At 36.4% G+C, this 288358-nt stretch overlaps 6 protein-coding genes across 20 annotated transcripts in view; 3 read left to right on the top strand and 3 right to left on the bottom strand.

The window, feature by feature from the left end:
- KLHL28 (kelch like family member 28) overlaps positions 1–7869 on the bottom strand; it is a 27844-nt gene extending 19975 nt beyond the window's left edge. For 2 of the 4 annotated variants that reach the window (XM_079909311.1, XM_079909313.1), the window contains exon 1: positions 7631–7869. The gene's annotated coding sequence lies outside the window, so the exon portion shown is untranslated. Of the gene's footprint in view, positions 1–5918; positions 6559–7630 lie in introns of those variants that run through there. The other 2 variants (XM_079909310.1, XM_079909312.1) reach the window with 2 other exon arrangements.
- A 117-nt stretch (positions 7870–7986) lies between these two features.
- TOGARAM1 (TOG array regulator of axonemal microtubules 1) lies at positions 7987–89455 on the top strand. 3 transcript variants are annotated; one of them, XM_079909285.1, is made up of 21 exons: positions 7987–10247; positions 24890–25046; positions 28437–28571; positions 34714–35019; positions 36306–36568; positions 38543–38775; positions 41581–41681; positions 45319–45471; positions 56313–56411; positions 58478–58650; positions 59136–59280; positions 62761–62914; positions 67905–68010; positions 70086–70321; positions 70725–70883; positions 73944–74070; positions 75298–75416; positions 82377–82566; positions 84136–84355; positions 86962–87048; positions 87674–89455. In XM_079909285.1, exons 1-21 carry the CDS (start codon positions 8202–8204, stop codon positions 87925–87927), a joined length of 5463 nt encoding a protein of 1820 aa, XP_079765411.1. In that variant the 5' UTR covers positions 7987–8201; the 3' UTR covers positions 87928–89455. The 3 variants fall into 3 exon arrangements, with proteins under 3 accessions (XP_079765411.1, XP_079765413.1, XP_079765412.1); XM_079909286.1 differs by having other exon boundaries at positions 7988–10247; positions 34714–35007; XM_079909287.1 differs by lacking the exon at positions 34714–35019.
- Positions 89456–96126: 6671 nt separating this feature from the next.
- Positions 96127–133699, top strand: PRPF39 (pre-mRNA processing factor 39). 5 transcript variants are annotated; one of them, XM_079912358.1, is made up of 14 exons: positions 96127–96323; positions 112438–112784; positions 113700–113825; positions 114471–114589; positions 119340–119507; positions 124968–125133; positions 125588–125695; positions 127081–127245; positions 127560–127686; positions 128055–128323; positions 129190–129374; positions 132161–132235; positions 132474–132594; positions 132861–133688. In XM_079912358.1, the coding sequence occupies exons 2-14, from the start codon at positions 112467–112469 to the stop codon at positions 132915–132917; spliced, it is 2004 nt and encodes a 667-aa protein (XP_079768484.1). In that variant the 5' UTR covers positions 96127–96323; positions 112438–112466; the 3' UTR covers positions 132918–133688. The 5 variants fall into 5 exon arrangements, with proteins under 5 accessions (XP_079768484.1, XP_079768486.1, XP_079768485.1 ...); XM_079912360.1 differs by lacking the exon at positions 96127–96323 and adding an exon at positions 114180–114342 and having other exon boundaries at positions 112762–112784; positions 113700–114076; positions 132861–133699; XM_079912362.1 differs by lacking the exons at positions 96127–96323; positions 112438–112784 and adding exons at positions 114008–114076; positions 114180–114342 and having other exon boundaries at positions 113713–113825; positions 132861–133699.
- A 149-nt stretch (positions 133700–133848) lies between these two features.
- FKBP3 (FKBP prolyl isomerase 3) lies at positions 133849–148396 on the bottom strand. The gene is made up of 7 exons (XM_079912363.1): positions 148259–148396; positions 145737–145838; positions 145057–145164; positions 138264–138399; positions 137705–137772; positions 136047–136144; positions 133849–134255 (listed from the first exon to the last, which is right to left on the bottom strand). The coding sequence occupies exons 1-7, from the start codon at positions 148364–148366 to the stop codon at positions 134201–134203; spliced, it is 675 nt and encodes a 224-aa protein (XP_079768489.1). The 5' UTR covers positions 148367–148396; the 3' UTR covers positions 133849–134200.
- Positions 148397–150150: 1754 nt separating this feature from the next.
- Positions 150151–205680, top strand: FANCM (FA complementation group M). 4 transcript variants are annotated; one of them, XM_079913682.1, is made up of 23 exons: positions 150151–150857; positions 151426–151598; positions 154955–155032; positions 158355–158513; positions 161387–161518; positions 164298–164430; positions 165068–165193; positions 165705–165791; positions 168302–168486; positions 174786–174881; positions 176410–176623; positions 180417–180574; positions 181670–181825; positions 183563–185480; positions 189875–189972; positions 190209–190277; positions 191932–192051; positions 192783–192939; positions 195584–195690; positions 197647–198210; positions 201519–201894; positions 203501–203792; positions 204845–205680. In XM_079913682.1, the coding sequence occupies exons 1-23, from the start codon at positions 150323–150325 to the stop codon at positions 204981–204983; spliced, it is 6072 nt and encodes a 2023-aa protein (XP_079769808.1). In that variant the 5' UTR covers positions 150151–150322; the 3' UTR covers positions 204984–205680. The 4 variants fall into 4 exon arrangements, with proteins under 4 accessions (XP_079769808.1, XP_079769807.1, XP_079769806.1 ...); XM_079913680.1 differs by having other exon boundaries at positions 150152–150857; positions 174675–174881; positions 204845–205679; XM_079913681.1 differs by lacking the exon at positions 154955–155032 and having other exon boundaries at positions 174675–174881; positions 204845–205679.
- Positions 205681–206605: 925 nt separating this feature from the next.
- Positions 206606–270087, bottom strand: MIS18BP1 (MIS18 binding protein 1). 3 transcript variants are annotated; one of them, XM_079913685.1, is made up of 15 exons: positions 268037–270087; positions 262717–263342; positions 258461–258571; positions 257354–257829; positions 250800–250873; positions 248986–249116; positions 243615–243702; positions 241428–241585; positions 236840–237704; positions 226879–227042; positions 220824–220984; positions 218643–218791; positions 213758–213845; positions 208633–208687; positions 206606–208448 (listed from the first exon to the last, which is right to left on the bottom strand). In XM_079913685.1, exons 2-15 carry the CDS (start codon positions 263249–263251, stop codon positions 208345–208347), a joined length of 3159 nt encoding a protein of 1052 aa, XP_079769811.1. In that variant the 5' UTR covers positions 263252–263342; positions 268037–270087; the 3' UTR covers positions 206606–208344. The 3 variants fall into 3 exon arrangements, 2 of the variants coding, with proteins under 2 accessions (XP_079769811.1, XP_079769810.1); XM_079913684.1 differs by having other exon boundaries at positions 268401–268471; XR_013827166.1 differs by lacking the exons at positions 206606–208448; positions 208633–208687; positions 213758–213845 and having other exon boundaries at positions 218654–218791; positions 220824–220974; positions 226870–227042; positions 268401–268471.
- Between the last annotated feature and the right edge of the window lie 18271 nt (positions 270088–288358).

The raw sequence follows: 288358 nt of genomic DNA, 5'->3' as shown, positions 1-288358 counted from the left end.
GATTAGAGAACAGTTTCCTAACTATGGTACAAAACCCAGGGGCAATAAGTTAAAAAGTAGATCAAATCAATTACATTAAAAAACTTTGAATAGCTAAAAAAATCATAAGCAAAGAACAAAATATAAATGAGATTGAGAAAAAAATTACAATATATATAAAAGATGTATCAGCAATAAATAAAACATTCCTAAAATACTCTAGCCCTATAGAAAAATTAGGCTGAAGAAATGAACAGATGGTTAAAAAATACAAATGGTTCTTAAGTATATGAAAAATCACTCAACTTCAGTTATAATCAAATGAATTAAAACTATATGGAGTTAACAATTCTCTCCTGACAATATACTCTTGGTGAGGCCATAAGAAAGAGGCACACTCATACATCCTTGTGGGAATGCTGAATGATACAGACCTCTGAAGATAAATTTGGTTAAGTTTAGCAAAATTACATTTGCATTTACCCTTTGATCCAACAATCCTACTTCTAAGAATTTATCCAAAAAATACACTGGCAAAAAATATATAAAGACAAATGCATAAGGTAATAATTGTAGGTGTATTTGTACAAGCTAAAGAATAATACCTTATGCTTTTGTACTTTCATATTTGAGAGACCAAGAGGCAACTGACCAAGAATTTTACAACTCTAATGCCCACCAACCAAAGAATGGCTGAAAAAAACTATGGCACATCCACACAATGGAGTACTATGCAGCCGTGAATAGAAATGAGGAATCTCTGCATATACAACTCTGCAGGATCTCCCTGATCCAAGCAAGGAAGAGAAATGTGTGTATAGTATGTCACTATTTATTTAAGAAAGGGGAGGTTACAAATATACATACCTACTTATTTTTTTTTAAAAAAAGGAAATATTACATGGTATATTTTTTAAAAGGTTACCTAACAGAGAAGGGAGAGAAAAGAGTGGGGAGGATAGAGACAGAAGCTACACATCTTTGAATATATCCCATTTATTGATTTGACTGTGGAATTAGGGAATTATTTTACACAATTATAAAGCAAAATTAAACCTTAAAAACACAAACCATAAGAAACTTGAAAATAAAAGGAAGCAAAGGAACCCAATGTTCATCTAGTTAGTAGCCTAACCATACCATTCCAAATAACCTTAAAACAGTAATTTGATAGTCCATCCCTAGTGGGGTATGCCCTAAAAATTTTTACACCACTTTCAGTAATCACATTGTTGGTGAATGTTATTTGTATTCTGAAACTGTTACTGTGTATTGCCACAATGCATAATTACATGACATTTCTAATTCTATCGTCCCTAGAGTCATTTGTGATCTGGGATTCTCAATATGGGAGAAGAGAAAGATGTAAGACTGAGACATTAAATATAAACCTTGTAGTCTGATTTTGAATTAAAAATATCAGAATATACAGAGAAACAACATTATATACACTAATACATATGTATATACATATGAAATATATGAGATATACAAATGTATAAAATGTACATTAAGAAAAAAATTGTATTTCCTAGCTCTACTGAAAAGGGCTAGAAATTACAACCAACCCAGTAGCAAAGAGCACTCCTCCTAGCACCAGATGTGGTCCCTAAATATTGTTTCCTTCCAAGGGAACAGAACTCCTTGGAAAAATGGCTGATTCCAGACCTGGGGCAGAAAATGTCACCATAAATTTGGAACCTTTACATACTAGGTATCAATAAAGCTATCAATGATGTCTAAGGTCATAAAAAACTTAGGAGCCAAACTGAATAGGCTTCTCACTAGTCAAAGAGATGGGACAAACTGATCATCAATTATAGTAACTGCAATTGATTAAAACACAGCAGACATGCTTAAATCCATGAGTTCATAATGATAATAAAATTACAATAATTAAAAAAAAGTGATCACCACTAGAGGATGCTAATGAATCAACTCATTATTTGAAACCTAGCAAATAAAGGGAAAGAATCAAGCATTTATCATGCCTTTCCTATAACAAATGTACCACTGGGTTACCAAATAGATGAGGATAAGTTTTTCTTTATAAAAGTACTCCAGTTATTAAAGAAGGAATGGTAGAGTATCACCATTTTACAATCTTAATGAATTAATAGAGGTAGGCATTGATTATGAAGGGCTGCTAATGTCACAAAAACAGAGACAACCAGACATCAGGGTCTTCTGATGGAAGATCATAATACCACCTATAAATACTTTTGCATACTCCCACTCACCACACACACACACCCCAAAATCAAACATGTAGTCAACAGACTAGATCCAACTATTAATTTATAAGAAATAAAGAAAACAGAAAAAGCATGTTAAACTATAACAGAAGGATGCAATCAGCAAAAACATCCTGACTGTGAGAAATTTTATGGCATAAATAACGTAGACGGCTTCAACAAATAAACGGAAAGAAATAGGATGAAAATGAACCTACAGATTACTATAAACTTAAAAGACATTATACACCAAATACAACCTGTGATTCATACAGGTGCATGCACACACATATCATATACATACACACACATACACACAACATTTAGGAGACAACTGGGAATTTTGTACCCTGACTGTATTATTGATTATATTAACTAATCACTGTTATTTTATTCTTTGTTGTTGAACAGTAATACCATAGTTTTCTTTTTAAGAGTTTTTATCTTTTACAAATACATACTGAAATATCGGTAGATAAAATGATGTCAGGGACTGGCTTCAAATTAATATAGGATGAGGGATTGGATAAAAATGGATATGATGCCATGAGTTGATACCTGCTGAAGCTGGGTGACAGGTACATAAGGGTTCATTACATTATTCTACAATTGCATGTTTATGAGATTTTGTACAGGAAAAAAGAAACAAAGAAAAAACTATATGGCACTAAACTTCACATAAGACTTACAGATGAAGAACCTGAAGTTCAGAGAGTTTAGATGAATTAACAAGATAACACAATTAGTTAAGACGTTACTGGGACTATAATATTTTCTTAACCTTAGAACAATGTTCTTTACATATTACATTAAAAAAATTACAATGCTGATCAGTGTTGACCTGCTTAAAATATTTACTGAACCAATTTATAATTGTTGCTATTCCTGATAAGATTAAATTATTCTATAAAGAGTATCTAGAATATCTTTGATTGCCATAATGTACCAGCTACTGTTCTAAGCTTTTTACATGTATTAACTCCGTTCATCCTCAGAGTGACACCATGAGATAGGCACCGTTATTATTATTATCCCCATATAACAGATGAAGAAATCTGAGGCACAGAGAAATTAAGCCTAAGGCAAGATTTAAACCTTTGCACTCTGTCTCCAGAGTTCTTAAATACTATGTTATACTGCCTCACTTATAAACTCGTAATTTCTTTTATTTTTTATTTTTTTGCGGTACGCGGGCCTCTCACTGTTGTGGCCTCTCCCGTTGCGGAGCACAGGCTCCGAACGCGCAGGCTCAGCGGCCATGGCTCACGGGCCCAGCCGCTCCGCGGCATGTGGGATCTTCCCGGACCGGGGCACGAACCCGTGTCCCTTGCATCGACAGGCCGACTCTCAACCACTGCGCCAACAGTGAAGCCCCAAAACTCATAATTTCTTAATCTTATTCAAGTTTTAACTCAAACAAGAAACTAGAAAGGTACAGAACAGAAACCCAAAAAGGACATCATATATATAAAATATACACACACACACACACACACTATGTCAATCAGATACAAGAATACATCAGAGCTTTAAAATGAAATAAAGAGAGGTCCATGGAACAATCATTCCCTTCTGTTATTTATATAATAGTAGGATTGATTCTTCTTTCCCCACATCCCTGCCATATTTTTTTGTTTTTAATTTTGGTACCATAAAACAAATACTTAGGAGTACTCTAAATCCAGGTAACTGGATTGATTAGTCAAAATTGAATAAATGGTATCCATTTGAAAAGTTTTAAAAAGGTAATAGCATTGTACTTCACTTCTAATCACATTCTTATTACATAAATATCCACAATATAAAGATAACATTAGATAAGTTTAAAATAAAATCAAACATTCCATAGTCTACAGCAGCTTCACAATTTTAGATTCTGAAATCAAGCTATTAAAGGTCAAGTTGTGAGTTAGTATACTTAATTGACACCTAAGCTACAAAACAGTGGTGCTGAAATCAGCTGGGAGGCAATTATCTGCTACAAAGAGAGCAAATAAATGGTCAAGAGAAATAAGAATTGTTTAAATTTCTTTCCCACAGTTCAATTTTCCTCACAGAAGAATTCAACTAATGATGGCATAATAATTTTGACAGTGAGCCTATGGAACAAGTTGGCATATTTTCCTTTTCTCTGAGATTGACTTTCATTATATCTAGAGAAACAAAAGTAAAATTAGAAGCCTGTTATAATACCAGTCATTATATCATAGACTACAAAATAACACAGAAGAAAGCAAGTCCCCAAAGCCACTACTACATCCACTAAAAGCTCTAAGTTACATAATTAAACCATCTACTGAAAAACTGGTTACAAAAAATGTGAAATCCTGTTAACAAACAGATTAGTGCTTAAAATGCAACCAAAAATTTTTTTTGTTTAAAAGTAGCATTTTGACTCAGAAATGCACAATGGATTTGGAGCATAAACCTAAGTAAATGAAATATAACACTGATACACATCAAGAAAAACTGTTTAATCCTACATGTATAAAAATAAGCTCATAATTTCTTAACCTTATTAAAGTTGTGACTCAAACAAGAAACCAAAAGGGTTCAGAACATAAACCCAAAGACGAAGATTAAAATACATATAATCAAATAATACATAATAATAGATATGAGTGATTAATGATGAAAAAATCTAATTTTATCCTATAGTTTCAACACTCTCCCCCACCAAAAGTTTTCCAAAGCTCTAAGCAAACAGCTAAATTGACTCATTTGAGTAATTACTTTCTGATGCAAACACCCACAAAATGTGCCACAGTACAAATGTAGATGATGTAACCTCAAAAAATTGTTGTGAGGATTCAATGAGTTAATATTCATTAAGTACCCAGCAAAGTGTATGGCACACAGCAAACACTCAAATAATAGTGTAATTATAATTACTTGTTAATGTTAATAGCACCTTTCATTTCCATAGCAATTCTTCACAATAATTTCTTAAACTATACAAAATTCTTAACAGTTTACAGAATTCAAACTGGTTTCCAATATTCCTGGATGTCTGTAAAATCTGAGTAAGAACAAGGAAAAAACTATAGTGGTTCATCCAACCAATTAATATTTTATTCTGACTGTGGAAATAAAGGATGCTTTTAGGGCAATTGCGTTTACCTTAACTTCAGCTCAAAAAATTAAGGTATGTATCAGAAACATTCCTTAATTTAACTAACTAATCCATTAATTTAAGTAAACTTTCTTGAACTTACTGAAATTATCTTGAAATTATTATTTTAACTTCTTTTATCTGAATTTGCTATTTTCAATGTATTCTTAATTACTCCCTTTCAACTTTCAGAGGTGTACTATTAATACACCTAATAGTGTATTCCACTGTTCTGGAATTTGATTTAAAAATTTTTATCCTACCTCTCTATATGGTTAAATATAAAAGACTTTTCTAGTCAGTACACAATTCCTAGAATTCAAGAATAAGATTTTTTAAAAATCTACTTCATAATAGAAATAAACAGAATATACATTAATTGGATGAGATTTATTTTCCACAAAAATAACTCTAAAAGATAGTAATATATGGGGTGCTGATAAGGTCCCATTTCCTGGTCCCATCCACCATGAAGACTAATGCATCTTCCAAGTCTTCATCAAGGAAATTAAAGGTAACATATAAAATAGACCGCAATCTGTAACATAGTGATCTACAGGGCCCTGAGAAAAGTGGTCAAAATGAAAACTCACCGTGCTTTGTTCCAAGGAAAAGGATATAACTAGTTGATTTAAGTATCCAAGCCCCTTGAAAAAGTATTCTTTATAGAGAGAAGGGGTAATTCTTAAGCTTCTACCATAATTTTGATGATGATATATAATTCAGGACTTTCCAAGTTCACTTTCTTTGTTCCACGATTACCACACAACTTCCCAAGTTCTTGCATACAGGAAAGAGTGCACTGGATTTTCAACCTGAAAATTCTGATTACTGGAAAGGGTTATCTTCTATTCCAACATAAACTGGCATTCTAATGTGTACATTCTGATGCGTACATCATTCTTTTAGTTAAGTCTGAATTGAGTTCCTGAAGTCTGAGCATACATGAGTAAAAGTATAAATTTGAACTTCTTACGCTGGAAATATGAGAACTAGACATTCCTTCTCATTGACAACTTCTAAAATCATCTCTTGGTTTTCACTCCCCTGCCCTTACCCTGCCTCTAAAATTAAAAAAAAAAATTTTTTTTCTTTTTAGTTAAACCAAATTTAGGCAGATTCATTTAAACACCAAAATGACTAATTAAAATCAAAGTAACAACCTAGAACTTAAACCAAAACAGAAGGATGCATGTTTACACAAGCCCCATTTACATTTACTCTACTCCCAAAAGAAAGGGGAAAAAGAAAAAAGAAACCTATAATAATCAAATTGTGCTTTAAGACAACACCCAGAAGTTATTTTTGAACTTCCATTATCCAGCAAAAATTATTTATAAAGTGGTTTGGTACGCTAAGACTTAAAAAAGTATTTAAGAGACATGTGGTACAGAACAGGGTAGGAACACTTGCATTTTAAGTGCATAAATTGTGGACTTCAAATGATAACAGACTTTTCTCACTGGGTCGTTCAAAAGCAACTGTATTATTCCTTCCCAAAAATATTTTCTTCCACACTCCAAAGAACTCAGCCTCACACCAGGCATTCCAGCTCTTCAATTGTTTCCGCTTAAGTTTAATTACAAGAAGGAAAAAATGCTCACCAAATTCACAGTTCGCCTAAAACAAAGAAACGTCTATTATCAACTCTAAATCTACAGGGCAGAATTCTCTTAGGACCGTGATGCCAAGAACTTCAACAGCAGCTGAAATTCTTTGCAGTCTCGGTTTCCAGGATACTGAAAGGCTGCAGAGACGCGGGAGGATCCTGCAGGGAGGCTGGGGCTGCGGAGGGAGCGGGAGAGGGGAAGGGGTGAGCCCCACAGAGGAACTGCATTAGACTTTGAGAACCTATGAGGAAAAGAAGGTTAGCTACAAGGAAAAACAGATTTATCTCCAGATCAAGTTCGTTTTCAAAGAGAACTTAAAGTGATGAGGATAAGGAAAAATGACAGAAAACCATTAACCCTCCAAAACCGGAGGGTAAGCGAAATAGGAAAAGGGGGTTGGGGGGGAGGGCGAGGAGAGTAAAGGCCTAAAACACCAGGATTTGAAAAAAAGTACGCGAGCTCTGAGCTTGGCCTTGAGCCGGATCTCCCGTCCCGGTAAGCGGACGGCAGGCGGAAAGGATCGCACTTAGGGCTGTAGATAGCAACGCGTTTACAACGGTTGAGCCCTGCACAAGAAGATGTCGCCTCTCTCCCTGCTTGCTCCCGTTCATTTCTTTACATCTTACTCCAGCACCAGCGGCACTCCAGCAGAACTCTGCCAAAGCCTGCGCCGCAGGACAGCAAAAGGAAAATACCTGAGTCCCAGGAATCACGCCCGCAGTAACAGGAGGAGGAGCCGTGGACAACGGGAACTCGGGCAAGATCCTCTTTTGCCTTTAGTCAAATCCCAGTTCTTACGGGTGGGGCGGGGAACTTCCGCCCTGAGCGAGGAGAGCGTCACTTCCCCTTAATGCCTTCTCTCTTCCTCGCCCTTCTCCGCTCCAGATTCGCTCATTACGTTCGCAACGTTTTCACTTCCTTTTCCAGGGGCCTTCTGCCTAGTCCGATCTTCCGATGTGGACTACATGACCCAGCATTCATCACGGCAGATTGATTTCCGGGTCAAGAGGCCCCGCTCTGGGTACATCACCATGGAAGCGATCGGTTTGGTCACGTGGTGCCCCTGGTTACGCCCGGAGGCAGCTGTGGGGTCTGGGGCTCAGACGGGGGCCATTTTGCCGAAGGCAGTCTCCTGGAGTTGGGGGCTTAAGCTGTTCTTTTTCCTCCTCTGCAGCTTGAGGCTTGGAGAAGAACAGGAACGCTGGGCTCCATCGAGCCCTTCGGAGATGATGGTTTCCTACAGGCTCCGCCACTTGATGACCCTTCATGGCGGCTGCGCCCTTCGCGCTGCTCCCGCTGCCGCCCCTTCCAGCCCTCTGTGCCTATCGCCTCCAGAGCCGCAGTCGTCCTCCCGCCCCAGAGACTGATGATAGACGAGGTGGGGGCGCCATGAGAGGCGAGAAAAACTATTGCTGCCGTGGAGCTGCCGGAGACCACGGTTCCTGCCCCCCGACGCCTTCGCCTCTGGCCTCGACCCTCTTGATGCCCGCGGAGGCAATCTCAAGTAATTGGTCTGGGTCTGGAGGTGGTTTGTCAGGGGGAGATGAAGAGGAGACTCGGCTCCTTCAACAACTCCGGACCGCGCCGGATCCTTCCGAGGCCTTTCAGGCTTTACAGGCTGCTTTGCCGCGCCGGGGCGGTAGACTTGGCTTCCCCCGACGAAAGGAAGCATTGTATCGGGCCGTGGGCCGAGTGCTTGTGGAAGGAGGTAGTGATGAGAAGCGACTCTGCTTGCAACTCCTCTCGGACGTTCTCCGGGGTCAGGGGGAGGCAGACCAGTTGGAAGAGGCCTTTAGCCTAGCACTTCTGCCTCAGCTAGTTGTCTCCTTACGAGAAGAGAATCCAGCTCTGCGGAAAGATGCGCTGCAGATCTTACACGTGTGTTTGAAACGTAGTTCTGGACAGGTGCTGAGAATGCTTATACAACAAGGACTGGAAAGTACCGATGCCCGGCTTAGAGCTTCCACGGCACTACTGTTCCCTATCTTGCTTACTCCTGAGGATTTGTTGCTCCGCCTAGATCTTACCGAGGTGATAATATCCTTAGCCCGAAAGCTTGGCGGTCAGGAGATAGAAGAAGAATCTGAGACAGCCTTCTCTGCACTTCAACAAATTGGGGAGCGTCTTGGCCAAGAGAGGTTTCAGTCATATATCTCTCGCCTGCCTTCTGCCCTGAGGAGACACTACAATCGCCGCCTGGAGTCCCAGTTTGGAAGTCAGGTTCCTTATTATTTGGAACTTGAAGCCTCTGGATTTCCTGAAGATCCCCTTCCCAGTGCAGTGCCTCTTTCCAACAGCAATCTTAAATTTGGGATTATTCCTCAGGAGCTGCATTCAAGGTTGTTAGATCAGGAAGACTATAAGAACCGGACTCAGGCTATTGAGGAGCTAAAACAGGTGATGGGACGCTTTAACCCTAGTTCCACCTCTCATTCTAGCCTAGTCGGTTTCATTAGTTTGATGTATAATTTGTTAGACGATTCTAACTTCAAAGTGGTCTATGGCACACTTCAAGTCCTGCATTTACTGGTTGTTCGTCTTGGAGAGCAGGTACAACAGTTCTTGGGACCAGTTATAGCAGCTTCTGTCAAAGTGCTGACAGACAACAAGTTGGTGATCAAACAAGAATACATGAAAATCTTCCTCAAGCTAATGAAGGAAGTAGGTCCTCAACAGGTGCTTTGCTTACTCCTGGAACATCTCAAACATAAGCATTCCAGAGTGAGAGAGGAAGTGGTGAACATTTGCATCTCCTCCCTCCTGACCTATCCCAGTGAGGATTTTGACTTATCCAAACTGTCTTTTGATCTTGCTCCAGCTCTTGTAGATAGCAAACGCAGGGTACGCCAAGCAGCTCTTGAAGCCTTTGCTGTGTTGGCATCATCAATGGGCTCAGGTAAAACCAGCATCCTTTTCAAAGCTGTGGATACTGTTGAGCTGCAAGATAACGGAGATGGAGTGATGAATGCTGTGCAGGCCAGATTGGCTAGGAAAACCCTCCCAAAGTTAACAGAACAGGGATTTGTGGAGTATGCAGTACTCATGCCATCATCTGCCCAGGGCAGATCAAGCCATTTGGCACATGGAGCAGATACAGACTGGCTTTTGGCGGGTAACAGAAGTCAGAGTGCACACTGTCACTGTGGTGACCACACAAGTGATAGCATGCAAATTTATGGATCTTATAGTCCAACTATCTGTACTCGAAGGGTACTAAGTGCAGGAAAAGGAAAAAATAAATTACCATGGGAAAATGAGCAGCCTGGAGTCACGGGAGAAAACCAGACCTCCAATTCAAAGGATATAGAACAGGTATGCATCTTCCCTAATTTCCTTGAGTTGTAGCAATGAAAAAATTTAAAATGAAAGTATGCTTGTAATGACTTAAAGGTGAGGCTCCTTGAGGGCTGTATGCTTTGTTTTTAAGTCAATTTGCTGATGTATCTATTATAATGAGAGAGGTTTGGTAGGTTAGGTAGATTTCCTGCTTGATTGATTGGATTAAATTTGAGGCACAATTTGATACAGACAATGCTTGGATTTCAGTTTTGGCCTGTCACTTTGGCATATCAGTTATCTCATTCATACAACAAACACTGAATACCTGGTAGGTGCCAGATAAAGAGCCAAGTTCTGGGAAGGAAGATGAGACCAGTTCTGCAGAGTTCAGGGAAAAGGTCAGACCTATAAACAGGCAGTTACAAATTTGTTAAGTGCTAAAATAGAAATATAAAGGGTCCTGTGGGAATACTGAAAATAGAAAAAATAATTCCACTGGAAAAGTAAAAAAAAAAAAACCTTCCAATAAGATATGACATCTGAACTAAGATTTTTTTCCTCAAGTTTTTATTTTGAAAATTTCAAATCTGTAGTTTAAAAGAATAGTACAGCAAATATTCATATGCTTCATCTGTATTTACCACATTACCATCTATAATGAGATGAACTTTACATGACATCACCTCATGAGGCATGTAATATCAGGTGTCCCACTATTGGTGATGCTAAGTTTTATCACTTGGTTAAGGTGGTGATAACCATATCACTCCATTGCAAAGGTTTACTTTCCTCTATAATTAGCACATGATCTGCAGGATGATACTTTGAGACATTATGGATATGTCAACGACCTTCCACCCCTGTTGTTAGCATCCACTAATGATCCTTACCTGTATATTTATTACATTGGGAACTACAAAAAAGGGTGACACTTCTGAAAATTCTAATGGTCCTTCTGTATTTGTTACCTGGCATTCTTTTTTATTTTATGTATAATAATTAAATACATTAGTATTCCTTTTGAGGCTAAAATTGATTTGACCAGTGGCTGGCTCCTGTGTCCTTTCGCATGACCCTTTAGTCTTTGAACACTTCCTTAACTTAAACATAATATGATGCCCAGCCTTACCTTGTATTTTTCTTGCTCCAGACCTGGAATCAACCTTTTTTCCAAGAGCCCAAGAACTGCTTTTTTTTGTGGAGAGTGGAATTTTAAAACCAAAATCTGGGTATAGATGTGCTCACTGCTATTGCTTATCATTATGCATTGGTCCTTTCAGTGGTTAGAACCAGGGAATACCTTTATTTATTTATTTATTTATTTATTTTAATTTTATTTACTTTTTGGCTGCATTGGGTCTTCGTTGCTGCGCGTGGGCTTTCTCTAGTTGCGACGAGAGGAGGCTACTCTTCATTGCGGTGCACAGGCTTCTCATTGTGGTGGCTTCTCTTGTGGAGCATGGGCTCTAGGGTGTGCGGGCTTCAGTAGTTGTGGCGCATGGGCTCAGTAGTTGTGGCTCATGGGCTCTAGAGCGCAGGCCCGGTATTTGTGGCACACGGGCTTAGTTGTTCCAAGGCATGTGGGGTCTCTCCGGACCAGGGATCAAAACTGTCTGCCCTGCATTGGCAGGCGGATTCTTAACCACTGTACCACCAGGGAGGTCTCAATACCTTTTTAATTTTTTTAAAACAAATTCATACTGATACCTCCAATTCAAATCCAGCACTACAAGGTTCTTACTCATCTTCCTTTAGTCCATATTTGTATCTCCCTTCTCCCACAGTATAACCCTGGTCCCCAATATCAGTTATATTTATTCATATGCTGTATCCTACAGTACATAAAATATAATTATTACACCAATAATACAACTAACTACCTATTAAATAAAGTTCAAGATTTCTTTGCAGTTGTTTTTATGCTTAGAATTATCCAACAGTCATATGGTCAAACTTTTCTTAAATTAATTGGTTTATAGGTGATTATAATCGAAATGGTATGATAAAAGATGAATAGGAATTTGCTAAGTGTGGATGCATCCTGGTGAATTTCAGACTGAAAATATATATGTTCAGAGACACTGAATTATAAAAGGACTTAGTGAGTTAATAAAAAGTGGTGAATTTATAAACAGCTGAAACAATGAGTTTGGTGGGAAGCAACAGAAGATGAAACTAGAAATGTAGGCAAGGACCAAGTATGGAGATCATTTTTGTAAATAAGTAGTTCGTGCCTTTCTCAGAATGGATGAAGGAGAACTGTGTTCTCTCTTGTTCCTTTTAATTCTAAAATTTTTCATTTTTATTTTAAATAATTTTTCCGTATTTACATAATTTAGTCATATGGTTTTTCTCATGTATTTCTCATATAACTACCGGGCAATGAATGATTTTCTGTAAGCATTTATTTTAACACTGCTTGTTATGTGTCAAATCTAAAATGTTAGTGTAGGGAGTTCTCTGGCAGTCCAGTAGTTAGGACTTGGTGCTTTCATTGCCGTGGCTCGGGTTCAATCCCTGGTTGGGGAACTAAGATCCCACAAGCTGGGACTTCCCTGGTGGTGTAGTGGTTGAAAGTCCATCTGCCAATGCAGGGGACACAGGTTCAACCAGGACTTCCCCTGGTTGGGGAAGATCCCACATGCCGCGGAGCGACTAAGCCTGTGCGCCACAACTACTGAGCCTGCACTCTAGAGCCCACAAGCCACAACTACTGAGCCTGCGTGCCACAACTACTGAAGCCCACATGCCTAGAGCCTGTGGTCCACGAAAAGAGAAGCCACCACAGTGAGTAGCCCACACACCGCAACAAAGAGTAGCCCCTGCTCGCTGCAACTAGAGAAAGCCCATTCACAGCAACGAAGACCCAACACAGCCAAAAATAAATTAAAAAAAAAAGATCCCAGAAGCTGCGTGGTGTGGCCTAAAAAAAGAAAAAGTTAATGTATTAAGATTCTAATGCTGGCTAAAGCACCAAGAATCTAAAAATTAACACATTTCTGAAATTCTAGTGTAGATATATATTGCTTTTTTTTTTTTTTTTTTTGCGGTACGCGGGCCTCTCACTGTTGTGGCCTCTCCCATTGCGGAGCACAGGCACAGGCTCCGGACGCGCAGGCCCAGCGGCCATGGCTCACGGGCCCAGCCGCTCCGTGGCATGTGGGATCTTCCTGGACTGGGGCACGAACCCGTGTCCCCTGCATCGGCAGGCGGACTCCTAACCACTGCGCCACCAGGGAAGCCCAGTATATATTGCTTTTGAAAGAAGTTATGGTGAAATTAAAAATTATCCCAGAAATTAAGTTATACAGTTGTCCTTCAGTATCTGAGGGAGATTGGTGTCAGGACACCCAAGCATACCAAAATCCGCAGATGCTCAAGTCCCTTATATAAAATGGTATATTTTAGTTGTATATAACCTCCTCCTGTATGCTTTAAATTATTTCAAGATTACTTATAGTATCTAATACAATGTAAGTGCTATATAAATAGTTGTAAATGCTATGTATTGCCAAGGAATGGAAAATTCAAATTTTGCTTTTTGGAACTTTCTGGAATTTTTTTTTTTTAAAAAAACATTTCCCATCCACTGTTGGTTGAATCTGTGGATGTAGAACCCACCAATTTGGAGGGCTGACTGTACTTTCTGGATCAGAAATGGTCTGTAGAAGAACTACATTGGAAATTATCTTAATGGAGGACATGGATTAAATATTTTTATGTGTGCAGTTTTTTAAAGTACATATATTTTTTAAAAATTAATAAATACTATATTTTCAAGCAGATGAATAGAGCACAGAGAATTTTTAGGACAGTGAAATTATTTTGTATGATACTACAATGATGGATACTGATCATGGATATATTTCTCCAAACCCATAGAATGTACAACACCAAAAGTAAACCCTAATGTAAATCTATGGGTTTTAGATGATAATGATGTGTCAGTGTAGGTTCATCATTTGTAACAAATGTACCACCCTGGTAGGGATGGTGTTAGTGGAGGGTGGGTATCTGCTATATGTGTGGGTGTGAGTAGGGGATATATGGGAACCCTCTGTACTTTCAATTTTGCTGTGAACCTAAAACTGCTCTAAAATATAGAGAAGGAGAGGAAGGTAAAGAGAGAAAACTCAAATTTGAATGAGGTAACAAAATGCATAATAAATCCATGAATAGCAAGACCCAAAAAAGTGGAAGTTAATTTGGGGGAAAATGAGCTTTAGGTAGAGGAAGATAGAACATTCAGCTTAGTTTGTTGAAGACCACTATTCAAGAGACAAGGAAAGAACTAGAGATGTAGAACTCGGAAGTCCCATATTGAGAAGTAATTGTTGAAACTGTGAGATTGGAGGGGCTCTCCAATGAAGGGCATTTAGAGTAAGAGCAGAGTGCTTAAGACTCAATTTTAGCCTACAGGCCCATTTCAGGAATAGCAGTAGGAGATAGAACCATACAAGGCAAAGAGAAAGAGTGCCTAAGAGTTGGAAGAGAACCAAGAAAGAACAAAGGTTTTAGAAGTGAAGTAAAGAAAGTGTTTCATGAAGTACATCAGTACTGTTAAATGCAGGAGAGATTGAGGAGAATTAAATCTGAAAAAGCATGATTTGTTCTTATAGATTCAGCCTGCTACTTATAAAATAATTTTTGAAGGTACTTTTCTCATAATTTTATCTTTCTTAATTTCCTCTTAATAATCCTTCTGATTGTAAAAAATTATAGTGCTTATTATAGAAAATTTGGAAAATATAAAAAGGCACAAAGAAGAAATTAAAAATTTTCAGCAATCTCACTACTGAGGCCTCCTGTGAATATTTTATTGCCTGTTCTTCAAGTATCATTTCAATTTATTTATACAAATGTAGATTATTTTTTCCATACACAAACGTCTCCCCCTTTCACTAACTTTACCATGAACGTTTTTTTCTTGAAAATAAATAATTTGTAGTAGGATCTTTATTGGCTGTTTAATATTAGATCATATAATATAAGTCTGTTTAGCTGTTCTCTTACTTTTGAATATTTAGGCTTTTTAATTCTGTTTTTATTTCCACCATTTAGTTGATTATTTTTGTGCCCTGACATATAGACTGATAACCAGATTCCTGTGGTATTCTGGTTATCAGAAACTTTGCATCTCTTTCTGTGCTTTTATGACTTTTAATGGTTTAGTGGGGTCCAGTAATCAGGCATCACTAGCCGGCTGCCGTGTTAGCTATATTTTTCCTAACAGATTTCTCTACAACATATTAAGAGTTACAGTAACCTAGACTGAAAAGTAAGGAGCATACGTGCTTTATGTGTATGCAGTTACTAGGTCTGTAGCTTTTTCAAGGTAGAAGATTTGGTTATTGGAAGGTAATTGGGACATGGACGAAAGTGGTTTTAGACAGACCAAATTTATAAGTTTATGAGATGAATTGATAAGGAAATACAGGCAGTAAGCATTTACTAAACATCTTATTGATCATCCACTATGTGTGAAGCCAAGTTCGAGCTTATAGATTACTCTTTAAAGCACTGCCTAGCATTTTTTTCCTCTGTTGGTATTTAGCACGTGAGCCATGTCTTCTTTCTTCTCCATGATGGTAAAGCACTGTGCTGATAGGGACTGTTTTTGTTTGTTTGTTTATATAGCAGTACTAACATAGTGCTGTGCCTACAATCAGTATCAACAAATATCTGTTAAGTGAGAAAATAGAATCTAAGTGTTTGAGGGTGAAAGAAAAGACCAAGCAAGGTATGGCAGGATGTAGTGGGATGAGTTATTACTATGTTTTATTTTTAAATAGGAATCACCCGATTTGAAAGAAGCAGAGAAAGAAGCCACCAGTGACTTCAACTTGCCTACTCTGTCTTGTACTGTGGTAGATTTTAGATTTGCAAGGAACATATGATTTGATCCCTGTAATCATATTTGAGAATCAAATTTGAGAGAGAAAGGCAAGGAATTAATGTCCCTAAATACTGAGTGAGTCAAGAACACAGGTATATAGAGAGGTTAGCTTTGGAATAGAGGCAGAAGTCTTTTCTTCTAGAACTGGAGGAAAAATAAAAGGAAGATGACTTAGGATTCAGAAAAATTTTGAGACAGCAAAATTTTTTTTGAAGTCGAGAGGAAGACATGAGCTCTGGAATAGTGCTTATCGAATTTTAATGTGCATATGAATTACCTCAGTATCTTGTTAAAATACAGATTCTGGTTCAGTTTGGGAGGGGTTCTGAGACTACATGTCTAGTAAGCTTCTAGGTGTTGCTGCTGCTGCTGATTTGTGATTCACATTTTGAGGGCAGGGCTCTAATATTAGGCTTCCATATTCTGGTACACTAAGAGGCAAGCTGAGAATGGAAAATAGAGGATCAGGGATTTGAAGAATGTGGGAAAGATTTAGAATACTTAATGTGACAAATTTAAACATAATAGAAAATCGCAAATTATTAAGTTGCACTAATGTATTTGGTGTGAACTTAATCCTAAAAATTGAAATTTTCCTTGGATAGTACATTGTTTCCAGTAAGTAGTCTTTAATTTTCTTTTAAAAATATGATTGGAGGGCTTCCCTGGTGGCACAGTGGTTAAGAATCTGCCTGCCAATGCAGGGGACACAGGTTCAAGCCCTGGTCCGGGAAGATCCCACATGCTGTGGAGCAGCTAAGCCCGTGAGCCACAACTACTGAACCTGTGCTCTAGAGCCCATGAACCACAACTACTGAGCCCATGTGCCACAACTACTGAAGCCCGTGTGCCTAGAGCCTGTGCTCCGCAGCAAGAGAAGCCACCACAATGAGAAGCCCATGCACTGCAACGAAGAGTAGCCCCTGCTCGCCGCACCTAGAGAAAGCCCGTGCACAGCAATGGAAGACCCAATGCAGCCAAAAAATATATATATATATAATTGGAATATCTGAAAGAGAAAAACCCTTAGTTTTAAAACATGTCAAAATCATAAACAATCCTGAAGGCGTATTTAATATCAATGTAGATGTTGGATTGTTTCCAATAAATAGTCATTAATTTTCTTTTTAAAATTTTATTGAGATATCTGAAGTATTTGAAAAACTTTTAATTTTTTAAAATTAATTATTTATTTGTTTTTGGCCAAGCTGCGTGGTTTGCAGGATCTTAGTTTCCCTACCAGGAATGAACCTCCAGCCAGGGCAGTGCAAGTGCCAAGTCCTAACCACTGGACCACCAGGGAATTCCAAAAAAAACTTTTATTTTTAATGCTTGTCAAAATCATGAGTAACCCCAAAGCATATCTATTCTCAGAGTAAACAATCTATTTAAAAACTTAAAAATAATTTAAAAATAAGTTTTAAAAAATAAACCTTAGGGCTTCCCTGGTGGCGCAGTGGTTGAGAGTCCGCCTGCTGATGCAGGGGACATGGGTTCGTGCCCCGGTCTGGGAAGATCCCACATGCCGCGGAGCCTGCGCATCCGGAGCCTGTGCTCCGCAACGGGAGAGGCCACAACAGTGAGAGGTCCGTGTACCACAAAAATAAATAAATAAATAATATAGTAAATAAAAATAAAAATAAACCTTAAAAAACATATTAAATAAGACAACGTATGTATTATATTGATTTTACGATCTAAAAAAACGCTATAACAATTCCCTTGATAAATGGACGAAACATACCCATTTCCTTGTATACATTTTTTTTTTTTTTTTTTTTTTTTTTTTGCTGTACGCGGGCCTCTCACTGTTGTGGCCTCTCCGTTGTGGAGCACAGGCTCCGGACGCACAGGCTCATCAGCCATGGCTCACGGGCCCAGCCGCTCCGCGGCACGTGGGATCCTCCCGGACCGGGGCACGAACCCGTGTCCCCTGCATCGGCAGGCGGACTCTCAACCACTGCGCCACCAGGGAAGCCCCCTTGTATACATATTTTTATTGCCCTGTAACTTTTTAACCTAAGGCAGCATCAGCTATATATATTAAATATAACCTTACCCAAAGACACCAACTTTTGTTTCCTCACAGACAAAAAACTAAAAGTCATGTAACCAAGAACTGTCTTTTTATTCTCTCCATGAGTATATATATCCTTTTCATAATGATTTAAGTGGCAAAAATAAACATGCATTTGTCATCATCCAAAGGCATTTATATATACTTTAACCTGTTTATTTGATGGTTATCCTGTAATTATAACAGACAAGGGTAAATTTAACATGGGGAGCTATATTTAATATCCTGTGGTAAATGAGAATGGAAAAGAATATATATATGTGTAACTGAGTCACTTTGCTATACAGCAGAAATTAACATAGCATTGTAAACAACTATACTTCAATAAAATTTTTTTAAAAGTATTGTGATCAGTGATTTGCATTTTTATCTTAATTAGAAATTAGGTTTTAAAGATTTTTCATTAATTCAGTTTTTTGGGGGTTTTTTTTTGCGATACGCAGGCCTCTCACTGTTGTGGCCTCTCCCATTGCGGAGCACAGGCTCCGGACGCGCAGGCTCAGCAGCCATGGCTCACGGGCCCAGCCGCTCCGCGGCATGCGGGATCTTCCCAGACCGGGGCATGAACCCGTGTCCCCTGCATCGGCAGGTGGACTCTCAACCACTGCGCCACCAGGGAAGACCCAGTTTTCTGTTTTTTTCCCCAGTTTTGTATTATTCTAAAATCTTAACTGAGTCTAGAAATTATAATGTAAGCTAATGTATTAAGCATTATAAGATTTATGGCATTATAAGAATTGATGCCTTTTAATAAAGATATTATCTATTATAAAATTTAATTGAACACATGATTTTATATTTTGAAAATGAGTGATGTTAATGTATCCAACCAGTGAAACCAGTAGAGGAAATTTAAGAAATTTAAGTTAATTAGGCGTTTCCTGAGAGGATGAGTTCAAGTTTGCACAAACAATTATATCATACTGATATTATTTATTTATTTTATTTTATTTTTTTTGGCTGCATGAGGTCTTAGTTGCGGGACGTGGGATCTTTCATTGGGGTGCACGGGATCTTTCATTCTGGCGCATGGACTTCTCTCTAGTGGCATGGGCTCAGTAGTTGCCCTGTGGCATGTGGGATCTTAGTTTCCTGACCAGGGATCGAGCTGGCATCCCCTGCATTGCAAGACGGATTCTTAATCACTGGACCACCAGGGAAGCCCCCTAATATTATTTTTACATGGTATAAAATCTGGGCAAAGACAAAAAGCTGTTTTCAAATGAGTCTGATTTGTCCAAAGAGCCATCTTAAATAGAATTTTTATGTGAATTTTTTCTATACAAGTATATGCAGTGTATTAAAACTTTTAAGATTAAGAACTTTTTTTTTCCTTGTTCTTTAACCTAGTAACCACGGTCATTAATTAAACCCACAGCTAGTCTGTGTTTTCCCTTGAATGTATAACTTTTGGCAAGACCATTTTTTTCCTTAAAGAACCAGTACATTTAAATCTTAAAAAAATCTTAAATTCTCTTTTTGGGTTTTACTTAGTTTAATGTGATATAAGCACTTAACCTAATAATAATGATTTTTATAAGCCAATTGGAACAAGAGTTTGTTCCAGTTGATATTATCCTGATCGATTAATATTGTGTAGAGCGAAACGAGATATACCAATTTGCTCAAAAAATTTCATATTCATAAAATGGAAAATTTTTTTACTTTCTACATAACTTAGAGGATCTAATTATGATAAATCAATAGAATTTAAGGTAGAAGCAGGTGCCAATCTATTAAGAATATTGAGCAGCTGAAGAAACAAAAATATAATCAGATTCAGTAGGTTCATCAAGGAAGCATCATTGTTGAGTGTGTTGGTTTTAAATATATTTCCACAAATACTTTGAAATTCTTCACCTGAAGAACTGGAGTCCAGTTCCCCTCTCCCTGAATGTGTCTGGACTAACTGACTCACTTCTAACAAATAAAGTCGAAATGGTGGTGTGTGACTTCATAAACTAGGTCATAAAAAGGCATTTTAGCTTCCATCTTGGGTGCTCTCTTTCTCTGATCACTTGCTCTGGAGGAACTCAGCTGCTATGTTGTGAGCAGCCCTTTGGAGAGGCCCAGATGGCAAGGAACTGAGGCCTCCTACCAGTAGCCACCTGAATGAACTTCAGTGATCCTTCAGTCTCAGTCAGGCCTTCAGTTGACAGCAGCCTAGCCAACATCTTGATTGCAGCCTCAGAGATATCTAAACCATCCAGTTAATAAGTTGCTTCCAAATGTCTGATCCATAGAAAGAGAGACAATTATGTTTGTTGTTTTAAGCTACTGTATTTTGGGATAACTCATTACACAGCAATAGATAACTATTAGATTGAGAATTGTGGTTCCCAAGAATTTGGTGAGACTTTTTTTTTTCCCCAATGTCCATATCCTTTACAATAATGGCATTAAATTTTCTTAGTTTTTAAAAGGCTAAACTTGCTTAAGGTTTGGAAAACTATTAAATATTGTGCTGTTTGGCTTTTGGAAGCCACCATTCTCCTAAGTTTTTCTAATTTATAATTAGTTTCTTTACTGTCCTTTCTTTAGCTTTAGAATTCTAAAATAATGTTAACTTGCAGTTATTTATTTAGCAAAATCGAAGAAAGCTGACCATTGAATGTTAAGGATTTTGTTTTCTTTATTTTTGGTATAAGAATTTGATTTTTACAGATATTGTCAGGTATTGGGCCCATAATAAGTAAACATGAAGAAAACCTTAATTTTGGATGGAGGAAGAGGACTCTGGTTATTGGAGTACAGGAGCTCAAATCCATACATTTACAAAGCAAGCAAAAACAACATACCAATAAGGAAACGAGATTCCAGATTCCCTGTCAGCTGCCACCTGACAAGCAGACTGCTATCCAGCAGAAATCACCTGATAGACCATTAAATCAAAACCCATTTCCACCATTGATGCCATCTGTGTGGAAACTGTTGTCCATGTGCCCAGTCAAAATCAGAACCAGAAACAGACTTTATCAAGAATCAGATCCACTGCAAGAGCCCTATTGCTCAGTGAGTTACGTGAGGAAAGATTCACTGAGGACTCAACGGTCCAAGTCTCAGAAAAGGTACGCTTTGAGGCCATGTGTTTGATTCTCAAGTTAGGACCCAGAAGGGCAGTATATTACTGACACCTCCAGAAATAGACATCAAAGAGCAGTCAGAAGCATTTGGTTTGTTATTTTGCAATTTGTTTTCTTACATGAGAGAGAGTCAGCTAATAGGCTAAATCAAGGAAAAACCAGGAGTGAGAAAAGAGAAAAAAATTATTACAGACTAGACATAGTTAAGTCTTGTTTGCACATTTTGTGGGTAAACTGGTTAGCTGATACCTACAAAGAGTTCAGTCTGGGTATTCTTTTCTTATGTAGGAAGACTAAGGATTTCAAAGAAACCATTTTAGTTGTTTTTAAAAAATACTTACTATGCAACAATCTTTCTAAGGTCTGCTAGTCTCCTTCCATCAGCACTGGTACCGTATGCTAGGTATGTACCATTTCCCTCATTGAAATTCCTTATCAATATACAAAAAAAATTTGGAAGCAACCCAAATGTTCAATAATAGGAGAATGGCATATCTAGTCAATGGAATATTATGCAGCCTTTAAGCATAGCTTATGTCCTTAGACCTAGCAATTCCATTTTTAGTATTTCTGTAGAACTATATATTTCTCTTTATATATATTATATTTCTGTAGAGCATATAATGCACAAGGATATGTGCATAATCATGTTCACTACAAGATTGTAATAGTAAAAAGTTGTGACAAGGAAAATGTCCATCAGTTGGGAACTATGAGTCCAACCATAATGTGGAATACTGGGCAACAGTTAAAAAGAGTAAGAAGATTTGTACGGATTAACATGGAAGGATGTCTACAATATGCTGAGTAATAACTATGTGCCAGAGTAGTATATGATCTACTTTTGTTTCTTTTTAAAATTGCTTGTTGAAAAATGTACATATATTGAGAAAGAACTGTTAACAGAGTTTATCCACATGATTCTAGTGAAAAGGGTGCCAAAGAAGAATTTGACTTTTTATCTTTTTTTTTTTTTACTATAAGTAGTTACTACTTTTTGTAATGAAAGTTTGTAGCACTTATGAGAGGTTTTAATAACATGGGAAATATAATGTTTATAGTAATATTTCATTATAATGTTAAGTGCAAAACTGGGGTATAAAACTTGTTATATATGGTATCACAACTCTGTTTTCTTAAAGGTTGCATAGAAAATGATTTGAAAAAACACACAAAGATGTTTCAGAAGGTGACTTTGGAGGTAATTGGAAGGTAATTGGAATAAACTTTTTTAATGGCCACCATTAAGGGACAAGGTTGGAGTCCAGGGAAAACCAGAAAGAACTGGTAGAGTATGAATAGGTCCAAACCTGGAGGCCGGAGGTTAGGATAAATTTAGTACAAGCTCAATAAAGGCAGGAGTGTAGGTGGTTTCTGAGAGAACTAGCTATTAAAAAGTCTTTTCCTGATAATTTGCTACTAACTATACCAAAGTGGAATTAAAACTATTTTTGTAATGGAACTTCCCTGGCAGTCTAGTGGTTAAGACTCTGTGTTCCCAATGCAGGGGGCATGGGTTCTTTCCCTGGTCAGGGAACTAAAAGCCCACATACAGCCAAAAAAGAAAGAAAAAAACAACAACTATTTTTGTGATGTCCTTAACATACCTTGCCAAAAGCTGAACTAAGATGTGTTAGGTCAAAGAAATGTTTTTATGAAAAATATATAAGCAATCAAGTGTAAAGGTTAACAGATAATAAACAGCAAGATTAAAATAGTAGATAAGACTGTGAATTTCAAATCATTGTTAATATTAAATGTGAAACTTGCCTTTTATAACAGTTTCATTTACTGTAAGGAATTAAGTGAATTAAATTTTAAGATATTAACTTCAAAGACTTAAAACTCAGTTCCATTTTCCTGAGTCATAAAGTGCTCTAAACAGACTGCTTCGTATTTTGTAAATTTAGCTCACAACATTTTCAAAATATGTGTACTTTTCTCTTTTATGCTAACTCATTTCCCTTTCCCTTTATTTTTTTGTTTAGTCCCATCAAAGCTTATCCTGATGAAAATCATTTGACTGCTTTTAAGAGAGACCAAAAGAGACCTCTCATGTTAATAATAATTGGTGTGTCTACAGTCTGCTTTCAAATATTTGCAGATTTTTCTACAGCAAAATGTAATTCCTGACTTCTAGATTCTTGAAAATGCCAGATTCACAGACACATTCTCCACTGCTACCACTGCCCCCATTATCTCCACCCCACCACCACTACCACTAGCTGTTGTATTCACTGTCATACATATTCATGTTCTATTCTCTAAGCAGAAATTAATTATGGAGTAATTCTAATGTAAGTGTATTCCATACTGGAGAATTATTTCTGGATTACTCATGATTTTAACTGGGTTAGTATACCTTCTTTTAATGTATCTAATCAAAAGTTGACTGTAATTGGTTTCATTTTTATTCCATTGTGTCCTTTTCATACTGCCTTCTATATAATCAGTCACAGAAATTATAACATTGGATTTTGAGAAAGTAAAGTCAGGCCTTTTTCAGCTGAGGCATTCATTATTTCTCACTGGTGTTTTGGGATTAATTTTTGAAGGAGTTAACAGGTTTTTCACAAAATTTGATGAGGAATAAGAAGTTACTTGAGGTATATTTAGTAGTTTATAGTCTTAATTTTGTAATGGTCAAGTGGCTAAGAGGTTTTCAAATAGATGTATCTTTAATTTTATTGTATTTCATTGCCATTTGACACTTGACGAAGTTTGTAGAGGATACCTGAGAAGACTTATAGTTCACTGCCTGTGTAGATTTGATTGTGTCTGTAAGCGCCAAATAAATATATGGACAGTAAGTATAATTTCTTGTGTGTTCACTCAATTTTTAAAATGTTCTATAGCTATGGTCAATGTGAAATGACCCAGAGCAATTGAGGCTGTCGTTGGTGAAGAATTCTGAACACTTGAATCATGCTTTCACTTAGTTCTTTAACTATGATTAGGTAGAAATTCAAAATTCTATCCTGGCACTTTTGTAGCCTAAGGATCAAAGTGGGTATGTGGAAAAGGAATTGGGAACTATACAGTACTAGACGTATATAAAGTATTATGTACTTGGTTTTGACTGAAAGACCTATCATACAGAAATCTCCTAAGGGAACCGTGACATAGGTTACATTTACATTTGGGCTGCTAATTATGGATAGTAAATTTGTCTCACTAAGAATAGTAAAATGGGATGCTTACAGGTTCAGTGATCTTCAATTAGCATTTATTGTCCAATGCTCAAAGATGGCATAGTGTGACTGGCCATGCTGCTGAATCAGAAATGTCCTTTTCTCTATTCAAGTTGTCATTTCACTGTTTTTGTCATTTGCTTTCTTTCCTTCCTAGCTGCCATGTGTGTACTCTAGGAAGGTAAGGTACAGAAAAGGTTTGGGGTGAGGTATAAGAAAGAGGAAAAAAATTAGCATTTCTATCATGGCATGAAAAAATACTGCTAGTGTACCATACTGTATATGGACATTTATTTGTATCATTGTATATTTGATAAATTTAATTTTTTTCTTTTAATCTGAATTTCATAATTAGGTCTAAATTGTGTCATATTTATTGCCAAGTAGACTTAACCCACATTTGCTAATTTATTATTCTGTTCTTATAGTTTTCAGCCAATGATTTCATTCCATCTCCAAAATTAAAGCCCTCTCAAGGAATGCCAGTCAATGATGGTTTATGTTTTAGCAGAAAAAGAGTGTCAAGAAACTTATTTCAGAAGAGTTGGGAATTTAACTCAGATTCTCTTCCTACATGTGCTACTGGTAAGTGAAAGTTGCAGGTAATGGAAATTTTGAACCAAGTTAAAGATTCCTCTAAACTTCATGGTTCTTTTAAGAGCTCATAGAACTTATAATCTAGTAGACAGTTCAGATTCAATAAATATTTGTTAAAGATCTGATAAGAATGGACAGTTTGACATAATTGTCTCACCCTGGGAGTGTTTCTCACTGAAATCCTTTAAGTAGTAATGTAAGGCAATATTTGCTTAATCAACAACCCGTATTTACTGAGTATATCCCATGTGCAGGTACTTTTGTTTTTTTTCCCTGTATGCGAGCCTCTCACTGTTGTGGCCTCTCCCGTTGCGGAGCACAGGCTCCAGATGCGCAGGCTCAGTGGCCATGGCTCATGGGCCCAGCCGCTCCGCGGCATGTGGGATCTTCCCGGACTGGGGCACGAACCCATATCCGCTGCATCGGCAGGCGGACTCTCAACCACTGCGCCATCAGGGAAGCCCATATGTGCAGGTACTTTTCTAGGTAATAGGGATATAGCAGTCAACAAAAGAGGGAAAATTTTCTGCCTAATGGGTCTTTCATTCTAGTTGGGACAAAGCAAACATTAAATAAATGCAAAACAGAGTAGGTTAGATGGTGATAAATGCTATGGAAAAAAAAAAAGCTTTCAAAAAGAGGAATATAGAGGAGGGGCTACTTTAAATAAAGTGATGAAAGAAGGCCATGTTCAGGAGGGAATATTTGAAGCAACCACATAGATATCAAGAGAGAACAGCAAATAATTCCTGGTAGAGGGAACAGTGCAGAGTATGGGACACTTTTGAAAAAGATCAAAGAAGCTAGTAAGTCTGGAATGAAAAGCGTTAAGGGGAAGAGAAGTTGAAAATTAACTTGAAGAGATAATAGGGGTTCTTATTTTAAGGCCTAATGGGCTTTCGAATGAACTTTGGCTTTTACTCTGAGTGAGGAATATTTTTGATGAAAGAAGTAACATCAGTTGCCTTGTTTTCCAGGCTTGTTTTGGATGTTACATTTGAAATAGATTAAAGGAGGCAAGGGAGAAAACAGGGAGTCTGTTGTAATCCAGGCTAGAGTTGATGGAGATTTCGACCAGTGTAGCAGTAAATGTAGTGAAAAGTGATTGGATCCTGAATATATGTCAAGGGTACAGTTGATAATGATTTGCTGATGGGGTGTGTAGGAGTGTGAGAGGGAAGTCAAGAGTGCTCTAAGGTTTTTTGGCCAGAGCAACTGGAAAGGTGTTTAATTGCCTAAGTAAGTGTTACAGAAAGTAAATATTATGTAATTCAGAGAACATGGTCACTATCATGGGCCTTATCAGATAGAAAAGGCATTAAAGAGGAGATAGTACTTGAACTGCATCTTTTTGGGATATATATGATTTAAGATGTTAGAGGGGAGGTATGAAGAGAGCAAAGGCTCACATTAGGAATGGGCTTGAGATGTTCTGGCAACTGTGTAAAGGCAAGATTCATTTTAGATGGTCAAAGATAAATTGGGATGTGGGGAACCCTTGTGTGCTAGATTCAAAAATTTGAGCTTGTGCTTATAAGCTATAGGGAGCTAATAGAGATTTTTTCTGTTAAGGAAAATAGAAGCTAGGGTTACAAGGTTGTTTACAAATTGAATAGAAATGAATAATCAGGAAAATATGACTGGATATAAAAAATAGAGAAGGGCCGGGGCTTCCCTGGTGGCGCAGTGGTTGAGAGTCCACCTGCCGATGCAGGGGACACGGGTTCGTGCCCTGGTCCCACATGCTGCGGAGCGGCTGGGCCCGTGAGCCATGGCCGCTGAGCCTGCGCGTCCGGAGCCTGTGCTCCGCAACGGGAAAGGCCACAACGGTGAGAGGCCCGCGTACCGCAAAAAAAATAAAAAAATAAAATAAAGAAGGGAAGGGCTTCCCTGGTGGCGCAGTGGTTGAGAGTCTGCCTGCCGATGCAGCGGACACGGGTTCGTGCCCCGATCCGGGAAGATCCCACATGCCGCGGAGTGGCTGGGCCCGTGAGCCATGGCCGCTGAGCCTGCGCGTCCGGAGCCTGTGCTCCGCAAAGAGAGGGGTCACAGCAGTGAGAGGCCCGCGTACCGCAAAAAAAATAAAATAAAAAAGAAGAGGAATAAAAATTTCAAGACTTAGTACCCAGGTAATTAGAAAAATGGTAATGTGTTGACAGAACGAAACCAGTTAGGAAGGGAAAATGGAGTATAAGATAAAGATTGACTTTGTTTTTTATTTAAGATCCAAATGGTATCCGTTATTGAAATTTGTTTGCTATGAGTTCAGACACAATATTTAGAAAACATTGTTACCCTAGGAGAATTTATAGACCTTTATGCAGTAAAATTCCATAATATTTTCATACAAGAATGAAGTGTTATAATGATTGTATAGTTGAATGTTTATTTAATAGACAAAAAAATGCAAGAATATATCGTTATGCTTGTACCATTACTTGGGATTTTTATAAGGCTCATGTTTTTTTGTACCATCTGGAAGTTCTTACCTAATTTTACAGATTTTAAATAACTGAGACAACATGTAATTTAATGATAGATTGAATGATATGAATTATAAGTACTATAGGGATTCAAGAAAGGAAAAGATCATAGGTATGGAAGTGGTTTACAACAACTCCAGGAAAGAGGTTGGACTTGAGCTGAATTTTAAAGAAGGGAAGTGTTTGTGATTGGCAGTGAGGCAAGATTTCAGGAGAACGTATAACCAAAGCGTGGAGGTAAGAATTAACTTAGAAGATGTCCAGTACATGAAGGGTAAAGGGGCTTGAAATTGTAGAGGAACAGTTATAAAAATCAGAATTTTAGAAATACATACAAAGGATTTTATAGATGAATAAACTAAATACCAAAGAGGTCAATATCACCTTCTTTTCTTCAGACTTATTCCCCTGCCCAGGAATAACCTTAACCAGCCACAGGAAGGGGAAAGGGATCTGGGAAATATGCCTGGATAAGCTTTGAAGCTGTGCAAATGCTGTGTTACATGTTAGGAAAGAAAGAAGAGTCCTGCAGTAGACCTTTTTGGGTAGAGTGTAAATGTACTTACAAATACTGGGAAGAAGGAAAGCCAGGTCTGGAGAAACCTTCCATGGTGAGAGAAGGGAGCATGTAGGAAGAAACTGCCTTTGTACATATTTTTCAATATATTTTTCTTTTCTCTGTACTTTACCAGTCTGTCTTCTGTCATTTAACCCCTGTCACTAATCAGATCTGCCAATAGCAAAAGCTTTATCCCTTTCTTGCCTGCCTGGCTCAGTGTATATATACTCCTGTATTTATTCCCACACAAATGATACCAACATTTGTGAAATTAGATGTGTTCATGAAATAAAGTTAACTTTTGATTTTATGTTTTTCTCTTCCTTCCTTCCAAAGGCACCACTGGAACTCATCAGACAAATCTTTCTGGGAAACGTGGACAACTTGGATTTTCACAGATATGTGGTAAAACTGGCAGTGTGGATTCTGACTTACAGTACCTGGGGACAACTAACAGTCATCAAGATAAAGGTTTAAATTCCAACTTTATTTGGATACAGATGATTTATAATTATTATGTGGGGTTTCCAAATCTACCTTATGTGTTATTTTGGGTAATTATACTCATTACAGAAAAGAAAAGGATGTTGTATTTTTTTAAAAATTTTTAATCAAATTTTTTATAACTGTTATCTTAAGATGTTAGATTTAGTAATCTTGATATATATATATTTATATATGACTAATTAAAATTAGAGAGCTTAGAAACTCATGGTAGAGATGAGTATTTTAATACCAAGTAATTGAAAATAAAATTATCCATTTAGGATAATATCCTAAATATCCATTAAGGATTACTGTGTTAGCAGAAGACAGTTATTTTCCATAACAGTTTTAAATAATCTATTATATCTCCTGTTAGGAACCATAACTTCCTGACTAGCTATCATTTCAGGTATCTTACATATTTATAAGATATAGAACAAAAGGGAGGGTTTGAGGCTGGCTGTCAGTCATATGAATTTTGGTTATGAAGATGTTTCTTCAATTTATATGCTAATTAATAGCTGTATCAATTATTATTTAGTAGTAGAATCAAATCAAATATTTCTAGAGATATTTTGATTTTGTTGTATATTCTTTACTAAAATTTTTTGAGTGATAGGGTTGTACTTCTGTCTTTATTTGTTGATGAAAAAATAATGCTCATTAGAAATTAGTGAAGGTTTAGTTAATAGTATAGCACTTACGCTTTAGCCATCCTTTCCTCCACCCACTCCAAAGGGCCACATGACTCCATAAAGTTTTTCTTTATGGTGTTATTCCCAATAAAATAGTTTATCTTTCTTAATGATATAGGTTTTTTTCCCAAATCTTGACGAGATACCTTTGTGACTGGTGATTAGTAGAAACAGAGAGGCTTCTCTGTGTTGCTTAGCCTCTTCCTGTTTTGGATATCCCTGAATGATTACATTACTTTTGTAGACTACCTCCACTCTCAGTGTTTAATCAGATCTTCATAGTAGCTCTGGTTTTTATAACCTCTCAGAATACCTGTTAGAGCAGCTACTAAAGGAATATCATGTTTTTCTAAGGTCAAGGTTTAACTTACTAGTAGGTTGTGTATGTCAATTTGTGACCACTTAAGTCTCCAATAAGATTTAGGTAGAAGTAGAGGTCCTAAGCATGTCAGATATGAATTAAAAGTAAATGATACATGATATACATAGTCATTTAAGTCTTCAGAAAAATGTTTTATTTCTTATATACATAAGCTAGGTCTGTTGTCTTAGAAAGTCTTCAAAAAAATTTAAGGAAAATTTGAGGGAACCCCTAAAAGATTACAAATAGACTTTTTAAATTGAAGTATAGTTGATTTATTAGGTTGGCCAAAAAAATTCATTCGGTTTTAAGTAAAAATAAAAGACACATTTTTCGTTTTCACCAAGAACTTTATTGAACAGCATGTTCATTAACCAAACAAACTTTTTGGCCAACCCAATACAATATTAAGTAAGAAACAGATGTACAATATACTGGTTCACAATTTTTAAAGGTTATATTCCATTTATAGCTATAAAATATTAGCTATATTCCTTGCATCGTACAATATATCCTTGTAGCTTATTTTATACATAATAGTTTGTATCTCTTAACCCCCTATGCTTATATTGCCCCTCCTCTCCCGTCCCTCTCCCCACTGGTGACCATTAGTTTATTCTCTATATCTGTGAGTCTGCTTCTTTATTGTTACCTTCATTAGTTTGTTGTATTTTTTAGATTCAAATGTAAGTGATATCACACAGTATTTATCTTTCTCTGTCTGACTTATTTCACTTAGCATAATAGCCTCCAAGTCCATCCATGTTGCTACAAATGGCAGAATTTTATTCTGTTTTGTGGTTGAGTAGTATTCCATTGTAGATATATACCACATCTTTATCCATTCATCTGTTGATGGACACTTCAGTTGCTTCCATATCTCGGCTATTGTAAATAATGTTGCTGTGAACATTGGGGTGCATGTTTCTTTTCAAATTAGAATTTTGGGGTTTTTTTCGGATATATACCCAGGAGTGGAATTGTTGGGTCATATTGTAGTTCTATTTGTAATTTTTTGAGAAACCTCTCTACTGTTTTCCACGGTGGCTGCACCAATTTACATTCCTACCAACACTGTCTGAGGGTTCCCCTGTCTCCACGTCCTTGCCAACATTTGTTATTTGTGTTCTTTTCGATGATAGCCATTCTGACAGGTGTGAGGTGATATCTATTGTCTTGTGGTTTTGATTTGCATTTCCTTTCCCTGATGATTAGCAATGTTGAACATCTTTTCATGTGCCTGTTGGCCATCTGCATTTCCCTTTTGGAAGAATGTCTATTCAGGTTTTCTGCCTATTTTTTAATCGGATTGTTTGTTTTTTTGGTGTTGAGTTGTATGAGCTGTTTATACGCTTGGATATTAATCCTTTATCAGTCATATCATTTGCAAATATTGTTCCCATTTAGTAGGTTGTCTTTTCGTTTTGTTGATGGTTTCCTTTGCTGTATAAAAGCTTTTAAGTTTAATTGGGTCTCATTTGTTTATTTTTGCTTTTATTTCCTTTACTTTAGGAGTTGGATCCAAAAAATGCTACTGCGATTTGTGTCAAAGAGTGTTCTGCCTATATTTTCCTCTAGGAGTTTTATAGTATCCAGTCTTACATTTAGGTCTTTCATCCATTTTGAGTCTGTTTTGTATATGATGTTAGAGAAATGTTCTAATTTCATTCTTTTGCATGTAACTGTCCAGTTTTCCTAGTACTGCTTATTTGAAGAGATTGTCTTTTCTCCATTGTTTATTCTTGCCTCCTTTATCATGGATTAATTGACCATAAATGCATGAATTTATTTCTGGGCTCTTTATCTTGTTCCATTGATCTGTGTGTCTGTTTTTGTGCCAGTACCATACTGTTTTGATGACTATAGCTTTGTAATATAGTCTGAAATCAGGGAGTATGATTCCTCCAGCTCTGTTCTCTCTCAAAATTGTTTTGGCTATTCGGGATCTTTTGTGCTTCCATACAAATTAAAAAAATTTTTTGTTCTAGTTCTATGAAAAATACCATTGATATGTTGATAGGCATTGCCCTGAATCTGTAGATTGCCTTGGGTAGTATGGTCATTTGAACAATGTTGATTCTTTCAATCCAAGAACACAGTATATCTTTCCATCTGTTTGTGCCATCTTCAGTTTCTTTCATCAGTGTCTTATTGTTTTCCAAGTATCGGTCTTTTACCTCCTTAGGTAGGTTTATTCCTAGGTATTTTATTATTTTTGATGCAATGGTAAATGGGATTGTTTCCTTAATTTCTCTTTCTTTTTTTTTAAAATTTATTTATTCATTTATTTATTTTTGGCTGCATTGGGTCTCCATTGCTGCACGTGGGCCTTTTCTAGTTACGGCTAGTGGGGGCTACTCTTCATTGCAGTGTGTGGGCTTCTTGTTGTGGTGGCGTCTCTTGTTGTGGAGCATGGGCCCCAGGCACGTGGGCTTCAGTAGTTGTGGCACGCGGGCTCAGTAGTTGTGGCTCGCGGGCTCTAGAGCACAGGCTCAGTAGTTGTGGCACACGGGCTTAGCTGCTCCGCAGCATGTGGGATCTTCCCGGACCAGGGCTCGAACCTGTGTCCCCTGCATTGCTAGGCAGACTCCTACCCACTGCACCTTGCTAGGCGGACTCCTACCCACTGCACCACCAGGGAAGCCCCTTAATTTCTCTTTCTGATAGTTTTTTCATGTTTGTTTTTTGGCTGTGCCACACGGCTCCTGGGATCTTACTTCCCCGACCAGGGATTGAACCTAGGCCCTTGGCGGTGAAAGCGTAGAGTCCTAACCACTGGAGCACCAGGGAATTCCCTGATAGTTTGTTGTTATTGTATAGAAATGTAACAGATTTCTGTTTATTTTGTATCTTGCAACTTTACTGAATTCATTGATGAGCACTAGTAGTTTTCTGGTAGTGTCTCTAGGATTTTCTGTGTATAGTATCATGTCATGTGCAAACAGTGACAGTTTTACTTCTTCCTTTCCAATTTGGATTCTTTTTATTTCTTTTTATTCTCTGACTTCTGTGGCTAGGACTTTGAAAACTATGTTGAATAAACGTGGCAAGAGTGGGCATCCATGTCTTGTTCCTGATCTTAGGAAATGCTTTCAGCTTTTCACCACTGAGTATGTTAGCTGTGGGTTTGTCATATGTGGCCTTCATTAGGTTGAGGTATGTTTCCTCTATGCCCACTTGCTGGAGGGGTTTTTATCATAAGTGGATGTTGAATTTTATCAAGAGCTGTTTCTGCATCTATTGCTATGATCATAAGGTTTTTATTCTTCAATTTGTTAATGTGGCATATCACATTGATTGATTTGCAGATATTGAAAAATCCTTGCATCCCTGGCATAAATCCCACTTGATCATGATGTAGGATCCTTTTAATGTATTGCTGAACTTCGTTTGCTAGTGTTTTGTTGAGGATTTTTATATCTATGTTCATCAGTGATATTGGCCTGCAATTTTCTTGTTTTGTGGCATCTTTGTCTGGTTTTGGTATCAGTGTGATGCTGCCCTCATAGAATGAGTTTGGCAGTGTTCCTTCCTCTGTAATTTAGTGGAATAGTTCGAGGATAGGTGAATTGATAGAACTCATCTGTGAAGCTATCTGGTACCAGAGTTTTGTTTGTCGGGAGTTTTAAAATTACTGATTCAATTTCAGTACTGGTAATTGGTCTGTTCATATTTTCTATTTCTTCCTGGTTCAGTCTTGGGAGATTATACCTTTCTAAGCAGATAAAACATGATACAATGTAGTGGTTAAAAGCACAGGCTTGGGAGCCAGAGTGCCTGAGTTCATATCCCAGCTTTATAATTTCCTAGTGTGCGATTTTTAGCAATTTACTGTGTCATTTTTTTATCTATAAAATAAGTATAGTACCAACCCCACAAAATTGTTGTGAGGATTAAATTAGTTAATACATATAAAGTACTTGGAACACCATCTGGCACATAAACATTAGCTCAATAAATATTAGCTCTCATTATTGTCATCATAGTCTTCATCATTATCATTATTACCATTATTGGATTAATTATCTATGTAGAAAATCCAAAAGGATATACAGAAAACTATTAAAATAATAAATAAGTTAGCAAGGTTGCCAAATATAAAACCTGAAAGGAAAGGTCAATAAAGCTCCCAGACACCAGCAACATTCAGAAAATGTAGTTTTTAAGAAAAATTATAGTATCAACAAAATGTGTAAGTATCTGGAAATCTAACAGAAGATTTGCATACCATTTATTATGAAAACTAAGTTACTTTTTTGAGAGACGTGAAAGAAGGCCTGAATAAATTAAAAGAGATCCTATATTTTTAAACAAGGAGATTCAGTGTCATTTCTGTCAAAATCTCAACAGGATCTTTTATGGAACCTGACAGGCTAATCCTGAAATTCATATGAAAGAATGGAGGACCAAGAATGGCCTAGATAATTCTAAAGAAGATCAAAATGGAAGGAGACAACATGATTACTATAGTTAACACTGCTGTGTGGCATACAGAAAAGTTGTTACGAGAATAAATCCTAAGTGTTCTCATCATAAAGAGAAAAATTTTTTTTCTTTTTCTTTTCTTTTTATTGTATCCATGTCAGAAGGTAGATGTTCGCTGAACTTATTTTGATAATCATTTTACAATGTGTGTGTATATATATATATATATCAAACCATCATGGTGTGTGCCTGAAAGTTACACAGTAATGTATGTCAACCATCTCTCAATAAAACTGGGAAAAAAATGGAAGGAGACTCATCCTATTAGTGTGATGATAAATAAAACATTGTGGTGCTAGTGCAAGAACAGACAAAAAGACTAAGGCAACCAATAAGAAGCACCTAAGAATAGACCTAAATATACATATGGGAGATTTATAGATGAAAGAGAATGTGTGGCTCAAAAAGTGGCACTGGGGAAACTGGACTATCTCTATAGCAGAAAGTTAAATTAGGTCTTTACCTCACATCATACAAAAATATAAATGCCAGATGGGATTAAAAACCTGAATGTGAAAAGCAAAAAAACTTAAAACTCTTAGAAGATGTGTATAAATAAATTACATTCTCTTTTGTTTTATTACAGTTTATGCTAGCCTAAATTTTGGCAGTAAGACACAGCAAACATTTGGTAGTCAGACAGAACGGACTTCATCATACTCTGGTCCAAATCCAAGTTCAGGAGGCTTCATTCTTCCATCCTATCCTCTCTCATCACCTCGAACTAGTCCAAAGCACACATCTCTTACTGTATCTCCAAAGAAGTCCCAAGATAATTCTGTTAATTTCTCAAATTCCTGGCCTCTTAAAAGCTTTGAAGGAGTTTCAAAGCCAAGTCCACAGAAAAAGCTTGTCAGCCAAAAGTCATCTGATCCTACAGGTATACATGATGGTAAAAATTAATACTTTGTTCAAATTTATTTGTATGTTCGAATAATTACTTTGAAGTTCGGGTTGTTAGATCTTTAAAAGCTGGTAAATTGTGTTTTATTTCTCTGAATTAGTAAATATTTAAGAAAATATTTAACAAAGTTAAATAGATCAAATGTGTAATATAAAATTCAATTGAAATTCTCATTTCTTTTTTTTTCTTATATTGGCACTTCAGAATCCTTTTTCGGAACTAAACAAATAATAATGCTTTATAAGGTATATGAACATGAACAGCCTGAGATCCTACTAACAAGTTTTAGCTTTACAAATATAAAATATAATTCATATATTTACTATAATGTCTAGTATTTATTCGACATTTATTGACTATTTACTCTCTGTTAAAATTATTTTGATGGTTTTTCTACTACTTGTTATTAACTAAAATATTCTTTTCTTAACAATAGCCCAGTCCAAAATTATAAAATTAGCATGTTAGCTTACTTAAGACAGATTCAGTCTCAAAATAAGAAGTCTTTTAAAGGCAAGCCCCATGTCCCAAATGCTTTCCTATCCCTAGCCCCTGAGATCAGATATTTCACCTTTAAACTACCCTACAACACAGATGTTCCAGTTTATAACCATAAGGTCAATTTATTGCATAGTCAGCTGATTTTATTACTTTCTCTTAGCACTGAGTGTTCATTCTCTTCTTTAATTTATTTCTGTATTTGTCTTTCCTCCAAAATCAGATATTGTATTGAAAGCTGAGACATTATTCAACTTGTTCTCCCTAGTGCCCAGTATTACTGCTTTGCACATAGGAGTCATTCAAGTGTTGCTTACATAGTTATATCAAGCCAGATAATTAACCCTTCTAGCTTATTACGGACTTTACAAGTATTAATCATGATGATGTGTATGAAGAAATTTCACGGAATTCCGTGGCGGTCCAGTGGTTAGGACTCCATGCTTTCACTGCCAAGGGCGTGGGTGCAATCCTTGGTCAGGGAATTAAGATGTCACAAGCCATGCGGCACAGCCGAAAAAAAAAAAAAGATTCACTTGGTATATAATATTTTTATTTGATATGAAAGGATTTTGGGTGGTCCATTTTTGTTATACTTTTTAGGGGACACTGATATTTTTATCTCAAGTAGCAATCTTTATTTCTAGTAAAATATAATGTGCTTTTTAATTTAAAAACACCTAATTCTAAACACTTGTGACTTTAACGCTATCGATAACTGTTTTTCAACTTGAAGTTGAAAAACAAAAAGAATAAAATATGTCTTTTTCATGCAGGAGAAAATTCTCAAGAGAAACCTTCTCCAGTTCAACTTACACCTGCTTTGGTGAGATCACCATCTTCCCGACGAGGCTTAAATGGGACCAAGCCTGTACCTCCCATACCACGGGGCATCAGCCTTTTGCCTGATAAAGCTGATTTAAGTACAGTGGGACCCAAAAAGAAAGAGCCAGATGACATTTGGAAGAGTGAAAAAGATAGTCTTACAATTGATCTTTCAGAATTAAATATCAGGGATAAAGATTTGGATCAAGAAGAGGTTAGAACCAAATATTTTCAGTAATTTTTAAATGCTTGTAATTGTCTATAAATAATAGTTGTTATTTAAGGAAAAATCAAGTACTTTTTATCCCATAACATGGTGTCTTATTTGTAAAAATATTTTATGTTCACAATAGAAGACATGGAAACTATAGTGAAGTATTAAGAAGAAAATTCATCACACCAAATTCCACTACCCAGAATAATTTATCACTGTCACTCTAATGTCTTTCCTTCCAGTAATCTGTGCATATATTATTCCTTTTCAAATTAAAAGTACAGATAATATAGCAATATACCCATGCACTAACCCCTACCAAATGAACAATTTGTCGTTTTTGTTTCCTACTTTTTAAATAAATGAAACATAACATAGTTCCCTCCCCAATCCAGTTTCTCTTTCCTCTTCACTGAGGCACCACTGTTACCATTAGTTTGTGTTTTATGTACTTTTTATATTGCTATAGTAGTATTTTGATATATTTATAATGTACTCATATAATTGATTTTGGCTTATTTCTAGTCTTTTGCTATTGCAAACTATGCTGCAGTAAACATTCTTGAGCATGTCCCTTGTGCATATGTGCAAGTTTATGAAATTGACATTATATTGTATTTTTATCTTTGAATCCTAGATCACTCCATTTATACTATAAAAATGTATTGCCAATATGATAACTCTACATATTAATTATGCCAGAGAAGGGATGTGGCTGCTATGTTACTTTGGATTCAGAGCAGTATTTCCACAGATGCTTCCTTTTTATCATTTCAGTTTGCCTGATGTCAGGTTGAAAAGTGTTTTACATTAAATATGTAAACTGAAACACCCAGTGATGATATTTTGTGGTCTTATTTTAGCCTGTTTTTAAGACGTAAGGCATCATGTACTGATAGTTTGTCCAAAAAAAATTAATGCATATTCATTTAAAAAGCATTTCTTTAACATTAAGCATGTGTAAAACTAACTTATAAAGAATCAAAATTGGTTCTTAATGAATTAATTAGTCATTCCAACTTCTAATTGCTTGTAAAATCTTTTCTTGTTTTTTTCTTTTTGCTTTTGTTTTTCCAGTTATAGTCCAGTGGTACTATGAAGGGAATTTATTTACAGGAAACAAACTTACAGAAGAGGCATTTTCCTGTGTAACTCATAAATTTCATCTGATCCTACATATTGTCTTTTATGATAACTTAAAAATAGTCCTTTTAGTGGGTAATTGAAAGGGTAATTTCTTTTTTATAATTATTAGTAAATATAGGTGGATACTAATGTTTTTAGATATTCAACCTTCCAAGGATTTACTAGGGAAGTGGCTGTACTATCAAATCAACTATTAATTGTTATAATCAAAATATAAGCAAAACACAGCTTATGTATATTTCTGAGTTCCTTAATTTGTTCAAGGCTCTATTCCCAAACTTAATATATATGTGATAAAGATTTCTCCTCTGCATTTTTATAGATACTTGTCTTCAGAAGTTACATACAATGATCTGTTATTCTCTGAACTCTAACACTGGCAAGCTTGATGTAAACTTCAAATTTAGAAAGCTGATTACTTTTTGCTGACCTTCTCATAGAACTTCTAAATAGCCACATCAGCACACTATTGACCTAAGGTTAAATGGACCTCTGTGACTTTAACTGTGCTACTATCTGATTCAATGATTCACCTATGAATGAATTTTTACAATATATTAGTCGTTGTACCCAGTGCTGGAAGTACCATGGTGAATAATATCTTGAGATCCTTCCTCTTAAGGAACTTATAATCTAGGAAGGTGTTTATAAATAAATACCTGAGTGATGAAATCTGTATTTATACTATGTACAGATATGTTAACATCCATCTTGTTAGTATTGGATTGAAGAGTGGCTAGCTAGGTATAGTTATTGGAGTTTGAAATTTAAGGATAACTTTTACTTATATAATTATTTTGTAAAGTTAATTGTTTTAATTTTTTTTAGATGCAGAGCTCTCTTAGGTCCCTTCGTAATAGTGCAGCTAAGAAAAGAGCAAAACTGAGTGGCAGTACTTCTGATCTTGAAAGCCCTGATTCTGCAATTAAGCTCGACTTGACTGTGGACTCTGCATCTCGATCTTCCTCTCCAAACATCAGCTCTTACAGTGAAAGTGGAGTTTACAGCCAAGAATCTTTGACTTCTTCTCTGTCGACAACTCCCCAGGGGAAGAGAATAATGTACTTTATTTTTTGATATGTTAGATGAATTCTGATCTGTAATTTGTAGTCTGAAGCTCTAATATCATATTTAAAAAAAAAACTTTAAGACCATTTTCTAGTTTTTGAAACGTCGAAATACATTTAAAAGACAACAGAAAATTTACAGATATTACCTTGGTTGGCTTTGGTTTGGGGTGGTTGTGGAGAGACAGAGCACAACCCCAACTAAATTAATATAAATCCTAGTCCCAAAGCCCCACTTATTCTTATGCCTAAGATTTATTCTAATATTCCTTGTCCTTTAGCTCTTTTCTGTATCATTGACTCTGACGATTGACCAATAGCTGATATTACTGTTTTCGTTTAATGATTTTCGTTTAAAACTCAGCACCAGTTTCCTCTAATCGATGGATAAATTCCACCCAGCCATTACCCAACTATTTCTTATATTTTGTTATTCCATTATCTTGTGCGAGTTTAGGACTCCATGCAGTAGCTTTTGCAGCCCTCTCAGGAGTTTCCTTACCGCAGCAGTGCTAGAATTAGAGTCCTGGTCACCCCATACTGACAGCATAGCAATTGGACGAACTTTTCCAGATTACCTCAATAACCCTTTTTTTTTGAGGTACGCGGGCCTCTCACTGTTGTGGCCTCTCCCGCTGCGGAGCACAGCTCCGGACGCGCAGGCTCAGCGGCCATGGCTCACGGGCCTAGCTGCTCCGCGGCATGTGGGATCTTCCCGGACTGGGGCACGAACCCGTCCCTCTCATCGGCAGGTGGACTCTCAACCACTGCGCCACCAGGGAAGCCCCCTCAATAACCTTTAAATCTTTAACAGTGATCCTACCTTGATTTCTGAAAATCTCTGTGACCCTATTCTAGAATTTTGGGGAATCCTTTCCCTCTTTATTGTATTTTATTTTATTTTTAAATTTTATTTTTTATTTTATATTGGACTATAGTTGATTTGCAGTGTTGTGTTTCAGGTGTATTCCTCTTTATTTTAGACAGAAACCTAGGAGTAGAATTACCAGGTCTTGGGTAGATGGACATTTAACTTTTTAAATAAGTGCTAAGCTGTTTTCTAAGATGCTTGTGCAATTTTATACTCCTGTCAGCAATGTATGAGTGTTCCAGTTGCTTTACATCCTTATTAACCTTTGGTGTTGTCAGTCTGTTTAATTTCATTTTCCTTTGATTTTATCCATACCATGTTTACATATAGAGGTAAATATTTAAAATCAAATTTAAATTATTTTTACTTAAGTGAACTAGAACCTCTAATAGGTAGAGATTACATAATCCAAGGAGAGATGATGTTCTGTTGAACATTAATGTAGAAGGGCGTTTTATTTCAGCAGTTCATAGAATTAAACTAAATTTTTGTGTCCCATTGTGAGAGGTTTGTCTCATTCCATGATTTCCTTCCCCACATTTTTTAGCTGAAACAGCAGCTTATTTTGCAGTTGGAAATATTTTATTACTGGAAATTCCTTTGTTGTAATTACCTGTGTAGAATAATGCAATATATTTACAAAATGAATTTGGAATGGCTATGTGGGCTGATGAAGTAATTATGTTTACATTAAGTTACCAGACATTTAAAATATATACATTTATCTCTTAGACCTAAAGTTTTTCCTTTATCTTACATGAATGTGAAATTCTATGTTACATACTCTTACAGTTTCAAGGTTCTGTAAGTAATCTGGAACGCAATTGGGAAGAAAAGTTCATTTTATATTGTTGATATAACATTTAGAATTCACTATTCGCAATATTGTTTCATAGAGTTATTCTCTTCAGATATTAAACTCCGTGAGAAAGGAGTTCAGTATACCCTCATTTATGGACTGAATTATCTTTAATGAATTTACTATTTCCACATTTTATTTTATTAGTTTAAGAGCAATTATTCTCAACCAGCTTACATCCTGCCTTAAGAATCATGTCCAAAGAAAGTCACTACTACTTCTGCAGGGCTTTCATGCTTACGTGGGTTGGGAAGGAAAAATTATTGAGAACCACTTTTCTAGAGACTGAAGTATTTTCTTTCATCTAAGTCAAATACACTCAATATAAATGTAAATTGACAGTCATCTAGTCTAGAGAAATTACTCTTTTAAAATATTTAACATTGATTTCTCACTAGGTCAATTAACAAATATGCCTACCCAACTACTAAGAATTGTACTCCTTTGTAAAATCTCTTCTTGATAATATCCATCACTGACTTATTGGCATTTTAGCTCTTACTGATTTTAAACAGTTCCCTTTATGTACAGACTTAATATTCTTCAGTTTACTTTCTTTGTGAAATAAGGCCTGTAGGCCTTTATAAAGTCAAGAAAGTATAGCAAAAAATAGTCCATGAAGAAAGCGGCATTTGCTAAAACTCACTTGTTGCTGATCTCTTATAATATTATTAAGTCCCTATTTTTATATTATATATGAAGGTAGATAATATACTAGATGATTAGAATCATTTGGCTTAGTTCTGGAATGGACGGTCTTTGGGTCAGGTTTTTTTTTTTTCCCCTTACCCAAAGGAAGATTAAACAGCACAAATTGTAGTGTCTTCATTTCCTTTGGTAATCCTCTCATGAATAATTAAGGATTGACCATATGTTGAAAAGGTTGGAAGTTCAAAAGGTGAAATAGGAATACCAATAAGAAATATTCTTAGCCATAGTTTATCATACTTGTTGCTGCCTCACTATCAAAGTTTAGTGAGTTAATAAAAGTATAGAGAATGTTTGATATAAGAATGCTGAATAGCTCTAGATCTTCAATGTTTATTGAAATTACTTTGTTTCATTGTAGGTCAGACATATTTCCAACATTTGGATCAAAACCTTGTCTAACAAAACTTTCTTCTGCAAAGAATAAGAACTCTCAGGTAGCTGAACAAAGCCCCAGTGCAGGTATTCTATGACTGTTTTATAAATATGTTTTATAGAAAGTATGATTTTTAAATGATTAAAAAATGATGGCAAATGTATTTTAGATTTAGAATTTTTGTAATTACTAATTAAGACTAACCATCTTCTTAACTCCTTAAAAGGCCATTTTGGCAAGAATACTTACTATTCTTGGAAGAAAAAATACTTACCTGAATAATTGATACCCCTTTAAACCCATAAGTTACCCGGTCTGGCTCCTACACCAGGACATTTTGATTTAATTGATACAGAATGTGACCTGGCCATCAAAGTTTTTGAGAACTCTCTAGGTGCAGAATAGTTTAGAAACCACCGGGGGCCACAAAAGACAATTTCTTTTAAAAATAATATTTAGCTAGTGTAAATATCTTGTGTTAAGCATTTTGTAAACTAACCTGGAAATCACTAATTTATAACAGCAGTTCTTAGAAAATAGATTCAGGTATTAGTAATAAATTAGAAAAATATTTGAATTCTGATCAATTTAGGATGGGAACTGTATGTTCTTCTTTATGATTTGTAAAACTATTGAATTATGAATTAATTGTAGCAAGTTGGGATATGATATTTATTTTCGCATGATCTCAGTGTGAAAGTCCTAACAACCTTAAAGTTTACTTTATAATTACTTTCTTAGAAAGCTGTGTGTGTATCTAACTGTTTGCTAAGATTTTAAATTTCTTCCTCCTAAATATATCTTAATTTCATCTCTTTGTAATTCCCACTATCACTCTTACTCATTTTTTACTTAGCCGCCTAACATTTCTCTCCAGCTTCAGTCTCGTCCACTTACAATCCCTTTCCCATAATGCAAAACTGACTATATTGCCTAGCCTAAATTTATTCAGAGCATTCTTCTTTGATCAGAGCCGTGCAGACATCTCCAGCTTCATTTTCATTTCCTGCTTTGTATGTTGTGATCCATTTAAATCAAACCACCTTCAGTACCATTTCTATCTCTTTGCAGTTGCACGTACTGTTTCTTCTGGATGAACTCAAATCCACACCACACCCCATTCAGCTGTGAAAACAACTCAGTTGCTTTCTCTGGGAGGCCTTCCCAATTCACAAATAAAATTGATATTACCTCTTTTGTAATATCATTACATTTTGCACTGACATTTTTATAGTGGTATTGCACTATATAAGTAAAAAGTGTTTTACTTTTTTGGACTCTCAGATTCTTGATCCCCAGAGATTATTTACCCCTGATTGCCAACAAGTGCCTGTCATAATTATAAAAGCCCAACTCAGCTATGTGTGTCTGGTATACTGGCTTCCACAAAGCTTGTGTGTTAGACTAAGAGATAGTTATTCTACTAGGCACAGGAAGGCAATGTATATGTGCTTTGGAGTCTGAAAGACTCTAGCTGGAATCCCAGTTTGATATTTTAATAATCATATTCTTGCTCTGTGAAAGTTAATTGCTTTGAAACTAGTTCCCTCATCTGATGATGTAAACCTTGAGAAGGGTAGTGAAGATCTAAGTATATAACATATATAAAGCACCTAGTACATAGTGGGCACTTGGTAAGTATTTGTTCTCCTAAAAGGGAAGACCCAAAGAAATATAATACATAAACTTATTCTTTAATTCTTTTTTAAGGCTGATTATCCTAATAAATTATTTATTACTTTACAAATAATTATATAAGTTTGAAGAGACACTTTGTTGCCAGGTTATATCTAGTTTATAAAAATGGAACCCTCTTTTGGAAGAATATTCTTGGAATTAGAGAAGGGTAGATTTAGAAAACCGAGATTTGAGTTTCCCTCTGACCCTAGTTGTATGACCTTGTGAGTCATTTAAATTTTAGTGGAGTGATAGGTCTTACAGTAATACACGCTTCTGTATGCGATGTTCAATGTTTCCCAAACTTGTTTAATAGTCAGTGTTTCTCAAACTTGCCTAATCCTAGGAATCACTAGGAATGCATATAACATACAGGTTTTGGGGCCTCACCTTATACCTACTGAATCAATCTTCAGAGTTAGAAATCTGCATTTTTAACAAATAAGTTAGGTATTTCTAGGATCAAGTTTTAGAAACACTATTATTGTATTTACTGTAAGATATTCTTGGTTAAATTTAATATGCTTCCAAAATGTTAAGTTGCTAATGGTTTAGGATTTTATAAATTTGGGTTTACATTTTTTGTTTCTTTGGGATAGGGTTTGTTTTGTTTTCAGTAAGCAAGTGATTTCTACAAGTTTATTGTTTAATTGGTGAAACATAAAAATGGTAATGCTCAGAATAAGGACTACCTAAACATAATTACGTAGAAATTATAAATTCATTCTGTCTTCACATCAGCATTTCCAGATTTCCACATAGATTCCACTACTACCTACTATAGCACATTGTGCTGAATTTCCTGAATGTTGTTTTAGCAAACTTTTTTCCTGTAGCTTTACGTTAGTATCAACTATTAGTAGAAAGCATTTCCATCCAAAGCCAATATCTTTATGAGGCTTACTTTATGAATTAACTATCAAAATTAAGAAGAATTTAGAAAGATATCCATGTTACACCCAGAAGGTCTCTATCATTTAATAGCAGATATTTTTTAAATCTTTCTCAATGAATCTGACTTAGTGCCCTATACTCTGCAGTACTCTCTAGCCCAGCGGCCACCAGCCACCTCCTCTCCCTGCTGTCCTGTTTTTATTAAAATACCCTCAACAGTATTAAAAACAAATTATATTTTATTGTTATTACTTAATGGTTTACATGGCAGCTATACATAAAAATGGATGGTGACTTAAATATATATTGCCTAGGATTTTCCATTTAGTAGTTTTGTGGTTTTAACAGCTGCAAAGTATTAGTATAGGGTGTTCAGTTTAAACATTCAAATGTAGATTAAAATTTTAGATATTTATTAAAAGGAGGCCTACATTAGGGTTTGATTTGTTTTTAACTAGGAATATAACATTTGTATATTTATGGTACACTAGTCCCTGTACTAATAACCCCTTTACATTTTCTTCATTCAGTCCTCACAGAGGTTCTGGAAGAGCTACTACTATTATCCCCATTTTACAAATAAGCTTAAGTGTCTTGACCAGCTTCTGTCAGCAATTTAAGTGGCAGTGCTATGATTTAAAGCCAGGAAGCATAATTCCAGATTCTGAGCTCCTTTCCTATATAGTTTATGGCCTTACAATCCAGACCATGAGAGTGGGAGAAAAGAGAGAAATGGAGAATATAGGCCTCTCTCAGGAAGCAGTTTAAAAATTCTAGATTTAAAAAAATTCTGTTTTGCTGTAAAGTGTCATTTAAACATTAAATGCCTGTCATGTTTTTAAAATATATATATTTGATTATCTCTTTCAAACATTGAATTTTGTATTTCATTGTAATTTTAAAGCCTCTTTTATAAAATGTGATAGTATGGCTTATAATAAATATTCTGATCTGCTAGTAAGGTAAAAAGTATTATAAAAATTTTAAATAAGATAAAACTTTAAAAAATTACTGTAATGTTATAATTTTTAATATTATGTTATTGAACCTTTTTAAAGGTTTAGAAGCCAAGATAGATTTAGAGGAGAGATATGTACCTATGGTATTACATCATTCAAATAAATATTTTTATGTATTTTATTTATTTTATAGGGATTACAACATCCAATGTAAGCATAATTGGTCAACGTGTGAACTATGGGTTTGGATGTGGTGATTTTGAAGATGATAGGCCACATGACATTTCACCTAGTGTTTTAAAAATACAAAATAAGGAACACCCAAGACATTATAAGCATACAAAAGGTTAGTAAATTTCATAAGTTCATTTTTAAGATTCAGTGTCTCTCTGTAAGCATGCCAATAAAGAAAAACTAACTGAGGTCTCAGTTTTGAGATTTTTCTTCTTACCCTTCTGCTGCTGTGTTGTTGTTTGAATAATTTTGCCAAATAGGAGAACACATAGGTTCACATATTAGTTTATGGTTTTGTCTGAGGAGCCAATGCAGGGAAGCTGTTACCCAAGAGGTTAAAACTAGGGTTTCCCTGCTGACCTTTAGCCCCAGGATACACACACGCATACACACACATACAGACATTTTACCATTAAAATGCAACGGAGAAATCTTGTGAACAAAAGACTCCTAGGTGCCTACTTAGGTTGTAACTATGGAGTAAAACTGTGGAAACAGGAATATAATTTCCCTGTGGTAGAACCTGGGAAGCTTCCTTGTTATCACTAACCATTGTTAATAATTTACATTCCTTTTTTTTTTTTTTTAAACTTAGTAGCAAGCAGCACTTCTGTGACTGCTCTGTTTTTTTCAGAGATCCTATTTCAGCTGCATTTAAATTTTTTTCCTCAGGGTAAAGAGGAAGTGATTTTGTTTTGTTGTTGTTGTTGTTTTTTACTATTGGGGTATAGTTGCTTTACAATGTTGTGTTAGTTTCTGCTGTACAATGAAGTGAATCAGCTGTATGTATACATATATCCCCTTCCTCTTGGACCTCCCTCCCACCCATCTAGGTCGCCACAGAGCACCAAGCTGAGCTCCCTGTGTTATACAGCAGGTTCCCACTAGCTATCTGTTTTACACATGGTAGTGTATATATGTCAATCCCAATCTCCCAATTCATCCCACCACCCCTTCCTCCCTCCCCCATGTCCACACGTCCATTCTGTACGTCTGTGTGTCTATTCCTGCCTTGCAAATAGGTTAATATGTACCATTTTTCTAGATTCCACATATATGCATTAATATATGGTATTTGTTTTTCTCTTTCTGACTTACTTCACTCTGTATGACAGACTCTAGGTCCATCCACCTCACTGCAGATAACTCAATTTCGTTCCTTTTTTATGGCTGAGTATATTCCATTGTATATATATACCGCATCTTCTTTATCCATTCGTCTGTCAATGAACATTTAGGTTGCTTCCATGTCCTGGCTATTGTAAATAATGCTGCAGTGAACATTGGGGTGCATGTGTCTTTTCGAGTTATAGTTTTCTCCAGATATATGTCCAGGAGTGAGATTGCTGGATCATATGGTAGCTCTATTTTTAGCTTTTTAAGGAACCTCCATACTGTTCTCCATTGTGGCTGTATCAATTTACATTCCCACCAACAGTGCAAGGGGTTCCCTTTTCTCCACACCTTCTCCAGCATTTATTGTTTTTTTGATATTGAGCTGCATGAGCTCTTTGTATATTTTTTGAGATTAATCCATTGTCAGTTGCTTCATTTGCAAATATTTTCTCCCCTTCTGAGGGTTGTCTTTTCGTCTCGTTTATGGTTTTCTTTGCTGTGCAAAAGCTTTTAAGTTTCATTAGGTCCCATTTGTTTATTTTTGCTTTTAGTTTTGTTATTCTAGGAGGTGGGTCAAAAAACAAAGAGGGAGTGATTTTGAAGGGTATAAATATTTCAATAGAGTAAATAGAAGTCACCTGTATTTAAGCATTGTGACCTATCAGTAAAGGTAAGGAGCTGTCATTTTTTTGTGTGTAGCAATCTTGGTTATCGTAAGGTCAACTTCTCTTGTTTCTGGTCACCTTAAGTCATACATGTGCAGGTAATCAGGCATTTTAGACATGTATATTTTTTGTGGAGCTAACACAAATTCAGTAAGAGGGAACTTGATTAGAAACCTTTTGTGTTTTGTTGTTTTTGTTTTTTTGGTAAATTTCTTAAAATTTAATCCTTAATATAATTCATAGTATCTGTTCTTTTTAGGAGAGATCATTTGTCCATTGTTTTTACAAAAGAGAATGACAGGGTTTTTTCATATTTACTTACATATTTTATTTCTTATATAAAAAAATCAAATGTAAAAATACTTTTCTTCCTAAAGGTAATATAATTTAATTGTTTTTAAATAATTGCTGAATATGTTCATTTACTGCCAGTGGCTTTTTTTGTTTTGGACAACAGACTCATAAAAATATTTGTATCTTTGATCAATAGTTAATTCTATTCCAGAAAATTACTTCACACTCACACTTCCAACATTAAACCAAACATATACTAGGTCTATCTGGCCAACAAGAATAAATATGTTCAAGACCAAACTTACCTTCCTTTCTGGACCTGCTCCTCCTCCTTTTTTATCTATTTTTATTAGCAGATAAATAGATAAATTTATTATTTATCTATTTTTATTATCTATTTTATTAGCATTACCATTTTCCCAGTTACGGAGACTTAAAACTTTACAGTCATCTTTTCTACTTCTCCTTATCCTCCAAGTTCAGGCAGTGACCAATCTTACCAATTCTTTTCAGTTTAATTTGGGCTTTCATTACTTCTTCCCTGGATAATTACAGTAGCCTTGTGATAAGACATTTTATCACTTATTTTCAGTTCTTTTAAATTAAGGCTACATACTCTTGCAGAATTATCTTTCTAAGGTACAGTCATCATCTCTTCCATACTCAAAGCCTTGAGTGGTTTTCACAGAATAAATTTCCTACTCTGTAGCATAATTTTTAAGACCCTTAATAATCTTGCCTCAGCTTACCTTTCTTGAATTACCTCTCACTATACTTCTTTTCATGCCCAATGCTCTAGAATTCTTAATACTAAAAGTTTTCTTGGTTTGTATGTACAGTCTTCATTGATGCCCTTTCCTAATCTTAATGTGTCCAGATCATGTCTGTTTTTTGAATATGGCTAAAAGCCATTTCTTTAGGAAGCTTTCCCCATGTTTCTGGTCTGGAGTAGTATAAGATAAAGTTAAGATACTGTCATCTTTATATCCCTATTATGCTTTGTATATAATGGTGTTCATGCCACATGTTAAATGAATGGAGTGGTGATGAGCCAACCAAAACTAATAGTGTGGCCTTGGGCACAATCAGACAAAACTTGCATCCTCAAATAATCAGGTTAAAGTAAATACTGAGTGCAGTGCTAAAAGGAATAAAAAAAACTTCCAAAAGAAATATTGGCAATGAGTGGCAAATGTGAATGGATTCCTTTTACAAGAAACTTCAGACTTTTTTAGGATTAGCTCTCAGAACCACCTCTTCTTCCTTTTCTCTGCTGGTTGTCCCTTTGAACCTGCCCATTTTCTAGCATATTAACCTGGAGCCCCAATTAATGATTTGAGAAAGTGATTAAGATGGATGCTTGGAGTGTTAGCAAACTAGATTCCATGAGTTAATATTTTCTCTTTCTCTGTTTGAATGAATGGGACAGAAATAACAACAAAAAAAGATTATATAAGGATAGTTCATATGCAAAAAATCTTTTAAGCATATTTTTTCTTTATATGTTAGAATTGAGATTTGAGCAATATTTCTTTCAGTAATTCTTTGCTTAGAAGAAACTGTAGGGTAAAAAGTAAAAGTAACATTAAAAATGATGTTATGATCGCTGCTCATTAATTATTTCCAGTTCTCCTTTTGGCTAATCAGCAGGAATACACTTCTCTGACCCTTTGCAGTTAGATGATCACATGAGTTTCTTTAACCAATGAAACGTAATCAGAAGTGACATGTGGGTAGAAGGGCTTTAGAACAGGTTCATGATTCTCTTTTTCCATCTTCCTCCTGCCACTATGATTCTGACGTTCTAGGTGATGAACCCTGGTCCTTGAGTAAGGATTATATGGAGCAGAACCTCTCCCCTGTTTCAAGAACGAATATTATATGATTGAAAAAAAAAGCTTTGTTTTGTTAAGGTAAAAATAAAAACAACCAAAAATGGTGTTATGTCAGACTCTCTTATAATGAAATTAAGCTACTAAAATATGTTTTTTATGTGTTTCCTCATGAGATTTGTCTAATTATCAATCATCTCTTAATAGTTTATGTATAGATTTTATGTTTGTGAACTATTGTGGAGCAAATTGTTCCATTTACTGAGATTTGTTTCTCTTTGTCACCAAACACTTTTTGGGGCTACCTGATGTTTCTGTCAGTTGACCCTAAATTAATTATATTTTGCTTTCCATTTTTTCTGCCTTATAACATTCATCTAACATTTATTGAGCACCTACTATGTGCCAAGCACTGTACTAACGGTCTCTGGAAAAGAATGATAATCAAAACTAGACATAGATGCTATTCCCATAGAGCTTACAGTCTAGTAGGAGAGAGGATAATTAAATAATCACAAACTGAGCTAGAAGTTAACCTAGGAAAGTACAGATTGCTGTAAAATTGACTTGATCTGTTCCTGGGGGTTAGACGCTTTCCTTCCAAGTTATCCTTTTGTTGGTTGATTATCATGTGGTGATTATTTTCTTGTATATCTTTTCCACTCTCTTTTTTTGGCTGTGTCAGGTCTACATTGTTGCACTTGGGCTTTCTCTAGTTGTGGCAAGTGGGGACTACTCTTCGTTGCGGTGCATGGGCTTCTCATTGCAGTGGCTTCTCTTGTTGCAGAGCATGAGCTCTAGGCATGCAGGCTTCAGTAATCGTGGCACGTGGGCTCAGTAGCTGTGGCTCGCAGACTCTAGAGCACAGCCTCCGTAGTTGTGGCACACGGGCTTAGTTGCTCTGTGGCATGTGGGATCTTCCTGGACCAGGGCTCAAACCCATGGCCCCTGCATTGGCAGGAGGATTCTTAACCACTGCACCACCAGGGAAGTGCCATCTTTCCCACTCTTAACCTTGGCATGTATAAACTCCTTAAGTGTTTCAAGGTTTCTTTTCTCTCTAGTGCCTAGTCTGAACTAGGTTTCTTTTTTTAATTGAAATATAGTTGATTTACAATATTGTATTAGTTTCACATATATAGCAGTGATTCAATTATATATATATTTTTCAGATTATTTTCCATTATAGGTTATTACAAGATATTGAATATAGTTCCCTGTGCTATAAAGTAAATCCTTGTTGCTTATCTATTTTATGTATAGTAGTGTGTGTATGTTAATCCCATACTCCTAGTTTATTCCTCCCTTCCCTCCCATTTCTATTTGGTAACCAGAAGTTTGTTTTCTATGTCTGTGAGTCTGTTTCTGATTTGTATATGGATTCATTTATATTATTTTTTATATTCCACATATAGTGATAGCATATAATATTTGTTTTTCTCTTTCTGACTTACTTAGTATGATATTCTCTGGATCAATCCATGTTGCTGCAAATGGCAATATTTCATTCTTTTTTATGGCTGAGTAATATTCCATTGTGTATGTGTATATATGTATGTATGTATACATATATATATATAATATATACATATACATCACATCTTCTTAAACCAGTCATCTGTTGATGGGCACTTGTGTTTTTTCCATGTCTTGACTATTGTAAATAGTGCTGCTGTGAACATTAGGGTGCATGTATGTTTTCAAAGTAGTGTTTTCATTTTTTTCTGGATATATACCCAGGAGCGGAATTGCTGGATCATGTAATAGTGTTTTCCATAATGGTTGCACCAATTTACAGTCCCACCAACAATGTACAAGTGTTCTCTTTTCTCCACCTCCTCTCCAGTATTTATTACTTGTAGACTTTTTGATAGTAGCCATTTTGACCAGTACCTCGTTGTGATTTTGATTTGCATTTCTCTAATACTTAGCAATATTGAGCATCTTTTCATGTGCCCATTGGCCATCTGTACGTCTACTTTGGAGACATGTCTGTTTAGGTCTTCTGCCCATTTTTTGAGTTTGTTTTTCTGATACTGAATTTTATGAGCTATTTGTGTATTTTGGATATTAACCCTTGTTGGTCACATCAATTGCAAATATTTCCTCTGATTCCCTAGGCTGTCTTTTCATCTTGTTTATGGTTTCCTTTGCTATGCAAAAGCTTTTAAGTTTGATTAGGTCCCATTTGTTTATTTTTGCTTTTATTTCTTTTGCCTTGGGAGACTGATCTAAGAAAACATTAGTACAATTTATGTTTGAGAATGTTTTGCCTGTGTACTGTTCTAGAAGTTTTATGGTGTCATGTCTTACGTTTAGGTCTTTATGGGTTTATTTTTGAATATGGTGTGAGGTAGTGTTCTAATTTCATTAATTTACATGTAGCTGTCCAGCTTTTCCAACACCACTTGCTGAAGAGGCTGAGAAATTCTCAAACATAGAGAACGAAACAGATATCCAGGTACAGGAAACACAGAGGGTCCCAAACAAGATGAACCCAAACACCCACACCAAGACATATAATTAACATGGAAAAAGTTAAGGAGAGGATTCTAAAGACAGCAAGAGAAAAACAAAGAGTCAAAGAGTCAGTTACAAGGGAACCTCCATAAGGCTATCAGCTAATTTCTCTGCAGAAACTTTGCAGTCCACAAGGGAGTGGCATGATATATTCAAAGTTCTGAAAGGGAAAAACCTACAACCTAGGATACTCTACCCAGCAAGTTTATCACACAAATCAAAAACATACATAGATTCACAAAAACCAAAAAGAAAGGAACTCCAACATAATACACAATCATCAAACTACAAAAGGGAAAACAAAAGGAAGAAATGAACAAAGAAGAACTACAGAATCAACTGGGAAACAAGGTTTAAAATGGCAATAAGTACATACCTATTAATAATCACTTTAAATATCAATGGACTAAATACTCCAATCAAAAGACACTGAATGGGGGCTTCCCTGGTGGCACAGTGGTTGAGAGTCCGCCTGCCGATTCAGGGGACACGGGTTCGTTCACCAGTCCGGGAAGATCCCGCATGCCGCGGAGCGGCTGGGCCTGTGAGCCATGGCTGCTGAGCCTGCGCGTCCGGAGCCTGTGCTCCGCAACAGGAGAGGCCACAACAGTGAGAGGCCTGCGTACCGCAAAAAAGACACTGAATGGCAGATTGGATAAAAACACAAGAACCTACAATATGCTGCCTACAAGAGACTCACGTTAGAGCAAAGAACACATAAAGATTGAAAGTGAGGGGATGGAAAATGATATTTTATGCAGATGGAAATAACAAGAAAGTGGGAGTAGCAATACTCATATCAGACACAATAGACTTTTTTTTTCTTTTTTAATAAATCTTTGTTGGAGTATAATTGCTTCACAATACTGTGTTAGTTTTTGTTGCACAACAAAGCAAATCAGCCATATGCATACACATGTCCCCATATCCCCTCCCTCATGAGCCTCCCTCCCATCCTCCCTAACCCACCCCTCTAGATCATCGCATAACACCGAGCTCATCTCCCTGTGCTATGCTGCTGCTTCCCACCAGCCAACTATTTTACATTCAGTAGTGTATGTATGTCGATGCTATTCTCACTTCACCCCAGGTTTGCCCTCCCACCCCATGTCCTCAAGTCCATTTTCTAAAGACAAAATAGACTTTAAAACAAAGTTCATAAAGAAAGACAAAGAAGGACATTATATCATGATAAAAGGATCAATACAAGAAGAGGATATTACTCTCATTAACATATATGTACTCAGTATAGGAGCACCTAAATACACTATATAAAACAAATACTAACAGACATGAAGAGAGAAACTGACAGGAATACAATAATACTAGGAGACTTTAACACCCCACTGAGATCAATGGACAGATTTCCAGACAGAAAGTCAATAAGGGAACAGAGATCCTAAGTGATGCAATAGACCAGTTGGACTTAATTGATATCTATAGAACACTACATTGATAAAACCCAGAATACACATTCTTTTCAAGTGCCCATGGAACATTCTCTGCAATAGATGACATACCAGGTCACCAAACAAGCCTCAACAAATTTAGGAGGATAGAAATTATTTCAAGCATCTTTTCTAACCACAATGGTATGAAACTGTAGAAATCAGCCACAGAAAGAAAAATAAGAAAAAAACCCATCACATGGATACTAAGCAACATGGAAGTAAAAAACCAGTGGGTAAACGATGAAACCAAGGAGGAAATCAGAAAATACCTCAAGACAAGTGACAATGAAAATACAACTTTACAAAATCTATGGGTTGTAGCAAAAGCATTTCTAAGAGGGAAGTTTATAGCGATACAGACATTCCTCAAGAAACAAGAAAAATCTCAAATAACCTAACCTACCACCTAAAAGAACTAGAAGAAGAAGGACAAACAAAACCCAAAGCCAGCAGAAGGAAGGAAATAAATAAATATCAGAGAGAAAATAAATAGAGATCAAAAAAAATAAAAAGATCAATAAAACCAAGAGCTGTTTTTTTTGTTTGTTTGTTTTTAAGATAAACAAAATTGACAAACCTCTAGCCAGGCTCACCAAGAAGAAAAGAGAGAGGACCCCGAAAAAACATAAGAAGGTAAAGAGAAATAACAACTGATACCACAGAAATACAAAAACTCATGAGAATACTATGAAGAGTTATATGCCAACAAATTGGACAAATTTTTAGAAATATACAGCCTGCCAAAATTTAGTCAGGAAGAAACATATTTTGAACAGACTGATCACTAGAAGTGAAATAGAATCTGTAATTTAAAAAGCTCTCTGCAAGCAAAAATCTCAGACCAGACAGCTTCACTGGGAAATTCTACCAAACATACAAGACCTTACACCTATCCTTCTCAAACTATTCCAAAAGATTGAAGAGGAGGGAACACTCCCTAATTCATTCTATGAAGCCACTGTCACCCTGATACCAAAACCAGACAAAGACATTAAGAAAAGAAAATTACAGATCAATATGTTTCATAAACATAGATGTACAAATCCTCAACAAAATATTAGCAAATATTTTTTGATTTGGTCCAGTGGTTAAGAATCCACCTTCTAATGCAGGGGACGTGGGTTCGATCCCTGGTCGGGGAACTAAGATCCCACATGCCATGGGGCAGCTAAGCCCATGCGCCACAGCTACTGAGCCCACACGCTCTAGAGCCCATGAGCCACAACTAGAGAGCCTGCTTGCTGCAACTACTGAGCCCGCGCACTCTGGAGCCCATGCGCCACAACTAGAGAACCTTTGTGCCGCAGCTACTGAGCCTGCACACTCTAGAGCCTGCGTGCTGCAATGAAAGATCCCATGTGCCGTAGCAAAGATCCTGTGTGCCACAACTAAGACCCAATGCAGCCAAATCAATCAATCAATCAAAAAAGAAAACTTTCCAAAATATTAGCAAACTGAATCCAACAATACATAAACAGGATCATACATCACGATCAAGTTGGATTCATTTTAGGGTCACAAGGATGGTTCATCATAATAAATCAATCAATGTGATATATCAGTACTACATCAACAGGAAGCCATATGATCATCGCAATAGATGCAGAAAAAGTATTTGATAAAATTCAGCATCCATCCATGGTAAAAACTCTCACCCAAGTGGGTATAGAGGGAACATATCTCAAAAGCCATTTACAGCAAACCCACAGCCAACATAATACTCAATGGTGAAAAGCTAAAAGCCTTCCCACTAAATTCAGGAACAAGACAAGGATACCTGCTCTCACCACTTCTATTGAGCATAGTATTGGAAGCATTCAGACAAGAAAAAGAAACAAAAGGTATCCAAATCAGAAGGGAGGTGGTAAAACTGTCCCTATTGGCAGATGACATGATACTCTATATAGGGACCCCTAAAGACTCCACACAAAAATTATTAGAACTAATAGATGAATTCAGCAAGGTAGCAGGATACAAGATTAATATACAGAAATCCGTTACATTTTTTTACAGTAACAATGAAATATCAGAAAGATGTTAAAAAAAATCCCATTTAAAATCACGTCAAAAAAAAAAAAAATACTGGACTTCCCTGGTGGTTCAGTGGTTAAGACTCCGCACTCCCAATGCAGGGGGCATGAGTTCGATCACTGGGGGGGGGGGGAACTAAGATCCCACATGCCTCATGGTGTGGCAAAATGAAGAAATGAAATGAAATGAGTGAAAAACCTATATGCTGAAGACTCCAAAACATTGATAAAGGAAATTGATGATGATTTTAAGAAATGGAAAGCTATCCCGTGCTCTTGGATTGGAAGAGTTAATGTTTAAAAGTTAATACTACCCAAAGCAAACTATACAGATATAATGTGATCCCTATCAAAATACGCATGGCATTTTTCACAGAACTAGAACAATAATACTAAAATTTATATGGAATCACAAAACACCCAGAATTGCCAAAGCAGTCCTGAGGAAAAAAGAATGAAGATGGAGGCATATCCCTTTGAGACTTCAAACAATACTGCAGCACTACAGTAAACAAAACAGCGTGGTATTTGCACAAAAACAGACATATAGATCAATGGAACAGAATAGAGAGCTCAGAAATAAACCCATGCACCTACAGTCAATTAATCTATGACAAAGGAGGCAAGAATATACAATGGACAAACCAGATATTCTAATTATAAATATTTATTGAGTTGGGCTTCCCTGGTGGCGCAGTGGTTGAGAGTCTGCCTGCCGATGCAGGGGACACAGGTTCGTGCCCCGGTCCGGGAAGATCCCACATGCCGCGGAGTGGCTGGGCCCGTGAGCCATGGCCGCTGAGCCTGCGTGTCTGGAGCCTGTGCTCCGCAACGGGAGAGTTCACAACAGTGAGAGGCCTGCGTACCGCAAAAACAATAAATAAATAAATAAATATTTATTTATTGAGTTAATGAATATGCGTAAATATATAAATTGTAAATTCTTTGTATGAAGTTAGTTTTCAGTTTTAAAAGATCATGTTATGATATCCTGAAATACTATATAAATATGTATTTTTTAACGTGGGTTTTTTTGTTTCTTTAGGATTTACAGGGTCATCATCAAATTTCCACCAAATTTCCAGTTTTGACTTCATGTCTACAAATACCTTATCAGAAGACTCAGTAGTAGTTGTTGGAAAAGGTATTTCAAAGTTTTTTAGCTTTTAATTGAATATGTTCTTCACGTATAAGCAAAGCATATCAATAAAGAATAGAGAAGAGTGTGATTCAGGTGTTGAATAGAACTTTCTTTTTAAAAAATCGTTAAATTGAAAGAATTAAAAGTGAATACATAACGTGACATTTCTATCCTCTAATGAAACAACAGTAAATTCATGTCAGTAATTTTCAGAGATGTATTATGTGACAGGTGGAGTTTAGGTACTTCTAAGACACTTTTAGGATAGCTTAGACCATTTTACCACAGTTTAAATTCAAATAGTAGTCCTTATTGATCGACTTTGTCATCAATATAAATTAATATAATTGTATTGTCTCCCATGCAAAGACTAGACAAATCTTAATTAATATCTCTTATATATTTTAGGGGAGTTAGGAAACCTTTGAACAACATATTTGCAAATATCCTTTAAAACTAGCGTTTTTTTCCCCCAACTTTATTGAGGTATAATTGACAAATAAAATTGTAAGATATTTAAAGTGTACAGTGTGATGATTTGATATCCATATACATTGTGAAAGGATTTCCCCATCAAGTTCATTAACACAACCCAGCTAGATTCCTTTTTAATTTTTTAATTAAATTTTATTTTTTAATTAAATTAAAATTAATTTAAGTTAAAATTTAATTTAAATTTCAATTTAATTTTAGTTTAATTTTAATTTCAATTCTAGTTGAGAAACTAGAATATGATGATAGACATTGAGGGTGTACATCTTATTTTTGGTAAATAGAATGAAATGCTCAGAAAGCTTTCCTAACGTCTTTGCTTGATAGAGTCTTATTAAGTTAATTTAAGACCCTCCTCAGGGCTTCCCTGGTGGCACAGTGGTTAAAATCATGTTAAGAATCCACCTGCCAACGCAGGGGACATGGGTTCAAGCCCTGGTCCGGGAAGATCCCACATGCTGCAGAGCAACTAAGCCCATGCGCCACAACTACTGAGCTTGCGCTCTAGAGCCCACGAGCCACAACTACTGAGCCCATGTGCCACAACTACTGAAGTCCGCGTGCCTAGAGCCTGTGCTTTGCAGCAAAAGAAGCCACTGCAATGAGAAGCTCACACACTGCAACGAAGAGTAGGCCCCGCTTGGGCTTCCCTGGTGGTGCAGTGGTTGAGAATCTGCCTGCTAATGCAGGGGACACGGGTTCAAGCCCTGGTCTGGGAGGATCTCACATGCCACGGAGCATCTAGGCCCATGAGTCACAACTACTGAGCCTGTGTGTCTGGAGCCTGTGCTCCGCAACAAGAGAGGCCGCGATAGTGAGAGGCCCGCACACCACGATGAAGAGTGGCCCCCGCTTGCCACAACTAGAGAAAGCCCTCGCACAGAAACGAAGACGCAACACAGCAAAAATAAATAAAATAAATTAATAAACTCCTACCCCCAACATCTTCTTTAAAAAAAAAAAAAAAGAGTAGCCCCCGCTCGCCGCAACTAGAGAAAGACCACACGCAGCAACAAAGACCCAACGCAGACAAAAATAAATAAATAAAATTTAAAAAGAAATATATAATAAAAAATAAGTCCCTCCTCAGATTGGCTCCAACCTACCCTTGTAAACTTATTTTCTGTTTTTCCTCTATTTGCCTTGTGCCCAGCCAAACTTATTCACTCCACATACATGCTTTCTACTTGTTCAGCTCTGCTTATGAGCATCCCATCTCATAGGACGTCCTCTCCTCCTTCCTCACTTGTCTATCCAAATTCTTTGTGTCTTCTAATCCCAGCTCAAATCCTTGCTCTTTGAAACCATCTTAAACCCCCAGCTCAGCCAACCGTTCTTTCTTGTGAACTCAGAACTTACAATACGGTGTTCTCATTTGATATTATCATGAAATATCTTGTGGTACCTCATATTATCATCCTGTTAGAGTGTTTTTATATTTTGTGATTATTTAACATGTTTTTCTTATTAACTATATCGTATACTTCTTGAAGACAAGAGCCTTGTCTTAAAACTTTGCTGTCCAGCGTAACATCACATAAATACTTAATGACAGTTTGATGGTTGGTTGCTTTCAGGGGTATTTGGAAGTCCAGTCCCAGCACCAGCAACCTGCAGCCAATCAGTGATATCTTCTGTGGAAAATGGGGATACGTTTTCACTTAAAAGTACTGAACCACCATCAGGGATTTATGGAAGAGCAGTCCAACAGAGTATTCCATCATGTGTTGATGTTGAAAATGAAAAAGATGTAAGGTTATTTACTAATTATTAGGATAAATTTAATGATGCATCATTGTTTTGTGTATATCAGATTTGGGGTAGTGAAAGTGTTTTGATTAAATTTTTTTAAATCTCAGTGTAATTGAAATTCCTGAACTTTAATCATTTAAATGATAGGTTATTCTCCTTTCCCACCAAATATGCTGTCATTCTGGCATAAAGTATCTAGTGTACTTTATGGTCTACATGTACTTTATATACATATATGTATGTGTATGTATATATTCAACAATTTCCTAGGATATCCTCAGGGAGTAACAAACTAGTATCTTCAGGCACAAATTTATTTGGAGATTAGCACTAGGTAATTCTATTCAGTTTTAGAATTACTGAAATAAGGACTAAGAAATGTATAGTTTATTTTGTATAACTTACAGTTATCTAAGATGAAGATAGTTATTTTAAATGTCAGACTCCCTGAATGATTTCGGATATTTCAACTTTTTCCTGCAGATTAAAGTTTCTATTTCAAAATCTACTTATGACAAGATGAGACAAAAGAGAAAAGAGGAAAAAGAACTTTTTGACATTAAAGATTGTGAAAAGAATCCTTGGGAACGAATGAAACATACAGGAACTGAGAAAATGGCATCTGAAAGTAAGTGGAATTTAACATTTGCTGTGGTTTTATTTAACTCGTAATATTCTAAAACTAATGTACTATAGTTTAACTGAGGTTGATATATCACTAATAGTGGAATATGTTGAACTACAACACTGAAATCTGAAAGACCCAGTTACTTCTAACTATTGTAATAAGTATTGTTTCTTATAAAAAGGAAGCTAATTGATTGTTTTTCTCCCTTCTAGACTTAAATATTTTGGGGGATGAGGTGGGAATATGAAAAAAATGAAAGTTCTCCTTTAGAAAACATTGCCTTCAGCCCTCCATTGAAAAAAAGAGGCCAGTTTAAAAAGGTCACCATCTTTAGTGTTTTCAGATTCAGGTAAGATATGTTTAAATATAGGGAGTAATGTCACAAATGCTTATTTAAGTTGAAGAGACCACATGTGGTTCAATGCATTTTGTGATGGAAAGAACACTAAACCAGTAGGAGTCAGTAGACAGACCTGGCTTCTTTAATATTAGTTCTGCCTTTTAATTAGCTTTGTGACCTGAAAACAGGCCTCTATTTTCTGGCCATGTAAAATATCTAAACTATCTGAAAGGCCCAGATTATCTCAAAGATCTCGTCTTTGTTCCCTGCAAATATTCTTGTTTCACTGAGGGTAGTATTCCATTTTATAGCTAAGGTAACTGAGATTGTGAAGCTGGTTTATTAGATCATGATTAAAAAAATCATTGCATTTATCATTTATTCAGCTAGTCGTTGAGTACTTAATAGGTTCTATACCTGGTCAAGATTAAGCTCCATGTTTCCTGTGCTATTTTAAAAAATATTGAATAGGTCTTAGGTATAGCAACAGCTAGGAAAATCAGAAATTGAAATGAAAAATTGTGTGAACTATAATAAACATTAAAAATTACTGCTTATTATTTTTGTTATTTTTTTTCTAAGGAATAAACTGTATAAACTATAACAAACATTCTTAAATTGATGTTGGGTCTGAAGTCTAGGTGTGAACAAAAAACCCAAGAAGTATAGAAAACGTAAATTTATAAATGTGATCTTAGACAACATACTTAACCTCTCCCAAAGATAAATATAAAAGAGAATTGAACTAGATAAATGTTTGCAATTCTTCCTAGCTTGTATTTCTTTTAATAATGCAGGAAGTGTAGAAAATGTTTTAAAAATTCTGTATCCTCAAAGTTAGTAATTATTGAGAGTATGCCTGATGAGAGGTGTTAGCCTGTAAAATTACTGGTTAAACACGGCCCTGAGTACCAGTTAAATCTAGGCATTTGTGACATTTAAGCCTATTTTCAGCATTCTTAAATAGTTTCACTAATTATTACTGTCATAGAATCTAGGGGGAGAAAAACCCACAAAACTTCTTACCTAAGTCAGTAGTTAACAGTAGGAATAGAAGTACAAATAGTAGCAAATCATACAAAGAGTAGCAAATCATAAATTGTTTCATATTCATTCTTGCTAGAGACATCAACTAATTTTGTGATTTTTCTCGCCTATAATATAGGCTTTGCAGATTTTATTTCTAAGCAGTGTAAGGAGAGTGCTTCCTTGAAATCATGCTTATATTTTGAACAGAAGAATATGCTTACAAGATAACTACAAACAGTGAGAGTAACCTTTTAGAGACTTGCCACAACATTTTTATTGTATTTTATAAAAGTAGCAGGCTTCAGGAGGGGATGTTTAAACAAAAAACCCTTAGTTTGGGCAGCACTGCTTTAGATTGATACTCTGTACACCTCCTTTTCCAGAGTAGTATTTGTTTTGTTTTTTTTCACTTTTTTCAGGTAAAAACAGTAGAAATAGTGGTATAACCCCAAGGTTGATAACTTGGTGTTTATCTGCATCTCTTCCTAATGAATTATTCTCTCATGAGAATGGAGGTGGAGTAGATATAGAGAGGGAATCCTTAAAACTTTAGCAACAGTTTCTTCACCTGTAATGTAGGAATAATAGTAACCATCACATAGGGTTGTTGAATGAATCAAATGGGATAATGTAAGTGAAGCACTTAGCACAATGCAGGCAAGATGTCAATAAATGACAGTTAGTAGTGCTATTTTGTTATTTGCTATTCTTTCTGGATTGTAAAATTCCAAAGTTGAGTTTTGGGTTGTTTTTTTTTTAATACATGTCAGTCTTACATATGAAACCTAATGAGGGTGCATCTGAATCATCAAAAAAAATTAATGATGTCTATTTATCATATTCATTAATTGTCATATAATTTTCTTCGTATGTGATTTACTCTAACAAAAACTGGTACAAGTTTATCACTACAGTAATCCAGAATACCATATTCATCTTTTTGCATGTCTCTTCTCATCGGGTATGTGATAAAGTTTGGAAAGCAGGGATTCTGTCTTAGACCTCTTTGTATAAAATCTAGGGTGATAGTAGACCTAGATGAAAATCCTGCCTTTGCCACTCATTAGCATTGAGACCTTGAATACATTTCTTAGCCTCTGTAAAACTCAGTTATTTTCTCTCGGTTGCAAATTAGAGATAATGAGAATATCCATCACCTTTGTTGAGAGAATTAAATGTAGTAAAGTTTGTAAAGTCTTTATCACAACATCTAACACAAAGTATTTAATAAGTGTTAACTAATATCATTAATATCTTGCCTTTGGATTTTAATTGCATCTGAATATGTAATTAATATACAGCATCAAGTGTAATTTCTTATATTTGTGTATTTCATGTGTTTCATCTAACATTTTCTTAAGAACAGCATGGTTGATAAATACTTTTTATTATAGTCATTTTCTAGTGCTTAATATTACCTTTTTAAAGTTATCTCTTAACATGAAAAAATAACTAACCTTTATCCATTTACAAAAACCATTACACATTCTATTTTATCTTTTTGGTCTATTCCGTTCTAACACCTTCACTGCATGTGTCTTACATTATGCAGTGCCCTCAAGGTATTACCCTGAGCACTCAGATGATTTGCTTCCCCAATATCTAGGCCAATGCCTTACATCTAGAAAATGGAAAGTAAATGTTTGATTATGGAAGAAACATCGACCACATTACTACACATGGTCTTAGGATTTTTAGTATACCATTAATTCAATAACAATAGCAAAAATTGGTAATTTATATACAGTTGTCACAAAGCTTCATTTCTGTTATCGGTTGTACAGTGAAACAGGTATATATCCACATGTTTTTACAAAATGGGATCATATGCTTCTTACTGACTTTTAGCTCTTAAAGCTAGACTTTGTTATATGACTCATGACTGCAAAACCACTTATATACTTACAGTAAATGTAATTTAATAATTTTGTATATAAAAAGTATAGTTTTAAATAGCTTTGGTATCCAGGTATTACAATTTTGTTAGAGACTAAACTAATAGTTACTAGTTTCTATAAGAAATATTCATAGAGTCTATGGTCAGAATATTATTTGTACCCCTTTGTATCAGAGTTATTCGATGCTTTATTTAGTATGTTTCTTTGTTTTAGATGAAGCATCTCCTGGAGCCATTCCACAGTATAAAGAAAGGATGCCTTCTGTCACTCATAGTCCAGAAATAATGGATTCATCAGAACTACGGCCATTTTCCAAACCAGAAGTAGCACTGACAGAAGCTCTGAGGCTTTTAGCTGATGAGGATTGGTGAGTTCACCATCCTTAACTTAAAACTAAGCTGAGTTCCAAAAGTTTTCTGAAAGTTTATTTTTAGAAACCTTGAAACATTTCCTATTAAAATAGTCTTAGGAATGATTATTTTACTTCTTAGGCAGTCTGAGTTTTTTCCAACTTATTAATGTAGCTGAACTCTGGTCCTAATAGCACTGTATTACCTGTTATATTATAACTTACATACCATAAGGACATAGTTAGCTTTATTATGGATTATGCAAACCTTTTGGTATTAAGTATAAATCTCATCATTTCTCCAAGTGTTTCTCTGTGAAATATATCCTATAAAAATCCTGAAAATCCTTATCTGTTCCTACCACAGCTACAACAGCCACCCAGCCAACCCAGCCAATAACTCAAGGGGAAAAAAAAGACAGTGGCATTCCACTTGCTTCAGCTGGAACATCTCTTGGCTCCCCTTGTCCCATTTCCTCCCCTAGTCAATCTTCAGTCTCTCTCTGCATCCACCTCCTATACCTCATCATCAGTTTTGCTTCTTTTCTAGATTCATATTCATCAACATAAAAATGTGCTATAATATTTCCTGTTTTTAAAACTCCTTCCGAAACTGCACATCTTCTTCACATTTTCACATTTCTTTTCTCCCCCCTTTTTAGCAAAAGTCCTCAAAAAGGCTAATTCATTGTGTCTGCTTTTTCACCTCATGTTCTCTTCTCAACCTTCTTTGATTGGCTTTCAGCCCTCCCCACTGTGACTGCCACTTCACTAAAACTGCAGAAGTGGCCATTTGCTAAACACTGGTCACTTATTAGTCCTCATCATACTTAGCCTCTCAGCATCATTTGACACAGTTGACACTCCCTTCTTCATATACTTTTTTTCTTTTCACCCTGGAAAAATTTGAGACTCTTGGTTCTTTTCCTGCTTCAGTACTTAATGTTTGATTTCAAAATTGAGGAGTGCTCCAGAATTTAATCCACTGGCGTTCTCTATCTACATTAATCCCATAGATCCAGGCTGGCAATCTTTCCCTATAAAGAGCCAGATAGTAAAATATTTTAGGCTTTTCAGGCCACTTGTCTCTGTTGCAGCTACTCAACTTTGCCGTTATAGTGCAAAATCAGCCTTAGACAGTATGAAAATGAATGGGCACGGTTGTCTTTCAGTGAACTTTACTTATAAAAATTTTACTTATAGAAGTAAACTCTGATGGGGCTCGATTTGGTCTGTGAGCCATAGTTTGCCAACCCCTTTCTTAAATGATCTCATTCAATTCAATAGCTTTAAATTCTATCCGTACTCTGATTTCTCATAAATGCTTATCTGAATCCCTGGTATCTTCTTGAGCTCTGGACTTGTAATTGAACTGCCTCCTTGACTTCCACTTGGATGCCAATAGACATCTTAAATTTAACATGGCCAAAACAGAACTCTTGAAATTCCACTTCCTGCCAAGATAGATTAACAGGCATTAGATTTGCCTTCACATCAGAAAGAACTAAAGAAATAATACAAAATATATGAAACAATGGTTTTCAGAGTATTGCTAACCAGGCAGTGAAAGACAGTGATCCCTGAGAAACAAAGGTGAGCCCTTGCTAACTTCCTACACAGCTTAGGGAGGGGAAAACCATGTAGATACCAGCAGAGATAGAGATAGAGCTGGGAGTTTGGGGAGGCCAAGATAGCTAGAGCTTACAGGGCAGAATGCCAGAGGAGGATACAGTTCCTTAAAGAACTCTAAGAACCTTCAGAAGATTATTCTCAAATGTTTAGCTGAGTATTTGGTCAAGGCATGCTTGTGAAACCAGAACAAGGACCACTCATAGAAGTTACAAAAAATGTTCCCTGGGATGTATACAAGGGCAAGAATACTTTCTCTCCCCACCGGCAGCGTGGAAAACCTTATAATTCACATGGCATTGGGTAAAATACTCAGAAGAGTTTTGCTTCATCTATGGAATGAATAAGCCCTAGGCTAAAGACTAGTTTTGTTTCTCCAAACAGAGCATAAAAGCAAGGCCTGAAAGGATCAGACTTTCCAAGTAACTTAACTATATCTCATAATGAAGCCCAAAAATATTTATAGGAATACAAAAATATCTAAGGTAAAAATTCACAATGCCTGGCATCCAATAAAAAATTACCAGGCATGCAAAGAAGCAGGAAAATACAACCCATAATGAAAAGGAAAAAAAGAAAGCAATTGAAACTAATCCAAAAATGATATAGATGATAGAATTAGTAGACAAAGACATTATAACTATAGTTATAATTCTAATCCATGTGTTAAAGAAACTAGAAGAAAGACATGAACAGAGGATCGGTGAGCTGTAGGACAACTTGCAAAATCCCTTTTGTTATATAATGTAACATGATTGAGAGAAGTGATATCCCATCATATTCACCCTCAAGGAGAGAGTATTATTCATGGCATGTACACCTGGGACAGGAATCAAGGTGCCATCTTAGAATTCTATCACATCACGAATAAAGAGGGCCATTTTATATTGATAAGGGAGTTAATTCATCAAGAAGACATGGCAATCCTGAACCATATTTTATTATATAATATAATATTATATAAATTATATTACCATATAATGGAGCTTCAAAATACATTAAGCAAAAACTGGTAGAACTGCAAAGAAATAACTCCACAGTTATAGTTGGAACTCAAACAATCCTCTCATTAATTGATAAAACTAGTAGAAAGAAAATTAGTAAGGATATAGAAGACTTTCAACTTGACCTGACTGATATTTATAGAACACTCCACCTAAAACAACAGAATTCACATTCTTTTCAAGTCTGCAAGGAACATTTACCAAGAAAAACCATATTCTGGAACATAAAACAAGTAATTTAAAAGGTTTCAGATTATACAAATTTTGTTCTCTGACCACAGTGGAATTAAATTAGAAGTTAGGAACACATACCTGTAAAATCTCTAAATATTTGGAAACTAAGTAACATACTTATAAATCACCCATGGCTGTAAGAAGAAATCATAAGGGAAATTAGAAAATATTTTGAACTTAATAAAATTAAGAATGAAACATTATATCAGTGACCTCAGCTTTCATCTTAAACTGAAACAGAAGAGCAAATGAAGCCCAAAATAAGCAAAAAAAAAAAGAGAAAATAATAACATGATGGAAATCAATGAAATAGAAAACAAACAATAGAGGATATAAATGAAAGCAAAAGCGGGCTCTTGGAGAAAATAAATAAAATTGATAAACCTCTAGTCAGACTGATGAAGAAAAAAGAGAAGAAACAGATGAATATATCAGGAATGAGAGAAGGAACATCACTACTGATCATACAGCTATTAAATAATAAAGGAATATGATAAACAGCTTTATGCCCATAAATTCGACAACTTAGTGAAATACACAGATTCCTTGAAAGACAGAATCTACCAAAACTCACTCAAAAAGTAGATAATCTATATAACCCAATATCTATTGAGGAAATTGAATTTGAGTTTCTTTCCCACAAAGAAAACTCCATGCTTGGATGGTTTCACTAGTGAATTATACCAAACATTTAGGAAAGAAATTCTATACAAACTTTTAGAACATTGAAGAGGCTGGTATACTTCGCATCTCATTCTTTGAAACCAGTATACCCTGATGTCAAAACCATGCAGATGCATGTTTCACATGAACTTGAAAAGAATCTGCATTCTGAAGTTGTTTGTAGTGTTCTATAAAGGTTAAGAAGATTAGGTTGGTTGGTAGTGGTTGACAGTGTTAAGTTTTCTGTATCCTTACTGACTTCCTGTTTATTTGTTTCATCAGTTACTGGGCTTTTGCAATCTCCAACTATAGTTTAAGATTTGTATATTCCTCCTTAAATTAAGTTGATTTTTTGTCCGTTTCTTTTTAACACTTAAATTTTGTTCAGTGGCTTGCATATTTCTGAGCTAAAGTCTTTTATCATTGTTATCTTTGTTACTCCTGTGTGTAATTTGCCCTTTTTTCTATGGCTGCTTTTAAGAATATTCCCTTCAACACTCTTTTTAGTAATTTGATAATGGTGTTCCATTTTGTGTTTATTTTATGGTTATCCTGTTTAGGATTTGTTCTTGGATCTGAGAATTTATAGATTTGATGAAAAAATTTCAGCCACTATTTCTTAATTTCTTTTTCTACTTTCCTCTCTCTTGACTCCACTTTCTGTTATTTACTTTGTGTACAGAATCTGGTTGTTTGTGCATCTGAACAGTAACTGTAACAGTTTTATGCTTAATCAAAAAATGAAAATCTTGAACCAGACAGCTATTAAATAGGTTTACTCTTGCCACCTTGGAATCTTAGGTCTTTTCTCCCTATTTTCCGTAACTTATTCAGGGGATTTAAATGCTTAGAAAAATAACCACCATCAATATTACCAACTAAGGAAACTCAGCTTGCATTTTTCAAACATATAAGATGGAAACCATCAAGTTTAAAATGTTATATCCCAATCTCACTTGAATCTACCGTCTTGTTAGTATTCACCTACCCTTCATCTGGCTCATTAGGTAAGATAATGAAAAAGAAATACAAGTTACAGAAACATCTCTTGATGGTTTTCTGCACTTGGATTATATACTCACCAACAAAGTAATACGTAGTTACTTAATCTCCTTCCATTTTTGTTTTACTGATTCCCTCACATTTGATTTGCCATTCCTTTCCCTTCTGTTCTCTAAAAAGAATATGACATTCTTACTGGTGGAGAAATGTTCCTTTTTATTTATAAAGCATGAACTTAGTTTGACTGTCAATAGTGCTTCTGGCTCTTAAAAGATGTTCTGGATCATGAAAGAGAACTATAGGAGTGAACAAAACTTTCCATATCTTTTTATTTGAGCTTCCTACATGATAAGGGAAAATACCCAGGGTCTTCTCCTTGACAGTATTCCATACACACAAAAGAAGAAATCTGAGATCCTGTTCCAGTTGAGCCCCATTTAATGCATGATTTTGTTGTTTCTTTCTTTTTCCCATAGGGAGAAGAAAATTGAGGGACTGAACTTTATTAGATGCTTAGCTGCTTTTCATTCTGAAATATTGAACACAAAGTTGCATGAAACAAATTTTGCAGTACTTCAAGAGGTAATCCTATGTTTCAGCTGAGTTAAGGATTGTTTGAATAACAAAGTATAAATATGCCACATTTATTTGACCTTAGAAAAGCTGTACTAAATGAAATCAGTAGGCTTATATGTAAAGTAACTCATGCCTTACTGTGCCACATTTGAAAAAATTGATAAAATGTTGATATTTTTAGGAAATAATACAATACATATTTAAAGCACGTTACTTTGATAGTAAATTTGGTTTCAAAGTCATTATTACTGATTTTCTTTCAGAATTTCAGCAAAATGTACATTTTGGAAATTTTTTTTTTAACATCTTTATTGGAGTATAATTGCTTTACAATGGTGTGCTAGTTTCTGCTTTATAACAAAGTGAATCAGTTATACATATACATATGTTCCCATATCTCTTCCCTCTTGCGTCTCCCTCTCTCCCACCCTTCCTATCCCACCCCTCTAGGTGGTCACAAAGCACTGAGCTGATCTCCCTGTGCTATACAGCTGCTTCCCACTATTTTACGTTTGGTAGTGTACATATGTCCATGCCACTCTCTCACTTTGTCACAGCTTACCCTTCCCCCTCCCCATATCCTCAAGTCCATTCTCTAGTAGGCCTATGTCTTTATTCCTGTCTTACTCCTAGGTTCTTCATGACATTTTTGTTTTTTCCTCTTAGATTCCATATATATGTATTAGCATATGGTATTTGTCTTTCTCTTTCTGACTTACTTCATTCTGTATGACAGACTCTAGGTCCATCCACCTCACTACAAATAACTCAATTTAGTTTCTTTTTATGGCTGAGTAATATTCCATTGTATATATGTGCCACATCTTCTTTATCCATTCATCCGATGATGGGCACTTAGGTTGCTTCCATGTCCTGGCTATTATAAATAGAGCTGCAATGAACATTTTGGTACATGACTCTTTTTGAATTATGGTTTTCTCAGGGTATATGCCCAGTAGTGGGATTGCTGGGTCATATGGTAGTTCTGTTTTTAGTTTTTTAAGGAACCTCCATACTGTTCTCCATAGTGGCTGTACCAATTCACATTCCCACCAGCAGTGCAAGAGTGTTCCCTTTTCTCCACACCCTCTCCAACATTTATTGTTTCTAGATTTTTTGATGATGGCCATTCTGACTGGTGTAAGATGATATCTCATTGTAGTTTTGATTTGCATTTCTCTAATGATTAATGATGTTGAGCATTCTTTCATGTGTTTGTTGGCTATCTGTATATCTTCTTTGGAGAAATGTCTATTTAGGTCTTCTGCCCATTTTTGGATTGGGTTGGATTTTTTTTGTTATTGAGCTGCATGAGCTGCTTGTAAATTTTGGAGATTAATCCTTTGTCAGTTGCTTCATTTGCAAACATTTTCTCCCATTCTGAGGATTGTCTTTTCGTCTTGTTTATGGTTTCCTTTGCTATGCAAAAGCGTTTAACTTTCATTAGGTCCCATTTTTTTATTTTTGTTTTTATTTCCATTTCTCTAGGAGGTGGGTCAAAAAGGATCTTGCTGTGATTTATGTCATAGAGTGTTCTGCCTATGTTTTCCTCTAAGACTTTGATAGATTCTGGCCTTACATTTAGGTCTTTAATCCATTTTGAGCTTATTTTTGTGTATGGTGTTAGGGAGTGTTGTAATCTCATACTTTTACATATACCTGTCCATTTTTCCCAGCACCACTTATTGAAGAGGCTGTCCTTTCTCCACTGTACATTCCTGCCTCCTTTATCAAAGATAAGGTGACTATATGTGCGTGGGTTTATCTCTGGGTTTTCTATCCTGTTCCATTGATCTATATTTCTGTTTTTGTGCCAGTACCATACTGTCTTGATTACTGTAGCTTTGTAGTATAGTCTGAAGTCAGGGAGCCTGATTCCTCCAGCTCCATTTTTCGTTCTCAAGATTGCTTTGGCTATTTGGGATCTTTTGTGTTTCCATACAAATTGTGAAATTTTTTGTTCTAGTTCTGTGAAAAATGCCAGTGATAGTTTGATGGGGATTGCATTGAATCTGTAGATTGCTTTGGGTAGTAGAGTCATTTTCACAATGTTAATTCTTCACAATGTTAATTTTTTTTAGGTGAAAAATTTACGCTCTGGAGTTTCTCGTGCTGCTGTGGTTTGTTTAAGTGACCTTTTCACTTACCTGAAAAAGAACATGGATCAAGAACTAGATAATACAGTAAAAGTTTTGTTGCATAAATCAGGAGAATCAAATACATTTATAAGAGAAGATGTTGACAAGGCATTGAGAGCTATGATCACTAATGTAACTCCTGCACGTGCAGTTGTTTCTCTTATCAATGGAGGACAAAGGTAATGTTCAAAATAATCTGGACATGTCCTTAAACTAAAAATACAGTTGCTTGTAATCTGGGGTATAGGAAAAAAACAAGCAAATTTCAATGTTATTTCAGTCAAAAAACATGTATTAAATAATTCCTACATGATAAACATCATATTAGGTACTAAGCATACAGAGGATAATATTGTTATTCTAATGTTACTTACATTCATACATCTGGAGCTAAATAAATGTCGGTGATTATGAGTTTTGTTTTTAACTTCTTGGGGAGGGATAGCTAATGCAAATAATTTGTCATTTTAGCCTGCAAGGATGATTGCTGAGGCTTAGGAGTAATCATTTGACTTTTAAGGTATATCTTTGAAAAATTGTTTATACATCAACTCTATTTTAATTGACCACGTTTCCCTGTAGCCATTTACACATTGCGGTAAGAAGATGTGCAGCCCAGCACTTATCAGATGTAGTAAAATTTATGGAACCAGAGCGTATTCTATCTGGAACAAAGGATATGGCTGACCGTATATTACCAGCTGCTGCTAAATTTGCTCAGGACAGCTCACCAGAAACCAGGTGAGTAGCTGCTAATAGTATTTGCTGAATCTCTTACTTTAAGGGCTTAAATGGCGTACTTTAAGGGCTTAAATGTCTTACTTTAAGGGCTTAAACAAAGGCTAAAGAAGAATGAACATTTTTATAAATGGAAAAGTGGGATCCCCAGGGATTAGTGCTGGGGGTGATCTTATTTAACCAGTTTGTAAATGGTCTTGAGGGAGTGCACAGTGAATTCTCCAAATTTACAGATGACACTACATACTTCTGGGTAGTGAGATGCTGTGTCACAGGGATGATCTGCATGAAAATGGCACAAGACTGTATGAGTGGGCAGAAAAGTGGCTGAAGAACTTCATTGTGGGCAAATGTAAGGTAATGCCTTTAGGGGAAAATGATATATTTTCCAAGTAGCCTGGTAAAATCAAGGAAAAATACAGGAAGCAAAATGGATAACATGAGATACGTTCACTTAGAAAATTCCATGAATTTCTGATTGCTGTCTGTACTTGAAGAATAGTTTTACGAAGGTTAAGAACAATCAGAGAAAGATAACAAAATAATTAAGATGTGGATGGTACTATAGCTGTAATGCTGACAGAAGTTTTGGAAGTAGTCAGAAGCCTAGGTTCAACTCCTAGCTCCAGTCACTGTCTGCCCTAAGCAAGTTACTTAACCTCTGTTAGCCTCTGTTTCCTCGTCTATCAAGTTAGTAAGGTTGGACCAGATATTTATAATGTCCCATACAAAATCTAAAAATTATGGCAGTTATATATGATCATAGATTAAAGGAAGAAGGTAGGATCCTGACTTCATGGAGACTAAAAAGTAAAGAAGGATATCAAACTTTTAACATTTTAAGACAAAGATATTCAGTACTTTAGGTAACTACAGTTAATCTTGTGGAAGTCATTATGCCAAAAGCTAACATAGAAAGTAGATATATTCATTTTCTGTCGCTGCATAACAAATAACCACAAATATAGTGATTTAAGGCAACACAGATTTTTTTAGCTTACCGTTCTTAGGTTAGAAGTCTGGCATGCTCAACTGGGTTCTCTGCTTAGGGTTTCAAAAGGCTGAAATCAAGGTAATAACAGTGCTGGGCTCTTATCTAGAGGCTCTATAGATGAATCTGCTTACAAACTCATTCAGGTTTTTGACCAATTTCAGTTTCTTGTGATTATAGGACTGAGGTCCCTGTTTCCTTGCTGGCTGTCAGCGAGGGTCCTCTCTCAGCTCCCTTAAGGCCACCTGAATTCCTTCTCACACAACCCACTCCATCTTCAAGCCAGCAACAGCAAGTTGAATCCCTCTCATGCTTGGAATCTCTTTGACTTCTTTTTCTTCTACCAGCCACAGAAAGTTCTCTGCATTTAAGGGTTCATGTGATTAGATTAGGTTCACCCAGATAATCCCCCTATCTTTTTTTTTGTGTGTGTGGTACACGGGCCTCTCACTGTTGTGGCCTCTTCCGTTGTGGAGCACAGGCTCCGGACGCGCAGGCTCAGCGGCCATGGCTCACGGGCCTAGCCGCTCCGTGGCATGTGGGATCTTCCCAGACCGGGGCACGAACCCATGTCCCCTGCATCGGCAGGCGGACTCTCAACCACTGCGCCACCAGGGAAGCCCAATCCCCCTATCTTAAAGTCAACTGTGCCATATAACATAATCCTGGAAGTTATTTCTCATCATATTCATAAATTGTAGGAATTAGAGCAGGACATCTTTGGGGGAACCATTTTAGAAGTTCTGCATACTACAGTAAAGTTCAAAACAATTTAGGAGGGCTGGATCATAATAGAGTAGTTAGGAACAAAATAAAATTTACAATAGCTGTTTTGTGTACATCTTAACCTTTCCTTAATGGCATAGTAACTTTTCTAATCCATTTTGTCATTTCTTAGATTCTTATTTGAAATTTTAAAATTACAAAATAATTACAACTTTCCAGTTTTAGTATTTCTTACACTTTGTGTCCCTTTTGCATGTTTACTTGTTTGCTTTAGCCATTCCCATATCATTAAGGCCTATGATAGACCTACAGTCCTTAACATTCTGGGATAAACTTTAGAGTCACCTTTGAAACTATAACTGATTAGGAGCTACTTATCCGGGTGTTGACCTTATTCTGGTTGTGGGGCAAGAAAAGTAATTTTTATTCTTTGTTATTAACCTCCCTTTCTGTAATTTCACTACATTTGAAGGAGTCTGGTTGATATAAATGATGCTGAGATCATCCTATTCATCTCCCCCACAAAAGCCTTGCCTTCCCTAGTTTTTCTAGTGTCATAATTCCAAGTTGTAGGTAAAAGTATAACTGTAATTATTTTAGGGCCAAGCCTCCTTGAAGAATAATAATGTATTTTTATTATGAGGTACTATACCGACCACCCCATCCAAAAATATCTCCAGTATGCACTTCCACCATATCATTTACCCATTAGAATGATATCTTGGCTTAAGGTATTATCCTAAAAGAATTATTTTAAAATTCATATAGCATAAAAAACCTAGTTTGGAGAACATTAGACATTCATTAATATATCAGCCACGATTTACCAACTAACTTTGGTTGTATTTTAAGTAGCAAAGAATAGGTTTTTGAAGAATTGAAACCCAGGTAAGTTTTGGCAGGAAAAGGAAAAGAGAGAGGGTCGGCAATACAAAACCTTTGGAAGGTTGTCTCAGGCCAGAACATCTGGCCAGCAAGTGAGCAGCAAAAGGTCACCGAGCAAGGAGCCCAGGACAAAGACACAGTTCTCTTAATTCATAGTTCTGCCAAATGCCAGCCTTGATATGGACCCTCGGGTGCCTGAAAAATAGAGTCAGAGCTTTTGGCTCTGATCTGACACATAGCTAAAAGATTTGAAGCCATGTTTTTTTAAAGATGGGTGGCAAGAGAATGCTGTGTTTTCTAATCCAGTTAGTGTAACTACATTTCAATGACTTATTTAAAATAGAGATGATAATCTTGATGTTGATAGGTTTTTTCTATTGGAAAAAAAATTGTATCTAAGGACAGAAACTGAGCTTGTTAAGATTTATAGAATTATTTATGTATTTCTTAAATATCCATAGGTATTATGGCCGAAAGATGCTTTTCCTCATGATGTGTCATCCTAACTTTGATAAAATGCTTGAAAAGTATGTCCCATCTAAAGATTTGCCATATATTAAGGAATCTGTTAAAAGCTTAAGGCAAAAGGTATGTAGAAGAAGTTTATTTTATAAACAACTTTAAAAACAAAGTTCATTTGCTGAGGAAGGTAAAGGATAGAAATAATTACTTCTTTGATTATTTCTGTTAACCATTTAGAATATATCTACAGTAGCATTTCAACAACTGCAGTACTGAGTAGACATTCATAGTGTCAGTAGATGTTTATTGAACAGAAGCTTGATATTTGGTAGAATGTAGTGTGGTTTATTGGAATTACAAGACAGGTTTGAATCACAACTCAGAATTAGCAACTATATAATCTTAGGCACATCATTTCTTTAACCCAGAATTTTTATTTTTATAAAATGAGGATAATGATGTTTATTACAATTGATTCCTACTTTACCTTGTACGTTCTACCGTTAGAGCTCCTACCACACTGTGGAGTGTTGATAAGGAGATCCTTGAGGGGAAGCCCCATGTCTTATATATCATGACAGGTAATGGGGATTCAAAAATGTCTGTAAAATGCGTGACTGAGGGAATATCAAGTGAAATGAAATGTGAAAAGTGTCTTATAAAAAAGTAATCTGTTTACACATTGTTTTTTGCAAAAATGTGCTTAATTTAATAATGTAGAATTTTTCTGTGTTAATTTATGTTATTCCTCTCTGGTAAGCTTAGGCAAAGGATTCATTTATGAAGGGATACTACTTCAAATATGTATTGTGGTAAACATTTTAGAGCATTTTTTTCTTCCTATTGATATTAAAGATTTCAGCTTAATTCATATAGAATTTATCAAAATAACCATGCAAAAAGATTGTCTTACTAAAATGAGGCAGATTATATCTGTGAGTTATTTCAAGTACAGGTATCAGGAAAAAAAAAGAGGTTTTAAATAGTTCTTTCGAAATGTTTATTTTCATACTAGTGTTGCATAGGAATTCATTGTTTATATAATGTGTTCATATTTTCTGTATAGATTTTAAGCTTGAAGAAGAGTAGTTACAAAACATAGATGTTAAGTTTTGTATTTAAACAGTTTTACCAAGCCAGTATCATTTCCTAGTAGTTGGGTACATATTTTGTTAATTTACTACTAATTACAAGATAGTTTACATATCTGAAACCCTTTAAAGCACAAGTATAGCAGATTATTAAAATGCTTTCAACCATAAGAGATCAACAGTGACTGCTATGAAAATTCCATTGTACACATTCTTTCACTTTACAAGTTTTAAGACTTTTATTACACTGCCTTTCTTATAGGGTTTGGGAGAGATACCACTAGATACTCCTTCAGCAAAAGGAAGACGATCTCATACTGGCAGTGTTGGAAATACAAGGTCATCATCTGTTTCTAGAGATGCTTTCAATTCAGCTGAAAGGTAGAAGCGTTTGCTTGTCCACATTATTACAGAAATTACTCCCTAATAGTGATGATAGTCTATTTAAATGTTTTCATGAACTATCCCGGGGTATTTGTCAAAATTTAATGGAGTTTTAAAAGTTGGTAAGGATTTAGAAAGTGTGAGGTAGTTAGATTTAATAAGGTAATTGTATATTCACAGCAACTTGCTTTTACATGAGCTAAACATTAGTAAAACTTTAGTGTTATTGAACTTGTCAATAGTTGACCAGTGTTGGACAACTCTGATTAATTTTTTTCAATTTATAGGCTTTACTTCCCCCCTTGATTATAAAAGTAATACATAATTATGGTTAAGGGGGAAAAACACTTGAGAAAATACAAACATTAAAAGAATTTAACGGGGGGGTGGTGGTGGGATGAGTTGGGAGATTGGGATTGACATATACAGTAATATGTATAAAATAGATAACCAAAAAGAACCTGCTGTATGAAAAATAAAATTCAAAAAAATAAAAATAGAAAAAGGAGAAAAAAAAAGTAAGTGAAAAGAGTGGATATATGTATATATATAACTGATAAATTTTGCTGTACAGCAGAAATTAATGCAACATTGTAAATCAACTATAATGTAATAAAAATTTAAAATAAAAAAAAAGAATTTAACCAATCACATAATATCACCAACTAGGAAAAAAAACTACTCTTAAAATTATTATAAATATAATTGTATATGTAATTGCATAACCTGTTTAAGCTATTTAGCAATATTTAATAGATTGATTATATAACTTATAAAAATCTTTCAGAATTATTATGATCTCTGGTATATTTTAAAATATATTTTAAACATTACTTTAAAAATTATATGAGTAGATACATAGGTATCTTTCATATTTTCTATATTTGTGTGTCTTTGGATAATAAATTTTACAAAAAATAAAAATCCATGGAATTTTGGAACTTTGTTATTCAAAGTGTACTTCACAGAGGGACGTGTAATGTACAACATGATAAATATAATTAATGCTGCTGTACGTTATATATGAAAGTAAATCCTAAGAGGAGTAAGTCACAAGGAGGAAAGTAAATCACAAGGAGAAAACTTATTTATTAAAAACATTTTTTTCTGTTTCTTTAGGTGCAACTAAACTTATTGTGATAATCACTTCATGAGATATGCAAATCAAATCATTATGCTGTATACCTTAAACTTGCACAGTGCTGTATATCAATTATATCTCAATAAAATTGGAAGAAAAAAAAGTGTGGGAGAAACAAAGGCTTGCTTAGACGAAAAATGAGGGAATTTGTTTCCATTAGACTTGCTCTGCAAGAAATGTTAAAAGAGTTCTTTAGAGGAAATAATATACTATAGGAACTAGGTTGCTTCCAGAGCAGAGACTGTGTATGCCACGTTATTCTATAGCTTGGAAGGACCAAACCACTTTGGGGCAAAAGTTTCAAAACAAAATGTGAGAGAAGATGTGTATTTATGTTTCTTTTAATTATTTTAGAATGAATTATTATTTAATTTATGAGGACTCTAGAGGAAATCGCTGACTTCTTCATGCAGTAAATAGGGCCTACTTCCAGGACCTTACCAATGAGGGGCTCATTTCACCTGCCACCTCAGCTCTTTTCTCCTCCTCAATACCCTTCTCAGTCTGATTGACTTCATTAGTCTGCGGGCCCTTTTTGCCCCATTTCTTGCCTCCTAGGGTCCTGCTTTTCCTCAGTTGGCCACTTTTCTCACTGCACTTTAGCTCCCTTCTTCTCTCATGGCATCTTCACCTCCATGTCCAAGGCCTCAGTTCCTCTGTGCTGGGTTTTCTCTGCATGGGGTGTGGCCTTCTGTAGCTGTTGTTCAAGTCTTCTATACCCTAACTGATTTTCTGTCTACTTGTTCTATTAATTGCTAAGATAGGAGTATTAATATCTCCAACTGTAGTGGATTTTTTTATTTATACTTTAAGTTCTGTCATTTTTTGCTTTATGTATTTTGATGCAATGTGCTTATGTTCAGGTATTTAGGATAGTTGTGACTTTTTGATGAAACGACCTTTTTATCCTTATGAAGTCTCTCACTTTTTCCTGAAGTCTACTCTGTCTAGTATTAACCATTTTATTGTAATAGTGTTTACATGATATGTCTTTTTTTTTTAATAACAGTGTTGTGGAGATGTAAGTCATATAACACATAATTCACCTATTTAAAGCATACAATTTAATGTTTTTTGTATATTCACTGAGTTGTGCAGCCATCATTACAGTTAATTTTAGAACATTTTCATCACCTCTAAAAGAAATCCCATGCTCATTAATAGTCACTATCATTTCCCTGCAACCCCCCCATTCCAAGCCCTAGGCAATATGCCTTCTGTTTCTGTGGATTTGCATATTCTGGGCATTTCATACAGATGGAATCATATGATACGTGGTCTTTTGTGACTGATTCCTTAGACTTGGCATTATGTTTTTAAGCTTTATCCAAGTTGTAGCATATATCAGTACCTCATTCGTTTTTACAACTAGATAATATTCCATTGTATGGATACACTACATTTTGTTTATCCATTCATTAGTTGATGGATATTTGGGTTTTGTTGTGGACATGTTTGCAATTCTCTTGGGTATAAGGAGTGGAATTGCTGGGTAGTAAGATAACTGTGTTTAAACTTTTGAAGAACTGTCAGACTGTTTTCCAAAGTGGCTCCATTTTACAGTCCCACCAGCAATAGTAAGAGGGTTCCAATTTCACCACACCCTCATCAATACTTGTTATTTTCCATGTAGGTGTAAACTGGTTTCTTATTTGACAAAGAGTCTCTCTTTGACAAACTTTAGACAGCCTCCTCTGAGCCCTCTTTTACACCAGGCCTCATCCTTGGGCCATGTCCTTGGCCTGCCTAAGCTAGTCTTAGTTAAGAATCCTGCTAAGTCATTTCCTTCTACCCCTTCATACTTATCACCCTTGATATCTGAGCAAGTTCCTCATCCTCCATCTTTGATATATAAGTATCTGGCTTGTCTTCAGCAAAAATCTTGTTAGACCAGCTTAGTAAGAAACCCCCTACTCTTGATGTCTACTCTTAGTAATCTTCCATCCACTGACCCTCTCAATCTTGGCTATAAATCCCCAGTTATCAAGTTTCAGAATAAATTTTTCAAAGTATGTTTTTTGTAGATCGTATGTGATTAGGTCTTGCTTTTGTATCCAGTCTAACAATCTCTGCCTTTTAATTGGGATGTTTGACCATTTATATTTGATGTTATCGTTCATATGGTTGGGTTTAAGCCTATCATCTTTTTTTTTTTTTTTTTTTTTTTGCGGTATGTGGGCCTCTCACTGTTGTGGCATCTCCCGTTGCTCCAGACACGCAGGCTCAGCGGCCATGGCTCATGAGCCCAGCCGCTCCACGGCATGTGGGATCTTCCCAGACCAGGGCACGAACCCATGTCCCCTGCATCAGCAGGCAACTCTCAACCACTGTGCCACCAGGGAAGCCCCTTTTATGCTATTTTTGTCATGCATTTAACTTCTACATACTATAATCCCCACAATACATTATTGTAATATTTGCTTTGAATAGTCTATACATTGTATAATTAATAATGTTGCCATGAACTATTTTCATTCATTCTTTTTTCCCCCAATTTTATTGCGATACAATTGAAAAATAACATTGTATTAGTTTAAGGTATACAGCATGATTTAATATGTAAATATATTGTGAAATGATTACCACAATAATAAATTTAGTTAACATCCGTCACCTCAGATAGTTAACAATTTCTTTTTCTTTCCCTGAGAAATTTTAAGACCTACTCTCTTAGCAACTTCCAAATCTACACTATCCATACTGTACTTTACATCTCCAGAACTCATTTATCTTACAACTGGAAATTTTTATCTTTTGAGTCCCTTCACCCATTTTGCCCACCCTTTAACCCCTGCCTCTGGCAACCACCAATCTGTTCTCTGTATCTATGAGTTTGGTTTTTTAGGTTTAAGTGAGATCATACAGTATTTATCTATCTCTGACTTATTTCGCTTAGCATAATGCCCTCAAGATCTATTCATGTTGTCACAAGCAGCAAGACGTCCTTGCTTTCTAGGGCTGAATGTATATGTATATACCACATTTTCTTTATTCATTCATCTGTCAGTGGACACTTAGGTTGTTTCCATGTCTTGGCTATGGTAAATAATGCTGCAGTGAACATGAGGATGCAGATATATTTTAGAGATAGTGATTTCATTTCCTTAGGTTATATTAATCAGAAACGGAGTTCCTGAATTATATGGTAGTTTTTTTTTTTTTAAAGACCCTGGTGAGGCATAGTTAGAGGCCTCTTCACCCAGTTGTTATTTTCCAAAACAGTGAATGGCTGCCTCACTCCCTTTCCTGCACTTGGAGTTCTTCATGGTAGTTCTATTTTTAATTTTTTTGAGGAACCTCCATACTATTCTCCATAGTGGCTGCACCAATTTACATTCCCACCAAGAGTGCACAGGGTTCCCTTTTCTCCACATCCTCACCAATACTTGTTATTTCTTGTCTTTTTGATAGTAGCCATTCCAGCAGGTGTGAGATAATATCTCACTGTGGTTTTGATTGCATTGCCCTGATGATTAATGATGTTGAGCACCTTTTCATGTACATGTTGGGCATTTGTGTCTTCTTTGGAAAAATGTCTACTCAGTTCCTCTGCCTATTTTTTAATCAGGTTGTTTGTTTTTTTGCCATTGAATTGTATGAGTGCCTCTTATACTTCGGATATTAGCCCCTTATCAGATATATAATTTGCAAATATTTTCTCCCATTCTGTAAGTTGCCTTTTAATTTTGTTGATGGTTTCTTTTGCTGCGCAGAAGCTTTTTAGTTTGATGTAGTCCCAGTTGTTTGTTTTTACTTTTGTTGCCTTACTTTTGTTGTAAAATCCAAAAAATCATTGTCAAGACTGATGTCAAGGAGCTTATCCTCTATGTTTTCTACTAGGAGTTTTATGGTTTCAGGTCTTACATTCAAGTCTTTAACCCATTTGGGTTGATTTTTGTGTATGGTGTAAAATAGGGGTCCAGTTTCACTGTTTTGCATGTGGCTGTTTGGTTTTCCCAGCACCATTTAAAAGACTATGCTTTCCCGTTGTATATTCTTGGTTCCTTTATCATAAATTAATTGACCATATATCATAAATTAATTGTGTGTTTATTTCTAGGCTCTACTTTGTTCCATTGATCTATGGGTCTCTCTTAAACTAGTACCGTACTGTTTTGATTACTACAGCTTTGCAATATAGTTTGAAATCAGGAAATGTGATGCTTCCAGTTTTGTTCTTTCTCAAGATTGCTTTAGCTAATTGGGCTTTAGTGGTTCCATTCAAACTTTAGAATTATTTGTTCTAATTTTGTTATTTCAATAGGGATTGCATTGAATCTGTAAATTGCCTTGAGTAGTATGGTCATTTTAATAATCTTAATTCTTCCAATCCATGAGCATGGAATGTCTTCCATTTATTTGTGTCTTCTTCAATTTCTTTCATTTTGAGTGTGGAGCTTTTTCACCTCCTTGGTTAAATTTATTTCTAGGTATTTTATTCTTTTTGATGCATTTATAAATGAGATGGTTTTCTTAATTTCTTTTTCAGATAGTTGGTTGTTAGTATATAGAAATGCAACTGATTTTTATATGTGAATTTTGTATCCTGCAACCTTACTGAATTTTTCATTAGTTCTAACATTTTTTGGTGACATCTTTAGAGTTTTTTTATATAAAATATTATAACATCTGGAAATAGAGATAATTTTACTTCTTTCTTTCCAATTTGGATGCCTTTTATTTCTTTTTCTTGATTAATTGCTCTGGCTTGGATTTCCAATACTATGTTGAATAAGAATGGAAAGAGTAGGCATCCCTGTTTTGTTCCTGAGATTAAAGGAAAAGCTTTCAACCCTTCACTGTTGTATGATGTTGTGGGCTTGTCATATATGTCCTTTATTATCTTGAGGTATGTTCCCTCTATACCCAAATTGTAGAGAGTTTTTATCGTGAATGGAAGTTGAATTTTCCAGATGCTTTTTCTGCATCTATTGAAATGATCATATGATTTTTATCCTTCATGTTGTTAATGTGATATATTATATTGATTGACTGGTGGATGTGGAACCATCCTTGCATCCCTGGGATGAATCCTATTTGGGTCATTGTCTATAATTCTTTTAATGTATTGTTACTAATACTAAGTCATTGAAATAGTAAATCCCACTGGTCTTGAGATTCTAATTTTCCCAGGCATATCCACATGGCTATTTTTCAGAAAAGGATTGACATATCGGGCCTGAGACTGGTATCCTTGGAAAGGCCAGCTTGTGAGGTTAGCCTTTGGCTAGCATCTGGAAACTAGAATTTCAGGAGGATTTCCCCCCCATTCTTTAACTTGATAAGAGTAATTTACTGTGCCTCTATTATTTAGGCAAACAGTATGGTTAAAGCTGAAGACCTGCTTTCCTTCTGGGAGTCTAGAATTTTGGTATGTCCAAGGCAGAGGACCACCCATGACCAACTACCCATAAAAATCCTGGGCACAGAGCCTCTAATAAGCTTCTTTGGTAGAAAACATTTCATATGTGTTGTCACAGTTTGTTGCTGGAAGAATTAAGTTTATACTGTGTGACTCCACAGGGAAAGGACTCTTGGAAGTTTCCATCTAGTTTCCTTCAGACTTTTACCCCATGCACCTTTTCCCTTTGCTGATTTTGCTTTATATCCTTCTGCTGTAATAAATCTTAACCATGAGTAAAGCTACGTGCTGAATCCTGAGTTCTCCCAGAAAATCACCAAACCCAGGGGAGATATTAGGGACCCCCAACACAGGTATCGTGGCTATGGGTTAAGTCATTTTTTGAATTTTTCAAAAATGAATACATGATGAGAATTATTCATTGTGTTTGTGTTTTACCTTTCTTTCACTTTAGAGAGGTAACTGAAATTCGTGAAATCACCAGAAAATCAGTTCCCCGCAATTCCTTAGAAAGTGCTGAGTACATTAAAGTCATAACAGGTTTATTAAATGCAAAAGACTTTCGTGATCGTATTAATGGGATTAAGCAGCTTTTATCAGATACTGAGAACAATCAAGAGCTTGTTGTTGGAAACATTGTGAAGGTAAGGACTGTCAAAATTAATTTTCATTTTCAATCTGTGGTTAATAAGGTTCATTAGCATAAAAAATTGCCCTTTTTCTTAATATTATATATATATTACTGTAAAGTGTTAAACTTAGTGAAAAGAATGCACTGCTTAGGTTTTGCAATGTTAAAAGCATTCTAGAACAATTGAAAGTAATTGAGGAAAAAGGTAAGAAAATAGGTTTATTTGTTTGACTCATCCCACTAGATGGTAACTCCTTGAAAGCTCTGTATTCTCAGAGCTCTTAGAACCTGGCATTCAGTAAATATATGTTGAATGAGGGAGTTCCTTGTTGGCCTAATGGTCATTATTCCGGGCTTTCACTGCCATGGCCTGAGTTCAGTCCCTGGCCGGGGAACTGAGATTCCCCGCAAGCCATGAGGTATGACCCAAAAAAAAAAAAATTGCTGAGTTAATCAATAAATATTTTAAAAACCAGGGCATTTAAGAGAGTTGATATTACTAAGGAATAGTTAATAAAAGTTTTCATATGTAGGTTAGAAATCTGCGTATGCTAATTTTTATATATTATGTTAATATATATTTATAAATATATATTTATATTTTATAATTTGTATAGGAAGACAAGAAGCAATAGAAAGGGAGACAGTAGTAAATTAATAAATGTTAGTGGTACCAGAGTATAGATTACTTATGCTTCATCAGAGTTTAGTTCAGTTAATCCCATTAGTAATTTATTCATTAAATTCCATTTTAAATTTGTATTAGGTTCATTAAACTTGGCAAACATACTATAACAACTCTATTCTAGTGGTCGTGTCTCTTAATTTTCAGAAGAAAAGAACCATGTTACCATGTCATGGGAATCAGAAAGTTACATTTTCTGATATCTGTTGAGTAATTTTCATATATCTATATCTATATATATCAGGAATTATTAGTTAATAGTCTTGGTTTCACAGAATAGCTCTTCCCTCACCTGATATAGGTAAAGAATTGCTTAGCATTCACTTTATTATATCTTGAAGTTATGAAAGCTAAGAATTAAAAGAGCAAGGAACAATTGTTTAAGTACTCAGGTTAAGAGGTAATAATAAAAACTTAACTCTGAAATTGCATCTAAAATTCTCATGAGAAACCTAAACTGAAACTAGATTAAATCTCTGTAGTAAAACGGACATGTCTACTTCTGTTACAAATAGAGAAAAGAATAGAAACTTTTCTTAAGTTTTTAAAGTTAGCTAAACCTGTACATTTCAGAAAACAGCATTTTTATCACATTTATAGTAAATCAGTTATCTGTGTACTGAACCAAATTTCTCAACCTTAATTTAGTAGGATGTCTTTTTAGGTGATGTTTGAAGCCTTCTCTTTTTGCTATAAGAAGACTGGACACTTAGATTTAGCATCAACATTTTTATAAAGTTCCTATTATCTAAGTTCAAGTTAAGTAAGATGTGTGTGTGTTTTTAAATAGTACATTTCTCCTTTAGTAGGATGGATACTATGAAATGTCATAAGGAATTTAAATATAATAGATATCAACATTATTTCACTTTAAATAATTTACCAATTTACTTCCAGATCTTTGATGCTTTTAAATCTCGACTTCATGATTCCAATAGTAAAGTAAACCTGGTGGCTCTAGAAACAATGCACAAAATGATTCCTTTGCTTAGAGACAACTTATCTCCTATAATCAACATGCTCATCCCAGCAATAGTAGATAACAATCTGAATTCCAAGAATCCAGGCATCTATGCTGCTGCCACAAATGTTGTTCAGGCACTGAGTCAGCATGTAGGTAAGAAATCTTACTTTGGCATTCAAATTATTTTGGCTTTACTTTCGTATTTTCTGATTCTACAAATTTTTTTAATGCTGAAAACCTAGCTGTTAAATTTTTGTCAATTCATGTTGTGACAGAATTTTTTTTATTTTCTCAGTAAAAGTTTTAATTATTTTTAGTGATTAAATACCATCCCATTAAATTGACTTTCTCTTCCCTTCTTTTTGACTTTTTCAATTCTTATTTTCTACCTCAACTTCGTATCTGATACAAAATTAACTCAAAATGGATCACAGATTTAAATGTAAAATTTAACTGTAAGACTTTCAGAACACATGAGAAAATCCTTAGGACCTGTGCTTGGTGAAAAAAAAGAAAAAAGTATGATCCAAAAAAAGTCTATAAATTGGATTTCATCAAAATGTAAAACATTTACTTTGCAAAAGACCTTATTTTTTTTACATGAAAATATTTATTTTTGTGTTACAAAAACAAAAATATATCCAAGCAGATAATGAAATAAACATATTTTTTAAGTGTCCCATCCTGGGCTCTCTGTCTTAGAAGTTAGTAAACAATTCAAGTTTAGGTTGCTTCATACTTGTTCTGGATGCTATGAGGTCTCCATCTTAGAACCATATTTCTATAGTGTAGCTCGTAACTAATTGGACAAGTCATCCTCTATGTCATCATCCCAATTATCCTCCCAGACAAACTGCAGATTTGGAGGAAATATTTGCAAACCACATATCTGATAAATACGCATATCTAGAATATATAAAAAACTCTTGGGAATTCCGTGGCGATCCAGTGGTTAGGACTCCGGGCTTCCACTGTAAGGGGGCCTGGGTTTGATCCCTGGTTGGGGAACTAAGATCCTGCAAGCCGTACGGTATGGCCTGGCCGATAAATAAATAAATAAATAAATAAATAATAAAGAAGTCTTAAAACTCAACATTAAAAAAAAAATCTAATTAGAAGATGGGCAAAAGATGTGAAGAAACACTTATACGGATGGCAAATAAACACATGAAAAGATGTTTAACATCCCCAGTCATTAGGGAAATGCAAATACAAATTAAGACCATAATCATTACACAAGTAATCATTACATTAGTCTGTTCGGGTAGTTAAAACAAACTACCACAGCCTGGGTGCCTTAAAAACAACAAACACTTATTTCTCACAGTTCTGGAGCCTGGGAAGTCCAAGATCAAGGCACCAGCAGATTTGGTGTTGAGTGAGGGCCCTCTTCCTGGTTTATAAATAGCCATCTTCTGGCTGTGTCCTCACGTGGTGGAAGCGGCAAGGGAGCTCTTTGGGGTCTCTTTTATAAAGGCACTAATCCCATTCGTGAGGGTGCCACCTTCATGACCTTATTACCTCCCAAAAGCCCCACCTCCAAACACCATCACACTGGGGATTGGGTTTCAACATATAAATTTGGGCGGGGATGCAAACATTCAGTCCACAGCAAGTATTAGAACAGCTAAAATTCAAAATAGTGACAACACCAAATGCTAACAAGGTTGCAAAGAAACTGGATCTCTTACGTTGGTGGTGAGAATGTAAATAAAATGGCATAGCCACTCTAGAAAATTGTTTGGCTGTTTCTTAAAAAACTAAGGATGCACTTACCCATCAGTTGTGTTTTAGGCCTTTATCCCAGAGAAATGAAATCCTATGTCCATGGAAAAACCTGCACATGATTGTTCATAGCAGCTTTGTTTGTAGTAGCAAAAAACTAGATATAATTCAGTGTGTTAATGGTGAAAAAAACTGATACATCCATACGATAAAATATTAGTTAGCAATAAAAAGGAATGAATTATTGATACATGAAACAGTTTGGATGGATCTCAAGGTCATTATGCTGAGTGAAAAAAAGCCAGTGCCAAAAGGTCACATGCTGTAGGATTCCATGTGTATAACTTTCTCAAAATGACAAATTTGCAGAGATGGATAACAAATTAGTGGTTATCAGGGTTTAAGGGCAGTTTAGGAGGAGTGGCTAGATGTGACTGTAGATCTTTGGGGTGATAGAATAGTTCTGTATCTTAATTGTACTGATAGTTTCACAAATCTATACATGTGATAAAATGACTTAGAATTATATACACATATTGTACCAATGTCAGATTCCTTGTTTTGATGTGTACTATAATCATGTAAGATGTAACATTTGGGTGAAAGTACACAAGACCTCTCTGTACTGTCTTTGCAACTTCCTGTGAAACTATGAAATTAGAGATTTGAAAAAAATCAGTAAAGGTAAAAACTATCCCCAAAATTTCAATTCTTTTTTTTTTTTTTTTTTGATAAACCTATGTACTATCATTTGGAATAAGATGCCTAGGAGATGGGCAGTTCTTTTTCTTTTTTATACTGTATGACAGCTCCTTTAATATTCTGTGAGCTATTTTTATTTCTCATTTGCTGTAAGAATATTACTCTGTTAAGGTTTGTAGAGAATTTAAAAAAGTGTTTATGTAGATTAAATCTTTCTAACACATTTGCATTCACTTACATGGATTTTTTTCCTTTCAATGCTATGTAATGGAAAATAAATAAGATGTTGTAACTCTTTAAACATGTGCCTCTGTGTTATTCTTTTTGTTTAGATAATTACTTACTTCTACAGCCATTTTGCACAAAAGCCCAGTTTTTAAATGGAAAGGCAAAACAGGATATGACCGAAAAGCTTGCTGGTAAATATTTTTAAATTGTTATTTCTAAAGAAATAATTTATTGACTAAGGATAAACTGATGGACATTTCAATTCAATTTTAGGATAGCTACTAAACTCAGTATCATTATCCAAGAAGTAGAAATAAATTGTATAATGATCCAAAAGAGGACCTTTTAAGACTTCTACCCAAAAATTTTCTTCAAAAGAATTTTATTCCTCTTTTCCCCAGTAAGTGTTTAGTCTTCTTGTTAGTTGAAATAAACAGGATAAATAAAAAGACATTAAAATCAAATATTGGTACAGATGGAAAACTACTATTTCAAATTGTGTATTTAATAAAAGGTCCATGAGTTAAAACTGTATATGTCTTGATTTAACTACATTTGGAAAACATTGTGATAAATTTTTGGTTTGGTTTCTGTCTTTACTACTTTTGCCTGTCATATATAGATTTCTAATACTTGAAGATCCCAATCTTTGGGAGCAAAGTTTCTGACTTTACTTTTTTTTAAGATACCAAACATTTCAGGGCAAATGGCATAGGGAAGAAGCTTCGTTTATTTTATATGCTTTTTAATTCTCAGAACTCGAATTTGTTTGTTCTTTTTTTTAACCTCACTGTTTACCATATTTTTGTGTTTCAGATATTGTTACGGAACTTTATCAAAGGAAGCCCCATGCCACAGAACAGAAAGTGTTGGTTGTTTTATGGCACCTCTTAGGGAACATGACAAATAGTGGCTCGCTGCCTGGAGCTGGAGGAAATATACGCACAGCCACAGCTAAATTATCAAAAGCACTTTTTACACAGATGGGTCAGAATCTGTTAAATCAGGCTGCATCTCAACCATCACATATAAAAAAGAGTTTAGAAGAATTGCTTGATATGACAATTTGAAATGAATTACGAATTTTTGATGAAATATGAACAAAACTGTTTACATGATGACAAATGGAAGTTTTTTAAAGTTAGATTTTCAGTGCCTGTACTTCTCATCCCGTAAATTAAGTCAATAGCTATTTTTATTTGCAGCCTATGAGTACACATCTGTCCTATATCAACCCTATCATTTGTACCCATCACACAAAAATCTAAAATAATCTAATCTAATATTCATGAAATCTGAGGCATGTGGAATGAATCCAATTTTAATATTTTTGAGAAAAGTCCTGCTCATTTGCACTATTTTGTAGAAACTGAAATTTGTTGCCCTATATGTACAATTAGACTTTTAATTAAAAATATACTGTTTATTATGTAATCATGTTTTGCTATGTCTCATTACTCAGCCTTATTTTATGAAGTGGAAGAAAAGTCACTGAACTATGTTATCACAAAGTTTTGTGTGCTATTTGTGAAAAACATGTATTTCTGAAATCAGTCTGCTAATATGATTGTGCAGTATTAGCTTGCTTTTGCTGCTGTGTTAATGTGATATATTTGCTTACCATTTGGGTTTAATCATCTATATAATTGTGAAATTTAACAAGCTATAATAAAGCATGACGACCAAAGTTTTAGAAAACATTTAAATATTTTAAATGCACGTTTAAGAAAACGTGTTGAATGTAATTTCCCTATTTTTGTGTGCAAACACTAAATTTTATTTCTATATGTCCTGACATTTATAAAGGTGTTATTTTGCTGCCCAGTTGTGTAATTCTCAAATATAGTGCCAGGTGTTCTATAGCTTTTCTCAGAATTCTTGGGCAACAAGTACTGTATGCATCTTAAAAACGAAAAGGAATGTTATAAAATAAAAGGATTTATTTCTGTAGATATGTGAGAGGTGTCCTATTTTTCCAACTCCGTATTTGTTAAAATGGGGAAAATATGTATTCTGATATTGACCTATCATTTTCACTTGTTATACTTGATACAATATTGACCTATCTCTATTGACCTAACAATAGACCTGGGTTATAGTTCTAGCTTTACAGAAAATTCACTCTGTGACCTTGGGCAAGTCACTTGCCAGATTTAGGCCTCAATTTTCTCATCTCTAAAATGTGAGGACTGGACTAGATGATTTTTAAGGTTCCATTTTGCTCTAAAATTCTGTGATTCTATGTTGTAGTTTAAGATAACTTTATTACCATTGTGAACTACCTTCATTCTTTTTCACTTCTGTGTCACTGACTAGTTTTCTAATGTATTGATATTTGGCTACTTTTTAAATTGTGATTCTTTGTATTATCTGCAATTTCTGAGGAAAAAAGCAAAAAAAAAAAAAGTTTGAAGCTAATCTGAAAGGAGAGTAAAGATGTGGCTACTTTTTCTGTTTATATACACTGTTTTATAATTAAATACATACTTTTAAAATTCCTTTTCTTCTAAATGTATTTTATTATGTTCCTATAATTTAGGTCCAAAATTGGCAAGCATTTTCTGTAAAGGACCAGAAAATCAATATTTTTGGCTTTGTAAGCCACAGATTCTGGCATATTCTTTGTTTTTGTTTTTTTACAGCCCTTTAAAAATGTAAATAAATTCTTGGCTCAGGCCTCTGGCATAGTTTGCCAACACCTGGCTTAGATTCTTTTGACTTCAGTTGTAACTCTGAAATCGTTATTAAATTTTGCTTCAACCTTTGTGATATTCATTATTGAAACAATAGTTACAGATTCTAAATTTTATTAATTTTTACCACTGCCCTTGTTTCATTGCAAATGTGCCTAGTAAATTTGCATTGATTGATTGTTGGATATATTGAAATATATAAATTTCAAAGGCCAAAGAAGAGCACTACGTTATTTAAAGCTTAATCATCCCTTATTTTCAGTAGATATAGTTTGAATTTTGCATTGAAAAAAGTACAGTAAATATATCGCTACTAATAATGTGGAAACTTTACTTCACACAATTTGTGTGTTTTTATTATAAAGAAAATAGCCATAATGTAACAGAGTCCCACGCCTAAAAGTTTTTTCTCTGTATTAATAACTTCTTGATATTGAGCACTCAGAAGTCTAGCATTCTGTTGCCAAGAACTGTTACCAACCCAGAAATCAAAAAGAATTGGAGACTGATCACTAATGGAAAGAACTAAAGAAAAGCTGAAGGCTTGAATAAATTGAAATAAAGGAATTTGTTTTTTTTTTACAAGCAGTGATAGTGATAAAAGTGTAACCCCACCAGCACTGCAACTAAAAAATAAACAGCAAAAAATTTAAATGGCATATTTACCCAATGGAATTGATAGCATATATTTACTAAAAATGTTAATCATTTTAATCACAGGGCCATGTGCACAATGTGTTAAAGGGAAAAAGCCTGACTACAAAATACAGTGTCTCTATTTGTTAAATATATACACACAGAGAAAACAGAACTGGAATTATATACACCGACATGTTAATGGTGGTAATCTGGGGGTAAAGAAGTTATTTTAATATTTTCAGCACACTATTCTGCAATTTCTATTTTCTCAGAAATGAGCAACATGTATTGCCTGTGTAATAAAGTTTAAATGACAATATGGTAATCTGAGGAGAATCTGAAAATAAGGGTAACGTGAAGAGAAGAAAACATGGCAAAAAAGAGTAGTGAATATCAAAGTGCTAAGGGAGGTAGACAGTGATACGACTAGAAGAGAGATGAGAAGAAAGGGAAGCAAGAAATTGTGAAGGTAAAGAGCATAAGACTTTGATTCAGAAAGCATGGATTTGGAACCCAGGTTTACTATTACTTGTTAAACCTCACATATATCCTGCAGTTGGTGTGAGGTACAAAATTAACATGGGATTATGTATAAGAAAGCATTTGTAAACCTCAAATTCTGTGCAAAGGTAACTTATTCCCAGCAGCAAATGAAGTTGAGGAGAGATGGGCAGAAACACTACAGAGATCTTTAGAGCCAAGATAAGCTAACCCTACTTATTTCATTGCTGGTTAGAAGGTTAAATACATCAAACGAAGGCAAAATCATTTAAGTACTATATCAACAAGAATGAATTCAAGTCTCATAATGTGTTCTGTAAAAGAATACCTAAATTCATACTTAAACTCTTCTCTGGGCAACAATGGGATAAACAGATTTCAAAGTGAATTGTAGGTTTAGCAAATAGTCTTTTTTTTTTTCTTATTAAATATGGAATGTGTGAGACAATGTTATGTAAGATGAAGACAATGGTGTGGTATGACCAGTCTTGAATGAGTTGTTCACCTCTATGCATTTACTGGGTGCCTTGGCCTATACTGGGTGCCGAATAAATAGTACTTGAGTAAAATGTTATATACGTTTGAAATTTATTCTGGAGCAATGTTTTCAAGGGTGGGGGTGGTGTATTTTAAAAGTTAACTAGTAGAAGAGGGATAGTTGGATGGAAACACTGATCCAAAGGCCTCCTGTGGCAAATGGATTTCATAGGATGTCCCAGCCTAATGGATAGATAAGGTCTGCCTGTTCAATGTGTTGAAAAAGATTGTGAGGTTCTAGCAAGTTTCAATAGGAAAGAATATAGTGATCTTACTCTCCAGGGCTCAGAGCCAGATTCTAGATAGTAAAGGTCTAAAGAATAGTATAACAAGAGTGAGAATTGAAAGAATAGATCTGAAAGGTATTCTGATGGCAGGACTGACTAAATTGATGACATACTTAGATTTGGAACATAAAGGAGTCAAAGTTAAAGAAGTTTCTCACACTAGAGATTGGTGAATGCTGATGCCATTAACTGAAATGGAGAACACTGGAGGAGAAGCAGGTGGTGGAAAAAAGAGGAATGTAATGCTTTCAGACCCCTGTGAGAGAACTGACTCTGAAGGCAGTTCTGAATTTATTGATTGATTGATTTATGGCTGCGCCGCCAGGCCTGTGGGATCTTAGTTCCTCGACTAGGGATCGAACTGGGCCATCGGCAGTGAAAGCACAAGAGTCCTAACCACTGGACCGCCAGGGGATTCCCAGCAGAGTTCTGAATTTAAATTACAGCTTTACATTTATTAAATCTATGGCCAAGAGGATAAAAAGAAAGGAAGGAGGAAGGAGGGAAGGGAAGAGAAGAAAGAGAAAAGGAAAAAAAAAACCCAACTGGCATGAGCAAAAAGGAAAATTATTTTTATTGATGCTTATAACAGAAGTCAAAGTCTCTGGCTTCAAAGCTGGCTTGACTCAGGGCTCAAATAATGTCTAGAACTAGTTTCTCTCTCCTTCACCCATAGAAACAGCCAATTTCTCTTTACGTCTCGTTGACCAGAATTGGGTCACCCCTTCTATCCCTCAATCAGTCATTGGCAAATAGGAATGGGATTACCACAGTTGGTTTGTATTGATTATGATTCAGCTCCTGGAGTTGGGCACATTATTACCTGATACCTGAAGAAAAAAAAAAACTTTAAAAAGCAAAATATATACCTAACACAGCAATATGAATATACTTAAAAGAGTAGTATGGGGCTTCCCTGGTGGTTAAGAATCCGCCAGCCAATGCAGGGGACATGGGTTCGAGCCCTGGTCCGGGAAGATCCCACATGCTGTGGAGCAACTAAGCCCATGCACCACAACTACTGAGCCTGTGCTCTAGAGCCCGTGAGCCACAACTACCGAGACCGCGTGCCACAACTACTGAAGCCCGTGCGCCTAGAGCCTGTGCTCTGCAACAAGAGAAGCCACCGCAATGAGAAGCCCATTCACCACAACGAAGAGTAGCCCCCGTTTGCTGCAACTAGAGAGAGCCCGCGTGCAGCAACGAAGATCCAACACAGCCAAAAATAAAAAAAAAAAGAGTATATGTATGAATATACATGGAATACATAAACAGTAGCTAAACAGCAATACACATAGACACACAATATATATTTGCAAATATCAGCAATCTCTTTCACAAGCCGGTCATGGTACCCCAGTTGATTTAGCTATTAAAGCCTGAAAACTCAATCACCCTGAAAGAATAACCCCTATCCTCTTCTTGCATTCACATTATTCTCTTTTTGCAGCATTATTTGTGAAGAATGTAGAAATGTCCTAGTCCTTAACTTATAACAACATACAGCCTTACTTCAATCTTGCAACATACTATGTCCAACACTCCATGTCTAGTAAAGATACAATCCATAATGAAAATGTAGGTATCATGATTTTTAATGGGCAAAATAACAGTATCATAACCCAGGCTTGTGGGATCAGAGAAGATATCTTCAAGGAAGCAACATTTCAAATAAGTTCTGAAGATTGAGTTATTCGACAATGAGAAAAGAAAGGAAAAGCACATTCTAAGTACCTGCAAAGATCAAAAACTAAGAAGATGAAAGAAGTCAATCTTCCATGTGTCACAGTGAGCAGGACAGAGAGGTTCCAGATAAAAGTAGAGGTAAGAACAAGAACAAAATGGTAAACGCAAGGATTTGGATTTTTATCCCCTAGGACCTGCTATAGGAAGTCATGAACAATTACAGATACAGTTTCATAGCCCTGTGACAAGAGAACAAAAAGGCTTGGAATAGGGAAATTGGGGCTGGGGTGGGAGAAATTAAAATGCAAATCTCCCTCTTTCTTTCATTTTGACATTTCGACAGCTGGGAAAACATTACACAGATTAACAATTTAACAAATTATTCAGGGGACTTCCCTGGTGGTCCAGTGGGTAAGACTATGGGCTCCCAATGCAGGGGGCCCAGGTTCAATCCTTAGTCAGGGAACTAGATCCCACATGCATGCTGCAACTAAGAAGCCCGCATACTGCAACTAAACGATCCCGCATGGTGCAACGAAGACCAGGCGCAGCCAAAATAAATAATAAAATAAAAAATAAATTATTCAAATTGGAGCATTTTAGGATCCAAATAACTCTCAGGAAGACTGAACTGAGGCGATACCATTTGAACTAAATCTCACAGATCATATAATAGTAGAGAGGGACAATATCCATATTGTGTTTGGATTTAAATCTCCTAGAGCCACAATTTTATTTGCTTTAACCAGTAAGAAAGAACACTAAATACAGGAGTCTAAATGTTTTGAATACAAGAGCCACCACTATTCAATGATGGATTTATTTATGATGTAAATGAATAGCATTCCCTAGAGAAAATATGTTCTGTAATAAATGAGCCATGTGGTGTTTTATGTGCTTTTTCATTGCATGTTACATTTTGAACAGAATAAACAGGAATCTTTACTGAATAGCCCAGAAAGAAGCTGCGACTAACACTGGGTATAAGAAGTTTTTTGCTCTTTTATCAGTCACAATCCCAGAAGGAAATACATGGCTTATCAACATCAGGGTAATTTGAGAAGTGGTTAATAAGGGACTATTTACAATGGTTTAGGGAAACTTGGAATCTGGAAGAAGAAAGTGATACGGAGACCGCATGGAAGGAGCTAGGGGAATAAATACTCTGACCTCACTCCTCCCTTCTGTTCTTCCAGACCCAACCAGAAACCAGCGAGCAAAGGTCAAGATAGAGAAGGGTGGACAGTTGATTTGGAGAGGCAAATGGAAGAAATCCATTACATTAATAAACAACACCTTTTCCCATCTGTCCCAACTTTTTGTTCTGTTTCTGAATCACCTGACTTTAAATACTGTATTTTAGAACTTGCCATGTAAACTGCACTATTTGGTATATCTTTGTTTTCTTCCCAAAGCTTATAATTGTGATATACAATTTCTTTTAAAGTCAACTAAAGCTACATCAAGTAAAAAAAAAAAAAAAATTGAGTTTTCATCTGTGAGGAGAGCAAGCACTGTAGACAGAGGAAAACACACTGAAAGGTTGAGACACATAAAAGGGACATAGACACTTAAAAGGGAACAGTGGGTTTTGTAAATTTATGGGAAGGCAGAAACCAGTAAGAGGGCTGGTGTTATTACGAAGGACTATATTTTCAATGCTAAAATGTTTAGGTTTTTCTTAAAAGCATGGGGGGAAACCAGTGAAGGTTTTTAAGCAGGACCGTGAAAGCAATAGTACTGGCTTGAAAGGTTAAGATGTAGAAAACCAGATAAAGGGAAACAATGAATCTACAATGAATAAAGCTGAAGAAGCAGGTAGAGTTTTAGAAAATGGCTCTTAGAGGAGATGAGAATCTCAAACATTATTTACTGATGAAGAATTTGAGATTACTTTAGGAAAGTTTGAAAAGAACCAGGAGAGAAGTGAAAGCTGTGGCACTCAGAGCCACTGAATGACAGTGTTTGTGGCAAAGTCTGCATGCCTTCCCAATATATCAGAGACCCTTAACTGCTCCTTCCCATAGTGAACATAAACGTCACTGGGTACACCAGTGAAAAGCATGGCTGCACTGTCAGAGAATTCAAAAAAGTTAGCTTGAAGAGTAGAAGAGGCAATGCAAAGCGAAAGCTGCAACTAGATGCAGTTTGATGTAAGTGAAAGATAAGACTGGTTTTGATATTTGGAAGCAAAGGAGCTGTTGAGGGGATTTATGATTAACAGGTTAATAGACAGAAAACATCATCTTGCAGAGAAATATTTCTGGAAACAGACAGATTCCAGAGGAGGAAATTGCAGCCCAGTTGTGATACTACTGAATCTTGAACAAGCGATTGCCTGGTAAATTGTCGGTGAATTCAGGAGCCTCGAAATATGAACAGGAGAGAGGCCAGATGTGAAAAAAAAAAAAATTTTTTTTTTTTAAACTGAGGATGGGAGTATAGCTGAAGAGTACTGCTAAGATTATCAAAATAATGCAGCCTTCATTTGTCCAGGGAATAATTTTACATATCCCTTTAATAATCAGTTCCTCAAGCCCCTAACTCCACTATTGTTTCACCTTCAGGAAACCTGGGTGGACCCAAAGTCCAAACCATCGTGAGATTTAGGAGTTTAAGGCTGAATTTCTGACCACTTTTAGGTAGAGGCGTGGAGCCTAGGCAGTTGTTTGCCAAAAAATAGTAACAGTATTTTTCCTTGACTGGGCGGGGCGCTGTCTGTGTTTAAAATCAGGGGTGCGGAAGGCCCTGAAGACTCTCCTTCGGATCTGCAAGTCCCCGTAGAGGAGGAAACACTGAATTGGAGCAGCGGCCCCGCCCTCCGTGGCGGCAGGGCGGGGACGGGGCTGGGCAGGGCGAGGCGGGGCGGGGCTGGGCGAGGCGTGGCCGGGCAGGACCGGCCCCCGCCGGATCCCGCGGAGGGCGAGGCCTGCGCGCTGCGCAACCACGTGACTTCCTCGCCTCCGGGGACACGGACGCATGCGCGCCGCACTCTCGAAGAGGCGGCTGTGGCGCTGGTGGCGTCTGCTCCGGTGTTTGTGGGGACAGAGACGGTGGAAGTGCCCTCTTCGGCTCGGTTGGCCCACACTGCGGCTCATGGCATTGAGTGGCATCCATCGTCAGGTCAGCTGGGGCGGGCGCCTTGGAATTGGCCGGAGTGGGTGGTACGCGGGGCAGCAAGGCGCCTGCCTTGTTTCAGGCCGCGCTAGGGCTGCGGCCTCCGACTCCCGCCCTGTTTGAGGCCTGCGTTGGCCTCGGGGCCCAGCTGTCCATCCCTCCTCCTTCCCACCTGTTGGGTGGAGCGGTGCGAGGTTTCTTTTCTTAGACCCCACGTTTGTCTGCCGGTGCTTCAGGACGGGAGGGGAAATGTGGGCCGCCACCTTGATTTAGGAAGAGATTTGGGGGTAAGTCTAAAGCTTTCCCGAGAGTTCGGAATCACTGTGGCTGGGACGGCTGGAAGTGGAAGGGACCTAGAGGATTGGGAGAATATAATACAAATTGTGTTAAACTTTTAGGCGCCTTGTAGGGCGCGTTTCGCGTTCTGACCAGAGCCACACTCTGGGACCCTGAGTCACAGCACCCCAAATATCAGCTAAAGCTTTTGGCAGGATGGGGTAGAAGCAGAAAAACCAAACATTAAAGAATAATGTTTACCTTTTGTAGCCAGAGACCAACACTGATATTTTTCTCGTTCCAAAAATCACATCTTTAAGTTAATTAGTAGTACTGCTCTTAATGTGTTATTAAGTACCATATTATGTACTATATTTATGCCGACTAAAATTTTAGCGTAATATTCATGTTGCCTTTTCTTTGAGGACGTCATGTTATTTGGCAACTGATCCTTGTTCAGAAATACGTAACACTTTTCTTTTTACAGTTGTAAAGGTTGAAACCTAAGAAAGCAGGTTTCATACAGGGAAATATGAAACTCATGTTGGAACTTAAGTGTTTTTGGCTTTGAGAGCTTAAGTGGATTGAAAAAACAAGCAACTACTGTCAGGTGTCCCTCCCCACCCCCCCTTTATAACCTCATTCTAAAATTGCAAAAGTTGGAATTTTCCACTCTTCAGCCTCTGGTAGGGATAAAGTGAATGAAAGGAGTTGTACTAAAGAAGACAAGTTTTTAAGATTGTGAACTCTGGAATAATTAGGGGTTACCAAAGATGGCTAATTAGTAGGTGGTGAGAGATATTTGAAGTGAGAATTGAAAAGCAGAATTTTTTTAGTGTCAGAATATTTGGTAGTCTTTTTACTTGCTTACTTGTAGTTGAATATGGGAAAGATAAAAAGTGTGTGTGGCTTTTTTTCAAGAGAAAGATTAGCAGATACAAATTACTATGTATAAAATAGATAAACAAGGGCCTACTGTATAGCACAGGGAACTGCATTCAATATTTTGTAATAACCTAAAAAAAAGAAGAGAGAGAAAGAACAGAACCTTCTGTGGTATGCTAACAAATAATTCTGCATAAAACATAGGATTTTAATTTTTTTTTTGAAAAGTAGCCAAAGGGGGAAGAAAGTAGTTCCAGCCAAATGGTGTTTTTTTTTTTTTCAAAGACCAAAGATGATAGAAACATTTATGTAAATAAATAAAGCCCAATTTCTGGAACATAGTAAGTGCTTAATACGTGGAAACTTTAAAAAGGTCAATGTGTGAACATTCTGCTCAGCCTCTGAAAACAATTTCCAAAACTAGTGGTTATGATAGCCTCTTTTCTTCTAAACACGTTGAGTCTTCAAATTGGCTTATGTGTGGATGAGGCACAGAGTGACTTCTGGATTGCAAAGCTAGTTGATTGCAGTACTCAAACTCCTGACTTTCATTCCTTAGTGATGACTTAAGATTTTTATGTGTTGCCCTCTTTATGAAAAGAATAATCAGTGGTATGATTTTGAGTACCTCTGTCAGCATAAATGCCTATAGAGAGAGGAAAAAGAAGGTAATAGATCAGACTTCTCATTTTTAATTGAGTATGGGTTATTTAAGTCATTCCTTGAAAGAGCTTTTAAATTTTAAGATGGCATGCTGAATTGTTAGATGTATGTCATAACTGAACTAAAACTTGAACTGTATGAGCTTGATGTAGAACTGTATTTTTTCATGTACTGCATATTCACTTTTAATATATCATGTTTTCTTTTATACTTGTGGACTTTATACCTTTCATATGGTTTTATATAAGAAAGTACAGAGTAGTAAAAGGGCATCGAGTGGCTTAGTGAGTTGAGAAAAGGAGGAAACTTTTGTTATTCTGAGAGAATAGCATGAGCCCAGGCTCAGGCATGGGAATGTGTTGTCCTCTGTAAATGACAGTAAGGAATACTGTAGGATTAATACGTTTGAAAAGTTAAATTGGGACCAGATGTATCATTCAAGTCTTTCAACAAATATTTATGTGCTGTTTTATACTAGACAGTTTTAGGTTCTAGGGACATAGTAGTGAACAAAACCAAGGGCCCTTATCTCACTGAATTTAATATTCTAATAATATTAATTTATCTGTAGCAATAGTGTAGCAATGTTTTTCAAGTTTTTTGACTGCAACCCATAATAGGATGTATGTGTAACATTTCAATCCAATAATCCAATAGTTGAATTCTGTGTGTGTTTCAGCAGTATGCCCTTAACGTGTGCATTGCACTCTGATGTATTTTTTCTACTCTGTATTTTTCCTTTTAAAAAAAATAAGCTGGTTTGAAGCATTCTGAATTATGTTTGAAAAACATTATTCAAGAGGGGAGAGAATAATTATTTATATTGTAACAGTAGCAGTATAAAAGAAGAGGATAGTTAATCTTTATAGCAAGGTATGTGTGATTATTTGTGGATGAGGTTTAGAGAGGTTAAGTAACTTGCTCAAAGTTCCCTAATGAGAAACTGGGCCAGATCTTTAATTCAGTTCTATCAGGCTCTAAAGCCCAAGCACTTTATTATACAACTTTCCAATTGATTTTGAAAATAATAAACTAGGTTTAGGACTCTGGGTGGAGGGTAAGGCCTGTGGTGTTTTTTGTTTATCATACAGTGAATTAAGTGTGTACTAGGCCTGCGTGTGTACTGTATATCTACGTATTTGTAGACCCGGTTCTTACTCTCAGGGAATTTGAGACAAAGGAAGATAGACATTGAATGAGTATCACAAATGTGATGTGTGCTATGGGGGAAAAGGATGCTATGGAAGCATCATTGGGGGAACCTAACTAATTTGGAGGGTATGGGAATACTTTTCTGGAAGGGATGTTTAAATGTGCCCAGATTAATGAGTGGGCTTCAGTTAGGTTGAAGGCTCTGAGTGGGAGTGTGGGGGTGGGGTACAGGGGTGGGAGAGCATTCCAGGTAGACGAAACTGCGTACACTAAGGCCTTGAAGCTGAAATGAGCTGAACTGGAAAACACAACAAAACTAGGTGACTGTGATATGTCAGTAAAGGGCAAGAAGAGAGAGCCTTTCAGGGAGGAAGTCATCATTACTGTTGGATGCTGTGATGAGCAGATCAGAAAGATGAATCAGAACATGTCCAGTTGGATTTATAAACAGGGAGATTGTGATCTTGGGGGAATTTCAGAGTCGTGATAAAGAAGAATTCAAATTTACGAGTAAATGGAGGGTGTAGAAGTAGACAACTTCATTGTCTTCCCGTTGTATTTGGAACAAAATCCAAATCCTTAACATAGCTTATGATTGCCCTTTGGTTGTTTTTAAACTAAATTATAGTATGTATATTATAAATTATTATATAAAAGATGAGAGATATTTTTACATGTTTGAAGGCTAATGGAAGTAATCTAATATACTGAGAGAAACTGATAAGGAGAGAGTCAAGATAATTTAAGAAGCAACATTCTTGAGAAGATGGGTGGGAGAAGTGATCCAAGTCATGAGTTCAGGGTTTGACCTTTTGTAGCAGCAGAGATACTTCATCCATTGTGACCAAGGTAAGGAGGAGGACAAATAATATAGCTCTTATAAGAGTGCTATAATAGAGGTGCAGAACAAATACTTAGAGGGCAAAAGACAAAAAATGGTTATGTATTCCAACTTTTATAGGAGTGCTATAATAGGGGTACAGAACAAATACTTTGAGAGCAAAAGGGAGGGAAGAGTATACAAGAGGTGAGGGAAAAACTCTTAGAGGAAAACATAGGCAGAACAGCACTTTTCAGGATGAATTGCAGCAGTATCTTTTTGGATCTATCTCCTAAAATAAGGAAAATAAAAACAAAAATAAACAATTGGGACCTAATTAAACTTAAAAGCTTTTGCACAGCAAAGGAAACTGTAAATAAAACACAAAGACAGCCCACAGAATGGGAGAAAATATTTGCAAACAATGTGGCCAACAAGGTATTAATCTCCAAAATATACAAACAGCTCATGCAGCTCAATATTAGAAAAACAAACAACCCAGTCAAAAAATGGGCAGAAGATCTTTTCTCCAAAGAAGACATACAGGTAGCCAAAAAGCACGTGAAAAGATGCTCAACATTGCTAATTATTAGAGAAATGCAAATCAAAACTACAGTGAGGTATCACCTCAACACTGATCAGAATGGCCATCATCAAAAAGTCTACAGAAAATAAATGCTGGAGAGGGTGTGGAGAAAAGGGAACTGTCCTACACTGTTGGTGGGAATGTAAATTGGCACAGCCACTATGGAGAGCAGTATGGAGGTGCCTTAAAAAACTATAAATAGAGCTGCCATATGATCCAGCAAAAGCACTCCTGGGCATGTATCTGGAGAAAACCATAATTTGAAAAGATACATGCATCCCAGTGTTCATTGCAGCACTGTTTACAATAGCCAACACATGGAGGTAACCTAAATGTCCATGGACAGACGAATGGTTAAAGAAGATGTTGTACATATCAGTGGAATATTACTCAGCCATAAGAAAGAATGAAACAATGCCATTTGCAGCAACATGCGTAGACCTAGAGATTATCATACTAAGTGAAGTCAGTCAGACAGAGAAAGACAAATATATGATATGTCTTATATATGGAATCTAAAAAATGATACAAATGAACTTATTTACAAAGCAGAAATAGACTCACAGACATAGAAAACAAACTTTTGGTTACCAAAGAGGAAAGGTGGGGGGGAAGGGGTAAATTAGAAGGTTGGGGTTAACATATACACACTACATATGTAAAATAGATAATCAACAGCACCTACTGTACAGCACAGGGAAACTACTCAATACTTTGTGATAACCTATATGGGAAAAGAATCTGAAAAAGAATAGATATATGTATATATAACTAAATCACTTTGCTGTACATCTGAAACTAACATACACGTTGTAAATCAACTATACTCCAATATAAAATAGAAATTAAAAAAAATAATAAAGAATAGAAGAGGTGAGGGGATTGGGAGAATGGTAACATAATAGATTTACTTCGTGGAGGTATAAAGAATTTTAAGAAGGAAATAGGGCATTAATGGAGACCTAGGAGGATAAAGCCTGACCCACCGTTGGTTGTGGCAGCTAGGTCAATATGAGAAATTAGTATTTTCATCAGAGTGATATGGGCTGGACTACGTAGTGTACCAACAAATGGTTATTTTCTTAGGAAAAATACTGCAGTAGAACATGGTTGTTCATGATTAATTCTTTCATATGGCCTTTAAAAATTATTTCTAATAGAAATGTTACTTATTCTTACATATTTCTCTTTTAGCCAATAACTTTGTAAGTCTAATACTTCTAATAATTTGCCTGTAGATTCATCATTATTTCTTAAGGAGAAAATTCTAGAATATTTTCTTTTAAACATAGGTCAAAGCTGTGCTTAACTTTATGGTTTATGCTACATACTGAATTTTGAAAATATAACCCAAAGGAAATTGCTTTTTACAAATAGGCATTTACATGAGGGAGTTTACTGTGATATACTTAGTAAAGCCAAATCTTAGAAAGAACTCAAGTCAAATTGAGGAATATTTAAGCAAATCCAGCCATACTGCCCTTCTTGCTGATCTATTTTTCTGTGAACATGCCAGGCAAGGCATTTACTTATCTCAGTACTTGCTCTTTCTGCTGCCTGTCATTTTCTTCCTCCAGACAGCTGCATGACTGGCTTTCTTACTACCTCATCCTCTCTTTTATTTTGTTCTTAGCACTTGGTACCACATACATATTAGAAATATAGTTAGATTAAAAAAAGTATCTCCCCACTGGAACGTCAGCTCCTTGGGAGCAGGAACTCTGTTTCGTTCACAGCTAAATTTCCAGTGCTTAGAATAGTAGTGTCCGACACACAGAATTAGCTCATTAAATATCTGTTGAATGAATATTATTACACTAGGATATGATATTGGTTAGAGATTTTTAAAAATACTAAATAAAAGGGGTTCAGCATAGAGTAATTTGTATACCTAAATTCAGTAAAATAAATGAAAAATATAAATCAGATAAAGTAAAAAAGAAATAAAATAGTATAAACCCAAAAGGACAAAGAACAGAAGAGGAGGTATCAACAGATGAGAATTCACGTTTTGGAAGAAAGCAGATGGACCAGTTTTAACTGATTAACTTAGGTTTTCACTTTTTTGCGTTCAGCTCGGTGCCTGCAGAGAGGGAAGTTAATAAGAAACAAGATGGATATTCCCACAAAATCCCAGAAAGGCTCAGGAATTTCAGGTTCCAAGGGCCTCTGAAGATAGGAGTGCTGAATGCAACTAAAAATTGTAAGATTTGTTAAAAGTCTAGAGTAGTTTAGACCCTAGATTTTCCTTCTCCATCTAGTATAGCCAGCAAAAAACTGGATGTTCGTTATTTGAAGAGGGCAAAAGCAGAGAAGTTAGCACAGCTGTTGGGAGGTGGGGCAGGGGTGAAGGGTCTTAGCGAAAATGGGAAGTTGAATGAAAGTTTATATATTGAATGGTGAAATCACCAGCCCTGTTTGTCTTCTTTGCTCCCAGAATGCTTGTTGCCTTACTTAAGTTGAAACATTCTTCTTTGGGAAAACTTAACCCAAGGGAAATAATGTAGAGCACTGACATTTAGTGGGTTCCGCCCTCAGAGAATGCCATCATTGGGCATTCCCAGTCGTTAGGACTCTGCACTTTCACTGCTAAGGTCATGGGTTTCATACCTGGTCGGGGAGCTAAGATCCTGCAAGCTGCATGATGTGGCCAAAAAAAAAAAAAAAAAGAATGCCATCCTGCACTGAGGCCCACCAGTTGCCAAGCTTTATCCAGCCTCTAATATGTTTTGTAACGCCTCACACTTATTCTTGAACAGAAGTTTGAAAATCACTGTACTTGAGAGACCAAAATAAATAGTCAGAAGACGCTCAGAAGAGACAGATAGTGCTGAGAACAGAAGAAAATTTAAAGTAAATTATAGAGAGATAGCAGGAGATACGGCAGTGAAAAAGGAATATTGATTACTCAGAGAATAAAAAATGGAAGTTAAAAATTTGACATACAGGGCTTCCCTGGTGGCGCAGTGGTTGAGAGTCCGCCTGCCGATACAGGGGACACGGGTTTGTGCCCCAGTCCGGGAAGATCCCACATGCCACGGAGCGGCTGGGTCCACGAGCCATGGCCGCTGAGCCTGCGCATCCGGAGCCTGTGCTCCGCAAGGGGAGAGGCCACAACAGTGAGAGGCCCGCATACCGCGAAAAAAAAAAAAAATTTGACTCACATTAAAAATCCAGTAAAAGAGTTTTGGCAGAGTAGAATGAATCAAAGAGTTAGAAGAAAAATGTGGGGAAAGGTAAGAAAAGTAGAGGATCAATCCGGGAGGTCTAACACCTGAGCAGTGTGAATTCAACAAAGAGAAAATCAGTAGGAGGAAATTATCAAATAAATAATAGATACAGAACATAAGAACTGAATGATGTAAATAGATTAAAATAGGCCTTCCAAATGAATGCCTTGCAGAACGAATGGAAAGGACTCACCTTAGGGCACATCATTATGCAATTTCAGAACACCTGGGATAAACAGAAACTAAAAGCTTCTGTGGAGGAAAAAAAGGTTACATATCGAGGATAAGAAGTAAAAAGACATCATATGTTCTCAACAGCAACGTCAGATGCTAGGAAACAATGAATAAATTCCTTCAAAACTTTTAAGAAAAAATTATTTTCATTCTAGAATTTTAAACTCACAATCTGTCATTCAGTTATGAGGATTTTAGAATTGGAAAGTCTTTTTTTCACCCTACATACCCTTTTTCAGAGTTACAGAAAGGATTCTCTACAAAAGGGAGTAAATCAGCAAAGAAAAAGATTTTATTATAAATGAGATTCAACCAAGGGGACAAGTGAAGGGAATTCCTTGGATCAAAATGAAGAGACAGGGCTTCCCTGGTGGCGCAGTGGTTGAGAGTCCGCCTGCCGATGCAGGGGACGCGGGTTTGAGCCCTGGTCTGGGAAGATCCCACATGCCGCGGAGCTGCTGGGCCCGTGAGCCATGGCCGCTGAGCCTGCGCGTCCGGAGCCTGTGCTCCGCAACGGGAGAGGCCACAGCAGTGAGAGGCCCGCGTACCGCAAAAAAACACAAACAAACAAACAAAAAAAAAATGAAGAGACAAACCTAGACAGGACAAGCCAGTCTAAACTGTTGCAGAAGGTTAGATGGTTTCAGAAAGGATGGCTCCAGAAGGGAAAATAGAATTGATAAGTATGAATGACAGTTGCTTTTGAAGGACCTTTATAAGACCTCAAGGATGTGGGGTCATTTTTCAAAGGCAATGAAACATATGAAAATGAGGAAATATTTAAAGAAAGAGAAGCAAGGAAATGTAATTATAGTTTACAAGATAGCTTGAAAAAAATGTTTACATGGTCATAATAATATAAACTTGAATATTGATTCAAGCCCAACCTGATAGAACTGTATTGGGAGCACATGAGAGGAAAGCTGTGCATGTATGTTTGGTATAATAACTAAACCCATATCTTCTCTAATAGCAAAAAAGATCTAAAATGGAAAAGTCAAGAAATAAAATAATGCCCTCAGATAAACGCTGTGTTGATTACCAGTTTTTTGAAGTTAAAGTCAACAGATTTTTTTCTTCCTCCTCTTAAAACCTCTGCAAAACAAATTCTAAATGCATTGTAAAGTTCACTTTTATTTTCGTTATTAATTTTAAAGTATAACACCTTAAGTTTGGATAACAATTTCCAGGGAATTAATTGTTCACAGTGGTATCTTCATTTATGTGAATTTATAGTTTTTAAGACTTTCACATGCTTTTATGTCATCCGAAGTTTTCAACAGCCTTGTGAAGCAGATAATACAAGTATTACTAGTCTTATTTGGAAGTGAGAAAAGTAAGACTGACCTAGAATCTCATGCTATTAAGGGAGAGAAGTAGGACTCACCCTCCTCTACCTCTTTGTTCTTTCTAATATTTACCACACTGTACTTTGTCTTATGGTGAAAGAAAGATCTGGAAATTCTAATTCCTAGTCTCTTGTATTTTGCCTTTTCTAATTTAGTTATAGCTTAGCTGTCGTTTTCCTTTAAAAAAAAAAGCTTTATTGTGGTAAAAACACATAAAATTTACCATAATTTTTTTTTTTTTGCCATGCTGCACAGCGTGTAGGATCTTAGTTGTGTGTCTCCCCACACACACCAGGGATCAAACCTGTGCCCCCTCCAGTGGAAGTGCAGCATCTTAACCACTGGATCGCCAGGGGAGTCCCTTCTTAACTAACTATTTTTAAGCGTACAGTTCAGTAGTGTTGCATATATTAACGTGGTTTAACAGATTTCCAGAACTTTTTCATCTTACAAATCTGAAACTATACCCATTAAAACAACTCTTTTCCCCCTCTCTCTACTCCTTCATAACCACCATTTAGCTTTCTCTTTCTATGAATTGGACGACTCTAGGTAGAATCATGTAGTACTTGTCTTTTTTTGCGACTGGTTTATTTCACTTAGCATAATGTCCTCAAGGTTCATCCATGACAAGATTTCCTTCATTTTAAAGACTGATGATATTCCATTGTATGTATATATCACATTTTATTTACTTCTTCATCTGTTGGTGGACATTTGGGTTGCTCCTTTGGTGGTTGTGGATAGTGCGGCTATGAACATGGGTATACAGATAGCTAGCTCTTTGAAACCTGGCTTTCAGTTAGTTTGGATATATACTCAAGTGGGATTTTTGTTTTTAATATTTATTTATTTTGGCTGTGCTGGGTTTTAGTTGCAGCGCGTGGGATCTTCATGGCTGTGTGTGGGATCTTCATTGAGGCTTGTGGGATCTTTTAGTTGTGACATGCAGGATGTAGTTCCCTGACCAGGGATTGAACCTGGGCCCCCTGCATTGGGAGCGTGGAGTCTTAACCACTGGACAGACCACCAGGGAAGTCCCTGGGATTTTTGGATTATATGGTAGCTCTATTTTTAATATTTTGAGGAAACTCCATTTGGTTTTCTGTGCCATTTTACAATCCCACAGTTAGCGTACAAAGGTTCCAATTTCACCTCATCCTTGACAAAACTTGTTATTTTCTGGGGTTTTTTGATAGTAGCCATCCTAATTGGTATTGATGTGATATCTCATTGTGAATTTGATTTGTATTTCTGTGATAATTAGTGATGTTGAGCATCTTTTCATGTGCTTGGTGGCCATTTGTTTATCATCTTTCGAGAAATGTCTAAGTCGTTTTTTTATTTTTTAATTGAGTGTTGTTCAGTTATGGGAGTTCTTTATGTATTCTATATATTAACTACTAATCAGACATAAGATTTGCAAATATTTCCTCCTCTTCTGCTATTTGCCTTTTAACTGTGTTGATTGTGTCCTTTGATGCATGAAAGTTTTAGTTTGATGTAGCCCCATTTGTCTATTTTTGCTTTTTTTGCCTGTGCTTTTGGTATCATAGCCAAGAAATCATTGTCAAGTCCAATATCATGAAGCTTTTCCCATATGTTTTCTTCTAGGAGTTTTATAGTTTTAGGGTTTACGTTTAGGTTTTTAATCCATTTTGGGTTAACTTTTGTGTATGCCGTAAGATAAGGATTCAGCTTCATTCTTTTGCATGTGAATATCCAGTTTTCCTAGCACCATTTGTTAAAGAGACTGTCCTTTCTCCATTGAGTGATCTTGGGACCCTTGTCCAACATTTATTTCTGGGCTTTCTGTTCTATTCTATTGGTCTGTTTGTCTTTATGCCAATACCACACTGTTGTCTTCTTCCTTTTGATAGTTGTTTTTTTACCCCTTTGCCATTTTATATTGCTAGTTGGAAGTTATTGGTTGTTGTTAAGAGTAAACTGGTACTAGTAATTGCCACATTATGAAGTATATGTTAGAATAACTTATTAAAAATAACTTTAGTGTATTTTTCTTTTGGCCATGTGATTTTTTTAAGTAATCAGAAAAATGATCTCCCTAGGGGTAAGGCTGGCGTTAGCTCTTTTTTTTTTTTTTTTTTTTTTGCGGTATGCGGGCCTTTCACTGTTGTGGCCTCTCCCGTTGTGGAGCACAGGCTCCGGATGCGCAGTTTCAGCGGCCGTGGCTCACGGGCCCAGCCGCTCCGCGGCATGTGGGATCTTCCTGGACCGGGGCACGAACCCATGTCCCCTGCATCAGCAGGCGGACTCTCAACCACTGCGCCACCGGGGAAGCTCCTTAACTCTTTTTATAACACTGTAATCGCAGGGTGTGGAGTAATTGATCATTTCTGAAGATGCAGGGGTGTGGTAAATTTGCTGATTCCAGAAGAAACCCTTATGTCCCACTTAAGTATGCAGTTAGAATAGAACAGGTAGTAAATGAATCAGAATGTAACAACTTTCCGTTTGTTTTTTTGACAGTATGCTTTGAAATAAAAAGATACAAAATAATGACTAATTTGTATCTGGAAGATTAGTCTTCAAATGTGTCTTTCCTTTAAAGGAGGGGGCAGAAGAGACCAAAATAAGTTGAAAAGCTTCTGCGCCTTTTCCTAGGGTCTCAACTGGTAAACCCGGAAAAGTTTATGACAATAATCAGTCATTCAAGTAGAAGGGAACTATTTTTTCTGGTAGTCTAATGTTGATACTTTGGGATTGTCCTTTATTTGGTTGGTTGGTTGTCCTTTAAACAACCAACTAGATTTGGTTGTTTTATTTCTTCTCAGATTCCTCTTGCTTTCCACGCTGCTTACTTTCATTTCACTTCCCCAATGCAGACCCTCTTCATTCTGGTCAGTCTTATTTCCTTCTTGGCTTGGAACCAGTCCTAATTTCCATCTTCTTGTCTACTGTTAATAAGAAGGGTTGTTCTGTCAAGTCAAGTGGGCTATTCGCTATTTTGGAATAATTTATCATTATTTCTCTATTGTTCCAAAATCTGTAGTTTTTCAAAGTGAAGACCAAATTCTATATTTCATGAAGGTTTGCTAGATGCCTATAATGTTCAATTGATTTTTCTAAACTTTGACTTTGTTTCGTTTGAAATTTTGTCTCTCTAATTGTTTTGCATGTTTTTTTAATCGCTCTCCAACTACTAATAGTTAATAAGCCTTAGAGTGAGGACCTTATCTTATACCTATGTATTCTCTATAAGGAATGTAGTAAAGTGCTGGATATGCATCAAGTATTGAAAACTTTTTTTTGTCCCCACCTGACCTTCCCCCCCTTTCCTTCTTCTCCTTTCCCTCTTCTTCTTCTCCTTTTTAAAAAATATTCCTTAGATTTACCTGGTTATAACTAATTCTTCCAGTGGCATTCAGCCTCAAAGTTCACTTCATTTAACATTTTAAATTTATCCTTTCTTGGGAAAAAATTTGCTTCATACTGCATTTTGAAATAGTGGACATATTTTAAAATCTGGATATAAAAATCTACATGACAATTTAAAAGATGCCTTCCATACACACAGAAAAAACCTAAAACTAGTAGGAAGACAAACTCAAAAATGTTTTACAATGTGTGTCATTTTCTAGTTTACAGAGAGCTTTTGCAAACCATTCATAAAAAATGCAGTAGAAAGTATAGACAGGGCTTCCCTGGTGGTGCAGTGGTTAAGAGTCGCCTGCCAATTCAGGGGACACGGGTTGAAGCCCAGGTCCAGGAAGATCCCACATGCTGCGGAGCAACTAAGCCCGTGTGCCACAACTACTGAGCCTGCGCTCTAGAGCCCACGAGCTACAACTACTGAAGCCTGCACACCTAGAGCCCGTGATCCGCCACAAGAGAAGCCACCGCAGTGAGAAGCCCACGCACCACAACGAAGAGTAGCCCCCACTCGCCGCAACTAGAGAAAGCCCACGTGCAGCAACAAAGACCCAACTCATCCAAAAATAGATAAATAAACAAATAAGTAAATAAATTAAAAAAAGAAAATATAGACAAAGGATGTGAAATAGTGTTTAAGGGGAAAAAGGAAATAGAAATTCAACATACTTGTAGTATGTAGTACTCTCTTTTTTCCTTTTTTTAATCAGATGAGCAAAAATTGTTTCATGATACCTAGTGCTGACAAGAGGAGATGGAAAAATGGACATTCTCATGTCCATGTCTCATTAGTGGGTTAGTTAGGAATGCATTTTTCTGCAAGTAATAGAAAAACTCATCTATTGATACTAGTTTAAGCAAATAGGGACTTACTTTCTTACACAGCTGGCATTGTGTTATTAGCAGCTTGATGTCAGGGCTGGCATTTCTTAATTTTCTTGGCCAGTTCTTTTGACTGCTTTGTGAATACAAGTTGTTTCAGATATGTTCACGTTCAAAGTAAGAAGAAAGTGGTAGAGCCTACACTATTTGCTGACTGTCCCTTTTATCAGAAAAGCAAAATTGTTCCCAGAGCTCTGCAGCAGATGAGCTTTTCAGACTCATAATCCTTACATGGGGTTAGGTATATTGCTGCTCTGAACCAAAACAATGTTTTATTAGGAAGATGGTGAGAGAAGATGGTGAGAGGGAATGTTGGATAGTCAGCTAAAATTGTCTTGTCACACGGCTGGTGCAACTTTTTTAAAGATAAGTTGTAAGCATATTCCCAAATTTAATATACACAGATCTTTGATGCAACAGTTCCATTGTTCAGTTTACCCATGAATAAGTTTCTGTTCCTCTGAATCATTCAGAGAACATGGTAGAAGTACAACTTTCTGGGCCTGAGCCTAGAACTCAGAATCATTGGCGTTGGGGCCAATGAATATGTATTTAAAAAAAAAATAGCTTACTAGGTGACTATTATGTGGAGCTAGGTTGTGTAGACTATAGAGAAACCCAGATTTTTAAAGTAGGCATAAAATTGCAAAAAAAAAAAAAATTTGTATCCAGCCAACCACTGGCATGTCATATCTGGAGCTCGTTTTTCTTAAAAACAAAACAAATGAAACAAAATACCTCTTTTTTTTTTTTTTTTTAACTTCAGTTAAATAATTGCAGATAAGCCAACAGAAGAAAACGTCAGCCCAGTTATATGGGGAGAACAGCCATTAACACCAATTAATATTGTTAGTGTATTTTATTTGATATAAATCCTTACAGATCTGTGTGTAGCATGCATATAATATATATGTAGTGGTTATCTTTCTATATCAAGACAGGTGCACATATTTCCTTTTAAATTATTATTCCATTGTACAAACATGCCACCTACTAAAGCAGTGTTCTTAATACTACCCTCTTTTTTCGCTATAATAGTGTTCTAGTGAATGCTTTTTAAATAAATAAATGTTTTTTATCTGATTATTTACATAACATAAAATATGCACAATTGCCATTTGGTATATTTTGTGCGACTGTCCTCCAGAAATATCTTTTTCCTTGTTGCCAATTTGATATCTCATTGTTTTAATTTACATCTTTATTAGTAAAGATTCAGTCCTTTCATATGTTTATTGGCCACTTGCATTTCTTTCTTTGAATTCCTTTAGTCTTAATCCTTTTTTACATTATATTATGCAATATTAACTGTATTCTGAGTATATTTTAGGAGTAAATCAATTTTATGGTCTGTTTAGTTTTGAGAATAATCCCTAATTTAAAAAGAAGACATGCTCTATAATTTAATGATTCAGTTTCCATTTAAACTGTTAGTGGAAGAGATGAAGTGAATTGTGAAAATATATTGTAGTATTACCTTACAGGATAAAAGAATAATTCCTTATTATTTTATGGCCTTAACCATAAGATGACTTAATTTAAAAGATTTTATGAAGTAACTATCCAGATGATAAAACTTTCATAAATTTTTTTTTATGATTTTTTTAAAAAATTTATTTATTTTTGGCTGTGTTGGGTCTTCGTTTCTGTGCGTGGGCTTTCTCTAGTTGCGGCGAGCGGGGGCCACTCTTCATCGCGGTGCGGGCCTCTCACTGTCGCGGCCTCTTGTTGCGGAGCACAAGCTCCAGATGCGCAGGCTCAGTAGTTGTGGCACACAGGACTAGTTGCTCCGTGGCATGTGGGATCTTCCCAGACCAGGGCTCGAACCCGTGTCCCCTGCACTGGCAGGCAGATTCTCAACCACTGCGCCACCACGGAAGCCCTATGGTTTTTTATCTTTTGACTGCGTGGCTTGTGGGACCTAAGTTCTCTGACCAGGGATCGAACCCGGGGCCCCAGAAATGAGAGCACAAGAGTCCGAATCACTGGACTGCCAGGGAATTCCCTTATAACTATGTTTTTATTTTTTTATTATTTCTTCTATAACTATGTTTTTAATAACACTTACTTTAAAAATCACTCTTTAGTTTTAAAACCTTAATGTGTATCTTCTATAATAAAATCAAACCTAGCTGCTAGGATTTAAAATTTATAGATATATTTCAACAGTATAACCTTCTTAAAAATCTATCCTGAACTAAGTTATGAATTTCCCTCTGAAACATTTATATCCATGACCAGAATTTGTTTTGTTAGCTAAAGCCTCCAGAACAGATATTAAAGATATTGCTGTTTTTCAGGATTGGTAGCAAGATAGCATTCAGATATTAAAATTTAGATTCTTAGCTAGCTAAGGAGCACTGAATTCTAGATATGATTGCTTCTTTAGGGAGCAGGCTCAATACTCACTGTTTTATAGATGAAGGAGCTAGTTTTTGCTCAGTCAACAATAAACTGGCAGAAGTTTGGAAAATTTGTTACAGAATTTAATTTGTAATATAAAAAATAATAAACCTTCTGATTATGACTTACAGGAGAGCTCAAGAATCAAATTAATATATTCCTTTAATAGCTAACTTGGGCTTTTAAAAGGTGGTTTTGATGATGCCAAATAAACATTTGGAAGATGTTTCTCTTTATGTTTCCACAGATCATTAACTGAAGAAAAAATAAACAGCCATGCAAAATTCTCACATGGATGAGTACAGAAATTCCAATAATGGCAGCACAGGCAACAGTTCAGAGGTAGTGGTAGATCAGTCTACTGATTTCAGTACTGAGATTATGAATGTTACAGAAATGGAACAGTCACCTGATGGATCTCCTAATGTGAATACAACTACGGAAGAAAATGAAATAGCAAATACTGTGGACCTTCCAGTGACAGAAACAGAAGCAAATTTCCCTCCAGAATATGAAAAGTTTTGGAAAACTGTAGAAAGTAATCCTCAGGATTTTACAGGCTGGGTATATTTGCTTCAGTATGTAGAACAGGAGGTTAGTAACTATTTAAATGGGATTAGAGGGGACAGAAAAATCAAGTAATATCAGACTAGGCCTTATTGTTTTGTAATTAAAGTTGCCTCTTTTATAATTTTCAGATTAAGTTGAAGAACATTTTAGATAATATTTTTTTAGCTTCAAAAATAACTTTCATAGCATTTGTACATTATGGAAAGTATTAGAATCAAAGTCTAATGTTTGTAATAATTGGTGTGTGTATGTATGTGTGTATAAAATTGCTGAAATATAAAAAAATTACTTTGCTGTTTGACAGAATTAGTTCCTTCTGTTTCAAAGGATAAGATTGCATTGTAGGAAAAAGGGCTGCTGTGTGTGTGGTTTTTAAGCCTGCCGTTTATTTTGAGATAATAACAGGCATACCTCGTCTTATTGCGCTTCACTTTATTGAGCTGCACAGATACTGCGTTTTTTACAAATTGAAGGTTTGTGGCAATCCTGCGTCGAGCAAGTCTGTTGATGCCATTTTTCCAACAATATTTGCTCATTTCCTGTCTCTGTCACATTTTTGGTATTTCTTGCAGTATTTCAAACTTTTTCATTATTATGTTATGGTCATCTGTGATCAGTGGTATTTGATGTTACTATTGTAATTATTTTGGCATTTTTTAGCAATAAAGTCTTTTTAAATTAAGGTATGTACATTGTTGTTTTAGACATAATGCTATTGCACACTTAATAGACTACAGTATAGTGTAAACAGAATTTTTGTGTGCACTTGGAAACCAGAAAATTTATGTGACCTGCTTTATTGCGATAATACGCTTTATTACAGTGGTCTGGAACTTAACCCGCAATATCTCTGAGGTATGCCTGTACATTTGAAAGGAATAATAGTTTTTGTGACAAAAATTTCCAAGATGTTTAAACACCTTGTTTTATTTTCATCAGAATCACTTGATGGCTGCCAGGAAAGCGTTTGACAAATTTTTCATACACTATCCGTATTGCTATGGTTATTGGAAAAAGTATGCAGACCTCGAAAAGCGGCATGACAACATTAAACAATCAGATGAGGTGCGTACATTACTGAATAAAGTTATCTCCATTAGGTACTGTAAGCCAAATAATAACAAAACAGAGACTTTTTTTGGCTGGCAGTACCTACGATATATGGTCAAACAATTTTATAGGGTATTTTATTTGCATTTGTCACTCTTGTGGCATTTGTAGCTAATATTTTCTCTCTTTGTTGGCAGGTGCGTTAAACCTCTACAGTTTGTCAAGCTTTGCAGTGCAAGCCTCTGTATTACACTGCAGCTTAACAAGTAGGGCAGGGCTTTTCTCTCACTTACATTTATTTCTCATTTTCCAAACAATATAGTTGGTTTGCTAGTCACATTTGCTACGTCTTATTGCATTTTTGGTCAGACGCTGTCATTGATGCTCTAATGGGTCTGTGCCCTATGGTCTGTAACCCAAAGCCTGCCCACACAACCCGGTCAGAATGCAGGGACTGCTGCGCTTTGAAGATCAAGACTCTGCACGTGGGGATCAGAACATTGCCATGTTCTATCCAACCTCCACCCAAATGGTAATGGTAGATTATTTAAACAAAATTCCAGTAATTAGTATTTCTAAGGTTCACCGGATAACACAGTGTTGCCTCTCTGTTAAGAAATAATTAAATATTTGAAGTACAGTTTGTTGTTTTCTTCTTAGGTGTATCGCCGGGGGCTTCAGGCAATACCTCTTAGTGTTGACCTTTGGATACATTATATAAACTTCTTAAAAGAAACATTGGACCCTGGTGATCCTGAGACAAACAGTACAATAAGAGGGTATGTGAAACACTGATACTTAAATGTATTTAAAGATATAAATAAGTCAAGTATTCTGATATTGATAATAGAACTACTCATGAATGCTGAACTAAAAGTTTAACTTTCTTTTTCACTATTAAAAAACATGATACACATAGTAAACTTATGCATGATTATTTAAAAATGTACATAGTAAAGTCCTCCACCATTCCACACCCCCATTTCTTATGTCCGCAGTCCCTCTCCTCTCATGGTTAATTACTTGGGGTGTGTTCTTTCAGATACACATAGATGTACATATATGTGTGTATACATATTACACATATTTTTGTTTGATTTCTTAAAAAAATTAACAGAATGTTTTAGAAATTCTCCCTACCATTTTCTTTAACCATTGCAAGAGTGTTTTATAGTATCAGGGTAGTATATTTTATTTGACCAAATTCTTATTTGTAGGAAATCATTAGTGCTTCAGTGAACATCTGTTTACAAGTCAATGTTTATGTAGAACACTCTAGAAATGTAACTTCTGTCAAAGAGAATCGCAGCTATGTTTTGTCATATGTTCTTTTAAAAGTGGTAGCAATTTTAAACTCCCACAGTGTATGAGGGTAGTCATTTTCCCATAGTCATGCCATGTTTGTTTTTTTTAACCTCCAGTAGTATTTCATTATCTTAGTTCACATATCTGTAGGTTGGTCATCCTGGTTTACCATCTTTTCAAATGCTGTCTATATAAGGCATTTTTACATTGCTTGTTCATGACATTTGCTCATTTTACTTTGGGATTGTCTTTGTTACTGATTATAGGAATTTAAAATGTGTTTTTGGTTTTTATTTTCATCAAATTATTGATATGTACATGTAATTTAAAAAGTTAATGTTAAACTGCTTGTAACAAAAAGTGATTCCCTCCACCTCTCTTTAAATATTTTAGCCGTTTCTTCTGATATTTTCCAACATGTTTAAAACAGTAGCACTCTACTGCTTTTTGCTTCTCTCTCACTACCTATAGACATTATCATTCTGTTATGGTAGATGAGAATTTTTAGTTCACTTATACCCTGCTTCCCGTTCCTCACCTTTCCAGTATGGATAAGTTTCATAGCTTTTTGTTCTTCCTGTAATTACCCCTTTCCTTCCCTTCCCCCTTTTTCCCATTTGCCTGGCTTTCTTTAAACATTTAAAATTTTCTACTCCCTTCAACAGCTACTTTCAGTAGTCAGTACTAATACTGACTTTCCACAGCGTACAAATGGTATATAAGTTATTTTTTGAAACTAAAAAATGTATGTATCTAGTGTTATTCTACTTAATCTGAAGATTACAAAAAGAGAATTATGTTCTGAGAAATGTAAATTCCATTTTTTTTTCCTCTTCTTGGAGATAGCCCTCCTGGAACCTCCTCTTCTGTAATCTGGACTGGTTGCTGTATTCTGATTCTGTTGTACAGCAGTTTTTGGATTTCCTCATTATCATGGTTCTAGGAGATGTCTTTACCTTTTTCCTGGGTATCAAGCTCTATTTATTAGAGCTTGTTAGATCCTACTCTTTCTTGGTTCATGCCTGCCTTTTAGAGGAGTACATCCCATAACTTCCTGATAAAGGATGCTTGGAATGAAAAAAAATTTTTTGAATCTTTATGTCTGAAACAATTGATGGTCCAGTGGGGTGTAGAATTTTGAGGTGAAAGTAATTTTTCCTTAGGGCTTTGAAGGCATTTCTCCATCTATCTTCCGGTGTTGCTTTTGAGAAGTATTATACCATTCTTTTGAATTCTCTTTATGTGACTTGTTTTTCTTCATGGAAGCTTTTTAAATGTTCTCTTTATCTTTGTTGTAACTGCAATTGTAATGCTTTGGTGTGGACTTTCTTTTTCTAGTTAATTGTGCTTACTTAGTGGGCCTTTTCAATCTGGGATGTTTTAAAGCACATCTTTCTAGTCTTAGAAATGTTATTATTGTGTACATTCTTATTTTGATAATTTCTTTCTCTTGGTTTTCTCTGTTGTTTTCAATAGTTGAAATAGTTCAAAACCTTCTGTTTTAATCATTTAATTTTCTTACCTTTTTCCTTTTTCTCAATCTGCCAGGATTTGTTTGACTTTTTGAGGTATTTCCTTGAACCTTGTATTGGATTTTTAATAGCTGCCATAAGATTTTTAGTATCTAAGAATCTTTCCTCTTCTTTGAATATTCCTTTTCTTATAGCCTCCTATTCTTGTTATATGGCTGCATATCTTTCTATTTTAATATCCAAATTTTTTACTTTTAAAAATATTTATTAATTATTATTTTAAATACTTATTTTATTTTGGTTGTGTCAGGTCTTAGTTGTGGCATGCGAACTCTTAGCTGTGGCATGCGTGTGGGATCTAGTTCCTGGACCAGGGATCGAGCCCGGGCCCCCTGCGTGGGAGCGTGGAGTCTTAACCACTGCGCCACCAGGGAAGTCCTATTTATTTATTTATTTAATTTTATTTATGGCTGTGTCTGGTCTTAGTTCTGGCATGCGGGGTCTTCATTGAGGCTTGTGGAATCTTCTGTTGCGGTGCACAGCCTTCTCTCTAGTTGTGGAGCGCAGGCTCCAGGGCGCATGAGCTCTGTAGTTGTGGCACGTGGGCTCCAGAGTGCATGGGCTCTGTAGTTTGAGGCACATGGGCTCTCTTGTTGAGGTGCTGGCTTAGTAGCCCCGCGGCATGTGGTATCTTAGTTCCCTGACCTGGGATTGAACCCGCGTCCCCTGCATTGGAAGGTGGATTCTTTACCACTGGACCACCAGAGAAGTCCCTGGCTGCATATCTTTTTAACATTTCTTTGAGGGTATTAAGGATAGTTGAAATTTTTCCCTGCCCTCAGTGCTGTTTTCTCTTTTTTGTTTGTTTGCTTGTTTTCATTTCTGATACGTTTGATCTCTGGATTTCTGCTCATGTTAAAGATTCAATACTAATAAACTGAATGGAAGTTCTGTACTACTTTGTTAGCTGGCATAAAGGGCTTCACAGTGCATGATCAGGTGGCTACTCAGGTTTTTGTTGGGGGACTCCCAGTGTTGGAATCTTTATATCTTATTCCTATACCAAGCAGTTTCTTCGTTGAAGGATCATCTGATCTGCCTGGGGAGCATATACCTAGCTTCTGAAATCCCATAGCTGAGCAGGAAAGTGGGTTCAAGGCCTCTTACCATTCATTAAGCAAACCTTCCTCTAAACATTTTGTTCATTACCTGTCATCCTTCCTCTTCCAGCTACTTCCAGTTTTCTTAGTGTCTGGTGCGTTAATTTCCTGAATCACTTTGGGATTCTGCAGAGGAATAACATGTATTTTAACTCTCTTGAAAATCTCAAACAAACATACACGTGTGTGCCCGTACCACACACACACACACACGCGCGCGCGCGCGCTCGCATGTTCTCTCAATCCCTTATGTGTATTAAACATATTTCTCCCGGTTTTGGCACATCTTTGTTTAGGGTATCTTTATCATATAGAGGTTTTTGTTTTTGTTTTTTTCTTACTGTGGTTCAATTTGTAATCTTTTATTGGTTTCTGAGTTTTGTGCCTATCTTGCCAAGAATATATAAATCTTGAATTTTTTTCTAATTCTTTTTATAGGCTTTTTTTTATAGTTCACTTATCTGGCATTTAGCTTTTGTCTTTTGTGAAACAGATTAACCTTAGTTTGTGTCTTTTGCAAGTCAGAGAGTAACCTTTTATTTTTTCCATTTGGAATAGTCCATCTTTTCTGCAATGATTTATTATTTTTTTATATTTTAAATTAAAAAAAATTTGTGTGCATTGATTTAAAATACTTTATCATATACTAAATTTTCACATATATATAGATCTTTTAATCCATACTTTTAATTATTGTAGCTTTCTAGTTTCTTTTGATACCTTTCAGGAAAATGCCTGCTGCTTTGTACTTTTACAAAAATGTTTTGCATCTTTGTATGCTAGATGAATGTTAGAATTTTTTTTCTCTTCCATCCAAAATTTCTTAGAGCTTTGATTGGCATTCAATTAAAGTTGTAGATTAATTTAGGTAGTGTAGTTTATACTGTTACAAATCCCTCTTGATTCTAATATTTATTTTGAAAACGTACCTAAAATTTTATCCCATTGGGATATCAAATCCAGTGATTAAAATTGCTTACAGAAATCTCTTCAGATGAGCTAAGTATTTTAAAATAAATGATTTTGTAGTAAAGTGTAACTGTGGAATTTTAGAATTAGGAGAGAATTTTGAGAGTTTTAGAATATATGTATATTTCTCATTACCTGACAAGGCAGCTGGACCCCTTGTTGGAGAGTTGTTTTGCCAGAAAATTATTTCTTAAAGTGAGATAAATTTTGTCTGTCTTTTGCCCTAAAGGAATCTATTCAACAGACATTTCAAGTTTAACAAACATTTTAGTGTCTACTGTGTTACTCTTATATGTTTGCTGTGTAATTTGCATTGCAAATTTATATCATATAAAACAATATACAGTTACATAAAATTACATTTACCTATTCCCTTTACGTTTTCCCTTTTTTAAGCAACTGTCATACACTTTTCTACTATTCCTTCTTCCTTTTAATCTCTACTTGTATAAAGTTGAATATAATTTGAATTTAGCATTATCTTCTAAAATTTAGAGATATTTTATTAGTTTCAGGAGTATGACAATGATTTGATATTTGTATATATTGCAAAATGTAGAAATAATATTTTTAAAGTGATTTTATCTTGGAAAGATAACTTAAGAGGTAATTTAATTTTACAGAACTTTTGAGCATGCTGTTCTAGCTGCAGGAACAGATTTCCGATCTGACAGACTCTGGGAAATGTATATAAACTGGGAAAATGAACAGGGAAACCTGAGAGAAGTTACAGCTATATACGATCGTATTCTTGGTATTCCAACACAGCTGTACAGTCATCATTTTCAGAGGTGAGTGGAAAAATCAGATTGTTAACATTTTTTTGTGATTACTCAGGTAATTAATTTCCAATAATGAGGATACTTATTCTCTTGAAATGTAAGATTCTATTAGACGCAAACAGGAATAAATTTTATTGCTTGATAATCGCAAGTTATATACACTTTTAGATTTTGACATTTTCAGTATAGCTTATAAAATGTTTAGGAACTTTACTGGTTTTCGACAGAAGGTTCTTTTTATCTGTTTTATAGGTGAGGAAACGATAGGAATCCTGTCTTTTGTCTAAGATATTTCAGAGTAGTGAAGGAATGAGAGAAAAGAATCTAAGTTTAATTATTCTTCATGGTTAACACAGTACATGGCACATAATAGATGCTTATTTAAAACATAATGATTTACTAAAGGTCCATTCTTGTGATTCACGTAACATCGTATATCCAAAAGAGCAAAGAATGTATTTTATGTAGTAAGTCCTGTTTATATTCAAACAATCAAAAATAATTTCAGTTTAATTTTCTACTATGATAATCTGTTATGATTGGTATCATTTCATTTTAATGAGTGCTGTTAAAACAACTAGTTCTGTGTACTGTGATTTCCATGTTTCTGATGTATTCAAAGTATCCCATTAATAAGGCTCCCACTAATACGGACTTAGTCTTTCTGAACAAGAAAGTTATGAGGACTGTGTTGATAAATGTTTGCTATAACTGCCATATTTCTGTCATAATTTTTATAACTAGTATTGTGGTAGAGCCTGTAAACTTTAGGTAGTTATTAAGTAAGTGATTTTCTAAATTTTTCTTTACTAACAAATTAGAAAACTTTATGAAACGTTTGTACAGAACTGTGGATCAATTTGCTAAGCTATGTAGACCCAGGTTAGAAACAGAAAGCATATGGACCTGAATATACCATCTCTGTTTTTCATGAGATAGAGGAGGTGGGCAGGTTTCTAGGGTATAATGACCTAGGGAGACACTTGCTGAAAGAGATTATTAATACAAGGGTTGGCATGTGGAGACGCTTGGTGAATATTTGTTGACTGAATTTAAAAAGTTAAAATATTTTTAATGTTTTTTTTAAAGCCTTTAAAGATTTAAAAAGTTTTCTGGGACAAAGCAGGTTCCTTTCATAAACCAGTTCTTCTAGGGTCTAAAGTATAGGTAAAATATATGATTATAATAATTTTATTGTTGGTAAGAAAAAAATATGACTAGGAAACAGTTATACAGACAGTATTCTGAGTGCCTTATAACTCATTTAATCGTCACAATTAACCAGATATAGGTATAGGTACTATTATTTATCTATATTTTATGGAAGTAGAGGCAAAGAAAGATTAAAGTATTTGCACAAGGTCACAGAATTAGTAAGTGGGTGGAAGCTGATTGGAACCTAGACAGTGTGGCCCAAAGTTCTTGGTGTAGTTTTTTTTTTTTAATATTTCACTGGGCTTTTAAAAATGCATGTATGAGTATAATAGAGATTAGTGGATTGCATTACACATACTGCTTTTTAATCTACTCTTTTTCACTTAATGTAATGAGACACACTTTCCTTATGAGTATAGCAAACTCAGAAGTAGTGTTGGTATAAGTAAATCTTATAGTTTATGTAAGTAAACTAATTCACATGACTAATTGCTTTGAGAACTGCTGAAATGTTTTCTTTTGCCAAATACACTTCTCCTATTTAAAGTCAGTTATTTAGCGCTTGCCATGTACCAGATGATATGCATTTAAGTTGTGGGAATAAAGGCCCAAAGAAGATATGTATGCATTGACTTGGCCCTCAAGTTGCTCAAAAGTGTAGAAGAGGAAGCATGTGCTAAAGGAACTAAGTGCTGTATTAGAAATATTTCTATTGTGTAGGCTTGTATATTGGATATACACTGAACATTATCTCTAAGAATATATCTAATTTAAAGTCCTCCTTAGCATGAGTACTTTTGTGATAATATCTAATTCCTCAGGCCCAGTCCCTGGTAGTTCTTAAACTCTAGACATAACCTGAGTACTGATAATTTCCCAAAGGGCAGTGATGTTTTATGCTTTTATGACTGTAATACCTTTTCCATTTTCCATTTGTCTGGTGAACTCATATTCCTTAAGACCCATACAGCTTAATGTTTTCTCCGTGACACTTTTTCCAGTTCACCTAAACGGAAGTGTCTGTTTTGTCTTTTGTGCCAGCACTCTACCTACATTTATTTCATTTATCTTAGCACTGATAACACTCTTTTGAATTTATGTCTCTTGTATCCTCACATGTCTGTCATTTTCTGAGGATTTTTAATTGTTTTTGGCCTTAATACCTAGGAACAGGTATTTTCCTTTACGGAAAACCCCTAACGAACTTTTTGGCCAACCCAGTATTAGGCACTCAGCCATTCTATATTGAATGTATTAGCTTTATAGTAGAAAAAGCTAATGGAATATTACTGTTTAGTATTATGCATATTTTATCACCATGTGAAAGAAGTTTATATATATAATGTGGCGATTATTTTATTTTTATTGTATTGTATTTTTTAATTTATTTTTTGGCTGTGTTGGGTCTTTGTTGCTGTGCATGGACTTTCTCTAGTTGTGGCGAGCAGGGGCTACTTTTTGTTGTGGTGCGCGGGCTTCTCACTGCGGTGGCTTCTCTTGTTGCGGAGCATGGGCTCTAGGCACACAGGCTCAGTAGTTGTGGCTCGCGGGCTGTAGAGCACAGGCTCAGTACTTGTGGCACAGGGGCTTAGTTGCTCTGTGGCATGTGGGATCTTCCTGGACCAGGGCTCGAACCTGTGTCCCCTGCATTGGCAGGAGGATTCTTAACCACTGCACCACCAGGGAAGTCCAATTATTTTAAATTTATGTTCTATAAGTAGTTATTTTTCAGTTTTACCTTATTTGAAGTTTCTTATTTATGTCTTGACAATTTTTAATTTTAATATTTATTTGAGTATTAAATCTATTCATTTTCATACCACACATGTGAGAGTTACTTCCTCATTTAAAGTTTTTTTAAATAAGGCAATCTGTATTTTTGTCCTCCTGGTGATAAAATAGGTGAAGTTAAGCCTCTGTATCCACTGATTTTGCAAAATTTAAATTAGTTTCCAATGTTATTTACATATGTTTGTGAAAGTCTTTTTTTTTTGGCCATGCCATGCGGCATGCAGGATCTTAGTTCCCCTACCAGGGATTGAACCTGTGCCCCCCCTGCATTGGGAGCACAGAGTCTTAACCCTTGGACCGCCAGGGAAGTCCCTGTGAAAGTCTTAAAATCCATAAAAATCCAGGTGTCAGTAACCTAAATCAATTTTAAGAAACTTGGGGGAAAAAATCCATAAGGTTGGAGCATATGGTACATGTACAACCATGTCTGATAATTAGGTTGAAGAGGTAGGTCTGGGTCAGAGGCTAGGTCAGAATATGAAAGACTTCAAGGAGATTGGATTTTAACCTGAATGCAGGGTAAACATTGAAGTGATTTTGGCATGAGGGTGGGATATGATCCTGTTTACTATTTTATTTTTCATGTTTACTTTTTAATAACTTTTTTGGCTGTGTTGGGTCTTTGTTTCTGTGCGAGCGCTTTCTCTAGTTGTGGCAAGCGGGGGCCACTCTTCATCGCAGTGCACGGGCCTCTCACTGTTGCTGCCTCTCTCGTTGTGGAGCACAGGCTCCAGACGCGCAGGCTCAGTAGTTGTGGCTCACGGGCCTAGTTGCTCCGCGGCATGTGGGATCTTCCCAGACCAGGACTCGAACCCGTGTCCCCTGCATTAGCAGGCAGATTCTTAACCACTGCGCCACCAGGGAAGCCCTTAATAACATTTTTGATAGCAATATTGAGGTGGGGTTAGAAGCTGTGGGACCAGAGGCTGGAAGACTGGTTTATGTTTATCTAGCTGTAGTGAGGAGGGCATGAAGTCATATTTAGAACGTAGACTAAATTGGACCTAATATCCAGTGGAATGTAAGAGATAAGGTAGGTGGAAGAGATTCGGCAACTTAGTGGTTGACAATATCAAGATTCAAGATTAGAAATGTTGGGACTTCCCTGGTGGTCCAGCAGGTAAGACTCCACGCTCCTGATGCAGGGGACCTGGGTTCGATCTGTGGTCTGGGAACTAGATCACACATGTGTGCTGCAACTAAGAGTTCACATGCTGCAACTAAGTGTCCGCATGCCACAACTAAGAAGTCTGCATGCTTCAACTATGAAGCCTGCATGCTGCAACTAAATATCCCACACGCTGCAACTAAGAAGTTGGCATGCCACGACTGAAGTTCCCACATGCCGCAACAAAGATCCCGTGTGCTGCAACTAAGACCCTGTGCAGCCTAAATAAATAATAATTTAAAAAAAAGATTAGAAATGCTGAGGGTTTTGATTTGTGGATGAAAGTGACACACTTATAGACACGTTGTATATAAGGTTCCAAATTGAGATGGTGTAGATACTTTAGCTCTTCAACTTGGTGTTTTTGATTAAAGTTTGTGTGTGTGTGTGTGTGTGTGTGTGTGTGTGTGTGTGTGTGTGTGTGTGTGTGTGTATATATAAACTAGTGTGTGTAGATAAATGACATGTTTTTCAAAACACTCTTTGCTTAAAATCTTTATTTCTTTAGGCAGAGCGTTGGCAGTTGTATATACTAATCTGAAATTTAGGGAAAAGGTTTGGGCTTAAGTTAGTTTTAAAATCATAGTATGCTTATTATTTCAAGCTGTATTAATAAGATTGGACAGAAAGTATATAAAAATAGATGAGAACAAAATGCAGAGTGGAATCATTGGGCATACTAGCATTTGGGGGCAGGCTGGAATCAAGGAGCAGTCAGAGACTTGGAGGAAAACCAAGTGGTAACTCAGAGCCCAGGGTGAAGAAGATTCTAAAAGGAAGGTTAGTTAACAGCCTTAAGTACTGAGGACATTATTAGGATAGATGCTGTACTATAAAACAAGTATCCATTTAATTTTGCATGTAAGAGGTACTTGGTGACTTTAATTAGGGCAATTTCATTGGAGTGTTTGGCACAGACATGTGAATTCAGGAGTAATTGGGAGGTGAGGAAGGAACTGCAAAATTTGTTGATCATTTGTAAGTAATCATTTATAATTTAAACATGGATTGCTGTATTTAATTTTACAGTCACTTGACAGATGAGAAAGCCAAGATTTAGAGAAGGGAAAAACTTCCTATAAGTCAAATAATTAGTAATGGACAGAAGTAGGATTTCAATGTATGACTTGTCCACGCCTTCTTCATTCCATTGCAAAGGCAGGAAGGAAATGAAGATGTCTGTAGACTGTTTTATCAAGTGGTAGGTTATTACTGTAGAAAAGGAGAAAGGGTGTGGTATTTTGGCTTCTTTAAATCAGAGTTCCTTTGAAAGAGTAATGTGTAGTAGAAATGTAATGTGGGATCTAAAATTATACTTCATATATAAAGCTTGTATTTTTATTGTTTTCCTTTAGATTTAAAGAACATATACAGAATAACTTACCTAGAGATCTTCTAACTGGTGAACAGTTTATTCAGCTGCGAAGGGAATTAGCTTCTGTAAATGGGCATAGTGGTGATGATGGTCCTCCTGGTGATGATCTACCATCAGGAATTGAAGACATAACTGATCCAGCAAAGGTAACCAGACTTATTAAAAAAAAATCTTTCAGCGCATGAGAAACTAAACTTTATGTCCCTTGACTGCATGTGTGGTGTGACTTGTAGCTCATATAAAATCAATTTCTGATTAAGGCAGGTGGGAATTCTTTAGCTTGTTTGATTTAGAGTAGATAATGTGTTTTACTATGAGACACCTGAAAAACTACGTTAGCTTAGAAGCATTATTTGGCCTATGTTGTGATGTACTAGCCCTGTTTTTTGTTTTTAAAAAGGCATATGAGAAAGTAGTTTATTAGGAAATACTTTTACAGATTTCAGTATTGTTAATTGTACTTTGCACATAATTGATAATGGTTAAAAACCCATCACTATTCTAAGACTATAGTATGGGTGGATAATACTTAAATGTAAGCAGTGATATTTAAAATTTTAGTATATAACTTGTGTGATTAAAATTTTTTTTCTTCCCTAGCTAATTACTGAAATAGAAAACATGAGACATAGAATCATTGAAATTCATCAAGAAATGTTTAATTATAATGAGCATGAAGTTAGTAAAAGATGGACATTTGAAGAAGGTGTAAGTGCTTGCTTTTTTGTTATTGTCATTATATGCTTCAAAATACAGATAGGAGTAATGTATTTTTGTTTTAGTTTTGAGTGATGTCTCTGCCTTTTAGTTTTGCTTATTTAAGTGATGAGGTATTTGTCCTACCTATGGCTTCCATTATCAGTTTTCCATTATTTTATCATTTTCCATTATCAATTTTAGAAACATTGAATTCAGACTTACATGAATTGCAAATTATCTTTAATCTGAACCATTTTATTACAGTTCAGTTTTTAAAATCAATTTCATTGAGTTTTATGTACAACAAAATGTACCTATTTTAGGTACAGTAAAATGAGGTGTTTTTTTTTTCAGAATTCTAATTCTTTGTTTTTTTTAAACATCTTTATTGAGATGTAATTCGCATGCCATATATAGTTCACCCATTTAAAGTGTACAGTTCAGTAGTTCTTAGTATATTCACAGATAGGTACATACAGTTAATTTTAGAACATTTAATTAATGTTAATTTTAGGACATTTTCATCATCCCGAAAAGAAATCCCTTACTCTTTAGCTTTCACCCCTCTACTCCCTCATCTGCTTACTGCCCCCAACTCCCAGCCCTAAGGTACCGCTAATCTACTTTCTGTTCCTATAGGTTTCCCTCTTCTGGCTTTTCACATGAATGGAATCATGTAGTATGTGGTTTTTTGTGACTGGCTCGTAAAATGAGTTTTGACAAATGTATATGCATTGTGATCACCACAACAATCAGGATATAGAACTAATCTGTCATCTCAGAACCCCTTTTCAGTCAGTAACCTACACTGCACTCCTACCCCACGCAACCACTGATCTACTTTCCTTTTTTTTTGTTGTTACATTCACTAGTTTATTTTTTAGATTCCACATATAAGTGATACCAAATGGTATTTGTCTTTCTCCTTCTGACCAACTTCACTTAGTATGATAATCTCTAGTTGCATCTATGTTGCTGCAGATTGCATTATTTCGCTCTTTTTTATGGCTGAGTAGTATTCCATTGGTGTATATATACCACATCATCTTTATCCATTCATCTTTGGATGGACACTGATCTGCTTTCTGTTACTGTTCAGAATCTGTTTAGAATTGTTCAATTCTAAAATAGTCAGCAAAGAATACAGTTTTCTGAACATAAAATTGTGTAGTTCTATTAAAATGACAGGGTAAGTGGAAAATACATTGTTTCTTCAATTTATAAAGCCTAAGTAATTAAAGGGATTTTAATTTTAGAAGTTTTTTTACTCATGAGATGTGATTAAAATTTTTTGGTTCATTATTATAATTTAAATAATTTGTATTACTGTAGTCATACATATTTTGGTGTTGGTACTGGTTTACTTTCATTGTCATGTCATGCTTTTATTACAGATTAAAAGACCTTATTTTCATGTGAAACCATTGGAAAAGGCACAACTGAAAAACTGGAAAGAATACTTAGAATTTGAAATTGAAAATGGGACTCATGAACGAGTTGTGGTTCTCTTTGAAAGATGTGTCATATCATGTGCCCTCTATGAGGAGTTTTGGATTAAGGTAAGAAAATTATATGCTCTGAAACTTGAATATATTATAAACATTGATCTAGTGACTAACCTTTTTTGTACTTCTGTTGAATGTTGTTCATATAACTATATCTGTTGCATTAGGAGATGGTCTGCTTGCAACCAGATTTGACTGCTGCATATGCCAACCTCGTTGCCTCTCTTCGTCCTTCCTTACAGAAACTAGTCTAGTGGTTCAATAAAGGTGCTGAATGGGTTTAAAAATAGAATTTTATCGTTCTGTCACATATTTAATGGCTTGTTCAACTGTAAATTTTTCAGTATTTCCTCTGTTTCTGTATGTAGTATGCCAAGTATATGGAAAATCATAGCATTGAAGGAGTGAGGCATGTCTTCAGCAGAGCTTGCACAATTCATCTCCCAAAGAAACCCATGGTGCATATGCTTTGGGCAGCTTTTGAGGAACAGCAGGGTAAGAATGAGGAAATTCAGTTGATATTTTGGGATTTAAGTTACTTTAGGATAAAGTTATAGGAATTGAGTCTTGAGAGATGGTGTAAAGCAGAGGTCAGGTAAACTTTTTCTGTAAAGGGCCAGATAGTAAATGTTTTAGGCTTTGCAGGCCATATGGTCTCTTTCCTAACAACTCTGCCATTGTAGCTCCAAAATAGCCATAGACAATAACATAAAAAAATGAACATGGCTGTTTTCCATTTCAAAAAAAAAAAAAAATAGCCAGAGGGCTGGATTTAGCCTGTGGGCTGTTATTTGCCAATACCTGGCATAAAGGATATTTCATAAGTTTAAACAAAAGCATAAACATTTAATTACTATTTCTAGGTAATATTAATGAAGCCAGGAATATCTTGAGAACATTTGAAGAATGTGTTCTAGGATTGGCAATGGTTCGTTTGAGAAGAGTAAGTTTAGAACGACGGCTTGGAAATATGGAAGAAGCTGAACGTTTGCTTCAGGAAGCTATTAAAAATGCCAAATCAAATAATGAATCATCATTTTATGCTATCAAACTAGCCCGACATCTTTTCAAAATACAAAAAAACCTTCCAAAATCAAGAAAGGTGCTTTTGGAAGCTATTGAAAGAGACAAAGTATGTATTTGTGTTTTTTAGAATATCTTCCATAAAAAAAAGTAGTCTTTTTTGTTGTTGTTTTTCATTTTGGCAACTATGATGAAAGGTTTGGTCTGTATGTAATATATTTCATTACTAAATGAAGACAACAGTCCCTCTAAACTGATGTTGCCATTCTTTTAAAAAATTTTCAAATTATCATTAAAAGGTTGAGAAAATTAACATTATTGGATTTTCTATTTTCTCCACATTTAGAAATTTTATGGCAAGTTTATTAAGTAGAGTAGAGGGCCTGAGAACATTTTATAAACATAAGTATGGCAGTTGCCTACATTGTAACAAATGTAGCAGTGAGATTATTCTCCTTCTCTAAAGTATTTCCTTTTATATATCAACTGATGTCAAAAGATACTGTCTAGGAAATTTCTCATTTTTTAGATTTTCGGCTAATGACAGGTCTGTTTAAGACACAGGTTTATAAGAGGTTTGCTTCCAGCTGCAGTGAGGAAGATTATCTATGGTTGTGAAGATTTAGATTACTGGAAACTGTAGAGATCATTTTTTTATGTTTTATTTCATATTTGTTATGGTAGGTCAAGCTACATTAAACCCAAGATAGGATATAGGGTTTTAATTTATTGGCATTTAACAACTTGCATAGTTTAGGAGATGCTAGGATGATGTCTCTACCTACCAATGTGCTTATTACTTTTTTACCTGTTTATTAGATGTATGCTGAAAAAATTTAACATGAATTACATTTTAATACAATTTTCAATACTGAATTTTTCAAGTTGAGACATAAAAATTAAGGCATTTAAAATATCTGTGGTCTAATCAAAATATCTTAGAAATATGATTAATTGGTACTGCTTTTTACACAGGAGAACACAAAGTTATACCTCAATTTACTTGAAATGGAATATAGTGGTGACCTCAAACAAAATGAAGAAAATATCCTAAATTGTTTTGACAAAGCTATACATGGTTCATTACCTATGAAAATGAGAATTACATTTTCTCAGAGAAAAGTGGAATTTCTTGAAGATTTTGGTTCAGATGTTAATAAGTAAGATCTTAATTATATATTATTATCTATCTGAATAGTAATAGAGCACTGATAATTTTGGATGGGAATTTGATGATGAGTACAAAATAATATACTGTTAAATTTAAAATGTTTCCTAGGTTTCTTTTTCCTCGGGTATATGTGGGGGTAAATTCAGTTTTGCAGATGTCTATGTGCTTAATGAGAGGACATATGGTTTGTCTTTCCTTCAAAATTATTTTCAGAATTTTAGCGTGGTGATTTAAACAATGAGTAGATGAGAGAAAGCAGGAAGCAGGAATTCTGTGAAAAAGGAAATGGGTGAAGGATTGAACCCTGAAACACAGAAACATTTAATATATAGACCACCAAAGGTAGATGGGGTTTTCTGGAATAGGAATGCCATCTCAGATTAGAGAAGAGGATGGGTGTGGTTTTACAGATCATGCCTTAATGACCTCATCTTCATGCATTATAAAAGGCTAAAAGATGAGGGTGGGGAAAAGGACAAGTTTAAAATTTAAATCTGCAAAATAGAAGAGTAGAAATATTGATTAGAGCATTGCTGCCATTCCTTTCTTACCTGGTCTAGTAAGGAAATACCCCAATTCCTGTTAGGCAAGTGTGTATACATTTTTGATGGCTGAGTAAGATTTTAATTCAACTGAAAAACGTTTAATATGAGTTACATTTTAATACAACTGTATATGTGTGCTTGGCACATTAAAAGTTTTATAATTACCTAATGTAAAGTACATTAACAGTCTAACAGGGGAGGAGGTACTGGTCTTTTAATAGACAAAGAGAGGCTTAAAGAGAGATTAGGCAGTTTTTCCAAGGTCACTTAGCTATTACATTGTGCAGCTGGAATTAGAACCTACTTCGGAGCCTGTGTTCTTGACCACCTCATGTGCTGTATGTGTCTTCCTTTTGTTTTGTACTGAAGAAAGTATACAAAAGAAATGGCATATGTAATTCTAGCTTTTAGTCTAGTTGGATGGTGTGGTGACTAGAGAGGCTGTACATAAGTATGTGAGGTAGCATATAACTGTTAAGAAGGCTTTGATCTCTCTGGAACAGAATGTATTTGGCATCTTTCATAGAGGAGGTGGGGCTTCATTTAGTTATTACTGGATTCTGATAAGCTAAGGAGAGGATAAAATGGTGGAAGCAAATTAAAGTTCATGTAAAAAGAATATCTGCTTGATTGGAGGGTTTTATGAAGCGGTAAAAGCTTGATGCTAAATGTGCTGTGTCTTAAAAGCTAGACTGAGTTCTGAGCACATGTACACGGTTGACAGTAGGAAGCTATTAGAGTTTTGAATTAGATTAAATGACATATTTAAATTTGGCAGTAATATACAGACAAATCTGAGGTCCGACACAAGGATGCCAGTTAGGCCCTTGTAAATATAGTTATGGAGGGTCTGAGTATCAGGTCTAAGATTGTTGTATTTGAAATTTTAAAAGGGAGTGATATGGAAAATAAATGAGTTGCTTAGAAATTTAGGTAGCAGTGTAATGAATTGGTAAGGATTAATGTTCAATCAGACAAATATAGGATTAAATCCTAGCTCTCACTTAATATTTTGTATTCCTCAGTTTTCAGATTTTCTCATATGAATATTGAGTCTCTTGTTGCCAACCCATGAGTTGTTAAAGGTCTTAAGGAAATTAGTCCATTTTAAAGTCCTTTATGTTGAGTAAACACTGAACCAGAGATTATTGACAGTTTTTGCCCCTGGAATATTTTGGGACCAGTGTTACTGTTAATTGTTATTAAATGTGTACATATGCAGGCTGTCCAGGGAAGTTGAACATGCATGTAAACATCAAGGTCATTTCCACAGAAATGTTAATTATCTGTGTTCAGGTTTCTGATTCCTTAAAAAATAAGGCCATCTTTGTCTTTCTAAAAAATATTTAAGAAAATGGTAAAAGGAGGGCATTTCCTGGTTGTCCAGTGGTTAGGATTCCACGCTCAAAAAGAAAATGGTAAAAGGAAAACAAAATCATTATGATTTTAAAGTCAGTTTGGCTTCAAGTGACATTGTTTTTGAAGTTTTGAGTTCCAGGTGAGACCTATAATACATATCACATTTTTTTATTTATTAAAAATTATCTTTTTAATCAATGATAACTAATTATACTGTAGTTTTATTTTAGCTCTAATTCAATTTATCACATGGCCAAAGTTTACACTTTATCCTAACTGGTGGCAGGTGTCTTTAAGAAGCATTGTTAAGTTAGATCTCAAAAGTATACAAATTATGTAACTGTCAGGACTCGTTGCATTGGACGGAAACATATTTTCAAGGTCACTGTCTTTGTCCTGTGATAGCTCCTTAGTCGGGCTCTCCCCATGTGTTACAAATAATAAAAACAGGTAGCTCTTGGCCAGTATCCCATCAGCTTTAGCCCACTGTAGTACAGAGAACAGGCACTTTTTCAGTAGCTCAGTCAAAAATCCTGGGACTTACTGACATCCTGGTTTGAGTCACATGATCACCTCTAAACCAGTCATTGGTCAGAGATACGTAGTAAGGTAATTGGCTAGGCCTGTATCTCTGAAGCCTCATTTGAACCACATGGACTGAGAAGGAAAGTGCAAGGCAGCAGTTTGCCAAAGCAGATAACATAGAAAAGGTAGCTGGGGGCAGTTTTGCCTGCTGGATCATTTTTTTTTTTCCAAAAGGATGTTCATTGCAACATGCTTTTGTTTCCCTAAGTGGAAATAACTTAAACACTTTAAAAATTTAAGTTTGGCTTTTGTCTATTCCAAAGGATTGTTTTTCCTTCCCTCTCAGGCTTCTGAATGCTTATGATGAACATCAAACACTCCTAAAAGAACAGGATTCTTTAAAAAGGAAAGCAGAAAACGGGTATGTAACTTCCTGCTGAATCAGAAAGGGATGCTTAAAAGAAGACATTTCATTGTGGAAATCCCTTTAAAGATAATTATCACCTTTATGTTGTGGTAATTTATTTTCGTGATTTGAAATCATATAAAACAGAGTGGTCAAGAACTTCAGATGAATGTACACAGGTGACACTCATCCATTTGTTAAAAGTACTTATCTGTGGGAATTCTGAAAGTTTCCATTTTGACCTTTGATTTAGATCAGAAGAACCAGAGGAAAAGAAAGCACACACAGAAGATACAACTTCATCATCTACGCAGATGATTGATGGTGATTTACAGGCAAATCAAGCTGCTTATAATTATAGTGCCTGGTATCAAGTGAGTTTACATAATTATAATTGAATTTTTTGTTAATAGATGTTATTAGAAATGCATAAATGAGGATAGTCTTTTTTTTTTTCCTTTAGAAAAAACAACTCTGCTTTGGTTGCAGATTGTATAATACATTGTCTTGTGGTTAAGACTTGGAATTTCAGCAGTGAACACATGCTTGTTTTCTCAAATATACCTGCTTTAATTACATTTTTATATATAGAACTCAGCCATAGTTCTTGTATGCTAACATGTTTGCTTTTTCCTTTCAGTACAATTATCAGAATCCTTGGAATTATGGACAGTATTATCCTCCCCCTCCAACCTGATGGGAAAATTAAATATCAGATGGAGTGTGTGAAAAGTTTGAAATTATTTTTTTTTAATGAGGGATGTAAACATAGCATAAGCTTGTTGTATTTGATAACTTGTCTTCCCTGTTTCTGTGTAACATGATTTGTTCAGTAATAGGGGAAAATGTCACTTAGTAGCTTACCACAGATACTATTTCCTACCATTTATAAAATTTACTTTTTATTGGAGAACTATTTTTTTGATTTTTGCATTAAGTGGTCTAGAATTCTTTTGCAATGCATTTGCAATAGAGTTTTGTAGCCTTAAGGGTAGGGAAAAAAAACTGACTGCAAATCATGTCAGTGTAGTACAAGGTTCTGAAAATACATAAGGGCTGGTTATTAAGGATTTACCTCCTCCTTAAAAAAAAAAATGGCTTTTTAACCTTTGCTGACAAGATATTGTCTGTGTGGTTCAATTATCGTTGTGAATTTGGATCAAACAGCAGAAGATACTTATTAAAATACTGTCTTGGAATAGAGATTATAAATGAGGAAATGGAATGTTTGCATCCCTTTAAAAAAATGAAAATCATATCAAAACTTGTTTCAGGAGACTTTGTATTTGGAATATTCATGTTAAAACTTGTGAGCAAGCTTTCATTTTGATCAAACTGATCATCTTCGTTTTTGTAATAAAACTGAAGACTCATCCAATAATTGTTACGAATTTATTGAGGGGGGGAAATCACCTAATAATATTAACTTTATATTCACCAGTATTAGTGGTTTATTGGTTTTGAAGTATACTTTTCTTGAATTCATCTATTGTTGACAATTTATTAGACCTTTTAGCCTTTTGCTTCCTCTCAATCTCTATGCTTTTGCCTTCCTTATACACAAATATTTAAAGATTTTAAGATGATTGTCTCTGGCAAAGCTGTCCAGACAATTTTACTGTTACTCCCAGGTTTGACGAAGTCTTAGTACTGGTTAACCTAATCAGAACATGAATATATTTACACAACACAAATCAAGACATAGGATAAATTTTTATTGAGCCTTTTAGTTTACAACATGAGGTAAAAGGCAAGTCAGTTCTCTTTAAGTGATATTCTACACAGCTGTAGTAAAATATTTTAAACTTCAAGGATTTATAATGGATTACATTTCTTAGAAGTTGGGGATCAAGTAAACAAGTTCTAACTTAACTTCTTGAATTTTCCAGTTGACTCTTCCCTTAAAATAGTAACCAGTTCTAATGAGACAACTAAGTTTCTTCAAGGCTGTGTTTTATTGTTGCTGATGCCTTTACTATTTCAGTCAATATCCACTAATTCCACTTCAAAAATAAGTTTTGCATTTGGTGGAATTCTGTTGAAGAAGTCAAGGTAAATTTGATAAAACTTGCCTCTCCCCTTATTCCCCTTAGTGTAAATTAGAATTATGGGACTTTTCCGGTGGTGCAGTGCTTAAGAATCCGCCTGCCAATGCAGGGAACATGGGTTGGAGCCCTGGTCTGGGAAGATCCCACATGCTGCGGAGCAACTACGCCTGTGCACCACAACTACTGAGCCTGTGCTCCCGCGAGCCACAACTGCTGAGCCCATGCACCACAACTACTGAAGCCCACATGTCTAGAGCCCATGACCTAGAGCCCCCACCACAACGAACAGCAGCCCCTGCTTGCGGCAACTTGAGAAACCCCATGCACAGCAACGAAGACCCAACGCAGCCCAAAATAAACAAGTTTATAAAAATAAATAAAATTAGAATTATGTGTATTGGATACTGGTAATTAACTCCAAAGGGAGGGCTTTATAGTTGACTCAGGGGCTAGTACATAGGAACCTAGAGGTTCCTAAAAGTATTTTTGTGAATGGAGGTCATAACCTGTCAATAAAGGCTGACTAGATAAATTCAGCTTGAACTAGGATCTTCCTCTCTAGTACTGCCAAGTTAGCCACTACTTGATGAAGACTGCTACTTAGTATGCCCCACACCTGCCCCAAGTGATTTCAATCTAGCTGATTGTATATGTTACATTAAATCAAAGTTCATATGAGGTACTACCTGATATTTGCTGTGAATTTTCAGATGTTGAATTCAGATAACAGTGATTTTTATCTGACTGGTCTTGAGATACTTCACGAGAGGGAACTGCAGTTGGTCATGGGATTTCGATAGGCTGAGAAGAAGGCTATTATATTCCCAAGTAACTAATTGATAAGTCTAGAAAGGACTTCCAATTTTTTTATCCCCAAACTTAAGTCTGACTGGTCCAACTAGTTCTCTGGGAATGGAACCAACAACTAAACTACCTTCCTACTTAGCTATTGGATTGTTTTGGTCGTAATAGACTGGAGTCATGGGTCTTCTTTTTTTTTTTTTTTTTTTTTTGTGGTACGCGGGCCTCTCAGTGTTGTGGCCTCTCCCGTTGCGGAGCATAGGCTGCAGACGTGCAGGCTACGGACGCATAGGCTCAGTGGCCGTGGCTCACGGGCCTAGCCGCTCCACGGCATGTGGGATCTTCCCGGAACGGGGCACAAACCTGTGTCCCCTGCATCGGCAGGAGGACTCTCAACCACTGCGCCACCAGGGAAGCCCGGCTCTTCTTTTTTTTTTAATGTTCACAAATTGGGCCTATCAGAAAAGTACTGTCACTAGTTGTAATCACAAATGCGTACACTATGATGTTGGACCTGTGGTCTCCTTCATTTCACAACTGGTGATCCCCAACGTGTTCCATTTCTAAGCTTTGAGTACCCAATTAATTGCCTGAAATCATATGGAAGCATAAAATTACCATGAGCCATATCTGAATCCTACAGTTTGCTACAGTTGTTTGTATTGAGCATCTTAACTCCTTTAAATAAACCCTTCAAACATTAATAGCTTTTCAAAGATGGAAACTTAAACCTCAGTTTAGGTCTTGAAAATTAAGAGCTTATAGGAAGAAAAAAAGACTCCAGCTCAAGTTAGAATACTTTGTAACATTAGAAAATATTGTGTATATTGGAGGTGTTGACACAAAAGCATCTAAATATCAGGAAGACTGGTCTGGACAGGATCTCTGACCTAGAGGTTAACCTAGACAGCATTTACATACCTTCAAGTGATCTTTCTTAATGATTTTTCTTTTAATTACAAAGGAAAAAAGGATACTTAGCATCAGGCTGTCCTTTCTTTCCATAAGCCCATTCTGGTTCAATCTCCAGTCGAGCCTTTTCTCCTTTACTCATAGTCAAGAGTGCTTCATCCCACTAAAGGCAAGAACATAAAATCAAAACTAATGATACTTTACAAAAGCATGCAAAGCCAGAAGAAAGGCAAGATTACATACAAAGCATTCTGTTACAGGATTTCATGTCCTAAGGTAATGTCCTTGGGTGAGAGTCTCTAAATCTGTCCTTTATTTCCTCAATGAAAAAAGTTAAGGACACATTAAACAATTTTCTAGTGTAAATACTTGAACTTTTCAAAAATGTCATTTTGTACAAATTTGGATCTTAAAGCCAAATTACCAAAAACAATATGATGCAAGGATACAGAATATATTACTAATATCATATACTCTGCTGAAATGTAACAATTACATAAAGCTCAAATGATAGAGATCTGTCACATACTGGAAATTAAGAGTATGGTTGACTAGAACAAATTTACCAGTAAACATTTTAGTTACAGAAACAAAAATAGCTCAACCTGATATATCAACTTGGTATAATCAGATAGTAGTTAAAAGTGATTTTCAACTAAACCTTTAGTTTCAAGATGTTTTATATTCTATTTTGGGCTCTGGATATGATTGAACAATATTTTAGGTCTTACCACAGTACAAAGAATAACACATTTAGGGTCCTCATAACTGCATTTAAATAGGCATTTTGGTTATTAATATTTGACATCCTGCTGTTTCATCTCCTTTTGTACTGTACACTGCAATGGTCAGTACAGCTTAAGCCTAACTTCCCCTTTTTTCAGAGTTTCCTTCTGTTACCTCTCACATGTAAGGGTGGGTAAAGGCATACTTAACATTTGAAAGATATTTTTGGTGTTTGAGCCTAAATTGTGAGAGGTGAGAGGGCCACAGGAAAGACTCCTAGAAGTTTCTATCAGTACTTTAGTGGAACAGATATTTTACCTTTCTGAATCATGTATAAGTGGTACAACAGCTATTTAACATTTTATAAGAATCAAATTTAGAAAGCCAAACATTCTGGCAATTACTTTACAAAGAAAAAAATAATAAAAGGGGCAGGCATGGAAGGAAATAATATTTGAGTCTCTATTATGTGCTTTAAGTTATACCTATTTAATCTTTTTTTTAAAAAAATTTATTTATTTTTGGTTGCATTGGGTCTTTGTTGCTGTGCGCGGGCTTTCTAGTTGCGGCGAGCAGGGGCTACTCTTTGTTGCAGTGCGGGGGCTTCTCGTGCAGCACGGGCTCTAGGCACGCGGCCTTCAGTAGTTGTGGCACACGGGCTTAGTAGTTGTGGCGCATGGGCTTAGTTGCTCCACGGCACGTGGGATCTTCCCGGACCAGGGCTCGAACCCTTGTCCCCTGCATTGGCAGGTGGGTTCTTAACCATTGTGCCACCAGGGAAGTCCCCCACTTAATCTTCTAGCAACCTTGAGGTAGGCTGTACTGTCTGAGATCCAGAGAATGTAATTTGTGCCAGATCAGTTAGCAATGATAACACTTGATTTGTGAGACTCGAAAGATTGTTTTCATTCTATTCTCAAACCTAATTCTTTATGTTACCATACCACAAGTAGCGTGTGCCAGAATATCTACTGGTTCGTGGCCAGTTTTTACTTACTCCTCTGATAACTTTGCCTATCCCAACCTTAAAACTTAAAGGCTTGGCATTTTTCTTCTTCTTCGAACCTGTAAAACAGATTTTCTTTATAGTTAATAATGAAGTTAAGTTCCAATTGAAAAACACAGTGATTTAAGTCTTTAAATTGATTTCAGAACTTACCATGCTATGCATCTGAAAAGAAATAAAAATTCAGAAAGCCAAGTATTTCATCAAGAAAATTTTGGATGTAAAAATAATTATGGTCTAAAGTAGGGAGACGGAAAGGACCTATATTTACACCATTAAAATAACACTATTCTGCCTTTTATATTAAAATACAAAAGCCGGAATTTGGGGCATTAACAAAGTTTAGACTAAGCTTCCTTATTTTTTGCTTTTCAGTGACCAAAAGGTCTTCATTTACACCCAGCCAAGTAGTGAACTGAAAACCTTTTACAAGTAAATCACAGGTGTAAAAGACTTCCGGAAAAAAAATGACAGCCAAGAAAAAGGTACTGCCAACACAAATATCTGGCATGCCCTAAAGCCAAAGAGATAAGATTACATTTAGACTTACTCGTTTGAATATTAGTATCAAAAACAGTCCCATCCTGTAGTGTTCCTGTATACCAGCAGTGAACAATATCTCCCTTTTTGGGAAAGTTGGTTTTATCTCCTTTTTTAAGAACAGATTTTGTATATTTTGGTGGACCCTAGAAACAAACAAAAACAACACACACATAGAGTTGTTAATTCATGTCCTTTTTTTAGAAGGATGACAAAGAGAATACTTATACAGCCAACTGTGACCTAAGTCCAGTCACAAGAATTTCACAGATTTGGTAACAAACTATTTTGCCTCTGGTTCACCACTGAGTTAAAAAACTCACTATCTCATTTCAAGTCTGTGATGAGAATATTAGTAACTAGCACACCTATAATTTCAAATAACTTCCAGCTTCTTTGGAAACCTATGTTCTTTTGACAAAGAGTAATTATTCATCAAACCATAAAATGAATCCAGTTATTTTCCAAGGTTAGAAATATCATTACATTTTAATTCCTATAAAATTATAAGGCATTAAATCATTGTGACATCTTTTCAAAGATTTGAGTTTTGTTAGCACCAATAATTGGCATTACTAAATATTTAAATTATATCCAATTAGAATAAATACAAGTAATATTGCATCTGTTCCTGGACTTGAATTGAAAATAAGTTCACACAATGAATGGAATTATCTATAGAAATTACCATAAGAGGCATATTTCCTAGAACAAAGCAGGATTATCAGGGTCTTTTTTTTTTTTTTTAAAGCTAAGGGTTAATCTAATCATTAGGAATCAATGAGAATCAAAAGAATCAATTTCTTAGGTAAACTTAAGAATATATAGAATTTTATACTACAGAACATTCCAAATGTTTTACAGAAACTAACTCTCCCTTATGAGGTAGGTACTATTATTATCCCTGTTTTACAGATAAGGAAACAAAAGGATAGAGTGGATAAGTAACTTGCTTAAGGTCCTAGAGCTCCAAAGTGGCTGTGTAGGATTGGAAACCAGGCAGCCTGGTTATAAAGCCCAAGCCTTAACCACTTTACTACCTCTCAAGCACATATGGAATGTCAGGTATTAATACTAGTCATTTTGTTATGTCCATTCATTTAACCATACAGCAACCTGGCAGTTCTTTCCCCATCTTTTATAGAGAAAGTAGTGAGGCCTGGATAGGGTATAAAGCCCTATGCAATTCAGAGTCTTAAGGATTAGAACTTTCAGCTAAAGCTAGGCTGCCTCCCTAAGTCAGAAGAAAGTCACATCTATAGCTTGAATACAAAGTGTATTACAAAAGTAAGCATTAACTTTCTTCCTGACCCATTACAAGCTTGTTTTAGTGAGACGTTACTTTAGAAGTTTACTGCTAGTAGTGTAAACTGGTGCCATCTCTTTGGAATGCAATTTTAAAATGTTAAAAGTATGATAATTCTCTTTATACAGATATATACTCAAGAAGTAATTTGAAACTTAGGAAAAAATCTTTATGCAGTTATTCCATACACTATTATACATAATGGCAAAATAAAACCACATATTTATGGTAATATAATAGTTTTTAGTAATGTGGAAAAATTCTTATAAGATTACAAGAAAAATCAGTAGAAAGTTCTACAGTAAAATCTCAACTTTTCAATAAATATACACAGAGAAAATATTCAAAAATATTCTGAAATGTTAAACATTCATTTCTAGGTGTTGGAATTATGTTTTCTCTATCCTTTTCTGTTATATCAGAAAAATAAATGATTTTTAAGGAATATAGTTGACTTGACAAAAACTGTTAACATATATCCCAAATTTGAAAATAATTTTAACTTAAAGCATTTAAAAGCCACAAAATGAGGATGACAATATACGTATATTATGTGAGAATATCAGAATATCAAGACTTTATTAAAGAAATTACAGATAACTATTGAGTGGATAAGGTACGATTAGCAAATAATAGCCACATTTTAAAACTTAATGTCGGGCTTCCCTGGTGGTGCAGTGGTTGAGAATCTGCCTGCCAATGCAGGGGACATGGGTTCGAGCCCTGGTCTGGGAAGGTCCCACATGCCGCAGAGCAACTAAGCCCGTGCGCCACAGCTACTGAGCCTGCGCGTCTGGAGCCTGTGCTCCATAACAGCAGAAGGCAGCGACAGTGAGTGGCCCACGCACCGCGATGAAGAGTGGCCCCTGCTCTCCGCAACTAGAGAAAGCCCTCGCACAGAAACGAAGACCCAACACAACCAAAAATAAATAATTAAATTTTTTAAAAAAACAAAAACACCAATGTCATTCCATTATTTTTCCCTTTGTTGTACCACGTTGCTTGGGCATGTTGTGTTACCTACATTAGAGGTCCTAGTATAATGCAAACACAATAAATTGGTGGCTATATCTCAGTCTTAACAGTAAAGGCGCAATCTGCCTACTTGGGGCCTCAATTTCAGTGTTTCACAAAGTGTCTTTTATGGATCACCCATTCCTTGGCATTGTTGGAAGAAAAGGGCCTAATATAATTAAGTTTGGGAAATACTGCATTCAAGTTAAATATGCCTCTCTTGCATAACTTCTCAGAGCTAATTATGCATTAGCTAATATACACTGTGAAACTTCAAGTAGGAGACACAAGGTACAGCTTTTGATGACACATGAAAACAACATGGAACTTCTGGGACCTATAAAACACACTTTGTAAAATGGTGGATCTCATTTTGGGTTTCATTGCAAGAACCTGATTGCTTCATGGTGGGAGGTCAGATCAGTCCCAAGCTATCCTGGAGTTAATGTGCTTGAACGGACCTGGCTTTTAGGTAATTTCCTGGCTTTGCAGCAATTTCTTAGTCCAGAGTGAGGAAAAGAACTACATTCCTGAGACTGGGTCTGAGGTAGAAACTTCTAGACACAGATAAAGGAACTTTTGAGAGTAATCATCATAGCTGCAATTAACTAGATCACGGCATAGCCTCTAAAAATGAGAGTACAGTTGACCCTTGAACACTTTGGGTGTTAGGGGTGCCAACCCTTCCTGCAGTCCAAAATTCATGTATAATTTATAGTTGGCCCTCCCTTTACATGATTCCTCCGCATCCATGGTTCTGCGTCCGCAGATTCAACCAACTAAGGATTGAGGGTCATGGAGTACTGCAGTATTTACTACTGGAAAAAATCTGCATATTATAAAGGACCCATGCAGTTCAAACCCATGTTGTTCAACGGTCAACTGTATATTACATAATTATTCTCAATTCAAGAAATATTTGAGCATGTTCTATATGTCAGGAACTAGAGATACGCAGCTGAGCTGGCAGACGTGGTTCTGGCCCTCACTCTAACAGAGAATATAGGTGTGTGTTAGGAGACCTAAAGAGGAAGCACAGGGTGCCAACATGAGAAGGACACAGTGACGTACTCCAGTATAGGCTATAGGCTGGGAGAGGGTTCTCTGAAGTAATGTTTACACTGTATCTTGAAGGACAAAAGAAGGTCACTCAGTAGAGGAAGGTTTACAACAGAGAATAGCATTTTCATAGCAGGGAAGAGCATGAAAATAGTAGTCTGCAAGGTAAGAATGAAAAGAGAATGGTATGAGATGAGGCTGGAAAGACATAACACATGTTAAGAATCTGGGTTTTTATCTTTAGGTCACTGAGCAACCAATTACCAGTTTTAAACAAAGAAGTTACAAAATCAGATTTGTGTTCTAAACAGATCAGTTTGATCTAGTTGAGGAATGGATAGGGAATCAAAAGTGGAAGTGGGGAGACTTGATAGGAAGAGGTTAGTATAGTAGTCTAGGTCTATGCTGCGGTGCCAACATTGAGGATGACAGAAGATGAGCAGTTTTGTGATATATATATGCAGAATCAACAGACTTTGGTGATGATTATATGTAAAGAAGTTATGAAGGATGAATCTCAAGTTTTTGGCTTGAGTACTTTTACAGTCACTTCTGACGTCTGAGTGTGAGTTCCTGACCTAACTTATACTTTCTCTCCTGTCCAATATTCATTCATACTTGAAAACTTTCCTCAACACTATTTAATACATAATAGGTAATAAATATATTGACTATGACTGATTTATTTAAAGTCTAGTAACAGCTATTAGACAAGGTTCTCTGCATTAAGATGAATAAGGTAGAGGTAAATAATATAGATAACCATGTGCTACAGAAATTTTTGGCAGTTATGTAAAGTCTGGGATGGTAAAAATTTCAAAGGAAGCGATGAGCCGATGACCTGGGTCTTGAAGGGGACAGAGAACTGACAAATAGGGAAGCTGAGAGGAGAGACACACTAAGCAAGAAATAAAAGTATGGACAGTTTAGTAGACAATGGGCAGACATCTGTGACCGAAGAAGAATATTTCTATAGAAGTAGTAAATACGGAGCTGGGCAGGGGCCAGATATTGGAAGGTTTTGAATGCCAAAAATGCAATCCAATAGAAAAACAATGAGTCACAAATGTAATTTTAAGTTGTCTAGTTGCTGCATTAATATCATTTCAACATGTAATCAATATGAAAATGTTGAGATATTTTACATTAAAAAAATCATATTAAAACTTTGAAACTGCATATTTTATACTTAAGGCACATAATTAATTCGGAGTGGCCACAAAGTGCTCAGCAGCCACGTATGGCTAGTGACTACTGTACTGGACAGTGCAGCTCTAGACAGTATAGAGTTATTAAAGATTTTTGAGTAGGGTGCAGTTTGCAAAATATTTTAGAAAACTTACTAGAACAGCCATTTTGGGGCTGAATGATGATGAAAGAGAATGAAGGCAGATTAGTGACTTTTCCCACACTCCAGGTCTGAGGCCTTGGAATGCTTGAGAATCAAAAAGGAATGGATGAAGATGTGAAAAAGAAGATGTTTGAGAGCCTTAGATCTGAGGGAGACATGAAAAGGAAAAAGAAAACCAAAGATCAGAGAACTTTTAAACTGGGAAGAAGAGAATGGTTACAACTATGTATGTTAATATTTTGGTAAAATAGAACACAAGAGTATATAATGAGAAAGGAATAAGAGAAGGTTGAGAACTTCTGGAAAAATGTCAAGTAGTTTATGTGGATGGGGAATTGAGTGAGGGATAGTATGAAAGCTGCTGAGTAGCAGTGAAACTAGAAACCATGCCTGTCTGATATTAAGCTTTAATTTATACAAAGCCCAGTAAAAAGTCTGATGATTATTTTTCTTCACAGTACTTGCTCTGCAGTCCTGAAGCATGAACAGGGAAAGCAGACAGCAGGGACCAGCAAAGTACTGGTCAAGAAGTTACGGAATCTAGGCAGGAAGACAATGAGTACATAAAAAAGAGGGCTCACACTGACCAGTTAAATGAAATGAAAAGACGTTTTAAAGAAAACGATATAGTTTAGGACTCTCACGAAATCTCTCTAAACTGCCTCCAGCCCTTACAGCTTTTACTTTTATTTGTAATGCTCTTTTTCTTAATCTCTTGATATATTATCTGCTACCTCATACGTCCCTTACTCTAGTTTTCTGGAATACTCTTTCTGGAAGATGAACTATGTTGCCAACTGCTTTTGTAAACCTTCTAATAATTATACCTCTATTTACCTTAGTAGCTGCTCAATATTCGCCCACTATATAAAACATTTATCAAATTATTATTATTGTCACTGATACTAACACTGCTAGGAATGAGTGAGCTTAGTTGTTAGCAAGATATTATCAAAAGTGGCAAGATAATAATCAATTTAGCTCTACTGAGGCTTTTCAAAGAGCTGTCCTTAGCTCTACTAAGTCTGTCCATTTACAGAAATAGTTTTGTTTTGTTTTTTTAATGGAGACACTGGTGGAAAAATGTTTTATTTTTTTGAATTTTATTTCAGTTATTTTTTTATACAGCAGGTTCTTATTAGTTTTCCATTTTATACATATTAGTGTATGTATGTCAATCCCAATCTCCCAATTTCAGAAATAGTTTTATCTAGCTCTTCAAACCTTGGTACCAAAATACAAAACCTGGGCTGGGAAAGATGAGACAGATGAACCCACACCCTGCAGCCAGGCCCGAATTAACTATTTATATTGCCTAGGACACCATGTACATCAGAAAAAGCTAAAAATAATCAAAAGGAAGTTTCTTTCACTCAGTCCAACTTGGCTATAGAATAGGCCCTTAAAATAGCTTTGAAAGCTCAGAAGTTCTGGCCAGACATAGAGGCAATATAAAATACAAAGCTAGGGCTTCTCTGGTGGCACAGTGGTTAAGAATCCGCCTGCCAAGGCAGGGGACATGGGTTTGAGCCCTGGTCTGGGAAGATCCCGCATCCCATGGAGCAACTAAGCCTGTACACCACAACTACTGAGCCTGCGCTCCAGAGCCTACGAGCCACAACTACTGAGCCCATGTGCCTAGAGCCCGTGCTCCGCGACAAGAGAAGCCACCGCAATGAGAAGCCCGCGCACCTCAAGGCAGAGTAGCCCCCACTCACGGCAACTAGAGAAAGCCCACGCGCAGCAACGAAGACCCAACGCAGCCAATAATAAATAAATTAACTGATTAAAACAAACAAACAAAAAAACAATGTACTGATTTGGCCCTATGAGTGAGAACATGTTTTTTTTAAAAAAAAAAAACTAGAGGTATTTCACAGGAAAGGCTTACTAACTGTAAAGCACTGGTTCTTTTTTCCTTATTGAGTACACCCAAGGGAGATAACCCACTCCATATTAGTGTTTGGCTCACTGAAAGTGGCCACCCCTTATTATGAGAAGTCAGTGCTGTAAAGCAAATACTTTTTCTCAAATTCACATGCGAAATCAAGTAAGAATACATTCTATACATACCTCATCCAGAGTCTCTTCAGACTTGGTTTCTTTGGGTTTATCTTCATTAAGCTTCACATTTTTCACCTGCTCAGACACTTTGCTTATACTTTCAGTACCCTTGAAACGCTGTAAGGAAAATGGTCTAATGTTTATCATATTCATGTCTGGCTAAGAACAAAGGAAGAATCTTATATTAAGCATTTTAATCAACAAATTATGAATCTCAAACTATCTCACAAAATAAATTCTGTAATGAGACCCGTAACCTTTAGAAAGACCAATTCAGACTCAGAGATATGAATAGTATTCAATCAATTCCTTAATAAAGATTCTCTTTTTTTTTGTGGAAGGTGGTCATTTCATAGTTAACATATATTGGAGAATTTCTTAAAATTTGCTTTTCTAAAGGCTCAGCCTAGGTCTAACCAAGAGTTTAAATACATTAATGAAATGCAACTTACTTTAGATTTGTAACTTTTCAGTGTCCTTAAAAATCTGTTCCCTTTCAAAATATCAAAACATCCTGCCATATTACAGATTAGCCATGCTAAATGTGATAGTCCATTTATGATTATAGTTAAGAAAAAGTACAGGTGGAAAAATGTCAACATATTCTGCAAATAAATGCATTTAAAGCTTCTTTTTGGGAATAAAATATCTAAAATGATATTTTGGTAATAAAATGTAACAATACTCACCTTACTTTCAAAAAGATGGTTATAGGCTGTAACCAAATGGTCCTTGTTAGCTGTCTTGGCCACATTTTTAATGTTTCCTAATAACTTATGTTCTGCAAGAAACTATAAAGAAAAAAAGCTGGTTAGTCAAAATAATTTCCCTCATGTAAGAAAGGGTCTAAAATTAGAAAATGAACTTTTGAGTTAGAAATTATATTTTCAATCATACTATTGATAAAAGAAATGAAACATTACATTTTATACTCTACTTCATAACAAAAATAAGATTTAAGGAATATTAAAAAAAACCATATTGGGTAATTATAAGAAATACTCAAAGATTAGAACTGTAATATTGCATAGTGGTTACACTGGTGTGTACTAACCCTTTTCCCATCATGGAACTCACGGAAGAGCACACTTACACAGCAAGCACATTTTGGTAACTGGGCAAAGCTGCTCCTGGCAGGATGTTACTTGGCCCGTGCCCTGGGAGCCTCTAGCCATGTTGGGTATTAATATCTTGACGTATCTGTAACCCATTCTTGGCACACCCAGAAACACTGTTACACAATGCTGGATATATAGTGTTCAAATGTATAGACTGTGGTGTCAGACCATCTGGGTTAAAATCCTAGCTGTCTGATTTTAGACAAGGGACTAAGCTTTCCTAAAGACTCAGTTTCTGCATCACAGTGAAAGATTAATAACAGCATCTTATGTCAGAGGCTTCTTATAAGGGTAAATGTAATAAACCATTTCCAGTCATACAGTAAGAACTCAATACATATTACCTATTTGATTAATAATGTATTTAATAACTCTAACAGTAGAATTCCATTTCTCTCAAATATAAGACTAAACTGTCAGATGAATACTGAAATACTACTACTGAAATATCAAATCATCAAAATCATGTACCTTCATCTCAAAATCATGTACATGTTTTCCTTACTTTATTCTTCTTCCTTTTCTACTTCGTGGTCCTTGCTTGATTCCTCATTTTGTTACCTTCCCAAAGTTGTCCTCTGGCATCTTTTAATTTTTCTAACCTTCTAATCTTACAATAAAGCAGTTTTTCTGAAACAATCACTATTGCATTTTTCTCTCTCACGCTTAGAGAGAAATGTTCTAAATGATAAAGGCTCATGGGAAAGGCTATTTTGATTAAACAGAAGCAGCTACTTTAGCACTGTTGTGATTTCTTTAGCAAGTTTTCAGAAAGATATCCAAAATATAAACATCTCCATGATATCTTATGATCAATAAAATAGTGACTGTCAAATATAGGTTTACATATGTGAATGAACACTGGAAAATATGCATGTAAAAGATTGGTATATTAGTATTAGTATCTTAGTATTTTGACAAGCCAAGTCTCTTGAAATTGTCCAACGTGGGCCAGTTTTACATTAGATTCCACCTTGGGATGATTTGTTTTATAAGAATTTGATGAATATAGTACAGTTTTGAGGCATTACACGTTAATAAATGATATATCTACTCTATTGTTTCAGTGAAATGTGGATTGGCTTAAGAGAAAATAATTCCACTAAAATAGTAAAATGGTATAAAATGGTGTCTCTGAGGCATGGTCTTTCATTTTCACACTTGTATCCCCAAACACTGAGTACGGTTCTTGCTGTAGATGTTGTATAAGTATTTGCTGATGTCAGAATTATTATTCAGGAGGGAGATTATTGGAAATTAAGTTAAAAACCGTAGATAAACCACATTTAGACCCCTGCTATTTCTGATAAGTGGGAGATGCTGCGGGCACACAAACTGTACAGTTGTTCTGCAATTTAAGGAGATATGAATTATATTAATTTCCGAAGGAAAAGAAGCCGTCTGACAAAAATAACTTGTGACTACGGAGAGTGGTTAAGATGGAGACTGTGCTGAAAAATGCAGGGCGTAAAAGTAGGAAGAATGCCAAATAGATTTCTTGGTTTGTTTATAACAATGGGAGACCACTGTACCCGAAATACTCATGTAACTCCCCTAAATATACAGGTGAAAAGGTCATTTAAAGGATCGATATTTTAAAAGTTAAACAGCAAGACTGTAAAAAAATCACAATTATTAGTGTTCAGTGCTTGGTAATTGATGAGAAAAGCAAATCGCACCATCGTTCCCACCGAAATCTTCACATCCCTTCTCATTTCCCTAACAGCCCACACTCCCCGCCAGGGATCTATCTCACGCAAGCCTCCAGTTCTCGGGCCCCCGTCTCAACCCCCAAAATCTACTGGGTTCCTTTTTTTCACAGCCTCCACCTCACTCAAGCATCTCAGTGAGGTTCTAAATCTGCTACTGCTGCGTGCCGCAAGAGGTAAAGTTGCTCCACCCGCCCAAGTAGGGCCGGCCCGAGGGGCGGGAGCGCGGCTCGGGAGCGCACGCGGGACCTCTCCGGCCTTCCAGGCCACCGGCCGCTGGAGACGAGGGCGGGGGCACCGAGGAATACGGAATGTATGGGCATCTACGGGGGGGTGAAGTGTCCCTCAGCCGCACCAGCCCGGCCGCCCCGCCGCCTCCGGTACCGAATCTGAACCGTGATCCTGCAGAAACTTGATAATGTCCTTCTTAGGGAGCTGCTCGCTGCGCAGCTGCTCCACGGTCCAGGCCCGCTGTGGAACGGCCGCCGCCATCTTCCCCCGCTGCCTCCGCTTTACTGAGCCAGCCCGCCTGGGTTCGGCATCGCCCCGCCCCAGAGGCGTGGCGCGGACCCTGCTCGGAGCTCAAGCGGGCGGGGTCACGGCGCTACCCAGCAGGATTGGGGCCAGTGTTTGAGTGACGTTAAGGCTGTACTCCGCGGGCCTCTTTGTTGAGTCCCGGGTAAAACCGGCCGATGTGGCCCCGGCAGCGGACTACGCAGAAAGTCGCAAGCTGTCAGCTGCTCATAATTGGAACCCTTGTGAGGCGACGACCTCCGATAGTAGTGATTGTTTACCAGCCATTACCCACACTTGTTTATTACCGACAAGCTGCTATGCATTTAAAGTCTTTAATATGTTTAAAGGAAACAAAAGCATTCAGACATCTAATCTCATTTTATCTAGTTCTAGCCTAAAGATTCACATCTGACTTGGCCCAGTCCTTGTCCATCAGAACAACCTATATTCCACCACTTTCCTTTTAAAACTCACACAAATTAAACTAAAATACAACCGGTTCCCTTCCCCCTCCCAAATACAAACATGATAAACAGCATGTCTAAAAGCAAGTCCAGACACTTGACCATATAAAACAATGTAAAGTGGCTACACGCAGGATGGCTCTTGCTGATGGTGGCGATGAGGGGGTGACATTATTAGTGGTCCAAACAACCTCGTGATGTGTGTGTACTTTTCCTCAATACACGAAGAAACAAATCTACAGAGGTTACTCGAGGTCGCCACTTTTAGAGGGGAGAAGCCGGGAATTGTATCCAAGTCTGAGGTAGAATGCTATCGCTAGAGTAGAATATCACCCCGACGCTTACTGCTCTATATCATTTATGAAGACGTAATGGTGGAGCATCAGGACGCCTTGCTTTTTTTCCCTTAGGATTTTCCAACGAATATCAGGACCATACCATTCACTTCTCTTTTAACAATACAAAATACTAAGATAATGGGGCTTCCCTGGTGGCGCAGTTGTTGAGAGTCCGCTGCCGATGCAGGGGACACGGGCTCGTTCCCCGGTCCGGGAAGATCCCACATGCCGCGGAGCGGCTGGGCCCATGAGCCATGGCCGCTGAGCCTGCGCGTCCGGAGCCTGTGCTCCGCAACGGGAAAGGCCCGCGTACCGCAAAAAAAAAGATAATGCGTTGCCACTCCTGAAAAAGAGAACTGGCGTTTTGTTTTCTCAGCCTGGATAGAGAAATAAGACACGTTATTTAATTTTATCTAAACATGTTTGTTTTTCACCTCATCTTCCGATTTAAAAACATGGCCAACCACAAGGAATAAGGCAAGTTAGACTCTCTATAACATTAAGTTAAAAAAAAATGGGTAGGGCTTCCTGGTGGCGCAGTGGTTGAGAGTCTGCCTGCCGATGCGGGGGACACGGGTTCGTGGTCCGGGAGGATCCCACGTGCCGCGGAGCGGCTGGGCCCGTGAGCCATGGCCCATGAGCCTGTGTGTCCGGAGATTGTGCTCCGCAAGGGAGAGGCCCCAACAGTGAGAGGTCCGCGTACCGAAAAAAAAAAAAAAAAAAAAAAAAAAAAAAAAAAAATGGTTATCCATTGTTTCTGAACCTCAAGTTTATTTATTGTATCATTTTAAGAGGCATCAATTTCGCAATGATGCCCGGACACCTCGTCATTAGAAACGGAACCCAACTTTAGAGTCGATAAGAAATTGACAAGGGGACCAAATTTTCGGTGGCTCCATAACAACGCGCATGCGTCTCCTAGAGGGCCACGGTGTTTCCGGGAAGCCAGCCAATCACTTTCCCCACGCAAACTCAGTGGCGTCACTTTCCAACTGGATTAACAGGCCTTAACCCCGCCTTCTAGTTCTAGTGTTTTTTATGCGAAGATAACCGATGGGGTTTGGAACAGAGGCAGTTGAGCTGCAACAGCTGCTGGCGTCTGAGAGAAGCCTTCGGTGGTCTTCGGCCTAATGAGCAGGCGGCAAAGAACGCTTTTTCAGACGTGGGGCTCAAGAGTCTCCCGATCCACTGGGGCTCCGAGTTGCAGCTCTGGAACTGAGCGGCCTCAGAGCCCTGGCATCTCCGGGGCGAGTTTTCCTGCAGCGGCACAGGCAGCAGAGGCGGCGGAGGCGGCAGAGGCTCAGCCCGAGTCGGACGATGATGTGTTGCTGGTCGCGGTGTACGAAGCAGAGCGGCAGCTGAGTCTAGAGAATGGCGGGTTCTGCACCTCAGCGGGCGCCCTGTGGATTTACCCTACTAATTGCCCGGTGCGGGACTACCAGCTGCACATCGCCAGGACCGCTCTGTTCTGCAACACGCTGGTGTGTCTGCCTACCGGCTTGGGAAAGACCTTCATTGCCGCCGTAGTCATGTACAATTTCTACCGCTGGTTCCCCTCCGGCAAGATTGTCTTCATGGCCCCCACGAAACCTTTGGTGACACAGCAGATCGAGGCTTGCTACCGGGTGATGGGTATCCCGCAGTCCCACATGGCCGAAATGACAGGTATCTTAGAAACAGTGGGCTAATTTGAAATTAAGAGCTGGGACCCAGGGAAAAGTATGCGTTCTGGGAAATAGCGTTAAAGGAATTCCTGACCCGTGTGGAATAGTCCCCAGATCACAATATGCTTATTTTACGTCTTCTCCCTTGAAACATCATCTACTTGTAGCAAGTCCAGCTCTAATGAATAGGGTTGCTTTATTCAATCTTCAGAGAATTCCTGTATCTTGTCAAAGAATTTTGAAGTGATTATGTGTGTATACCCCATCGGTAAGTGAACATGAGTTTCTTCCGCAGAAGGATTTCCCAGTTGAAGAATTTTGTTCTCTTCAAATATTATGTCATTTTGTAGGAATTCTTTAATGGCAGTCTAGTCGTGGTTTTCGGTAAAAGCCAGCATTGACATTTGGACCACAACAAATCTTTAAAATGCATTCCCATGATTTGTCTAATTATCATCTTGAAAGCACATTACCAAAGCAGGAATGCATTCTGAAAATAGGCCAGGTTATTTATATTTTACAGATAACAGTCGGGAGTTTAGAATGTACAATGTCACTTTTATTTACAGGATGTACTCAAGCTTTCACCAGGAAGGAAATATGGGGCAGTAAAAGAGTCCATTTTCTTACACCTCAAGTCATGGTAAATGATCTTTCTAGAGGAGCTTGCCCTGCTGCTGAAATAAAGTGTCTAGTTATTGATGAAGCTCATAAAGCTCTTGGAAATTATGCTTATTGCCAGGTAATTTTGTTAAAAAGTATTTTATAGTGTAAATATATTGATGAAGAGCATTTTGGGGAATAATTATTAATGATGGAAGTTACTGATGGTATTATTATGAAAAGCCTTATATCTATTATCTCAACAGATGGTGATAAATACTTTCCTTCATCCATTCAAATCAGTCTCTGCTGTTGTTTGTTTTTTAAATTTAAACAAGACTATTAGTGTCAGATGTAGATGATGAGAGTCTCGTTGAGGCAGTGATCCACTACCATATAGTGGTAGGTAGTTAAAACAATAATAGGTGGTGATACTAGGGAGAGGGTATAGAGTAAGAGTAGAGGGAAAGTTTATTTCATTTAGTGCAAAGAGATGAATTTCACTGCCAGTTTGTGATTTTATTAAGCAGTTTCCTTGGGGACTTTTAAGTATTATTATATCTCTGTATTATTTTCTTGAGAATTGTTATCTAGAGTTGATCTCAGTCAGGAAATGGATATATTTTTCCAAGTTAAATTAATATCCAGTGTGTTAAAGTTTCTGCTTGAAAGGATCATTTTAAAAATTTTGTTCTAACTCTGTGGAATTCATTTTGTACATTTAGCTTACATTTAGCAACTTTTTTTTTTTTTTTCTTTTGGCTGTGCTGCACGCCTTGCAGGATCTCAGTTCCCCGACCAGGGATTGAAGCCAGGCCATGGCAGTGAAAGCCCAGAATTCTAACCACTAGGCACCAGAGAACTCCCCTTAGCAACTTTATTTTCAAAAAATTTCTACACATTAGGTGATTTTTTTTTTAAACTACAAGGCTATGCTTTCACTGAGTACAATGAGACATGACTGACTTCTTTAATATATAAATAGCACTAAGAATTTATACTACACTGAATATTCCAGATACAGTTTCCAACAGGCACACAGCTTGTTGAAGAATGTAGCTTCCTGGGTTACAAACACAACACCACTTCTATAAAATGCTTGAGAATCCCTCCTGGAAAAAAAGTAATGTATCAGGGAGATTTTTTCTTGTATCAGTTTTTAATTAGGACAATTGTTCTTAAGTCTCCATTAAGTATAATGTTCTGTTTTTTTTTTGACGGTACCTCATGGCTTGTGGTTTGTGGGATCTTAGTGCCCTGACCAGGGATTAAACCTGGGCCCTTGGCAGTGAAAGCGCAGAGTCCTAACCACTGGACTGCCAGGGAATTCCCTATAATGTTCTATCTTTAAATGTATTCTGTATCATGTTTTAAAAAACTGCATAAATAATATTTTTTGAGTATTGATCAATATTCAGTTTGAGTCTCATTGAATTCATCTTTGACATGGGTTGAAATCAGAGCAGTTTTAAGATAATCTAGTTTTAGTATCATTTGCAGTAGCAAGACATGGAAACAACCCAAATGTGCATCAACAGATGTTTGGATTAAAAAGATGTGGCGTATGTGTATATATATATATATATATATATATATATATATATATACATATATATATATATATATGACACACACACACACACACACACACACACACACACACACACACACACTGGAATATTAACCATAAAAAAGAGTGAAATATTGTCATTTGCCACTCAGTGAAATAAATCAAACAGAGAAGTACAAATACTATATGATATCACTTATATGTGGAATCTAAAAAGATAATACAAATGAATGTATATACAAAACAGAAACAGACTCACAGACATAGAGCACAAACTTGTAGTTACCAAAGGGGAGAGGAAAGGGTGGAGGGACAAATTAGGGTATGGGATTAACAGATACAAACAACTATATGTAAAATAGATAAGCAACAACGATTTACTGTACAGCACTGGGAATTATGCCCATTATCTTGTAATAATCTGTAATATATAATATGCGAAAATACTGAATCACTATGCTGTATACCTGAAACTAAGACAGTATTGTAAATCAACTATACTTCAATTTAAAAAAAAATAATCTGCTTTTAGTTTCCTACCTCTAATGTGGAACTATGGGATAGTAAGAGCTGTTCCTGTGACTCAGTTTACTTAGGGGTCCTTTTTCCTTGTATTGGGGCATATGGGAATCTGGCAAATTACCCAGTATTGATTATACCAGAAGTGGGTGTTGAATTCAAACTGTAAAGCCTAGAGAGATGCTTTGGTGCCCCTTGGAAAATGTTTTAGGATTTAAAAGGAAATTTAGATTTTAAAAATTACCCCAAATTAACCTTATTTTTTTATGAATAAACTTAATTTAAAAATTGTGAGCCTTCCACATGAAATCTAACTTCTTTAAAATCTTTCCTAAAACAAACTTTTTTCATTTCAAATCTAATTTCACATTTGTATTTAATTTTTTTAAATTGATTAATTATTTTTGGCTGTGTTGGGTCTTCATTGCTGCATGTGGGCTTTCTCTAGTTGTGGCGAGCAGGGGCTACTCTTCATTGTGGTGTGAGGGCTTCTCATTGCAGTGGCTTCTCTTGTTGCGGAGCACAAGGTGTGCGGGCTCTAGGTGTTGCGGGCTCTAGGTGTGCAGGCTTCAGTAATTGTGGCACGTGGGCTCAGTAGTTGTGGCTCGCAGGCTCTAGAGCACAGGCTCAGTAGTTGTGGCTCATGGGCTTAGTTGCTCCGCGGCATGAGGGATCTTCCCGCACCAGGGGTCGAGCCCGTGTTCCCTGCGTTGGCAGGCTGATTCTTAACCGCTGCGCCACCAGGAAAGTCCCTGTATTTAATTTTTTTTCTATTTTTGTGTTATGATTTATCTTAATCTGGCAAGTGTGCATATGGATATAGCTGTAAGCCTAGACTGTGGCCCAAGCAATGGAGAATAAACTTGATCTTTTTCTACCATTTGCTCTTGAATTAGCCCTTTGAATATTTTGATTTGCCTCAGTATAGGCCTTGATGTTGTAGCTTTATGTATAGAAGAAACCCTAAAGTGTTTTTTTATTTTTTTATTATTATTATTTATTTTGCGGTACGCGGGCCTCTCACTGTTGTGGCCTCTCCCGTTGCAGAGCACAGGCTCCGGACGCGCAGGCTCAGCGGCCATGGCTCATTGGCCCAGCCGCTCCGCGGCATGTGGGATCCTCCCGGACCGGGACACGAACCCGTGTCCCTTGCATCGGCAGACGGACTCTTAACCACTGTGCCACCAGGGAAGCCCCCTAAAGTATTTTTGATTGGGATAGAGTATAAACCTAAATCATTTGCTCTTCAGATAACATAACTAAAGATAGTTCCATCTGCTAGTCCATCAGTACTCTAAATAAGGAACAATGATAGTGGATCAGATATACTAGCTTGTTTAACAGAATCATTTTTATTTTTGTATTGTGCAGATGAAATTAAAGAATTGTTTTTTTTTTTTTTTAAGGTTGTAAGAGAACTAGTCAAATATACAAATCACTTTAGAATCTTGGCTCTTAGTGCCACACCAGGTAGTGATATAAAGGTAAGTAAAATTTATTAATGTTTAAGAAAATAAGAACTTTTGTATGTGACCAGATCAGTTTTCCATTCTAGTATTTAGTTTAACATCAGGAGTACAGCATTTCATATAAGATGCCTACCTTTTCTTCTGTGGTTGTAGGAGACTATCTACATTAGAGTCTTCAGACTTCAGTGTGCCAAAGAATCACCTAAAGCGGTTTTTTAAATTTTTACTGTTTTATTTTGAAATGACTTTAGACTTCCAGAAAATTTGCAAAAATTAAAGTCTGTATATCCTTCACTCAGCTTCCCCTAATGTTAACATATTACATAACCATAGTAAAATTATCAAAACCAGGAAATTAACATTGGTACAATACTAGTAACTGATCTGCAAATCTTATTTGACTATTGCCAGTTTTCCCACCAGGGTCCTTTTCTGCTCTGGGGTCCATTCTATGATCTCACATTGCATTTAGTTGTCACATCTCCTCAGTACCTTCCAGTCTGTGACAGTCCTCATTCTTTTCTTGTCTTCCATTACCTTGATGCTTTTGAAGAGTAGGTGCCAGTTATTTTGTAGAATATCCCTCAATTTGGGATTGTCTGATGTTTTCTTATGATTGGAGTGAGGTTCTGTATGCATTTTGGGCAAGAATACCCCAGAAGTGATGTTGTACCTTTCTTAGTGCATTGTATCTGAGAATACATGATGATTTGTCTTATTACTGGTGCTGTTAATTTTGACTTGGTTCAGATGATGACTTTCTGGTTTCTCTATTGTAAAACTACTGTTTTTCCCTTTTTACTTAAGTCTGTTGTGGGGGAGATACTATGAGACTATGTAAATATTCTGTTTTAGCATCCAATGATGGTTCTTGCTTGCAACAATTATTTCTGTGCTGTTTGCCGAATCATTATTTCCTCTTTCCCTCATTTCTTTTACATTTCAAAATTTGAATTCTTCTGTTGTGAAAAGCTGTCTTCTCTCCTCATTTATTTTATTTATTTATTTATTTATATTTGCTGTACGCGGGCCTCTCACTGTTGTGGCCTCTCCCGCTGCGGAGCACAGGCTCCGGACACGCAGGCTCAGCGGCCATGGCTCACGGGCCCAGCCGCTCCACGGCATGTGGGATCTTCCCGGACTGGGGCACGAACCCGTGTCCCCTGCATCGGCAGGTGGACTCTCAACCACTGCGCCACCAGGGAAGCCCCTCCTCATTTATTTTTAATTCAGGTCTTTACATCAATATGGACTAATGGATATATATATATATGGATATATATATATATGGATATATATATATATTTTATTGGCTACAATCCAATACTATCATTAATAATTTTGATTATTCTAGATTGGGCCATTGAGAGTGCCTTGAAGATGGCTCCTGTGTCCTTTAGAATGCACTTTTGTTTGTTCGTGTTTGTTTTGAACACTTCCTAACTTACTGGCATCACAAGATATTTTATGATCATTTAGTGTTTTTCCAGTCCCTGCTGTGGAATCCACCATTTCTCTAGGGAGCTCAGAGGATGGTAAAAAGTTTTGAGCCCTATCCCATGCAGATTTTGAGCCTTATCCCATGACATTCTAATTTAGTAGCTCTGAATGGTCTTCTGTGTTAAGTTCTGGATAATTTCAAAGGTAGCTTTCAATTCTGCCAAGCCATAGACTTTTTTCCTTCTGTCCATAGCCTCGATTAGTTTTAGAAATTTCTATCGTATCATTTCTGCCCAACCTTTTTTAAACATGATTGTTTTTAATCATCAAGTCTCTGCTTAAATATCACCTCTTCAGAAAAATTCACTCTTAAGCTATGAAAAGTCAACTCTTCCTATCTTGTTATTTTCTTCTTAATATCTATCACAGTCTGTCATTCTTTTGCTTATTCATTTATTTGTTGTATTTTTGCTCCACTAAAATAGTACCTACATGAATGTAGGGATTATGTCTATCTTGGTTATGCCTCTATCACCAATTCAATACCTGGCATGTGGGAGTTACTCAAATATTTCTTGAATGAATGAATGATTAAAAATACTAAAGTCTGGGACTTCCCTGGCGGTCCAGTGGTTAACACTCTGTGCTACCAACGCAGGGGGCACGGGTTCAATCCCTGGTCGGGGAACTAAGATCCCACATGCTGTGCGGCCAAAGGAAAAAAAAATACTGAAGTCTTAGTCAATTTTATAAAATGGTCATATATTTACTCTAGAGTTTGAATGTATGTGGACATTCAGTAACAATAGTGTACTACTGTATTAGGCATTATACTAGGTGTTGGGAATACAAAAGTGACTAAGATGTGATTCTTGCCCTAGAGTATTTTTTGTCTGAAACTAAGCCCATGAGGCTTTACTAGTTTTAAAAAAAAGAGTTCTTAATTTCTGGATATTTTCAGGATTCTTTCTTCATCCTTCCCTCCATCCATCCATCTCTCCCTTCCTTTCCTTTTTTTCATCACACCCAGTAGAACTGTGGTCTAATGGTACAGCAGTTGTTTATACCAACAGGTTTTTTGTTTTTTCTTAAATTCCCTATTTTTACAATTAAGTTCCTTTATAAGCTTTTGGTGAATGAAATTTAGCTCCAGAAATATATTCACAGCATATATATTGATTTAAATGGAAAATATTCCACTCATTTATTTATTTATTTATTTTTATTTTTGGCCACACCCGCAGCTTGTGGTGTCTTAGCTCCCTGCCAGGGATCAAACCCGCACCCTTGGCAATGAAAGTGTGGAGTCTTAAACCACTGGACTGCCAGGGAATTCCCTCCATTCATTTATTAATAATAGATTTAGTGTAGGACATATGCCCTCAGTTTCTTAACAAGTCAGTTTGTAAAGTATTTCCAAGGTACATTTGTATCCTTTAGTAGTAACAGGACTTCTCTGTTTTCCCCATAAAAAATCAGTGGAAAAAAGTATTTGCCAGGGAATCAGGAAATCTGGGTTTTAGTTCTGGCTCTAAAATTGACTGTTATATAATGTTTTGGGGATTTGGTTTGCTAATTTGAAACTTCTATTTTGTCTGAGTCTTTATAAATATTGACAAGATATAACACTACCATTGGAAAGCACAAAATACATTTGAGGAACTTGTTGGACATTTTATCTCTTGGATGCTTGGCATGCAAGAAAGATGTTTCAAAAGCATTTTCCCCTATTGTGCCACTCCTGATGTGCTATAATTTGTAGTTTTAAAAAATATTTAATGATATAAATTTCTAATTTTTTTTCAAAAACTTATTGCTATTTTATTTTTGTTAGTGGCAAACTAAAAAATTTAGTAAGTAATATAATATATAATCATACTTAATTGATTTTCTGTAGGCTGTGCAACAGGTTATTACTAATCTACTAATTGGGCAGATAGAGATTCGTTCTGAAGATTCTCCAGATATTTTGCCATACTCTCATGAAAGACGAGTTGAAAAGCTTGTTGTTCCTCTTGGTGAAGAACTTGGAGCTATCCAAAAGGCATATATACAGGTAAGCCATTTTTATCATAATTCAGGGTTTTAATAAATGAACTGATAATGTAATTATTTTACTTAACAGAATCCGACTGTGAGAATGTATAGTTATAATCATTTATATAATTAATATGGTAAAAAATTCTTTGAAATGACAATTTTCAGTATGAGCGCCATGTTTTATATGTACTGGCAAACTATTAGTTAAAGAGGAAATACAAAATGATGGACCGTTTCTAAAGCCAATTTAGTTTTGTATTTTCTTAAGTAAACCTTTTAATTGCAGTATAACCAGCCCCCCCCAAACATATGAACAGCATAGTACATGTAAGTGTGCAGCACAGTAAATTTTCACATAGTGAACACACCCAAAACATGTATCCAGATTCAACCAGAACTTTCTTTGTAAGGAAATATATTTTCAATATATTCCTCCCTGATCCCTTGTACAGCAGTGTTTCTCAACTGGGGACTATCTTGCCCACTTGGTGGCATTTGGCAATGTCTTGACACATTATTGATTGATTGGTTGCGTTGGGCCTTCGTTGCTGCACGCGGGCTTTCTCTAGTTGCAGCGAGCGGGGGCCACTCTCCGTTGCGGTGCGCGGGCTTCTCATTGCAGTGGCTTCTCTTGTTGCGGAGCACGGGCTGTAGGCGTGCGGGCTTCAGCAGCTGTGGCTTGCGGGCTCTAGAGCGCAGGCTCAGTAGTTGTGGCACATGGGCTTAGTTGCTCCGTGGCATGTAGGATCTTCCCGGACCAGGGCACGAACCCGTGTCCCCTGCATCGGCAGGCGGACTCTCAACCACTGCGCCACCAGGGAAGCCCTAACTTTATTGATTTCTTTTAGAGTGCTTCTTTAGGCACATGTGGTCAGCAAAGCTGATCAGCAAAGCTAGAAGAGAAGAAAGATTGAAATGTACTAAAATAGATATATTTTAGGAAATAAAACTTAGGCAAATTACATGTTGCTGTAGTAGGTCTTCATCTGGAGGTCGCTTTTTACCTTCACTGTGGAATCAAGCTCACGACCTTTTGTCTTCTGTTTCCTCTGCCTGGAATGCTCTGTCTTCAGAACTTCTCAGGCTCGGCATACTTTATCATTCAGATGTCAAGTATTACCTCTTAAAATAAACCATCTTTGGTGGCATGAACACGTGGAGAACTGTGGGAGCCTGCATGCCCAGTTCTCCCCTGAGAGTGCCCTGCTGTCACCCATGCAGCAGTAGGCTCCGTTGCTTGCCCAACCCGGGCCACCGTCTCTCCTGCTGCTTGGTACCAGAGGCAGCCCTGGCCCAGAGCAGTCCATCCCCAGCCAGGAACCTTAGTGTGGGAAACTGGCTGCTTGGAGGTGGAAGGGCGCTGGCAAGGTCACAATCCAAGGGCCCGCTCCTCTGCATCCTGGGGCTGGATGACGGATGAGGCAGGGGGTGCCTGGGCAGAGCACAATTGCTGCTCCTCCCCCCACCCCCCAAAAAAAAGAAAGAAAGAAAGGAAGGGAGAGAGGAAGGAAGGAAGGAAAGAAAGAAAGAAACCCTTTTTGTCCACTTATATGATAGTGACCCCCTTCCCATCAAAGACTGTACAAAGCATTACTGTGTTTTAGGTTCTTAAATGCTTTATCATAATCAAAATTCTCTTATTTTCTTTGTTCACTTCTTTACTCCTTTCTTCCGTCTATTAAATGTAAACTTTAGGAAAATAGAAACTTCATTTGTCTCAGCCACAATATCCCCAGCATCAGGAACGATGTTTGATATGTAGTATATACTTAATGAATATATTTTTAAAAATATCTATTTATTTATTTATTTGGCTATGTCAAGTCTTAGTTGTGGCACGCAGGATCTTTGTTGTGGCATGCAAGATCTTTCATTATGGCACGTGGGCTTCTCTAGTTGCAGCGCGGGCTCTCTAGTTGTGGCACGCAGGCTCCAGAGCGTGTGGGCTCAGTAGTTGTGGCATGCAGACTTAGTTGCCCTGTGGCATGTGGGATCCTAGTTCCCCAACCAGGGATCGAACCCGCGTCCCCTGCATTGGAAGGCAGATTCTTAATCACTGGACCACCAGGGAAGTCGCTTAATGAATATTTTTGAGAGAATGGATCAGTGAATGAAATTAAATGTACTCAAGGAATTTTGATTTAGTCATCACTCTACAAATATTTGCCTATGTGCTAGACTTGTTCTAGGCATTGAAGATGCAACAGAGCAAAAAATCGAGGCCCTCCTTTCATTGTGCTTAGTTTGGAGGGAGAGGAGGAGAGTTAAGAAATAAACAGATAAACACATATGTTCGTTTTTTGTTTTTTTTTTTAAAATAAATTTATTTATTTTATTTTTGGCTGCATTGGGTCTTCATTGCTGTGCACGGGCTTTTTCTCTGGTTGCGGCAAGCAAGGGCTACTCTTCGTTGCAGTGCACCGGCTTCTCATTGTGGTGGCTTCTCTTGTTGCAGAGCACAGGCCCTAGGCCCATGGGCTCAGTAGTTGTGGCTCGCGGCTCTAGAGCGCAGGCTCAGTAGTTGTGGCACATGGGCTTAGTTGTTCCATGGAATGTGGGATCTTCCCAGACCAGGGCTTGAACCCATGTCCCCTGCATTGGCAGGCGGATTCTTAACTGTTGCGCCACCAGGAAAGCCCAACACATATGTTCTTGAATTATCACTGAATCTAATAATTGCTTGTGCTGACTCTCACATGGATTATCTGAGGATAATTGTCAAGCACTTTAAAACTTTATCATCTCTTCTGTGTTTACTTAAAAGTTCATTTTAAGACAAACTTTATTTAACATATAATTTAATATATAAAACTATTTTAGTATGTGAGGAAATGTATTTGTAAAAGGATTTTAAAATAAACTTAAACTAAATTTCTTTGAAATTTGCAGATTTTGGAAGCACTTGCAAGTTCTTTGATTCGGAGGAATGTTTTGATGAGAAGGGATATTCCCAATCTAACAAAATACCAGATAATTCTGGCAAGAGATCAATTTAGGAAAAACCCATCTCCAAATATTGTGGTAGGTATTTTAAAATAAATTTTGCTGATAGACTACATTTTTACTTAGAACCAGGATGAAATGTAAATAATGATTATTTTTTGGTATATATTAGCTCATCAAGAATTCAGGGGTGGTTTATATAGTTTATAAAAACATGAAAAAGATCTAGCAGGAATACAGTTTAATGATGTGAATTAAGATAAATTTATCTTATAACTTTTAATTAAGAATTGGTCTTTTAGTTCACTTCTGTTTTGCAAAGTAAAAGGGTCATAAGAGGGTAGATTTTAACTAACTTTTAGACCCATAGCATTTAGTCTTAAATCTCCATACCATGAAGCAACCGACAAAGGATTAATCTCCAAAATTTACAAGCAGCTCATGCAGCTCAATAACAAGAAAACAAACAACCCAATCCAAAAATGGGCAGAAGACCTAAATAGACATTTCTCCAAAGAAGATATACAGACTGCCAACAAACACATGAAAGAATGCTCAACATCATTAATCATTAGAGAAATGCAAATCAAAACTACAATGAGATATCATCTCACACCAGTCAGAATGGCCATCATCAAAAAATCTAGAAACAATAAATGCTGGAGAGGGTGTGGAGAAAAGGGAACACTCTTGCACTGCTGGTGGGAATGTGAATTGGTTCAGCCACTATGGAGAACAGTATGGAGGTTCCATAAAAAACTACAAATAGAACTACCATATGACCCAGCAATCCCACTACTGGGCATATACCCTGAGAAAACCAAAATTCAAAAAGAGTCATGTACCAAAATGTTCATTGCAGCTCTATTTACAATAGCCCGGAGGTGGAAACAACCTAAGTGCCCGTCATCGGATGAATGGATAAAGAAGATGTGGCACATATATACAATGGAATATTACTCAGCCATAAAAAGAAACGAAATTGAGCTATTTGTAATGAGGTGGATAGACCTAGAGTCTGTCATACAGAGTGAAGTAAGTCAGAAAGAAAAAGACAAATACCGTATGCTAACACATATATATGGAATTTAAGAAAAAAATGTCATGAAGAACCTAGGGGTAAAGCAGGAATAAAGACGCAGACCTCTTAGAGAACGGACTTGAGGTTATGGGGAGGGGGAAGGGTGAGCTGTGACAGGGCGAGAGAGAGTCATGGGCATATACACAGTAACAAACGCAGTAAGGTAGATAGCTAGTGGGAAGCAGCCGCATGGCACAGGGATATTGGCTCGGTGCTTTGTGACAGCCTGGAGGGGTGGGATGGGGAGGGTGGGAGGGAGGGAGACACAACAGGGAAGACATATGGGAACATATGTTTATGTATGACTGATTCACTTTGTTATAAAGCAGAAATTAACACACCATTGTAAAGCAATTATACCCCAATAAAGATGTTAAAAAAAAAAAAAAAAATCTCCATACCGAGGTTGGATTAAGCATCACAGTAAGCTTTGTATTTTTAATCTTTATAGGAAAAAAATAGGTGGATAGGAACATATCCATCAAGTTAGGTCCAGAGTCAAAAGAGATGCTTACAAACATGAAAAGGCACTGAGTCATTCTTGGAACTGAGAGGGAATGCATGTGCAAAAGGATAGAGGCAATTGAATGAAGGTATAAAGGAGACAGTGAGAAAACCAATTTGCCTGAGGTAAAGGATTGAGGGAGTCAGATATGATCTAGGTTGTGACCCCCTGGGAGTGCTTTAAATGTTATACTAGAAATATGGACTTTATTCTATAGTATCTGGGAAACCACAAAGGGAATTTTCTGTGAAATTGCAGTGTATTATACTAGACTTTAATAAAATGTTTAAAGTTTCTGCTAGGAGTTAAAGGTTCATTAAAATTTTAAATCATAAATCTAAACCTGTTGAATTTGATCTCACTGATGAGAGTTTATGTTTTACAGAGACATTGTTTTACCCTTTTAGGTAATTAGCGTGCTATTTTAAGGCATTTATCACTATCCTGGAAACATTTAAAATGAGTGTAACTGATATTAATGCTACTAAAAATGTAAGGTATTAAATAATAGTCTGCATCTCTAATAAAGGAAAATAATTAAAATATATTCTCAATGGTCTTTTAAAGGTATTTTATTGTATAGATATACTGACTGTATGCTCCTACAAAAGGAATATATACTTTACTTTTCCTTGAGAGTAGTGGTTAAAAGCACAAGCACACTGGCCCAAATTTCCTAGGTTCAAATACTGGCTCTGCTACTTATCACCTACATGAGGTTCCACATATGTAAAATGGGCATAACAATAGTACCTACCTCCTAGGTGTTAAGATTAAATAAGTTTGTATAAGTAGTGTGCTTATAACGGTGTCTGGTGCTCCCTGTCAGATGTTACTGTGGCATGTATACCTGGTGTTAAATGTTAGTGTTAAACAGTTTGATTAAATATTTGTCCTGATGTCAGAAACATTTGTGAGGATAGGCCTGTATCTGTTTTATTTTCCCTTATATCCCAAATGTCTAGCTCAGTGCTCAGCAAATAGTAGGTGCTTATTAAATTGTTTTGAAAGACCAAATAAATCTATATACTGCTAATAATTTACCTGCAAAGAAAAACAGCATATGATAAATATCCCCCCGTTCATTTATTCTCTTTAAAATGTAAGTTTCATGTTGAATTAAATAAAGGGGCAGATTGTATATGGAAAGTACATTGACACCTTTCCATAGCAACATCTTAGGACATTCAGTAGAACCAATAAGTTCTGCATGGAACATGTATCTTCATTTCTTTCTCTGGGTAAATTTGATACATGCTTGTTTTTTCTAGGGACTGCAACAAGGCATAATCGAGGGAGAATTTGCTATTTGTATTAGTTTATATCATGGTTATGAATTATTGCAGCAAATGGGAATGAGATCATTATATTTCTTCCTTTGTGGAATTATGGATGGAACTAAAGGTAAATTATATGAAATTATTTTTAAAAGTGCTGACGTGTATTATTTTGGTTAACGATATGTATTGAGCCGTTTGGATTACTTAAGGTGCTTTATTTTAAAAAGCAGTGAAGGGGACTTCCTTGTGTGTCCAGTGGATTTCCTTGGTGGTCCTCCCCAATGCAGGGGGCCCGGGTTTGATCCCTGGTCAGGGAACTAGATCCCACATGCTGCAAGTAAGACCCAGCACAGCTTAATAAATAAATAAATAAAATAAAAAGCAGTGAAATAGTTATGTAACAAATTCTTTCTTTCTTTCTTTTTTCTTCCTTCCTTCCTTCCCTCCTTCCTTCCTTTCTTTTTCTTCTTCTTCTTTTTTTTCTTAAACTGTGGACATGTATTTCTCACAGTTCTGGAGGCTGGGAAGTCCAAGATCAAGGTGCCAGCCCATGTTTCTTTGCTTTTGATAAATTGCTGGAAGAAAAGAAGCCATTCATTAATACATATGTGAATGTGGAACTGGAAAAAGTTGCTGGTTTTTATTTTTAAATTTGAAAAACTTGCATTCATTGCTATAGTTTAATTTCTTTTAAATAAATGATACATTTGATTAGTTTTGCTATTAAATTTATTGGAAAAATATTTTCTTAATTTCTGAAGGAATGACTCGGGCAAAAAAAGAACTTAGCCGAAATGAGGACTTCATGAAACTCTATAATCATCTAGAGTGCATGTTTGCACATACACGTAGTACTTCAGCAAGTGGCATTTCTGCTATCAAAAAAGGTCTGGTTGTTCTTTTAAATTTTTGTATTGTTTCCTCTTTATCAAGGTTAATTTTAAAATTATGCTCCATTGATCCACATGTCTATTTATATCTACTTATACTTCTGTAGCAATAGACCTGTTAAATGCTAAAAGATCTTATTCTTCAACTTAGGATAAATATATATTCAAGCAGTTCATAAACTTTAAATATATAATAGAAGTTAGTAGTAGTTGTTACTGGTAGTGAAAATTCTCAGAACTACCAAAAACTAATTTATAGCTTAACTAAATGTGAATTTTTCCCTTCTCCTTGCTGCTGATTCTCATTTGGAGTCTTTCTCAGAATGAAATTTTCATAAAAATTCAGTTTATTTTACAGTAAGGTTTGTGTGCTACCCAGATGCTACTTACTGTTTAAATAAAAAGAAATAAGTTTTAATGAATCCATTTGAAAGGGTAATTAAAATACATTAATGTAATCGAATATGGAAAAATACAGAAAAATTTTTTGTGTTTTGTTTTTTTACAGGAGATGAAGATAAAAAGTTCTGCTATAGTCATCCAAAATTAAAGAAATTAGAAGAAATTGTAGTTGAACACTTCAAGTCGTGGAATGGTAGGTCGTATTTAATAGACTCAAGGCAAGGCAAAGTTATTGAGAAAGCTAAAACTCTGACTCATTAGTTTGTGCTAACATTTCTTATGGAGAAGATGAGCTTTTAATTATTCTGGATAATGAATATAAAAAAGCTCTGAGAAATTTTGGGAGCGTAGGCACCAGGGGAATGGTGGAAATGTTAAGAATAGGGTATTATGTGAAAAAGAAAAGTCAACCTGGGGCAGTATAAGGGAAGCAGATAATAAAACAATGTATAATATAATGATAGGGAAAAGTAAGCTAGGTGAGAAAATAGAGAGTCATGAAGGAGGCTATTTTGTATATAGTTTTAGAGCAGACCTCTTTGTAGGGTGATGTTTGAGCTGTTACCTGATGGAAGTAAGGGAGCAAGCCTTGTGGATTTCTGTAGGAGGATCATTCCTGGCAGAGAGAATAGCAGATTCAAAGGCCCTGAGGCAGTAGGGTGCTTGGTAAGATTAAGGATCAGTAAACAAACCAATTTGGCTGGAGTAGTGTAATGAGGATGAGTGGTGTAGGCAGAGGTTGGAGAGACAGCCAGGGGCCAGGTCATGTAGGGTTTGTAGGCCATGTCAGGACTTTGGATTTTATTCTGTGTATGCTTGTGATTTGTGAAACTATTACAGAGGCATTCGGAGCAGCAGAGTGACGTGATCTGACTTATATTTTTAAAATATCACTCTCGTAGATGTTGGCCAATTAGGAGGCTATTGTAATAGTCTAAGATGATAACAGATGATGATAGTTTATACTAAGATAGTAGTACCAAGCAGCAAGGTGGTTCTGAGAAGTGGTTATAGATTCTAGATATATTTTGAAGTTGGAGCCAACAGCGTTTATTGATGGATTGGACATAGAGTATGAGAAAAAAAATCATTAGGAGTGTGTGTGTGTGTGTGTGTGTGTGTGTGTGTGTGTGTGTGTGCAGATGACTGTATGAACAAAGAGAAAACTAACAACATGATGAAGAAAGAGCAAATGTATTAGGATGCTTTTGAGACATCTAAGTTGAGATGTGTAGGCATTGGATAAGTGAATCTGGGTCTCAGAAGAATAGTCTGGGATATTTTTATCTATTTACATATATATAAATAAATTTTAGAGTTATCAGCATAAAGACAATATTAAAAGTTTCAAGAGTGAATGTGGTCATATCACCAGCAGTACAGTTTAGGGACAGAGGGCCGGGAATTAGTCCTGCAGAATACCAACATTTAGAGTTCAGAGGGGAAAATGCCACAAAGAAGATTGAGAAAGAAACCAGACAAGTGAATTATCAGAGATGCTGAGGGAAGAGACTATTTCAGTAGGAAGGAGTGGATTGTGTTAAATACTACTGAGAGGTGTGGTCCGATGAACTAAAAAGCATCCACTGAGTTTGGCAATATAGAGTTATTGATGACTTTGGTAGAGCAGCTTTAATGGAATGAAGATAGAAAGGCAGGCTGCGGCCTGTTGAAGGAGGTGGGCTTTGCACTGAAAGTAGCTATTGATCTGCAGTTGGTCAGATGTAGAGTCTTGATGCTATGCTGATTCAAAGGAGGTTTATCTGGAATAATTTTCCTTGCAACAGCAGCTGCTTCTTTTTCCTTATGTATTATACATTAACTTTATTAAGTCATTTAATTCATAAGGTTGTTATGAAGACTAAATGAATTCATAATATAAAATGCTTAGTGTAGTCTCTGGCACACACATGATGATTAACATAATATAAATCATGTTTAAGAAAGAAGGATTGTCAAAGACCCATGCAAGGTTAAAAAACAAAAGAAAGCAAATAACAAAAAACTCCACACAACTTGCAATTATTAACCAATTGCTATATGCAAGTCTACATACTTTATATTTACTGTTTCATTTAATCATCACCTCAATCCATTTTAGATATTAAGAAACTAAAGTTTAAAGAGACTAAATGACTACCATGGTCACATATCACCCAGAGACTAAGTGGTCCAGCCTCAAAATCATGTTTTTATTTATGCATTCTACTCCTCCCAAGCACAGAGACACTGGGAGCAGCTTTGTGATTGACTGTTGGGTATATTCTGCAGTTTCCTTGGAGAATTTGAACATATCAATAATTTGGAGACAGAATACCATGGCCTGGATTAAGACAGTGCCTTTAGTGAGCAGAAAGGAAAGGGAAGATATACAAAATCAGTGAGAGCTCTGCAGTCCTGTGCTTCTGATTTAGAAGGTAAAGGGGAATAACAGGCGTCATGCATGAATTGAAGGACTGGTCAAAAGGTAACTTTTATTTGGTTTAGGTTTTTATTTTATGACAGCCAATGAGAGATAAGGAGCCAGTTTTATTAAGATTACTAGAAAAGGTAGGAGGAAAACCAGCAAAGATTTAAGATGCTTAAATTATTTTTTTGAAAGAATTGTCACTCACTAGTATATAGTTTCAGGTTTGTCTTTTGAATTAGTTCTCATCTAAATGCTTTTATAAAAGTTGTAATTAAAGTATTTTTGTTATATAGCTCAAAAGACATCTGACAAGAAATGTGACGAGACCAGAGTTATGATCTTCTCTTCATTTCGAGATAGTGTTCAAGAAATTGCAGAAATGCTTTTACAGCATCAGCCAATTATTAGAGTAATGACTTTTGTTGGCCATGCCTCAGGGAAAAGCATGAAGGGTTTTACCCAGAAGGAGCAACTGGAGGTAATTATTTTTGGAAATGATGAATATAAAAATAAAATTGATTAGCTTTGCACTTACGCCTTTTTTTGTTTTAACTCACTGGTCAGTTGGCTACATCTTAAAGATAATTTTGTAGTAAATGTATAAATAAAACTAGGCATATTTTGAAAGACCAAAAAAAGTGGGTTTTTTTGGATTTTGAAATTTTTTTAAAAAGTATAATGGTTAAGCAGAAAGGCTCTGGATTCATATTATGTAGGTTGGAATCCTGGTTCTTCCACTTATAAGTTTCTTTACTTCCTGTGCCTCAGTTTTCCTTATCTGTAAACATACCCTGTAGAGCTATTGTAAGCATTAAGTGAAATCGTACTGTAGAGCCTTCAAGAAGTGTTTACTATTTATTTATCTTAAGTCACTTTAGTTATTTATTCCAAACAAATAATAAGCTTACACTTTTTTCTGTTATCTAAAAATCTTAACTTAAAAATATGGTCAGAGGAAACCATGGTGGTATTTAAGGTAGCTGTATGCTCTGAATATTCATCATAAATTTTTGAGTGCTATGATGTTTTGGGGGATATTTTAGACTATAGATTTTTTTTTGCGGTACGTGGGCCTCTCACTGTTGTGGCCTCTCCCGTTGCGGAGCACAGGCTCCGGACGCGCAGGCCCATCGGCCATGGCTCACGGGCCTAGCCTCTCTGCTGCATGTGGGATCTTCCCGGACCGGGGTACGAACCCGTGTCCCCTGCATTGGCAGGCGGACTCTCAACCACTGCGCCACCAGGGAAGCCCTAGACTATATATAGATTTTTATAAACTGTATACAGGTTTTTTCAGGTTAGCTATAGGTCTACACTTGAGTAGGTATGTCTTTAATGTCTAATTCATTTTGAAAGATCCTTTCTTGATTCTGTCAACATTAATAGATGAGGACTCCTATTATTAAATACTTCTTATACCAGTCCCCACTGTACTCAAAAGAGTCTGTTTAAGCAAACAGGATCTGGTGGAGAGAATCTAGGAGGTTTTCCTGAGTCTGAATGTAACACTTTTCCCTATCTCGAGTCTAATAAGTACTCTAAAGGGTTCAGGCATCTAGTGGATGATTATTACTAACGTTAATAATCACGTTAGTGATTAGTAATATCTGTGTGAAAAATGAAGTGAATTTCTACCTAGGAGGTCAAGCATTTTGAAATACCCATAGTCCCCAACCTGGTCTCTGGCCAACTTCATTATTACCCAGAGTCATATTTCCTGGGTTTGTCAGGTATCGTAAGAAACCTTATAGATTTTATTCACTTTGTCTTTTATTCACTTTTATCAATAATATTTTTATGTAGGCCAGGGTAATAATCCTTTTTATTACTCCTATACATAATTGCTTTCATAACAGGAGTTTTATTCTGAAATAAGCTTTCAAGCAGATAGTTGTAATTGAATTATTCATTTATCTAGAAACAAGTGATGAAGTCACAGAGGAAGTTGGGGGCCAGATTCTTTAGGACCTTACATTTCCATTTTAATGACTTTGGCTTTTACTCTGAATAAAGTGAGAAGAAGACCTTGGAGAATTTGGAGCAGAGGAAGGTCATGTCCTGATTGATATTTTAAAAGAATCACACTGGCTGCTGTCTTAAGAATAAACTATAGGGGCTAAGGGTGGAAATAGGAAGACCAATTGGAAGACTTATTAGAATAATTCAAGCTAAAGATGATGGTGGCTTGGACTAGGGTGGTAGCAGGTTGTGAGAAATGATTGGATTCTGGATATATTTTGAAGGTCAAGCTGACAGGACTTATTGACAAATTAGAGTGGGATATGAGATAAAAGAGTGTGAAGGCTGACTCCAAGGTTTTTGGCCTGAGCAACTGAAAAGAGTGGCTATTAACTAAGGTGGATAAGACTGCAGGAAAGGCAGGTTTTGTAGAGAATATTAGCTTGGTTTTGGACAAATTAACTTTGGCATGCCTATGAGATTAGTGGTTTTCAAACTGTCAAAACTGATGGAGGACCAGTTTATTTCCATTCAATACATCACAGATACCTTTGAACATTACTACAAAAATGAATTACTAGAAAAATAAGCTTAATGAAAAACAAAGTTCACGTCTAAATTTTTTTTTAGAGTCAACAGATAGGGAATACTCTGTCAAGTTTCTAAACTCTTACTCAAAGTTTTTGTAGTCTTGTCAGCTGGTAGTAGACAGTTTGTGAACCAATACCGGCACCAGTAATAAATACTTCATGGATTGTACTTTGAGTTACACTGTTTTAAACATCAAGTAGCGATGTTAAGTAAACAATTGAATATATGTCTTGACTTCATGGGTTCATGGAAATATATATTTGGGAATCATCATCATGTAGATGAGACTGGGTTGAATGAAGACATAGAAGATGTCCAAAGACTGAGTCCTGGGGAATCAGAATAAGTGGCTAGTGAAATGGGAGAAAGACCAGGAGAGTGTGGTATCTCCTGGAGGAGGAAGTGATTAAATGTATAAATACTGCTGGTGGGTCATATAAGATGATAACTGGGAATTGACTATTGGAATAAGAGAGGAGAAGACAAATGACCTTGAAAAGAACATTTTCAGTGGAATGGTGGGACAAGCCACCACTGAGAAGAGCTGGAGATAGCAAGCATACAAGTCTTTCAAGGATTATTACTAAAAGGAGCACAGAGATGGAAGTAGTTTTTTGTTTGTTTGTTTTATGTTGAGATACATAATAGTATGCTTATATGCTGATAGGAATGACCAGTTGAGAAAGAAAAATTGATGACAGAGCAGAGAGAAGAGTATTGCTGGAATGATCTTTGAGTAGTTAAGGGAAAAGGGTGGGATCTAGTATAAAACTATGGGGGGTGACCTCAGTTAAGAACACGGATAGTTTGTCCAAAACAATAGGAGGGGAAGGTAAACTATGCAGGCACAGGTAGAGGTGGGTATGTAGATGTGGCAGTGATACCTTGCGGAAAGTCTTTTTTTTTTTTTTTTTTTTTGCGTTACGGGGGCCTCTCACCGCTGTGGCCTCTCCCGTTGCAGAGCACAGGCTCCGGACGCGCAGGCTCAGCGGCCATGGCTCACGGGCCCAGCCGCTCCGCGGCATGTGGGATCTTCCCAGACCGGGGCACGAACCTGTGTCCCCTGCATCGGCAGGTGGACTCTCAACCACTGCACCACCAGGGAAGCCCGGAAAGTCTTTTTTGATTGCTCAGTTTTTGTCATGTCACCAACTGAGAGTGAGGATGGGGAGGAAATGTTGGAAGTTTGATGAGAGAGGTGTGAGGAGGAGAATGGGGAGAGTGAATGGATTAGGGAAATATAAGATTATTTTCAGATAGCACTAAGGGCTCACTCAAGGTGAGATATTACGAGTTTAAAGTGTAACCAGTCAGCATGGTTGGTGTTTTCCTTCATCCACATTCAACTGTGTAAATACAGACCCAGTGGAAAGTGGGATATAATCAGTGTTGCAGTTTAGTTAGGAATATTGGAGGAGAGAGAAGCAAGGGAGTGGGTTGTAAGCTAGAGTGTAGTGTAAACAGCAAAAAAATGGTAGGATCGGTAGATTATAAGAAGTCCTGGTGGAAATAACTTAATCACTTATTCCTTTCTTTGATTAAACAACTTCTGGTTCATATTTATTTTTCAAACTCTAGGGAAATTAATATCAATCCTAGGCAAATAAATAACAATTTAGCTTGTACCTGCTACTTTGACATCCTTTATTAATCTATTAATTATTTATATTAAAGAATTTTTTTTTTACAACTCTAGCTCTGGGCTTTTTTTTGATCAGGACAAAAAGGACATCTGTTTTAAGTTACGTACAGGTAATGTTAGGTCAGTCTTTCCTTGGCTTAATGTCATTACAGATTACAAAGGGAAATGAATTATTCTTAACTTTTAATTATGACCACTGGTTCTCCCTGTATTCTGTTTTTCCATATTGAAGGAAAACTCTTTGACTAGTGTTACTGGAAAGGTTTCTAAGAGGATTTAACATGATAAATTTATATTTATTATCCTACTTTTAAAGTGGTTGTTTTAAACAAAAGAACTAGCTTAAGGATTAAGATAATAGCTTTTTAGAGTCAGAGAGACCTAGGTTTAAATGCTGATGATTATTATTACTTATAGAATAGTAGAATGTTTGAGCTTGAAACGACTTTATGGTCTTTTGTCATGGGTCCATAGCTATTTCTATACTTTTTTTTTTTTTTTTTTCTTTGTGGTACGCGGGCCTCTCACTGTTGTGGCCTCTCCCGTTGCGGAGAGGCACGAACCTGTGTCCCCTGCATCGGCAGGTGGACTCTCAACCACTGTGCCACCAGGGAAGCCCTATTTCTATACTTTGATAGAGTTCATATTTCCTTTTTGTGTATACTCCCCTAATATTTTCTCCTGAAATTTACTTTTCAGATATGAGGTCTGATAACTGTCCTTCATACTAGCCATTTTGTTCAGGCATTCTTACATTTTAATAGGCATTTATAAAGGTATTAGTCAAAAGTATGACTGATTCCTCTGGAATACCATCATTTAATTTTTGTTTCTATTCTCTATCTATCTATTGACCATGATCTTATTTAATTACCACCACTACTACTATTCCACCATCCATAAACCTGCAACATTGATGTGTGTGTATATGTGTGTGTGTGTGTGTGTGTGTGTGTGTGTGTGTGTGTATGTAGATGAGGAAACTGAGGCTCAGAGCAGTTGAGAACTAAGTTTATAAGGCTTAAGGACACTTTTCAAAATATTTGTTGACTTTTTCATTAACTCATTGTCATGCTAATGTAGTTTCATTAACTTGATCAGAGAGAAATCCTGGTGAAGGGGAGAAAAAAATTTTTCCTCTACCCTTACGAGTTCATAGCTGAGACCTCTGTAATAAAAGATTAACAAGAGAAAAACAAACAGAAGCTTATTAACATGTATACCTCATGTATGCATAGGAGATACTGAGGGAAAAATGAGTAACTCCCTGAAGTGGCTTAGAATACAGATTTAAATATCATCTTATGGGGAAAGAGAAGGGGGGTGCACAGGGGAGAGTAAATGATTTTTAGGGAAGATGAATGGAGCCCTAAAAGAAAAGATGGGAGGTATGATAGTTTGTGATAAAGTTTGTCTGGATGTAGTGTGGACTTTCAGTGTCTTGTTGAGTCAATTTTCCCTGGTTGATGAAACTCCTGGGGAGGGGATTTATGACAATTGAGTTCCTTCTGGAGGATCTGCTTTTAGACAGATAAGGGGAGTTCAGAGAAAGCCTCTCCCCGCATTTGCTGTTTTTCGAGTGCCTATAGCTCAAAATAATCAATATACCAAAGCAGCATAGGTTGGGGCAGCATGTTCTAAACTCCTACAGTCATATTTTGGGGTGGCATATTCTGCTACCCTTCACTGGAATGACAGTATAAAAGGAAAAACATGAATTCTATTTTTTTAATTAAAAATTTTTTTATTGAAGTATAGTTAATTTACAATGTTGTGTTAATTGCTGTACAGCAAGGTGATTCAGTTATATATATATGCATTCCTTTTTTATATATTCTTTTCCATTATGATTTATCCTAGGATACTGAATATAGTTCTCTGTGCTGTACAGTAGGACCTTGTTGTTGATCCATTCTACATATAAAAGCTTACATCTGCTAACCCCAAACTCCCACTCCATCCCTCCCCCACCCCCCTCCCCCTTGGCAACCACCAGTCTGTTCTCTATGTCCATGATTCTGTTTCTATTTAAAATATGAATTCTAGAAGTAATAAAACAATCTTACTTTAACAATAGTTTAATTATTAAACGTACTATTATTGTTAAATTTACTAACAATAAATTTAGGTCTAGGACATGATAAATAACAGTAATTGCTCTGGGCCACTTATCTGCTTTACACCCCTTTTAGTGATGCTAAAAATAGTATCTGTGGTTTCTCATTCATGTGTAAATTGTTAGCAAAACCTTTTGGAATCATAACCATTATTAAAGCAAAGAAATTGGGACTGCCCTTTGCATTTTACCAGAATGTCTTTTGGCTTATATTGCCATTTGCCGCTTCTTTTCCTATTCGATAGTACTTTGGGTGCTGATTTTGAATCTCATTTCAGGGACAAATGGAAAAAGTATGCTTTGATCTACAACTCTTTTATACTTGCATCTAGTTATTTTAAAATCATTTTAATTTTAGGTAGTGAAACAATTTCGTAGTGGTGGTTACAATACATTGGTTTCTACTTGTGTTGGTGAAGAAGGTTTGGATATAGGAGAAGTTGATCTTATAATATGTTTTGATGCCCAGAAGAGCCCAATTCGTCTTGTGCAACGAATGGGTAGAACTGGCCGCAAACGTCAAGGCAGGATTGTTGTTATCCTTGCTGAAGGACGAGAAGAACGGGTAAGTAGACATGTGGAAACGTAATTTGACAATTGAAATTTGAGAAACAGAGCCTAAAGACAAGTATCAATCTGTTAACATTCAAAGTCCAAACAATCTGTAGGTAATTGTGATTGATTTCTGTTTTCCTTTGTATTAGATTCTGCCTGTTCTTTTCTTGTAATTAGGAGAATTTTTGACTGGATTCAGTCTTAATATTTTTATACATATAAAGAAACACATTTTTGTACTTCAGTATTATTTTAGAGACACATAGATACAAAAATCAATATGTATTACTTTGTGTTACTATTTCCCTGTGCTTCTAGGGCCTGCTTTTTGTGTTTAGTTGTTTTTATGTTTTTTAACTACAGTGAGCTGAGAATGGTTTTATTTATATTTTAAAGAATTGCCTAAATCAATCAACCAACCAACCAACGGACAAGAATATGCACCAGGGATAATGGGTAGCCTGCAAAGCCCAAAATATTTACTTTCTGGCCCTTTATGGAAAAGTTTGCTGATGCCTATTCTAAGTGATAAGGGACTTGAATGATATTCATACTTTGTTGTAATCTTGGATAACAGGTCTTCCTAAATACGATGTTGTATCAATACATAATATTATTTTGTGTATGTACACTAAAGTGTTAACTAACTTTTGTAACTGAGTGGGACTATTTCTGTGTCTAAGTGAATAGTTTTACATTAAAGATTTTTTCATTAATTGTGATAGTTTTAAAAAATGGATTTAAAATGTTTTATAAACCCTTTAAAAATCATCCTGAAAAATGAATTTTTCCCCCCAATACTTTTCATGTGATTATAGCATATTCTTATGTAACATCCAGTTTATCTACAAAATGATTCCAATAAATGAAATGTCTGGCAGCTTTTAAAAGTCTATGTATTATCACTGAGTGGAATTGGATTCTAACTAATTGTATTACCTTGGCAACTTACTTAAGTTGAGTTGCCTTAAGTGAGTTGTTAGTTGTTAGTTTAGATATCAGGTGTTAGTTTTCTTATCTGTTAAGTCCGTCATAATGGCCCACATTTGGTGAGTACCTACTCTGTGCTGGACAGTGTTGCAAATGTTTCAAATGCATTATTTTGTTTAAATCCTGTCAACAACCCTGTAAGGGCAGTACTAGTGCTTTTCTTGTTGTATACAGTAAAGAAAATTGACACGTAGAGAGATGAAGTAAAAGCTGAAATAAGAGAATAGTATTTTTTTAAAAAGCAATTGACACTTATGTATAAACATCAGACTTAATCAAAAATAGCAAGATATTAATAAAAGACAGATTTCCTTTGTACAATATAGTTACTAAGTTAAGCTTTTATAATAATGAATTTTGAAATGATTTTCATCAAGAGTTAATTAAATAGGCTTCAAATTTAAGACAACAGATATTCCATTCTTCAAGTATTTAAGTGGATCAGAGTTTACTGTTTAGAATAAACTCAGACTAATATAATAACTGCTTGTCGTGGCTTGGTGATTATTATAGAAATAATGTGATTTGATGTTTATTTGTTTTTGCAGACTTATAATCAAAGTCAGTGTAACAAAAGAAGTATTTATAAAGCTATTTCAGGTAATAGGCAGGTCCTTCATTTTTACCAAGGAAGTCCACGAATGGTTCCTGATGGAATCAATCCACACTTACATAAGATGTTCATCACGCATGGTGTCAATGAACCAGACAAGCCTTCTCGGAACTTGCAGCGAAAGTCATCTATCTTTTCCTATAGGAAGGGTAAATAAAATTTTTCACATTTGAGACATGCATTTGTCTTCTTGTTGTTCATTAGCAGGTCACATATTGATATTTTTCTTCTATGAGAAACTCAGCATACATTCTAGGCTGTTATAGATGTTCACTTTGAGAAGGATAAGAGATGATTAATGTGGCAAAGGGAAGGAGACACTGGCAGTACAGAATGAAAGAAACTCAGTATTGGGAAAATTAAAAATATCTTATCAGCCCAGAGAATCCTCTTTACAAATTGTGGAAAAGAAAGAAAATAGTTTTATTATTGAATAGGCATTAAGCCAATTACAGTGCGCATTGTAAGGAATCCACTGAGATAATACAAAGACAGAAAGAAATTCCACCCTATTCATCCAAGCAGTCACAGTCCTTTACATCATTTTCTGAAGATTAACAGTAACTTGTCCTCATATAAGAGGACAGCACCATTTGCTATATGTTCTTTCATAATTCATTCCAAATTCACCTGGTAATTGAGGTAGCCATTTGTGTTAGCTAGTTGCCTTTATCCAAAGAAATAATAAAACTTCTCTGCCTCTATGACAAGCAGATAAGGACAACTCAGAGAAAGATGCCAAGGCTAATCTCTGCAGGTGTATGGGAGATAGGGACACTATCTTCCTTGATGTTTACATTTCAAAGAGATGGCTCCTAGGTCCTTAAGAAAATCATTTCTGGTTGGAAAGCTGGCTAGAGGCTTGCTTTGCCTTTACAACGATTTGCATAAATATCGAAGGGTTAAATAAAGGATTTAGGAACATTAGGTATCTCTGGAATTGCTCCCAGAAAAAGGGAGGGGGAATTGTTTATTTCCATCTCTACAAAGGAAAAAATATTCTTTCTTTTTTAAAAAAAAATTTATTTATTTATTATTTGGCTGCACAGGGTCTTAGTTGTGGCATGTGGGATCTTTCGTTGCAGCGTGCAGGCTTCTCTCTGGTTGTGGAATGCGGGCTCTAGAGCACACGGGCTCAGTAGTTGCGGTGTGCAGGCTTAGTTGCCCTGCGGCATGTGGGATCTTAGTTCCCCAACCAGGGATTGAACCCGCATCCCCTGCATTGGAAGGCGGATTCTTAACCACTGGACCATCAGGGAAATCCGCCCCCCCCCTTTTTTTTCAATTTATTGTTACACCAGATAGTGGTGAAGTTAGACTAAGTTGTTGGTGATATTGAATCAGTAAGAAAAAAATACTTTGGTGCCAGGGAGCATAGTAATGAGAGTGCTAGCTTAAGAACTGCAGAGATTTTGGTGATATCAAGAAAATATCTGGAACTGTTAGCACTATAAAAATGAGAAACAAAAACTCTTTTTAAAAATTTTATTTAATCTTTAAGGTAAGCTTTTAAAGAATCATAAAATCATGTAATTATATTCTAAGATTTGGAAGAAATCTTGGGGGTCATCTGGTCCAATTACTTACCAAGGTAGGGATGTTTTCTGTAGCATTCTTGTTAAATGTATATCCAGCCTCAACTTGAACATCTTTGTTAATGGAAATCGTATTCTTTTATGAGGGTTCATTCCATTGTTGAATAGTCCGTATAGAAGAAATCCCTCTGTTGAAAAAAACAATCTGGCTTTGTACCTTTTGCTCATTGATTTAGTTTTGGCTTTGCCAACTGAAAAAGAACGCACAATGTAAAAGTTGAGAATTATGTTTTATTTGGGGTATTACTGAGGACTGTAGCCCAGGAAGGCAGCCTCTCAGACAGCTCTGAGGGACTGGTCCAAAGAGGTATAGGAGGAGCCAGGATATATAGGAGTTTTTGCTGAAAAAGAACCCTAGTAGTTGAGCATCAAAAGATTACTGCTAATCACAAAAAACAGACGTCTCAAGTTAATGATTTTAGTGCTTTTTTATGTATGGGAAGATGCAAGAGTTTGGGCTCATTAAAATTATACCTTTGATATACATCTTAACTATCTGGGGCCAGTATCCTGTTTTTCTCCATGCTGAAACCCCCTTGGGGGCAGCTGCAGTGGCTGATGGCTTGATGGCCCCATCATCCTTTGTTTACTGAAATGGCAGGCGACTTTCTTTGCCAACAGCTTCTAGACGCAGAGTGGATTTGATCTTTGGTTTACGTAGGTGGCAGTTCTTCATGTATTTGAAGACAGTACCTCTCAGGTTTGTTCAACTGATTGTTCTACTGGTTTTCATTACCGTGAAGTTTCAAAGTTCTTTCCCTCCTAGGCACCTGCTTAGGACTTACTCACTTAAATTTGTTAATGTTCTTTCCCTTAACTCAGAGCCATTAATCAGTGCTTTTCGGATATGCCTATTAAACCTAATGCAAATCCACTTAATAGGAATATACCTGTCATTTTACAAGACTTTGCTAAATTTTGGGTTAAAATGAAAAGATAGTATGTATTTTGAATTCTCTTGAATTTATTAAAAAACTTGATTAGGGGGCTTCCCTGGTGGTGCAGTGGTTGAGAGTCCGCCTGCCGATGCAGGGGACATGGGTTTGTGCCCCGGTCTGGGAAGATCCCACATGCCGTGGAGCGGCTGGGCCCGTGGGCCATGGCCGCTGAGCCTGTGCGTCCGGAGCCTGTGCTCCGGAACGGGAGAGGCCACAACAGTGAGAGGCCCGCGTACCGCAAAAAAAAAAAACAAAAAAAAAACTTGATTAGGTTGGCATACATTTTTCTTAGTGATCATTTTATTTTTATAAATGTATATGTTTAATGATTGTTTATAAAATGTTACTAGGGATGGATGGTAAAAGTCTAGAACCTGTCCTTTTTTAAAAGTTGAGATAATGTTAGCTCATGTTCATTTTTCTGTGCTTTTTTTCTTCCGTTTTCTCTGATTTTTCAAGTGTCAGTGATTCATCTTGCCAAGATAGTGTGTATGAATGTCATCTTCTGTGTATTAGTATATAATTAATTTGGGCTTAGAGGTCTGAGTTTATTTAAAGTGACTAGGAGAATGGAATACCTTTCTACTTCAAAAGCCTTAGCGCCTCAGATTGCTAAATCTGAAAGGGACCTGAGAGATCACCTAGTTCAAACCCCTTATTTTATAAAAGCTTTCTATATAATATTTGGGACTAGCTAAGACAGAAGCTTCCTGATTCCTAATTCAGTAGTCTTTCTGATTTTTTTTTTTTCTGCCCTCATCTGTATTGGGACCAGAGTTATAGGTTTGTATTTTTTATCCTTTCCATGTTGGTGATTGTTTTCCTTCATAAAGATTATGGAAATTTAAAAAAGGGTTAATTTACGATACATTTTTTAAAAAGTATATTATTATGTCATTATTTAAAGCAGTAGGTCTTTCCTATCCCCTTTCAACCCCCCCCCACCCCATTTAAGACTTTAGTCTTGGCATCTCCCCCACCCCCACACCAGTTTCAGATAACTTTTCCGATAATGTTATGCTAGAATCATGATACTAGTTTTCATCTGTGAGTTATCTGTTTCCTGCCAGGTCTTAGACAACAAAATGGAGAGAGTCCAAAAGAAACCAGGACTGAGAGCCTAGCTGCCTGATGATGTTTTGATAATAAAGTCATTACCAAAGGTTAGCTCTAGATGGAAGGGTGCACTAGTACTTTCAAAGAGGTGAGAGAAGTTTAGGAGATATGTAGAAGCAGGAAGTGATAACCAGAGTTTTTATATGAAGAACACTAATTTTAAGGTATAGAATCAGTGGTTTAGCAGAGATGAGTAGACATAAACAGGTAGAGCATTTGAGTTGATGTCATATATTTTGTGTTTGCCTGGCAGATTTTTTTAAACCTCTTTCAATTATTTTTTAAACTTATAGGAATGAGGCAGAGTAATTCAAAGAATGATTGGTTCTTATCAGAAGAAGAATTTAAATTATGGAACAGACGATATAGATTAAGAGACACTGATGAAATTAAGGAAATAACATTGCCTCAAGTTCAGTTTCTATCTTTACAGAATGAGGAGAACAGACCAGTAAGTTGAACATGTTTTCAGATGCTTTTTATAGCGACTGTGCAATAGCTTTGGAAGTAAAGAGAATGAATGTTCATGATCAGAATGTCAACTTATGTAAAAATTAAGAATGTAAGCAGTGTAAAAAAGAATATTAAAGTCTAATTTGGTAAAACTACTAATTTTCTTGTATTATTGTATATATATTTTTACATGACTGTAATATATTTACATAAGTTCTGACTTTTCTTATTACTTTCTGCATATGAACATGTCTGTGTAGGTGTAATTTATATGATTGTTATGTTGCTCTGCAATATACCATAATTTGGCTCTTTCCCTGTCATGTTTTAGAATTATTTTCAGTATATTACTAATATAAAATTAGGCTGTCATGAGCATCTTTGTACAAACTTGTTTTCAATTTTTGCTTTGAAATTACAGTAAAACTTTAAATTGGATCTTAGATTTGTTTATTTTGTTTACTATGAACAAATTATTGATGAACTTAATGAAAGTCAAGAGAATTGAGCAAAGGTTACATATGAACCTAGAGAACTAGAAAAACAACCTCAAGGAAGATTCCTTTGGGAAGATTTATAGGGCTAGAAATATATGGCTCTTGAGAATTTGTATTTTATTCACTAACAGGGAAGGTGAGAAATGGCAGTAGGCATGAAGAATTGGGATCAGTATCACTGAGAGATTATGACTGCCTCTTTATTTGATTATAGAATATAAATCTAGCATAATAGTAATTTTGAAGCCACACATTTTCTTAAATATTTGCTCTTAACATGGGACTATATAAACAGGAATATGGCGAACTAGTAACTCATATAACATTTATTTATTTGTGTATTTCATTTTTAATGACATTTATTGTTTCTAATTTTAAAAGCAATACATGTAACAGTTATTTTAAAAATGTGTTTAAAAGGACATCTTTGTACTTTATAAAAGTATTTTCTTTTTTCTCCTGAGATTTTAGTTGAAAATACCTAAATGAATTAAAATTATTTATGGTAGGCTATCTGTATATTAAGTATTTTTTTAATCAGTGTGTGAAATCTGAGTATGTGTGTTTTTATTATGTTAAATTTATCATTAATCAAGACTCAAGAACCAACCACTGGAATTCATCAACTCTCTCTCTCTGAATGGAGACTGTGGCAGGATCATCCTTTACCTACATATCAAGTCGACCATTCAGATCGATGTCACCATTTCGTAAACATTATGCAAATGATAGAAGGAATGAGACATGAAGAGGTAGGGTTCTACTGTAACTTTCTCTTGCTGGTATGCCAGTGAAACTAGAATACTTAATCTTTATTCTTCTTAATTTGAAGTCTTTATTATAAGAAACAAGTATTTATTATAAATAATCATAGCTAGACTATTTTTGTTTTTCTATATAGCTTCTTGTGATCTCAGTGAGGAGCTAGTTTTCTGTCTTAGGAGAAGTAGACCTAGTTAGAAGAATGTCATCTGTGAATATTGATAGATCAGAGTAAAATTTTAATATATTTAATGATTTTAAAAAATTTTCTTTTATTTAAAATTTTTTTTTGACCATGCTGCATGGCTTGCAGGATCTTAATTCCCTGACCAGGGATTGAACCTGGGCCCCAGCAGTGAAAGCATTGAGCCCTAACCAATAGACCTCCAGGGAATTCCCATTTAATGATTTATATAAACTGTTTGTAGAGCTAATTTAGGATTATTGTTAGATTGGGATCTGCATAAATGTTTTCTATCATATAGGTTATTTGGTATGTCTCTTTCATCCTGGTGGTAGTTTAGAGATTTAGTGATTTCTTGAGCAGTTTCCTGATTATTCTTCCTTGAGAGAGTCAGAATGATGAACGTATTATGAGCGTGAAATCCAAAATGCCTGGGTTAGAAGCCCAACTTTACCTCTTACTAATTGTGCATCTGTAAGTTACTTAACCTCTTTGTGCCTCAGTTTTATCTGTAAAATGGGGATAATGATAATACTTTCTTCATAAGATTGTTGTGAGGATTAAGTGGCTTAATACACATAAAGCAATTAGAATAGAAACTGGCACATAGTAATTACTCAATAGATTGTAGCTGCTATTTTTATTAGCTGTTGTTCATGAATACATGTAAATAAAGTAATTATTTTTGGACCCCAGCAAAGCCTATGCATCAAAGTAACACATTTATTTAGTGCCTTCTACATGGCATGGTTTGTTCTAGGCCCTGTGGCTACATTGGTGAAGAAGTCAGATAAAACTTTCTATAGGGAGCATATATCCTAGCAGGGAGACAGACATTTTCACATTAATATTTACTGTATTTATTATTCAAATACAATAAGCAATACTTAATTGCTTAAGTCCCTGAAGAGTAGAAGAATCCTGACTAAAGTGGCATTCATGGGCAAGAGGGAAGGATGAGTCAGGGATGGTGGGGACTGTAGTTTTTAGATATAGAGATAAGTAAGACTTGGAAATTCACTAGAACTGTTCTTAGGAAATTTGTTAAAAACAGTATATTCTAGCTTACAGCCTAGAAGACATACAGGTACCATTATTTCAGATGTTTCAAAAGCTGTTCTTAGTTTACCTTCATCAAGAGAGTAAATTTAACATACATATGTGTGTTTTTCATTTATATATATTAATTTCTTAAATATCTACTTTTAGAAAATTAGAATAATTGTTCAATTAAATGTCAGAAGTGAAAAAAGTGTTTATAATCATATTCTATGTATTAATTTGTACTTTCTCCAAATAGTTATCATGGGTCTCTCATGTACTGGGTACTGGGAATACAAAAATATTAACTGATAAAAGATAATTTATGATAATTTTGCAGTAGTGTCATTTCTATTTTGTTTGACTTGGAATAAGTTTTTAAGGTATAAAAGATCATTTGAATAATGTAATATTGTTTAGAAAATATTTTAGCAGAGTAAAACTCATCTTTAGAATTTTTTTTTCTGTTTTCCTATGAATTTTTCATTTTCCTTCTTTATAGGGAGAATGCAGCTATGAATTGGAAATTAAATCTTATTTACAAACGGAAGATGTTAGCTCAACATCTAGTGCTCCCAGGAATGAATATAATCCTTTTGCCAATGGCATCTTTACTAGTAACAAGAAATCTTCATTTACAAAGAATATAAATCAAGGCAAATCACTCTCAATAACGGAATCTGATGAAGAATGTGCTGAAATTTTTAAACAAATTCGTATCAAACCAACTGAAATTGCTTCTCTAAAAAAAAAAGCTTCCAAAGAACTGAAAAAAGATCAACCTAAAAAAGAACATAAGGAGGTTGTTATGGGGCCTTTAGATACTGATGGCAGTTCTACTGCTAAAAATATTTTTCAGGTAGACCTACTAAATGATAAAAGAGTATCAGATACAGATGAAGTTGCTGCCACATGTGCTATCAGTGAAAATGTAGGTAATCGGTCATGTGGATTATTAGCAGATTGTCAGTTTACAAATAAATCTACTAGTTCATTTACTGGAAAATTTTTAGATTCTGGTTATAACAGTTTCAGTGATGAGAAATCTCTTTCATCTAGCTTATTTTTTCCATTTGAGGATGAGCTTTATATAGCTAGAACAGATGACAAATTTTATAATTGTCATTCATTAACAAAAGAGGTGCTAGCTAATGTAGAGAGATTTTTATCTCATTCTCCTCCGCCTCTTAGTGCACTCTCAAATTTGGAATATGAAATTTCTAAGGGTTCTGCACTTGAGAACTTGCTTTTTGTACCCTACACAGAGTGTTTACAAAATGACAAATCCACTTGTTTGATGTCACATTCAACTATAAATTCTCAACAGAATTTAGAATTGAGTTCACTTAAATTTATTACTCATCCTTCTGAAAAAAGTTGTCTTTATGGTACAATTAATGATAAGATTTCTGCTGAACCAAGCTTCTGTTACTATAATAAAGTACATAAAGATATTAAAAATGAACATTTAGTATCCAACCATCATATTCAAATAAACACTGGCCCTCCAAAGTATTTTGTTGAAGAAAAGAATCATGATGTTGATAACACTGGCCTCCCAATATTGCATACTGATCAGGATGAGAGTTTGCTATTATTTGAGGATGTTAATACAGAGTGTAATGATGTGAACCTTCCTCCCTTGAACAGTAAATGCAAATCTTTATGTGTGTCAGACAAAACTGCTCTAAGTGAAATGGCACTGGGCTCTCAGTTCTTAATTTCTGATGAACTTTTGTTAGGCAATAATTCTGAACCCCAAGGTCAAATTATCGGTGATACGAATAGTTGGAAATCTCATGAAGATTTGAGAGGTGTACATGAGGAAAAACTGAAGAATGATGAATATGGTTTTGACTGCTCTAAGGATTTATTTTCTGTTACCTTTGATTTAGGATTTTGTAGTCCAGATACTGATGATGAAATACTAGAACATGCATCAGATACAAATAAGAATAAAATTTTAGATGATCTATCTGGAGGGTGTTTAGACATTAAGGAGATAAATGATGTGAATTATGTTTCAAATCAAGCAGTAATATCAAGAGACCATGTTGATAGTTCTACGAGTGAAACCATTACTAACCCATCAAGTGAAGATAAGCGGAGTCCAACTTTTGCATGTTTTCCAATGAATGCAACAAAAAATAAAGAATTTATGTCTCCTGGTTATTCTCAATTTTCATTGCCAGTAAGAGAGAAAGTTATGAGTACACCACTTTCTCAATCAAACACGGCGAACTTATTTTCTAAGAAGAGAATAGAAATGGCTAGGAAGTCAGATTCCAATAAGGGAAAAATAAATCTACAAAGTTTCAAAGAAACATTGAATTCAACTTTCGATGATTTGGGACTTTCTATAGAAAAGGCTAACAGCAGGGAACAAATCAATCTGCATCAATCCTGCCATTCTGCTAAAGGTAAGATTCCATCTTTATAAAATACAAATCTTTCTAGAATGATTACTTTGGATCATATTCTATAATTTTTCAAATGTAGTTTCTCAGTATATGGTGTATTGAATTAGGTAATCGATGTACTATATATTTCTTAAGTTGATGCTTACTGATCCAGTATTTATTTTATCTGCATATACTTATGGCATGTATGCCATAGGAAAGGTATTATGCTAGGCACTGTGAAATGTAGAAGTGTAAGATTTGGCTCTAGCCCTTTATTGTAAAACACAAACAAATGTGTGACATATACATTCAGATACCAGTAAAACATGGAAATAACTACCAAGTGAATAATAAGATGGCAGACATCTAGGAGGTTCAGAAGATGAAAACATTTTGAACTGGATTAGATTGGAAATGTTGACTTCAAAGGAAGGTTTCCATTTTGGCTCCTCAGGAATATTCATGATTTGGATATGCTGAAAATAATCAGGAGGGAATTTGGATGTTATAAAATGGTGAAAACAAAGGGAAAGCAGGAAAGTGTAAGATTTTGGTGGGATAGTATAAAGTAGAGGATTTATATAGCAAAATTTAGAAATAAGACTGTATTTGGAAGATTGAGATAAGACCATAGCAGATCTATAGGAATCTTTGGATTTCTGTGATTTAATTCTACAGAAAACCCAGAAAATAGATGTTTAGTGTTAAAATGATTTAAGTATCCTTTAGATCCTGTTATAGAACCCAACTCTAGTTTGTGTATAGATTATTATAGCAGGCTATTTATGAATTTTATTCTTTATGGCTGAGGAAAAAGAATAGTTGTAGGGTAAAATGAGAATTTCCTTTGTAAATCTTTTTCTTATCTGTTCTCATTAGCATCAAGGGCATGATTAATGAATGTTTTATTTAAGTTAAAAACTTATTTAAAATAAGTTCTGGAAATACAGTTGATTTTTAAAAACTGACTATTCGGGGCTTCCCTGGTGGTGCAGTGGTTGAGAGTCCGCCTGCCGGTGCAGGGGACGCAGGTTCGTGCCCCGGTCCAGGAAGATCCCACGTGCCAAGCAGCGGCTGGGCCCGTGAGCCGTGGCCGCTGAGCCTGCGCGCCCGGAGCCTGTGCTCCGCAAAGGGAGAGGCCGCGGCAGTGAGAGGCCCACGTACCGCAAAAAAAACAACAAAAAACAAAAAACAAAACTGACTATTCTGCATAATTCTGGAGGTACTCTGACGTGTATTTTTACTAAGTATGTTGCCTGTGATCCTTTAATATTTGCTTTAACACCTTTATATTAAGTCTGTGTTAATGGGTGAGATAATTTTTCTTTGTGTCATATTTGCATTAAAACTTTTTTTCTAGCATTGTACTTAACTACTAACCATGGACAATATAATTCTGAATACATATACATTAAGGAACAATTTATTAGGGAATATTTACTTAGTATTTATTATTCCACTTAACTGAAATAGAAGACTTAGGATAATTTGCCTTGTTATATATGTATACAGTAATAGTTGATTAAAACACCACTAAAGCAGTTAAAAGGAAAGCCTCCTGGAATGACTTGCTTATTGTAGCTGAGCCCTGCATTTAACTATGGCTTCCATAGAAGATAATGAAAAAAGGAAAATGAGTGGAATTATATAGTGATCATCTACAAAAAGGATTTATTCAAGTTTATCTGTCTGGGTAGATGTTTTACTAGTATAGAGTGTGAGGAGAAATTTACTCTGTGAGTTTGTATTTGTTTTTTATTGCTGTGTAAAAAATTACTCCCCTTAAATTAGTGGCTTAAAATAACATCTCACAGTTTCTGTAGTTTAGGAATTTGAGAGTTGCTTAACTGGGTGGTTCTGGCTTTCTCTTAGGGTTATAGTCAAGATTTCACTTGGGGTTGCACTCATCTGAAGACTTGACTGGGCATGTAGAATCTGCTTCCAAGATGGCTTATTTGAAAGTGGGGGAGGGTGATGGGAGGCACACAGGAATCTCTGGTCCATAGCAATTCTAAAATCTAGCAGAGCTGAGATTGGAAGTTTCTTGATTAGTACTCAAAGCCTGCTAATAATTCTCCATGGTTCTTGGCTTTGTACTCTGGAAGCTTGGTTCAATTTTGTAACAGGTAGCACCTGTGGAGTTTTCTCAGCCTGCTTCCTTTTAGTGAAAATTTGGGGATCCAAAGGCCTCTTTTCATTTTATACTGTCTCTGCCCCTTTTAGTTGTAGCTGGCTGTGTTTCTTTGCTTATAATTCTCATAAATCTTTGTGGATCTCTTGTGAATCTTATTTGAGGTTCATTCCATTAGACACTAGCTGTGCCCACAAATCTTTTGGAGGTAAGTCCTTCTCTACCTTTGGCTTCTCCAAAGCCAAAGATGTCTAGAGATAGTTCCTTAATCTTCTTAGAAGGCCTGTTGTTTGAGAGGAAAAGTAAGAGACATCTTTAAAATGTTTGGAGGGCGTTTTATCTGACTGAATGGTACTCTAAGGTACCACCTTTGATCTTTCTGAGGTCTTAAAGCATTTGCAGTTATACCTTCAGCACCATTTGCACAATAGCTTCTTAGCAGTCTTCTAGATTAGATCTTTGCCTGGAACATTTCTTAATTTAATATTGTTTGCCAGCTGGAGAAGCTGTTAATCTTCAAAACCAGCAAGTCTCAACTGTTTCCTGTTTAACAGTACTTTCTTTAGTTCCTCTCTCTCCTTTCACATTTTACTTAAACAGGAAGAAGCATAGGTAATACCTTAAATATTTTGTCTGGAAATCTCCTTACTTAGATCACCTCATTCATTAGGTATATTTTCATTTGGGGTTTTTTTTTTGGCCACGAGGCATGTGGGATCTTAGCTCCCAGACCAGGGATCGAACCCGAACCCCCTGCATTGGAAGGTGAAGTCTTAACCACTGGACTACCAGGGAAGTCCCATTAGGTACATTTTCTACTTTCTGTGTTACCACAATGTTGCTAAACTTTCTGGCACTACATTAAGGATCCTCTTTCCTATAATTTCTAATAAGGTTTTTCTTACTTCTTTCTAAGCCCTCACCCATGGCCTCCTAAATGGCCATTAATCTTCCTACAAACAATTCCTTTGAGGCTCTTCAAGCTTTCACTAAAACTTTCCTCAAAAATCCTTTCAGCTTCTGCCCACTCTCTAGTTCTAAATTTATGTCCACAGTTTTGGGTTTTGGTATGGTAATTCCCTATTTCCAGGTACCAAAATCTGTGTTATTTATCTCTTGCTGCATAACAGATTTCCTCCACAACTTAATGACTTAAAACAACATATATTATTTCACTGTTCCTTTGGACAGCATATATTATTTCACCATTTCTTTGGACTCTTTAGCTCAGAGTTCTGACTACGGATATTTTACGAGGTTGCAGTCAAGTCGTTGGCCAGGGCTACAGTTATCTGAAGGCTTGAATAAGCTTGGAGGATCACATTGCCATTGGTTAAGAGGCCTCAGTTTCTTGCCATGTTTGCCTCTCCATTGGATTACTTCCTCTATTATTATATAGCATTTGGCTTCCTCCAGAGTGAATGAGGCCAGAAAGAGAGCAAGGATGAGACCTCTTATGACCTAGACTTTGAAGTAACACACCTTCACTTCCATTATATTCTTCTGTTAGAAGCAAGTGACCAAGTGTGGCCCACCCTCAAGGGTAGAAGAATTATGATCCAACTCTTGAAAAGCAGGCATATCAGAGGATTTATGAACATATCTTAAAACAACCACAGGGCTTTTATAGAAGGTTTCATAAAAACACATAAAAGGTGTCTTCTGTCAAAATTTTATGCAAGTACAGAAATAGAACTTTAAGTATCTGAAAACTTGAAGGATTTGATTTCACATGAATGTTTTGTTTTTTAACATTCTTTCTACCCACGAATGTCTTGTTCCAATTACAACATTTGGGTGACTACCAATTTTTATTTTACACTTACAACACATATGTATATGTACACATATGTACATACGTACATTAAAAAAATCTTTTCATATATTGTTTTGTAGCCTTCAACTAGAAAGAGAATAAGACACAAAGGGCAGAAAGACTATAGTAGATTTTAGAGATGAATTCTAGAATGAATAAAACTAATAAAATTGTATTTTGCACTCTTCTGGACTTTTTTCAGTTAATTTGTAAAACTGAACCTGAGTTAAATATATGTTTATTACCAAGAGTTATCATGTCTTAATTTCTTCACTGGCATTGTTTTTATTTTTCTGTTTTTTCCCATGCTGATTTTTGGGCCAAATTTCTAAAAAACTATCTTGTTTGAGAGTGAATAAATGTTGAGATTGACAGAAACAATTCTTATTGGACCCATAAATAAAATAGATAGTTGTGGTTGGATAAACTAAAATCTGTTGACCAGATTCATTATTTTTAAATAAGTTCTAGATGAACAGTTAACAAGCAGTGAAAGTGAAGATGATGAGATTTTCCGAAGAAAAAGTAAAAAGACAAAAGGAAATGTTTTGGAGTCCCCTGAGGTGAGTCATTCAATAATCACAATAACATGATCACATAAAGTTTTTTGTTCCTCTTATTTTTTTTTTTGGCCATGCCGCATGGCATGTGGGATCTTAGTTCCCCAACCAGGTATCGAACCCACACCCTCGGCCTTGGAAGCATGGAGTCTTAACCACGGGACTGCCAGGGAAGTCCTTTTGTTCCCCTTAAAACTATTTTTTTTTAACTTTTTACTTTATTTATCTACTTTATCTAGAATCAGAAAAATAGCGAAGTTGATTCTCCACTTCATGCTGTCAAAAAGCGCAGGGTTCCTCCAAACAGAGTAAGTAAATAACAAATAATGTATAGTAATTCCTTTTGAAATAAATATTACAAGAGAAATATCTGTATAGATGACCATAGGTATGTTTGATCTTATGGGTATATGTTTAACAGAAAAATAGATAGTAAATACTATGTGACTGGAATTTCTATTTTAATTTTAAACTCCTTCAAAAAACTATTCCTATTTTTGTCAGTACACTCCAGCAATTCAGATTAAATACCTACCTTCAGATTAAATACCTGTGTAAGATGTTGGGTATACTGTAAAGATTATTTCCTCGTATTGTTAAGTCTGCAATCTAGTAGGAAGGATAGTAAGTGGATAATTTCCATATAATTTTTTAAGTTAAGTGATAAGAAAAGATAAACCCTTAACCTAGACCTTGGGAGTTCTGGCAAGCTTCTTGAAGATAACAGCTTACTTAAATCTTAAAGCATCTGTGGCAGTTAGGGAAGAGAAGGGAGAAAGGAAGGCATTCCCCAACGGCTTAAAGAAGAACACAAAGTGGGGAGACAGCATCTCTTGTGGTTGGATTGTAAAGACAAAAAGTACCAGGAAGTAAAATTGGAGAAAAATCTGGGTGAGTTTTTGGAAGGCCTTATTCTTTCATTTGCTTACTGAATGGGCTTGAAAGAAGGAAAAGAAGGAGTCCACGATGACTCTCTGGTTTTGGCTTGGGCTAGTTGCAGATGTGTCACATCTTTAGAGAAAACAAGAAAGAGTGGTAAGTTCAGTGTTGAACATGTTTGAAGTTCATGTGGGATAGTAAAGTGACAGTGTCTGGCAGGCATTGACAACTATGAGAATGTGAAATCTGGGTCGGGGGGCAGGTCTTAAGGCTAATAGTATTCGTTTGTCATCAGTTTATAGCTGATAGCTAAATTTTGAGATTAGGAAATCTTGTGTGTTTTAATTCTCTAATACAAACTAGTATAATTTGTGCAAAATTAATTGAAAATGCAGTCAGTCCATATTAACTTCGTATACGCATATAAAACTTCATTAGAAAAATTGCTTTAACTTGCTACTTGAACTAGAATGTCTGATTGACTTACTAGAAGTGAATTAAAATATTGATAATGCTGATGCTCAATCTACTTTAACCTAAAATTATTCCTGTTAATTGAAATTATTTTGATAAATTTCTTTTGATTCTTTTGATTGGTTTTATATTATTCTGTAAGAGATATTATAGTAGGTTTCATAGTCAACATTTGTTGTTATATTGGTTTCTTAGTTTGAAAGGACTCATGTATGTTTGGACTAATTTTGATAGCTGTATTTACAGACTTAATTTTTTTTTTGTGAAGCCCTTTAGGGTCTTCTAAAGGAAAGAGTTAAACTAAAAACACAAGTTTTCATCGGATACATTCAATTTCATACAAAATTAAATGAATACTATACTAGTATTACTTATATTACCTAATTTATTATTTTAGTACTTAGAATTACCTAACTTTTAAATTCTTAAGTATTGTGTATTTATAACATGGCTCTGAGTTGTAAGAGCATTTTATTTTTCTAACAAGAAAATGTTAGGTCAACTATTTAAAAAGGAAAAATGAAAACAGAAGCAATAACCCTTGAGAAACACATTAAGATACAACACTCCAATTATATTTTCTCATGTAAGAATTTTATTGAATTTTAGTTAGATTTATCATCTAGCGATGAGAATGAGAATTTTAGCAAACGAGATCCACAGTCAGCAGACTTCAAGGATCATAATAAAAGAGGCATCAAAGTCCAAAAGAGACTGAGTCACCTAAAGGTAAACTTTTTTCCATTTCTTATTTTTATATAAATATACTATATATTTTTTTAATTAGTAAAGAACAGTAGATTTTACACAGAAGTAGATTTTTCTCTATAATTTCTTATAGTAAAAAATCCCAAAATTAAAAAATATTTTGACACGAATTTTACTTTTTGTATTGGAATTAAAATCTTAAGGTGTGGTATTTTAGTTTCTCTTTGTGTTTTGAAATTATCTTGCAGTGTTGTGTTATTTTGAATGACTAAATGAAGAAACTTCAGTGTATTGAGGATTTAATATTCAAATTGAAGAAAATATAGAGACAAATCTGAGTTTTAGAATATTTGCTTTTGTAATAATTATATTGTTTTTCTTATCTCTATCCAATATTCACATTCTTGGAAAAGAATTCTCAGCACCTTTTTGTCTGATCAGTCTTTCTGTGGTACTGTATTTTTCCTGGAAAAAATTAATTAGCTGAAAGACTCAGGAGACTTTATGCTTATTAAGAAACATTCAGCAAGCTGACATGCTGACTTGTACTTTATTTTATTCATAACAGAATTAAAAGAAGAAATTTTAAATAGGTATACTACTTTATTATTTCTTCTTGCAGTTTTCTGTTTTTATTATTTTTGATCTTAAAAGCACTGGCAAGAAATCCATTTTCCAGAACTGTTTCCAGTTATTTGAAGAAATAAAATGATTTTCTTAAAGGCATCTTCCTTTTTTCTCATTTATCTTAGCTTGTAGCTAGGAAGTTTTTAGATGATGAAGCAGAACTTTCCCAAGAAGATGCAGAATGTGTTTCATCAGATGAAAATGATGAGTCAGAAAATGAACAGGATTCCTCATTACTTGACTTTTTAAATGATGAGACTCAACTGTCACAGGCTATAAATGGTAAGTGATATAATGATGCTTCTTTTTCTTTTGATTTTCAATGCCTTTAATGTGGTTATACTTAAATATTCTAGTCAGTTTCCAAAGAACTTTGACTTTAAAGGGAATTAAATTTGTCGTGTGTAAAATACTTGGTCGTTTTCATTCAAATTCTGTTAATATTTGCTTTATGTGAGAGTTGATTGTTTATAGGCTTCTGCTAATTTGCTTATGTCTCTCCAGAATGACCTAGTTGGCTCAATGTCAGATGTTCATTTAAACAAGTATTTAGTGCCTACTATGTGCCCAGTACTATGTAAGGTTCTTGAGAAAGCTGCATCTGTGAGCGAAATGGACAAAACCCCCTTCCCTTATGAAGCTTACATTTGAATGGAAGAAGACAAGCAATATACATAATAACTAAATTATTTAGTGTAAGATGAAAACTTTACAGAAAAACAAAAAGAGTTGAGTAAGATGAAGATTTGGAGTGGCAGAAGTTAGGGGTATTAACAGATAAGCTGCGAATTTAAGTAAGGTAATTAGGGGTAGCCCACATTGAGAAGGTGACATTTAATCAAAGACTAGAAGGAGATGAGGAATCCAGCAGTGTGACACAAAGCTAAATTTAAAACCAGCTGAGACACAAAGCTAAATTTATTAAATTTGCTAAGGTAAGGGAGATCTACTTTTAGAAAACAGTCTCCCCAAACAATGCTTGAGCAGGTCTTCTATACAATATATTAAGAGCAGATGATTCAGATTGGCTTTAATAGAAATGGGAAAGATTGTGGTGGGCTCTTCTGTATTCTTATCCTTCACAAATCTTGCCATTATTCTGCTCCTGCAGTGCCTGATATGATTTGAAACAGCAAAGTTTCCCAAGGTCCGTGACTTTAAAGAAAAAAGGCTTTAAATACAAAATTATCGGTACCATGTCGCCGATACTGATATGATTTGCAGAATAAGGTTTCTTTTGCAGGTCTGTAGTATTGTATAATCTGGTGGGAGAATGTTGATGCAAAGATGACAACCAATGTGAAGGCCCTGAAGCAGGAGTGTGCCTGGCTTGTTCAAGGGAATAGAATTGTGACTGGAATTGAATGAGTGAGAAGGGAAGTAGTTGCAAGTGAGATCAGAGAGTAATGAATGAGCAGCCAGCTCATATTAAGTAGTATAGCTCTAGCTTCTGTGTTAAGAACAGTCTATTTGGGAGCAAAGGTGGAAAAAGAGACCATTTAGGAGGCCATTGCAGTAATCTAATCAAGGAATGTTAGTGGCTTCTACCAAGGTGGGGGCAGTGTGAGGGTGAGAAAGATTGGATTCTGGCTATGTACAGCTGATGGGATTTTCTGATGGATTAGAGAGAAAAAGAGGGAGTCAGTGGGCTTGAGCAGCAGGAAGGACTTTAGTTGCTGCAATTGGGAAGGTTGAAGGGGGAGCAGTTGGGATGGAGAGTAGGGAGATCTGAAACTCCATTTAGAAACAGTATGTTTGAAACGTAGGATTTCAAAGTTTTTTTTTTTTAAGAAAATCTCAAAATCCACATTACCTTTTTTTTTTTAAGCCTCATTTCTTAGGTACTCTTTGCTATATAACTTTAAAAAATGATAGGCCTATGAATCTCACATGAATTATGCTTTGTGGAAAAAGCCATATTCAAAAGGTTACATACTATATACTTTGACTTATATGACATTCTGGAAAAGGTAAAACTATAGCAACAGCAAATAGAATAGTGGTTGCCATAACTATGCATTTGTCAAGACTCAGAACTATACCCTAAAGAGGATGAATTTTATTGTATATGCATTACACCAAAAAAAAATCTATAAAACAAATGAAAAAATATCTCTGAAAGCTCCTTGATTGAGTCCTTTTAAACAGTAAACTGGAAATAAAGATCTCACTAAATTTTGTAGGGATTTATCATGAGTAAGAAGTGGGTAGTTAAGTCAGGAGAATATCTAATAGTTGAAGCTAGCTATGGAATGGAGATAAGGGAAATATTATTCAAAGAAAAGCTTATACATCTTGTCCCAAGAATGATAGTCATTAAATTAGCAATGTTATCCCTCAAAATAACCTGTTAATTAATTTAATCACTCCAAATGTAAGGGGAAATGAGAGACAAAAATTAAAGTTGATTTCTGATTACAACCTTAAAAAAAAAAGATAGGCATAAATTAAAACCTGTGTTTCCTAGTTTTTGCTTGAATGAAAATTATGAAACATACTTACTATTGGTTGTGGCTTTTGATGTTTTTAAGTATAGGTTTTTTTTGCCTGGATTTTTTATGTTTTAGTTTTATAGAATGCTTTCTATAAATCAGATACAGTTCTAAGGTCTTTGTGTACATTTATTTCTCATGAAAAGGCACTCTCCTAATCTTCATTATCAGAGAAGAGAGATAGCTAAGGCAGAGAGCTTAAATAAATTGTCCATGATCACCCAACTAGATGGTCTGTCAAAGGCAAAACTCCTAACTTTGCATTTTTGAATAATTATTTTTAGACATGTTTCAATATATATTAAATATCTTTTGTGTAAAATAGTTCCACAAGTTTTGAATCATGTGAATTTGGGATAGGTCAAAGTTAAACACTTTGTTAGTTTTCATTTAAATAATTTTGCTATTTGAAATTTTTTTTTATCTCTACACAGATTCTGAAATGAGAGCTATTTACATGAAATCTGTGCGAAGTCCACTGATGAACAATCGGTACAAAATGGTCCATAAGAAACATAACAACATAAACATTTTCTCACAGGTATGAACTATAGAAATATAGTGGAGAATTTCCTGGTGGTGGTGTTGAAATATATCCCTGTTAATGAAGCTTTCATTTTGTTTCTAAAATTGGACCATCAGAACTATTTGCAATAATTTCTACCCTGAGTAAGGAAGGTGGGCTAAATGAATTCTCAAAATCCCTTTTAGTCCTAATTTGATCAAATTATCCTTTTGTTAACTTGAGCTAATTAGAATATACTTCTTTAAATTTTTTTTAAATTTATTTTTTGGCTGCATTGGGTCTTCATTGCTGCATGTGGGCTTTCTCTAGTTGCGGCGAGCGGGGGCTACTCTTTGTTGCGGTGCGCTGGCTTCTCATTGTGGTGGCTTCTCTTGTTGTGGAGCACGGGCTCTAGGCGCATGGGCCTCAGGAGTTGTGGCTCGTGGGCTCAGTAGTTGTGGCACATGGGCTTAGTTGCTCTGCGGCATGTGGGATCTTCCTGGACCAGGGCTCGAACCCATGTCCCCTGCATTGGCAGGCGGATTCTCAACCACCGCGCCACCAGGGAAGCCCTAGAATATACTCTTAAGTTGTTTTCCAATTAGGAGAATACTTAAAGGAAGTGAATAGAACTTTATCATCTACTAGTTAAAATTTTAATTCTTCTATGTTGTCATATTTCTCTTGAAAATTAAGTTTTTCATAAAAATGGTATATCCTAAAAACCATAGATTATTTTTCATTTATGGATAACAATTTCATATTAGCCTTATTTGTTTATAAATTGCCATATTCACCTTGGAAATATGGTCATTCTTATCTCTGTACTTTCATTGTGTTTATTATATAGCATTTATCACATTGTTTATAAATTACTATTTATTTTTCTGGCTACTTGCACTAGACTGTAAATTTCTAGAGGGTAAATCATTCTTTTTTTATTCCCAAACTCCTCATTTTCTTCCATAAAGAATATAATCAGAAAGAAGATGTGGTATATATATATAATGGAATATTACTCAGCCATAGAAAAGAATGAAATTTTGCCATTTGTGACAACATGGATGGACCTAGAGGACATTACACTAAGTGAAAGAAGTCAGACAGAGAAAGACAAATACTGTATGATTTCACTTATATGTGGAATCTGAAAAACAAATGAACCAACATAAAAAAGAAACAATCATAGACACAGAGAACAAACAGGTGGTTGCCAGTGGGGAGTTGGGGGAGGAGAGAAATAGGTGAGGGAGATTAAGAGGTACAAACTTCCAGTTGCAAAATAAATGTCATAGGTATAAAATGTACAGTGTGGGGAATATAGTCAATAATTATGTAATATCTTTGTACACATTGTAACTAGACTTATCCTGGTGATCATTTTGAAATGTATGTTATGTAACAGGAACTAACATTGTATTGTAGGTTAATTATACTTCAAAAACAAACAAACTAACTCATACAAAAAGAGACCAAATTTATGGTTACCAGAGGTAGGGGAGTGGTGTAGGGGGAAGGAGAATTGGATGATGGTAGTCAAAATGTACAAACTTCCAGTTATAAAATAAATAAGTACTCAGGATGTGATGTACAACATGATAAACATAATTAACACTGCTGTAGGTTAAATATGAAAATTGTCAAGAGAGTAAATCCTAAGAGCTCTCACCACAAAGAAAAACTTTTTTTTTCTATTTCTTTAATTTTGTATCTGTATGAGATGATGGATGTTCACTAAACTTATTTCATGATGTAATAAGTCAAATCATTATGCTGTACACCTTAGACTTATACAGTGTTGTATGTCAATTATATCTCAATAAAACTGGAAGAAAAAAAGAATATGCTCAATATATGTTAGTGAGCAAGTGACTGACTTAATAAAGTAAGTGAAATAAATATTCAGAAAGATACCATGAACTTAAAAGAATATGTTAAAACATACTGATTTTATGAAATTTATAATATTCTTATTTTGTATTTGTATTGTAGATTCCTGAGCAAGATGAAACCTATTTAGAAGACAGTTTTTGTGTTGATGAAGAGGAGTCTTGCAAAAGCCAATCAAGTGAAGAAGTCTGTGTTGATTTTAACCTAATAACTGAAGATTGCTTTGCAAGTAGGAGTAAAAAATATAAAACCCGACGTGCAGTAAAGCTAAAACAAATGAAGATGAGACAAAACTGTGCATCTTCAAAAAAAAAATTATGCAGAATTATTTTACCAGATGATTCAAGTGAGGAGGAAAACGATGTAAATGATAAACAGGAATCCAGCACTGTGATTAATCCAAGTGCAGTTACCAAGAGTGAACAACAAAACCACTGTTTGAATTTAGTGCCTTCTGGGTCTTCATTGCAGTCCAGGGACCACTCTAATCCAGTTGTTAATCAGTCGCCAAACCAGAGACAACAGACACCGCTTAATTTAAAGGTTACAGTTTCCGATGTCTCAGACTTCAAACCTCAGAGCCGTACTAAAATTGAACCTACCTCATCATCATTCACTACTGTTGATTCACAGAAAGACTGTAGAAAATTTCCAATTCAGTTGAAGGTATGAATCAGATTAGAGAAAAAAAGCCTTCGTATGATTACCAAAACGTTTTCTTTGGTTTGTTTTTCTTTCTTTTGTGTTAAATAACTAGGTCAAAGAAAAATTAGCAAGTGATAAAATTCTTCAGACAAGAAACCAGCACACTAAATTTTATAGCTGATTTGTAGGATGCTTATTTTTAAAATGTGTTAATAGTTTTCTGTAAGGAAACCTGCTAATTTTATAAAAAGGATATAGGAAATGGGCTTCCTACAAGGTAAAATTAACAGAAATTAAAGCTCAGAACTGGTTTCTCCAGATTTTTTCTTTCCCCCTCTGAAGGCTTCTGGTATGTAACTCTCATCTACTTACTGGGGTGAGGAGTTTAGGGGTACCAGCTGATTTCCTTCCTTTGAATTTCTTTCCTTCCAGAATGGTTACTATTGATGAAGTAATCCCTAAAATCATTTTCAGTTTTTAAGAGTTCATAGTTGCAGTAGTTTTGCTAAAATAGGGGTTAAAGTCATAGTAATAGGAATCCCTAGACCTAGACTTAGATTTCTCTTTTATTTCAGGTGTTTCAGCCCATTCCACCTTAGCAACATGCTCCAGTGTCCGCACAATGGCCCTCAAATTGGCATTTCTAGTTGTAAATTATCTCCAGGCCTTTTTTGCACAAAGTTATTTCTGGAAGGCATAATTAGATAAAATTGACTAGATTAAGTCTTATAAATAGATTGGAGAAGAGCCAAATACTTAATTTCCCTGAGCCTCGGTATTCTCAGCTGTATTAGAAAGATAGTAATCCCAAGGGTCAGGGTAGGTAATACTTGCACAGTACTTTCAAAACCAGTAAGCACTCTCTACATTTCTACTTTGCCATGCTGTAACTAAAAAAAATAGATATAGGCTAGTAATATTTTGAGGACTGTGAAAAAGGATAGAGTTTTAACAGAAATGTGTTTTAACTTTTCCTCTACTATCTAATACTATACATATAGTATGATTCTTCTTCAGATTAGGAGGGGAAGGAATTTGAGATAAATTTGAGAAGACAGAAAATAGACTAAATATCCTGTCAAAAACTGTTAGATACTAAAAATGTTAATACTTATTTTGTCATGTGTATTGCAGACAGTATTCCTTGTTTGTCATTTGCCTTTGTTTTGTTTAATAGTGGGTTTTGCCACAGGAAAATTTAACTTTTTTATACAGTTCCAATTTTTTTCTTTATAGTTTCTGACATCAGTGTCATGTTTAAAAAGCCATTTTGTACTCCAAGATAACGAAATATTTCCAATATTTTCTTTTGGTTCTTTAGTGTTCATTTCTTCCTTCATGACATTTATTCCTTTTCTTAAAAAATGGAATATTAAATATATTTTAAAGATTATTCTGAGTGATTAGGACTTCCTCTTTAGCTTAGAATACAGAAAGCTGGAAAGAGCATTGCTCCCATCCTTGTAACAGCAGCCAAAAAACCAGATAATCTACAAAATCATAAGTTTATTTGGATCTGAGGTTGCAGGACAGCCAATTAGCCTGATATCTAAGGAGACAAGTGCCTCCAAGGAGAGACTTGCTGATTTGGGACAGTCACTGGGCACTGTATAATCTGGCAAGAATTCAGCTAAAACATTAATGAATTGCAAAAGGCAACGGGATAGCATGAGCGTTTAGAACCCCTGGGAGTTGCAGAGAGAAGGGTAATTCACAACCACTCGTGGGCTCTTTTCCACAGAGTCATCAGATGGTCACAAGAAAGACTGAGAATCAGAGAAAACCTCCTTCCCAGTGCAGGCCTTGGGGAAGTGACCAGAAGCTACTGTGGAAAAGGCACCAAACCCCATCTAGTTTCTTCTCCCCTATTTCCCCTATGGAGCAAAAAGCATTAAACTACTGGGGGAAGAACAGCAAACCCTACAGCCTCCAGGGCTTAGGTGAAGACCCTTTGCAGATGGAGGAAAGGAATAAGAGAGAAATGCTCTACATCTGAGAAAGGGGCAGGAAAACATCTTGGGCCCAGAGCATTAGAGATCTCTAACCACTGGGGGCAGGGAGAGGGGGAGGATCATTGAGAAGTTCCCACCTCTGAGATCCAGGGACACAATTCCTGCCCAAGACAGGCTGAACCAGGACAATAGAAACCCCCCTCCCCCCACCTGTCCCCACACTCCTAGCACTCCCTCCAACCAGGCTAGCAAGCAGTAAGTGAGAAATAAAAGCAATCTACTGCTGAGAGAGAGACAAGAGTATGGGGAGAAAAACTCTGAGGCACAGGTTTACAAAGAAAAGTTAGAATATTTAGAAAAATCACCTGGCGAACGAGCCCAGACCTCAGCTCAGTTTGAAAGGACTTTGTGATGTTTTGTCATGGGTCCAAAGCTATTTCTGTACTTTGGTAGAGCTCATATTTACCTCAATCACTACTCTCCTACACAAGATGTTTGGCTTTCAACCAAAAGTTACAAAATACATAGAAGGAAGAAAAAAACACATTCTCAAGAACCAGACTCAGATATGACCCAGACATTGGAACTATCAGACAGGGAATTTAGAATAACCATGATTAACATGTTAAAGGCACTAGTGGAAAAGTCAAACAAACATGCATGAATAGAAAGGGAATATCATCCAAGAAATGGAATATATAAAGAACAATAAAGTGGAAATGCTAGAAATGGAAAACATGGTAAAAGAGATGAAGAATGTCTGCAATAGGCCCATCAGTAGACTCAATGCAGCCATGGAAAGAACCAACAAACTTAAAGCTAGGTCAATAAAATTACCCAATCAGAAATATAAAGAAAGAGTGAAAAAACAGAATGGAGCATCCAGGAGCTGTGGGAATGTAAGCAGTAGCCTAAGATACATGTAATTGGAATTAAGGAGAAAAGAGAGCAAGTAGAAGATATAGTTGAACAAGCAATGGCTGAGGATTTTCCAAAGTTAATCAACATTGGCATACAAGTATCTGAGTCTCTGGTTTCAATTATTATGGGTATGTTACCTAGGAGTGGAATTCCTGGGCCATATGGTAATTCTTTAATTTTGAGAACTCTCCCCACAGTGGCCTCACCATTTTTCATTCCCACCAGCAATGTACATTCCAGTTTTTTCACATTCTCATCAACACATTTTCCTTTTTTAAAAATTCTAGCCATCCTACAAGGTGTTAAGTGGTAGCTTGGTCCTTCATCTACATAGTCACTTTGCTGATGTTGAAGGAAGAAAAAAAAGTATCAATAAGAAAAATCAGCCTAGGAGTTAGAAGTTTATGGCGCTAACATATATATAACTGATCATGATTGATGTTTTCTGCTTTTCAGGATACTAGTGCTCTGGAGGATTCTGGCACTTCAGTGGCATACTGTTCCAACTCACGACCACGCTTGGCTGGCACACATGCTTCTCTTAGACTTCCACAGGAAGGCCAAAGAACTTGTATTCTTGTAGACAGTCGTGAAATCACTTCTGGTTCAGAAGTAATTTCTTCCCTAAGAGCAGTTCATGGCTTACAGGTAGAGGTTTGTCCTCTTAATGGTTGTGATTATATTGTGAGTAACCGCATGGTGGTGGAAAGGAGGTCTCAATCTGAGATGTTAAATAGTACCAATAAGAACAAGCTCATTGAACAGATCCAGTACCTACAGAGCATGTTTGAAAGAATATGTGTGATTGTGGAAAAGGACAGAGAAAAAACAGGTTTGTATTTTTAAATGGTTTTGTTTATAAGGCTGTAAAGGAACCTATTATTTGGTTCATTATCCTACTGTCAGGATGTGGGAAGCTCTTAAAATTTAAATACCTGACTCATGAATGTCATTTCATATTTACATAATGCCATAATGTTTTTCATTAGTCATTGTGTTTAAATGCAGCTTGTGAGAATCGAAGGGTGAGAAATTGAAGGCAAGTGAACCAATCATAAGTCTTTTTCGGGGAGCCGCAGAAAGGGTGAGGGGCCCTAAATAAGGCAGCAGTGGGGGAAAGGAGGAATCAGGAGGGAAGTGAAATCAGGAGGTAGCAGGAGTAAGTGGGAGCAATCAAGAATTACTGTTGAGCTGAACAGTCTCTTGATTACTGGGCAGTTAGGTAGTGGTGCTGTTCATTGAAATTATGAATATCAGAGAAACAGCAGATTTGAGGGACAAAGAGAGGTTTAACTTTGAATATGTTGAGTTCTCAATGGGTCACTAAAATGGATGCTTAGGATATATTAAAAAATGCAGGCTTGGAGCTTCAGTTAGGGCATTTTTATGGGTAATGTTTAATTGTAATGGGGAGCCCCTGAGAATAGTGAAAAGATCATAGGATATGGGATCAGAAGATGCACTGAGTTCTGGTGTCTCTATAGCTATGTGATACTGCATTGACAAATCACTCCCTCTGAGGAGTTAATAATATACTTTTCCTACTCATCCCGGGGTGTTATGAGGATTAAGTGAAATCATGCAGCTGAAAGCCGCTATGGAAGAATTCAAGGATTATACAGTCATTATGTAAAAGAAAATAATGTAGTTTACATAAAACACTGGTTCAATTTGAGCAACGTACTTTTCATCGCCACTGTCACTACTGAACCATGTGACCTTGGATAAGTCATTCTGTCTTTCAGTAACCCAAATTTTTTTTTCTTTTTTAATTTGACAAGTGAGGGCTTTAGATTAAGTGATCTTTTGGGTCTTTCTAGCGTTAAAATTCTATAAGTTACTCTTTACTAACATATCCTTTATAAAGGAAATAGATTTGGAATAAAAAGGAAAGTAATACGGCAAAAGTTACGGAAAAACATCTTTTTTTTGGCTTAAGGAAGAATGCCAAAAAAAGGATGTAGGTGGAACATGGAAAGAAAATGAATGGGAAAAGTAGGGAAGTAAATTAATAGGCAGGAGTTAAAGTTATAATGGGTATGCAGGGTATTGAGATACTCTTGGAATAAATACATGATAATTTTATATCAGTTAGAAGTAATACTTAATGAACCCTTCGGCAATGCTACCATTATGAATTTTAGAGATAAGTAATATGGTCTTGGCCTTTAGGAATGAATTATCTAGGAATATAAACTCTCCCCTGCCTACTCACCTTCTTCTGTAGATTCCAATTTAAGACACTCATAAAGACCGTTCTCCTTATTTTCTATTTGAGGATCACTTGAAATTTTCAGCGGTAGGGTTTCTCATTAGCATAATGTGGCACTAGTTTGCTTAATGATGTAGATCTTGGGATTTTAATAATATACAGTATTAATGGTCCTACTTAATGTAACTTACTATGGTTTGCATTTTCCTAAATGTAAAATATTTAGGAGACACATCCAGGATGTTTAGGAGAACAAAGAGCTATGACAGCCTGCTGACTACCTTAACTGGTGCTGGAATCCGAATTCTTTTCAGTTCCTGCCAAGAAGAAACTGCAGATTTGCTAAAGGAATTGTCTTTAGTGGAACAGAGAAAGAATGTTGGTATTCATGTTTCAACAGTGGTGAACAGTAATAAATGTGAGGCACTTCAATTTTATCTCAGTATTCCCAATATAAGTTATATAGCTGCACTGAATATGTGTCACCAGTTTTCATCTGTGAAAAAGATGACAAATAGGTATGTGTTTTAATATTTATTTATTTGGTTGCGCAGGGTCTTAGTTATGGCAGGTGGGCTCCTTAGTTGCAGCACACGGGCTCCTTAGTTGCAGCACACGGGCTCCTTAGTTGTGGCATGTGAACTCTTAGTTGTGGCATGCATGTGGGATCTAGTTCCCTGACCAGGGATCGAACCTGGGCCCCCTGCATTGGGAGCACGGAGTCCTATTCACTGCACCACCAGGGAAGTCCCTGATTTAATATTTTTAAATGGTTACTTTAAAATCATCCTTGAAGGCATTTCATAGGAATTTTTTTTTTTTTTTTTTGCGGTACGCGGGCCTCTCACTGTTGTGGCCTCTCCTGTTGCGGAGCACAGGCTCCGGACGCTCAGGCTTAGTAGTCGTGGCACACGGGCTTAGTTGCTCCGCGGCATGTGGGATCTTCCCGGACTGGGGCACGAACCCGTGTCCCCTGCATCGGCAGGTGGACTCTCAACCATTGCACCACCAGGGAAGCCCCCATAGGAATTTTAATATTTTTAAAAATAAAGAGGTATAGTGCCTGTTAGATTCTTTCATTCAGTAAAGACTTTGCTTGTCAACATGTATCAGTCACTGCATTAAGCTGAGGACATTAATGGAAGGAAAAAAAAAAAACGTAGGCATTGTCTTTGAGTAGCTTAGAGCCCTGTGGGGAGACAGACAGCACTTAATTTGATCTTGCAGTCTCACATTTCTGGGCTGGTTAGTTCTGTAACTAGAAAAATGTTCAAGTTGAAAATTTTAGTAGCCTCTAATGATTTTATTGCTTGAAAATCAAACGAAGGCTTTAGAAAATAGGTTAAACTAAAGGCTCAAATAAGATGTTGAAATTATTATTATAAATGATTTTAAATATAGGGAATAGGCTTTTGTTTTATTTAAACTAATGCTAAGACATAATCAACTGAATGTAGAAAACTTGGGAAAAAATGATTTTCTTAAAGGATTTTATGTTTGGTATTCTTTAAGCAAGAATATTGAATTTTATGTCAGAAGTTTTAGTATAATGTTTTTGTTTATTTTTCAGCTCACCTCAGGAAATCTCCATGTATGCACAAGTAACTCATCAAAAAGCTGAGGAGATCTATAGATATATTCACTATATATTTGACATGCAAATGTTGCCAAATGATCTTAACAAAGGTAGTTTTAAATCTGATGCATGATCAGACTGCTCAGGTGGGTTGTCAAAGAACCCTCACAATACTAAATGCACTTCAATAATCATTGCTGTGGTTTGTGATTATCAGTTTAAAATATATTAATATTTCCATATCTGTTATTTTACACTGTGTATATTTTTATTTATATAGAATATATAAATGATTAAAAAATCTGATGTTTAATAATCATTTTGGTTAGATAATAAAACTTTTTTATTGAACAAAAAGCTTATTGAAGGTACTATTAAGTAAAAGCTAGAGTGAAAGATATATTTTAGAATTTTCCCAAAGATTATAGTGCTATCATTGTCATTTGTTAGCATTATAGGTTGATGTGTCTGCTGCCAGCTTAATGGTCATAAACAATTTTTCTCATATATCAACTATATTGAATAGATGTGGGTGGTAGGTGTATTGTGAGATAATGCCCCAGTAACTAGGAAAGTAGAAAATTTAACTGAATCCTAGTTAACAGTCTAATCCTAGTAGTATGAACTCTGATCTATACTACTTTTTTTGGTTGAAGTACCATATTCAAAGAAGTGATATCTTGGAGTTGGAACATTTCAGTATAGATGAGCTATGGAATGTGGACTTTCATCGTGACCCATAACAGTGTGTCTGTTATGCTACTAATTGTTGGGTAGTTGAACCAACCTCACAGCAGAGGGTTTCACTTAGACTTGGCATGGACTTCAAAGCTGATCTAATTCAAATTGCTTTTCTCGTTCCTTTCTTATCAGATGATAAACGTGAGGCCCAGAGACAAGTGACTTACTCAAGTTTAGACTGGGAAATCTAGAACAAGAACCCAGGAACTAGATAGTTTTCTTTCACTAAAAAAGTTGCTCTGATCGTGAACTTAGCTCCTTTGGGATAGTATAAATTCTGAATTCTACTAAAGCAGTTAATCTCTTATTTCTGCTGTTTAATAATTTTGTCAAAGCCAGAAAGAAAAGAAGTTCTATAAATTATTGGCTCATGTGCAGTTCTCAATTTGTTCTCTCTCAGGTTCAAATTCATCCTTCAGTATCTCACTCCATTATAATGGACTGGACTTTTTGAGCATTTCTCCCTAGTGAGCATGATTTAAGCTTTGTCAAGTAGGAGGAGGAAAGGGACTTCTTTTTCTGGTTCCAGTGTGCTGTTTTTTTTGCTGCTACTCACTCCTGTTACATGGTATCAGTGGTGCATTGGGTAGGGACATCTGGTGCTCTGTGCCCTGGCTGCACACCAGAAGCATGCAGTCCCTCAACAACCTCATAGTGCCCTGGACTGATGACCTCCTTGCAGCACATCTCATGCAGACACCAATGTCTTCAGATTCTGTGTGTTCACCCAACAGACAAAATATTTCATAAATTGATATGGTTTGAGGGACATAACCTAGAGGATTTCATTTATTTATGCTTGCTGTGTAGAGACCTCTATCCATATTTAAGCTGCAACGGCCTCTTTCTATACTCTTCACAGGTTGCACTTAACTATCGACCCTATCGTTTATTGATCCGTCTTACTGTCTTTGAGCCCTTCAAGTCTTTCTTTTCCACTTTTAAGTCTCCTTTGGAGGTTACCTTAAACCTTACTAGTTTATCTAATGACCCAATGGAAAGAAACGGGAATAACCAGGTACCTGGAAGGTGGGATACAATAGTTTTGATAGGACACATGGAATATGGGGAGTGGGGGTACGTTGTGGTTTGTGTCAACTATATGCTATTTCAAAAATTATCTTTTTGTTTCGTATTACAGAATTTAACTACCTTCTAATTTTTTTAAAAATTTTTATTGGAGTATAGTTGATTTACAATGTTGTGAATACCTTCTAATTCTTAAAACACTATCCACTAACATCAAGCAGCATGGTATTACACCAAATATTGGCAACTTAGAGTTCTACAACAGAATTTTTTAGAGCTACTCTAAAATAACCCCCTTTCATTTGTTTCATCCTTCATCTATCAAAAATCTCTGTGGCAGAAACTATCATTGTAGTTTAAAGGAGAGTGATCTGTTTGCTTGCACTATTCTTCTTAAATCTTGTGTTTCTACAAATCCTGTAGTTCTTTAGCTGCTGATTATTACTGACTAAATTCTTAAGAAACAAGAAAGTATACTTTTTCTAACAGTTCTGGTATTTTTCAAGGAAATGAACTGAACCATTAACAAACAAAATGCATTTTTTCTATGATCCAGTAATTAGAAAAACCAACCAAAACATGAATATTATAAAAGCAAATTTACTTTATTTGAACAACCTACCTGGAGAGAAAGAGTGGGTAAATACGTACTATAACCAGAGGGAAAAAAATTCTGTCAAATTTTTTTTTAAAAGAAGATGTTGGGGGTACGAGTTTATTAATTAATTAATTTATTTTTGCTGTGTTGGGTCTTCGTTTCTGTGTGAGGGCTTTCTCTAGTTTGTGGCAAGTGGGGGCCACTCTTCATCACAGTGCGTGGGCCTCTCACTATCGCAGCCTCCCCTGCTGCGGAGCACAGGCTCCAGACACGCAGGCTCAGTACCCGTGGCTCACGCGCCCAGTCATTCCGCGGCATGTGGGATCCTCCCAGACCAAGGCTCGAACCCGTGTCCCCTGTATTAGCAGGCAGATTCTCAACGACCGCGCCACCAGGGAAGCCCTATGTCAAATTTTAAAGCATAATGGCATAATATGCTAAAAGAAGTTTATTTCTAAAGAAGCTGTCTGAAAGGAAAACAGTGTTTACTATGACATGGCATAGTAACTTGACTCCTTACAGTAAAAGAGGTATAACCTGAATGTTTGTCTAATCCAGTCTTTTAAATACTGAGACCAAATTTACGCCATGTCTGCTTAAGAATACAACAAAATCTGTTCTCTTATTCTACCTAATAAAAATACTGAAAAAGCAATAAATTAAATTTACGTAGGTTTCATGAATATGCCAATCACAAGTTTTAAGAAAAACAATCAGGAGAAAGCTTGTCAAATGGTTTAAACAACATGTACTGATAACTGAAACATTAGATCAACTCTGGCTTTTATACCAAGTGGTGGTGGTGACAACTGGTAACCTAAAGTTTTCATGAACTCAGTAGCTACCAATACAATCTATTTTTTAATTCTCCCCCACCTCTCCCCTTAAGGATAGCAACATTTTCTTGAATGCTTCTGAAAAAAATCTGTATGGAACATGATTTTCTTAAAGTAAACAGACTAAGATGCTTATGAGAGACATCTATATATAACACATGAAACCTATGAAAAAGAGTCTGCAATTTCATATGAAGCTACATTATAAAAAAAAAAATACATCCTTCAAATGAAGATACAGATACACTGTCTGCTTCTTGATAAACATCCTGGAAGTATTCTCATTTTTACTATGCAGAATCAGAGTTCGAAAAATAAGAATCTTTCTCTTCTTCCTCTAAAGACTCCATAGCATTAGTGAAAAGTTTTCCAATACCAGAGTTTTCTGCTAATTCTGTAAAGAGAAGTTTAATAAAAAGATTAATATATTTCTCAAAACAATTTCAATGAAATTGAAAATAACAGGAAACCAATTGGTAGATCTGCCCACTTGTGAGCAATTAATTTTAATACTATGTTAATAAAGAGACTACCCTATAATAGAACAGAGCTACAAAAGAAAGATGTAAGTATATTACCTTTGTTAAATGGGGTTTTTCTTCTTGATGGTGGAGTTGAAAAATCACTTTCAATCTACAAGAGAGTTCATATTAGCTAAGTGATGCCTCCTCTGAAGCCTGCTTCATATGTAGACAAAATTCAGCATGCTTTACCCCAATAAAACATTACAAACTAATGCTACAGTGGTTAAAGGATAGCCTCTGAAAGTTGCCAAAATCTACTGAGTACTTATTCCATTACACTAGCAAAATTTGAATTCTCTGTACTTTAAATTCTTGGCTAAAATAATAATTTATATGGCAAGTTTTAAGTATATAATGCATGCTTATATATACATCAGTGCTTTTTAAACTACTGGCCATGACTATCTTTAAAAAATGAAAATGAATAGAACAGAAAAGAAAATATGACAGAGTATACCCACTGTACTAAGGATAAGTATTATTGAAAGAAACTTTAGATATACAAACTCGTGTTCATAGATTGCCATGGAAATGTATTTTTTCCTGTGAAATGAGTCAAAACACTATTACAACATTTAGCCCTCAAAAATCATTCAATGAGATAAACCAGTATCATCATGATCAAGAGGAGGAACCAAGATGGGAGAATAGAAGGACATGAAACTCACCTCTTCCCAAAAATACATCAAAAATACATCTACATGGGGAGCATTTTCTCAGGATAGCTTACTGAACACTGACAAAAGGTATCAGACACCCAGAAGTGCAAGAAATATCTCCATATAACCCAGTAGGATGAAAGAAAAAATAAAGGAATTGGGATGAGACCTGCGGCACTGGGAGGGAGCTGGAAAAGGGGAAACGTTCCCGCACCCTGGGAAACCCCTTAACTGGTGGGAAGATCAGCTGGGACAGAAAGGGAGCTTCATAGGCTTGGAAGAGAGCACAGAAGCCAGCTGGTGGCAGGCAGAACAGAGACGAGCACAGAGGATCTGTGCTACCTCACTGCAATCCCCAGCCTGAGATGGTCGCCGTGTGTGTGTGTGTGTGTGTGTGTGTGTGTGTGTGTGTGTGTGTGTGTGTGTGTGTGTGTGTGTGTGTGTGTGTGTGTGTGTGTGTGTGTGTGTGTGTGTGTGTGTGTGTGTGTGTGTGTGTGTGTGTGTGTGTGTGTGTGTGTGTGTAGGGGGGTGGGGGGGGAGCAATGGGATGAACGGGTTAGGCTTCAGAGGACACACACCTGGGGAGAGTACGGGGGTTGGCTAAACGGAGACAGCCTGAAGGGGTGAAGGGGCTGGAGAGTAGTTATAGGGCCTCAACCGAGGGTGTATGTGGAAGAAGCCCAGGCCGCCACAGAAGCAAATCACTGTTGCTAAGGGGTGGGGTGCATGAAGGAAGAGAGGGGCGGGGCCTGCCATAGCATCCTCTTTCTTGGGCTCTGGGAGCAGGACAATGGGTGCTCCTGTGGCTGGGATGGGACTAGCCTCGCAGCTGTAGGCTTTGTGTGTGACTGCACGCAGAGGCAGGGCTGGGGTCTGGGCTGCTTCCATAGCTCCCATGGTGGGTCCAGGTATGTGACTGCTGTGGTCCCGGTACCTAACTTTAGTGGATCTGCGCTGGCGGCTTTGTGAACACAGTGTCTGAGGGACACCACAGCCGACTACCTGCATTCCCACGGTGGAGGCGGGGCCGAGGGCAGTGCCAGTGACAGTGTACTTTGTGGGCTTGCACAGGTGACACACAGAGCATACCCCCCAGTGGACAGCTCGAGCAATGGAATACTCAGTGGCTCTTCTCTCAGTGGGAGAGCTCCAGTTTCACCTACCTCACACTGCAGCTCAGAAACAGATCTAGGGGCTTCTATTCCAACAACTGGGGAGCAGATGCTGCCCCCAACAGGGCTGTGACAACCAGAGAGCAAAGAAGAGACCCTGCTCAATATCCAGTGCAGGCTCTAGTCACCACACGAGTCATACCCCCTATGAAAAGGACCCCGGCCAGCACACACTGAAGGAAAATGCAGCAGGCATCCCTACTAGAAACAGCCCATGCACCAAAAATATTAGACTTATGCAGGCTACAAAGGGATGCTCCCACATAAAAACAGCCCTTCAAGGCCATAGTAAATAATTATTTCTCCTAAGCTCACAGAGTCAGAGAAATAAAAGTAAAATGAGGAAGTAGTGGAACCACTCCCAATTAAAAGATCAAGAGAATTCTCCTGAAAGAACAAAACAGACCTCTTCAGTCTAATAGACACTGACTTCAGAAAGGAAATAATGAAAATACTGAAGGAATTAAGAAGGGCTATTGATAGAAATGAAGATTACTATAAAAAGAAACTAGAAACTATAAAGAGGAACTAAGAAGAATTGGAAAACTTATTTGCCGAGATGAAAGCTGAGCTAAAGGCAATGAATAACAGAATGAATAATGCAGAGGAACAAAGAAGTGATCTGAAAGAATAAGAGAAATCACCCAATTAGAACAGCAGAGAGCCAAATGAAAAGAAAAATGAAACCAACAGAAGAGACCTATAGGATAATATAAAGCATGCCAATCTACACATAACAGGGATCCCAGAAGGAGAAGAAAGAAAAAAGGATATTGAAATGAATCTGAAGAAATTATGGTTGAAAACTTCCCAAACCTAAAGAAGGAAACAGATATCCAGGTACAGGAAGCACAGAGGGTCCCAAACAAGATGAACCCAAACAGACCTACACCAAGACATAATTAAAATGGCAAAAGTTAGAGGATTCTAAAGGCAGCAAAAGAAAAACAAAGATTTAATTATAAGGAAACCCTCATAAGGCAATCAGCTGATTTCTCTACATAAACATTGCAGGCCAGAAGGGAATGGCAGGATATAAAGTCCTGAAAGGGAAAACCCTGCAACCTAGGATACTACCCAGCAAGATTATCATTTAGAATAGAAGGAGAGATAAAGAATTGCTCAGACAAGCAAAAACTAAGAGTACACCTATCCTAAAGGAAGACCTATCCTAAAAGGTCTTCTCTAAATAGAAAAGAAGCAAGAATCTATAGGAAAGAGAAAATCACAATTGGAAAGTAAATCAATTAAATAAGCCAGGACACAGACTAAAAAAAAAAAAAAAAATCAAAAAATTTCTGTGAAAGTGATGATAACCACAATGAACAGCAAAAGGATTAACATGAAGATGTAAAAGAAGACATCAAAATAATAAAAATGTGGGGGAGGAGAGTAAGAAAATGTACATTTTTTTTTCTAGAATGTGTTTGAGCCTATATGACTACCAGTCTAAAGCAAGTAGATATAGGAAGGGGTTAACATACTTGAAAAACAGAGTAACCACAAATCAAAAACATACAATAGATGCACAAAACCCAAAAAGAACACAAGGATAAAGAAAACCATCAAACTGCAAAAGGAAAATGAAAAAGGGACAAAGAAGAAATATAAAATCAATGGAAAAACAAGGTTTAAACAGCAATAAATTCATATCTATCAATAATTACCTTAAATGTCAATGCACTAAATGTTCCAATAAAAAGACACAGAGTGGCAGATCGGATAAAAAAACAAGAACTTCCAATATGCTGCCTACAAAGAGACCCACTTTAGGGCAAAGAACACACACAGATTGAAAGTGAGGGGATGGAAAAAGATATTTCATGGAAATGGGAATGAGAAGAAAGCAGAGGCCGCAATACTCATTATCAGACAAAACAGACTTTAAAACAAAGAAAGATAAAGAAGGACACTATAAAATGATAAAATGATCAATACAAGAAGAGGATATTACACTTGTCAATATATATGCACCCGATATAGAAGCACCCAGAGACATAAAACAAATACTAACAGATATAAAGAGAGAAACTGATGGGAATACAATAATAGAGACTTTAACACCTCACTCACATCAATAGACATATCTTTGAGACAGAAAATCAATAAGGCAACAGAGATCCTAAATGATACAATATCATCATGATCCCCACTTCATACCACATATGAATAAAATGAGATTAGAAAGCTCAAGTAGCTTGCCTTGTCATAAAGCTGGTATGGAGTCAGACCTTGAAATCAGAAGTTTTAATACTAAATCCTTTGTTCTTTCTATCCTCACACACTCATTGGCTACAAATGAAACCAAAATTTCATTCTTGTAAGGAATGGACTGGAAAAAGAAAATCTGAGAAACACTGAGAGGGTGTCTGCCCACACCTTCAATTATGGAGTAGAGGTTTCTTTTGAAGAATTTAGTCTCCAGACTGATTTTAAACCAAGGTTCCCAGAGGTATCTACCATTTCCTGTGGACAAATAAAGCCTACAAAGATTAGGTCTGATTAGGTAATCCTAATGTTAAGTTTAGAGACTCTCTGAGAGGAACTATACTCTAGCAGGTGTGCAATATAAATATTTCAGTGTGGGTGAGGAAGAAAGATGGCCATAACCTGGTCAGAAGGAATATACCCTCAGGGAATAAGGTAGTCTCCCATTTTACCTCCATCCAGAAATTACCATTCTCTAAGAATGGCTATTTACTTTGAGGAAATTTGAGGTGAATTAGCTTTTCCAGAATACTTATAGTTTTATCTGGATATAAATTATTCAGATTAAAATCAGAAATTAAAAATTTAAAAATTAATTCAAGAGGATTCTCCTAATCTTTTCTCAAAGGGATACAGATCACTGTAAGGCAATTTTGAGTTAAAATTTTTTCTGTAATTAGATTTTGAGTTAAAATTTTTTCTGTTATTGACATACACACACACATAAAATCAAGTAGCTGAATCTGAAACAATTTGAAACCATTTTGAACCTGCAGAGGATTTAATGAAATTTCTTATTCTATGACAATCACAACTCAATTAGTGTGGATTATTCCCCAATCATTGAATAGATATGCTTTTGTTTTGTGTGTCTAACCTATATGTGTTCTTTCCACCCTGCCAGACTCCTCAAATGAAAATTCTCACCTTGCTCAAATGCTTCAGTCTATGAGCTGCCATCCATAATCCTACAGCACTTAGGTACTTACCTCACTCATAGCCTCATAATTTACTTGTATTAGGCTGTAAGCAACTTGAAGGCAGGGACTGTTATATAACATAACTACAATAATTTGCCATATATTATAGTTGTTCAATAGGTATATGTTGAATAAATGAATGGTGAATAAAAATACTTACTGTTTTTTTCTTGATATTGCCCCAGACAGTGCCACCTTTACTTTTATGGGTTTTTTGCATACGAAAAACATATTTATCACAGTCAGCCCTGTTTAAATATAAAATAACAGGTCAACATTAACTACCATACTTTTATCCACAGGTTGAACAGCAACTGACAAAATGAATTTAAAATGTTTCAATATTTTAAAAGTACATTTTCTTTTCCATTTTTAAAAAGGCAATCATGTACCAATGGAAATAGACAAAATGCTTCAATCTAAGACTGTTTTGGGAAATGATGGTTTACCCATTGTCTTTTGTCCCATTTGTGCTCTTTCCAATCTCTATCTTGCTGCCTGTCTTTTCTAAAACTCACAGAGACTTCTTGTCCCTTGATTCACTTTTGTTATACCTTTCACTCCTTTCTCTTATTCATGTCTTCCTTCCCTCTCCAGATTGAATCTTAAAAGTTGATCATTTTAAGGATAAGTCTGGTGATGAAAGCCCTCAATTAATTTATGGCTTCCAACTGTGTTTAGTCTTCAGTTCAGCTCATAAGCCTTTTATTTCTACATACTTACATCTTTCTTATATCCCCCATACCAACTAAGAATTTTTTTTCATTTCTTTTTACCTTACCTCTCTCCCTTCTCATTCTTTGCAAATAAGCTTGACTCATAATTTACAGATGAAAACTGAAGCCACATGTAATGTCGTTCTCAATTTCCCCAACAATTACTTATGACAGTAAATCCAGCTGAACACCAATTCTAATTCTCTCTTTTGGCTTCAAGATCCTATATGATTGACTATCCTTTCCTTTATGACTATTTGGGAGCAACCTTAAAGGTATGACGTGTAGAAATGTGTAAATGTGTGACATATTAAGATATTAATGTGAACCACAAACTCTGCTGCATAGCAGGTGAATAAGCCTAGCCAGTGGTTCAGGATCAGCATCTCATGGGTCTGTTGTCCTGAACAAACCAGAGACTTGGGGATTAATAAAAAAAAATGTTTTGTTACTTAATATTGTTATGAGAAGGAAACTAACTGCTAGAGTTGGTGAAGTCAAGAGATTGAAGAGGTCTAGGAAACTCATATTTTAAAAATAAAGAAGTTTTAGGAAATATATTCTTGATATAAATGAGCCCACCATATGCTCTATAAGAAAAAAAAAGCCATTTTCCTTAATTGTAAAAGTGATACATATAAAAAAATAACGTGACAACCTGTATCAGTGTAATTCTACAATATAGAGATAATGGCTGGTGATATTTTTGGTCAAGAAATTTCCTTTCTCTTATGAATACATGTTATGTAAACTGGGATCATACTGTATGTAGTTTTATTTCTTAGCTTTTAAAAATTATCCACTGAACATTATGTCATTAAAAATTCTTGAAGGCATCATTTTAAATTGTTATATATTATTCTATTATATGGACAAATCCTAATTTCTTTATTTTTAAAATTTATTTTTTTATTTTTGGCTGCGTTGGGTCTTCGTTGATGCATGTGGGCTTTCTCTAGTTGTGGTGGGCGGGGTCCTTTTTGCTGGGGTGCACGGGCTTCTCATTGCGGTGGCTTCTCCTGTTGTGGAGCAGGGGCTGTAGGTGCGCAGGCTTTAGTAGTTGCGGCTCGCGGGCTCTAGAGCATGGGCTCAGTAGTTGTGGCACACAGGCTTAGTTGCTCCACGGCATGTGGGATCTTCCCGGGTCAGGGCTCGAACCCGTGTCCCCTGCATTGGCAGGAAGATTCTTAACCACTGCGCCACCAGGGAAGTCCAACAAATCCTCATTTCTTGACTTTCCTTACTGTTGGACATTTAGGTCATTTCCAAATTTTCAGTATTGTTTTGTGGTGAACATCTCTGTTCATACAAATGTGCATACATACTTGCCCAAACCTCATATTTCCTCAGAAATAAAATTCAAGGGCCAAAGGGATGACTATTTTAAAGCTAATAATTTGGCCAAAGTGCTTACCAAAAACTGTGTCCCAAATTATATGCTTCCCAGAAATAAACCCACACACCTCTGGTCAACTAATCTTCAACAAAGGAGGCAAGAATATACAATGGAAAAAAGTCTCTTCAGCAAGTGGTGTTGAGAAAGTTGGACAGCTACATGTAAATCAATGAAGTTAGAACACACCCTCACACCATACACAAAAGTAAACTCGATATGGCTTAAACTCTTAAATATAAGACATGACACCATAAAACTCCTAGAAGAGAACATAGGCAAAAACATTCTGACATAAATGATACCAATGTTTTCTTAGATCAGTCTCCCAAAACAACAGAAATAAAGGCCAAAAATAAATAAATGGGACTTAATCAAACTTACAAGCTTTTGTAGAGCAAAGGGAACCATAAACAAAACGAAAAGACAGCCTACAGACTGGGAGAAAATATTTGCAAATGATGTGACCAACAGGGGCTTAATTTCCAAAATATACAAACAGCTCATACAACTCAACCACAAAAAAACAAACAACCCAATCGAAAAATGGGCAGAAGACCTAAATAGACATTTCTCCAAGTAAGACATATAGATGGCCAACAAACACATGAAAAGATGCTCAACATCACTAATTGTTAGAGAAATGCAAATCAAAACTACAGTGAGGTATCACCTCACACCAGTCAGAATGGCCATCATCAAAAAATCTACAAACAATAAACGCTAGAGAGGGTTTGGAGAAAAGGGAACCCTCTTGCACTGTTGGTGGGAATGTAAACTGGTGCAGCCACTATGGAGAACAGTATGGAGGTTCCTCAAGAAACTAAAAATAGAGTTGCCATATGATCCAGCAATCCCACTCCTGGGCATATATCCAGACAAAACTATAATTCAGAAAGATAACATGCACCCCTGTGTTCATTGCAGTATTATTCACAATAGCCAAGACATGGAAGTAACCTAAATGTCCATCGACAGATGAATGATAAAGAAGATATGGTACATATACAAAATGGAACACTACTCAGCCATGAAAAAGAATGCAATAATGCCATCTGCAGAAATATGGCTGGACCTAGAGACTGTCATACAGAGTGGAGTTAAGTCAGAAAGAGAAAGACAAATACCATATGATATCACTTATATGTGGAATCTAAAATATGACACAAATGAACCTATCTACCAAACAGAAACAGACTCACAGACATAGAAAACAGACTTGTGGTTGCCAAAGGGGAGAGGGGGTGCAGGAGAGATGGATTGGGAGTTTGGGATTAGCAGATGCAAACTATTATATATAGAATGGATAAACAACAAAGTCCTACTGTATAGCACCGGGAACTATATTCAATAGCACCGGGAACTATATTCAATATCCTGTGATAAACCATAATGGAAAAGAATGTGAAAAAGAACATATATATGTATAACTGAATCACTTTGCTGTACAGTAGAAATTAACATTGTAAATCAACTATACTTAAATAAATTTAAAAAATTAAAAAAATTATATGCTCAATATACTTTCACCTGCACTAAATACTAAATTAAAAGTAAAAATAATTTGTGGATTGCTAGGGAAAAATTATGTTTTTGCTGAATAAATGCAAATTAAAATTTCACTAAGCTTCATGAGAGTACTAAGTGCTTTTTTTTTTTCAGTCATGATCATCTGGCTTCTATCTCTCACACCCCATGGAAATTGCTCTTAAGATCAGCACTGGCCTGCTTAATTGCCAAATGAATAGCCTATTTTCAGGCCTCATTTTTACCATTTTCCATTTTTTTCTCTGTGTTATATGACTGTTGGCCACCCGTATGTTTTCTTAATTTTATTTATTTATATTAAAAAATAATGCTTATATTCAAATCGTGTGAAATTCAAAAAAGTATTCCTCTTATTTGTTCCAAGCTATCTTAGTTCTTCTCCCTAAGAATCACCAATGTTTTCAGTTGCTTATGTATCCCTTCAGAGATATTTAATCACATAAAAGTAATTATGTGATTTTAATCACATAAAAGCAATATATTTAAATCACATAAAAGCAGTTGTTTTATATTTAATCACATAAAAGCAATCACAACTATATACACACACACAGTCCCGATTTACACAAATTGTAACACATAATTAACCACATCTAACTTTTTGCATTTAATATATCTTGGACATTTTACCGTAAGTACATAAAGAATTTCTTCATTAATGTCTATGGCTACATAATATATCAGAATTTATTTGATTAGTCCCTAATTGATGGACATTTGTTTCCAGTCTTTTGTCATTATAAACAATACTGCAATGAATTAGTTGTACATTCACAATTCTCGAAGTAGGACTGCTAAGTCAGAGCATATGCATTTATAATTTTGATAGATATCAACAAATTACTGCCTGCAGAGACTGAACTAATTTACCTTCTCACTAGTAATGCATGAGAATGGCTTTCCTTTTCTTGTTTATTTGTAGGAGTGTTATAACAGAGAAATTAGCCTTCTTCCTGTGATGAGTTCCACAAATTCTTTTCTCAGACTGTCATTTGTCTTTTGATTGTTTATGGTGGTTGGTACCAGGTAAAATGTTTTATTTTCTGTATGGTTGACTTTATCATACTTTTTGTTAGTGGCTTCTGCTTCTTCTGAGGTTATAAAATAATTTTCTAAGGTGTTTTTAAGGTATATTTGATAGTTTAATTCTTTACAGGCAAAACTTTGACCCATCTAGAATCTAACGTAAAGTGTCACTTGTGTACTGACACTATTGAATAACATCCCTCCTTGTGGAAACTGTCCATCCTTGACTTCTAGGAACTATTCTTTCATGATTTTTTAAAAATAATGATGACTCCTTTCATTACTGACATCTACTCTCTTCAACTCATGGAATATTAAAAGTTGATGCAGAGAATTACAGTATCATATGCACAAATACTTACCTATTTATAGAGGCTAGCATGCCAGGACTGACATGCTGACACTGAGGAGTTTTTGCCAGTGGAAAGATAACCGATGATGGAGTTGTTGGATTTCTGTCCATATTTGGCAGAATATCATCCTCTTCTTGACTGTCCCGGAAACTTGGTAACTAGAAAGCAAATATATATTACTGACAGGCACTCCTAAAAACGGAATTCCTCATTATCACAAATTGTTTTTTTGGGGAGATGATAAGTTGTTTTCTGTCTTATAATTTCACAACTGAGTAACTAAAAATATTAGTAGGTAGAGAACAGAGCCTTGGCCTCTAAAAAACCTAGTTTCTGTTGTGTAAAACAGAGATAATGGACACACATTTCTAGCGCTGTGTAGACTAGGGTCAGCAAATGTTTTCTGTAAAGAGTCAGACAGAAAATATTTTAGGGTTTTGTGGTCCATACAGTCTCTATTCCAACTACTCAGCTCTGCTGTTGAAGCAGGAAAGCAGCCATAGCTAACATGTCTGTGTTACAATAAAATATTGTTTACAAAAAAAGGTGATATGCCAGATTTGGCCTATGCACCAAGTATGCTGACCTCTGTGTAGACAGAACAAAACAAAACTGTAATTGATTTACTATTATGCTTGGTACTAAATAGACAGTCAAGCAGTATTAAACTTTTTGTGTGCATATATTTCCAATAAACAGCAATTCAATCCTTAATTAAGATTTTACTTACCTTTATATTAAAACCTTAGGAACAGTGGACTTCTGCCACAGAAAATGAACTAATTCACTGCTTTCTATTTCTATTGCTTTCAAAATGTTGCTACTGTTGCATTTAGGCCAAAACAAATATAGAACCTGAAATGATGGGGGAATAATATAAAGGGTACAATGCCTAAAGGACCATGGTTTTTGTGCAAAGAACACAGTAAGATTCTCAGATGGCTCCCTTAAAATACCTTCCTTCATAACCTGTGTAGGCAAAAAGAGAGCTCAGATAATGATGTTATTACTAAATTCTTAAAGCACTGTGTATGTAGCCTTTTAAAATTGGAGATGATTTAACAACATTGTGAAATGGGTAGATGAAAAAATTACCCTTAAGTGTAGCTCACTAAAACAAATCTCAGTTTTTATGCTTAATAGTCCAGTTGTCTATATACATCCATTTCTGCATTACTTTAATCTTAATATTCTTAACATTTTATATTTAGAGTCTACAAAGTCTCAGATTTGCACTTAATATTTGCACTATATTTAACTGTGTTTATGAAGTACATCCTTACTGGATATACAGATTGTTTTCAGCTTTTTGCTGTGAAGATAAATGTACAAGGAGTATCTTTGTGAAGATTTTTGCCTTCTTTTGAATTTCTTAGGATAAACTCCCATGAACAGATATAATCTTTATGGCTCTCATATACTGCCATAATGCTTTCCAAAAGATAAGATTCAATTATGTATACACTGACATATGACTACATCAACATGCCTACTGCTTTTTGTTAGTGAATATTTTAACTTATTTTTTTAAAAGATTCTGTAATTTAGAAGGTATATAATTTACTTTGTTTTCCTTTGATAGCTAGTTAAAATGCCCCTAAGTGTTGATTCAGCCTTTTAAATTTTTCTTGCCTACTTTTTTCCTGTGAGCTTGATACTTTTTATTATTCCAGTAACATCTGAATGAGTTCTTCATATTATACATATTATTGTCTTTATCTGTTGCAAATATTTTATCCCAGTCACTGAAGTTTTTAGTTTTGTGATTTTTCATACTACAAAAATTCTTGTATACATTCAAATCTGTCAATCTTATGCTGTCACTTAATCCCTCCTCCCAATTTACTATGCAGTAGGTAATAATCTTTTCTTATCACCCCCCCTTTTTAAGTTTGCCTCACTGCATATGAATTTTAAATATATATGTTTGGTCTATCTCTGGATTTTCTATTTGGTTCTACAACCATTACTTCTGAACCCCACTGAAGGGGAGACTCTGGCCACTGATGAGAATGGCATCAGAATGCTTCTTATACTATACTATACTTTACTATACTATACTTTGGCATATCAGTGAGGGCTATCAATCCTTGGCCTAAATATTAGGGATGAACACTAACCATATATAAAATGAAAGATATAAAAGTCAGTATAAAGAAAACAATGATTTCATACATTTAAGATGCTTACCAGTACTCTTTGATGCTGCAAAGGTGTTGTACTGAAAAAATCATCATGGTCATCTTTTGGCAACTGTTCCAGAAAATCCCTCATCTGCTGCTTCCTTTTAAGAGTTCCCACTTTGGCAGTTATCTTAATAGTTTGCTTCTTATCAGAATCACTGATCTTGCCTTAAGAGTCAGCAAAACATTTTGATAAGGATTTAGTCATTTATACTAACTGCTCTATAAAGTGAACAGCCTTTGCAAATTCTGAATTGTGTATTTACATTAAATAAACTCAGTCTCTGTTGTTAATATTTCCAAGCCTCTAACAAATGATTCTTTCTACACTGGGATCTGCGCAATGTGATTAGATTACAAGACTACTCAGGAAGAAATTATATTAGGATTAGGTAGCATGAGGTTGAAAAGGTTCTTTACCTGTGAGAAAGGTTACCTCTCACACGTCTCTCGCTGACTATCTAACTTATTGATTTTGCTAAAATATAAACCTTATTGAATTAGGACAGGGATACTGAATATTCCCTAAAGCCTGGTATAGGACTTCTCTGGCAGAAACACTGGCCAGGAGTGTGTACAACTAGGGACTATAAAAACTAAATTTATTCTGAGTTTTCTTATGAATTACTAGGGGGCCCTACCCAAGTGGCCTCAAATTAACTTAGACCCTTAGAACAATAATCCAGTTATTGAAATCTCTGGATCCAACTGCAGATTTCCTAGAACAAACTCAAAGCACAAGGCTGCTAAGGCAACTATTGATGTAAGTAAGTAGCTAGGTCAGACTTAAAAATTAAACAGATGATCCTTGGAGTTCTTCCTAGCTTTAAAATTTTAAAAACAACAAAAAATACCTATAATAAAACACATGGATAAATAGAAAATACATCTAATGAGTGATCAGAAATTGATACTGATCAGGAAACTTGCATAAGCCTTTTAGATAGCCTCATCCACCAGAGGGCAGACAGGAGAAGCAAGAAGAACTACAATCCTGCAGCCTGTGGAACAAAAACCACATTCACAGATAGACAAGATGAAAAGGCAGAGGGCTATGTACCAGATGAAGGAACAAGATAAAACCTTAGAAAAACAACTAAATGAAGTGGAGATAGGCAATCTTCCAGAAAAAGAATTCAGAAAAACGATAGTGAAGATGATCCAGGACCTCGGAAAAAGAATGGAGGCAAAGATGTAGAAGACGCAAGAAATGTTTAACAAAGATCTAGAAGAATTAAAGAACAAACAAACAGAGATGAACAACACAATAACTGAAATGAAAAATACACTAAAAGGAATCAATAGCAGAATAACTGAGGCAGAAGAACGGATAAGTGACCTGGTAGACAGAATGGTGGAATTCACTGTCATGGAACAGAATAAAGAAAAAAGCATGAGGAAAAATGAAGACAGCCTAAGAGACCTGTGGGACAACAATAAACGCAACAACATTGGAATTATAGGGATCCCAGAAGGAAGAGAGAGAAAGAGAGGACCCAAGAAAATATTTGAAGAGATTATAGTCGAAAACTTCCCTAACATGGGAAAGGAAATAGCCACCCAAGTCCAGGAAGTGGAGAGAGTCCCATACAGGATAAACCCAAGGAGAAACACGCCGAGACACAAAGTAATCAAATTGGCAAAAATTAATGAAGAATTGAATACAGCAAGGGAAAAACTACAAATAACATACAAGGGAACTCCCATAAGGTTAACAGCTGATTTCTCAGCAGAAACTCTACAAGCCAGAAGGGAGTGGCATGATATACTTAAAGTGATGAAAGGGAAGAACATACAACCAAGATTACTCTACCGGGCAAGGATCTCATTCAGATTTGATGGAGAAATCAAAAGCTTTACAGACAAGCCAAAGCTAAGAGAATTCAGCACCACCAAACCAGCTCTACAACAAATGCTAAAGGAACTTCTCTAGGCAGGCAACACAAGAGAAGAAAAGGATCTAAAAAAACAAACCCAAACAATTAAGAAAATGGTAAAAGGAACATACATATCAATAATTACCTTAAACGTGAATGCATTAAATGCTCCAACCAAAAGACACAGGCTTGCTGAATGGATACAAAAACAAGACCCATATATATGCTGTCTACAAGAGACCCACTTCAGACGAAGGGACACATTCAGACTGAAAGTGAGGGGATGGAAAAAGATATTCCATGCAAATGGAAATCAAAAGAAAGCTGAAGTAGCAATACTCATATCAGATAAAACAGACTTTAAAATAAAGAATGTTACAAGAGACAAGGAAGTACACTACATAATGATCAAGGAATCAATCCAAGAAGAAGATATAACAATTATAAATATATATGCACCCAACATAGGAGCACCTCAATACATAAGGCAACTGCTAACAGCTTTCAAAGAGGAAATCGACAGTAACACAATAATAGTGGGGGACGTTAACACCTCACTTACACCAATGGACAGATCATCCAAACAGAAAATTCATAAGGAAATACAAACTTTAAAACACAATAGACCAGACAGATTTAATTGACATTTATAGGACATTCCATCCAAAAGCAGGTTACACTTTCTTCTCAAGTGCGCACGGAACATTCTCCAGGATAGATCACATTTTGGGTCACAAATCAAGCCTCAGTAAATTTAAGAAAATTTAACTCATATCAAGCATCTTTTCTGACCACAATGCTACGAGATTAGAAATCAATTACCGGGAAAAAAACGTAAAAAACACAAACACATGATGAGGCTAAACAGTATGTTACTAAATAACCAAGAGATCACTGAAGAAATCGAAGAGGAAATCAAAAAATACCTAGAGACAAATGATAATGAAAACACGATGATCCAAAACCTATGGGATGCAGCAAAAGCAGTTCTAAGAGGGAAGTTTATAGCTATACAAGCCTACCTGAAGAAACAAGAAAAATCTCAAACAATCTAACCTTACACCTAAAGGAACTAGAGAAAGAAGAACAAACAAAACCCAAAGTTAGCAGAAGGAAAGAAATCATAAAGATCAGAGCAGAAATAAATGAAATAGAAACAAAGAAAACAACAAAGATCAATAAAACTAAAAGCTGGTTCTTTGAGAAGATAAACAAAATTGATAAACCATTAGCCAGACTCATCAAGAAAAAGGAGAGGACTCAAATCAATAAAATTAGAAATGAAAAAGGAGAAGTTACAACAGACACTGCAGAAATATAAAGCATCCTAAGAGACTACTATAAGCAACTCTATGTCAATAAAACGGACCACCTGGAAGAAATGGACAAATTCTTTGAAAGGTATAACCTTCTAAGACTAAACCAGGAAGAAACAGAAAATATGAACAGACCAATCACAAGTAATGAAATTGAAACTGTGATTAAAAATCTTCCAACAAACAGAAGTCCAGGACCAGATGGCTTCACAGGTGAATTCTATCAAACATTTAGAGAAGAGCTAACACCCATCCTTCTCAGACTCTTCCAAAAAATTGCAGAGGGAGGAACACTCCCAAACTCATTCTATGAGGCCACCACCACCCTGATACCAAAACCAGACAAAGATACTACAAAATAAGAAAATTACAGACCAATATCACTGATGAATATAAATGCAAAAGTCCTCAACAAAATACTAGCAAACAGGATCCAACAACACATTAAAAGGATCATCATACACCATGATCAAGTGGGATTTATCCCAGGGATGCAAGGATTCTTCAATATACGCAAATCAATGTGATACACCATATTAACAAATTGAAGAATAAAAACCATATGATCATCTCAATAGATGCAGAAAAAAAGCTTTTGACAAAATTCAACACCAATTTATGATAAAAACTCTCCAGAAAGTGGGCATAGAGGGAACCTACCTCAACATAATAAAGGCCATATATGACAAACCCACAGCAAACATCATTCTCAATGGTGAAAAACTGAAAGCATTTCCTCTAAGATCAGGAACAAGACAAGGATGTCCACTCTTGCCGCTATTATTCAACATAGTTTTGGAAGTCCTAGCCACGGCCATCAGAGAAGAAAAAGAAATAAAAGGAATACAAATTGGAAAAGAAGAAGTAAAACTGTCACTGTTTGCAGATGACATGATCCTATACATAGAGAATCCTAAAGATGCCACCAGAAAACTACTAGAGCTAATCAATGAATTTCGTAAAGTTGCAGGATACAAAATTAATACACAGAAATCTCTTGCATTCCCGTACACTAATGATGAAAAATCTGAAAGAGAAATTAAGGAAACACTCCCATTTACCACTGCAACAAAAAGAATAAAATACCGAGGAATAAACCTAGTTAGGGAGACAAAAGACCTGTATGCAGAAAAGTATAAGACACTGATGAAATAAATTAAAGATGATACAAACAGATGGAGAGATATAGCATGTTCTTGGATTGGAAGAATCAATATTATGAAAATGACTTTAACTACCCAAAGCAATCTACAGATTCAATGCAATGCCTATCAAATTACCAACGGCATTTTTCACAGAACTACAACAAAAAAATCTTAAAATTTGTATGGAGGCACAAGACCCCCAATAGCCAAAGCAGTCTTGAGGGGAAAAAACAGAGCTGGAGGAATCAAACTCCCTGACTTCAGACTATACTACAAAGCTACAATAATCAAGACAATATGGTAGGGGCACAAAAACAGAAATGTAGATCAATGGAACAGGATAGAAAGCACAGAGATAAACCCACGCACCTATGGTCAACTAATCTATGACAAAGGAGGCAAAGGATATACAATGGAGAAAAGACAGCCTCTTCAATAAGTGGTGCTGGGAAAACTGGACAGCTACATGTAAAAGAATGAAATTAGAACACTACCTAACACCATACATAAAAATAAACTCAAAATAGATTAGAGAAGTAAATATAAGACTAGACGCTATAAAACTCTTAGAGGAAAACATAGGAAGAACACTCTCTGACATAAATCACAGCAAGATGTTTTTGATCCACCTCTTAGAGTAATGGAAATAAAAACGAAAATAAACAAATGGGACCTAATGAAACTTAAAAGCTTTTGCAAAGTAAAGGAAACTACAAACAAGACGAAAAGAGAACCCTCAGAATGGAAAATATATTTGCAAACGAATCAACAGACAAAGGATTAATCACCAAAATATATAAACAGCTCATGCAGCTCAATATTAAAGAAACAACCCAATCCAAAAATGGGCAGAAGACCTAAATAGACATTTCTCCAAAGAAGACATACAGATGGCCAAGAAGCACATGAAAAGCTCCTCAACATCACTAATTATTAGAGAAATGCAAATCAAAACTACAATGAGTTATTACCTCACACCAGTTAAAATGGTCATCATCAGAAAATCTACAAACAAATGCTGGAAAGGGTGTGGAGAAATGGGAACCCTCTTGCACTGTTGGTAGGAATGAAAATTGACACAGCCGCTACAGAGAACAGTATGGAGGTTCCTTAAAAAACTAAAAAAAACTAAAAATAGAATTACCACATGACCCAGCAATCCCACTACTGGGTTACCCAGAGGAAACCATAATTCAAAAAGACACATGCATCCCAATGTTCACTGCAGCACTATTTACAATAGCCAGGTCATGGAAGCAACCTAAATGCCCCTTGACAGACAAATGATTAATGAAGATGTGGTACATATATACAACGGAATATTACTCAGCCATAAAAAGGAATGAAATTGGGTCATTTGTAGAGACGTGGATGAATCTACAGACTGTCATACAGAGTGAAGTAAGTCAGAAAGAGAAAAACAAATATCGCATATTAACACATGTATGTGTAACCTAGAAAAATGGTACAGATGAACCGTTTTGCAGGGCAGAAATTGACGCACAGATGTAGAGAACAAACGTATGGATACCAAGGTGGGAAAGCAGTGTCGGGTGGGGGTGGTGGTGTGATGAATTGGGAGATTGGGATTGACATGTATACACTGATGTGTATAAAATGAATGACTAATAAGAACCTGCTGTATAAAAAAATAAATAAAATAAAATTCAAAAAAAGAAATCGATACTAAGAACTAGGAAAAAACTATTTCCTACAAAGGTTACCTTTGGGGTTGACTGGCTTTTTCTTGGTGACATGTTTCTGAGATCTTTTTCCTCGGGGATCTTCCATGTATTTCCTCTGGCATTCATGAGCAGATCGAGAACCTACAGCCATAGCCACCTCTGACCAGAAACCAGGTTTGTGCTTTGGAAGAGATGCAAAAGCACTATCGAAGACCAAAAACAGTTAAAGAACAAGCAATTCAACTCAATAAAAAAATAACCTTCTGAAGGGATACTACTAAATCAAGGAGAATTACTGCGCTGAAGGAATTTTATCAAAATCATTCTAGATAACTATTTAGGAAGAAGATAGTATTCTCTCCACTTAATAACCTACTCTAATGCTTAAAATACAAACATGTAAGTGTACATATCTAGTAGATGCCTTCTATTTTGTTGTAGTCTATTAAACCTGAAAAACCATGCCCAATCTTTCAACATTTTTTTCCTAAGTCCAACTAATCAGTTATTAGATCTTTGGGGGGACTCTAGCATGACTAACTTTTGTACACTGCTGCACAAATCTTACTGGTGCTAACTATATTGGAAGACAAGCTCCTAGTTTCTATATATTCCATGTTACAAACTCTTATTAAAAAGTGTTATGCTTGCTTTCATTCTATTATAATTTATAGAACACAATATTTTAGATATAATACTTAACTGAGGGAAATGAAAATTGAAATAGAAAAAAACTAAGTCAATATAAGGTAGTTCCCCAATTTAACAAACGAGTTACATTCTAAAATCTCATTGCAAATGATTACAGTAAGTCCCCTACATATGAATGAATTTCGTTCCGAGACTGCATTTTTAAGTCCAATTTGTTGGTAAATCCAACAAAGTTAGCCTAGGTATCCAACTAACACAATTGGCTATATAGTGCTATACTGTAATACGCTTATATTGCTTTTCACACAAATAATACACTAAAAACACAAAAAATAAAAACATTTTTACTCTTACACTAAAGTACCTTGAAGAGTACAGTAGTACCAGCTACATCACCACTGCTTTTATGCTTGCATCCGGACATCCTGGGCTTGAAATAAAGATACTGTACTACTGTACTCGATACAATATTGTACAGTAAAGCACACAAAAGCACAACTACTTGTAAAGGATGCACATACATGACAGTATACACCAGACATGTGAACTAACTTATGTGACTGGACATGTGAACACATGTTCGCATCTTCGGAAGTTCACAACTTGAAGGTTCGGATGTAGGGGACTTACTGTATTTAGAACCTGGTATACATATTACTGCCCTCCCCCTCCAAGAGATATTATATATTGTGGTTAGGCTGATAGTTCTGCCAGAAAAGATCTATTTAACTCACGTTAACCTATGCAGTGTTATGCTGGTAAAATTTTAACAACTAGTTCTCTGGGGTTAAAAAGCCCCAATTTGTAGTGTTTGTCAATTTCCATGTTGTAAATACTCCTATCGTGGATGATTTCAAGTTACCAACATGGAGTAAGAAATGTGCAACAGCACACAATTATAAAGAATTTCCACTACACAGATATGACAGATGTAAAGAACCTCAAGGGCACAGATAATAAAATATAGTAAAATAATTAGGAAGTGATGAGTTTAGAGTTTTAGTTTGTTTCTAATAAATTTATTTAACCTTTAGTTTATATAATTTAATTTTTAATAATGATCATGAAACATTTAATTTGTAAAATTCATGAAAATTTAAGAATCAACTTTTGTGAACAGATATGATCTAACTACAGAATACCACTCACTCGATGCATAAAAGGAGAACAAATACTTATGGGCATTGAACACTTAACAAATGTTCTACCCTTGCATAACTAATCATTCCACATGTGTTCTAAAGTGGAGAACTATAGGGAGGGGGCTCAAGCTTCCCTATCTGTGTACATAGCTAACATTCAAGTCTAGGATTGCCTAAAAGGACTATTTTGTCATAATAAAAATACTTAATGCACTTAATAAGAAATTAGTCTGTAATGAACACATCTCCTCTAGTTAATCCCAGATAATTTAAAAAGGCAAATGTAATATCATTCCAGTCCTACTTAAAAATCACTTCATCATTTTTAAGCATAAAAACCGAAATATGATCTATGTTCTTCCTCGCCTGTCTATTCTCATCCTCTACAGCTCTTCCCTCACTTTCTGTAGGCCAGTCATTTTGGCCTTTAGTATTTTTAAACATGCTCTCTTACTTTCTACTTTTACATACACTGTTTTACTTTAAAACGTACTTACCATGAATCTTTGGCCTAAATACTTCTTATTTAACCTTCAAATCTTAGTTCTAGTATCTGCCTAAACTAAGTCAGATTTCCCTGATAAATACTGTCATAAACTTCTTACAGGGATTATTTGCTAAGTATCTGTCTACCCTACTAGGTTATAAGCATGATGGGGAGGGGGTACAAAACAGTGGGCTGCAACCAAGAATCACTTAAGGAGCTTATAGCAAAATGCAAGCAAGCAAGTAAAATAAGCGAACAGATTCATAGACTCCATCCCTTAAGATTTCAATACAGTAGGTCTGGGGCAGCAATCCTTTGCATTTTCCAAAAGCTCCTCATGTGATTATTTTGCTTTGAAATCAGCATTAGAATTGCTTTACGTTGTTTGTAAGAAAGAGGCATTACATCTAACCGAGTGGAAAGTAGGAATAGGTGATAACAAGGAAATGTTACAGGGAGGAGGTGACATGTGAGATAAAATTTGAAGGATGGATAAAAATATAACAGGTGAAAATGAGGCCATAATATTGGCAAGGAAATGAAGACAAGGAAGAACTACATATGGTTAGGGAATGAGAAATAGTTCATATTTATAGAACAGTAAATTTCAAAGAAATAGCTGCAGGTCAAAGCTGTAAAAAACTAGAGAAGCATAAAACCCAAACCCAAACCTGCCATATCTGAATATGTTAATAGTATGCAGTCTAGGCACTTTTTAAACAGTTTAAGTAAAATTATCTTTTTGGGTATGGTTCTATGAATCTTAACAGATATATAACACAACAGATGGAACAGTTCCATCAGACTGAAAAAAACTCCCAGTGCTACCCCTCTGTGGTCCACCACTATAACCACTGGAAATCCCTGATCCATTTTCTTTCTTTTTAGTTCTGTCTTCTCCAGAACATAACATAAATGGAATCATATAGTATGTGACCTTTTTGGCTGGCATTTTTCACTCAGCATAATACCTCTGAAATTCATTCAAGTGGTTACAAGTATCAATAGTTCTTCCTTTTTATTACTCAATAGTCCACTCACTATAAGATCATACCACAATTTCGTTTATGAAGAAAGTATCATGAAAGTCAGGCAGAGAAATGAACTACGTAAAACCAAACTGTAACATTGTTTATGAACTTCTGGGCTCACACTGCAAATTTTGATATATTTTCTTTGTTGTTCAGTTCAGAATATCTTCCCTTGAGACTTCCTCTCTGACTCATAGATTATTTATAGGTGTGTTATTTATTTTTCAACCACTTGGAATTTTTTGTTTTCTTTTACGGACTTGTAGTTTAATTCAATTATGGCCAGAGAACACCCTTTATATAACTTCAGTTATACTCAATTCGTTAAGATTTGTTTTATGACCTAGTAAATGTTCTTAGTGAATAATCCACCTATCCTTAGAAATAATGTGTTTTTTCCCTGTTGGGTACACTATTCCAAAATGTCAGCTAGCACAGTTGGCTGATGGTGTTGTTCATTCAGTTCTTGTATACCCTTACTAATTATCTGTCTACTACTGCCATCAATTACCAAGAATACTGAAGTCTCCAACTATAATTGTGGATTTGACTCTTTTCAGTTCAGTACTTTCCTTTTAGTTTTGTCAGATTTTGATTCATGTATTTTGAGGTTTTGTTCTCAGGTGCATACACATTTACGATTGTTAAGTCTTCCTGGTGAAATGGCACTTCTATCATTTTGTAATGTCCTTCTTTATTCTCGATATTTTCTTCATACTGAAATCTTTGATTAGTATGAGTATAGCCACTCCAGCTATCTATTGAATTTGCATGGTATGTATCTATCCTTTCACTTTTAACTTACCTATGTCCTATTTGAAGTGAGTTTCCTTTATACAACACAGTGGGATCATGTTTTTAAATTCATTCTAACAATCTTTTAAATGGTATTTATATTATTAACATAATTAATGTAATTGTTTTTCTTTGTTCCTCCTGTTTTCTATTTCCTTTTTCTGCCTTTTTTTTTAGTATTTTAATTTATCTATTAAATGTTTGAAGATATGTGTAGAGTTTTAGTGGCTGCTCTGGGGTTTACTATATACATACTGAACAGTCAACTCAGAATCAGTATCTTACTACTTCAAGTAAAATCTTACCATCATATAAGCCTCTTCCTCACTTGTCTTCTGTATCACATTTATAAACACTGAAGAACTCCATCATGCAATGCAATATTTGCCTTAAACCGCTAAACATTTACAAGAACTCAAGAGAAGTCTACTGTATTTACCCAGAGTTGCCATCTGTCTTCCTATTCCTCCATTCCTGATACTGACTGCCTCTTTCCTCTCTCATCTCATTCTGCTGTTGAGCCTATCCAGTGAGTTTTTATCTTATTTTTCAGTTCTAAAATTTCCATTTGATCCTTATTTACATTTTCTATTTCTTGCTGAGACATTATAAATTTCTGTTCAAGAATGTTTGCTTTTAGTTCCTGAAGCATTTTTATATACCTGCTTCAGAATCTTGTCAGGTAATTCCAACATCTGTGTCAATCCCAGCATTCGCATCTGTTGATTATTTTTTCCATAAGAGTTGAAATTTTCCTGGTTCTTTGTATGCTAAGTAATTTTGGATTATTTCCTAGACATTTTGAATGACAAAACTCTGGGTCTTACATATATTTTATAGAGAATATTAATATTTTTGTTTTAGCAGGCAACCAACCTGGCTGTAATCTGAGCTATAAATTCCAGTCAGTCTTCTGTGGTTGCAGTTTCAGTGTCAGTTCCATTTTTAAAGCTTTGCAGTGTTATTAGGATATACTGCATGTTGGACACTGGGTGGCTGGCCTGGAAACTGCATGGTGGTCTACCATTTAGTTCAGTTCTCAAAGTCTTGGGTATGCTGTTTAGGATCAGATCCACAAACGGGCAACTCAAGGGTGAGCCTAAAAGTTCATAAACAACTTTATAGGGTTGCTTTCCCTAGGTCCTCCCTCTCTGCAGTCTTTGGTTCCCTAGGGTTCCCATTTTTGATTCTCTGGCAGAAACCTGGGGTTTTAGTTACCCAGCTCTGCTGCACACTTTATAAAATTTTATCTTTCTCAGGGCCAAGCAGAGGACAGAAAGAGAAAATTGCAAAATGGTTTGCCCCACCCTTTTGAGACCTCTACCCGAACTGGAGAGGAAGGTTCCGCACTTTGAGTTTTAGGTATGTGTGGGCCCCAAATGATGCTGTGATGCTTGCTCCTGCTGGATTGTATGGGTACTGGGTTATAAGAGAAAGGAGAAAAGAAAAAGAAACAACTGAGAGATTTCCTCTACTGTTTCTGAGTGTTAGTAATCCCCCTTCCTGTTCAAGCCATAACTGAAGGGCTTCTCTTTGAACTCTCTTTGTCTTGCCTCAATGCCCCCTTCCTGGTTTTAGGTGGCCTTGAGTTTAGCTTGGGGGAATATCTAGAGGAAAAACTGGAAATTCACTTCCAGTTTGGTGGTTCTTAAAATTCTAGTCTCCCTCAATCAGCCTGTTATTATTTATCTTCCTGAGTCAACAAAAAGCTGTTCCAAGAATTCTGTCCAGGTGTTACAGCTGCATAGAAGAAACAGAGCGGAGTATGCTTACTCATCTTACTGGAAACTGGCATTTCTGTAGTCCAGGCACTTAAAAATCTCCTTGCATGATCTGAACATACAGCAAAGGTTGACAACTTTTATTAAAGGAAATAATGGGGGATACAGCTGGAAAGGATAACTGAGGTCAACTATTACTCTCAATGCAAGGCAGAAGAAATCTTTATATAATTTGAATTTGAGCAAGAATGCAAGTGAAGGTTTTTGATGTGTCAGAACCACAACTATACATTAAGACTAATCTGGAGTTGTATAAAACAGATTACTCAGATGAACAGAATAAAGTAAAAACACAAGGCTACTTACACAGTTCAGGCAAAAGGCATTAAAGGTCTGAAAAAAAGAGTAGTGTTAAGAAAAAGGCTGTACAGGCATATCTTGTTTTATTGCCCTTTGCTTTACTGTGTTTTTTACAAACTAAAGGTTTGTGGCAACCCAGTGTCAAGCAAGACTATTGGTGCCATATTTCCAACAGCATTTGCTCACTTCATGACTCTGTCACATTTGGTAATTCTCACAATATTTCACACTTTTTCACCATTATTATATTTGTTATGTGATCTGTGATGCTACTCTTGTATTGGTTGGGGTGCCATGAACTGTGCAAATATAAGACAGTGAATTTAATTGATAAATGTCGTGTGTGTTCTGACTGCTCCACTGACCAGCCATTCCCATCTCTCTCTCTCTCTCCTTGAGCCTCCTTATTCTCCGAGGATGCAAGAGTATTGAAATTAGGCCAATTAATAAGCCTACAATGGCCTCTAAATGTTCAAGTGAAAGGAAGAGTTGCAAGTCTCTCACTTTAAATCAAAAGCTAGAAATGATTAAGCTTAGTAAGGAAGGCATGTCAAGAGCTGACACAGGCTGAAAGCTAGGCCTCTTGTGCCAAACAGTAAAGTTGTGAATCCAAAGGAAAAAGTACTTTAAGGAAATTAAAAGTGCTACTCTAATGAACACACAAATGATAACAAATAGCCTTATTGCTGATATGGAGAAAGTTTAGCGATCTGGATAGAAGATCAAACCAGTCACAAGATTCTTTTAAGCCAAAGTCTAATCTAGAGCAAGGTCCTAACTTTCTTTAATTCTACGAAGGGTGAGAGAGGTGAGGAAGCTTCAGATGAAAAGTCTGAAGCTAGCAGAGGTTGGCTCATGAGGTTTAATGAAAGAAGTGTCTCCATAAAAGTACAAAGTGAAGCAGCAAGTGCTAATGTAAAAGCTGCAGCAAGTTATCCAGAAGCTCTAGCTAAGATTATCAATGAAGGTGGCTACACTACACAACAGATTTTCAATGCAGATAAAACAGTCTTCTATTGGAAGAAGATGCCATCTATGACTTTTATAGCTAAGGAGGAAAAGTCAATGGCTGGCTTCAAATGACAGGCTGACTCTCTTGATACAGGCTCATGTAGCAGGGGACTTGAAGTTGAAGCCAATGCTTATTTACCACTCTGAAAACTCTAGGGTCCTTAGGTAGATTATGCTAAATCTCCTCTACCTGTGCTCTATAAATGGAACAAAGCCTGGAGGTCAGCACATCTATTTACAACAAGGTTTACTGAATCATTTTAAATTTTAAGACCACTGTGTAGAGCTACTGTTCAGAAAGAAAGATTCTTTTCAAAATATTACTGCTCATTTACAGTGTACCTGGTCACCCAAAAGCTCTGATGGAGATGTACAAGATTTATGTTGTTTTCAGCCTGCTAATATAACATCCATTCTGCAGCTTATGAATCAAGGAGTAATTTTGAATTTCAAGTTTTATTATTTAAGAAATATATTTCCTAAGGCTAGAGCTGCCACAGATAGTGATTCCTCTGATGGATCAAAGTAAATTGAATACCTTCTGGAAAGGATTCACCATTAAAATGCCATTAAGAATATTCGTGATTCATGGGAAGAGGTCTATTAAAATATCAACATTCACAGGAGTTTGGAAGAAGTTGATTCCAACCCTCATGAATGACTTGGAGTAGTTAAAGACTTCAGTGGAAGAAGTCACTGCAGATGTAGTGGAAATAGCGAGAACTAGAATTAGAAGTGGAGCCTAAAGATGTGGCTGAATTGCTACAATCTCATGATAAAACTTGAACTTATGAGGAACTGCTTCTTATGGATGAGCAAAGAAAGTGATTTCATGAGATGAAATCTACTCCTGGTGAAGATGCTGTGAAGACTGTTGAAATGACAACAAAGGATTTAGAATATTACATAAACTTAGTTGATAAAGCAGCAGCAGGGTTTGAGAGGACTGACTCAATTTTGAAAGAAGTTCTACTGTGGGTAAAATGCTATCAATATCAAGGCAAGACCCTCCAACAGCAAAAGGATTACAACTTACTGAGGACTCAAATGATTAGCATTTTTAAGCAATAAATTATTTTTTTTAACTAGGGTATATACACTGGTGTTTTTGACATAATGCTATTGCACACTTAAGAGACTACAGTAGAGTGTAAACATAATTTTCATATGCACCAGGAAACCAAAAAATTAATGTGACTTTCTTTGTTGAGATATTCACCTTCTTCCAGTAGTCCAGAATTGAACCCACAATATTGCCTAAGTATAGCTGGTAGCTTCTTAATTTTAAAAAAAATTAGATTTAAAAAATTAGATTAAAAATCAATAATAATAGAGAGTTTAAACCTAGTTGACTAGAAAAATTACATATTCAGAAACAGGAATGTCAGGCAAAGTGGACAGGCAGGGGAAAATAAGTTTGGTTTTTGACATATTAAGTTAGCTGTAGGTGAGATTTATGTAGAGATGTCCAGCAGGGAAAGGGAAATACAAACCTAAGTACAAGAATTCAAGACCAGAGGCACAGATTTGGAAGTCCCTTTGCAAAAAGGAAAAGTAGAACTTAGGAATGAAAAGATCACTGGAATACACGACTGCTAGAAAGCAAACAGCCAAAACCAAGAAGTCTGAAGAATAAGAAAACCTTCTCTGCCTGAAAATAAGATAGAGAAGGAAAATTTAGGAAATCGAGAAAGGAAGAGTACAGTGGCACAAAGATGCCTTAGGAAGAGAAGGTAGATTTGAAAATGAATTCCAAATGTTATAAAGTTGGGGGTACACAAGAGAATGAAACACTGAATGTGGCATGTTTCTATGTTATCCTTCCCTCTTTTATCAATCATATCTTCCTTTCTTTCTACTAGATCATTTCCAAGAACATACCATTATACCCTGGCATGAGTCACCTTACAAACAAGCAAGCAAGCAACTAAACATACATGTTCCCTTATCTTCACACTGTCTTCTATGACTATGCATTCTTCTGTTCCCTATCATTGCCAAGTTTCTTGTGTCATCCATCTAGGTTGTCTTTACTGTCTCATTCACTCTTCATCTCTCAACTATGATCTGGCTTCCAATACTAACTACCACACTACTGAAACTGCTTTTCAAGTCTATGTAGCTAAATTCAATTCTCATCATACCTGATTTATCAAGCAGCACTAATTAAGAAACCTTGGACAAATCACTGAATTTTTAAGACTAATTTCTCTTCTATAAATGAGGGGGAAAAGACTGTACTAAATAATCTACAAATTTGGATTCAAATTTAGAGTTTTATAATAGTAAATTTACTTATAAAATATTCCTTAAAATGTGAAGCTAAGTGAGAGAGCTGCATTTGTCTGTGTTGAAATGGTTTACCCCTGCTTTACTGAGGTATAATTGACAAAAAAACCTGTATATATTTAAAGTGTACATGTGATCATTTGACATACATATACATTGTGAAATGATTACCACAATCAAATTAATGAACACATCTGTCCCCTCACATAGTTACCTTTTTAGGGGGGAGGGGGAGGGGACTCTCTTGAAATATTAAATGGGAATGAAAAGAAAAGAGGGTCACTCACTTTCCTCACATGCAGGCTATAGATGGCCACAAAGAACCTATTTAGAAGTTATCTGTACTCTCCCTCTACTCCCTATATAAATTTTAATTTCTCTCCATGTGTTTTTGGATGACATCTTCCATATTAACAAATAGAAGTCATTAAATCAGCCCGTTATTGGAGTTTTTATGTTGTAAACTGTTTTGTGGCCCCTCTAGATATTTCAGAGTCAAATCTGACTACTTACCAATGAAGTTTCTGTAATTCTTTCTTATTCCATTCCTCATCCTGAATTAAACCAGGTAAACATGCTAAGGAATACCTGTTTGTCTTGCCAGATCCCATTGTCTCAATAACTGGAAGCTCATTGCTAATATCAGATTTCTGAAGATTTTCTTTAGCAGAACATCTAGCTTTCTTTTGTTTCATATGAAGTTCATTTTCACTCTCTTCAGTTTCAGATTCAGACATCACTGGGATTGTCCTTGTTTTTCTTGTGCTTTTTCTCAAGTGAACCACTATTTCTTTGGTATTTCTTGCTCTGGTTTTCTTAACAACCCCAGCTTTCCTTCTAAATTCCTTTCCTTTTTCACTCTCTTCATTAGACAAATCTGATGAGGACTGATGCTTGTAAAATGACACAGTTACTTGATTTTCAGTTTTCTTCAATTTTGATAACCTTGTATTTTTCTTAAAGTCAGAGGTGACTGTTTGTTCCTTTTTAGGGCTAGGTATTTTTATTTTCTGGTTGACAGTGAGTAAATCACATTCACTACAACCTTCCTTGTTTTTACTTTTATGACCCACACTATACTCAAATGTACTTTCTAAAGTCTTTGTGGGTTTGCTGATTGGACTTGTAGGTTCACATAAGTTTGATTTACTTTCTTTTTGATGCTTTCGCACTGCAAAATCTGTCACTGCTTTAATGGTGCCAAAGGACAGATTATAATTCATGCATTTTTGCTCTATAACTTTTTTAGATTTGAGTGGTGTTACTAAAATATAAGGTTTCTTCTGATTAACAGCCATATATTTTCTTTCTTCATCTGAGAAAAACTGTTCCCTTGATGTTAGAATATCAACGGATACTTTGGATTCTTCAGTTCTCTCTTTAATTTCATAAGACAAAACCAAAGATCAAAATTTCAAATTAGCTACAAAATATAGAAAAAATATTTCCCAAATAAAATATACTGTTTCTTTCCCCACAAACTCCATTTTAAACACTATCGCCAAATTAATCTTCCTGAAGCACTGGTCTGTTCAGATCACTGCCCCTTCAATTGTAAACATATACTAATTTTTATACCAATCTGTCCATGACGTCTCACAGTCTACTTAGTGTACACAGTTCCTCTGCCTGGTCTTCAATATAGCTCTAATCACTCACTGTACCCAAATCTGAATGATATTCTATGTCTGTTAATCCACTGCTTCTCAACTTTCATTAATGTCATTCACTCTACTTGGAAAGTTTCCTTCACTTACCACCTGCTTCAATTCTGTTCTATAACCTTCTTTATTTCTGTTTTCTAACCCACCTAACCACAAACTTTGTCTTGATTCCCTCAACTGAATAAAAGCTCTCCTTCAGATTTCCAGAATACTTTCAAATAATATCATATTTGACAATGTGCCCTGCATTATAATTAACATACTTTTCTTATCTTTCAACTGAAAAAAATTCTTAATGGTAAGAATTTCGTCTTCATTTTTGATTTTTTTTTGCTGGAGTTAGTACAGTCTTTCACATACATAGGAGATGCTAAATATTTGTTAAATCTGGAAGTAAAATATTAAGAAGACCATTAAGGAAAACCACTAGGGTTGCTAAAACCTTACTAGGTATGTAATATATGGAACAGAAGCTATCCTGGTTTAGGAGAGTTAGGAAAACATGGAACTCCATCTGCATGGCCCCATATGCATCCCCAGCGGTGGTCACAGAGTTACATTTTTGCTGAATCCCCCAAAACTCCATGAAGCATCATGGACTAACAACCAAAGCAGAAGTTGGGAATCTTTATTATACTGTGTCACTGGTTAAAGAAAGCAAATTAAAATGAGAGAAACTCTCCAATTTGAAACTTAGGAAACCAGAAGCCAAACTAATTTTAACTTTAAATTATACAATTATAAATATATACAAATTATAAATCATCACACCAATCATCATAGTGAAGTACTCCAACAACCTACACATATTATGTGCCATTTTACAAGATGAATGACAAAATGAAAGACTCATGGGTAATACTCAATGCTGGGGAAAAAAGAAGCCTCTAAATTATAGTTCATGGAGAAGTGGCACTAGACAAAAGTAATCAGGAAAGTTTCTACATGATTTCTCAATGGAATCATGTATCTTCATATTATGAAGGAAGAGTTTTCTTCTAATTCCTCATATAAACATGATTCAAATGTTCAATTGGAAATGTGAAAATTTTGAACTTTCTAATTTTGAACAAAACCTTTTTATTCTGAATATTTTTATTCATTTTATTAAATAATTTGAATAAAGATTCAGACCATTCTGGATACTTCAACCTAAGCTGTATGAAGTTAATAGTGTTAGTATTGTTTCCTCTCTACTTCTTTAAACACTTATAAATGTTCCTCACTTTCATTTCTTTTCACCTAGAAGAAATAAGATAAGAAAAAGTGCTATTAAGCTGATGAATTTAACTCAATATGAAATTTTAAACTTGCTAATGTGTAGAGAAAAGGTTCTTTAAATTCTGGTAGGCAGGATTTCAATGAAATTACTCTGAAAATCCACACTTACACAAAACTAAATTATGGTATTAAGTTCATAGAAGTCTGTACTTGAAGATGCACAATGGATGGTACTCCTTGCTCTTGAGATTATTACAGTATGGGGAGGAAGGCTGATATTATAATCATTTACAATATACTGTTAAGTATAATAACAGAGATATATAAAGTACTTTAAGAGCAATACTATAATATATAGATTACAGAATATACAAAACATTAGGTAAATCATTAAAATACACACACGCAATTATATCATCTTAAATTATCATTGGTTGGCACCTTTGCATAACCTCAGTTGTTTAATGTTAGATGTGGTGGTTTTTTTTATATTTCAGTGGTTTTCTCATGGAAAGTGTAATGATAATGATAATACAAACAATAACAGCATCAAATACCACCACTCAAAATAATGTATGTGACAAGAAGACACTCACTGTCTTAATAGTTTCACAAAACAATGATCTAATGAATCACACTGGAAAAATGATACATCCAAAACAGAATACAGTAATATCTTCCCCTAAATTGAGCTTCTCAAGGAAAAGCATCTCATTTTATTCATCTCTAAGTTCCTAACAGCTAACATAGATCAAAGTTCATGGAAGATGCTTTAAAAATGTTCGTTGAATGATTTTCCTTTGGACACAGCTGGCATGTAAATTATCAAACTTTAGTCTTTTACATTTGTATTCTCAAATACTTTACCAGTAATACTCACAATTTGACTCAAATTCCTGAAAAACAGTACTATAAGTGAAAGGAAGGAGTGGGGGTAGGGAGATGATAAGACCTAAGACTAAAGAAGACTAATAAATAATTCAAAGTTAGATATACTTTTAGGGATCTTTTAAATTTCAGAGTAAAAAAGTATATAGCAGGTGCTGTAGCCCCAGGACTCCAGAATACTGAAGAGGTCTAGCAAAGACAACAAGCAGTATGCCTAATTCGCGAGAAATAGGATGACTTTTGATAAAATGAAGGATTGAGGGCTTCCCTGGTGGCGCAGTGGTTGAGAGTCCGCCTGCCGATGCAGGGGACAAGGGTTCGTGCCCCGGTCCGGGAAGATCCCACATGCCGCGGAGCGGCTGGGCCCGTGAGCCATGGCCGCTGAGCCTGCGTGTCTGGAGCCTGTGCTCCGCAACGGGAGAGGCCACAACAGTGAGAGGCCCGCGTACCGCAAAACAAAAACAAAAACAAAAACAAAAAAAAAAAATGAAGGATTGAGAAGGAACTGGATCAACAGTTAAGGAGTGAATTTTTGCTAGCTGTATGAAGCAGTCATCCACATATTTATTCCTTTCTCTGTACTACAAAGGATGAGCATAGTTTCAATGGGGGTGGGGGACAGGAAATAGGGTATGGTGGGGTGGGGAGTGACATACAGGTACATTTATATCCAGTATGGTGCTATGTTTCTGGCAGAAGCAGCCCTGAACTCTTGAAGTTCTGTAAAACTCTTCATTGTAAGATCAAGGTAGAATTGGCATAAATTTATACAACAGAGTCTAGGAATTTTACTCATTATATTATCTAGAAAGGACTATAAATACTTTTTTTCACCTTGGGGTTGGGTGGATGTGAGGCAGATTATAGTTTTGGTAGAGTTGACACAGAACAGTTCTGCCAGCTACCTTCATAGCAACGGTCATTCAAAAAGACATGCCATTACCTCCATGAAAGCAAACTGGTTTTGTCTATTAACAGGAATAATAGTTAGTACAAAAATATAGGTATCTGTAATATAGGTCTGAGGTAAGCTGGCAGCCTAAATACCTGGCATCTAGAAAACTGAAAGAACAATCATTTTTCATTGTTATGTTGATCAGTGTTCTTGGTATTCTAATTAAAAGGTATAATTTAATGAAGTAAGCTGAATGCTGACTACAGGCAGTCTACATTGCAGTTTCTCCTCTTAAGCAGTGAAAAAAACCCAGGAATTTTAGGGCAGTATAAGTCAAGAACTCAATACTAAATTCACTGTAAACAATTAAACAGTGTGGAGCTCAGGTAAAAATTTACCACTATACCAACAGAGAAGAAAAGAGCAAACATACCCAAATGATCACAATCAAGGTCACAAGTGGCAGTGGCTCTTTGGAGGACTTCTGTTTTTTTTTCCCCTGCATCATTTTTCATTGATTTTCGAATGTCAGGAACAACTCTTTCAGTTTTCTGTTTTTGTCTGGCCTTTCCTCCTTTCTTTTCACAAGACCTAAAAACAAGTATAGTATTTTTCCTCTAATATTGGTTCTCAAAAAACAAAAACAAAAAACGAAACCCATAAATAATAAATGAAAGTCCCTCAGATAAAGCTTTTTCCCCCAGCATATTACCTTTAATCTTACATTATTTAAGCTTTCATGGCTTCTACACTTTTCCTCCCACAAACAACTTAAGTATAACATCTTAATGACCTCTTAAGTTCTTCTTATCTATGCTCTTGTATTTCCCACTTAAGCTGATATTATAAGAAAATTACAGGACAAATTCTGCCAGTTGTCTGTTCTTGTAAAGTTTATTGAAACACAGCCACATTCACTTTTTTTTTTTTACATCTTTATTGGAGTATAATTGCTTTACAATGGTGTGTTAGTTTCTGCTTTATAACAAAGTGAATCAGTTATACATATACATATGTTCCCATATCTCTTCCCTCTTGCGTCTCCCTCCCTCCCACCCTCCCTATCCCACCCCTCTAGGTGGTCACAAAGCACAGAGCTGACCTCCCTGTGCTATGTGGCTGCTTCCCACTAGCTATCTATTTTACGTTTGGTAGTGTATATATGTCCATGCCTCTCTCTCGCTTTTCAGTACTATCTATGTTGCTTTTTCACTACAGAGTCGAGTAGCTGTGATAGAGGCAACATACCCATGAAAATACTATCTGCCCCTTTACAGAAAAAAATTGCCAGCCCCAGTTATACCTTATTACATTGTGACATGATTAGTCAACTTACACAACCTATCCCCTATGAGTTTTTAAGGGCAAGATTTAATCAAATTCAGACTTCCCTCGTGGTCCAATGGTTAAGAATCCACCTGCCAAGGCAAGGGACACAGGTTCAATCCCTGGTCTGGGAAGCTCCCACATGCCGCAGAGCAACTAAGTCCGTGCACCACAACTACTGAGCCCACAAGCTGCAACTACTGAGCCTGCGGGCCACAACTACTGAAGCCTGTGCACTCTAGGGCCCGCATGCCGCAACTACTGAGGCTGCATGCTGCAACTACTGAAGCCCATGTGCCTAGAGCCCATGATCCGCAACTAGAGAAGCCACCACAATGAGAAACCCACACACCTTAACGAAGAGTAGCCCCCGCTCCCTGCAACTAGAGAAAGCCTGTGCGCAGCGATGAAAACCCAGCACAGCCAAAAATTAAAAAAAAAAAGAGTACAAAGAAAACAAACAAACAAACCAAGATTTTAAAAAAAAAAAGTAATCAAATTCTTCTTTGTTTTCCCAAGGCTGATACAGTGTCTGCTAAGCAAATGACACTTAGTAACTACTGAGGGAATGAATGAATTAAAAAAGGACCAGGGCTTCCCTGGTGGCGCAGTGGTTGACAGTCCGCCTGCCGATGCAGAGGACACGGGTTCGTGCCCCGGTCCGGGAATATCCCACATGCCGCGGAGCGGCTGGGTCCGTGAGCCATGGCCGCTGAGCCTGTGCATCCGGTGCCTGGAGCCTGTGCTCTGCAATGGGAGAGGCCACAACAGTGAGAGGCCCGCGTACTGCAAAAAAAAAAAAAAAAAAAAACGACCAGACTTCCCTGGAGGTCCAGTGGTTATGACTCCACACTCCAATGCAGGGTACATGGGTTTGACCCCTGGTCAGGGAACTAAGATCCCACACGCCATGTGGCGCGGCCAAATAAAATAAAATTATTAAAAAAAAAAAAAGATCAAGAACTTCAGACTCATGTTTAACAGCTAAATGCCTCTTAAAGGGTAAGTGATTGTGGATGACTCCTTGAAATACATCAAAGGTTTTATTTTCCTTTTAGATTTATTCCATATTACAGAAGTTCTAGTAAAGTGTTACTGCCTTCTCAAAGTCTGTGATCAAAGACAGCTTCAAAACTGACATTTCCAAAAATACAAATTAAAACCACTTTACATTGGTTACATGAGTATATACATTTGTAAAAAGCTCATCAAATTTTATTCCTAAAAGATAGTTTATCAAATGTAAATTATACGTTAATAAAGTTGTTTTTTAAAAAGTCAGAAGGTACTTTACCTTAACTGTTCTAAAAAATTATCAATGTACTCTTTCCATTTTTCTGGAAATCCAAACATAAATTTCCTTATGAGATAATTTGGGTAACCTATTTAATGATAAACAAACAAAAATTACCTGAAAGTCTAGATTTTAAAGTGAAGTCATTAATTCATCAAATAATTTAAAAATATATACTTATTGCTTACTATGTGCCAGGCACTGTCATAGATACTGAGGATTCAGCAGTTAACAAAACAAACAAAAATCCCTACCTTCATGAAAACTGGCTTCTAAACAGAAAGCAAACCAATAAGTAAAACATCTCGTTTGTTAGATGGTCATCGATGCTATGGAGAAAATTATGCAGTTAAGGGGAATAGGGATACCAGTGTGTTCATTCTAAAGGAGGAGAAAGGGGGCAGGCAGCTTTTCAAAAAAGGACAGAGACATTCTCACAGAAATAGCATCATTTGAGTAAAGCCCTAGGACACGAAGGAGTGAGCTATGTGGCAATATAGGGTTAAAGCAGTGGAAGCAGAGGGAACAAAGTGAAAGGGTATGAAGCAAGAGTGTGCCCGGCCTGTTTGTAGAATGACAAAGAAATCAGTGTAGTTGAAGTGGAGTGAGGAGAGGCTACTCAGATAGGTAACAGAGGTAGTTGGGGGAGATTATAAAGCCTTGGGGTCATTTTATAAACCGAGTGTTTTACTTTGGGTGAGATGGGAAGCTATAGAAAAATTCTGAGTGGAGGAGTCACAGAATTTGACTTACTTTAACAGGACTGAATTAGCTGCTATTTTGAGAACAATCTGTGGAAGTACATAGGGAGAAACAATGACACCAGTTAGGAGGTTACAGCAATGATTCAGACAAAAGATGAGGAAAGTCCAGACCACAGCGGTGCAGCAGAGGCCTGGGTTCTGGATATATCAATGGAGATAATGCCAGTAGGATGTACTGACGTACGAGATGTGAGTGTGAGAGAAACTGAGGAAACTGGCTAGCCACTGGAACCATGGAAAGAGAGGAAGACTGTAGGCTATATAGATTTAAGGGAGAAGACCACGTTTTAGACATATTAACTCTGAGACACCTGTAGACATCCTCGTGGAGATGTCAAATAAGCAGACAGAAAATGAGTTGAGTGGCTCAGGGACTATTCTTCGTTACAGATAAAATTTGGCATTTGTCAAAATATGAATGAGATTTAAGCCTAAAAGAAATCAGCACAGCACTGAGTACAGAAAGAGCTGTAGTCTATCCCATCATTCAGAGGCAAAGAAGAAAGAAAAATAAGCAAAGAAACTAAGAAGGAACAGGGATGAGGCAGTATGAAAATATGGTATTCCAGAAGCCAAGTAAAGAAAGTGTTTCAAGAAGGTAGGTGTGATTAACTGTGTCAAGTGTACACTGGATTTAGCAATGTGGGGGCCACCAGTGACTTTGATAAAGGCTGTTTTGGTGAAAAATTGAGGATTAATGCGTGATTAAAGAGAATTCAAGAAAAAATGAGAAAGAATTCAAGAGGAATTAGATCTAAGTATAACAAATCGTCTGAGCTGTTTTGCTGTAAATGAGAGCAATAGTGGCTGAAAGAAGTGTGGTTAAAAGAGGGCCCCCCTCCCAGTTTTATTGAGAAATAACTGACATACATTACAGTATAAACTTAAGGTGTACAGTATGATGGTTTGATTTACACATATTGTCAAATGATTACAATATGTTTAGTTAACATCTAGCATCTCATATAGATACAATAAAAAGAAAAAAGCAATTTTAAAATTTATAAATTTTATGAGATGAAGATTTAGCATCTGCACCTCTCCTTCCTCACCCTCTCTCCACATTTTTACAATAATTTTAATTATATCGAAGATTGTTTGCATCATTATAACAATGTGAATATTGTTCACTGCAGAACCTATTAGAATACTGTGATTATATGTCCTTTCCCCATGCTGTACATTTCATCACTGTGACTCATTTTGTAACTGGAAGTTTGTATCTTTTAATCTCCCTTACCTATTTCACTCATTCCCTGACCTCCCTCCCTTCTGGCAAGCATCTGTTCTCTTTATGAGTCTGTTTCTGTTTGTTCATTTATTTTTTAGATTACACATACAAGTGAAATCATATGTTATTTGTTTTTCTCTGATTTATTTCACTTAAAATTTATTACCTTCTAGGTCCAGCCATGTTGTCACAATAGCAAGATTTCATTCTTTTTTATGGCTGAACAATATTCTTTTGTGTGTGTATATATATATATGTACATATATATATATATATATATACACACCCATCTTTTTTTATTTTAATGTATTTATTTTATTTATTTTTGACTGCGTTGGGTCTTCATTGCTGCACACGGGTTTTCTCTAGTTGCAGCGAGTGGGGGCTACTCTTTGTTGTGGCAGGTGGGCTTTTCATTGCAGTGGCTTCTCTTGTTGCAGAGCATGGGCTCTAGGCACGTGGGCTTCAGTAGTTGTGGCATGTGGGCTCAGTAGTTGTGGCCTCAAAGGCTCTAGAGCGTAGGTTCAGTAGTTGTGGTGCACGGGCTTAGTTGCTCCGCAGCATGTGGGATCTTCCTGGACCGGGGCTCGAACCTGTGTCCCCTGCACTGGCAGGCAGATTCTTTGCCACTGCGCCACCAGGGAAGTCCCACCACATCTTCTTTATCCACTCATCCATCTATGGACACTTAAGCTGTTTCTGTATCTTGGCTATTGTAAATAATGCTGCAATGAACATAGGGGTGCATTTGTCTTTTCAACTAGCGCTTTTGTTTTCTTTGGAAAAATACCCAGAACTGGACTGCTGGATCATATGGTAGTTATACTTTTAATTTTTTGAGGAACTCCCATACTGTTTTTCCTAGTGGCTGTAAGGAATTTACTTTCCCACCAACACTGCATAAGGGTTCCCTTTTCTCCACATCCTCACCAACGCATGTTATTTCTTGTCTTTTGGATAATAGCCATTCTCACAGGCATGAGGTGATATCGCATTATGGTTTTGATTAGCATTTCCCTGATGATTAGTGATGTTAAGCATCTTTTCATATCTGTTGGCCGTATGTCTTTTTTGGGAAAAGGGTTGTTTCTTCTTGTGATATTGAGCTGTATGAGTTCTTTGTATATTTTGGGTATTAATCCCTTATCAGTAATATAGTTCGCAAATATCTCCTCCTATTCAGTAGGTTGCCTTATTTTGTTGACAGTTTCTTTTGCTGTACAGAAGTTTTTTAGTTTGAGGTAGTCCCATCTGTTTATTTTTTGCTTTTGTTGCCCTTGCCTGAGGAGACAGATCCAGAAAAATACTAAGGCATATATGTCAACGAGTTTACTGCCTGTATTTTCTTCTAGGAGTTTTATGGTTTGAGGTCTTACATTTAAGTCTTTAATCCATTTTGGGTTTATTTTTGTACATGGTATGAGAAAGTAGTCTAGTTTGATTCATTTGCATGTAGATATCCAGTTTTCCCAGCATCATTTATTGAAGAGGTTGTCATTTCCCCATTATATTCTTACCTCCTTTGTCATAAATTAATTGACCAAATAAGCATGGGTTCATTTCTGGGGCCTCTAATCTGTTTAGTTGATCTATGTGGCTGTTTTGGTGCCAGTATCATACTGTCTTGATTTCTGTAGCTTAGCAGTATAGTTTGAAGTCAGGGAGTGTGGTGCCTCTAGCTTTGTTCTTCATGTATTTAGGTGTTCCTATGTTGGGTGCATATATATTTACAATTGTTATATCTTTTTTTTGGATTGCTCCCTTTACCATTATGTAATGTCCTTTTTTGTGTTGTTACAAACTTTGTTTTGAATTGTTTTGTCTGATATAAGTATCGCTAACTTGGCTTTCTTTTCATTTCCATTTGCATGGAATACCTTTTTCCATTCCCTTACTTTCTATCTGCATGTGTCTTTAGATCTGAAGTGAGTCTCTTGTAGGCAGCATATATATGGGCCTTGTGTTTCTATCCATTCAGCCACTCTATGTCTTTTGATTGGGACCATTTAGTCCATTTGCACTTAAAGTGACATTTAAAGTAGTTACTGCCATTTTGTTAATTGTTTTCTGGTTGCGTTAGCAGTTTTTCTGGTTGTGTTTATAGTTTTTGGTTCCTTTCTTCTTATTTTTTTTTTTTTGCGGTACATGGGCCTCTCACTGTTGTGGCCTCTCCCGTTGCGGAGCATAGGCTCCGGACATGCAGGTTCAGCGGCCATGGCTCACGGGCCCAGGCGCTCCGCGGCATGTGGGATCTTCCCAGACCAGGGCATGAACCCACGTCCCCTGCATCGGCAGGCAGACTCTTAACCACTGTGCCACCAGGGAAGCCCTCCTTTCTTCTTTTGATGGCTATCTTTAGTGTTATATTTGGATTCCTTTCTCTTTTTTTGTGTATCTATTACAGATTTTTGGTTTGTGGTTACCATGAGGTTTATATATAGCATGTGTATATGTATGTTACACAGTATATATATATATATATATATATATATATATATATATATGGTATATATATATAATTATTTTAAGTTGATGATCTCTTAAATACAAATGCATTCTAACAACCCTGATTTCTTACTCAAAAGAGGGTTTTTTGTTTTTCTTTTTGATAGGAGAAAGAAGAATTACTGGAGTAATATCCTTGAGTAAAAGAGGATAGGAGCTGAAGCATAAATAGGTGGACACAGGAACATGGAAAGTTTGTCCACAATAAAAGCAGGTACAGATACAAGCAGGTGAGCAAATGTGACAGAGAGGTTTTCTTTTGATTGTGCCTATTGCTCAAGTCCTCTTCTTGCTCCCCTACCCACCTAGATGAGAGAGGGAGGTAGGAGATGTGTAAAAATATGAAAGCGTTATCAAGGAGGATGGGAGAGTGAATGGATTAGGGAGCTGTGGTAGGATACCAAGGGTCACTAAGTGACCAAAACTTGTTGCTGGTAATCATAAATTTAAGGTGGACTACTCAGATGTGTTTTTCTTCAGTCACTTTAGCTGTGTACAAGGCATAGGCAGAAAATTAGATTGTATCAGGACTGGGGTTGTACCGGGCAGGTTCAACAAAGAGAGGAATTGGGGAGCTAAATTATATTCTTATAATTTATTTTTACAATTTCTCACAAACAAGGAACATTTGACTTGAATGTTTTTTAAATTACTGGACTTAAACTGTCAATAAGAGTGATTAAACCAGAGGAAAGGATCAACATACAGAACAGTTTTACATAATGTTGGCAATTTTATTTTTAATTTTTAGTTTTGATATATAATTTTAAAACACCTAGTAAAAAACAAAAAAATGCATATCACTGTTAGATATATGGTTAATTGTTTCACTTAGTAAACTAATTCATCAATTAGTAATGACAGTTTTTACCTGCTTCTTTCATGGAAATCCGGTCTATCATTCCTTTTAATATATACATGTTGCCTGATAAAGTCCTAAGTTTGTTGTGCTTAATCCGTTCTATAATTGCATTACTGTGCCAATATATGTTAGTGATGTCTCTAGGAGAAAAAATAGCTTAGTTAAAACCAAAACATTCACATTTTACCAAGAGTCACAATGTACATATATAAGCATGTAAATTTATAACAGAAAGTAATAAATTTGCCCTCCAGCTACAATACTATTAATCTAGTTACAAAACATTTGAGGGCCAAACACTGCAACAGAACTCAACCTCTTGGCTAATGTGATCCTCAGAGTACCAAGAAACTGTATTGTGGCCAAACTATACCTCTAGTATAAAATATATCATTAGCAAGAAAGCAGAGCCTTCTTCATCTGGTGCTAACAACTGATGCTCAGCTTCCAAAGGATGATTTCCCTGTCCCTCTCCTCAGGGGCTATACTGTGTTAGCTTTCACGCAGTTATATGGTTTGGATTATTCTAATCTTGTGTTTTTTCCCCTCACTACATAGCCAAATGTCTTTACCTTCCTCTTTGGAAAGTACCAAAAAGAGGTTCAAATTGGGAAAAAACAAACTGCAGTATCAAATCACTGACCCACAAATCTACTCTTCATACTTCCTTACGTGAAACTAAGAATAAATATAAAATAGAAAAAAACAAAGTGTGAAGATGTATTAGATAAATGTTGAACATTCTTTGATTCATTAGATAACTAATAAGAAACATTCTAAATATAAATGTAATAAATAAGAAAGTTAAGTTCTTTAGTTTGGTCAAATGGAATTAAATTCATACATTATACTTTAACACAATATTCTCGTCTTCTGTTCTTTCTATCTTTATTTATTTTATTTAACAAATATTTAAATAGTACTCTAAAAGTACTGTTCTCAAAGTCTTATAAATATTAACTCATTTAATCCTCAAAATAACCCAAAAGGTAGGTCATACTGTTATTGTCATCACGCAAATGAAGAAAATGAGACTAAAAGAGGATAAGTAATTTGCCCAACTCATACAGCCAGTAAAGAGCAGTAATGGGATTCCAACAAGGGCAATCAATGCTGCCTCTGGATATTAAGGAAACAGGTGCAAGGCAGGCAGAAATAAAGTGAGCAAGACTGATTTTATACACTTATAAACTTGCAGGTAAGTATCTTGAACAGTGATACACTGTATTGTTTTATTACAACCTTTTATTACAATTTTTTTTTAACTACTAAGAAAATTAGTTTTGAAGAACAGGAAACTGTGCTAATAGAGTAGCAGAACTAGGCAAAGCCCACTTACCAGATGATGCTTTCGCTTTAGGGAGAACCAGAAAGTGCCAATGATTACTTAATATATAGCTGTATGGCAAAGTGTTATATATTTTGATTTCTTTTCTGGATCAGTAATTTATATCTGGTTGTCCCAATTTAGATGTGAGAATCTGGACTGAAATGCATGTAGTAATATTAACTAATCATATATAATTAAGCAGATAATACCAGTTCACTTATTAGAACCTCTGAAAAAAGTAAAGCACTGTGTATACAAATTGGAGCTGTCACTATTTTAAAAATAATTTGAGTTAACAGACAAAAGCAAGAAAGCTGGTTACAATCACAATGGTCATACTCATTTTACTTTACTGCCATCAGTTTGTAACCTCATTAGAAAGTCTTTGTTTTGTACCAAGATGCAATTTGTCATGCATCTCCTTTTAAGCTCTTACACACAAGTATATCTTATCACAAATTTTATTAAAAGAATACCGAAAAGTTATACTTACGTCAATTTTCCTTCTACACATATAGCAGTGTTATCATTGATGACTTTAATCATCCATTCCTGTAGCTGGACTACCTAATTAAGCATAAAATGAAGTATGTTATTTTTTGTATTATTTGTAGCATATGCATTACAAAATCAATTTACATTAAATTAAAAGAAAAAACTTAGACGAGTAATCCAAATGAGTCCTTAGTGTTCATCTACGTAAGAATCACATTCTATTTTAAATAGCAATAAGGTAAAAACTCTTATACATAATTGAACAAAAGATGAATGGAGGACTTCCCTGGTGGCAAAGTGGTTAAGAATCTGCCTGTCAGTGTGGGGACATGGGTTCAAGTCCTGGTCCAGGAAGATCTCACATGCCACAGAGCAACTAAGACACAACTACTGAGCCTGTGCTCTAGAGCCGGGGAGCCACAACTACCGAGCCTGCGTGCCACAACTACTGAAGGTCGCACACCTAGAGCCTGTGCTCCGCAACAAGAAGCCAGCCACCGCAATGAGAAGCCTGCGCACTGCAGCAAAGAGTAGCCCCTGCTCTCCACAAGTAGAGAAAGCCTGAGCACAGCAACGAAGACACAATGCAGCCAAAAACAAAATATAAATAAATTAATTTAAAAAAAAAAAAGATGAATGGAGAGAGACTGAACTGAGTTTGTACTGCAGAGTTTGCTCTCCAATCCAGAATCAATTATACTTTAAATATTCTTATGTCAAATACCCTTAACCACTAGGGGGGAAAAAACACCTAAAATCCTAAGGTATCCATTAAAATACCCAAACTCACAAGAGACCCAATAACTTGGAGAAAAAAACAGTTGTGTAATATACATTTCACCATCACTCTTACCCTTATATAATTAGAGCTTTTTTGTTTTTTTGCAAAGTTGATTTGGAGTTGCATTCAATTTCCTATAAAGGTGACTGCTAGTGATCTATATTTAGTATTCTATTCCAAAGCAAACAACTGAACAGCTCAGAGAATTCTTTATTTTAGGACAAGTAAAATCCTACATTACTATAAAGGAAGATTTCTGTGAACAACTGTGTTATGAAATTATTGCTTTTATTGTGTAACAATCTAATAATGAACTATTTCTGATGACAAATACATCCATAAAAGTCATACTTTGAGTCGCCATTTATTTTATATATAAAATTATAAACTTACATATAAAGACAAACTATTCTGTGGTAGTTTTATGCTGAGTCAGGAAACTAAAATGGAAGGGTATTCATTTAAAAAATTACAGGTAGGACTTGGGAAAGAGGCAATAAAATTTTTTTTTCCTACTTCTACATTTGGAACTATAAGATATATCAAAGAATCTATCAGATGGAGATGGTATTAACAATAAAAGCTAACAGTAGGCAGTGTTCCAAGCATCTAAGATACACTGACTCATGTTATTCTCATAACACTAGGAGGCAGGTACAATTATCTTCATTTCATAGATAAAGAAACTCTGTAAAGTCTAGTTCAATAACTTGCCTGTATCACACAGAGCTAGTTAGTAGCACAGATGGGTTACAAATCTAGGAACTCTGGCTCCATGATCCTGTATCATACTGCTTACATAAAATACCAAGGGACTTCCCTGGTGGTCCAGTGAGTAAGACTCTGTGCTCCCAATGCAGGGGGCCCCGGGTTCTATCCCTGGTTGGGGAACTAGATCCCGCATGCATGCTGCAACTAAGAGTCCGTATGCCGCAACTAAGAAGTCCTCACACAGCAACTAGAGATCCCACATGCTGCAACTAAGACCCCGCACAGCCAAAATAAAACAAACAAAAAAAAAACCAAAAAAAACCCACAAACTATGTTGTTAAAAAAAGAAAGAAAAAATCGGAACTTCCCTGGTGTCGCAGCGGTTAAGAATCTGCCTGCCAATGCAGGGGACATGGGTTTGATCCCTTCTCCAGGAAGATCCCACATGCCGTGGAGCAACTAAGCCCAGGCACCACGACTACTAAGCCTGTGCTCTAGAGTCCGGGAGCCCGCACGCCTAGAGCCTGTGCTCCGCAATAAGAGAAGCCACTGCAATGAGAAGCCTGCGCACTGCAATGAAGAATAACCCCCGCTCGCTGCAACTAGAGAACTCCCGCGCACAGCAATGAAGACGCAATGCAGCCAAAAATAAATTATTTAAGAAAAAAAATCAAATATTCATTCATCAAACATTTGTTGAGCTCTACTATGCTCCAGGCACTGGTTTAGGCGTGGGATTCATCCAGAAACATAATAAAAAGGCCACCCTCTTTAGAGCCAACATTTGTGTTGTATGTGTGGTGGTGGTGAGGGTTGGTGAGGGGGCTGGAAACAAGCAGAGTGGTGGTGGTGATATTCAAATAAATGGACAATAATAAAATGTCAGGCAGTGATAATATTAAAAATAAGTATAAATGGAGGATTTTGTTTTTTTAGACAGGATAGTCAGGGAAGGTCTTGGAACAGAGAACTGAATGAAGTAAGGAATGAGCCATATGGATATCTGGGAGTAATTCTTCCAGGTAGAGGGAACAAGTACAAAGGCCCTAAGTAGGTAGCAAGGAGGGCACAGTAGCTTGAAAAGAGTAAGCAAGAGAGATGAGATGAGGCTGGATATCTCCAGGATTGAATTATGTAGAGTCCTACAAGCTATGGTAAAGGTTTAGTGTTTTCTCTCTCTCTTTTTTTGGCCGCCATGCGGCATGCGGTATCTTAGTTCCCCAACCAGGGATCGAACCTGTACGCCCCCCATCCCCCACTCACAGCCAATGAAAGTGCTGTGGAGTCTTAATCACTGGACCACCAGGGAAGTCCCAGTGATTTCTCTTGAGGTGAGAAGTTACTAGAGGATTTTGAGCAGAGGAGTGACATGATTTAATATTCTATTAAGGGGCTGCTGGGTAGAAATTGGCCTATATATAAAGATTCTGGCCTCTATTTAGAAAACAGACTGAAGGGGAAAGAGGCAATAGTGGAAACAGGGAGACTATAAGGCTACTGTAGTAATCCAAGAGATTACTGTGCCTTGGACTAGGAGGTAGTGGTTGAGCAGTAAGGAGTGGTCAGATTCAGGACAGCAGAGACAACAGGATTTCTTCACAGTTTAGATGTGCAGTATGAGAGAGAGAGACAGAGACAGAGAGACAGAGAAAGAGAGAGATAGCAAAAAAAGCCCAAAATGAACCTAAAATTTTTACCTAAGTATTTGGTGAAATGGTATTACTTTGTACCAATATGGGACACAATGTTAAATTTGAGATGCCTATTAGGTATCAATAGAGAAGCTGTACAGATAATTGCATATGTGAGTAGGGTTTACAAGAATGTTCTGGGCTGGACATATATATTTGGCAGCTATCAGCAGAGAAATGGAATTTAAAGCTATGGCACTAGATAATAATAGTCTAGAGAGAATCAGTTTCTAGGATTCTAGGGAATCCAACATTTACAGGTTGTTACAGGAGAAAGTAGCAAAGGGGAGTGAGAATGCCCAGTGAGGTAGCAGAAAATTAGGAGAGAGTTCCTAGAACCTAAGCAAAAAAGCAATACAAAATTTTGAGAAGGATGTTCTGATTCACTGTGTTAACCTCCCCCATGAGTGACAGAATAAGGAATAAGAATAATCATTGGATTTAATGATATGGAAATCACTGGTGAACCTGAAAAAAGCAATTTTCATGGCGTAGTGAATATGAATGTCCAAAGTGGAACTTGCTCAATAGGGAATGAGATAAGAAGAAATGATCACTGTGAATATATATACCTCATTCAAGGTGTTTTGCTGTAACAAGCAAACAAAAAAAGGGGTGGTAGCTGGAGTGGGATATGGAGTAAAAGGAAGGTAGACTTTTTCTTCATATTTTTTAAAAAACGCAGGTCATGGGCTTCCCTGGTGGCGCAGTGGTTGAGAGTCCGCCTGCCAATGCAGGGGACACGGTCCGGGAAGATCCCACATGCCGCGGAGCGGCTGCGCCTGTGAGCCATGGCCGCTGAGCCTGCGCGTCCGGAGCCTGTGCTCCGCGACGGGAGAGGCCACAGCGGTGAGAGGCCCGCGTACCGCAAAAAAAAAAAAAAAAAAAAAAAAAAAACGCAGGTCATGTTTCAGCATGTTTATATACTAATGGGAATGATGCAGAAGAGAGGAAAAAATTGAGGGAAGAAGGACAAAATCCTTTAGGTGGTAGGAGGAAATGAACTGGCCTTGAAAAGGAACACAAACTGTTCATCCATTTTAACAGAAGGAAACACAGAATATGTGGATATAGCAGCAAACAGACTGATAGATTTGGTGATGGGAATATGAGGTTCTCAATGAACTGAGAATGAGGAGGAAAGAGAAGGTTTGGAGGTTTTAAGAGAGAATAAGAGTGGCATACTCCTCTAGGAAAGTCAGAGTGTGGGGTGGATTGACAAGTGAAATCTAGCAGGACTGATAGGCAATACTGAGAGCCCATTTAAGGTTTGTTGTCAAATTTAAAATGAGACTAGTCAACATCGTTGTACATTTTGTTCCAGTCATCTTCTACTTCTCAGGTACAGATGTGTAGCAAAAAAAAAAAAGAGTAAAATTTAACCAGGGTTACAATTTTGCCAGAGGAAGACAGAAGGAAAAGCAATAAACAGAACTGAGTTTAGTCAAGGGGATGATTATAATGATGGACCATGGACTCTATGTAAGGTAAGAGAAATGAGGACAGAAAAGATTTGATGAACTGAAGGTTGTCTTAGTGGGGTGGAGTATTGATGGTGGGGATGGGGGAAAAGTACTAGAGGTAGAATGATCTGAGCACACAGGATTTAATAGCGAGAGTGGGATGCTTGAAAGTGAGGAGCTGGTGCATGGACTGGCAAAGACAAGGGATGGGTATGACTAGAGTTGAGGGTATTGGTAGGGAGAACGTCTCTGAAAATCAAGAATTCAAGGAGGCTGGATAGATTATCTGCATGGATATTGATGTCACAAGAGTTGACGACAGAAGGAGTAGCACAGGAAAAAGTAACAGGTGTCAAAACCCTTCAACAGGATGCAAGCTCATAACTAGGAGGTTGCACTGTAGATGACTACAAAAGGACAGAGGGAGTGGTAATGCCTTATGGCACATGCTTCAAAAGTTAGGGAGGGGGAAGGAGTGGTTTTAGAAAGAAGGAAGGAAAAATGACCTGCAACAAGGATGAGGAACAAGAGGAACGCACATTATATCATCTCTAGGTCCAACAGAATATGGGATATGGGAGAAAAAAGAGCCACCATTTAAGAGAAACAGCCATAATTTTAGTTAGAGCAAAGTTAAGAAATGTTCATAGAAGATTGAGAATATAACATTTTGCTAATGCTGTAACTCGAGTTCAAGAGAGCAACGTAATGTTGGGAGAGTTAAAGATGAGTGAGAGACTGGGTCAGACTAAGGCATGTACAGAACTGTACAGAGACCTGGGAGGCTTGGACTTTGTGTAGTAGCTGAGGTAAACAGTACTATAGAGATGATGGAATTAATATTGTAGGGTCTCTTAGAACAGATGTCTTTAAATCTTTTACTTAATCCACCTCATATTTTTAAGACAACATCTAAAACTTTTCCTCGTAAGTCTAAACATTTGCAAATAATGCAATTTCCAATAAATACACTGAGATACGAAACTGTAACTGTTATACCGCTCTTAAAAATTTAGACAGGGACTTCCCTGGTGGCACAGTGGTTAAGAATCTGCCTGCCAATGCAGGGGACACAGGTTAGAGACCTGGTCTGGGAAGATCCCACATGCCGCAGAGCAACTAAGTCCATGAGCCACAACTACTGAGCCTGTGCTCTAGAGCCCACGAGCCACAACTACTGAGCCTGTGTGCCACAACTACTGAAGCCTGCATGCCTAGAGCCCGTGCTCTGCAACAAGAGAAGCCACCACAATGAGAAGCACGTGCACCACAAAGAAGAGTAGCTCCCTCTCACCTCAACTAGAGAAAGCCCTCGCACAGCAATGAAGACCCAACGTAGCCGAAAATAAATAAATAAATTAAAAAAAAAATTTAGACAGAATTCAAATATCTCAGTCTGATACCTACAATCATCCTTTTAAAAATAAAGGCTCAAACCTGTACCAATTGGAAAGTTTACATTGTATCTTCCTCCTTGAACTTGCATTTCTATTACACTTCCTTCAGAGAACTTATCCTAATATAACATAGTTTGATGGTCTAAAGTCTTTCATTGATCCCTCTGTATTACAACAGAAAAGCTTCTCAAATCTTCAGATGCTGTAACTCTTCTTTTAACTGCTGTTAATAGAAGCCCAAGAATCAGGAAAAATAAAATTTAAGAAGAATACCTCACTGTTCATCCCCAAAGGGAGTTGCAGACTGTACTAGTAATAGAGCAAAGTAAGAGTTAATGCCTAGGTCTTACTTTTAATCCACTGTTCTTTTCACTAGGCCACACTGCCTCTACACTAAATAATATCAAAACTCCAAAATGAAGATACTGTTAATGAGAAAGCAAAAGAGCTCATGCTCTTGAAGAATGGGTGTAAAAACAAATATACATCTGCCTTAAAAGTTTTCCTACCTTATTTTTTTTAACTCCATTAGTAATAGTTTGGCATGTACTTGGAGAAAGTTTCCAGGCATTGCTTTTGGATCTCTGAGGTATTCCTATATGAAATCTTGGAGTTGCAAGCACAATTTTACACGTATCATTCATGGAACCTGGAAGATCAGTCTCCCTGGGCATTGTTTTCTCATTTCCTTCCTTAATTTCCTGTTTTGAAGTGCCTTCTGTTGTAATCTTACTATCATCAGAAACCATTAATTGACTGCCGTTTTTAAAAGGAACACAGAGAGTCTCAATGGTGGTATTTTGGGATTTTTCACAGGTAGAATCAGTGCCTTCTAAAACAAATGTGTCCTTTTTGGACTTAGTGGTTGCAACTGTATTCTCCTTAGAGTGAAGAACTTGTCTAGCCAACTGAGCTCTAGTTAATGCCTTGTTTGAGACTCCTGCAGCTGAATCATTTTCATGTTCTTGGTTCAGAATTGGAAGCTCTGCAAAAAACACAAAACCAAACAAAATTTATAGAAGGATAATATGAAATTAAAAGAGAGCAACAGAACAACTGAAAACTTCTAATATTTTTTTCCTTTTTAAAACTGAAGTATAATTGACTTAAATATTAGTTTCAGGGTATATAACATAAGGATTCAGTATTTTTACACATTACAAATAACACACAACATAGGATCACCAAAATAACTTGTTACCATCTGTCACCATGCAAAGTTATTACAATACGATTGGCCACATTCCCTATGCCGTACATGAAATCCCCGTGACTTATTTATTGTATAACTGGGAGTCTGTATTACTGATCTCCCTCATCTATTTCACTCATTTCCCCCGCCCCAGGCAACTACCAGTTTGTTCTGTATATCTATAGGTCTGTTTCTGTTTTGTTATGTTTGTTCATTTGTTTTGTAAAACTGTTTATATTAAAAAGTCTTCAGGTTAGAAATGTTCCACCCTCCTGCCCAGTCTTTCTCTGAGTGCAGCTGGCTTTTACAACTCAATCTTTTATCCACAGTCAATGCTTGTTGCCTACACAGGGGAAATAATTTTATCTAGCACATTTAGCTATACATTGAAATAACAAACAAAACAAAACAAAAAGCACTTTACCGTAAGTTAAATTGCACAGAGGTGACTTCTTTTCCTGCTGATATTGAATCTTTTGCTTGACTGACAGGAAAATATTATTTGATGATTCTGAAGGAACTTCTTGGACTGAGGCTGCGTTTTTTGTTGTTTTTTTTTTTAAAGAAAGAAGTTGAGTTGTATTAGTCACTGAGAAGAAAAAACTGCCTTAGAAAAAATCTTGGAATAGACTTAGGTTCAGTAATGATCCAACCAATAGTGTATACTTACGGAATATATGACAGTTACATTAAGTTTTTTCCCTTTATTATTGTCTCATGCCTTCAACAGATTATCTATACCTACATTATGCTGAGAAAAATTTTTTTTAAAACTTCTCCACATTACTTGCCAACTCTAGACAAAAGTATACTACTGAACTTAGAAGCCTAGACATCTGGAATAACATTCTGTTTCTGCCACAAATCAGTGTTAAGGTTATATATGAAGTGCCATCCAGCCTTGAAAATTCTGATTTTGCTTCTGGTTGCTGGAAATTTCTAAAATGTGGAAGAACAGTTGAAAAGTTGTAACTTATACTTTAAAAATCAAAATGTTGAGATTCAGTAGCAGACTAAACCATAATTTATACTTCTTTGACATCTCTTTAGCAGGTCTTCAAAGGCACAAATCTGGTAGGCTTATCAACTAGAAAAATAGGAACTAATAGTATTATTTACATTTTATTCTGCTTTACATCCTAGATGGTTAGTTTTGTTTCTTGAATACAGAAATGAATTTCTTTCACACAAAAAGGGGAAGGTAATCGACTTAATTTGTACCAGAGAAGGAAAAACTGAATTATTTTATATGTTTAATTTTTTTTTTGGTGGTACGCAGGTCTCTCACTGCTGTGGCCTCTCCCGTTGCGGAGCACAGGCTCCGGACAGGCAGGCTCAGCGGCCATGGCTCACGGGCCCAGCCGCTCCACGGCATGTGGCATCTTCCTGGACTGGGGCACGAACCCGCGTCCCCTGCTTCGGCAGGCGGGCTCTCAACCACTGCACCACCAGGGAAGCCCTATATGTTTAATTTTAAATATTACATTTGAAAAAATTAGTAGTGATTATACTTTAATAAGTATGCCGCTTTGGCCTTAGAAACCTTAATATAAAGATTTTATTATAATGATGTGTCATAAAAGAAGGATAAGTTTCTATTTCTTTAATTCATTCTACTAGAAATGAAAAAGCAAGGTAGTAAAGATGAGTAGGTAATTCAATCAAATATAAATAACATGCTATATAGAACTTGGGCCGTTTATTTGAGAGTCCAAGGATCCATGCAGAGACTCTCCAAAAGATCTCTGAAAATATATACAAAATCTGTGTTTGTATATATGTGCATTTTCTGGGGAAAGATTCATCAGATTCTCAAAGTAGTCAGTTACTTCTAATTCCACTTTACATATAAAACATGCTTTAATATACATTATTTCATTTGCTTCTCCCTTTTTTCCTAGACTGTATGAGATTATTTTGTATACTCCCCCACCTCTATCCTAAACTCCCTTAGAAAACTCTGCTTTTTGTGTCAAAATATATCACTGTCTTTGAAATGCAACAATATACCCACAATCTATCGTACAGTAGTTAAGAGCATGGGCTTTCTAATAGATACCTGTATTTAATTCTCAGCCCATCACTTATTACCTGTAAGACACAGAGCAGATGTGACATATTTAAAAGCTCCAACTCCGAGACTATTAAATACGCATGTAACCATAGTGTTTGCTCAAAGAATCAAAAGAAATAATGCATATAAAGTATCTTTATCAATTATTGCAACTCATTAAAATCTCAATTTCAAGTGTCCCAATTTCTGATCACCTTATATCTTTCCAGATCATTCTCTCAAATTCACTGACCATCCCAACAAGACCTACACTTCTTCACACTTCTTCACCTCCTTCAGGTCTTCTTTTCTCTGTCTAACCAACTTAAATTTCATGGCCAATTGTGACCACCCCCTTGCACACACACCCCAACTCCTTTGTCCCTTTTTCACATCATCCTACAGGCATACCTCGGAAATATTGTGGGTTGAGTTCCAGACCACTGCAATAAAGTGAGTATCACAATAAAGTGAGTCATGTGAATTTTATTTCCCAATGCATATGAAAGTTATATTTATATTATATTGTAGTCTATTAAGAGTGCAACAGTCTTATGTCCAAGAAAAAAATGTACATACCTTAATTTAAAAAATTATTGCTAAAAACACAATTTTTTTATAGCAACTTTACTGTTTAAAAATGGTAACCATATCTGACAACACAGGATTGCCACAAACCTTCAATTTATAAAGACCGCAATATCTGCGAAGAGCAATAAAGTGAACTGCAATAAAACGAGGATGCCTGTATTTGGCAAAATTACAGTCCTGGTAAAATCCAACCCCCTTCCTATTCCCCACCAGCACCTATGCAGCTAGAGGAAAACTCACAACCATACTGATTGGTCTTATCTAAATTCATGCCCACAAATCTCAAGTAAGTCCTTAACATTGCCCAGGAAATCAGGCCTAGGCCATTTACTCTTTCGCTCTCCTACACTATTCAAACCTTCTCAGACTTCAATACCTGCTTCCCATTCTCACTCTCAACTGATGACTTGACTTCGTATTTCAGATTATTTCTGAAGTCACATAACACTGCCTACCTTCTTGTTTGATGTTCTGTTTATGTTCCTAGCAAAGGTCAAACATCCACTTTTAGATTCTATTCCCTCTCAACTACTCAAGAATATCATACTACAAATCTCAGTTTTTCCTTCCCTAGTGGATCATTCCCAAAAGCACACCAAGATGATGTTATTTCACCAATCATTAAAAACAACAAGATCTTCTTAAACCATACTTCCCATATTTCTCTGCTCCCCTCAAAAAGAACTATGTTCACCATCATCAATTTCTCTCCTCACACTCTCTCTTGAACCCTCCTGAATCACGTTTTTGCTCCTATCACTCCACCAAAACTGCCCACATCAGTCATCAATGATTTCCACGTTGCTAAATCCAATAGTCAAATCTCAGCCTTCATCTTTCTTGACTGATTAGCAGCATTAGACACAGCTAATGACAACTTCCTCAAAAGCATTTTGTTTTCTTGGGTTTTTCTTCTTCCTCATCTTCTCAGTGGCCTTCAGTACTTCCTACTCTTTCTTCTAACTTCTAAATTTCAGGGTGCCCCAGGACTCATCCTTGAATGTTTTTTCTGTGTACACTTACTCCCTGATGATCCCATCTAATCTCATAGCTTTAAATATCATTTAGGTGCTAATGACTCTCAAATGTATTTTTCACACCTGGACCACTTCCCTAAATTCCAACTACTTTTTTTCAAAAGCCTAATTCACAACTACACTTCAATTTTTAACAGACATATCAAAATTGACATGACAAAAAACATAATTGCTGAGCCCCCAACCCCACTCCACCTCTGTCTGCCTCACCTCAGTTAAATCGTTCCAGTTGCTCGAGCAAAAAAAAAAACCAAAACCAAACAAATAAATCACCCTTTATACCTCTTATATTCCACATCCAATCTCTAAGCTAATGCTGTTGGCTCTTCCTTCAAAATATATCTGGAATTCAGCCACTCCTTATTATCTTCACTGCTACCACCTGACCAAGCCAACACCCTCTCTCAACTGAATTACTTCATTAACTATTTCAAATTTAAAAATATAAGTCAGATCGTGTCATTCCTCTGCTCAAAACTCTCCAGTGGCTCCTTAATGTGTTCACAATAAAAGCGCAAACTCTAACATTCACCTACAAGGCCCTGCATTATCTGACCCTCTATTTATCCGTTCCTTCCCAGCTCTGTCCACTCATCCATGATAATCTCACAGCTAGTCCACATGCTTCTATTTCAGGGCATTTGTACCAGCTGAAGGATCATCCTTCCCCATTCAGTCCCCAAGATATCTGTATCTAGTGCCTCCTTCAATTTTTGGCTCAAATGCCACCTTATTGAAACACTGACCACCCCATTGAAAATTACAACCTCCTCCAACTCTCCCCATCAAGCTTACTCTTTTTCTTTCCAGAGCATTTTTCTTCTATTATACCCTAAAAAATACTTATTTGGTGATCTGTCTCCCAGCAACTGAATGTAAGCTAGCTTCATGAGGGCAGAGATTTTTGTTCATTTTGTTCACTGCTGTATCCCGCCCGAGTGCCTAAAACAGTATCAGACACAATAAACACTTTTTAAACCAACACGTAATAAAACTAACCTCTTAGTGAACTGTCTTCTGGCTGGAACGATTTGTTGTTTTCCTTTCCTTCACAGAGGTAGGTATGCTGTAATACTCCTTCCTCAGCGCCGTTAGGAGTGAAAATTTTATTACTTTCATTTGTTGGTGGTTCCAACAAACTGTTTCTTGATGCTTGTTCTTGCTTGTTACGTAGTACTTTTTCTTTCATTCTTTGAAATATTTTTCCTGGTGATTCATAGCTTGCTTTATTTTTTAATCCATCCTTGTTGGGTTTTATAGCACTGATATCAAGAGAACTGTTAGAGGTGGTAGCCTCTGCTAGCATGGTAGATTGAAATTTATTATTAAAAACTGTTATTTCTAGGAACTGACTCTTTTTATGGTCATTCCATTTTAAAGAGGACTTCTGATATTTCGCCAAATCTTTTATAGGAGTAAGTGTGCCTGAAGGAATGCTGTCAAAAAACACTGCATGCATGGGCATATTTCTCCTCTGAGAAGATGTCTCTGAAGACAAGTGAATTCCTGGATGTTTCAAAGGTGTTGCAATCATCTTGATAAACAGTAGCAACAAATTTCCTCTAAGAGAATATTCACTTAAACACAATTTTCAGGATAGACCTTCAGCAAGGGGCCAGAAGAACCTGTAGTTCAATGTGAAATCAACCTTTACCATGCTTTGGTACAGAAAAAGTTAAGTTTATTTGCTTTCCATAACAACATTATACTAATTAAAAGGTTTAATCGGTTCATAACAACACTGGATAATCTATAGCTCACAAATCAGATGAAGATTTTATATTTTTGTTAAAGCCTCATTTTACTATTTTTCAATGATAAACAGTTTGGCTTTTAAATTTACTTCTCTACGAAAAAGCAGCTTTCACCAAGTCTTCTACTTAATCGCTCTAGGGGCTGAATTTTGAATATTTGTTTTTGAAATTTATTTGAACCTCAAGTCCTGTAAGTTCCAATCTATATTTGCATCAAAAGCCATTAACTGACATTTGCATATGGCACTACATTAAGTTATAAAAGATTAAATTTCACCAATATGGTTTTTCCTTTTAGGCACTTAAATTTTAAGGCAGCAGCTACAATGATATATCCTAATGAAGGCTAAAAATCCATTCAATTTTTAAGTTAAATAACCTCCAATCCTGATTTTGTTATGCTGCAGAACATTTTAATTGTGAGGTTTTTGTTTAAAAAAACCCCTCAAATCAAAAGTAAATTATATACATTCTAATTTTCTAAACATTTACCGCTACTTAGAATTTTTAGAGGAAATCATGCACTTGGGCATACATGGTCTTAGACTTGTTTTAGCTTGCTTCTTACATATAAATTTTATTTCCCACACCTAGAAATTAAGATTCTAGGTGATGAACCATACAGTTACATTCTGTAATACCTGGTAAATTAACAAAATATTTCAACCTGAGGAGCTCAGAACTTGAAAATCTAGATTTATAGCATCTCTGATCACTGAATTTATAACTATTCCAACCAGTCTTTGACATCATATAAACATAAAAAGCCTATTTCAGAAAATACAAATGCAATCAGACCAAAGACATCAAGTATCTTTATCTACAGTAACTTCTGTAAGAAACAAATATGCAAGTTAAAAATTCATATACGAATTACCATTTTATCCAACAGTTTATAAGAGAAAAAAAGAAGGAAATACTCCTCGATAACAAGAGCTGACAAAAAAGGGTTATCCTGTGAATGACACAAAAACCACTGAATTCAGCAAATATGTATTAATGTATATATTTATGCATTTGGCAATGTGGTAGTGACAGGAACGCTGTGCTGAGAGTTGTAATACTCACTAGCCATTCTCTTTAAGCTCTCGAAACAAAATGAATAAACTGGGACAATTGCATGGAAAGAAGGCAAAGTATGTGCAGGTTTACACAATCTCAATTCCTTAGAACCTAATGAAATGCTCAGCAGGAAGTATAAACTGCAAATAAACTAGCAGAACTAAGAACAGGCCCAATCTGTAGCACAATAGTCCTCCCCCCCCACCCCACTTCTCCCAGGGGTGGATACATTATAAGACCCCCAGTGGATGCCTGAACCTGTGGATAGTGCCAAACCCTATATATACACTATGTTTTTTCCTTTATGTACATACGTATGATAAAGTTTAATTTGTAAATTAGGCACAGTAAAGAATAAAATAAAACAATTATAACAATATACTGTAATAGGGACTTCCCTGGCGGTCCAGTGGTTAAGACTCCGCACTTCCAATGCCGCAGGGCGTGGGGTTGATCTTGGTTGGGGAGCTAGGATCCCACAGGCCACATGGCAGAGCAAAAATAAATAAAAAATAATAAAAAGTAATAAAAGTTATGTGAATGTCATCTCTCTCACTCAAAATATCTTATCGCACAAATTTAATGCCTTTCCAACTTAACTAAGCATTTATCATGCACTGTGGCTGTAAACTTTTGCAGTTTGGGGTGCAATAGCAAAACCTGCATGCATTTCTTTTTCCTTCTTCACAATTTTACAAATAGAAGATTCGGTTTTCACCCAGACTTTAACAACCTCAGCATACAATTTTTTTTCCTCATTAAGTCAGGAGCTTTCAACTTTTCACTTAAAGGAACCAATTTACAGCTTCTCTTTGGCATATCCAAATTGCCAGCACCACTACTCTTGTGTTTTGGGGCAATTATTTAGTAAAATTAGGGTTACTTGAACACAAGCACTATGATACCTTGACGACAGTCCATCTGATAACCGAGAGGGCTGCTAAGTGACTAATGGGTAGGATATGCCGGACAAAGGGATGATTAACATCCCTAGCGGGACAGTGTGAGATTTCATCATGCTACTGAGAAAAGCATGCAATTTAAAACTTATGAATTGTTTATTTTTGGAATTTTTCATTTAATATATTCAGACTGCAATTGACTGAAGGTAACTGAAACTGTGGGCCGAGGAAAGTGAAATGCAGGTAATGGGGGGGGCAGTGGGGACTACTGTACACACGCAGAACTGTTTTCATCTAAAGGCAGATAATTTCAGTCACAGTGAAAGTCTCCAAGAACCAGCACACAACTCCTCTCTTTCATGTTGCCCAACTTCTTCCTTCTCAATTCAAACATGTAGTAGGATTGAGAGGTGTGTAGTCAAGATTCTGAAAATCCTCAAATTCCACTCACCCTCCCCAAAAGATGCAGAAAGTTCCTCTTTAAATAAGAAAGAGAAGCACCTCTTTCTTATTTATGTGATAAAGAGCAACTCAATAGAAGCGAAAAGAGTTGACAATAGTTGCCAGGTTTCAGTGCGGTTGGTGGAAAAGAGAAGGATATATAGAAAAAAAAATCACCCAGGATTTTCTCTGACCATAGAGGCTTTGCATAATAGATAAAGAAGAAAACCAAAAAGCCACTGGGTAGAGGCCACTCAATAAACTCCTGAAGCCCCATTCTCTTCCTAGTTAACAGAAAAGCAAAACAAAGAAAATAAATCATGATGCTCAGACTCTAGGACTGAAGAAGAGAAGGTGAATTCTAAAATGGTATGCTTGTGCCTTCATTAACTGCTTAAAACTATTGGAAAATCTAATACTTATAATTTATTCTGAAAACTGACAAATTCTGATGTACTAGGAAAAAATGACTATTTATTCAAAATAAATACTCAGGCGTGGGAAAACCATTATATAAAAAAAGCTAGCTATGAGCATTTATAGTATGTAAAAGGCAGGCTAAACAACTGTTATCATGGAAATGATACTGAAAGTAATTTTTACTCTTCTTCCTAAGAAGACATGAAAAGTTCTAGGAATTTATTGTTGTGGTAATATTAATAATAATTATAATGGAATGGATCAAAACTCCCAAGGCACACTAACCAAAACTGGGAGACAAGAGTTGGGAAAAAAATGAGAGGAATACTAAGTTAACTGGCAAATGATACATTTGGGGGGGAAAATGCAGCACATGACACACTGAGGGTCAATATAGATAACATTCAAAGAAACCAAATGAATCAATTTAAAGAAATGATCAACACAAAAAATGGCCAAAGGACATTTATGGCAATTAATGGAATACAAAAGGCCAATAAATGAGTCAAAATGACACTCCATTTTACTAATAAATGAAGAGATGCAAATAAAAACAGTGAGACTTCTTATGATTATCAGATTGGTAAAGATTAATTTCAAAATATAGGTTTGCATGCCAATGGGCAAGAAATTCTACTTAAAATTATTTTTCTTATAGAAACATCTACATAAGAATGCAAACATATATGTGGTAATAATAGTCAACATCTACTGCATATACATCAGATACTACTTAACCTTACAGCAATTCTTAAGAGTTAAATACTGTCATTATTCCCATTTTGAAGATGACAAACCTAAGGCATTGAGTGGTTAAATAACCAGTCCAAGGTCCCACTTACAATGATTAAGAGCAGGACCTCAGTCTATCTGATTTCAAAGCCCAAGTTCTTAAACAGGCCCTATACAAGGATGTTCACTTAAGTACTGAGCTAATTAGAAAGAATCTAGATGTCTACCAAGATGGGACAAAAGTCTACTGTTCACTGAAGTACCAGGCTAACTAGAAACAACCTAGATGTCTATAAATATGGGACAAAATTCTGCTACATTCATACAACTGAATTCTATGTATTCAATAAAAGGATATACACACACGCGCATATACTGACATAGAAAGTAGCTAGGATACACTAAATTAAAAAACCAACAAAACAGGATGTACAATTGAATTTCTGTAAAAAACAAAGTCAAAAATAAACAAACACATCCAGGAGCATAAGCATAGGGCAAAAAATCTGTAAATGAGTATACCAAATTGTAAACAGCGTTTATCTTTGATGAAGGGGCCTCCCACTACCTAAATAATTTTACTTACATCTGAAAATATTTGCAACTAATATGTAATTTAATCAGAAGAAAACAGAAGCTGGATGGATCAATTGTTTCTTTAGGTCTGTGGATGCTGGGTTCCAAGGTGAAGAATCGGGCAGTGACGCACACAATTCTCCTACCTGGTAGTCTTTAAAAAAAAAATTTTTTTTTCTAGAAGTGATTTTAGAAGAAAAGCCTGGAGCGCTCACCATCGAAACAAATCTGAAGGAAAGTAGTCTACTCTCTTGATAACTACAGTAGACACGCAACAAATACACCCCGAATGAATGAGTAGTTGTGATACTACAGCCAAAGCCAGAAATGTACAGAAGTCCGAGCGAGCCCAGAATGCTGAAGCGCTGAGACTCGCGGCGCCAGAAAGGACCGGAGGCAGGAGGCGAGGAAAGAGGGGCGGGGTGGCCGTACCTTGGACGAAGGGCCTAGCATGGCAAGACAGCTGCAGTCTGGGCTCGGCTTCGTGCTGGGGAGAGGGGGACCTGGGCGCCCCAAGACTCTCGCCTCTGGCCCAGGTCGGCCCCAGCTCGCAGCGGCCTAGCCCCAGGTGACGCTCACTTTCTCGGTGAGGTTCCCTAACCGCTAAACTGCTTGGGAATTCAAATCTGAAGAGCCCGCCCTCCCAGCCAGCCCGGGATTGGCGCGCCCAGGAACTGCGTCACCGTGCGTCTCACTGGGACTCAGGAAAACTGGGGGTGGTCCCCGCTCCACGTGAGCAATGCTGTTTCTATAAAAACTGGGCAACCCCAAGCTGCAGCGGGTACTGAGCACGCACCTATAGTCGTTCTCTGACTCGTTTTTTCTTCAGAGGGGCGCCAGCCGCACGTTCCGCTGCTCCTCCCGAAATGCTCTGCGGCAGGAAGTCCTACGTCAGACGTCGACTGCGCGCTCCCGCGCTACTGCAGTTTAAGAAGCTTGGCCCTTCCCGGCTACCCTCCTGCTGTATGTGTGAAAGCCAACAGCTTTTGGTTAGGGCTACCTTCCTAGTGTGAGGAAACGGCTTGCTGAATACGTTTGAGAGAGCTTTTAGTTTTCTCAGACCGTCAGATATTTGAGGCCGAGAAGGAACGTTTTGTTCTTAGGCGATAATGGACTGAATGCAAAGTTATACTTGCAATGGGATGTTTAGTTTGAGCTATTCCCCCAGGAAGTGTGATTTTTTTTTTTAAACCTGATTGTCTCGAATACTACTCTGGGTTGCGATGCAGTTCGTGACAGTCGCGTTTAGATTTATCCCTGCCTTAGGCTACTCCCAGTGATGCTGTGCTCTGACTAACCACCGCGGAGTACTGTGTATCCTTCGCCTCAGCGCCCCGGCACGACTGGGGCGCTGGCTGGAAGCATTGTGTAGGGTACCTTGTTTCAGTCTTGGCGGAGGAGGAGCCAGAGGAGTAACTAGTGTTTTCAGCCTTAAATCCCTTCCAGCTCCAATCCTGCATCTTCTGTTCATGGACTCCGCCCCCCTCCCCCACCAAGTCAGCATTTAGGACAGGAGAGTTTATTTTTTGCCTCATCCAAGAAAATTCTCAACATCCTAGAGTCATGTATCGCATTTGTCCGTTAAGACTGGACTGAAATGGTTGTAATGGATTAATTTTTTAAGTGACTTTTGCGATTCCCTCTTCTAAATCTTGTATCCACTAAGTCTTGTGCTCACCGAATATTCAGAATCTAAAATATAAATTTAAAACATCAAATGAATGCAAGTAAGGAAAATAAACCAGTTGGGGCTGGGAGGTGGGAAGCAAATCATAGATCAAATGAAGTTTCTGTCTGTGCAGCATAATGAGAAAATGGCCAGACATGGATTTGCACCAAATTTATGGGAAAAAACAGACTTAAAATATATGTTTAGTGTCGTCTATGAAATGCATTTTGTGGGATAGAGAGACTTTGAAAAGACAGGCATTCATACTTCAAAGTATCTGAAACAGAGGTATGAAAGATTTCTGTTCCTGATGATGGAAATAGCCATGGCTCACACATTCAGCCAAAACAGGAACCTTGAAATATTAACGGCAGACCCTCAGAATTACAGACTTTAATTTTTTAATTAGTCACTTCTCATGTGAGAAATAACTAGGATCTAGCATGCTCCAGGGTGAACAGCAACAGGAATTTACATAAAGGTGACTAATAATTTTCCAAGGAAAACTGGATAACAGTTTGTGGATAAAAAGTGCAATGAGAAGGCATACAGGCCAAGGGACAATGTTCATCTGTCCAATGGGACATCAACATGCTTCCCTGGATGGACCCTCTAAGTTTGTGTCTGCCAGGCGACAAGCAGACGAGCTTCTTATCGTCACAGCCAGGCACCTGGGATAACCTGCCCTAAATCTGTAACTCCTGGGAACACATACAGACTCACTTAGGGTCCAGAAGACAGACATAGGAGGAGAAGACTGGAATCCTCATGTTGTGTGGGAGTTGCTGCCAAGAGATCTGGGTCTGCTTAGCCTGGAAGAATATTCCTAGGACAATGGTAAGTTCCATACTAATTGACCATATAGCATTTTGAGGAGAATTATAAAAAAGATGCTCTTTCCTCAAGGTCAGTGGTTCTCAGCCAGGGATGATTTTGCACCCCAGGGGACATTTGGCAATGTCTGGAAATATAAATGTCACAACTAAGAAGGGTGCCACTGCCAGCTGGTGAGTAGAGGACAGGAATGCTACGAAACATCCTATGATGCACAGGACAGCTCTTCCACTACAAAGAATTATCAAATCTAAAATGTCAGTAATGCCAAGGTTGAGAAATCCTACGTTTGGAAAATGTAGCCCTGAATTAGGATTTTAGTCGCCTCTCACTCTCTCAGCTGTGTTCCCAATGTAAGGCACAACTGTGCAACCACTACACCCTTTCTGGACTTAGAGGAGGGATGAGGATGGAGTCAACAGTGAGGTTATCGAGGCTTTTTAGAGGATGACCCTTCAGTAGAAAAGCCTGCCAAGGAGATTATTTTGTGATAGAGACAGTATACAAACACACAAACATATATAAACATACTGTTACAAATTGTAATAAGTGCTATGAAGATGTATCAGTTTGGGTCCTGCAGGAAGCTGATGGTGAGATGCAGTTAGGAGTATAAGAGATTTATTGGGAGATAAGGCCTGTGAAAGTTTTAAGGGGTGGAAAAAGAATTGGGCCTGGTAAATCTTCAGGCTTTGATGCAAATCAGACATTTGTGAAAGAAAAAGGGAGAAGGAAGCAGAATTGGTCAGAGGGAGCCAAAGATTGCAATACAAATTGACAGAGTGTTGGCTAATGAAGTAGGGAGTTTTGGGGTAGCACATCAGAAGACTCCCGCAGTGGGCAGAAGTAGGCAGGCCCTGAAATCCATCATGCTGGAGATGGGAAGAACATGCCTTGGCTCAAAGGCTTAAAATTGTTTTTTAGCTGAGATATAATTGACATATAACATTATATTAGTTTCAAGTATACAACAAAATGATTTGAATATGTATGTATTGTGAAATGATCACCACACTATGTCTAGTTAACATCCATTCTTACACATAGATACAATTTTGTTTTTCTTGTGATGAGAACTTATAAGATATACCCTTTTAGCAACCTTTTTTTAGTTAATTTTTTTCTAAGATCTACCCTTTTAGCAACTTTCAAATATACAGTTCAATATTTTTAACTGTAGTCATAATGTTGTAAATTATACCCACAAGACTTCTTTATTTTATAACAGAAAGTTTATACGTTTTGACCACCTTCTTCCACCTGTCCAACCCCAACCCACACCTCTGGCAACCACCAATCTATTCTTTGTATCTATGAGTTTAGTTATTGTTGTTTAATTTCACTATTAATTGTGAAATCATACAGTATTTGTCTTTCTCTGTCTGACCTATTTCACTTAGCATAATGCTCTTCAGCTCCATGCATGTTGTTGCAAAGGCAAGATTTCCTTCTCTTTTACAGCTGAATAATATTCCATTATATATATATATACACCACATTTTCTTTATCCATTCATCCATCAGTGGACACTTAGGTTCTTTCCATGTCTTGCGTTTTATAAATAATGCTGCAGTGAACATGGGGGTACAAATATCTTAGTCTTTTTTTATTTGGTTAAATACCCAACAGTGGAATTGCTTGATTATATAGTAGTTCTATTTTTAATTTTTTGAGGAATCTCCATACTGTTTTCCATAGTTGCACCAATTTACATTCCCTCCAGGTGCGCACAAGGCTTGTCCTGTCTCCATATCCTTCTCAACACTTACCTCTGGTGTGCCGCTTGTGGGATCTTAATTCCCTGACCAGGGACCAAACCCGAGCCCCCTGCAATGGAAGCTCAGAGTCTTAACCATTGGACCGCCAGGGAAGTCCCATGACAACATTTCTAACAGGTGTGAGGTGGTAGCTCACTGTGGTTTCGATTTGCATTTCCCTAAGCATTAGTGACGTTGGGCACCTTTTCCTATACCTATCGGCAATTTGTATGTCTTCTTTAGAAAAATGACTATTCAGTTTCCCTGCAGATTTTAAAATCATATTTGTTTTGCTATTGAGCTATGAGTTCTTCATATATCTTGGATGTTAACCCCTTACCAGGTTTATGATTTACAAGTATTTTCTCCCATTCTGTAGGTTGCTTTTTCATTTTGTTGATTGTTTCCTTTGCTCTGCAAAAGCTTTTTAGTTTTAGTTTGATCTAGTTCCACTCATTTATTTTTCCTTTTGTTGCCTTTGCTTTTGGTGTCAAATCCAAAAAATCATTGTCAAGAACGATGTCAAGGAGCTTACTGCCTATGTTTTCTTTTAGAAGTTTTATGGTTTCAGGTCTTATGTTCTTTTTTTTTTTTTTTTTAGGAACCCCCATACTGTTCTCTATATTGGCTGTACCAATTTACATTTCCTCCAACAATGTAGGAGAGTTCCTCTTTCTCCACACCCTCTCCAGCATTTATTGTTTGTAGACTTTTTGATGATGGCCATTCTAACTGGTGTGAGGTGATACCTCATTGTAGTTTTGATTTGCATTTCTCTAATAATTAGTGATGTTGAGCATCTTCTCATGTGTTTGTTGGCCATCCATATGTCTTCTTTGGAGTAGTGTCTATTTAGGTAAGTTGCTTCATTAGCAAATATTTTCTCCTGTTCTGAAGGTTGGCTTTTTGTCTCATTTATGGTCTCCTTTGCTGTGCAAAAGCTTTTAAGTTTCATTAGGTCCCATTTGTTTATTTTTGTTTTTATTTTTATTACTCTAGGAAGTGGATCGAAAAAGATCCTGCTGTGATTTATATCACAGAGTGTTCTGCCTATATTTTCCTCTAAGAGTTTTATAGTATCCAGCTTGCATTTAGGTCTTTAATCCATTTTGAGTTTATTTTTGTGTATGGTGTTAGGGAGTGTTCTAATTTCATTCTTTTACATGTACCTGTCCAGTTTCACCAGCATGACTTATTGAAGAGGCTGTCTTTTCTCCATTGTATATTTTTGCCTCCTTTGTCATAGATTAGGTGATCATAGGTGCATGGGTTTATCTCTGGGCTTTCTAGCCTGTTCCATTGATCTATATTTCTGTTTTGTGTGCCAGTACCATACTGTCTTGATTACTGTAGCTTTCTAGTATAGTCTGAAGTCAGGAGCCTGATTCCTCCATCTCTGTTTTTCTTTCTCAAGATTGCTTTGACTATTCGGGGTCTTTTGTGTTTCCATACAAATTGTAAAATTTTTTGTTTTAGTTCTGTGAAAAATGCCATTGGTAATTTGATAGGGATTGCACTGAATCTGTAGATTGCTTTGGTTAATATAGTCATTTTCACAATATTGATTCTTGCAATCCAAGAACATGGTATATCCTCCATCTGTTTGTGTCATCTTTGATTTCTTTCATCAGTATCTTATAGTTTTCTGCATACAGGTCTTTTGCCTCCTTAGGTAGGTTTATTCCTAGGTGTTTTATTCTTTTTGTTGTGATGGTGGATGAGACTGTTTTCTTAATTTCTCTTTCTGATATCTTGTTGTCAGTGTATAGACATGCAACAGACTTCTGTGTATTAATTTTGTATTCTGCAACTTTACTGAATTCATCGATGAGCTCTAGCAGTATCCTGGTAGCCTCTTTAGGAGTTCTGTGTGTAGTATCATGTTTCTGCAAACAGTGACAGTTTTACTTCTTTTCCAATCTGGATTCCTTTTATTTCTTTTTCTTTTCTATTGCTGTGGCTAGGACTCCCAATTTCACTCTTTCGTATGTGGCTGTCCAGTTTTCTCAGCACCATTTATTGAAGTCAAAGGCTTTATTAGATCCTGAAGTCCATGCAGTTAAAGTCTGTCAGATAGCTGTACTCATCATATAGCAGTGACACTCTTTCATAAAAGGAGATTAGAATTGCACACTTCCATGCCTATCATAGGAGGATAATTAGAAGATCATAACAGAAGTTTCTTTTCTTTTTTAAAAAAAACATATTTATTTATTTATTTATTTGGCTGTGCCAGGTCTTAGTTGTAGCATGTGGGATCTTTTTTTGTTGTTTTTTTTCTGTTTTTTTTCTTTAACATCTTTATTGGACTGTAACTGCTTTACAATGGTGTGTTGGTTTCTGCTTTATAACAACCAGCTATACATATATCTCCATATTTCCTCCCTCTTGCATCTCCCTCCCACCCTCCCTATCCCACCCTTCTGGGTGGTCACAAAGCACTGAGCTGATCTCCCTGTGCTATGTGGCTGCTACCCACTAGCTATCTATTTTACATTTTGTGGTATTTATAAGTCCAGGCCATTCTCACTATGTCCCAACTTACCCTTCCCCCTCCCCGTGTCCTCAAGTCCATTCTCTATGTCTGCATCTTTATTCCTGTCCTGCCCCTAGGTTCTTCAGAACCCCCTTTTTTTTTCTTTAGATTCCATATATATGTGTTAGCATATGGTATTTGTTTTTCTCTTTCTGACTTACTTCACTCTGTATGACAGACTCTAGGTCTATCCACCTCACTACAAATAACTCAATTTTGTTTCTTTTTATGGCTGAGTAATATTCCATTGTATATATGTGCCACATCTTCTTTATCCATTCATCTGTTGGTGGACACTTAGGTTGCTTCCATGTCCTGGCTATTGTAAATAGAGCTGCAATGAACATTGTGGTACATGACTCTTTTTAAATAATGGTTTTCTCAAGGTATATGCCCAGTAGTGGGATTGCTGGGTTGTATGGTAGTTTTATTTTTAGTTTTGTAAGGAACCTCCATACTGTTCTCCATAGTGGCTGTATCAATTTACATTCCCACCAACATTGCAAGAAGGTTCCCTTTACTCCAAACCCTCTCCAGCATTTATTGTTTGTACATTTTTTGATGATGCCCATTCTAACGGGCGTGAGGTGATACCTTATTGTAGTTTTGCTTTGCATTTCTCTAATGATTAGTGATGTTGAGCATTCTTTCATGTTTTTGTTGGCAATCTGTATATCTTCTTTGGAGAAATGTCTATTTAGGTCTTCTTGCCATTTTTGGATTGGGTTGTTGTTTTCTGATATTGAGTTGCATGAGCTGCTTGTAAATTTTGGAGATTAAACCTTTGTCAGTTGCTTCATTTGCAAATATTTTCTCCCATTCTGAGGGCTGTCTTTTGATCTTGTTTATGGTTTCCTTTGCTGTGCAAAAACTTTTAAGTTTCATTAGGTCCCATTTGTTTATTTTTATTTTTATGTCCATTTCTCTAGGAGGTGGATCAGAAAGGATTTTGCTGTGATTTATATCATAGAGTGTTCTGCCTGGTTTTCCTCTGAGAGTTTGATAGTGTCTGGCCTTACATTTAGGTCTTTAATCCATTTTGAGTTTATTTTTGTGTGTGGTGTTAAGGAGTGTTCTAATTTCATTCTTTTACATTTAGCTGTCCTGTTTTCCCAGCACCACTTATTGAAGAGATTGTCTTTTCTCCATTGTATATTCTTGCCTCCTTTATCAAAAATAAGGTGACCATACGTGCATGGGTTTATCTCTGGGCTTTCTCTTCAGTTCCATTGATCTATATTACAGTTTTTGTGCCAGTACCATACTGTCTTGATTACTGTAGCTTTGTAGTATAGTCTGAAGCTGGGAACCTGATTACTCCAGCTCCGTTTTGCTTTCTCAAATTTGCTTTGGCCATTCGGGGTGTTTTGTGTTTCCATACAAATTTTTTGTTCTAGTTCTGTGAAAAATGCCAGTGGTAGATTGATAGGGATTGCATTGAATCTGTAGATTGCTTTGGGTGGTATAGTCATTTTCACAATGTTGATTCTTCCAATCCAAGAACATGGTATATCTCTCCATCTGTTTGTATCATCTTTAATTTCTTTCTTCAGTTTCTTTTAGTTTTCTGCATACAATTCTTTTGTCTCCTTAGGTAGGTTTATTCCTAGATGTTTTATTCTTTTTGTTGCAGTGGTAAATGGGAGTTTTCCTTAATTTCTCTTTCAGATTTTTCTTCATTTGTATATAGGAATGCAACAGATTTCTGTGCATTAATTTTGTGTCCTGGTACTTTACCAAATTCGATGATTAGCTCTAGTAGTTTTCTGGTAGCATCTTTAGGATTCTCTGTGTATAATGTCATGTCATCTGCACACAGTGATAGCTTTACTTCTTTTTTTCGATTTGAATTCCTTTTATTTCTGGTTCTTCTCTGGTTGCTGTGGCTAAAACTTCCAAAACTATGTGGAATAATAGTGGTGAGAGTGGGCAACCTTGTCTTGTTCCTGATCTTAGTGGAAGTGGTTTCAGTTTTTCACCATTGAGAATGATGCTGGCTGTGGGTTTGTCGTATATGGCCTTTATTATTTTGAGGAAATTTCCCTCTATGCCTATTTTCTGGAGGTTTTTTTTTATCATAAATGGGTGTTGAATTTTGTCGAAATCTTTTTCTGCATCTATTGAGGTGATCATATAGTTTTTCTCCTTCAAGTTGTTAATATGGTGTATCACATTGATTGATTTGCATATATTGAAGAATCCTTGCATTCCTGGGATAAACCCCACTTGATCATGGTGTATGATCCTTTTAATGTGCTGTTGGATTCTGTGTGGTAGTATTTTGTTGAGGATTTTTGCATCTACGTTCATTAGTGATATTGGCCTGTAGTTTTCTTTCTTTGTGACATCTTTGTCTGATTTTGGTATCAGGGCGATGGTGACCTCGTAAATGAGTTTGGGAGTATTCCTGCCTCTGCTATATTTTGGAAGATTTTGAGCAGGATAGGTGTTAGCTCTTCTCTAAATGTTTGATAGAATTAGCCTGTGAAGCCATCTGGTCCTGGGCTTTTGTTTGTTGGAAGATTTTTAATCACAGGCTCAATTTCAGTGCTTGTGATTGCTCTGTTTATATTTTCTTTTCTTCCTGGCTCAGTCTCAGAAGGTTGTGCTTTTCTAAGAATTTGTTCATTTCTTCCAGGTTGTCCATTTTATTGTCAAAGAGTTGCTTATAGTAATCTCTCATGATCCTTTGTATTTCTGAAGTGTCACTTTTTACTTCTCCTTTTTCAATTCTAATTCTATTGATTTGAGTCTTCTCCCTTTTTCTCTTGATGAGTCTGGCTAATGGTTTATCAATTTTGTTTATCTTCTCAGAGAACCAGCTTTTAGTTTTATTGATCTTTGCTATTGTTTCCTTCATATCTTTTTCATTTATTTCTGCTCTGATCTTTATGATTTCTTTCCTCCTGCTAACTTCGGTGTTTTATTGTTTTTCTTTCTCTACTTGCTTTAGGTGTAAGTTTTGGTTGTTTATTTGAGATGTTTCTTGTTTCTTGAGGTAAGTTTGTATTGCTCTAAACTTCCTTCTTAGAACTGCTTTTGCTGCATCCCATAGGTTTTGGGTCATCGTGTTTTCATTGTCATTTGTTTCTATGTATTTTTTGATTTCCTCTTTGATTTCTTCAGTGATCTCTTGGTTATCAAGTAGTGTATTGTTTAGGCTCCATGTGTTTGTATTTTTTACAGATTTTTTCCTGTAATTGATATCTAGTCTCGTCGCGTTGTGGTTGGAAAAGATACCTGATACTATTTCAATTTTCTTAAGTTTACCAAGGCTTGGTTTGTAACCGAAGATACAATGTATCTTGGAGAATGTTCCATGAGCACTTGAGAAGAAAGTGTATTCTGTTGTTTTTGGATGGAATGTCCTATAATTATCAATTAAGCCCATCTTGTTTAATGTATCATTTAAAGCTTGTGTTTCCTTATTTCTTTTCATTTTGGATGATCTGTCCATTGGTGAAAGTGGGGTGTTAAAGTCCCCTACTATGATTGTGTTACTGTCTATTTCTCCTTTTATGACTGCTAACATTTGCCTTATATACTGAGGTGCTACTATGTTGGGTGCATAAATATTACAATTGTTGTATCTTCTTCTTGGATCGATCCCTTGATCATTATGTAGTGTCCTTCTTTGTCTCTTGTAATAGTCTTTATTTTAAAGTCTATTTTGCCTGATAGGAGAATTGCTACTCCAACTTTCTTTTGATTTCCATTTGCATGGAATATCTTTTTCCATCCCCTCACTTTCAGTCTGTATGTGTCCCTAGGTCTGAAGTGGGTCTCTTGTAGACAGCATATATATGGGTCTCTTTTTTGTATCAATTCAGCCAGTCTGTGTCTTTTGGTGGGAACATTTAATACATTTACATTTAAGGTAATTATCAATATGTATGTTCCTATTACCATTTTGTTAATTATTTTGGTTTGTTATTCTAGGTCTTTTCCTTCTCTTGTATTTCCTGCCTAGAGAAGTTCCTTTAGCATTTTTTGTAAAGCTGGTTTGGTGGTGCTGAATTCTCTTAGCTTTTGCTTGTCTGTAAAGGTTTTAATTTCTCTGTCGAATCTGATTGAGATCCTTGCTGGGTAGAGTAATCTTGGTTGTAGGTTTTTCTCTTTCATCACTTTAAATATGTCCTGCCACTCCCTTCCGGCCTGCAGAGTTTCTGCTGAAAGATCAGCTGTCAAGCTCATGGGGATTCCATTGTATGTTATTCGTTGTTTTTCCCGTACTGCTTTTTTTTTTTTTTTTTTTTGCTGTACGTGGGCCTCTCACTCTTGTGGCCTCTCCCATTGTGGAGCAGGAGGCTCCAGATGCTCAGGCTCAGCGTCCATGGCTCACGGGCCCAGCTGCTCCGCGGCATGTGGGATCTTCCTGGTCCAGGGCACGAACCCGTATCCCCTGCATCGGCAGGCAGACTCTCAACCACTGCGCCACCAGGGAAGCCCCTCCATTGCTGTTTTTAATATTTTTTCTTTATTTAATTTTTGATAGTTTGATTAATATGTGTCTTGGCATGTTTCTCTTTGGATTTATCCTGTATGGGACTCTCGCAGCTTCCTGGACTTGATTGACTACTTCCTTTCCCATATTAGGGAAGTTTTCAACTATAATCTCTTCAAATATTTTCTCAGTCCCTTTCTTTTTCTCTTCTTCTCCTGTGACCCCTATAATTCGAATGCTCGCGTGTTTAATGTTGTCCCAGAGGTCTCTAAGACTGTCCTCCATTCTTTTCATTCTTTTTTCTTTATTCTGCTCTGCAGTAGTTATATCCACTATTTTATCTTCCAGGTCACTTATCCGTTCTTCTGCCTCAGTTATTCTGCTATCGATTCCTTCTAGAGAATTTTTAATTTCATTTATTGTGTTGTTCCTCATTGTCTGCTTTTTAGTTCTTCTTGGTCTTTGTTAAACGTTTCTTGTATTTTCTCCATTGTGTTTCCAAGATTTTGGGTATTTTTACTATTTTACTCTGAATTCTTTTTCAGGTAGACTGCCTATTTCCTCTTCATTTGTTTGGTCTGGTAGGTTTTTACCTTGCTCCTTCATCTGCTGTGTGTTTCTCTGTCTTCTCATTTTGCTTCACTTACTGTGTTTGGGGGGGTCTCCTTTTCGCAGGCTGCAGGTTCGTAGTTCCTGTTGTTTTTGGTGTCTGCCCCCAGTGGCTAAGGTTGGTTCAGTGGGTTGTGTACACTTCATGATCGAGGGGACTAGTGCCTGTGTTCTGGTGGATGAGGCTGGATCTTGTCTTTGTGGTGAACAGGACTGCATCCAGTTGTGTGTTTTGTGGTGTCTGTGACCTTATTCTGATTTTAGGCAGCCTCTCTGCTAATGGGTGGGGTTGTGTTCTTGTCTTGCTAGTTGTTTGTCATAGGGTGTCCAGCAGTGTAGCTTGCTGGTCGTTGAGTGGAGCTGGGTCTTAGCTTTGAGATGGAGATCTCTGGGAGAGCTTTCACTGTTTGATATTATGTGGTGCCGGGAGGTCTCTGTTGGACCAATGTCCTGAACTGAGCTCTCGCACCTTAGAGGCACATGCCTGACACCTGGTCAGAGCACCAAGACCCTGTCAGCCACACAGCTCAGAGGAAAAGGGACAAAAAAAGAAAGAAAGAAAGAAAAAAATAATAATAAAATAAAATAAAGTTATTAAAAATAAAAAGTAATAAAAAAAGAAAAAAAAAGAAAGAGGAGAGCAAACAAACCATAAAACAAATCCACCAATGATAAAACTGCTAAAAACTATACAAAAACAAAACAAAACAAAAAACGGACAGACAGAACCCTAGGACAAATGGTAAAAGCAAAGCTCTACAGACAAAATCACAAAAAGAAGCATACACATACACACTCACAAAAAGAGAAAAAGGAAAATAAAATATATATCTATATATTAAAAAAAATGAAGAAAGAGAGCAGCCAAATCAATAAAGAAATCTACCAATGGTAATTAACTCTAAATACTAAACTAAGATAAACATAAAGCCAGGAACAAATTAGATGCAGAAAGCAAACCCCAAGTCTACGGTTTCTCCCAAAGTCCACCACCTCAATTTTGGAATGATTCGTTGTCTATTCAGCAATTCCACAGATGTAGGGTTCATCAAGTTGATTGTGGAGATTTAATCCACTGCTCCTGAGGCTGCTGGGAGAAACTTCCCTTTCTCTTCTTTGTTTGCACAGCTCCTGAGGTTCAGCTTTGGATTTGGCCCTGCCTTTGCATGTATGTCACCTGAGGCCATCTGTTCTTCACTCAAACAGGACGGGGTTAAAGGAGCAGCTGATTTGGGGGCTTTGTCTCACTCAGGCTTGTGGGAGGGAGGTGTACGGAATGCGGGGCGAGCCTGCCGTGGCAGAGGCCAGTGTTATGTTGCAACAGCCTGAGGCACACTGTGTGTTCTCCTGGGGAAGTTGTCCCTGGATCACGGGACCCTGGCAATGGTGGGCTGAACAGGCTCCTGGGAGGGGAGGTGGGGATAGTGACCTGTGCTCGCACACAGGCTTCTTGGTGGTTGCAGGAGCAGCCTTAGCATCTCATGCCGGTCTCTGGTGTCAGCGCTGATAGCTGCGGCTTGCGCTGGTCTCTGGAGCTCGTTTAGGAAGTGCTCTGAATCTCCTCTCCTAGCGCACCTGAAACAATGGTCTCTTGCCTCTTAGGCAGGTCCAGAGTTTTTCCCGGATTCCCTTCCGGCTAGCTGTGGGGCACTAGTCCCCTTCAGGCTGTGTTCATGCAGCCAACCCGTCTCTCCCTGGGATCTGACCCCTCAGCTCCCAGCCCCCACCCGCCCTGGTGGGTGAGCAGACAAGCCTGTCTGGTTGGTGAGTGCCTGCCTGCACCGATCCTCTGTGCGGGAATCTCTCCACTTTGCCCTTTGCACCCCTGTTGCTGCCCTCTCCTCCGTGGCTCCGAAGCTTCCCCCCGCCACCTCCTGTTTCAGCCAGTGAAGGGGCTTCCTAGTGTGTGGAAACTTTTCCTCCCTCACAGCTCCGTCCCAGAGGTGCAGGTCCCGTCCCTATTCTTTTGTCTCTTTTTTTTTTATTGTGCCCTACCCAGGTATGTGGGGAGTTTCTTGCCTTTTGGGAAGTCTGAGGTCTTCTGCCAGTGTTCAGTAGGTGTTCTGTAGGAGTTGTTCTTCATGTAGATGTATTTCTGATGTATTTGTGGGGAGGAAGTTGATCTCCACGTGTTACTCCTCCACCATCTTAAAGGTGTCCTCAGCATGCGGGATCATTAGTTGCACCATGCAAACTCTTAGTTGTGGCACGTGGGATCTAGTTCCCTGACCAGGGATTGAACCTGGGCCCCCTGCATCGGGAGCATGGAGTCTTAGCCACTGGACCACTAGGGAAGTCCCAGAATTTATTTTCAATGGCTTTCAATTTTTTTTGTTGCAACCCACAGTAAGAAATATGTTTTACATTGTAACCTAATAAATATAAAAATACATATAACTAAAAAAAGTTTTTGGAACATTACTTACCCTTACTGTGTGTAATGCATGCTGATATTTTCCTTTTATATATACTGTTCTTTAGTGTTTAATTATAGGACAATGTGAATATTTTCATGTTTCTGTATGATTAGAGATTGTTTTTTCTTTTTAAAAAATTAAGACAAAATTCACATAACTTAGAATTAACCATTAAAAAAAACTAACCATTTTAAATTATACAATCTAATGGCATTTAGTACATTCAGAATGTATACAACTACCACCTACAAAAAATTTTTATTACCCCCCAAAGGGAATCCCATACCAATGTCATTCCCTATTCTCCCCACCCCTTCTGTCTCTATAAATTTACCTATTCTGGATATTTCATATAAATGGAATCATACAATATGTGACCACTTGTGTCTGGTTTCCTTCGCTCAGCATAATTTTTTTGAGGTTCATACACATTGTAGCATGTTTCAGTATTTCATTCCTTTTTATGGCTGAGTAATATTCCATTGTATATATTCAATATATATCACATTCTGTTTATCCATTTCTCCATTGACATTTGGGTTGTTTCCACCTAAATATATAACAATCTAATTTGAATTGTTAACGAATTAGCTTCAGTAGCATATACAATTCTGCTTCTATAAAGCTCTGTCCCCTCTTTTATGTTGTTATTGTCACAAATTATATCATTTAACACCATATGCCCATTTTCATAGATTTATAATTATTGTTTTATGCATTTGTCTTTTAAATCATATAGGGAAAAAAGACCTAAAAACCAAAAATACAATAATACCGTCTTTTATATTCACCTTTGTTGTTACATTTGTCTGAGTTCTTGATTTCTTCTTGCTTCAGGTTGCTATCTAGTGTCCCTTCATTTCAGCCTGAAGGACTCCCTTTAGCACTCCTTATAGAGCAGATCTGCTAGTGACAAACTCCCTCAGCTTTTGTTTACCTGGGAATGTCTAACTTTCTCCTTCATTTTTGAAAGATAGTTTTGCCAGATATAGAATCCTTAAACAGTCTTTTTCCTCTCTGAATATGGCATTCCACTGCTTTCTGGTCTCCATAGTTTCTCATGAGAAATCAGATGTTAATGTTATTGAGGACCTCTTGTATGTGACAAATCTCTCATTTCACAGCTTTCAAGATTCTGTTTTTGTCTTTGGATATCAAGTCCCCGTTCTTTCTCTAACTCTCTCTGTATCTATTGGCAAGTTACTTTATCTCCATTTCCTCATTTATGAAGTATAATAATTGTGAGGATTAAATAAAATGATATATGTAAAACACTTAGCACAGAGTCTGGCATATATTAAGTACTCAGTAAATGAAGTTTTTATTATTATACATTTGTGATTTTGAACCATTTTCTCTAATGTCAAATGCTGCCCAAAAGACAAATGTGGTAAGGATTAAAATGCACTCTTTACATTTAACAATGAGGCCTTAGGACAACAGATTTAGTAGGGCAGAAGCTCAGTTATAGTAGGTTAGGGAATGATTGGGAAGAGAGTGCCTGAAAATAGCCACAGAGACATTTCTCCCCTCCCCTCCTTGCTGAGATGTGTAAAGGGGAGGAGAGAGAACCCTCAGTAGAACATTTGGGGTTCAGGAAAATCCACAGTGCCCCCAGGGTTGGAGAGACTTGACTTTGACTTAGGTGGGATTATTATTATTACTATTATTATTATTTTCTTGGAGCAAAGGTTGGTGAATTATTAGCCTTGTACAAGTGGAGGGATATTATTTTTAGAATAACTAGCTGGAAGGAAGGAAAGAACAGTTGGTAGAGGTGTGAGGGATTTTTTAGGTAGGGAATAGTCTTAAAGTTAAAACCTTCTCATGGCCTATATTTTTGTCTTTGTTGTAGGAAAAGAGATCATTGGCTAAAAGAGCTAGGAGGTATAGAAGTGTTTAATCTTCAATATAATTCCTCTGTGAGAAGAGTGGTTAAATTTTGGAACAGATGTTAATGGAAAATATGAGAGAACTGACTTGAGAGAACAGAGAGATTGCTGGAATGTATTGAGAATCAAGCTAAAGTTGGAGTCAAGATTTAAGTAACACCAGTTTGCAGGATTGGCAATTTCTGTTTCTAAAACACATTTTGTAAGAGAAAATATTAATCCAGGGCTGGGATTATTTTGGAGTGGGTATATGGCAGAATGATAATAACACAAAGGAGTTGTATTTTTTGATAGGAGAGTTGTTGAAATGATAGACTATGTTTTTTGTTTTAGTTGGATGGGATTAAAAATAAAGGTAAGAGGGCTATTGGGAGAGTTAGAGAGGTCAACAGACAGTAGGAGCTTGAAGACAATAGGAGTTAAGCAAATAAGAGAACTGGAAGGCTGGGTGGTAAGCATGTGAGATATTAGAGTATCAGAGATGGGGCCATTCCTAGGTGACTCCGAAGTTTAGGAAATAGTTATTCATATTCATAGTCTAGCTGTTTGTAGGCTGAGGTTGGGGTAACATGAGAGGCCTGATGGTATTAACAGTAACTATGTCTATAATACCTGTTATAACTAGTATTAATATTTTAGTATAGCTAAAAGTGAAATGAGGTGTCTATGATTTAATATGATGTGACTTGATAAGCTGTATTGTGTTCCTCTCTGTCAGTTCATACTAATAGGTACAGAAACTACACTGAAGCCTGCTTGATGTCAAAGACAGAAATGGAGCCAGTTTATTAAAAAGTCTCAAATTATTATGAAGTAAATAGAGGACGGTTTGATTTCCCCAATCCTTGCTTCCAACTGTAGTCTGTCAAATATCTCATTCTCTAAATAGTGGCTATCTTGAAAACATCTTGGCCTCATTCTGTCACCTGAAGATCCCTGCCACTCAAAGGAAACCACAATATCCCAGCCCCTTCCCGGTCTTTGGGGAAATGCTCCAAATCTGTCTAACTCTAGTCCTGCTGCTTCCATCTCCTCCCCATGCTGATATTATTCCTAGGAAATATATTAGGGATGACGGAATTTCATCTGTTCCTTGCTAACAGAAACAAACAAAATGTACCACACCGTAAGTGACAGCTTTGCCCATTGAAGGAAGGTCTGACTAGGGCTCTGCTTAGCTTATCTCTCATGCCATCTTGTGGTTAAATAGGTGGCTGCACTGGGAGCCTTTTATTCTGGTCATGCCTGCTGCTTTCAGGTTAAGGGCAATTTTATCTGCCTTTTTTTCTGTGGTTTTGGATCTGGATTCCAGGGTTAAGGAGAGAGGCAAACTGAGCCTAGTGTCCTCCACACTGACCAGGTTCAATGGGTTGAAGGGAGGCTCTTTCCCTGTGACTAGATTTCACTTAGATTTCCCACAGGTATTTTAAATTCAACATATTCATAATAGAACTACATCAATCTGCGTCCCCTCACCCTTCTGTATCCCCCTCCTTACCTTCACCCCAGGCTTCCCCTCAGTAACTCCCAATCTTAAACTCTCTTCTCCTTTCCTCTTTATCACATTGAAAGACTGTTTATCCACTGCTAAATCAGAGCCTAAAGCCATTCTAGATTTCCCCCCCTCCCCTTCATTTCCTTTTTCTGGCTCCCAGTTCCAAATGGCCACTAATCTCCTATCCATTTCCTACATTCTTCTGCCACTGTTTGAGTTATAGCCTTCAATATTTTTCACTGAAACTATTGCAGTTGTTTGTCTCTATCATGTTTCCCATTTTACAGCCTTGCCCATCTCAGAATTTTCCTTCATATTGCCTGCAGCTTGATTGATCTGAAACTCAAATTTGAAATCCTTTAATATCGCCGAAGAGCCTACAGGGTAAAGTCCAAGATCCTTGATGTGTCTTAAAAGGTACCCCGTGAGTTGGCATTTGTCTGCTTTTAAGCCTCCTCTCTAATCACTCCTCATTTCACACATAACAACTAGTAACATTTATACCTCCTGGAACACACTGAGTTTTGTCAGGCTCTGGGCATTAGTTCATATTGTTTCCTTTTGTTTACGAACAAACATCTGTCGGTCTTATCTTGGGGTAGTTCAGGTCCAGTAGAGGCATCCTGCAAAATTTCCGTGGGGTATGTATCTGTTTGGGCCTGTAAGAAGCAGATGCATCACTCAATGGGGTGATGGAAGAGAATAATAGAAGGGTCCCTTGAAGAGAATTTAATAAGGGGAATATTTATCAACATAACCATCAAGGGATGGTGAAATACCCAAGGGCTAAAAAACAGGTAGAAGTGTTTATCCCCCCTAGACCTAAAGGGACAAGGGGAAGGAACAGCATTTTGGAGCTGGGAGAGATCTGTAACTCTGTGTGAGAGTGCACCCAACAGTTACAATGTCTGAAAGCAGAGGAATGTGGCCACTGCCAAAAAAGCGTGGGGGTGGGGGATGTAGAATAAATAGCCCAACTCCTCTCTCCTTCCACCTTTTTTTCTTCTGCTGGTTCTTCTCATTGGCTGATTCCAAATGAAAGCCAAAGTCTAAGGAAGCCAAGGTGAAGCAGTCTATAGAGGTTATCCTCCCAGGGTAGGGCAGAGAATGGTAAAGGATCAGGAGAACCTAACAGAGAACAATCAGCGCAGAGGGGAAACCTGTCTGCTAGTGTTCTGTGAGAGGAACGGGGCAAGAGGGCTAGGGATGTCACCTTTCATTTTGAAAATGTTCAATTAATCTCCTGTTTTCAGATGGTAGCTAATCTCTTAGCTTTGATAGGTATTCCCAAGTCTTAGGCTGGGGAGGAGGTCTAGGAAACTATTTTGTTAAAATATAGACTTTCAACCATTTCTCCTGTTTTCAGCTTGACTCCACACTTTGCCTTCAAATGTACCTGCAGCCTCTAATTCCTGAAACCTTCTGGGATTTGCAATTCAAATCAGCTTCCTCCTCATTAGCTTCCTTCCCCCTGCAGGTTCGGTGTCTGACATCCCCTGTCCACTACGTCAGTTTTTGCTAAAACATTTCACAAAAAACATTATTTTTACTATCCTGGTCAGGAAACAAATCTGCCTTCTGCTTTAGAGGGATACATCATTTCTGTCTTTCTAAACTGTTTTCCATACAAATATCTTTGAAAAGATAGTCTGGAGCAAAAGCTGTCAATGCTTCTTTACAACACATGCAGAAATACAGGAGACCACTGAAAATTGCCTCCCAACAGTAAGGAAGAAAGAGAGAGTCAATTCATGGATTGGCCCTTTTAAAAAAAGGAATGATTTTCTAAATTTCTGGTTGGTGGAGACCCTGTATCCCTGACTTCAGAAACAGATGGTGGTAAAGTATGCATTATATTCTAACTCCTTTTCAGGCAGTCTGTTTCATGAAGCAGAATTTAAGTGCTTTTTTCCATCAAAGTTCTATCTCTCTCATAGTAAGTATGATGTCTCTCAGACTCCAGCATTGAAATACCTATCAGTCTTAGTTTTTGGTATTGATGAGTTTTGGTCTTTTTTTGGTCATTTCATAGGTATTTATTTATTTATTTGTTTAGGCTGTGCTGTGCAGCTTGCAGGATCCTATTTCCCCGACCAGGGATTGAACCAAGGGCCCTGGCAGTGAGAGCGCTGAGCCTTAACCACTGGATTGCCAGGGAATTCTCCCATAGGTATTTTAAATAGGAAGTTGGGAAAGGCTTTGTAGAAAGAATGTGTAAAGGTTAGCAAAACCTTTTCTCTTTCTTTGTGGGCAAATGTGACCTTGGGTTAACTTTCTAATTATGTTTCTCTGGAATCCTGATAAAGTAGAATGTCAACTGTCTAATTAGCAATATTGTTTATGGTAAAAATGACCCTGATTGGGGTAATTTTGCTAGGCCAGGAAGGTTCCTGGTGTGAAGCCAAAACTTTGGGCTTTCCTAAATAACTCAGTATATCTTTTGGGGGCGGGGATCTGGAAGCTATGCTCATGAAAGTTAGTTCCTATCTGGGACATGGGCCTTCTAACCCAGGATGACTATTGCACATGTCCATGTGGGTCTCATTCTCTTCCACTTGAGCTGTTATTTGGGGGAAGACAAGCACCTGGGCTGGTGGATTGCTTTGAGTACTCCTACATAAGGAGAATGCCTGATACTGCCCTGCTCGCTTGCTGTCCTTGCATATTTTTGGCTCCAAGTGTGACCTGTTCTGGTCTTGTGAGACTAAATATCTAGGTGAACTTAGAGATAAGCAAGAGGAAGCACTGCTGAGCATTTTTAAGAAGATATAATTTCTCTGTGTGTTTTTTGTTTTTAATATGATTTATTTAATGGTAAGTTTATAAATAAATTTATTTTATTGAGGTATAATTGACATACAATATTATATTAGTTTCAGGTGTACAACATAATTCGACATTTGTATATATTACAAAATGATCATGACAATAGGTCTAGGTTACATCTGTCACCATACGTAGCTACTGATTTTTTTTCTTGTGATAAGATCTTTTAAGATTTACTCTCAGCAACTTTCAAATACACACTACAGTATTGTTATGTATAGTCGCCATGCTGTACTTTACATACCCATGAATTATTTACTTTATAACCAGAAGTT

The sequence above is a fragment of the Stenella coeruleoalba genome (genome assembly GCF_951394435.1).
Source record: "Stenella coeruleoalba genome assembly, chromosome: 2".
NCBI lineage: Eukaryota > Metazoa > Chordata > Mammalia > Artiodactyla > Delphinidae > Stenella > Stenella coeruleoalba.
The sequence above is the reverse complement of the archived record's forward strand: the minus strand, read 5'-3'. Positions and strand labels throughout refer to the sequence as shown.

Bases quoted from the DNA above. Each gene is read 5' to 3' on its own strand.
- TOGARAM1 (XM_079909285.1), top strand. From the start codon at position 8,202: ATGGCGGCTGCGCCCTTCGCGCTGCTCCCGCTGCCGCCCCTTCCAGCC. The intron at 59,281-62,760 runs GTAAGTGGAATT...TCTTTGTTTTAG, and splicing joins TGAGAAAATGGCATCTGAAA to ATGAAGCATCTCCTGGAGCC. The intron at 70,322-70,724 runs GTAATGTTCAAA...GTTTCCCTGTAG, and splicing joins CTTATCAATGGAGGACAAAG to CCATTTACACATTGCGGTAA.
- PRPF39 (XM_079912358.1), top strand. From the start codon at position 112,467: ATGCAAAATTCTCACATGGATGAGTACAGAAATTCCAATAATGGCAGC. The intron at 119,508-124,967 runs GTGAGTGGAAAA...GTTTTCCTTTAG, and splicing joins TACAGTCATCATTTTCAGAG to ATTTAAAGAACATATACAGA. The intron at 125,134-125,587 runs GTAACCAGACTT...TTTCTTCCCTAG, and splicing joins ACATAACTGATCCAGCAAAG to CTAATTACTGAAATAGAAAA.
- FKBP3 (XM_079912363.1), bottom strand. From the start codon at position 148,366: ATGGCGGCGGCCGTTCCACAGCGGGCCTGGACCGTGGAGCAGCTGCGC. The intron at 145,839-148,258 runs GTACCGGAGGCG...TTTTCTTTATAG, and splicing joins AGGATCACGGTTCAGATTCG to TTTCTTGCAGAACATAAGTT. The intron at 136,145-137,704 runs GTAAGTAAAAAC...TCTTGCCTTTAG, and splicing joins TAGGCAAAGTTATCAGAGGA to TGGGATGAAGCACTCTTGAC.
- FANCM (XM_079913680.1), top strand. From the start codon at position 150,323: ATGAGCAGGCGGCAAAGAACGCTTTTTCAGACGTGGGGCTCAAGAGTC. The intron at 180,575-181,669 runs GTAAGTTGAACA...TCATTAATCAAG, and splicing joins AGAATGAGGAGAACAGACCA to ACTCAAGAACCAACCACTGG. The intron at 190,278-191,931 runs GTAAGTAAATAA...ATTGAATTTTAG, and splicing joins GCAGGGTTCCTCCAAACAGA to TTAGATTTATCATCTAGCGA.
- MIS18BP1 (XM_079913685.1), bottom strand. From the start codon at position 263,251: ATGATTGCAACACCTTTGAAACATCCAGGAATTCACTTGTCTTCAGAG. The intron at 241,586-243,614 runs GTAAAGTACCTT...ACTTGTTTTTAG, and splicing joins AATTTTTTAGAACAGTTAAG to GTCTTGTGAAAAGAAAGGAG. The intron at 208,449-208,632 runs GTAATATACTTA...TTCTCTTTACAG, and splicing joins AAAAACCCCATTTAACAAAG to AATTAGCAGAAAACTCTGGT.